Raw genomic sequence first — 288,358 nt, 5'->3', positions numbered from 1 at the left:
AATCCTTCAGGGTGTGGTGAATATTTACATTATAATTTCTTTAAGCATGGAACATGGGGGAAACAAAGCACATTCTCATCGGAGCGCATCTTTGCGCCCGGTTTCCGGCCCCCCGGAGGTCGCGGCGCGAAGCCACCCCCTCTCCTCCCTCGTAGAATGGAGAGAAGTAGGGCGCACGTGTGTTGCCCGTCTCAGCCACTGGGGACCAGAACCGCGGGCGCGTAGATGCGTTCCGATAAGAAATGGAAACCTAGAAACGCTTCCAAATTGAGAGTTTTTTAGGGAGCGCCCTACTATACTGCCCTGCGTTATCTTTCTAAAAATAGTCGATTTAGTGGTTTTCGATCACGCTAAGCAAGCGTCTAATTGGAACCATATGTCTCCTTTCATTATTTAAAAAGTTAATTAACGAATTTCAATGAATTGGCCAAATGATCGTTACGATTAGCCTCCTATGCTATGTTCCCTCCTAGCCGTGCAACTCACCTGCACAAACCGCAATTGTGTAATTTACACGGCTCTTCTTAAACATATATGATGTTTTTGTTTTTGTTGAAAACATATTTTATTTTATGAAAAGAAGGGGATAGGGGGACTAGAAATAAATAGGTGATCTTGATCAAAGAATCAGTTCTGGCTGGGTGCCCCTAGTCCGGGGCTCCAATCGCGGCTTGTACCACCGTCGCTCTCCGTACCAACCAGTGTTTGCTTTCCGGATCGCTCCAGTGGAGGGCCGCGTTCCAGCTGTCCCTTGTCGGAATTGGAATCGGATCCAAACCTTTAATGTGCTTCCACACCCACATCAAGTGGTACAGGTCCCCCCATTTCCACCCGCAAAAGGAGCAAGTTGGTGAAGGATGGAGTTGGGGGTACCATTGATGGAGCTTCATTGGCGTCTTCATGGTTCCTGTCTGCAGTCTTCTGTAGAGGTGCTCGTCCTCCTTGGTGAACTTCGAAGGTGGCGCTGGAAGAGTCATCCTGGCTTCCCTGGTTGTCTTCAAGTATTCGTTGTAGTTCATGTTGGGGTCAGGGGAGTGTGGTTGAGGTGCGGACTAGTCCCGTTTCGAATGAAAGGCTCGGGCTGCGGCGTTTGTCGCCTCGTTTCCCTCTACACCCGCGTGACCTTTTGCCCAGACGATCCTCATGCTCGTAAACTGCGCCTTGGAGAGGATTCTCGCCGCCTGTTCGCCTATTTAACCCTTGGCAAAGTTGCGGCACACCCGTTGCGTGTGTGTGATGATGGTGACGTTGTCTTGTTTGGTATCTGTGGCAGCCAGAGCAATTGCGGCTTCTCCTGCGTGTTCTCGGAGGGTCGTGTAGACCGACGCCGTGCTCACCACGTTGCCACGAGGATCGGCCACGGCAAGGGTGGTGGTGTTGCCTTTTGGTAGGATGGCCGCGTCGGCGTGCAGGGTTCCGGACTTCTTGCTCCATATCCTGGTTATAGACTGTGCACGAACACTTCTGTTGACGTTCCTTTCCGAGTTTATGTCCCTTGGGATCTTCTCGACCGTGATCTTGCCTCGTACAGCTGGTGTTAATTCTTGTTTGGGTCCTTCATGTAATATGCCACCCGGTGTGGCCAATTGCATCCGCTTCAGGAGCTATCTTCCGTTCGGTGTTTCGCTGAGGCGCTTGATTTGTGATATCCGCGGGCTTCCCAGAGTTGTTCGATGGTGTTTTAGAGGCTTGTGCTGAGCAGGTCCTCCGTGGCCGCGTACTCTGGTAGTCCAAGGGCGCACTTCAAAGCTATTCAGATGATGACATTGAGCACGTTGACTTCGGTCTGAGTTAGTCTCAGGTACGGGATGGCATACATGACCTGAGATACCACAAAAGCATATACCAGCTGTACAGCCTCCTTCTCTTTGAGTCCGGACCGTTGGTTCCTTATTCTCCTCAGGATCCCGACGACGTGCGTCGTGGAAGTGGTGAGCTTGTTGATGGTGGTAAGATTTCTTATTTTGCCTGAACTTAATATATCTGTTAAGTTAAAAAACACACACACACAACACACTGTATATAGAGCGCATGAACATGTTTGCAAGCAAGTTTCGTAAGACCAATATGTGACCGACATGCGAGAAAGAAACAGGTCTCAGACAGGGCCTGTAGATTGTAGTTTCTATGATGTAGCAACAGTACAAGTCCGCGCTTTTACGTTAGATCTTTTTTTCCTCTTCTGGTATGGCGTATATCATATTTTGGTACTTACTTGAAATACAAGGCAGTGGCAAAGAAGAGCAGACACGAAAGCAGCAGCCCCATCATGACAAACGGCACACCGCACATGTTTACGCGCGGTCTTCTTACTAACGACTGCGAGCTGCGTTTCACGCAACCAGAACGCGAGAAAGAAAAAAAAAGTATGATTGAAAAAATAAAATAGAAAGCGAGAATGTGGTACATGTTAGGTTGATATGTGATTGAACTTCACATAAATTGTGTGCTATTCGGGCCCGCATGAGTTGAGTGTTATTTTTCGTAAAACACATTTTTTTTTTAATTTTTAATACATTTTCTGAACAAGTGTGCTTAGTAAAAAGAAATGTAAAAAAAAAAGTTAGTATATACGACGTCAGTCTGCCACCCATGTCACGGCCGCGTAAAGGGGAAATTTGTAAGTTACTGCTATTCGAACATTGCAGATTTGATTTTGCCGTTTGTAATAAATCCTATAGTACCCGCCCTTTGGTCGCCTGAAGTTGTTGAAATGAACAAAGGCTGTCGTACTTCGGTGATCACTCGTCAGATCGGTAGGTTTTTCTCAAGCGCTCGAGAAGAAAATAAAAGCCACGGCAATGTATGCGACTCACAAACTCGAGATAGGAGCGAGTGTATCCATAAACCTATTTCTAGTCTAACTGACTCTCACATATTACCTCACATGACTACAATTTTTAGCGGCTACACTTTTGAGTTTTCTGCTTCAGTCCACTCAAGTCAATAAGAAGTATACCAAAGATGTTCCATAAAACTCTAATTCAATTTCATAAAAAAGTCAAATCGGACGTTTTAGTGGTTTACACGGCGTAAGGTCGGTCTGCCAGTAGGGGCGACACTGGTTTACACCGTAGATGAGCAATTTCGCCAGTGCAGTGCGACTGCTAACCTGGGTTCTTCAACGTGCTTACGCAGTAGTGATACATGACCGCACGCCGGTACGATGCTTATCCAGATCGAAACGGGCCGAGGTGGGCTCGAACCCAAGATCCCTGGGTTATGCAGCGCGAGGTTTCGCTCCACGCGCGTCGAGCTGCGTGTGCGCTTTAGCCCACTCGGCCACCGATCCCGCCCTAATCCAATTTCAATGTAACTTTTGGTCTGTGGAGGTTATTGGCTTATATGTCAATCATAGTGTACAAAGTCTTTTCGCACATATAGATAAAAAAACGTATATTAATGAAGGGCGATAAAAATTATATTCAAACTCGATTGACGTTTTAGGGACTTCAAGCTACAGCTTTGTGTCTCAACGCAGGTTATATAAGGCGCGTCCGCGTCCACTCATGACTATAAAACTGTATATTAAAAACGGTCGATAAGGTTACGTTTCATTTGATTCGTGTTTTTAACGACCTGGGTATACAAACATATGTCTGTAAAAAACTGTAAGGACTATTCACTGTATGCCATGTCTGAGGGCGCTGTTTAGAGTGCATGCTCGGAACAAAGTCACATTAAAAGGTAGGTAAGACTGGTAAAGTTGGTGGTAGTCGGCTCACTGCAGCTATGACCGGCATTGAATACTCTCTATAGAGATTGACCGATGGGATGATTGACAGGAAGCCGGATAGAAATTGGGGTGGCGATGTGGGCCAGCTCAGCAATTCATAAAACAACGCGCAAAACAACGAAGCCGGGAGAGAAGTACACGCAGAAGACGAAAACTAGAGTTTAGCGCTCGTCCTGTGTGCTGCTTCTTTCCCGTCCTCGTTATTCCTCGCGCTGTTTCGTGTAGCGGATAAAAAGTTGCAAGGGCGTGATGAGCCGTTACGCATAAATCGCGGGTAAAGCTGCAATTCGGCTAAATCTAGCCGTTTCTTAAAAGAGGACGTATAAATATGAGCGGAGAAACTTTACATAAATTTGTCTGAGACAGGAGCCTTGAAGAGCTCAAAGTCGCACAAAGCAGCGTCGTGGTTCAATAAGTTTTGCATCACTCGTCTTGAACGTCCTTTGTACCTGTAGAATGTGCCCCTAAAAACATAGAGATTTTTGTTTTTCTGAAAAACTAAACTACGCTTTCCAGGTTGCTAATTATCCGCCCAAATGTTGCGCTAGCGGTTCGAATTAGATGCCAGAGATTCAGAAGTAACCGCTATGTTATTAGAAAGTTACACGTTGTTTTCTTATATTTTCCACGGAGCTGAATGGCGCCAATGGCCAAAATGGGCCCCATTTTCCTATTGCAATTTTCGAAAAATTACTTCTAACTTTTGAATAAGGTAACGCTTTGTTCTAAAAGTTTGGAATCCGGTTTGAACCGCTAGCGCTACATGTTAGAACGGAAAAACACGCGCTGGCTGAGCGCCCGCTCTAACTGCTGCTAGCAGCGAGCTTCCTGGCGGCGCACGCGCCGAGCGAGCAAAAATAGCCGTGATAGCTTTCAGCGCGCAAAAGGCTCATTCACACTGTCCCACTTTCTTACGTTAAGTTACGTTACGTATAAGTCTCCGAAACATTCGTGTCTCGAATGTCGCGTGTCATGCTTTCTCCTTGAACTGACAGCCTCGCTTAACATGAAGCACACATGTCCCGGTGACTTCAACCTAATATTTCGTAACGTAACGTAAAACAATGGGATTGGGGAGCGCTGAGCGAGGGTCGTATACACATCGGAGTAGGCAACGTAACCTTGCTCTTAGTCTCACTTCCAGGTTGTGCAGCCTGTACTACGAGCCACGCCCTCCTTTTTCCGCATTTCAATTTTCCCCGATAGCACATCCATATTTGCAGTGAAATTATTTAATTTGCAGAAAAAGGACTCGCCAGAAGTTGTTAGCACAATTGGGTATGCCAATACTGTCGGGTATATTGAGTATATGTTTTACCCGCATGCTTCGCGCAGCTTTTGTTGAGGCAGAATACTTAAAAATCTAGGCGGCCAAAAATGCGTCGACGTTAGAACCAGCTCTACAGTCGACTATATGGAGTAGAAAAAATATAAAATTGGTATAGACACAACTACATGACTAACAACAGGAAGTATTGCGTCACGTCATCTTTATCCGCTTTGCTGCGCCTTTTATTTTTATTTTTTTCGCAAGGTCTACGTTACACAGGGCGGACGGTTAGCGGAATAGGACAGTGACCCTAAATAGAATCGCGGTTGTTTTTTGTAGGATACATCGAGCGATTGCTGCAACAAAAATAAAGCATAGATTTAACTTTAACGTGCCGTCAGATTCAAAAATCAGAGAAAAAGACCAAGCACATGCGCTGCAGGATGAAAGGCTCTATATTAGAAAGGAAAAGAAAAGAGAACTGCGTCAAAGTAAAGGCTAGTCCAGACTTTTGCGACTGCTTACGATCGTGTTCCTTAAGACCTCTTGTGATATCTTACGACGAGAGAACACACTGACGCCATCTATCGTGTTGCCGTGGAACACATGGCATTGCCGTATACATCCTGTTTCCTTTGGCGCATCGTTCTTGTTATTTTTTTTCTTGAAAGAATTTTCGAGTAGGCTATAAATGGCTATTTCTCATAGATAATACGTATATTGATCTCGCGAATACCGCAACATGGGCCCCTTAGTGATTTCAGGGGGCTCCTGGGGCTCTGGACTAGACAAACACAAAGTTATAGAGCCGAACGTTTGCGGAGCGCGCCGTTTGGACTTCGGCGACAAAAGTGTGACGTCATCATGACGACAGTACAATCGGCGCACTCCGTAAAATTTGATTCCAATATCAAAACGATCTATTAAATCTCTTCATTATTGACTGTCGCTGTAAAAAACGAAATTAAATGAAGTTCCACTGGTGGATCCTTAGAAAATGCGTTAGCATGACCCTTTGAAAATGCCACAGACGTCCCCCTTTAGGAACGCTGACGCTGGCCACTTCACTCTTCTGTTTTGAATTTCTCTTTTGCTTCCTCTTTTTTTTTCTGGCCCTTTTTGAAATCGTTACGGGGTCAGTGCTAGCGTTTCCCAAAGGAGGACGAGTGTGGCGTTTTTGATAGGTCATGCTAATTTATTCACCAATGGATGTTTACTTTATTGCCGCCTGCTTGGGTCAGTGCTTGTACTTGGTTTACACTCAATTTTGTGTCAGAAACCAAGGCCTACGCTTCCCGCACACTTGGAACTATGCATCGCAGAAAGATTGGCATCAAGAAGGAGAATATTGTTTTCTTTGTTGAGCACAAGTTTTCTTTCTCTCCATGGAATAGACCAGGCTTTGCATCATGGAAGAGGACTCCAAATGTATCGCCTTTTCAAACGTAGGAATTTATATGTCCAAATCTTATGTTGCATATGAATTTATTGTATGTTTTATACCATAGCAAAGGCTCTTTATTAAAAAAATACGAAAATATTAAAAATGTTTTTTAAGAAAATCGATGTTGAAATTTGTACTTTTTGAGATACCTTTCATATTCAAAGCTATTTTTCTTCCGATAACATAATTTAACTATAAACACATCGTACTTGTTAATAGATATTCGTTTAAGCTTTCACTGATGTATATTTCTGCCTCAGCTTTACGTGTAACAAACGTTAGATCATCAAACCACAGAAATTATTGTATAAAAAAGCGAGATTCTGGATTTTTTTTAAATAAATAGAATAGAACACGTTTTATATATATATTTTTCCTTCACTGCGGTAGAAAAAAAAAAGAAAATTTGTATGACGATTGCCCAAATTTTGAAATCTACCTCTGGTCCTTTAAAAGGCAAAAACCTGAGAGCTAAAAAACTATGACTTAAAAATGGTTTCCAGTTTCGTCCTAGTAAAAAAAATTGCCATGCATACATATTTTATTCAAAAGATTTTGAGACATGACCCATTTTTTTTTGCACGATTTGAAATTAAATAGTCCAGATTTGAATGCCCCGTTTTCTAAAGCTTTTCTTAAAATTTAGTGCATATAGTCGTTTTTACTAAAGCTAAACGATAACAGGAAACATACCCGAAACTGTAAAAGCCATGCACTATAAAAGCGGCGCTTCCGGTCGGAAGCCTTCGAACGTGGTTTCAATAAATGCCGTTACCTTACCTAGATGACTCATTTTATTGTCGCAGTGAGGCGCTCTTGTGCGTTCGCTACTAGAGATCCTGCATAGGCTCCCTATAGGAGCCAGAGTTGCGCGATCACGTGAGGAGCCGGATCAAGTGCCGTGCAGGAAAGTAGACGTTGCACGCGCCCCGGCGTACGTTCCCCTGCGTTTCTTCTTCTTCTAAGCGTTGTGAAAGATGGTGGGGGGGGGGGGGGGGGGGGAGGAGAGGGCCAATGGTGGTTGCGCACCGGGCGCTTGGTCACTGGCTCTCGGGGGGAGGGGGGGTGTGGGGAGAAAGGTTGGGGGTGGAGGGGGAAGATAGAAATAGATTTGCAGAAGGGGAGGGGGGGGGGGGGCGGGCATGTCGGAGTGCGCGCGAGGGGGATTAATTTAGTTGCATCGAATACCGGGTGGCCGGGGATGGGGGGCGGGGGGAGTTGGGGGTCCAGCGCTGGAGGCTGGCACGGCGCGGTGTCCGGCGATCAAGCAATCGTCCGGGGCGACCACGTCGTGTGGTGGGAGGTCCCACTCTAGTCCATCCGCGCCGGAGTCCGGGCGCGTTCGTCGAGCACGCGACAGGTGCGCGCCAAGGCGAGCGTCCAGGGCACGACTGAGCACAGCCGTCAGGGCCCCGCTCCACAGTCGGCGGGCGCCCGGAGGAAGATCAGAGGGACCACAGGAGCCCGGTTTCTTCCAGAAAGGTCAGTAAGGCCCTGAGCGCGCGGTCTTTGCCGCGCCGGTCGCCCCTGGGTCTCAGTATTTGTTGTGTGGTGTTGCAGGGCAGCCCCAGTGCGGCGAGGGATGTTGTCATGGCCGCCCGGGCGTCAGCGTGTGCCGGGCAGGTCAGGAGGAGGTGGTCGAGATCCGGCCATTCTCCGCAGGTCGGGCATTCCGGGTCGGCCTCGTCGCGCAGGAGATGCATCCGTGCCGGCGTCAGGGCGCACCCCGTCCGGATCCTGTGGACGACTGCGGCGGCTGGACGGCCCGTGCCCCGAGGGGGCTTCGCCGGTCGGTCCCCGGCCGCGTACCGCTCGTCCGGGTGGTTTGCGGCGGCCTCCCGTGCGATCAGAAGCTTGGTGTCGGCGAAGGGGCCCACGTCCGACGTCCGGAACTCGGCGGCGTCATGGACCCGCTCCGCCAGGGCGTCCGCGCGCTCGTTGCCAGGAATCCCGCAGTGGCTCGGGACCCACTGGAACGCCAAGCGGTGGCCGAGGCCGCCGAGAAGCAGAGCCTCACCAGCGATCTCCCGAGCGAGGGGGCATGCCCCCTCGAGCCCGTACAGCTGAGACAGGGCCGCCTGGGAGTCGGAGAGCAGACCCAGCTGTCCGGGCGTCGGCTCTTGTAGTGGATCAGGCGCAGCGCCAGAAGGATCGCCGCCAGCTCCGTGGTGGTGCTGGTGGCGTGGAAGGCAAACCGTTCGCCCACGCCCAGGTCTGCCCTCTCCACAAAGACAGCCGCCGTCGACGAGCCGTCGCTGGGCCGCACGGAGCCGTCGGTGTACACCCTTGCCCAGCCGGGGTGGTGCCGCTCGATGTGGTCCTCCGTCAGCTGTTTGGCCACGACGTCGGCCGTCCTCCGTCGAGGGCCCATCCCATCGACTCGGAGGTGGACAGTCAGTGGATGGGGGTCGGAGTGCAATGGTGGGAGGGGAGTGATCGCCGGTGCAGGGCCTGCGACGTCCCCCAAAACGCACAGAAGCTGCCCCAAGCGCGACTCGGGCCTCTCCGCGATGCGTGCCAGCAGCGGTGCCGCGGACTCGCAGGTGGAAATGCGGATGAGGTGCCCAAGTGCGCGCTTTTGGAGATGGTTGCTGACGGTGTTGGCTCCAGCTTCCGTGTACGTCGGGATGGACGCCGCCGACCTGGATATGCCGAGGCAGATCCTAAGTGCGATCCAGTGGACTGTCTCGAGGTTTGCTGCCTGTGAGGTGTTGAGGCTGAGCAGCGGCAGCGCGTAGAGCGCCACCGACAGCACCAGTCCCTGATGTAGTTGGAGCATCATGTTCTGGGATGCCCCCCAAGTGCTGCCGGCGAGCGACCGCAAGGTGTTCATGCGGCGCCGCATTCTTTGGACTACGCTCGCCACCGCCGCCCCCCACGTCAGCCTCCTGTCCAGGACAAGGCCCAGGTATGTGACCTTCTGCTCGTGGATGATCGGTTGCCCCTCGATGAGCAGTGTCGGTCGGAATGAGGCCGGACGCGGGGCGTAGATGAGCGCCCGAGTTTTTCCGCCCGACACAGTGAGTCCGAGCTGCCTGAGATGATAGATGGCGTTGTCCAGCGCCCTTTGAAGCTCGGCCACAGCCCTCCATCTTTCTCGGCCGCCCTGTCCGGTCACCCACAACGCGACGTCGTCCGCGTAGACAGCGACGTTGACGGGGTATCGCGCCGTGCCCCCCGCACGGGCTGCCGCCGGGACAGATGACATCCCGGCCGAGAAGATGAGTGGGCTGATCACGCTGCCCTGCGGGACTCCGCGCGTGAGGTGCCGCGGTGAGCTCTTGTCCTTGCCCACCTTGACGGTCACCGTGCGGCCGCCGAGGAACGCCTGGACGAATCCCAGCGGCCGCCCGGTGACCCCGAGCCTCCGCAGGGCGTCGATGATCGGAGCGTGTGGCAGCGCATCAAAGTCCTGGCGTATGTCGAGTAGGACCAGTGCCGCGGAGTGTCCCCTCGCCTTGGCCTCTTCGAGCGAGCTGACGAGGTCCCCGATGGAGTCCGCCGTGCAGCGCTTGGTCCGGAACCCCGAGAAGCATTCAGGCAAGGCCCCTGCCGCCTCGAGGTGGTAGTTGAGGCGGCGCAGGACCATTCTCTCCATTGTCTTTCCGAGGCATGACGTCAGAGAGATGGGCCTGTATGAGCTTGGGTTGTTGGGGTCCTTGCCTTGCTTGGGGATGGGGACTGCCACAGCCTCCCTCCACTCGCTGGGGAGCCTGGCCATTCGCCAGATGTTGTTGAAGAAGGCCAGGAGCTGTGGCAGGGTCCCCTCGTCCAGGTTCCGGAGGGCTTGGGCGGTGATCCCATCGGGGCCTGGTGCTGTGCGTCGGCGCGGGGCGGACTGCACCGCGTTCCGCAGCTCGTGCAGTTTGAAGTCCGCGTCGGGGGCCTGCATGGCGGGGGCCGTCGGGGCCTCAAACATCCACCACATGGGAGGGGGCGTGCCCGGGGGAGGGGGGGTGGGGGCCGTGAAGAGCGAGTCCGCCAGGAAATTCGCCATCTCGGTCGGAGACAGATGTAGGTGTGCTGCCAAGCAGAGCACGGGGCTGCGCGGGACCGGGAGGCCGCCCAACGTCCGCACCATTTTCCACGCACGTTTTCCCCCTCCTGGGGCCCCGAAGGAGGCGCACAGGAGACGCCACTGTCTCCTGGCTAGTCGTCGCCCATGGCGCCTGAAGTCCGCGTCGAGACGCTTGTACGCTAGGATGTCTTCAGGGTGGCCGGTTCGCCATGAGCGGCGCTGGGCCTGCCTTCTGCGGGCGCGGAGTTTGAGCCACAGGAGGTCGGGGTTGGGGCGGGTGCTGGGCACCTGGACGGTCCTCGTCGCTGCTCGCACGGCGTCCTCGATAAGCTGGGAGGTGAAGGGCAATCCGGCCGCCGCCCCCTCGGCGATCAGTGCCCGGTAGTGGTCCCAGTCGGTGATTTTGCATACCTTCATTGGGGCCTTCTTGGGGGTGCCCACCACGATGGGGAGGTGGTCACTGCCCCAGCTGTCTGGGAGAGGGCGCGCAGAGAGTCGCAGGCCCGGTGTGACGAGGGTCAGATCTATCACGCTGCCCCCCGCACCGGGGCCGACGTAGGTGGGGAAGCCCCCGGTGATGTTCAGGAGGTCTACTCTCTCTAGCGTTTTCTGTAGCCGCTTGCCTCGGGAATTCGTTTTGCGGTCCCCCCATGCTTCGGAGTGGGCGTTGAAGTCCCCGCAGATGATAGCACGGTCACGCCCCACTCGAGCACGGAGGGCACAGAGGTCAAGGGTGTCCCAGGTGGCGTTGCCGGGGACGTAAACGGAAACAATATGGAGAGGTCCGTCCGCGAGCTGCAGCGTAACCGCCACCATTTCCGCTGGGCCTCGGATGTCGGGGAGGTCGAGCCTGTTCTGCGTGAGACCCCTGCGGACGAGCAACATTGCTCTAGGATTATCGCCCACGCGAGCGGGCGTGCTGCAGTATGGAACGTAACCGGACACTCGGGCGGCTGAGCACCTAGGCTCTTGGAGGGCCAGAGCCTCATAGGGGTTCTTTTTGTCCCTAAGGTGCGAGCGAAGCTCTTGTAGGCGCCGACCGAGGCCGTTACAATTCCACTGCAGCACGGCGCAAACGGACGCTCTGTGGGGGGGCCCTGGATCGTCAATGTTGTCCCCCATTGTTGGTGTGGAGATGGGAGTTCGCTGCGACGTCTGCGAGGATGGCAGAGCAGGCGCGGTGTAGCCCGTTTAGAGACCGCTGTGGCAGATGTTGCGCGAGGGTGGCGATAATCCGGGTCAGTTGTTCCAGGAGGACCCGTAGTTCAGAGTCGCCGCCCTGCGGGCCGGCGGGCAGGTGATCTTCTTGGGGAGGCAGCGCGCTCGGGAGAGCAGGGAGCTTGCCCCCGCGCTGGGCGCCGTGCCCCTGCGAGAAAACGCCGTGGTCTCCCCGCAGAGCACTTTGCCCCTGCGGAAAAGCGCCTGGTTTGTTTCCCCGCAGTGCGCGGGGGAATTCCCTCCCGTCCGGCGCAGCGGTGGTGGTGACGGCGCAGCTCGCTGCCCCGTCGTGGGAGGGGGTTCGTTGGCGCGGCAACCCAACAACTGGCAACCGCGACGCCTGCTCTTGGTGCGTTTCTTCCCGGCGCGCTTGGTCGGCGCGAGAGGGGGCCTGTTGCTGTTGTGCCTGTCTCCACGCGGGTCGGTGCAGAGGACGGGCGTCTGCCGATGTTCCGCCGCCGCCCGGGGCGTCCAGCCGGGGAAAGTCATCGTCCAGCTCCAGCATCGCGTTCGGCTCACCGCGTCGCGTATCCCCCTCTGCGGTGTTCCCAGTCCACCGGCGGGGGCCCCGCGCCCCGTGGAGCCCGCCGGCCTGCCTCCCCGCCTCGGCGGCCCGCGCCCACTCCCGGGCTCGCTCATAGGCGACGCAGCTCCGATCGAAAGCATCATGGTCGCCGTCGCAGTTTGGGCACCTTGTTGTGTCGCTGCGGCAGATGTTCTTGGGGTGGGCGCCGCAGCAGTACGGGCACCGGTTCTTCTCTCGGCAGGCTCTTCGAGTGTGTCCCAGTCTGCCACAAGCGCCGCACTGGATGGGGCGGGGATGCGCCGCCGTGACGGGGAGGCGAAGACCCCAGAGATCGACGTGGTGCGGGCGGGGGCCGTCGAAGTGGAGTCTGATGGTGCGACCCCCGCAAAGACGTCGGTGCGCTGGATTGGGACAGCCGAGGATATACCTTCGACCACCTCGGCCGTCTCCACCTCGAAACGGGGGCGGACAATACCTCTGCTCTGGGCCGTCGGTTTGCTCAGGTAGGTTGTCACTGCGATGTTGTGCAGGACTTTCACTCCGAGCATGATGTCGATCGCTTCCGGGGAGTCGAGGTCGACAGCGGCCACGTTGCGTCGCGTATTTACGCGAGTCGCGAGGGCCCTTCCGTTGGTAGCCAGTGTTAAAGCCCTCGCGATTTTTAGTTTGTTTGTCACGTTAAACTGACCCTTAGTCCCGGTGGGTCGGACGAGGACGGTGATCCTCTCACCTGGTCGGATGGTTGGCCGCGCGGGTGGTTTCTGAGTTGCTTTGGGGCGTTGCTGTTTGCTGTTTTTGCCGCGTCGGCGCTCGGCCGGGTCGATTGTTGCGGGGGTGGCGGTCACGGTCCCGTCAAGTTGATCGCCGTCTCCGCCCTCGCAGTCGTCGGTCATGCCTGCGAAGCGGTTTTTGGTGGGGATGGTTGTCACGCTGATATTTTGTAGGGCCTTCTTGGATAGTGGTGGCCGCTCGCTGGGGACGTTCGGCGTTATGGGCTCCTGTCGCTCCGGGCGCCCGAGGCCGCAGGGGGAAACGCTGGGGGTGCCCCGCCCGGCTTCTTTCGCGTGGGGGAGGGGAGGCGTGGTCCGTTGTTGTTGTTGCTGTCGTCGTCGTTGTTGTTGTTGCTGCTGCTGTTGTTGTTGTTGTCTCTGTCGGTGTTCTTTTTGGGGGGCGGGTGTTCTTGGAGCCTTGCTGTTGGGGCTGATGCTGCCCCGCGTTGTATCTCGCTCACGGGAGAAGGGGGGTGGGGCTTTCCGCGCGCGCCTGCGTTCGGGGTCACGACGGGGGAGGCGGCGGCCTGGGGTTCTGGCTGCCTGTCCAGGGCGGCGGGGGGTTCTACCTCCGAGTCCCTCTGGGGGGCGGGGGGGGAGGCGTGACCCGGGGGTTCTGGCCGCTTGTCCTCGGGGGTGCTCGGGGGCGCGGGAGAAGGGGTGGGGGGCGTGTGCTCCCCCTGTTGGCCTGGGCGGGCGGTGGTTGTCGGGGGGTGTTCGGGGGACGGTGGAGCGAGATGCCATGTCGGCTCGGACGCAAAAATAGGGCCGATCGGGATCAGGCCCGGGGTGCTTGGGCAGGGGGGCGGGAGCTGCTTGTCCTTTGTCCGCGGTGTCCGGGGGGGTCCAAGTAAACCCTTCTGGCTGGCGGCCGCCAGCTGCCTTAAAATTCTCATCCCTGGTGAAGACGAGCTGATGATACTCTTTCCAGGTGGCGACCGGCGGCTCTGGCGCGTGTGGTGCGCGACGGGGGAGTCCTGGGGCGGGGCGGGAGCGGCTGCTCCTTTCTGGGCCTCGTCCGCAATCTTGGACATCCTGCTTCCCCTGCGTTCTTCTTCTTCTAAGCGTTGTGAAAGATGGTGGGGGGGGAGGAGAGGGCCAATAGTGGTTGCGCACCGGGCGCTTGGTCACTGGCTCTCGGGGGGAGGGGGGTGTGGGGAGAAAGGTTGGGGGTGGAGGGGGGAGATAGAAATAGATTTGTAGAAGGGGAGGGGGGGGGCGGGCATGTCGGAGTACGCGCGAGGGGGATTAATTTAGTTGCATCGAATACCGGGTGGCCGGGGATGGGGGGCGGGGGGAGTTGGGGGTCCAGCGCTGGAGGCTGGCACGGCGCGGTGTCCGGCGATCAAGCAATCGTCCGGGGCGACCACGTCGTGTGGTGGGAGGTCCCACTCTAGTCCATCCGCGCCGGAGTCCGGGCGCGTTCGTCGAGCACGCGGCAGGTGCGCGCCAAAGCGAGCGTCCAGGGCACGACTGAGCACAGCCGTCAGGGCCCCGCTCCGCAGTCGGCGGGCGCCCGGAGGAAGTTCAGAGGGACCACAGGAGCCCGGTTTCTTCCAGAAAGGTCAGTAGGGCCCTGAGCGCGCGGTCTTTGCCGCGCCGGTAGCCCCTGGGTCTCAGTATTTGTTCTGTGGTGTTGCAGGGCAGCCCCAGTGCGGCGAGGGATGTTGTCATGGCCGTCCGGGCGTCAGCGTGTGCCGGGCAGGTCAGGAGGAGGTGGTCGAGATCCGACCATTCTCCGCAGGTCGGGCATTCCGGGTCGGCCTCGTTGCGCAGGAGATGCATCCGTGCCGGCGTCAGGGCGCACCCCGTCCGGATCCTGTGGACGACTGCGGCGGCTGGACGGCCCGTGCCCCGAGGGGGCTTCGCCGGTCGGTCCCCGGCCGCGTACCGCTCGTCCGGGTGGTTTGCGGCGGCCTCCCGTGCGATAAGAAGCTTGGCGTCGGCGAAGGGGCCCACGTCCGACGTTCGGAACTCGGCGGCGTCATGGACCCGGTCCGCCAGGGCGTCCGCGCGCTCGTTGCCAGGAATCCCGCAGTGGCTCGGGACCCACTGGAACGCCAAGCGGTGGCCGAGGCCGCCGAGAAGCAGAGCCTCACCAGCGATCTCCCGAGCGAGGGGGCATGCCCCCTCGAGCCCGTACGGCTGAGACAGGGCCGCCTGGGAGTCGGAGAGCAGCAGCCAGCTGTCCGGGCGTCGGCTCTTGTAGTGGATCAGGCGCAGCGCCAGAAGGATCGCCGCCAGCTCCGTGGTGGTGCTGGTGGCGTGGAAGGCGAACCGTTCGCCCACGCCCAGGTCTGCCCTCTCCACAAAGACAGCCGCCGTCGACGAGCCGTCGCTGGGCCGCACGGAGCCGTCGGTGTACACCCTTGCCCAGCCGGGGTGGTGCCGCTCGATGTGGTCCTCCGTCAGCTGTTTGGCCACGACGTCGGCCGTCCTCCGTCGAGGGCCCATCCCGTCGACTCGGAGGTGGACAGTCAGTGGATGGGGGTCGGAGTGCAATGGTGGGAGGGGAGTGATCGCCGGTGCAGGGCCTGCGACGTCCCCCAAAACGCACAGAAGCTGCCCCAAGCGCGACTCGGGCCTCTCCGCGATGCGTGCCAGCAGCGGTGCCGCGGACTCGCAGGTGGAAATGCGGATGAGGTGCCCAAGTGCGCGCTTTTGGAGATGGTTGCTGACGGTGTTGGCTCCAGCTTCCGTGTACGTCGGGATGGACGCCGCCGACCTGGATATGCCGAGGCAGATCCTAAGTGCGATCCGGTGGACTGTCTCGAGGTTTGCTGCCTGTGAGGTGTTGAGGCTGAGCAGCGGCAGCGCGTAGAGCGCCACCGACAGCACCAGTCCCTGATGTAGTTGGAGCATCATGTTCTGGGATGCCCCCCAAGTGCTGCCGGCGAGCGACCGCAGGGTGTTCATGCGGCGCCGCATTCTTTGGACTACGCTCGCCACCGCCGCCCCCCACGTCAGCCTCCTGTCCAGGACAAGGCCCAGGTATGTGACCGTCTGCTCGTGGATGATCGGTTGCCCCTCGATGAGCAGTGTCGGTCGGAATGAGGCCGGACGCGGGGCGTAGATGAGCGCCCGAGTTTTTCCGCCCGACACAGTGAGTCCGAGCTGCCTGAGATGATAGATGACGTTGTCCAGCGCCCTTTGAAGCTCGGCCACAGCCCTCCATCTTTCTCGGCCGCCCTGTCCGGTCACCCACAACGCGACGTCGTCCGCGTAGACAGCGACGTTGACGGGGTATCGCGCCGTGCCCCCCGTACGGGCTGCCGCCGGGACAGATGACATCCCGGCCGAGAAGAGGAGTGGGCTGATCACGCTGCCCTGCGGGACTCCGCGCGTGAGGTGCCGCGGTGAGCTCTTGTCCTTGCCCACCTTGACGGTCACCGTGCGGCCGCCGAGGAACGCCTGGACGAATCCCAGCGGCCGCCCGGTGACCCCGAGCCTCCGCAGGGCGTCGATGATCGGAGCGTGTGGCAGCGCATCAAAGGCCTGGCGTATGTCGAGTAGGACCAGTGCCGCGGAGTGTCCCCTCGCCTTGGCCTCTTCGAGCGAGCTGACGAGGTCCCCGATGGAGTCCGCCGTGCAGCGCTTGGTCCGGAACCCCGAGAAGCATTCAGGCAAGGCCCCTGCCGCCTCGAGGTGGTAGTTGAGGCGGCGCAGGACCATTCTCTCCATTGTCTTTCCGAGGCATGACATCAGAGAGATGGGCCTGTATGAGCTTGGGTTGTTGGGGTCCTTGCCTTGCTTGGGGATGGGGACTGCCACAGCCTCCCTCCACTCGCTGGGGAGCCTGGCCGTTCGCCAGATGTTGTTGAAGAAGGCCAGGAGTTGTGGCAGGGTCCCCTCGTCCAGGTTCCGGAGGGCTTGGGCGGTGATCCCATCGGGGCCTGGTGCTGTGCGTCGGCGCGGGGCGGACTGCAGCGCGTGCCGCAGCTCGTGCAGTTTGAAGTCCGCGTCGGGGGCCCGCATGGCGGGGGCCGTCGGGGCCTCAAACATCCACCACATGGGAGGTGGCGTGCCCGGGGGAGGGGGGGTGGGGGCCGTGAAGAGCGAGTCCGCCAGGAAATTCGCCATCTCGGTCGGGGACAGATGTAGGTGTGCTGCCAAGCAGAGCACGGGGCTGCGCGGGACCGGGAGGCCGCCCAACGTCCGCACCATTTTCCATGCACGTTTTCCCCCTCCTGGGGCCCCGAAGGAGGCGCACAGGAGACGCCACTGTCTCCTGGCTAGTCGTCGCCCATGGCGCCTGAAGTCCGCGTCGAGACGCTTGTACGCTAGGATGTCTTCAGGGTGGCTGGTTCGCCATGAGCGGCGCTGGGCCTGCCTTCTGCGGGCGCGGAGTTTGAGCCACAGGAGGTCGGGGTTGGGGCGGGTGCTGGGCACCTGGACGGTCCTCGTCGCTGCTCGCACGGCGTCCTCGATAAGCTGGGAGGTGAAGGGCAATCCGGCCGCCGCCCCCTCGGCGATCAGTGCCCGGTAGTGGTCCCAGTCGGTGATTTTGCATACCTTCATTGGGGCCTTCTTGGGGGTGCCCACCACGATGGGGAGGTGGTCACTGCCCCAGCTGTCTGGGAGAGGGCGCGCAGAGAGTCGCAGGCCCGGTGTGACGAGGGTCAGATCTATCACGCTGCCCCCCGCACCGGGGCCGACGTAGGTGGGGAAGCCCCCCGTGATGTTCAGGAGGTCCACTCTCTCTAGCGTTTCCTGTAGCCGCTTGCCTCGGGAATTCGTTTTGCGGTCCCCCCATGCTTCGGAGTGGGCGTTGAAGTCCCCGCAGATGATAGCACGGTCACGCCCCACTCGAGCACGGAGGGCACAGAGGTCAAGGGTGTCCCATGTGGCGTTGCCGGGGACGTAAACGGAAACAATATGGAGAGGTCCGTCCGCGAGCTGCAGCGTAACCGCCACCATTTCCGCTGGGCCTCGGATGTCGGGGAGGTCGAGCCTGTTCTGCGTGAGACCCCTGCGGACGAGCAACATTGCTCTAGGATTGTCGCCCACGCGAGCGGGCGTGCTGCAGTATGGAACGTAACCGGACACTCGGGCGGCTGAGCACCTAGGCTCTTGGAGGGCCAGAGCCTCATAGGGGTTCTTTTTGTCCCTAAGGTGCGAGCGAAGCTCTTGTAGGCGCCGACCGAGGCCGTTACAATTCCACTGCAGCACGGCGCAAACGGACGCTCTGTGGGGGGGCCCTGGATCGTCAATGTTGTCCCCCATTGTTGGTGTGGAGATGGGAGTTCGGTGCGACGTCTGCGAGGATGGCAGAGCAGGCGCGGTGTAGCCCGTTTAGAGACCGCTGTGGCAGATGTTGCGCGAGGGCGGCGATAATCCGGGTCAGTTGTTCCAGGAGGACCCGGAGTTCAGAGTCGCCGCCCTGCGGGCCGGCGGGCAGGTGATCTTCTTGGGGAGGCAGCGCGCTCGGGAGAGCAGGGAGCTTGCCCCCGCGCTGGGCGCCGTGCCCCTGCGAGAAAACGCCGTGGTCTCCCCGAAGAGCACTTAGCCCCTGCGGAAAAGCGCCTGGTTTGTTTCCCCGCAGTGCGCGGGGGAATTCCCTCCCGTCCGGCGCAGCGGTGGTGGTGACGGCGCAGCTCGCTGCCCCGTCGTGGGAGGGGGTTCGTTGGCGCGGCAACCCAACATCTGGCAACCGCGACGCCTGCCCTTGGTGCGTTTCTTCCCGGCGCGCTTGGTCGGCGCGAGAGGGGGCCTGTTGCTGTTGTGCCTGTCCCCACGCGGGTCGGTGCAGAGGACGGGCGTCTGCCGATGTTCCGCCGCCGCCCGGGGCGTCCAGCCGGGGAAAGTCATCGTCCAGCTCCAGCATCGCGTTGGGCTCACCGCGTCGCGTATCCCCCTCTGCGGTGTTCCCAGTCCACCGGCGGGGGCCCCGCGCCCCGTGGAGCCCGCCGGCCTGCCTCCTCGCTTCGGCGGCCCGCGCCCACTCCCGGGCTCGCTCATAGGCGACGCAGCTCCGATCGAAAGCATCATGGTCGCCGTCGCAGTTTGGGCACCTTGTTGTGTCCCTGCGGCAGATATTCTTGGGGTGGGCGCCGCAGCAGTACGGGCACCGGTTCTTCTCTCGGCAGGCTCTTCGGGTGTGTCCCAGTCTGCCGCAAGCGCCGCACTGGATGGGGCGGGGATGCGCCGCCGTGACGGGGAGGCGAAGACCCCAGAGATCGACGTGGTGCGGGCGGGGGCCGTCGAAGTGGAGTCTGATGGTGCGCCCCCCCGCAAAGACGTCGGTGCGCTGGATTGGGACAGCCGAGGATATACCTTCGACCACCTCGGCCGTCTCCGCCTCGAAACGGTGGCGGACAATACCTCTGCTCTGGGCCGTCGGTTTGCTCAGGTAGGTTGTCACTGCGATGTTGTGCAGGACTTTCACTCCGAGCATGATGTCGATCGCTTCCGGGGAGTCCAGGTCGACAGCGGCCACGTTGCGTCGCGTATTTACGCGAGTCGCGAGGGCCCTTCCGTTGGTAGCCAGTGTTAAAGCCCTCGCGATTTTTAGTTTGTTTGTCACGTTAAACTGACCCTTAGTCCCGGTGGGTCGGACGAGGACGGTGATCCTCTCACCTGGTCGGATGGTTGGCCGCGCGGGTGGTTTCTGAGTTGCTTTGGGGCGTTGCTGTTGGCTGTTTTTGCCGCGTCGGCGCACGGCCGGGTCGATTGTTGCGGGGGTGGCGGTCACGGTCCCGTCAAGTTGATCGCCGTCTCCGCCCTCGCAGTCGTCGGTCATGCCTGCGAAGCGGTTTTTGGTGGGGATGGTTGTCACGCTGATATTTTGTAGGGCCTCCTTGGATAGTGGGGGCCGCTCGCTGGGGACGTTCGGCGTTATGGGCTCCTGTCGCTCCGGGGCACCCGAGGCCGCAGGGGGAAACGCTGGGGGTGCCCCGCCCGGCCTCTTTCGCGTGGGGGAGGGGGGGCGTGGTCCGTTGTTGTTGTTGCTGTCGTCGTCGTTGTTGTTGTTGCTGCTGCTGTTGTTGTTGTTGTCTCTGTCGGTGTTCTTTTTCCCGGCGGCCCTCTTTTTGGGGGGCGGGTGTTCTTGGAGCCTTGCTGTTGGGGCTGATGCTGCCCCGCGTTGTATCTCGCTCACGGGGGAAGGGGGGTGGGGCTTTCCGCGCGCGCCTGCGTTCGGGGTCACGACGGGGGAGGCGGCGGCCTGGGGTTCTGGCTGCTTGTCCAGGGCGGCGGGGGGTTCTACCTCCGAGTCCCTCTGGGGGGCGGGGGGGGAGGCGTGGCCCGGGGGTTCTGGCCGCTTGTCCTCGGGGGTGCTCGGGGGCGCGGGAGAAGGGGTGGGGGGCGTGTGCTCCCCCTGTTGGCCTGGGCGGGCGGTGGTTGTCGGGGGGTGTTCAGGGGACGGTGGAGCGAGATGCCATGTCGGCTCGGACACAAAAATAGGGCCGATCGGGATCAGGCCCGGAGTGCTTGGGCAGGGGGGCGGGAGCTGCTTGTCCTTTGTCCGCGGTGTCCGGGGGGGTCCAAGTAAACTCTTCTGGCTGGCGGCCGCCAGCTGCCTTAAAATTATCATCCCTGGTGAAGACGAGCTGATGATACTCTTTCCAGGTGGCGACCGGCGGCTCTGGCGCGTGTGGTGCGCGACGGGGGAGTCCTGGGGCGGGGCGGGAGCGGCTGCTCCTTTCTGGGCCTCGTCCGCCATCTTGGACATCCTGCTGCCTCGCTCGGGCAGTGGCGTCGTCGGGGTCCCTTTTTGGGGAGCCTCCGGCTGCGCCTGCCCTTGCCTCTTTAAGGCACGAGGGCGGTGGGAATGGCGCAGCTTACGAACTTTGGAAACTGCGCTGTTCCCCCTAAGGGGGAAGGTGGAGGGTCGGGACGGTTTTAGAACACGTCCGTTGGGTTTGAAATTCCGAGCGACTCCTTTCCCCTGCGTTCGAGCGCGCCGCGCGCCTCGAATGCGCGGCGCCGCTATTCGCCGAATTCAGTCACGTGACGAGCGGGGTCAACATGCCGTGCAGGAAAGACGGCGCTACGGTGATGAACGCGCAACTCTGGCTCCCTACGGGACCCAGAGTTGCGCGTTCATCTGTCTCTACTCACTACAACTCAGGAACTCTATTCACTGCAACTTTCAGATATGCACGAAATCATGCTTGCGACGGTATTGGCTGCGATAGGAATCATACGTAGACACCCACGGATAAAAAAAGAGAAAGAAAGAAAATGTACCTTGCGTTTGCGCTGTGTCTACGCCTCAAGCGAGAAAACGAGCTTTTTTATATTCTGTATGCAGCGATTAAGTGTTTCAAAATGCATCTTTGGAGCATTAACACGCGATGAGGAGTCAAACTAATCACCTTTGGCAAGATAAAGAAGGCACAGGCAACTCGCAATGACGAGACGGCCAACCGCGCGCCGTCATTGATTGTGGTTGGGTTTAAATAAAAGCCGGTGGGCGCGTTTGAGGGGGTAAACAAACGCTGCGATTGCCTGGAGCTGAGCTGATTGTTTCACCAACCAGCTCCAGGCAATCACAGCGTTGGTTGAAACAACGTTGCGCGTGTGCATGTTCCTTGTCTCTTTCTATCTCGTATTTTTCTCCCTTCGTTCAGCTGGCGAATCGACAAGCACCAGGTGCGGAATGAGCAGACGAAATCGCACGCCGCACAAAGCAAAGCGGGGCTCTGACATGACGCTTTTTTGGTGGCGCTGCTGTCGGCATTGCATATGCGCAGACGATTATAATCTCACTCAAATTGGTTTCTGCGCACTCGCAGTGGCGCCCACACCTGGTGTGGGCCAACACCGACTTCTTTTGCCAAGTAGCGCAAAGGCGCGTGGATAAAACTGCCTCATAATAAGTACCGACTAGTTACTTTTTTTTAGCGCGTGTGGTCATTATGGCTGAGAGTTTGCGTTATCCTACCAGACATTGTTGCAGATTACTTACATCATAACTACGTCATTTGTATTTTTGTCGAATGACAGAAGGCTAGCCAGTCACACTTTGTGTCCTTTGCGTTCTTTTTATTTCTTTTCGTCTCAGGGTTCACATTAAGATATTCATGTTGTAGTTTATTGAGAGAATACATGTTCGTTCGCAGATTTGCGTTTAGTGTGATCGAGTGCGTTTCTCTCGTGACCGCTCACGACGAGAGGACCCTTTGGGATACTGGCGCCACATATGAGGTAGCCTTAGGGCTTTTCCGATATGCGTACCTAGACACTATGCCGCCGCTGAGGCGCTCATTTCTGCAGGACAGATGCGCACACGCTTCATTTCTCGTGAATCTGTGTTCTGGACACGTGCATTGCTCAAACCAGGTGTGGGCAAACGCAAACGTTGGGCGAACGTGCGCTCGTCCGTAAACAGAGCGGTGGTCTACAACACGAAGGTTTTGTCATGCTTGCGCACTTATATATACGCGCCTGTTGTGTTCTGCTGTTTCTATTTCAGTTCTTCTAAGTGTCGTCCTACATATCGCTACTCTCAGAAATCTATCCTCTTGCTTTTCCTTTTCTCTTACTACGTCATATTAAATCAGCTCACCACAAGATACCGTGTGAGATGGTCTTTTTATTGCGGTACGTGTAGCAGTTGTGTGTTCACGATCAGTGCGAGCAACAAGGACAACTTCTTTATTTTTGAGCAGGCGCTCCTTTTGTCTCTTGGCGTGCACGCAGTGGTGCTCTCGCTAGCATATGGTACATCCCCCTTTCTTTGAAGGAACAAAGAAAAAAGCACGCAAAAACAAGACAAGCAAGAACAAAGAAAGCATAACTTAAAAGGGGAAGTAGAAAACATACAAAACAATGTTAAAATTCAACAACCACGAGCAGAGCGTGGAGCGGGCTGTACTCGTTTAGATTAGTTCTGCCTGTTGGAAGCCTTGTATGTAGCCCAGGCGTTGTGGTAGCCTTCTAAGTCTCTTGGACTGACGTCCTGCTCCTGCTGACGCCTGCTCAAGGACGGGTAAGGTTGGTGGGTGAGGCGACGCCTGATTTCGAGGAGGCTTCAGCGGTGAGGGGGGCTGTGATTCATCTCTTGATGGTGGCAAGCAATCGTCGTTGCCGTCCTCTGAGTCGCTGTCGTTGATGGAGATGGAGAATCCTTCCGGTGTCTTTCGAAGATGCTGTCGGTTACGGCGGAGGATCCTGCCGTCCTCGGCAAGCACCGTGTAGGACCTTGGGGCCACCAAGCCTTGCACTTGTGCTTTACGCTCTTATCGCCCGTTGTTAAGGATCCGCACGTTGTCTCCCTACTGAAGAGGAGCTAGCTGTCTTCCTTTCGTCTCGATCTGGACGTGCTTTCTGACCGGAGATTGGGGAAAAGAGGTGAGGTCGGGAAGTAGGGTTCATAGTGCTTGGCCAATCAGTAGCTGCGCGGGTGAGTGGCTATCTTTAAGGGGTGCTGCCAGGTAGTTTAGGAAGCACAACCAAAAGTCTTCTTTGGCACACTCCGTTTTGTATAGTAGACGCTTGACAACTTGTACACCTTTTTTCGCCAGGACGCTAGACCTTGGAAATATTGGACTTGAAACAGTATGCCAAAAATCATAACGTGCAGAAAAATCCTCAAATGTTTTCGAGGAAAATTGTTAGCCCCCATCCGTGAAAACTTCTAGATATGAACCATAGCGGGCGAATATCCGAGCTAACTTGTCAATGACTTCTAGATGTAAACCATAGCGGGCGAATATTCAAGCTAACTTGTCAATGACCACCGTTGCTGTGGTTTCTCGGAGGTGTTCCACTTCTGGGAAATTCGAATAGGCGTCGTACACAACCAAGTAATGTTTATCGGAGTGTTGGAAGAGATCTGCTGCTACCTGTTGTGTTTCGATTTCAGTTTCGATATTTCAGCAAGCCGTTCTGTAAGCCAAAAAAAGACAAGCGAATCCAAGAGGATTCCTTTTGGCAACATGAATAACGACGGTTGTCAGTTTACATAACCGGCCTCTTCTTTCTGGGGGGCTATGTTGCACGTTTTGGACTCTCAGGAGACTAGGGAGAAGGAACTGACGTCAACAACGCTCTTTGGGTGTTAATTGGTGGAGTCGCTGATGACGCGTTGCGCGGTGCTGCTAAGATACGTTCATTTACACCTACGTCACTTCCTTCTCCCTAGTCTCCTGGGAGTCCAAAACGTGCAGTATAGCCCCCCTGCTTCAGACAACCTGACACAACAAATTGACGACGAGCAATGTGTCCAGCATGACAAGGTAACCACGTGCATCCTCATCGGACCACCGAACGAGCAAGGAAGGTCAGTTCACCAGCTCCCGACGCTCAGAAAATGTCAAGCAGCGTGGGCTCAAAAGCAAGAAGGCATTTGCTTCGTTATTGCCGGCCTTCCCACCCTTCGATGTCACTTTGTCTCCAGCAACGCTCGGAGATCGGTGGCGACGTTGGATCGACAGATTCGAGAATCTGTTGACGGCGCTCACGGTCAAGGAGGCAAAGCAAAAGAAGGCTCTGCTTCTCCACTACATCGGCGAAGAAGGCTATGCGTGTACGCGTCACACGCATCGTTGGAAGAAACCCCACCCAGCGTAACCTTGGCAATTACCACTACCGGATAGAGCGGTCAAAGCGAAGCGAGAAGCACTTTTGGATCACCAGATGACTACGAAAAAGCAAAACAGCTGCTCCACGACCACTTCACGCCGAGGGTTAATCGAGACCACGAATCTTCAACTTCCGAAAAACGACCTAACAAGGTGGTGAGACCATCGATGCCTTCTGCACGCGCTTCCGTGCGATGGCAAGACACCCTTTTTTTGCGGTCACTGACGCAGAGATAAAATCGCAAATCGTGGTCGGTACGTCATCCACAAAACTACGACGTTCCGCGCCCCAGACCGACGAGACGTTCGAGAAGATTCTAACACAAGGACCGACGTACGAATTCACCTCGCGAGAGCTGAAAGAAATGGAGACATCCGTGACCGACCAGGTGAATCACTTGATGCGCGAGGAGAAGCCTCGGAAGCGGAGATCCGTTCACAAGTCAAAGCAGCAACAAACTACAACTGAAAGAAAGTGTTTCAGCTGTGGTTGACTGTGGCCCCACGAGCAAGGAAAGATCTTTCCAGCAAGGAACAAAACATGTAATGCAGGAAAAAACCGAGGACACTTCGCAGACGTACGCAGAGGAAAGAGCCAACAAGGTAGACCCCAGTGTTGTAAGGAACGGCGTTCCAAGGAACGGCGTTCCTGGAACGCGTTCCTTTTAGGAGGAACGAAGGAACGTTGTCGTTCCATTTGCATCAGTGGAACTGGAACGGGAACTCGTTACATCTTTACTGAAACGGAAAAAGGAACTGGGTTCCTTTTTTTTATCCAGTGGGGTAATTTTCATTTCACTTCTAGGAGGGAAATTCTAAAAGTGTAAAAACAATATCTTGACGAAGAATAGGACCTTGTTAACGTTTTGGTTGCTTATCTTAGGGTTTATTTTCTGTGGCACTCACTTAGTAACAGTCGGGTGCAAGAGAGCTAGAGGACATCGATTCTTTTTTCAGTGCCCGAAACTTCGGTACAAAAAGCAAAACTTTTAGTCGAAGGAAAAGACACAGAAAGAGAGACGTTTCAAACTCAGCTGCTTTCTTTGCTTCTACGAATCCTCATACACCCAGCAATATAAGGTCAACTACAGCCATCACTGAATTTCCATAAAGAAGCCTACAGTTACAACAAAAAAAGCAGGTTACCACGCATTGAACACACACTTGTATCGCGAACATTGGTCACTTAAAAGATGCACAAAATTTAACCTTTATTCATTCCCCCTTGTCTTCCACCTTCAAACTGAAAATCGAATCCAACCCTGTAACTGACTTGTAGACTGACCTCCCAAAAGCCTTACCCTGGTCTTCACTTGCTCATCTCGTGGACAGCAACATCAAAAAGCTACTGTTGTTTAGTTTGAACAAGGGAACTTCGTTAGATTGAAACGTGTGATGTTGATGTAAAACGCTTGTGCAATGTGGGATAACAGTTCATGTGGCTCGTCTGATTTGCAACACAACAAACATGAATACGGTTAAAAGCTGAGATTTTCAAAGGTAAATATATCAACAAACAAAACCCTGCTTCCGCCTGTTTTCTTCTCCTGCCCTACTGAAAAAACCCGTATAAAAATTCATGCTGGTTGACCCGTATATCTCATACGGTGTTATGGGATACGGGTCTCCCGTATGCTACTGGGAACCCGTACCTGTACAGGTTGACGCATTCAGATACAGGAACCCGTTCGGATACGGGGCCTGCACCGGTACGGGTTGACCCGTTTAGGTAAGGGAAACCGTGCCTGTACGGGTTGACCCGTTTAGATATAGAAACCCGTACCTTGCAGGTTGACCTATTTAGATATAGGAACCAATATTTATCCATGTTCATCTGTTCAGATAGAGAAACCTATATCTTTAAAGGTTTATCCGTTCTGATGCAGTAATAGGAATCAACATGGTGTCCAACGTTTGCAAACGGGTGGATGTATCTTTGCAGGTTTAAGAATTCGCATGCATTTGTCATGCAAAGAATGAGCATGAGCCAGGTCATTTCAGGTTATATATGTATTTAGTGAACGCAAATTGCCATCTGCAGAACACAAACAAGAAGCTTAACCTCTAAGCAAGCTTAGAAGTCAAACTTCTAGTTAATATCCTGCAGTAGGATATTAACAAATTTGCATACTGCAGTAGATTCATCCGAGCTGTCCTCTTCCTTGGAGAGGCCTCTCGAGGATGCCTCCATAGGTGCTCGTTGAAGGCATCTGCAGGGGAAAAGAATACAACAATAAGTCATGTATAATCTACAGTTACCTGAAAAATTGAATATTTTACTTCCTGCAATTATAAGCAAGCAATTTCCACTACAATTTATGCTTTGTTAATATCTTGTGATACCATGTAGACCCCAAGAGCAAGCATGCATGATTCGGCCCCAAAGTTTTGAAGATGTAGACCCAACAGCAGGCATGCATGATTCGGCCCGAAAGTTTCGAACCAGTTCAGACAGAGTTCAGAGGAGTGCAGAAGCAGTGCGCAAGTCGGGCTGCGGCTGCGTGAACTTAAGCTGCAACGTTACAAACGACCCTGTAATTGGTTTCCGAAGGACCGAAGAGTTGCCATCTGTTACTGCATGAACGCTGAACTGACTTCGGCCAGCGCAAGATTCTGTGGAACTGAGGCTGAGCTCGTGCAGCACTGGAATAAATCGAACAGGCCAGTTCAGTGTCCATGCAACTTCCGGTTGAATCTAACAAGTCAGTTCTTACACTATTTGAACTAGATCGGCCAGTGCAAGCAAATCGAAAAGACCTAGTGCGACTTTCCACAACTATGCACTTAAAGTTTGCTTGCAACAGTATGTTCCTTGCATTTCAGTGTTTATGAAAATTATAGACCTTGAAGCAGGGGACAAAAAGGAACGGAAAGACACAAAACTCCGGAGCTTCGTGTCTGTCTGTCCCCTTTTTTTCCCCACGTTCCCGGGTTACCACGTCTATCCTTAACCAGCTCGCCTGCCTGTTAACTAAAATAAAAGTATGTTCTATAAATCTAAATATGTATTTTCAGTAATGAACATGGGCCTCTGATTGTCTACTACCTCTAACTTATTTTATGCCCAACAATGTCACCATGGGAACAAGTGAAAGGAACACTGAACACACAATTCTCGACCGGCAGTTTTAGTGCGAAAGAAATATTTTGACCCGCAATTGTTGTTCTGGGCATGTATATAAATTGACAACACAGATTTGACATCAAGAATCATTTAACTAATTTAATATTTGTGTTACGACCCTTCAATGGTCTATTCATACGAGATAGTTCCCTGGTAAGAAAACTGATCACTAGAGAGGAGAAACACCCACGATGAGAAGGCGGTTCAGAAAAAATGGGCAGTACTCAAAGGACAGAGCCAAACATAGTTCGGTTGCAGCATTTCTAGTGAACAAACAGACTCACTTTCACAACTTTGCTAGTGCCAGCTTTTCGTTCAAAAGAAAAAATGAGTGCCTCAGCAGAAGGTCCTGCGAGCAGGCCACTGATATCATGGACCTCCCCCAAAACTTGCAGGGATTAGCAGATATTTGCGATGCGGAGCATGTTACTGTAAAACCTCCTCAGTATGAATACATCAGAAAGCACCAAGTGACCTAGATGACCGTGACAAGGTCACTTGAGTTTTTTTCATATATTAAAAACAAAGAGGGAGATAGGGCTTCTTCATTTCGGTTTTGCGCTCGACTAGTTCGAGCTTCACGTTCCTAAAGCTCGAACTAGTCGAACTGTGACCCTTCAACAGCCTATAACGCTGAAAGTTCTGAAAGCCTTGGAACATTTTATCACATAAATTTTGACGTAGCAGGTTGCAACTTCAGAAGCCATAAGGTTTGAGTGGCTCACCAAGTATGAGACATCTGTGAGAAGTGGGCACTTACTGCTGCCAACTTGACTGGAGTCAGGGCCCTCTTGGCGACGGCGCCCTTGAAGCGCCTGCATGGCACCCCAGTCACACTCCGCCCATGCAGGTTCTCCCTGCCGAAGATCAACTTCGTGACCTCTTTAACGAACATGGAGTCTCCCCGGGCTCCCCTCACGTAGAACAGTTTGTCTTTTTCCACCAAGACATCATGGCAAAGGTGAACCTAGAAATAGATAGAAATGCTCTACAGGAAATGCAGCCAGCCATTGGTTTCGATCTCATTGATCTTTCGGAAACTTGTGCAGACGTCTGCCGCACAATGCCACTTTTTTCGGACGCAGGACATGCGAGGCAGCTCTTCACGCAACATCTTGGGGGTATTCTTTTCGGAGCCAATCACTGAAATTCACCACGGGCACTCACTACTCATCTCCAACTTCTCATTGTAAAGAACAACTCATCTTGAAGTACAGAACAGACAGTGGACCAAACATAACTGCAAAGGAATCGCATAGCAAACAGTTCCAGCCACGCATGTCGTCTGCTATGCACACAAAAAAAAAACACGGAGGGGAAAACAAAAAAGCTCAAGGTCGGGTGTAGCCACGTGACTTCCGCACACTCACTCTCTCCTCTCCACTTCTCCGACCTCCGTGCGCGGGTTTCAGTTTCGGTTCTGAGCAGTTGCGTTTTTTGGCTTTAATAAAGATATATGTGACTGTTGCAAAATATTAATTTGGTAGTCTTTCGAAACCATAATATATCGGCTGGCAAAAAACGAAAACTTTTATTGGCGGGTATAAGTGTCCGTTTAAGTGAGTTCAGAGTAAAGAGAGAAAGCTAAAGAAGGTTACCAATTATAACACAATTTTAATTGGGCTACTTGGTACATGATTTATGAAAAAGCTCGAAATAAGACATGAACACTAGACAGAAAACGTTTCAGAAAAGTGCCAATTAATGGGGAAGAAATATCTTATCAATGCCCGGCCCTACTCTTTACATTCATCAGCATTTTAAAGCAGCCCGATGGTTCAATTTAAGGAAGCATACAAATAACCTCATTCAAAGAGCTGTGGAAACAATAAAATTTAGTCACTTGCCCAATATCTGGAATGAATATTCCATGAAATTCTGAACTTACCTCGTCATCAACCTCTCCAAGCACTGGCACACACCCGGGAAATGCCTCCGGCGGGCCTGCTACAAGATCCGCTGCTGGAGCAGCAGCATCAGCGGCCGGTACGGGTCGAGCGTGATCCACACCAGCTCGCACTACGTGAACTGAAGCAGGAGCGCCAGCTGCAGGAACCACTGCTGGGCAAGCTGGAGGACCTGACCCAACACCGCCAGACGAGACATTGTCCACTGCAACATAATAAAACACTCTTTAGAAACAAGACACGGTACAGGAGTCGACAGATTTTTCGGACGCCAAAAATTCAGAGAAGCTTGATTATTCGGACTTCAGCACTTTCTTGGTTCGTTGATGGCATGAGGGCTTCATAGTGCTTCATGCCACAGAAGACTATCGGCAGTGTGCCTATTTGTTTTTCCGTAACACACCGGGACTGGAAAAGTGGTGCGAGAAGAACCCAAAAAAAAAGGACGAGACACAAAACCAAAAAAGAAAAAGAGGAAAAACGGAAATGCGCTCAAATTCGCCGGCGGTGGGCGGCAGAGAGCACGCTTACAAATAAATACCGGTGAATAGCTAATGAATATTCGTGCCAAGCATTTCCAACGGTTTGCCAGATATAAGCTCAATCTTTCTGACGAAATCCAATGCTGTAGCTGATCGTCTGCTCACCTTTTAACCAGTTGCACAGTTGCGTCACTAGGCACAATCTGCCGCCCGATTAAAGTTCAGCCTTGTTGGTGCTGTGGTCATGCCTACGACCAGCTTCCTCACTCCCTCCTCTTCAACAAAAAGAACTCCTTTCTCCCCAATGACAAAAGGTGTGTGCTGGCCGGGCTCATCGGAAAGTGCATATTTAAAATGTTTTGACCGACAGAACAAACTTTCACTTCAAGCCTCATCTATGCGCACAGACCATGGTGTCTTGGTATGGACATGATTGTTTGACAAACTGCAGAAAAATATTTCTTCAATCAAAGCAAAAGTGCTGCCGAGCAAAACGGGCTCATCGCCATCAGCAACAAGAAACAAACTCTCAAAGCTCCATTTGCACCCTAAGAGAAGAAAAGAGAATTATAGACACCTCTTAAACTCATTGATACATTGAGGCACCCCTGTAGTATATGCTTACTTCTGTTTGCGACAAAAAAAAAATTAAAATTACTTTTGATCCCTCAGGTAAAGTGTGAGCACATTATGTGTAGTGTGTGAGGTAAGCAACTGAAAGTGCCTCCATGCTTATCTAGTAGTGCCAGCAGCTGCTTCTTGATAGCGTCCTCTCTATGTGGGGCTCCTGCTCCAGGTTCAGCACCCTCTGCTCTGCCGACCTCAGCTTTTCAACCAGTCGGGCATGCTCCCCAAGCGACACAGTGGACGTTCTGACCTCTCTCTTTTTTTTCTTGTACTTGCCACCCACTGCAAAGGATGGCGACATCTGAATCTGGAAAAGAAAAAGGTCCAGGTGTTTTAGTATTCATTTAATATAAACTCTAACACATAATTGAGACACACATAGTTCCCATTAAATTGCCCCCCCCCCCCACCCTTTATTTTTTGGGTGTAGGTTTCAGCCCTATACCTGTGATTGCCCCTTCCCTGAAGAAATGCTTCCAGACGCCCCTGACAAGCTATCCGCTATTCACTGTCAGTACAGGAAATAATTAATATATCGTCTTTTACATACTCTAGAGTGTAAAGGACGATACCTGTTGGCAGAAAACACTGTGTAGGTAAACGAAATAGCATGATGAAATATTCTGTTAAAAGGTACTTCTAAGTTAGTTAGAAAGTAAAATATGATTATACTACTTTGCACCCAGTGTACTTTCTATGAGGAACGTAAACTCTCAGTTGCTTTGTACTTGCAATTCAGTGCTTTTAAATACGATAGAATCTATAAGCAAAGCATATGCACTTTAGGCATCCGATGGTCCGAGGATTTGTAACTGCTTTTGAAAACTGCATGTGCCGGCACATTATAATTCAGAAAAGAAAAAACATGCCGCCGGCACTGTGCCTCAAACCCACAACTGTTGGAGTCTAAGCTGGGCATCGTATCCGCTTCACTACGAGCATACATGGGTAAGCATTTGCGAAAGAGCTACTGGTTGCAGGCAAGAGCTGCGTTGATGCACGTGCCAGTGACTCAACGCCGTTGTTGCCATAGCAATGTGTGCCGCATCTGATCCCAGTCGCACATAGCCACATCTGGGGAGAGCTCTGTGAAGCAGACTTGAGTATCATCTTTCGTTGTTGGTATGCGAAAGCAGGTCTCACCAGAGGAAGATTACGCAAGCGTGCTGAGGCACAGTGAAAGCAAAGTGCTTAGGGTACTTCGGAACAACATAAAACATGTTTGTTGAAAGCTGGAGAGGCAAGTAGCAACAAGAGGACCATTGAAGCGGATGAAAAGATTAATGAGAGGAAACTTCGGCTGCAACGCAAGCAGGACGCCAAACAAATGAGGACATCTTGCGATAGTGGAGAAGAGATGTAACTTCGTGTACAGCGAGATTTTGACTTGACTTAGAGCAGGTGAGCACATCTCATAAGACTGAAGAGTGTCGAATTCAGATTTAATGCGGTCGAAAAACAAGCAGCAGAGTGTCTCTTGAAATTGAAGAGGGACAACTGTGGCTACAGCACAGTTGAGACCAGGAGTGGCCAAGCTGCGGCACTTTGTGCGTTAAATTATGGCTTGTGGTCCACTTTCATAGAGCGTATCTACCCACCAGATCTGTGTAGCAGAATAGCAAGCAATTTAAAAAGTGTCTGTACAAATAGTCCTGACCAGCCATAATGAATGGACACAATTAATCATGAAGCAAACAAAATGCAAGATATTGTTTAGCCTAACCGTTCAATTTTACCCACAATTACTGCCCACAGGTAACGGAAGTGAAGTATGCTGCTGATTTGAAAAAGGGAAACAAAAGACGAACTCCCTCCTTCTGAACAGAGTCGAAGATGAGGTAAGAAAAACAGTCTAAAGGCACACATAAACCTCGAACCTTGAGTTCAATACCATAGGGATGGCCACGTGCTCCTTTTTCAAAGCAGCAACCAGCTCAGCTCGTGTCTCTGTAAAACAAAACATGCACACTGAATTACATCTCAAAGTCGTCGTGTTCGTCTCCCTTTCCCCCCTTGTATCGGGGTTTATAAATATGACCGTTCACCAGCTAGCCTGCGCTTTAAGCCTTGTTTCAAAAATTATTTTTTTCAATATTTCTACACATTAAATGCACCACCTAGTCGAACTTATGTGGTAAATTTGTCATAGCTTACAAAGCCGATTTGTTGCGATTTATGTTGAGTGTCGTGGCTACCATCTGGAGCGCCCTGTAGTTAAACAACGTAAAACCCTTTGTTCTTGCCGCCCAGTTCTTCACAAATCGGGCGCAAGGACATACTCGTGCCCACCACATTTCGCGAATTTTAGACGCCGGAACGGAGGACGCCGGAACGGGGGCCCACGAAATTTGCGCTATCCACGTGTCCTTAAATTTCGCTAATTTTTGGACGCGTGGAATTTGCAAAAAATCGGGGGCTGGCGAACATTAGGGAGTGTTCGTAGACCGCGTTTCCCCCTCCGCAACGAAGATGCGCCTGCCCGCCGATAGCCTTGACTGCAGAGTTCCGGGAATATAGCGAGTCGCGGAGGGCGTTGCGGGACAGCAAAAACGATCTACGAAAACTCCCTATTAACGGTTTGCAGTATACGTTGTGCTTCGAGCCCCTGATGCGTAGAAAACAACTTACCATTCGCCGGCGCACGCTCCAACAGCCTCCCAGTAGACGCTTTTCGGCACGTCGGGGTTCGAAGTCGCCAACGCTCGCCGGTTTGAGCTTCTTGATACGGTTCACGCTGACTATTGCCTTCGCGCAATCAACATAAATCACGTACGTACAGGTCCGCTCAAAGTTAAATGGAGCGCCGGAGCGGCGACCGAACTGCATCGCCGCGCTATCTAGCAGCGCCGGCAGGAACTGATAGGTGCCGTCTGCGCATGCGCGCGTGCCGTTCGCGGTGTCCTCATAGAGTAATATACACAAGGTAAAGAGTGGACACTGCCATAGGCCCCAGCGGCCCAGATAGACCAGTGACAGGTAGCGCTCCTAGCGGGCGGTATTAAGTATAATCTGATTTCGTTTCCGATCAAGTTAGTTTCGGTTTCGGTTTGGGAGTTTCTGCTCCGGTTCTCCGGTACACTTCTCTCTCTCTCTTTCCTCCCCGCCTCGCTTGGCTCTCGGGAGCTCTTTGACTCCCAAAGCCGCTGCTTTTTTTGTTTTTTTTAAATACTGACGCACTTTTGCTTTATTTTTTACGATAGAGTCCGTGCAAAATGTGTCAAACAATATTTCAACTTACTTCACAAAGCAGAAGTATATATATTTCTTGTTCTTTTTCTATCGTAAAGCATTGAAGTTACACAATAACCGCATTGACTCCTGGCTGGTGGAGCATTTTGGGGTCAACAACAGTAAGTGGTTCGAACACATTTTATTGGATCACATTCATGTATACATGATTTACTTCAGAAGCTCAGTATGTTTTATACGAAAGAGATTGATACTCACAAAAATAAATTAATATGGAGGACTTCGGCATATCGTACGCTTCGTAATAGATTTTTAGCGGAACCAAGTTAACAAAACCTTTCCACGGAGAACATGCTGTATGATACATTCACTTTCACGCCGACTCGGGTACGGGAAGTAAGTGTAAAAATAAATAAGACATCGCTATCATTACCAGTCATAAGAGTATAATAACAGTGCGAAGAACACGCCGGATAGTACAAATTCCCGATTTCCGGCAAATATATTTTTAGCCACTATACACTATTTTCTATCGAAATGTTGTAGAAGGTGGACAAATATTTTTGTTAGGGAGCCGTGATACACATTCGCTGGAAAAAGGGGAAACAAATATTTGGAGAGCAAGCTGCACCGCCCACTTAATAAGCACTTTTTGTTTTTGGTTTGTCAACCGCCTCTGTTAATACACTATTAACAGTTAAACCTGTCTCGTTTTTACTAGCCACTGAAGAGTGCAACCGAAATTTGTTCAAATTCCGGTTAAGAAATCAAACATGTCAACACAAGCGTATTCTGCAAAACAATTTTAAAAACCCTTTGTGATACTCCTCTGAGCAAAGGCTAAAACCACCCAGACCTCAAAGTGTGCTATACAAGGCGGCACACACTCCTCGAACATGTGTCACACTCTCTACTATGGGAAGAAAGGGATTTTCTAGTTGCTGAATGAAATGAAACGCAGCCTGTGATGGTACTACTAAGTTCCCGAAGAATTTCCCAGGCACGTGGTATGCTTTAGGAATAAGACAGTACTGGTGAGGCCTGGTCAAGTTATTACACTCTTCCGATAGCAGCTGAGAACAGCCACAGCTGTAAGCTGTCTGTTGAAGCAAAAGCTTGATCAAATAGCCCCAAACGTAATAAAAAAGTGGACGAGTCATCAATTATGTTAGACCTGATGTCTGATGCCAGCTCAGAAATATCATCTATTGGCGGGAAGTTATCAATTGGAAGACATACCACAATGTCTGAAATTAAACTTTCATGGTGCGAAGATATTTTCAACTCCTTTAGGAGGTGAGCCTTGTCATCCTCTACGTTTTCATTGTCCGACAGTTTGAAGAGTTTCTTTATCCAGAGGTGTTTTAGTCCTGAGGCGAACTGATGCACATTTGGGTTTCTGTTGCAGCCCAGCATTTGTCGTATATAGCTCCAAAAACGTTCTCAAGTGTGTCTTGCTGCAGGCGTCGTGTAAGTAAGAACTTAAAGTCATGGCTGCTTGAAAGCTCATTCCAGAGCATGAGGACACTTTTTATACTACCTTGCCACCCAATGATGGCTTATGGCTGCCTCCTACTTTGGAACTGCCATGCTGAAATCCATCCGAGTTACTGGTGGAGAAAATCAAGCATTTCAGATTCCCCCTTCAGAATGGCATGACGCAACTTCTGCCCTGTCTTCTTGAATTTTTTAGCTATTTAGACACTCAAAAAGTATGCACATCCTATCGCAGAAATAGGCTCTAGCCATGGCTGCCTCAGGAAGTTCATTGGCATAAACAAGGGATATGATTGCAAGAAAGAGTGAGGCACTCAGTACGTGTTGGGCACAATTTTCTTCCATTTTACCGAAAGGTTCGTGAAAACATGTGTCTCTCAGTAAGCTTCGGAACCAATTGCAAGCTCATCTCATGGATAGAACAATAAAGTTCAACATTAGAAGACCACTCAATGACCTCATTTCCAATGCAAAGTTTGTGGGCTTGGAGATTGCTCTTGGTTGTTTTGGGAAGGTGCGGAACATCAAAGACAAAGTAAACATGTTCGTTGTCAACTTCAACAAATGGCTTACCACCACACACACCAAGCTTACGTTTGAAGCTCCCTAACCACAGACCACAGCCTTCACTGTGAAGCCAACAGTCTTAAAGGGGCGATGCAGTGATATTTGTATTTTGCGCAAATACCGCTTAGAACGAACCCCTGACGCTAATGATCTGTGAAATACCCGTTCGTTTTCACCACACGCAATCGAAGTCGCAGACAAAAATAAAGAAAAACGAGCAGAGTTCAGCCCCTCAACTCGCAGCCAGAACAAGCGGCCCCGTGATCTGGAGCCGAATATATGCCGCCAATGTTGATCATAGCCATGCGCTGGGGTTGGCAAGGCACAGGACAGGCGCTGAGTTCCAGACATTGTTATGGTTCGGCGTTTGTCGTCATTGCAGCGATTGGACACAGGACACTACCAAATGTTTCTCGAGCTATCGATTATCACGAGCCCAAATCGAGTGTCCACGCCATGCTCGGGTCCAATCTATGAGCCGTATTCAAATATCGTCACTGGGTGGTACTGCTACTGCCCAGCTATGTCATCAGGTTTTTCGGAGAGATTGAATGAAAACACTCGTTTTTGTCCTCGAAATTACAGCGCAACAAAGGAGTTTCTTGTTCAGGGGCGTTGCGTGCAAGTATCATTGAGTCCCACTAGAGCCAGTAAGCTCCTGTAAGGTGAAAAATATTCCAATTGAATATCGTTGCACCACCCCTTTAAGCTCCCGAATGAGAGAAATGAGGAGACTGCGTTAAACACAAGACGTTGCTGGAGTGTGCACAACAGTGTATGCAAGGGGCTAAACGCACCTCCTGGAAATTTCAGACAGCATAACAACCAAGGCTCTATCTGCTAAGTTAAAGGTTCGTTCAACACCGTCATCTATAAACCCATGGACAATGTCGTTTTAGGGTCGTAAGTTAAGTTCTTTTTTTAAAACAATCTTTTCGAAAATCAACATGCACACACGTTCAAGTGCAGCCAGACAGCCCGGCAGAAACAACAGCGCGAGAAGCTCGAACCGATCGGCTCCACGAATTCACGCCGAGCATGCGAGCACGCGGGCGGTCATGCGTCACCTTGATTGATGCAAAGTCGACCGAACATGATGCAGCAGAAAGCACAGATGGACAGCACGCACGGCACAGACGAACGACACAGGGACGAGCAGAGGCGACGGCGTGCAGACAGGCAGGCCATGGCAGGCGCCATTCATCACGGGGTTTTAGTGACATATTTGATTTAAACTATTTAGTCAATTTAAGTACTTTAAACAATTTTATAGCATTGCCATTTAAAAAATAAATACTTTTCACAGAAAGAGTTTTAATTAATTTTAACCAAATTGCAGAAAAGCGCCACGTAGCGGAGGGTATTAAACGCACTATCTGGGCCGCGAATCGGCTCCTGTGTCCTCTCTTTACGTTTACTATATTACTCTATGGTGTCCTCCGTTTTCTTGTTTGATCCTCGCATTATTGGCGTCTCGAGCTGCCAAACGCTATTCCGATAAACACCGCTAGGTGTTCGACTCACACTCGGAGATAACGTTGACTGCAAGTGGGAAAGGGCCAGTGTTGTCAATGAGCCCCGCCCCTTGTGCAATCAGGCGTCGATTTTAGGAAAATCGTTGCGCCGCTCGAACCACCGATAACGTGTGGGTCGGAAGAAGAAAACGGAAGCCCCAGCGGAAGGCACGTGCGCATGCGCAGATGTAGCCTATCAGTTCCAGCCGGCTCTGCCAGATAGCGCGGCGATGCAGTTCGGACGTCGCTCCGGCGCTCCGTTTTACATTGACGGCACCTGTACGCTTAGTACATATCGACACCGATACACACCGATCGAGATAGCCCTAACGTCAATGCGGCTTTGGTTCAGAGCACTGGCTGGCTCTGGCCGGCTGGCCAGCGGCGCTGGTACGTAAGGATTGGATTGAATAAATAATCTTCCTTAGTTTATATTAGTACTATTTTTACTCAAAATAGTTTTAGAACATTTAAAAGCATAGACACTGACCATATTAAGTTTATTTATTGTTAAGAAAAAACATTGTTTGTCCGTCGTGGGTTGTCTTCCTGCACTCTGCCTTGCAGCTACGAAATCCAATCCAATCCGACGTCAATATACCGAAACCGAAACTACCGCGGTACAGGGCTCAAAGCTATGAAGCAAACTCTCGTTTATCTCGGCCTCGCTTCCCATGGATTTGGTTTTCTCATTTTATGACTTTAAATATGCATGTCATAAAATGGTTAAGTTTGATAGCTGAAACTGTTAAATTGAAATGACCTAATATGTGATTTTCAGATTAAAATTCTTTATTGAAAAAAATATCACAGTTTAGTTTCGCGGTGAGCGCGTTCCCGTCGAGGTCTGATAATTTCTGGTCGCGTTAAATAGACCGATCTCACCGGCCAGTTTGACTACGCCACCGCTACCGCAATGCAGCGAGGGAACTTTAGCCTTTGGGCACGTGCGACAACCTCGCTGGAGCTCTTCGCGTGTAGAGCACCAGAAGGCACGAGCCCTCGCGTGCACGGCCGTCTGCCTCCTGTGAACTAATGTTATGGCGGCTTTACGCATGCGCCCAACGCTTAGTGAGATCGGTCTATTGTATATACCGGTAGAGCCTGTACAAGGATACCGACCGCCGGTTTAAGTGCCGGCGCCGGTAAGGCGTTACCGGTCGCTCCGATACGCGGTTGCTGTTAGCCGCGCATCGATTACTGGCCACCGGTACGTTATTACGGCCCACCAGTGTGGCGTAGCGGCTTCTCCTGTACGTGTTCACTCGCCGCCTTTACATGATATGGGCAACCGGTACGGCGTATCGGCTTCGCCGGTACGTGGTTACCGGTTACCGCTGTGGCCTACCGGCTGTGCCCTTATGTGTTTACCGGCCGCCTGTACATGGTATGGGCAGCCGGTACGGCATATCGGCTTCGCCAGTACGTGGTTACAGGTCGCCGGTACAGAGCCACCGGTTACCGATATGAGAATACAGGACTCCGGTGTGAACCGGTATATGCCGGTATACATTTGTACAGGTTTTTTCAGTAGGGTGGTGCCCTTCCGTCACGCCATTCACATTCGTATCTTCCCATTTCATAGGGTAGATTAAAAAAAAGAAAAGAATGAACACTTTTCTTGATTTAACTAAATATGGTAATCAGCAAAATGCAAATGTAACGTATATGTAACGATACGTTCCATTTCTTTTAACTGTAACGGGAACGAGTTCCTTTTTCCCATTTGAAACTTGTAACGGGAACGCGTTCCAAAAATTAGAAGGAACGAGGAACGATCTTTCGTTCCTTTTCTTGAGGAACATGTACAACACTGGTGGACCCAACACGGCTCACAGGCTGGTTGAGCATAGTTCGGACTCTGATTCGGACGATTTCACGCTGCAGCGCAACAACTCAAAGGCTCCAAAAGTTACATTAACCATCGGTGACCGTGACATTGACTTTATCGTGGGCACATGAGCTTTGGTAAACGTCATCAGTCATGACACGTACAGCAAGATCCCGGGCAAACCGACCCTGTGTGGCCCAGTAACAAAAGTGTTTGCGTATGGATCAAGAACAGAGCTTCCTTTATCGGGCAAGTTTTCTGCTGAACTCTGCTACAAGGTCACCAAGTTGCGGGATACCATATTGGTGACAAGGACACCAAGTGAGTCACTGTTCTGCTTCAAGTCAGCCGAAGCTCTGGAACTTGTCTCAACCATGTAAATTTTCCCTCGCAGAGCATCCAAGAGACGTCCCGAGCTACTCAGAGGACTAGGAAAGCTCAAAGGAATTGAAGTGAAACTGCACATCGATAAATCAATTCCACGAGTGGCACAGAAGCTACGACCCACCCCGTTCAACGTATGTGAGCTGGTAACAAAAGAGATACGGCAACTGGAAGAGCTCAATGTGATCGGGAAAGCCTCGGGCCCCACTACATGGGTCTCTCCCATCGTCGTTGTGCCAAGTCCACATGCACCGGACGCTGTTCGGATGTATGTAGCAAGCCGAGCAAACAAAGCCATCAACAGAGAGCGGCTTGCATCCCCAACGCTGGATGATCTCGTCAGAAGCCTCAATGGCGCATCTGTGTTCTCAAAACTAGATCTCAACGACGGTTACCACCAGCCAGTATTGCACGAGGACTCGAGACACATCACAACGTTTGCAACCCGCATCGGACTCTACCGATACAAGCGTTTGAACTTCGAAAATAATGTTGCTGCAGAGCTTGTCCAGAACCGGGTCCGACAAGTGCTCGCTGGAATCCCAGGAGTCATTAATATCAGCGACGACATCTTAGTATATGGAAAAAACAGATTAAGAACATAATGACTCGGTGGAAGCTGTGCTACAACGCCTCAGGGATTGTGGACTCACACTCAACCACAGGAAGTGCTTTTTCTCCCAATGGAAATTGACATTCTTTGGGCACATCTTCTGAGCGAAAGGAATGCAACCTGACCCGGCAAAAGTCCAAAAGTTTCTTGACATGGCCCCACCAAACAGTCCAGCAGAAGTGAGGAGCATTCTGGGGATGATCACCTACTCGGGAAGGTTCATCCCCAACCTGGCAGACCTCCACCACACCTCTTCGCAACCTCACAAGGAAAGACGTTGACTGGCAGTAGAGCATGGAGCATCGGGCATCGCTGAACAAGCTTAAGGACACACTCGCAAGCAGCCACGCCCTGGCCTTCTTCGACGACAAGAAGACCACCCACCTAACTGTGGATGCAGGTCCGCAAGGTCTAGGAACCATCTTAGCACAGGGAGGCGGCGACGAACTCCAAGTGATCGCCTACACAGGCCGTAGTCTGACGGATCCAGAGCGCAACTACTCCCAGATCGAAAAAGAGACTTTGGCTGTCTTGTGGGGAATCGAACACTTCAATGTGTATCTGTATGGGACTCAGTTCAGCCTTCACACTGATCACATTCCTGATCAGCATTCTGACCAACCCATCTGCACGATCATCTGCAAGAATTGAGCGTCTCTGCCTGAGTATTCAGCTCTACAACTTTGGAGTACATCTTCAAAAAGACACAGAGAATCCATCTGACTACGTGCCACGCCACCCGCTGAAGTTCACTCGGAATGGTTACAGGACAGATAAGGTTCCTGATGAGTATCTTCTGTTCTTGTCACAGGCAGCGATACCAAAGGCGATGACGACAAAACAAGTTTACGAGGCCGCCACAAAAGTCTCAACATACTGCCAGCTGCGAGAAGCCATTCAAGCCAAGGGTGCAGAGAGGCATTTCCTGTGGAGTGCTACCACACACAAGCCCTACAGACTCCTTGAGACAGAGCTTGCCGCGACGCCTGAAGGCATCATTCTTTGAGGCACAAAGATCGTGCTGTCAGCAAGTATCCAACAACGTGCTGTTCAGCTTACGCACAAAGGCCACATGGGCATTGTAAAGACCAAGCAACTGCTCCGCACCTCGGTGTGGTTTCCCAGGATGGACATGTTGGTCGAACAAGCTGCAGAAAACTGTATTCCATGTCAGGCCTCTACACCCACATCTCATCGTGATCCTGTAGAGCCAACGCATCTCCCTCATGGGCCATGGGAAAACCTGTGTATCGACTTCGCAGGATTGTTTCCGAATGGAAAGTATCTTCTCAATCTCATCGACGAGTACTCGCGCTTCCCGTTGGTGGGACAAGTAGCCTCGACAAACGCGACCTCAACACTGCAATTCCTGAGAAGAACATTCGCTGAAATGGGCATCCCTAAACAAGTCAAGAGCGACAAGCCAAGAGCGACAAGCCAAGAGCGAGTTCAAGGAGTTTGCAGCCGAAATGGGATTTACACATCACAGGGTGGCAACGCTCTGGCCCGAACCCAACGGTGAGGCAGAGCGCTTTCTTGGAACCTTAATCAAGGCCATGAAGGCTCTGTTTGTCCAGGGAAAAGACTGGACGCAGGGCATGAATGAATTCTTGATGTGCCACAGAGCAACCCTACATGCCACAACTAAGAGATCTCCGTACGTTTCTCTTAGGCAGACAGATGCAGCCAATACTACCACGACCCCCAGACAACGTAGTGAACCTGGTCTTCAATGTGCGTCAAGATGGCGAAGCCGCAAAAAGAAAATCTAAGCAATACACTGACGAGCGACGACACGCTCGACAACACTCATTGAAACAAGGGGATATTGCCGCGGGCACAGCTAACCAAGTAGGCAGCGCGCCCGCGGCATAACGGATATTGCGTTTGTCTTCCACACATAAAGCCAGGGTTTGATTCCCGGCCACGGGGACGCATTTTTATTGACTCTAAGGTGATATCCTGGTAAATTTGAGAACCTTGTTGCTTGTTCGAGGTCAGAATGCTCTACACGCCGAACCTTCTACGCCGATTATTCTACAAGCCCACGCGTGTACATAAGGGGCTCCGCGTGGCGAGCCGCGGTCAGTTTCGCCCCAGCGTTCGACTCTGCTGCTACGCCGACTTCGACGCCCGCGACGCTCTGCTGTTATCTCCTGTTTCCTTTTTCTTTTTGGGCACAAGTTCACCCCATTAAACTTTGGTTTCTTGAGTTATAATCGCCTCATCAATTGTCATTCGTGACATTTTGCTAAAGGTGCTGGGTATTTGCATTTCATGTCCGTGGACCGTACCCCTCCGAAAACACGCCGGCCAAGTGACGTGCTCAGTCCAGAGCGGCTACCTTTTGCAGAAGACCAGACCAAGGCCCAGTCAAGTTGCCGTAACCAAGGCCTACCGCCGGAACTCGGACCCCTGCCGCAGAAATCAAAGAAGAAGACCACGACCAGGGCCACTCCACCCGTCGTTGTCCTGCCCGTCGCCCCCTAATCACCGACGGCCTTCCATGGCGAAACCTATGAAGACGTCGAGGACTGGATCCTTCACTATGAGCGCGTGGCCCGCCAAAACGGATGGAAGGCCGAACAACGCCTCCAGAACCTATACTTCTCGCTGGAAGGCACCGTTAACCACTGGTTCGAAAACCACGAGGTTTCGCGCACTTCATGGGATATCTGCACCACCGAGTTGAAGCGAACCTTCTCGAACCAACACCGGTGACACAAGGCGGAGGACCTGCTCCAGACGCGGACTCAAGCCCCCGACGAAAGTGTGACAAGCTTCGTCCAAGACGTGCTACGACTGTGTACACGCACCGACCCGCAAGCCACCGAGGAGAAAAGGTTGCGCTTCCTTATGGGGGGCGTCAAGAGCGAAATCTTCGGTGGCCTTGTCTGCAGCCCCCCAACGACGGTAGACGGCTTCGTGGCCGTCTACAGTCAACTGTGCACTATACGACTCGCCGGTGTGTCAACGGTTCCGGCTGTCTCACCACCTCGCTCCGATGTCGCTGGTGTCGGCATCGAACACCTGCGGCAGATGATCCGCGACGTCGTCCGGGATGAGCTCAAGAAGCTACTGCCGGCTCCTAACCGCCCGGCTCCGCTCTAAATTGCCGAGGTGGTTCGAGAGGAAGTACAGCGAGCTTTCCAGCCGGACACTCCCATCATCGTTCCAGCTCCCAAAAAAACGGCGCTGAGCTACGCCGCAATGGCCCGAGGACACACGCCCGTTGCGCCTCAGCCGCGACATGAGCCTTCAGCGCCGAGGCAACCGCCGTACGTCCACCCAGAGCAACCTGCGCCTAGGAAGACGGACGTCTGGAGGACCACCGACCGACGCCCGCTGTGTCACCACTGTGGAGAAGCTGACCATGTGTACCGGCGATGCCCCAACCGGCAGATCGGGCTTCGCGGCTTCGCGCCGGACGCCCTACGCCCGAGGAGCGGAGAACGACCGCGGGACATCGAAGAATATCTGCATCAAGCACCATCTCCAGCGCCCGCTCCCTCCCGAGGATACCGGTCGCCCTCACCACGACGCCCCACTTCTCCGATGCACAGGCCCCGCCGTGAAAGTATGTCGCCCCTCGCCCCCCGTCGGGGAAACTAAGCGCGGCAACGCCTGGAGGTGGGGCTGCCGAAGATAACCGACGCAAACATCCTCCAGGAACGTCGGAGGGCCCCCACTCTAACGACGCCGCACGTAAAAACGACGCTCCTGCGACGGTAAAGAATAACCTAAACGTTGTTATCGACGGCCACGACGCGTCAGCCCTCGTCGACACCGGAGCAGACTACTCAGTCCTGAGTGGGAGGCTCTCCCAACGCCTTCGTAAAGTGACGACGCAATGGGATGGTGCACAGATACGAACTTCGGTGGGGCACCTCATCACACCAGTCGGGAGGTGCACCGCTCGCGTCGAGATTCACGGTGAAACACGCCCGGTGAAGTCCGTTGTTCTACGAGATTGTGCAAGAGGCGTTATACACGGCATGTACGTTCTCTGCGAATACGGCGCCGTCATCGACCTGGAAGCCAACCAGCTGACACTGCGGAAACCTGTTATGACGTCCGAGGATCAGGAAACAACGGCGGCCGCCTCAGGCAGAGTGCTATCCGAGCACGTGAGCTTGCCCCCGCGTTTGAGTGTGCTGGTGCCCGCCGGAACCGAAACAGCAATTTACGGAGACGCCCTGCCGGAAGGTAATGTTCAACTGGTCCTAAGCAGAGGGATCGGTGTCGCCAGAAACGTAAAGAAACTCCAAGATGGACGCACCGCTGTCCTTGTAATGAACGTCCGACAAGAGGCTCAGCACCTTACAAAAGGTACCACCTGGTACACATCGAGGAGCTCCTGGGCACAGCTGCAATCGCCGGAATCTCTGAAGGCTCCCTTCGTCGCAACGCGAGAGAGCGTCATCCTCAAAGCTCGGCATCGACCCAACCCTCCCCCTTCCCCACCGATGACAGCTGACGGACCTCCTCGCCGAGTTTAATGAGTGTTTCGCCACGTCATCGAAGGTACGCCAAGCGACGGTTTTGAAACATCTAATTGTTACTGATGACGACGCACTTTCTGTACATCGGCCACCGTGCCGATTTTCCGTGAAAGAAAGGGAAATCATCCAGAAGCAAGTTCAGGAAATGCTTGATGACGACATCGTCCAACCCTCAAACATTCCGTGGGCTTCCCCAGTACTCCTAGTGAAGAAGAAAGACGGAACCCCGAGGTTCTGCGTGGACTATCGCCGGCTGAACGCAGTAACAAAAAAGGACGTCTACCCGCTGCCCCGCATTGACGACACCCTGGATCGGCTGCGCCACGCCCATTACTTTTCGTCGATGGACTTGAAGAGCGGGTACTGGCATCTAAAAATTGACAAACGTGATCGCGAGAAGACGGCCTTCGTCGCGCCGGACGGACTGTATGAATTTAACGTAATATCGTTCGGACTGTGCACAGCGCCGGCAACCTTCCAGCGCGTTATGGACACCGTCTTGTCCGGCTTGAAATGGCATAGTTGTCTCGTGTACCTCGACGACGTTGTGGTGTTCGCAAGAGAATTCGACGAGCACCTGAGACGACTACGGCCCGCGCTGCAGGCTATCGAGACTGCTGGGCCGCATGAACTGCCCCAGTGTCTATAACGCCAACCATTCGTGATATTTTCAAATTTCAAAACGGAGGAGAGAAGGCTTGCAGAAGCGGGGGAAATGCCCAGACCCGAACTGTGTCAAAGAAAGGAAAATACAGAGGACAAACAATTTAGCTTTCACGGTTTGCAATGGATCAATAGGGGAGTAACTCTACACATTCAAAAAATATTATCTTGATGTCTGTTTTTGTCATTGATTCGTAGACAATTACAATTTTCTTCAAGTGCGTATTATTTACGGCAATATTCGGGGAGTTTAATTTTAAATCCAATATATATATATATATATATATATATATATATATATATATATATATATATAAGTCAGAGATCCGTACTTGCGGAGTTGCTATGCTAGGAGTTTATTGCATGTATTTCGACAGTTTCACCGAGAGGCTCGGCTTCGTCAGGAGATGGCATACATGTGAGGGCATCAGACTGTGCAAAGAAGTAAGTGGCCAATGGGGCGAGGAGGAGGTGGCGTCACGAAAAATAAAAGTAAAAAGACATGAAAAAAGCAAACATTTAAAACAAAATCAAACGCCCGAAAAAAGTTTATTTGAGCGGGTTCCCACGTTAGGGCGGCGGGTTTCAAAGCTTAAGAGGCGTATATGAGATCTTCGACACTGCGGTGGGTACAATAGGTCATAAACGGACGGCACAGGCTCTGGAACGACATCTTCGGTACTAATGGTCCGTAAGGCTAAGCGGATGTAGGCGTCCGTCTCCGCGACGGTCACCCCGCGTCCCCTCGGGCGCCGCACGCCGCGGAAGAGAGGGGAGAGGGGAGCATGGACCAGATCCGCAGACCGCGGGGCAAGGGGTTGCTGGGGAGGGTAGGGCGAATGCCCCCGGATAGTTGCAAAGCCGTCTCTGTACCGGACAGAGAATTAAAAATACAAATTGAAAAGAAAGAAAAATTATAGTAAAACTTAAAATAAATACAAATAAATACGCATGACTAGGGTCAAGGCCGTGTAACGTTGTGTGCAGCAGGACAGCATTGCCCGGAAGGCGCAGATTTGCTTCGCCTTTCTATGAAAAGAAAAGAAAATTGGATATTAGCGGATATCGCATATGAGTGGGTAGACCGACGAAAAAGGACGCAGTGTGCACAGAAGCGAGTGTGGAAGGCTCACTGTTTCGTACACACAAACACACACAAAATAATGGTGTGTGCCAAGGGCCAAATAGAGTGCCCCTTGGTCAGGGTGAGAATGGTGCTCCCTGTTAATTCTTAGACAACGTTTTAATCGCTACAAGTGTTCCTGGATTTTCATTTATTCCTTTATCTATCGTGTTGAATCGGTGTATGAGATACGATTCGCGCTGCTCCCGTTCGCGGTCTGACTTAAATCCGGTTTCAAGAATCGTTACCGAAAGTTTCCCGAACGAATGATGTCGGAGGCTAAGATGTTTTGGAACACTTGCAGCGATGAAAACGTTGTCTAAGAATTAACAGAGATCACCATTCTCACCCTAAGCAAGTGGCACTGTATTTGCTGGTGGAATTGGACTTTTATTTTGATTGTGTGTGTGTGTGTGTGTGTACGAAACAGTGAGCCTTCCACACGCGCTTCTGTGCACATTGCGTCCTATTTCGTCGGTCTACCCACTCATATGCGAGATCCGCTAATATTCAATTTTCTTTCCTTTTCATTGAAAGGCGAAGCAAATCTGCGCCTTCCGGGCAATGCTGTCCTGCTGCACACAATTAATGTTACTCGGTCTTGACCCTAGGCATGCGTATTTATTTGTATTTATTTTAAGTTTTACTTTAATGTTTTATCTTTTAAGTTTGTGTTTTTAATTTTCTGTCCGGTACGACGACGGCTTTGCAACTATCCGGGGGCATTCGCCCCACCTTCCCCTGCGTCCCCCCTGCCCCGCGGTCTGCTCCTTGCTCCCCTCTCCCCTCTTTTCCGCGGCGTGAGGCGCCCGAGGGGACGCGGGGTAACCGTCGCGGCGACGGACGCCCACATCGGCTTAGCCTTACGGACAATTAGTACCGAAGATGTCGTTCCAGAGCCTGTGCCGTCCGTTTATGGCCTATTGTACCCACCGCAGTGTCGGAGATTTCATATACGCCTCTTTAGCTTTGAAACCCGCCGTCCTAACGTGAAAACGCGCTCAAATAAACGTTTTTTTTTTCATTCTTTCATATGTTTTTTCACTTTTATTTTTCGTGACATCACGTCCTCCTCGCCCCATTGGCCACTTGCTGCTTTGCACAGTCTGATGCCCTCACAAGTATGCCATCTCCTGACGAAGCTGAGCCTCTCGGCGAAACTGTCGAAATCCATACAATAAACTCCTAGCACAGCAACTCCGCCAGTACGGATCTCTGACTTATTACATTTTCCCGGTCCATTGTTCGCAAGCTACTCTGCCTCACCTATATATATATATATATATATATATACATTTGCATATTTTTGATCGGTACGTTGATCGTTTATTCCGACAGTCATTGCTATTCGTTTTACTGTTAGTTGTGTAAAACAATAGTTGAAATATTGAAATGTGTCCTTTTTTATTAATTGCATCTTTTGGATATGTACCCCATACCCGCAAGGTCCTAATCAAGGCTTGAATAAGTAATAAATAAATAAATAATATAAAATATGATTTAGCAAGTGTGATTCTTATTTCGAAATGGAATTGACTGGCATCTTCTCAAGAACAAACCTCGAAACCCCGGCTATGCCACTTTATACTGAATTAGAGAAATGTTCACTTGAGTGCGCGCTATTTTAGGCCAGATTTGACCTGGGTGCGAAGCTGCGATAGTGCACTATTTCGATCACTTTTATCGGCAAGATTCTTCGCCTGCATCACGGCGCTGAGTTTAAAAGTTGTTAGATAAGAAAACAAGTGTTCTGATTATCATCCTTTTTATAAAAGGTATATCACTGACCCAGAGTGACTACAAATGCATGGGTTTTGCATAAATATTTCAACTTCTTTTAGTTCAGTTGCGTCGTCATAATATACAGTGTGCGGCCATATGGACGAACACATTTGGCACGCCTTGCAAAATTCGAATTCAAAACGTAGATACCTGAAAGTAGGCATGCGAACCTAATTTCGCAAGAAGTTTAGATTTTTTTTTTGTGCTAAGGTCATAGTAAAGTATTAAAAATATAGCAAAAATGGCGATCGAACATTTCCTATGCCCTGTACCGGATGTTCATCGTTTTCACACTGGTTTGTGAGATTGCTCCCAAGTAGGCATTGTTTATATATTTCGTTAAAAGTATTAATTATCGCGATTACCTTGCTCATCGCCAGCCTCTGCTATTGACTTTCGGCGTTTTTGCGTTCAGCAAGCTACCTGGAAGTGAGCTCAGAAAGCAGTGTGGAGACGACTAATAGGCTGGTACAGGACACAGGAAATGCACGGTCTCCGATTTTGCTTTATTTTATATACTTCACGACCTGAAAATTGAGCTCTAAAGGAACAAATTGGAGATACAACTTCTTGGGAAACTACGTCTGCGCGCCCAATTTCAGATATGTACGTTTGGAATTCGAATTTTTCAAAGCGTTTAAAATATGTTGTTCCTTACGGCCGCTCCCGGTATATTGTAAAACGTATTTTGTAAGGTATATTTCAGGATATATACGGCGACGAGATACCCATTCCATGACTTTATGCACTGCAATTAATCCCCAGTTTAAGAGCACAATAACGATTCAGTATTTAATACTGCGATGCAAAGTTGTACCAATCACGGCTTTTTTAGGTGACCTACCGTACTTCGTGACTACCTGTCAATCAAGGGAAAATATATACGTCTGAGGTAAACAGATGGATACTCAGTCATATAAACATGACGTTTTTTTATGTTAATCTACAATTTATTTTACTTTTGCGTCAAAATAAATAACGGAATTTCTTATTTTTGATACCTGAACATAAAAGTAAATTGAACGAACGATAAACAACTGTACAGTTACTCGTTTCTCGGCGGATATAATGCCTATTCCCAAAAAACCGCGGAAAACAAATTCTTACTTTAGTGGTTCAAACCGGTTCGAACCGGTTCGAACCGTTATTTTTTACTCCCCGGAGCTCAACCGTAACTGAACCGAAAGAAGTAAACCCGAACCCGGACCGAACGGATAAAAATTTCGGTTCGACACTCTGGGTGTAATGCACACATGACATATGCTGTGCAATCCCAGATTGGATGTAACAAAGCGTGCACTCGTGCATAGTCGATTTGTTTTTTATCAATACAAACTCATCAAAGGACTACCCGAGTTTCTCAGTATGACGAGGACAGGATGGTTTGCTAAGCGTTTTTTTTTTTTAACTTAGTCAAAGTACTAAGATGCTTTCGTTCGTGTCCTGGGATAGATCGACGCACATACAAAAGGAACGTCAGGATTAAAGACTATTTCTTTTCTTTTGATAATTTTATATTTTAGTAGCTGTTTAATAATACATTTCTGTGCAGCTAAACTGATACTGGACAGTATGAACCAAACCAAAGATCCATGAACTGATTTCTATGCCTACGTGTGTGGAAACTGGGAAAACTCTCACCAGATTCCTGATCACAAGACAATGATAGGATATCATGACAACCTTGCTGATAAAGTCGCGCAGGACGTAAAATGTATGTTTTCCTTATAGTATTCACTTCACCCTGTTTAGTTCACTAGGGAATTATATGTTAAACATTTATAGCTAAGAGGACGGGTTGTGATGATCACCATTTATTGGATTTCATTTCTTTGCCACAGAATACCGATACACTACATGAGCACATAAGTAGTGGAGAAAGTCGTTTCCATTTATTTTCATGCCAACAAATATTATATCAAGTAGCGATGCAATAGTTGTACGACATACCTTGTAAGATCTTACAACGTAAGACCAATTGCTGTTTTCAGGGTATCCCAGTGCTTACCCAATAGAGATATATTTATTCGGGTGCAATTTAGTTTTCTTCTTCCGCTCATCTTTCATTTTTCACTCACACTACAGACGGGCATTGTGTGAATATATACGAGTCGTCTGTGGCACAATGCACCACCTTATGTGGTATACATGGATATGCGTTACGGACGTATATACACACACGCATATGTACGAAATGAGTAAAAACGCATTCCATGTAATTCTCATTTTATACCTCAGTCTAAGGTGTTCAATAATTATCCTGTAATTATGAATCAATTCTAACTAGCCCAGCTTCCAGTTTTCTTGCTCAGACTGCTAGCCGGCGTTCCGCCACAGACGCGTACCTAAATTGTAGGAAAAACTTGTCTGCCAGTAGCAGGCCTCCAAAAGAACCCGTTTTTACTTCATCTTTCCAGCATTTGCTACCTTTTTTTTTTTTGTAAAAACTGATTCACACTTCCCATTGAATAAAAGGATAATTACCGCAAAGGGTGAGGAAACCATAGAGTTACACTGAGGGCTTACTTAGAGCCGTGAAATAAGCTGCGCTTCAGATAGCTTCAGAGAAAAGACATTCTCGTTCTTTTTTCAGTTGTTTTATCATATTCCTATATATTTCATTTTATTCTTAATATGGAATCTGAACTAAAATGAAGAAAAGACATTCTCGTTTTTTTTTCAGTTATTTTATCATATTTCTATATATTTAATTTTATTCTTGATATGGAATCTGAACTAAAATTCATTTTGGTTTTGTTGATTATTGCTGCCAGTCATCTTAATCGATATCTCATATCATAGAATAGTGTTTTTGGCGCTCAAGTGATGCTCTACGACGGAGCAAAACGATATAGCCGGAGCTTTCTGATCCCCTATCTAAAGCTTGGAAGTTTCATTTTAGAATCGAAACTGTCGCAAATTGAACCCTCTCTGCACTGTGAACTAAATTGGCGGAGGCGACTAGATCGGCGAATGGGGGACGATAATCTAAGCGTATCTTAATTGAAATAGTGTAAGTTATATAACGAGCTAACGTGGAGAGAAAAATAATATTGTAAGCGCGTATTTCGATTTAGTGGAATCACCATCCGGTGCACAAGTTTACAATAATATATGCCATGAACAGCCATTCAATCCCTGTGAAGCAATAAAAAATATTATGAGTCTACCGATTTATTAAGATTGCCGATTACCACATTTCAATCAAGGTTCATAATTTCCTAAACAAAAAGATGATATTGAACTAAGCATGTGTCTTTTTTTTTATTTCGATAATTTATTGAACGCCACGACTAAGGAAGATGAGCCGCAGAATGCTACAGATAAGGCTATTCGCGCCTACAGAGTCTATGTCTGCGAAAGTACCTATCTTTTTTTTTTATCAAAATGATGCCTGCGAACGGGGTTCATGATTTGTTTCTCTATAGTAATGTGTTACGCTTGAAGAAAGACATGGCTGACTACATTTGTTTTCTTTCCGAATTTACTTGTGCGATTTGCAGCATGTTTTTTTTTTCAGCCCTTCCGCTTCATTTTTGGTGTCCCCCATCCACTTCAGGATCACCGAAAGGGTCCAGTCGCCTACGAATTAGTGCGACGAAAGCTTAAGTAATGACGTTTTGCCACTCGGCGCACTCCCGAGGAATGACACGACGCACATGGTTCAACAACGCGTATTCATTTAGGGACTGTTGCTGGAGCGCGCCGCGACCCAAAAGCCCACCTCGCCATACTTCTCCGTCTATCTTTCATCAGCGGCGTAGTAGCGCCCGCCTGGCCGCTCGCACTTTGCCACCTCTCGGTAGAAAAAAAGTCAAGGACAATTTCACATGCAGCCAAACTCGTTCAACGCCTTAGTCACAAGGTTGCCACAACCTATGAGGAAAGTTTCCTGCACGAGTGCTCTGAGACAAACCTCTTGTGCTGGCAACTCTTCTTATTTGAGATAATCTTACAAATTCCTTTCTGTTTAAGACATTCCACAGTTATCGGAAGTTTTAAACGAAGCTAGCATCTTTAATGGTAAAGTATTTTGTTGTAGTGGGCATATTATTGTAGGTATATGCTTAAATTGTTTGCTTCAGGGGTTTACAGCGAAACCGAAAGTGCTGGCTCCAAAAGGACGGCAACACTGGTACTTGATAGCGACGGTCGCGGACGCGTGACGTTACGTTCGTACCGCTGAACGTTACGAGGAAGGGAAAGTTGCTCCTAATTTAGCCCCGGTGCTTTATATATAACGAGGAGGGGAGAACGTGATTATTGAATTTATTCTATTAAAGTTAGGGAAAGTGAAAGGGAGAGATAGCTGCGAAAAATTGGACCAGGAGCGGAGATTGAACCCGCAACTTTCGCCTGTCCGGGGCGACGCCTTAACCGATTAGACCATCCCGGCCACTGGTTTCGGCGGACTCAATTTCTGACCAGTTCTCTGTGTACTGTGTAGTTTCGAATTCGCTTAAGTTGGTAGACGACAACCGTTGCTGATTTAAGGCCCGCGCTATTTCCGACATGCGACAGTGACGTGCCACGTCAGCTCAGCTTGCAAATGTCGGAAAGGGCCCGTCTTCCAAGATATCTAGGGAACCACTCCTCCTCATAGGGAGGCTGCACCGTATAATTAATGGGAATGAGTGAAGGTTGACAAGTGCAGCCGTAGTAATATTCTGAATGAAGAGGGGAGAAAGTGATTATTGCATCTATTGCATTAAAGCTAGGGAAAGGGACAGAGAGCTGGAGAAAAATATGGCCTGGAGCGGGGATTGAACCCGACACCTTCGCCTGTCCGGGGCAACGCCTTAACCGATTAGACCATCCCGGACACTGGTTTCGGCAAACTCAATTTCTGACCAGCTCTCTGTGTACTGACGAAAATAATCCCTGGAGAAGGGAAACAAAGGGACAAAGGACAGACACAAATCTCCAATTCCCCTTCTCCAGGGATTATTTTCGTCATTCTTGTCCAGCTCGCTTGCCCCTTTGCATTTAATTGCATTATAATTATCTCTGTGTACTGTTTAGTTTCGAATTCGCTTAAGTTGCTAGGCGACAACCGTTGCTGATTTAAGGCCTGCGCTATTTCCGACATGCGGCAGTGACGTGGCACGTCATCTCAGCTTGCAAATGTCGGAAAGGGCCCGTCTTCCAAGATATCTAGGGAACCACTATACATATATATAGTACTTGTTAGATAGATTATGATGTATTCTTCAGAAAGTTTGCGATCGAAATTATGGCTTCAGCACGCTGAATTAAAATTGAACGTCCATTGAGGGCGCAGTGCGGCCAGCGCGATCGCTGTGCTTGAACCGATCTACTTTTTTTAGTGTTCTTAGAGAAGAAAATTTAAACTTATATGCTATCTAAAGGTGGATTAAAAGTTAAAACTACTGCGCCCTACTATCAAGAGGAAACGCGGCAAAATTTTAATAAGATTCACGCATCATACGACAGATTTCCCGAGGGTGTTCTGGACGTCTTCTAAAATTAAGTTGATTGCTTTGTCGATTGCTTTGTTGATTGCTTTGCAATCATCGGCGTGTGCCGGACGCCGATGATTGCCGTGTGTTAAGCAGCTTGTACTATCCACCCGCTGGAACAGCAGGCGGTCGGTGAACGAAGAACGCTCGCGCAGCATTATGTTTCAGTCTATAGTTGTTTGCGAAAAAGACAAAAAAAAGAGCAGCTGGTGCCAGAAATCCTCAGTCGGTTTTGTAGCTAGCCGTCCTAGAGTGATAACAGAACAGTCTCGATTTGGTGCTTGGAGTCTATGGCATCCCGAAGCCTATTCGGTTCCATTGTAGAAAACAACGCAAAACAACAAAAGAGACCAATACAAAGAAATCAGAAAATGCACTGACTAGCAACTCCGGTATATTCGTCTTTTACTTCTTCGCGATAAATAGGTAGAACCCAAAAGCACATTTTTTTAAACCGAACTTTCTCCTTTGTTTGACTCTCTAGTGCCCTGAAAGCTCAAAAAGCCATGGAATGACCGAAATTTAAGTTCATTTCTTAGCTAGGTACTTTGGCCTAATATTTCCAATCAAGTACCGAAGCTAGGCTTCACTGCCTTCTTTTCTTTTCTCCTTTTTCTGGCTCTTACGTTGTTTTTAGACCGCAGCTCTAAGGCGCCCGTTTCCGTCTTCAGTTGCGTGACATCGGCGTACGGCGTCGCCTAGCGTTGCCTTACGCGAGGCGACACCTCGCGTTGCATTACGGGACGTTTCCCATAATGACGTCACGGGAGTCACGAGGGTCTTTGCGCATTGCATTATGGGTAAAATTCTCCGCTATGTTTAGCAGAAATAATTCTATTTCCCGCTAAATTTAGCGGGCGACGTTTTCCGCTAAATTCAGCGGGAAATTCAGCGAAGACTTCCCGCTAAATTGGAGGGGAGCAGGAGAGGAGAAGAGGAGGGTACGGATGAGGAGGAGGGGCATGCACTCCTCCCCGCACCTCCCCTCCTCCTCTTCAAGAGCTGCGCTCTAATTCGGCTTGGCATGGAATTGTAAACATCTCGTTTCTTTTGTGCCTCACTTCGCGAGCAAATTCAAAAATGAGGTTCCATCTTTGGTTGTTCTCTAGTAAGCTGACATACCTGGGCCTAAGTCTCCAAACAAGCGAATGAGTTCTGCTTTCTGGGCAGCATGATACACAACTGAGACGATTCGAAGACATACTGCAGAGACTAACGAGGCAAATGCAAAAAAAAAAACTTAAATATAAAGTAGCAAGCATTCTTGCAGTAACAAAAAAAAAAAAAAAACCCTGGGTAGCCAAAATAAGGCGGCACTAAGAGTTGTGATTTATATAGTACTGTATTCCGGATGATAATTGTATATGCTTACAAGGTTGAGATGAACAGACACTTATACAAGTATCACCTGATACCTAAACTTGAGGGCGAGGTCAGTTTTCGGGATTGTATTCAGTTTTAAAATATGCCAAAGAAGGCAGACATAAAAAAAAGAAAACGTTTCGAAAACGCAACCAGCATGCGCTGCTGTAATCCCAAGTACGTAGCATGGAAGATGGTAGGCCGCTCATTACATTGAGAAAATACTCATCCGAAATGTAATATTTGAGAAAATTAATCCGCTGTGTTTTTTTTTTACAAACATACCGCTTTTGTGTTTCCAGTATCTGTGAGTTGAACAAATGTGTGTTTGAGGCATCCTGGGCTTATACCGTTCATCTTTATTTAATTCGAATGTTTATTTCGGACCTACACGTGGTCACCAAAGATAGCACTTATTTTTAATGTTCATGGGTGAAGACTCGTTGCAACGGAATGCATCCACAAAAGCTTGAGAATTTCCCATTGGAAGATTCACTCTGGAGAGAAAAGAAATGCAACTGAGGCTCCAGGAAATATTCTAAAATGCCTTGATCACTCTAATGAAATACATCTGGGCTTTTGAGAAGATAGTGTAAATTTAGCTTTTAAAATTATGAGAGCGCATTTTCTAAGCTTCTCTTCAAATATAAAAAAACAGCAAACTCCTCAATTTCTTAAAAATGAAAACAGTCAAATTTTGCAGATGAAGAAATTATACAAATTAACCCTTTGGCAGTGCCGTCAAATTTTGCGAAGGAAGGTACCATATTTCAGCAAAGGAAGTAGTAAACACAGGGGTGCATTTTTTTATTGGCTCCTGATCACTTCTATTATAAACATGTCATGCTTAACGTATATCATCCGAAATATGAGCGGAAGCACACGCGGTGGCATTCGCACGCTTTCAGTATAATGTCAGTGGTGCCGTATATGAAGTATTAGCGTTTACTTGTCTCCTCTCATTTCGTGGTTCATATGACTTCTGGTTGAAATAAGCACGCTAGATGGTAAGATTAGCGAATATATTTTTACATGCGTTCTGCGGAACAATTTTAATTACCATTTACTTTCTACAGAGGTACGTGTTCGTGTGTAAGGCCAACACATAAGGCTAAGATAGCAACGATAACTGAACTATTCGTTTTATTGCGGTTCAGCAAAAAAAAGTATTATTTGAAATCCTCGTTAACCTCTATTATTCTACTTTTGAAAAGTAAGATATATCTGTACCCAATCGGTATATAACTCAAAAGATAGGATATGCGTTTTATGCAATAGAAGTGGTTCAAGAAAATATGTACCCAAAAGAGAAAGGTATGGCTCGTTGAGAAACGTCGTCGGCGTTCAGAGTACGCTGCTTTTTAATACAAGGGCTGATTTAATTCCTGGACGGATTTTTTTTTGCCAGTTGAGGAGTAGACTTACAAGCTAGTTAGTCTTGTATGCTTCGAAATATTGTCCTTGTGCTTGTATGCGCTTATTCCAGCGTTCCTGCCACTGAAGAAAGCACCTCTGGTAGCCACTTTTCGTAATGGACTTCATTTATCACGTGGCGTTGGCTTGCACCTCTTCAATGTCGTCGAATCGGCGATCTTTCATTGTTCTCTTCAGTTGCGGCAACAAGAAAAAGTCGCATGGAGCAGCGTCAGCGAAGTACGGAGGTTGTGGGAGGGACGGAATGTTGTGTTTCGCCAGAGATTCATTTGTGGCCACAGCTCTGTGAGCTGGGGCATAGGCATGGTGTAGGATCCATTTGCCGGAACGCCACCTCGCAGGGCGATATCTCCGCACGGCGTCGTGGAGGCGTTGCCGGACTATTTTGTAGAAATCCTTGTCTACTGACTGGCCTCTAGGAACGTACTCATGATGAACGAGCCCGTCTATGTCGAAGAACGCTATCAACATGGTCTTGACGGTGGACTTCACCTGCCGCGCTTTCTTTGGTCGAGGAGATGATACAGTTTTCCACTGGGAGGACATTTGCTTTCGTTCTGGGTCATACCCGTAAACTCGGCTTTCGTCACTTGTGATTACGGAGGACATAAAGTTTGGATCGTATTGGACTCGCTCACGGAGGTCAGTGCAAATTGACACGCGATCATCCTTCTGTTCCGCCGTCAGGAGACGGGGCACGAATTTCGCTGACACAAGCCTAATTTGCAAATCTTCAGTCAAAATTTTCCGGCACGCACCGAATGCTATTCGAAAATCCTCTGCAACCTTTCTGATTGTCAGATGTCGGTCAGCGCGAATGATTTCTCGCACACGTGCCACGGTCTCCTCGGTGTGGGAGGTGGACGGCCTGCCTGGACGGGGGTCGTCTTCAAAGGATTGGCGTCCATTTTGTAAACAGGAATACCACTCAAATGTCTTTGATCGACTTATGCAGGACTGTTCGAAAGCTGCTTGTAACATTTTGTACGTTTCAGCAACAGTTTTTTAAAGACGGAAACAAATTGATGCACACACGCTGCTGATCTTTTTCCTCCATCGTGAAATGCTATGCACACTGCAGGTAGACGTTCACTTAGAGGCTTCCACAGACAAATGCGGGAAGATAAAGGCTTACAGTTATGCATTGACACTTGTACAGAGTTTCATCTGTCCTGCCTTGTTGCCACTTTGATGCCAATTATAGCTTCTCCTAAAAAAATCAGTCCCGGAATTAAATGATCAGCCCTCGTATATGTGAAACAAATTCCACAAAGCGAAATGCGAAAACGATATGTGTCAGTTTAGAATGTTTACAGCATGCTACTCTTGCAATAACAGTAAAGCATAGCTGACTTCAAATATGTCCATCTCCCCGCTCCCCCGCCTGTTAATGCATTATTCCTTAATTCAATATAAAAAACTACATATTTCAGAAAAGCAGAGGAGAATGCTGTATGATTTCTTTATGCTTAAAAATCGTAAAACGCATTTCAGGATTCCACTCCTCCCCAACTAGGATTTTCTCACCGGTATTTGGCAGGACTGTGGACGTCATTAACGATATCATATCGCAGCCTTCCTTCCTTAATGTCCTGGCACCAGATCTTAGAAAACAAAGGTGCATTATTACACACTGTTAACACAACAAAATTGTTAAAATATTACAATTGTTAATATTTTTATCCTGGTAATTTATTAAACGATACACAAATTTGGATAGATGATAAAGTTCGGAAATTCCTCGCATTACTAATTTTATAACCTATATTAAGCTATTTGCATGAATAGGAAACCTGAATACTCAAAGCCCCAGATGTGCTCTGTCAACGACATGTAGTAAACGGTTCATATAAACACTGAAAAACAGCAGCGCGCTTAACGTACAATATTTGTGAGCTATCATGAAACAAGGGCAATTATTTCGAGATTACTAATATAGCACAATTATTAAATTACACATTGTCGCGGGCACCTACCTGACCGTTAGGGGTTGCAGCTGAGTTTATAAACATGACTAGCAACTACATCATACAGCGGTTAGTATGATGGCCTTGCTGCTGAGTATATCTTCAGTGGCGTATGTTCGCATCGTCAAATTTGTTTTTCGCCCCAAAAACAACTTAATGACGACGCTGTAATGACGTCGCGTGCAAGCCACGTATACGTGCGCGGCATGAGTCTGAAGCAAAAGTTCACCCAAGCTGTCTTATTGTTATAGTGCAGTTATTAGGAGCACATTGTAGTATACTATTCAGGATGTTTTTTAATCGAATACAATTTTTTCTCAAAATAGTCGTGAAAGATACGCAAATGCAGTTTCAAAAGGTGAGTCATACGGCCAGGCGTACATTAGGTTCAAGGAAGAATGCAAACGCTGAATAATAAAGAAAACGTCCCTAATTACTTTCTTAATTACACGGTTTAGGGTACATGTTTAGATTGAAAAATCGAGGCAATCGATGTTGAAGTCCAGCCAAGTTTTTAAGAATTATGGACCAAATCCAGAGCTCGAGTTATTCAATGTGAGAGTATGTTCTGAAAAGGTGTCGATTCTGTAACGAAACGCGCGATGCCCTCATAAAAGACAACCCTCGTATGATGCCAGCGGGTCACGTGTTAATAATTAATCGGCGTTACTTTTACGTCACAGCGTTTCGAAGCATTCACTTTTTGCTGAGTAGTTTATTTTCGGCTTTTGTTTATTTTTTATCCTGACTGGGCACCTATGTTTAATACAGTTTTCTGTGAAATCGCAACATGTCGCTGCAAACAAGGCGGCTTATCGCTTTAGTTCGCCAGCCACGTAAAAACGACTGAAATCATCTTCTGCGCGCTGACACAAATATAAAGACACAAATTTCGTCATTACCATGTGACCATCCCGCGTCAAGCGAGGGTTGTCCTTCAGGCGGGCATCGCGTATTTGGTTTCAGTATCGAAAGATCCCAGAACAAAACTTGAGAATGAATACCTAAAATTGCGTACTCGATCTAGTATTTTGAAAAACTGGCCTGTCATTCGACATTGATTGCCATCATTTCTTTAATATAGACATGGTCCCTAAAACATTTGAATAAAAATAATTTGTGAATACGCGAGAATTAGTCATTTGTTAGTTGCATTCTCTCTTGAACATAATCTCCCCTGGACAATATAACTCACTTGCCCAGAACTCATTTGTGTAAAATCACGCCTCTTTCTAGAAAAGTACCTATTCCATAAAAAAATAACCCTATATATTATTTCACCTAGCTTTATATGTACTAGGCTTTGGCAAAAATATTGCATAAGTGCTCTGAAGTATGCGGCGAAAGAACGTGTTGACGATATTTCTTTTCGCCACTTAAGATTTTGATATGGTTATGTAACATTCAACTTCTTCAATTATATGTGTTTCTGCCTCACTAAAGTTAGGTGCGATACAGCTAAAAACAGTTTTAAACCAGGGAGAAGCTAGCTTGTTTTGGTATTGCTATGCCACTGGAGGGTGCTTCCCGGTCATGTCGCCAAAAAGTACTGCTGAAGAACAAACATTTTTTACAGTGTATCATACAAGGTTTCTAGGAGTATTACATATATTCGTAATTTGTTAATTCTAAGAAGACGTTTTAGATGAAACTTACATGGGCATACGAAACAAAGAACAGCTGGTCTCCCGTTAAGTGTTCTAGACCAGGAATGAGTTGTTCGGTATCATTGAAGTTTTTCCATGCCTTAAAATGGATGAGTAAAAAAAAGTATGAGATTGATTTTTACCTGAATATATAGACTTCACACAAATGCTTTATTTTAACTGTTTAACCTGCTTACCAGATAGGCTGCTTTTAAACCAGAGTTATCAGCAATATTTTCACCTAGAGTAAGAAGTCCGTTTAGCTGAAAGAAGTGAAATATTCTATAATTTTAAACAGCATAGTAAAGGTGTGAGGTAATCACTCATACCTTTGAGAACAAAAATGCAAAAAACTTCTATCAAACCTAGGTTTGATGAAAGTTGTGCAAGAATTTAACTCAAAAGTGCGAGTATTTGAAAAGCTACGGCGTGGGTGGCACAAATGGAATGATTAATACAATGATTTACTCGAAACATGTCTGGTTCACCTTTTTATATCATGCGAAAAGGCATATTAAACAAAAATATACATTAGCGTGAGTAGGAATCGGACCAAGGTTCAACATCGATTTCGGCACATTCAGTAACTTAGCCATTTGTCTCTTCTGGTGTATTTCATTAGACATTTTAGCTTTCAATTTCCCTGTCTTTTATAACGTCACCCCCCTCTCTCTTTCTTTCAAATCTCATACTGCGTAATTAAGGTAAGATATCCGCACATTGCTACTCTATCAAGCATGTGCCTAGACTGTTTCAAAATATTCTATTCTAAGGCCGTTAAAAGAACACGGCAAGGAAAAAAATATATTTTTAAAGGGTATAGATGGGACACGTATTTTTTTAAAATAATGTTTCCACGAAAATAGTTTCTTGTTTTTTTTTTTGCGCAATATTTTCACCCTGAGACGCGATTTAGATGCAGACACTGGAGGTCGCACCTGGCTAAGCCCCGCCCCGTGCTTACAAGGCGCTTGCATTTCTCATTGGCTGGGGTGATGATTGGCCTGTGAAAGGTTGGTTGTAAATTTGTATCTACGAGCCATAATATTGTTTAGTCAACTATTTTTTCATGTTTGAGAAGAAAATATTTAAGTTTTAATTATTGATTTCAAATGTATCTTGAGATTGATTCTCCTGCTTTGGTTTTAAACATTAACGAACTTAAGTGGCGGCGTCAGTGGAGTGCTGAACGAGCGAAGCTCGCTGAGCTCGTCAATTTTATGAGTGCGAGTGGTTTTGGGTTTACAGGGGTGCTTAGAGGGAGGTCTCAGCCATCACCACCTGGACAGGAGGCCTACGCACGCGTAATGACAGTCAGATCTATTGAGACGTGAGATCAAGCACGAGTGATGTGTCAGTGTTCGGCTGGGGCTCGTATCCAATCAGCGCGTTGAAGGTCGGGTTGGGTCCAATAGCCAAGTTAGCGCGATCCGACTCTGATGATTTTTCATAGAGGGAGAGGAGACCACACGGAGCCCTGTTGTGTAGTTGGTGTCGCCTCAAACGACGTAGTTTGCAACATAAAACTGCCGCAAGTACGCGCCTTCGAAATCGTTTGCGGATGGGTGTCCCTGCGTTTTGCGGTCGTTTAACTTTTTTTTTCTCTCTCATACTCATTCTTCCGCTTCTTTAAGTAATATAATTTATTTCACATTCCCGCAAATCACATGGTCTATGCCTTCCTTTTTCCCCAACGGTCGTGACTGTTCCACTCGATGTTGCCAAGGTAACCCAAGAATCGGGCACACAACCCCTTCAAATTACGAAGAAATGCTGTTGGGGAAATTTTTTTTTTTTAGATGAAAGGGGTTTTACTTATGTGTTGTTTTAGAAAATAAAGAGAGAGTAATAAACAATAAACGAATTTGTTTTACTTTTGAGTGTTCTCATCAATTTGGAAAGGCTATTTCTAAAAAGACAGGATAACGGGTTAGAATATTGGTTGTGATATATGAACAAAACGTCATGATACATCATAAGAATAAACGTTTGTTGAGCGCTTTTGTGCTTCTAATACAATTCTTATCATATATCAACCAAATGTATCGTGCGAATGCTCTAGGATATGTTGAACGCAACTATCAAGGCTTCTTTAGAATGTATATTTTTATATTTTTTAAAAATGTAAAAAAAAATGAAGTATAATTCTTTGTAATTTTCGATTATTTTTACATAAAAGAGAAATCGCACATATTGGTTTTGTGGATCATTGCATTCAGACGTTTAAAAGAAGCGAATTATTTTATTTTACAATGGTCTTTTAAGCGTATTGCTGTGCCTCACGCGTACGCAAGAACATTGTTTTTGCATGTGCGTTGCAGCCAGAACATTGAAAAAAAACTAGCTTTCTGACACCAAACTCCAGATTTATAAAAAGAAACACTCATTTAGCATTATGAACTGAGAATTTAATTACGTTATCGTTAATAATAATCAAAAAATTCACCTGGCGTGTGACCTCTAAAACGGTTTCACCTAGCTAGATTGTACGACGCCTTTTCAAATGATGAACGTGTTTGCGTATAGGCTACTCTGTGCACACAAGGAAACCTGTATGCATAAAGGTCCAGTGTAAACACAGGTCCTTTCCGTGTACGGAGGAACCAGCCTATTTACCGGCTCTGTGTCCCCATAACATGAGAGTTAAATGGGTGTATTGGGACGAAGCTCCCTGACTGTAGTGGAAATATCAGTGTGTCATATCTATTCCAAATAAAATTAGAACTCCAATATATATGTAAGAAACTCTGCTTGTTCAAATTTTTAAAAACTATATACTATAAAATAATAAATAAATAAGTATGATTTAAAACGTAATAGTATATAAAAAATAAGCGAATTTCTTAAGAAACGGCGAGTTTTCGGGCGTGTTTTTCAAAAACCTGGAAAATGTACCGAGTTCTAATTTACTGTTGTAACACGCCCACTATTATTTAAAATAATGGTAAGAAATGTTTGTACGTCACTTACAGTCATGTTGACTTCTTTTACAGTTACGTTGTACAGCTGTACAAGGCAAACAGCTCTATTTATGAACTCTTGTTGTACGGCGGGTGTCCACCAGTTCCTCAGATTTCCATCAGCATCATATTGCATTCCTGGTGGTACAAGAGGCAACATTACCTATATAAGTATATGTCAGAATTTACATTTTCTAAACGCTGACATGAAGCAAGGAGCGCGCATCAGATTGTACATAGGCGGTGATAGTGTTAATGCAGTGCTGAGATAGGGAGTTCGGGGGGGGGGGGGGGGGGGAGGGGGGGCGGGGGGTTCTTCAAAAGTAAAGAGTTTTGATAAAGTGTCTCCGATCACTCCCATGCAAGTGTTTTCCCATGCCATTTCATCCTGTGCGTTTTCGAATGCTTTTTACAGATTTTCTCTTAAACATGACCTAGAAACTTTGCTTTCATCGTCATTACCGTATCGATTTGATATGTGTTCGTTCTGCAGGTTGTATATTTACGTGTGTGTTTTATATCAAGACTCAGTTCGCGCTGAAGCACGAGTAATTCAGCTATATTATATCTAAATTCTTGTTATTTTCCGGAGCCTCTTGGCGCCAGATGAACCTGACAGACCGAACAAGAGCCGAGAGAGTGCAAGCATGACGGCGCAGGCCACCGAATATTGGCTTTCAATAAATGGTGTCACTATGACTCGGCTTCTTCGTCTGGAAAAGCGGAGAGGCAGAGGGGCAAGTTTTCTTGCCTTTCTTTTAGGGCAGATTCAAGCAACGTCAAAACTGACTATCGAAAAGCGCTGGAAATCATAGACGACAAGATGTACCGGCACATGTACTTAACATGAATTGTGCAAGCTTGTTGAGAACCAAAGTTCCCTTGGGGTCTTAGAGGCATACCTCGGCAAACCTCAGTCATGACGGCCCTCCCTCACCCTCACTCCTTCTCATCTTCACATGCGAGGTGATGGTGAGTGAGTTTCTGAACCCCGAAAATTCATGAGTGTGAGGGTGAGTGAGGATCGTCAGTTCATGTGAGGGCCTTAAGTGCTGTGAAGACCGTGACTGCGTAAAAGGTATGAGCGCGTGAGGAGCATGAGTGCGCGAGGGCAGTGAGGGCCGTGAGTGCGTGACGGATGTGAGGCTAGTGAGTGCGTGATGGGCATGAGTGCATGGGGCGTGAAGATCCCGAGGGGTGTGAGGCTAGCGAGTGCGTGGGGGGCTTGAGGGCGGTGAGTGCACGAGGGTTAGGAGTGCGTGAGGGGCGTGAGGACTATGAGTGTATGAGGGGTGTAAGGGCCGTGAGGGCAGTGAGGGGCAACAGTTCGTGAGAGAACCGAGCTCGAATGAAGCGTGTGCGTTTGCGTGTGGGGTTTGTGTGAGATTATGTCTTCTCCGTGCGTCCTGATTTCATTTGAGGGCATAGATAATTTGTGAGGAGTCGAGCGGGTATTGTGACTTCTCGGAGCATCTTCTGGGAAATGGGGTTGACGCTCGCCTCGCAATAATTTCGCCGCGCGGATACTTGGTGCGGTTTGATTATTGGGTAACGAGTGAGAAAGAAGTTAGTGCTAGCTAAGGCTAGTTGTTCGGCGCCGTTTGATAGCGCGGCTTGCGCAACTAGAGTTAGGTTGGCCGTTTTCTTCGTTATGTTTGAGAGTAAACATGAAGCTCAGTCGGAATGGTCGGGAGCTCGCTCGATCGCCGCTCCAGACAGCGAGGCACCGGTGAACGGGCGACATTTTCCTGGTTAGTGGAATACCTAGACAAACCTCACTCATGAGTGCCCTCACTCACCCTCATCTTCATAGGTGAGCCGAGGGTGAGTTAGTCACTGAGCCTCGAAAATGAATGAGTGTGAGGAACGTGATGGGTGTGAGGGCGTGAGGGCCGTGAAAGCTGTGAGTGTGTCAGGGTGAGTGGAGGGCTGAAAGTGAGTGTGACTCTGAGGGTGAATGGGAGTTAGGGGCTTAGGTTGAGTGTAGTTGTTAGGGTGAGTGTGGGTGAGGGGCTGAGGTGAGTGTGGCTGTGAGGGTGAGGGTGAGCGAAGGCGGGGCCTAAAATGCCGACGTCTGCTTTCAGGACGTTGAACATCCTCCGGCCGAAAAAGGTGCTTTAAAAAGAGACAGGTAGTCCAGGAGCGAAACATCGTGGTGACCACGTTCGCCTTTGGAGCGCATCGAGAGGGCGTAGATGAACTTATCAAATGCCAACAAGCAGCGGGAGGACCTTGGAAAGGTCATGTCCGGTATCAGCCTGTTCCTTACGACACTCAGCTCTCCATAGTCCTCCCTTCATTCGACTGTCTTATTTGATGCGCGCCAGTGCACAGCATGAACTGCAAACTTTTTATCGAGTGTCCTTTTTTAATTTAAGGAGAAAGTACTCAATACATAGCTTTACGTTACTGATTCACACGAGTGAGAGATCACGCAACATGAAAGTCTAGTTATAGTAGAGCGGCGATATTGACGGTGCTCAGTTTGAAACGGAAACCGGCTGGAGGGCAAACAAATATATGTTAATACGATTTTTCACCTATTTTGAGGTGGTTTTACTAACCGAGGTTACTGCGATTGGTGGGCTTTTCCATCCCATAAGAATGAGCAGATTTTGGCGCTTATATTGATACTTTTTACCATATTTCTTTACCTCTAGTTTCTTCCCGGTTCCGCGAAGTGTCAGCGGTGTCGTTGAAATAACCATTTCAGGATTGCGATATTTCGATGAAGAGTTTGATGAAGTGAAATGCCATTTGATTCGAATACATTCTCACAATTGATTTGATTATTTTTTGAGTAAAAAGTAAGATAATAATCAAAAAATTAGAAGATGTTAGGATTTAGAGACTTGACTACGAACTCGACTTCGGGAGGGAAGCACGACGAGTGGTCGTGACGCGAAAGAAAGAAGACAGACAGAACCTGGAACAATACAGGGCTTACAATGAATTGTTCCATCATCACACGGGCTCCGTGCTGGAGAGGACATTGTCCAAAATGTCAATATGAAAATAAACAGCAGAGTTTTGCCCCTATCTCAAATACTTACTCTACTCAAGATACTGTATTTAAAATATGTTTTCATGTATCTTGGGTTCTTGCAAATACTTTTGATCGAAAGTAATTGATATCGTATTTTAATTACATATCTGAGTATCTGGTATCATTACTCACGTACATTTTTGACATTCCGCCATTTTCCGAATTTTTCGCTCTGAAGTGGCCTGGGCATGGCGCGAGCAAAATTTAACAATCTTCCGAGCAACCAAATCCTGTTGCTAACTTTGATAAGCTACGGAGACCTAGATCGAGCTCGTGAAGGCACCGGTTTTGTGCCGATTATGACTCATATTTTAACCCGAAGTTTGTACAATGAAGTTTTTCCTATCGCCTTCCCAAAGGCGCCTTTTGTTTCCTAGAGTCCCCCCCCCCTCCCTCCAATCACACGTACAAAAAAAAGCTCCTCAAACAAAAGGAGTGGTTTTATGGAAGTAAAGATTGCCACACGGAGGCGCGCAACGGAAAACAACCCACGCGAACAATACACGCTTCAGTGTCAAGAAAATTATAGATAGAAGAAAATCAGAAGTAAACACACAAAGAACACGTTGTTTTTTGTTTTTTTTGCGTGTTGTTTATTTGATTTTGCTACAATTAAACCTCGAAGTTTTTTCCGTTAGTTTGTGATCTATTGCTCTCGCGAACACTGTCTGTAACTGAACGTGATCAGCAGAGAACGGGACAGGAAACGAACTACGAGCAGGATGGCCTCTAAAACTGCCAACGTAATGTCCCCTTGAACGCAGCCTGCTTGAAGAAGGCGAGACAAGCGACCTTGCTATTATGTGGACTCTTCGTTCTCTATTTACTAATTTTCGTATCTCAAGTTAGATTTTTTTCGAACTCCCCATAAACATAATATAGATTGTAGTTATACGATGCGTCTAAGGAGCGCCGCATGACGTTACATTTCGCGATGTTGCTACGCTGAAGCGACCTCTTTTTTTATTACCCTAGATATGGTTTTCAACATGTATCAGGGATATCCTGCTCCTTATAGTTTGGCGGCACAAAAATACCAAAAATGTTTCTTTTCTGTTTTTTTTTTTGTGATATTACGTGCTAAAAAACTATTCCGGTAAACCAGATTTGCGCAACAGTGCAATTGTGTTTGTCACTGACGTCGACAAAATTTATGCAATAATATTTTCAAAAGCAGTTTAATTACATTTCTAAGTATTTTTATTCCACTCAAGATACTTTACAATTCAAGTACCTTGAGTGGTATTTTAGATGCTTTATATAGAATACATTTAGTTAAGTATATTAAATACTTTTATCGAGTATTTTGCCCAAATCTGGTAGACAGCGGTATCTAACTTGAAATATGGTCAGTGGCTTCACTAGGTAAATTGTAAAAAAATGAGCTATTACAAATCAATGCACTATCAAAAAATTAATTATCCTGTTCTCAGGAAAATCTAGTTTCTCAAAAGGTTAAAAGGCGTGAACAGAACAGGACGAAAAAAGACACACGTACGACACGGACATGTCCTGTTTTTTTTTTTGGTCCTGTTCTGCTCGCGTCATTTAGCCTATTAATCGGAATGCACCGACTAGCCCCAACCAGGGTTTTATTTCTAGTTTTTCAAGGTCGCGTCTTGGTATGCAGTTTAATAGCCGAAAAATTCGGCGATGATGAGAGCGCACGATAGAATCAACATAGGACACATAACATTTAGTGCTTTCTGTAGCATTTTGTCTGTAAAGCAGTTAACGGCCCCCTGGTACTCTGCGTCTAGGCGTCGCCTTCGCATGCGGCAGATCAAGTATCACAGAAACCATTGCCGATCGAATTGTTACACAAACCTGATAATATAAAAAAATGGTTTATAGCGATGTTACCAGACGAGTTCATTGCTGAAAAATGAGTTTATTAGATGGCGGCAACTCATAGTTTGCAGAACCTTCCTAAATGATTTGATAAATTTGTGTATAAAAAGAGCATTATAACAAGGGTAGAAAAGTGATTCTTCTGCAGTACAATTTTCATTTCTCGTGTGCAGCCTTTAACTTCTTTTCGTATGTTTATTCTTACAAGAAAGCACCGTTTAGTACATTGATATTATGACCTGAATATCAGACTGTAATTTGTTTAGCGTGTGTGTTTCTTTTCAATGGTCTAATTTTTGCACCTAATAATTTTAAACTAGAGGATGTATATATAACCTCATGCGGAAAGGGAAATATTATAGTCATCAAAATGAAATACCGTCTAGAATCGCAAAATATTTTGTTTTTGTTTTTCAAAATGCCGTTTAAGACTGCAATATTTCCGCCCTTCCTATCAGGAAGGGTAAACAAAATACATATGGCGATTCGTGCACTATGAATGTCCAAAACATGGTCTTCATATTTTGGACATACATGAAGTGTCGTTCCGTATCAATATAATCCTATTTTTTGTTGCTTAATTTTTCTATCATTCGCTTTATAACGCGAGGAAAAAGTGCAACAGCGGCAGCGGGTACGCATAATGTTTTGTCACAACAACGCCGAATGCGACTTCGCAAAGAATGTGTATGAACACTGCTGGACACTGTTAGCGCTAGCACGACTCCGGTGCTTTGTTGCACTATACATCGAAACGGTATATGGCGCGAATGAAAAGTTACCGCTTAGGTTAGTAAACCAACTGAACACTTTCCACAATTATTGCAGTTTTAATGACAGTCCGTCAATATTAAAAAAGATAGAGAAAGCTAGCGAAAGCTTGTTCGCTCTAACCGTGTTGCGGAACGTGCACATTTCTTCAGGCATCGTAATGAAGCTTCGCTACTTACGTGGCGCAAAACTTTAAAAAAAAAGTAACCTGTCAGTGATGCTAACCTTTTGCGCTGCCCTAGTTGTTGAAAGTATGGTTGTTTGCGAGGAGGTGTTTCTGGATTTCTCAAACCCAGTGCTACCAATTCAACGGTCTTCCCGCTAAATGTATTGTTATTTTGTGTTTTGTTCCGAGCTATACTGTCGTTTTTTGTTTGTTTGTTTGAAGGTACTTTTAGTGGTTTGGAAGTCATGTTAGCGTTTTTCTCCTGGCTATGTAAGGTAATCTCAAGTTTCCATTTTTCAATCACAAATTACTTAATTTCTGCGTTAGGTTAGAGCAATGGTGTCATCATCCTCGTTCATATACAATAAATTTGTCACAAAAATAACCGTTACGACGTCACTGAAATATCACGGTGGGAAACATCGGAAAGTGCTTAGACTTTTTGGGGGTAAATTTATGGGTTCGTTTCAGCGTCTTCCGAAGAATATGGGCGCAGTGAACTAACTTTAAGAATGTTTAATGGAAGCTTTAAAGGGGGGGGGGGGGGGGATGGTGAACCGAAACTTGGATTTCAGAAAAAAACAATGCAGGAGATGTAGGTGGGACGCTACAATCCCTACAACACTACTCGTAAGGCGATATTACCGCGCGCGCAGCTGGCCAAGTAGGCAGCGCGCGCGTGGCGTAACGGTTATCGCGCGTGGCGTAACGGTTATCGCGCCTGCCTCCGACGTGGAAAGCAAGGGTTCGATTCCTGGGAGCGGCGTGTATTTTGTTTTTTCCTGAAATTTAGGGTTCTGGAAAATTCGCGAATACTGTTGCTTGTTCGGTTGTCCGAACGTTGTACGCGTCGAACTTTCTACGCCCATTATTCCAAAAGCCAACGCGTGTACATAAGGAGTTACGCGTAATGAGCCAAAGTCAGTTCTGCCCCAGGTTCGACTCTGCTGCCACGCCGACTTCGACGCCCGCGACGCTCTGCTTTCTTCTGTTCCTTTCTATTTTGGGGCACAAGTTCGCCCCATTAAATGGGCGTATTCTGAGCTGAGGAGGAGATAACTGAGTATCTTCAGTTATCTCCGCCTCATCAATTGTCATTCGGGACATTTTGGTGGAGGTGCGGGGTATGAAAACAGTGCAGCGTACCCCTACAAGAACCCGTTCAGCAAGCCCCCTTTCCCGACGACCCTCCGCTGAAAACTCGGAGCATCGTGCCAGCCGCCGTCTTCAAGGGCAAGCTCCTAAACTCGGACCACTCCCGGCGAGGACAAGGCAAGCGATAACGACGATGGATTCACCGACGGCGCAGACCACAGCAGCTCCCCCCGTCGTTTGTCTGCTCGTCGCCCCACATATGCCGACGTCTTTCCACTGCGAGATCAACGAAGACGTCGAAGATTGGTTGCAACAGTACGAACGGGTGGCGCTGCACAACCAATGGACTCCGGAACAGCGTCTGCAAAACGTCTATTTTTCCCTCGAGGGCACGGCGCGACGCTGGTTCCAGAATTGTGAAACTTCTATTACATCATGGGACCAGCTGAAAGGAGAGATCCGAGGGACGTTCGCCAGTCAGCACCGAAGGGAGACAGCCGAGGACCTCCTTCGGACGAGGACGCAAGGCCCCAACGAAAGCGTCACTAGCTTCGTTCAAGACGTCCTGCGGCTGAGCGCGCGTGCCGACCCGCAAGCCGTCGACGACAAGATGCTGCGCGTCCTCATGCGCAGGGTGAGGGACGACATCTTTGGGGGCCTCGTCCGCAGCCCTCCGACCACTGTCGAAGCGTTTGTCACGGAGGCAACAAACATGGAGCGCGCCCTCCAAGCCCGCGCCTCCTACTACCAACGACATCCCGGCGTCGTTGCCTCCACGCTGCTTAACAACGAGTTCGGCGCCGTGCCCGGGACATCCAGAAGTGGCTACCTCCGGCCAATCGTCCGGCATCCCTCTCCATTGCTGAGGCTGTTCGTGAAGAAATTCACCGGTCACTCCGGCAAAAGGTTCCCGGCCCCATGGGGGCGCAAGAGGAGCCGACACTGAGCTACGCCGCCGTAGCCCCCCGACCGCCGCCTGTTGCTCATGAATACCAGGCGTCATCTCGACGGGACAATCCAACGCCGCAAAACCCTCGTCGCCAAGAACAAGTCCAGGACGTCCGCCCGGAGCGACCCTCACCGAGGAAGACCGACGTGTGTCAAACGGCCAACCGACGCCCGCTCTGCTACCATTGCGGGGAAGCTGACCACATCTACCGCGGCTTCCCCTACTGTCGTCTTGGATTGCGTGGTTTCCACCCAAACGACTCGCACCCCTGGTATGGTGAACGCCCCCGGGAGATCGACGAGTACTTCCGACGACCCCAGTCCCATGAGCATGCGTCCCGCCGAGAGTTCCGATCGCCGTCACCGCGACGTCCACCTTCACCGATGCACCGACCCCGACGTAAAAGCCTGTCACCCCTCGCTCCTCGCCGGGAAAACTAGGTGCGGCAACACCTGGAGGTGGAGTCGCAAATTATGACCAACGCCAAGATCCTCCACTAACGTCGGAGGTCCCCCACTCAAATGCTACCAGAGACCGAAACGACGCCCCTGCAGCGGTGTCCAATAACCTAAACGTTAGCAAAAACATCAGCACTCGTGGACACCGGAGCAGACTACTCAGTCTTGAGTGGGAGGCTCTCCCGCCGCCTTCGAAAAGTCACCACGCCGTGGGATGGACCTCAAATACGAACCGCCGGAGGGCACCTCATCACGCCGGTTGGGAGATGCACTGCTCGCGTCGAGATCCACGGTGAGACGTGCCCTGTCAAGTTCGTCGTTCTGCAAGACTGTTCGAGGGACGTTATCCTCGGAATGGACTTTTTTTTCGAGTATGGCGCCGTCATTGACCTCGGAGCAAACCGGCTGACGCTACGAAAACCTGCTCCACCACCGGAGGAACCCAAAGCGACGTCATCCGCGGTACGAGTTTTCGCAAACCACGTGAACCTACCACCGCGGTCAAGTGTTTTCGTACCCGTCGGGGTTAATGAGACTTTCTCCGGTGACGTTTTGCTTGAAGGAAGCCTCCAGTTGCTTCTAGGAAGAGGGATCAGCATCGCAAGAGGCGTCGCGGAGCTCCAAGACGGACACACTGTCGCACTCGTAACGAACGTCCGACAGGAGGCCCAGCACCTTACAAAAGGCACCGCCGTGGGTCACGCCGAGGAACTCCCAAACTCAGCCGCAATCGCCGGAATGTCAGAAGACCTCTCTTCGTGGCAACCCAAGACAACGCCGCCTTCGCTGTTTGACATCGACCCAACCCTGCCTACCCCACAATGACGACAACTGAGTGACCTTCTCGCCGAGGTCAATGAGTGCTTCTCCACGTCGTCAAAGGTGCGCCAAACGACCGTTGCGAAACATCGAATTCTCACTGAAGACAACGCGCTTCCTGTTCATCGGTCGTCGTACCGTGTCTCTGTGAAAGAGAGAGAAGTCATCCAGAAGCAGGTCCAAGATTTGCTCGATGACGCTATTGTCCAGCCCTCAAGCAGCCCGTGGGCTTCACCGGTACTCCTGGTGAAAAAGAAAGACGGGACTCTTTTGTTCTGCGTGGACCATCGCCGACTGAACGCTGTAACAAAAAAAGACGTCTACCCGCTGCCACGCATCGACAGCACCCTGAACCGGCTGCGCCACGCTCGATATTTTAAGTCGATGGACCTGAAGAGTGGGTACTCGCAGGTCGAGGGTGACGAACGAGATCGTGAACGACTGCCTTCCTCACGGCGGACGTGCTGTGCGAATTTAAAGTGATGCCGTTCGGACTATGCAGAGCACCGGCGACGTTCCAGCGCAAAATGGACACCGTTCTTTCCGGCTTGAAATGGCAAAGTTGTCTCGTCTATCTCGACGACGTCGTGGTATTCACCAGCAACTTTGACGAGCACCTCAGACGTTTGCAAGCCGTGCTACAGGCTATACAGAACGCCGGACTGACACTGAAGCCGTCAAAATGTTGGTTCGCTTACGGTGAGATCAAATTCCTGGGTCATATCGTGAGTGCTGAAGGTGCAAGTCCTGACCCTGCAAAGACAGCCGATGTCGCCGAATTTTCGAAGCCATCAGACAAGAAAGCCGCACGAAGATTCCTTATCCAGGGAAGCCCCAGGCAGCTGGGATTGCCCTTCCTCCCCCTGGGGGCCCGCACCCCCGCACCAGAGCGAAATTGTGCCGCAAGTGCTGCAGACCTCAAGCGGCCGGCCGCAGTCCCCCTACGGCAAAGGCCGGCTGCCTAACCGTCTTCTAGGTCATTGAACGGCCCATAAATGCCCAAGCTTGGGCCGAGAGGTGGCTGGCAGTGAGGGAATGAACCAGTGGAGTTGAGAGGCAGCGGCCAGTGTTGGAGAGACTGGAGTAACATGGGAAATAGAGCTGCAGAAGACCGTTGGCAGCCCAGTTCCTGCTACAACTACGGACAGCGTGGCCATTCTCGCACCCAATGCCTGCCCTGGCTGTGCCGGGGTCATAGGAACCAGGGAACCCAACAGGGCCGCGACGCTGAACTTGGAGATCTCACTGCCGCCGGCCCAAGCTGGCGGCGGCGAGTTCCAGCCTCGGGATGAGCGAGTCGCCACCACTTCTCTCGTCTGTGTCGCATACGACCTACAGATCAATGCATCGAGCCTCACATGACACTTTGTCTACTTGCTGTTCCCTTTGCCGCCCTTCTTGACAACGGAGCAGAAAGTTTGCTTATTGGATACTTTTGAGCTGTGCAAAACAAAAGAGACCGCTTTGTTCCTAAAATACACTTCTGCAGTGCGCTGCAAGGCTCTGCATTCCATTCGACGAAGAGCCACGCTAGCATTTTCTTTATCTGCCAGGATTGAACGCGCCAATTACCTTTTGGTGGAGATTTCATTGCAGGCGAAAAACTTTTGCTCGGCATTGATGTTGGTGGCTATTGGCTGGATGGACATTCACCTGGATGTGACCCCCTTCACCAGGCGAGAGGATTGCATTACCGGCGCAACTCTCCCGGCTCTCTGTACAACAAGGCCTGCTGCAGCCTTTCCTGCCGGTGTTTGAGACGCCCTGCACGTGCGTCCAGCGTCCAGGAAACAAAAGCAAGAGCTAGAGAGCATCTTGCAGCCATTTTCACCAATGTACTACACGGAAGTTCCGGGAAAGACTGTTGTGCTGCTGCATCGATTCGAGAGGGGCGATGCTCGACCAACTGCAGTGCAACCCAAAACCCCTCATCGTCCATGTACGAGCTCTCCTCAAGGCAGCACTACAGGAGTGGATCAACACCGGAGCTGTTTACAACTCCCTGAGTTGTTGGGCTTCTCCCGTCGGAGCCTCAAAGCTGTAACAGTGAGAGATTCATACCAGTTTCCCTTGATCGACTCGATCATGTACGCGATCGACAACAGGAAGGTGTTCACAACGCTTGACTGCAGTCTAGTATAAGCGAGATAGACCCAGAGGAGGTTTCGACAACCGCTTTCATCCATCACAAGTGAGTTTCTAGCCTTTCAAATTTGCTCGATACCTTTCAACATCGAATGGACATTGTTCTCGATGATACAAAGAGCAAGTGTGTGATGGCGTGCATAAATGACTTCACGTTCCCCAATCTTTCAAGGAATGCCTCGAACATCTTAGGATTGTCCTCGAGAAAATACAATCTGCCAACTTGACAGTTCACCCTGAAACAAAAATTAACCTTCTTGGATTTAATGTTGTTTACCTGAGTTTTTCACCCCAATCGGGACAAGATGTGCGCGATAACCGATTGCCCGCAGCCGCAAGACGTCAAGAGCTTGCAATACCTTCTAGGATCGATTGGATGTTATTGCCAACTCGTCCCACACTGTGTCAAGAACCTAACCCTTTGCATTTGCTTTTGTGAAAAGGAAAAAATTGGCATTGGAAACGAAAGCTACAGGACGCTTTCTTTCGGCTCTCGAAGGCAATCACCGACTTCGCTTCCTTAGTTTCCGGGTCTCTTTAAACTGTTTGTTGTTCAGACTGATGCCAGCAGCTCTGGCCTTTGTGGAGTCCTGCAGTCCCGAAGAACACAACGGTGTTATTCGGCCAGTTGCCCTTCACCAGCCGTATGCCGACAGCTGCCAAACACTACTATTACGTAATAGAAAAGGTGTGTCTCGCAATTATTTTTATCCTAAAAATTTTAACATGTATTTCAATGCCGCAAACTTTCAGGTCTAGGCCGATCAAGTGCTTTCCTGGCCGAATAATTAGCGAAATCCAGTCGGACGTCTCGCACAATTGGCTCCGACATTACAGGCATACCACTAAGCCACTACATACAAGAAGGGAGTTTTGTTTCGGCATGTGTGCTCTCGAGTGCTCCTTTGCAGGTCCTTCCCACTCAGGACAACAATTTATTGGTGAGAAAAACCGGCATTGTGGCTGACACATCAGTCAGAATGGGGGACGTTGGTGATCAAAGAACTTCGCAAGGCACAGTGGGAGGGGAAACTTTCTCTACGGGTGTGCGAGAAGCTTGTAGAACAAAGAGCAGGCCGCACCGAGAGCAGCGGTAGGTGCACTCATGCTTGCTGAGAGAGAATGGACTTTTTCTTAGCTACATCTTTCAAGCAGACGATGCCGCCCATGGCTCGCCTTTCAGGATTGTGAAACTTCGAACGCCGCTCATCAGTCACTTCCATGATTCAGCCTCATCAGGTCACAGCAGTATGACTTGCAGTAAGTTACACCATGTCGAGACTTGATCAGGAATCAGGCACGATATACTGAAGTATGCCCACACTTGTCCAGGGTGTCATAAGTCAGAGCCACGCCAAGGTCACCTACCAGGATTTATGGAACCAATCGTAAGCTACTCTCCTTGGCAAATTATTGCCTGCGACCCGTAATAAGATCGTTTCCTCATAATCCGTACTGTAATTAGTATCTTCCTGTCGTGACTGATCCCTTCACGAAATGGTTGAATTGCTCTCTTTACAGAAGCTTCTTGCCAAAAAAATCTGGAATTGCCTTCTCGCCGTCCTTAGCAGATTCGGCTTTCTCGCAGAGCGCATGGTGGATCATACTTCCGCAGCAAGCTTGTCTCGACATCTACTGTGTTATGACTCCTGCGTTTCACGTCAAAGCTTTGCACATATCTCGCTAGCGATAGGCACCACCTCGCCGTAAGCAGCCGTAAGGGAGTGTAACCATGGTACCTGCAACGGGTTTCGGACTGGTGTGCTTACCGCGTCCAAAAAAAGTGGTCCCTCGATTTCCGACTGACGACGTCATAGAAGCGTCAGGCTGTTGCCGGCAGCGTTCATGGCCGTGTCTCAGCAGCGGTGGTGGACGTGGAAGACGCCTTCTTTGCCTCAGGTCGCCCGCGAGCGTGTTGGTCAATGGTAGCTCCGGCGGCCAAGAGTTGTGACAGCGCAACGAAAGCGACACTCGCGTTTGCTCGCGCTTTTTGCCGGAACTTCTACGACCAACCACCAGGATCGCGTCATGCGACAGCGCGACATTCCGACTTCTGTGACACCATTTTTTTCCTCTTTTGGGTCACTTTCGATGCATGCGCGAAATAGCATACTCAACGCACCAAACAGAGACGAGTTCCGGGCACCGTAGTTGAAACACACTCGGTGACGCTATGGTGCCTGGAACGCGTCTACGAATGGTGTGTTTAGCGTCCTATCCCGCCCATACATGAAAAGTGGTCCCGAAGTGGCAGCAAATGACGTACGTCACGGAAGTCGGAGTGTGATGCTGTTGATTGTCGCGATCGTGGCGGTTTGCCGTAGAAATGCTGGCGAAAAGCGCAAGTGAACGCGGGTGTCGCTTTCGTCACGGCGTCTCACGCGTCCGAACTTTCGGCTGCTGTAGCTTCCGTGGACTGTCACAGTGCAGAGCAACCTGCAGCAGGACAGGCGCCTGCCATAGATACAACAACAGTTGGGACGCCGCTAGGATCGCAACCGGCGAAAACATGACTCTTCTATGACGTCATCAGGCGGAAATCGAGGGACCACTTTTTTGGGCGCGGTAAACACACCAATCGGAGACGCGTTCCAGGCACCATAGTGACACTCAAACGCAAATGTCTTAACGAGCCTGTAGACTACCACATGTGACAAAAGTTTCATATATAGCTTGATTCCACGGCAAACCTGGCAACACTGTGTATCCCAGTGTTCCGAGTCTGCAATCCCTGGCGCAAAAAGCACGCGCTTATTTTCCTAGAGAAAAAACAACGCTTTCTACAAATCTTTCCGAGGTACTCTGTAAATGTGTGAGGGTGTGAACAACGTTATTTTCTGCAGCAGAACATTCCGTAGCATGAAGGAAACGCCCCTTCGCTTGAGAGCATACAATTTTCCTGGTCTTTTGAATGCGATATGTTATCGGGATCAGTACGCCGGCCCAAATTAGCCTAGAAATAATAAAACGGATGGACATCTGTAGGCTTTGTGTTCAACTACAATTTCTATGTTGGACATTGGGTGCAAAAGGATTTCTTGGTTTATGTACATAGTACATTGTAGTTCCCGATAGATGTTCCAAGCTAATACACAAAAAGCTTAAACAAAGATAGAAAGACATTGAAAAAATGACACCATGACAGTGTGTGCTGTATCAAATGAACTGCACTTAAAAGTTCTAAACAATGTCAAGCTATACTTACCGGTGTTATCAAAAGCATGACCCATTTCATGGCCTATAACCGCTCCAATTGCTGCCATATTGATTGATCTGAAAAAAAAAAATGTTTAGATGGAAGCCTGGAAGGATGCGTAAACTTTCTACAGAAAGGTTTGGAACATAAAACGCCATATGAAGGGTTTCGAATTTTAGGTTTTAATTGTTTTCAATTCAGCATACTTTTTTGTTTCTCATCAGTTTTCTGGCTTTCTTGGGTGATTCGTTCCGTTCCTTTGTTCAACTCATAACCACGTACATATAACCTTCCTTTTGCTTGCCATGTTTTAGAACTGGGCGATTATTAACAAATGGCTCTGTTGCGCACAGTGAAGCATTAGTGAGAGTAAAGTACGAGTGGTACCAGGTGTTAAAACATGGCCGTAAACCAATCAGCGACCAGCAGTAACCCGGCCGTGCCAGGACAACATGATAGTTTCCGATCAAGGATTGATGTCTGCCCAGTTATAAACACGTCAACGCACTCATACTTACTTCTCTCGTTGATGCATGCATTTTCACGCTGTCTTGGCATAATTCTGTGAATTATTTGAGGTTTCACGCCTTCCGATCACCAAAATCTGATGACACTCACTGCTCCTTAACGGTGCAAAAATTTAGAGACGCCGCCTTTCGCATATACTACCGTTCCTACTAAGCATGCCGCGATGCGTATTGGAAATTATCACCTCTAAGAATGAGACTTCCCAGTGTAAGTGGTTTAAACGCCTACAGTGTTTCTTTAAGAGAACACTGTTAACTTATCTTTCCTTTTTGAAACATCCTCGCATATCTCCGAATAAAACGTTCCGACAAGTCTCAAACTAACAACATATGTACTAAAGAAATTAGAGTAAAGACGCAGGCGAGCTGGTACGAATCATGGTAAAAAAACACAGAGACAAGGAGCTAAAAGGACAGAACAATACCGTGTCAAAACCAGCACAACGAGGATTTCATTATACATAGTCTTTCTTCTTCTCTTCATATCCCCTGGTCATCAGCAGGCGCCACGTTTGAAGTCATCAAGCAAAAGAAAACGTGCACGTCTACAGTCTTAAGCGTCCGGTGAATACATAACCACTAGACCAACAAAAACGGCGGTGACTCAACGTCAAAAACAAACCATTAGCTCCCTTTTGAAATCCTTGTTGTGCTGCTTTTGAGACGGTGTTGTTCTGTCTTTTTAGCTTCTTGTCTTTGTGTTTTACTACTATGAGCCTAATTACGTTTCCCGCAGCAGCTGAGTTTCGTTAAGCAGGATTTAGAAAAGCATAGGCTTATTATCGACGCTTTGACTGCCAGGATGAGGCTTGCTAGAATGATACCTTTCAAATCAATTAAAACGTGTAGGGTATTAGAAAACGCTGTCATATATTTTATACCAAATGAGGTCTTCAGAATCGTGGTATTTAGGGTGACCCAAGTCACCAGGCTCGATCTGAAATGGACCGTAAACTCGACGCCTGCACGTAGCAATCAAAGCTTTTCAACAAAATTGTATTTCACTGGTTGTTTTTTTCTTGTAAAATTACAAAGCGTAGCTCTCTTTCTGTAAAAAGAGGGCTAAGAAACAAAGGCGGCCGGCGACGCGGACGACCAAGTCCAGTAGTGGGGTGTGTTTGGCGTTCGTATTAATAGATGGCGTCCGGATCAGCGTTCGAAGGTGCAGCCGACCAGCGAAAGAAAGCAGACGACACGCAGACGAAATCCGTTGGCAGCGAAAGCGTCGTCTTATGCAGACGCTTTTTTTTTTACTTTAAGTTTTGCTTTTATTGTCAGCATTAATTTTTTAACAAAAGTTGCATTTAAAATATTACTCTTATTTTAATAAACAACGGTGGTCGCGAGCCGTCGCAATATTGAGGTAGGGCCATCTATCAATACGAATGCCAAATACACCTCGCTGCTTGACTTCGTCGTCTGCGTCGTCACCCGCCGTAGATCTTGGCAAGTTTCTTGACAGTTTTTTTTAAAGAAAAAGAGCTACGCTTTGTAATTTTACAAAAAAACACCGAGCACTATGGTCTCCAATTGCAATAATCATTTTTCATTACACAATTCACTTAGCGCATTCATATTTCTCTCCTGAACTTTATTCACAATATATAAAACGAGATCGCAAATTGCCCACTTCGAAAGTATAAAAATTGTTTTTGTTATAAAAAATATGGGCTTTCCATAAGTAAATAAATTCATTTTTAAGTGATAGTGTTATTGTAACTAATATAGATAATTCGCGGGAAATCATACCACACATCTCAATCTTGACTAACAATATTTGTAGTTCTGTTTTCATACTTTTTTCTGTTTAATTTTAATTTGTTCGCTGGACTGAGGAATTGTTTCCAAGCACCCGTTCCGTCTATAATATTTTTCATCGCAAGTGCCGTAAGAAGAAAAAAAAAAGACAAGGTAAATACAATCATTTCTATACAGGGCAGCCTCGCTCATTATTTTATTCAATTTTAAATAGTCGACATTGGTTGACAGCTCTCATTAAGGGCGCTTTCCAGACAAATGGTGAAGAGCAAAGCATACTTTAATTTCAAAGGAAGAATTTTGATAACAAATTCCATTGAATTCATGACGCCACTTACGAAGGAATATTGTCTTGAAGAAATGGCGGCTGAAGAAATAAAGCAGAGAAAGCTGAAACATAGGTTGTATGCGTCCTTTTAGTAATAATCACAAACTATATATGAAGCTCTAGATAAGTATACTTGCTATTAAACATTCTAATAAACAGAACATATTTACATGTATTGTTTAAAACTATACGAGTAAATTATGTATGGGATCAATTTGAGTGATCATAAAAACCACTTATTAGAAAGTGGTTTTATTCACTAATATAATTACTGCATCCCTTTAACTTTCATGAATTAATAACTGTAGTAGGCTGGAGTTTTACTGAATGAACTCGATTAAATACATGACGTGGGACATTCTTGCACTTGATGTGGTCGCTATAAAAATACTTTTTAAGTCTTAAAACTAAAACCAGTAAGAGTAGGATTTTAAAAATTTGAAAAATTAAATCCCCTCCCGGAAAAATTCAGTGCTTACGCAAGAGTAAAAAATATATCTAGATAAAAATATACTACATTGCAATACAAATGACAAATGGTAATGATAGCTCTGTCACTTGCACGTTAGTGGATATAAATACAAAAGATTGCTTAGCTGACATTTTCTTTTTACATTTGAAAATTTCAAAAATCATCACCAGTTTGATTACTCTTTGGAACTTAGAAAGTATGATTTTAAAGAAAGGGTGTACCTACCGATATCGTTTACCAGTCCATTGTAATACGCGCCCACTTCTGCCGCACCAGGTTGCCACCTGTGGAAAGTTTCATGAAGAAAGTGTAACGTTATTACGTAAGTGACACCTATGCAAAACAAACAATGGACCAAAACTAGCGTGTATAATACCAATACTCACGGATCTTCCCTCTTATATGGTTGATGTAAATTTTGAAGGTATTTAATGAAGTTATTTTGCAGCAGACTGTGAAATACCTTCACAAATGAGTTGTTCAAGGAAATGTTAGGCACCTTTAAAAAAACATGTAAATATTTAGTATATCTTGAATATTATTTCTTAAAACGAATAGAGTTTTCCGTAAGTGCGTCTTATCCAACGGTGCGACCTGTATGCACTCTCTCTGTTTCAAAATGCATTGACCTTAGCTGCGTAAATATTTCACGGGGGTAGCATTTCTCGTTAGATTGGTCGACGGGTTTATTAAGTTGCCTCTCGCTTACGCAGATATTCCGATCAAAGTACATATATCCGGACTTTTCAAAGAAGTTTCGCTGCGCCGACTGTACAAATATATAGGTGCGACCTTCACAAATTCTCAACTTAAATGTATTAAATTACTTTCTTAAAACATACTTATAAAGGGGTGCGACATGCACAAAAATACAAAAAAAGCGGTATTCACTTCTAGCGCATAAAATTATTCATACTGCGAGTTTATTTTGCCTTCCGTTTTCAAGGCGATACAGGGAGAACATAAAGTTTTCCCTTGATTAAGATCAATCCATTCCCAAAAGAACCATTGTAGATAGAAACACGGGGTTGTGACGTTACGTTGACCGACTCATCAAGTTTTTTACTTGTTTTGTTGCAGACGTCTCTGCAATCAGCTGTCTTATTGTGGCGACTATGAAGAAGAAGGCGTCGTGCTTTTTGTGGCGTGACCAAAAGATATGTATTACACAGTAATACAGAGGACAACAAATGCCTTACGATTGTAGCTGACGTTTTGCCAAGAAATCCTAAGCGTTATCGTAAGTAGCACAATAATGAATTGAACTACTTTTTTTTCGTTGTTTTTACCTTGTTAAGAGCTATGGTAAGCTTCTCCCTGGCTGAAAAGGCTGCTGAAGGCACTAACCCGAAGAAAGGAAAGTCTGGTTGCAATTTTGAATTTCCATAAAACTGATGTTTTGCATTTTGACGTACAATTTTTTTTTTGGGAATTTATCTTTGAAATATAAAATATATATATATTTTTTTAATTTCTTTCAGGTTTATGTATTCTGCAGCATAAGGTAAACTTGCGGGTACTGGCGCACCGCCAAGTAGAAGGTTTTAACAGCAATAGGTGTTCGCAGATGAATAAGTCCAAAGTCAACGGCGTACGTGTTCGCAGACGACCGAGTAAGCAATGCACCTAACTTGAATTACCCTCTCCCGTTAGGCGCTCTTATACTTCGTTTCAATAGAAGTTGTCAAAACTGTAACGGTACGGCCCCTTCCTCTTGACTAAATGGACCTTTTCCTCATACTGACGGCACCAGGCGGTGGCTGCACGCACTAAAATCGAGGAAGTGACCTATTTGCGCCACCAATCGACAATGGGAGCTACGCTACATATTTCTTCGCTCTGTGAGCTGCGGCGCGTGCCCAACGCGACTTTAACGAGGGGTATCCGTTGCGTCCACCTAAACGTCGTGCTTTTCTTTTCATCCGCTTTCTTTTTTTGTGTAACACAATTATATATTACGTGTTCTACTCGCTGATCCACATCTCCTTCCGAATTTCCTCGATTTTTCGTGCCGACTTCCACCGCTTGGCATCGGGCGCTTGCGCGTGCGCAGAACGCTTCTCGGAAAAGGTCGATTGGGCAGTGCTGTCGAATTCACGGACTGGCAAAAGAGGAAAGCCACTTTTCTTCGAATTTTGAGTGGCAGGCTTATCTTCTAGGCAGAGAATGATAGCGACGACTGGGACATACAGCAGAGCGTTCGGGTTAAGAAGGGATCGTCTTACTCCTTGCCCTTGTCTCCAACTGCTTGAGTTACGCTTTGGCCCCTGTACGTCTTGTAAGCGCTGTCACGTGCTTCGCCTCGGTGGCTCTGATTGGCTCCAAAACACCCGAGCGTTCTCTCTTTATAAGTTTAAGGTGAAACGAAGTATTCGGAACACCAAAACCCTGGTAGACGGCGGGGCTGTGGTTCCAAGATAGCACAAGGGACGGGGATAGATTTTCCAAAAAATATTCCGTTTGCCTGCTTGTTGACGCTGGTGAGTGCGCTTACTTTTTTATTTGTTTTGAAAATGCGAAGCGGTTAGGGTAGCAACATATCATAGATGACATATATCTTGACAAGCGTTAGGAACAAGAGCATGTTGACGTTTAAAATTTCCGGAAATTCTGCAGATTTCGCGAAGCTTTGTGTAGGGCGAGTACGTTTTTGGCGCGTTTCGTATCATTACAAGTGGCAAAATACTTCTGAGGGTTGTGAAGATATTTTAGTGTTTGCGCTGCGCTTGGACACCAGTGCTATAAAAAGTGAGCTATACAGGGTGATCACCAAGGCCCGGAAAAGCAGCATTTGCAGTATTGATGTCTCTGTGGTGAGGTTTAAAGACTCACTGCGCGCCGTTGCTGTTATAGTGCGTTGCAATACGTGATCAACCTGCGTCATGGTTATAGCATTGCAAGGGGAAGCTCGCACTGCACCATTGAAGAATGATTTCAAACGCGCGCCAGGAGCGTTGCCGTGCACACAGTAGCCTGCGGTAGCACTATGATAAAACTACACTTTGACGCCATCGGCATGTATGGAAGTTTTATTTCATGCTCTCTTAAAATAAATATTCAGATATAGCATGTACTACACCGGTGTACCGTGTAACTCGGATCATCGCGACCCGACTCGCCAAAATCGCCCGTTTTATGCACTCGTCACGAACGGCGGGCTTAACCTGTTCGTTTCATTATTTCTGTCCATTTTAACCGCTTTTCTTAATTGTTTAAGTCCTCATTAGTTTTTTTTTCTTAAACTATCATTACTTTCACCTTCCGTTTTTTTCTGCGTGTTTTTTTATACTTTGTATAATTTTTAATATCATTTAGTCAATTTTTATCATTACATTCTTTCTTTTTTTCCTAATTTTCATTCATCACATTCCACGCTTCCTTCTCAGATTTCTCTCTAAAGTACCAGTTGTGAGCAGCGCTTGATCTGTCCCTTTTATGCTCTTGTCCTCATCCGCTATTGCATATATAATGGCTAACCCAGACGCGGGTAAAGTTGCCGGGAGCGTTTCTTTCCTTGCCTTTGTAATTAAGCGAAACCAAGTACGCATAGCCGTTTATATTCTATTTCGTGTAGAAAACGGTCATGCTCCGTGTTACGGCCTTACAGCATACAAAATGCGAGCCCATTCCCGATGTCTATTGCTAGGGATACCGGTGCGTAAGCAGTTCTCTTTTACTTTCGTGAAGAATAGAATTCTCGTAGATCGCGCGCAAGGGCTTTGTTCTACTGACAGGAGCGTTTGCCTTCACGTTGCGGACATATCGAGCTGGCGTCCGCAGGACACAAAATTCGCAACCCCCCCCCCCCCCCCAAAAAAAAAAAAAAAAATCCTTAAGGAAATTAGGCATCCCGGTTTCTTTGAGCTGCGCTGTTGCAAAGTGGAACACAATAACTTATATTTTAACGCACTCGTTTTTTTCGCTAAAACAGCATTTTTCAGAAACATTCCGACCAGATCCATCCGCTAAAAGCACCGCCAAGGCCGACAGTCCCTTCTTCCGTCTCCACCGCCGTCCCCGCTCCTCTGGTTCCTCCTTCGTCCGCGAGAGGGCGAGTGGCGGAATGGCGTCGCGAAATAGCAGGCATATCAGAGAGTGCGTCGTCTGCTCGCCGAGCTCATATAGAGGAGGCGCTACAAGGTACACTCATTGCTTACTGGATTGCCTCCAAAAATGTCTGCCGTTGACTTCGGCAAGGTTCTTGGTCTGGCGTATTACAAGACGAGAACAACGCCTTGAAACATCAAAAGGTAAAATCTACTGCGCTAATACACACTCGGGGAAAACGAGTTTTCGATGCGTAGGCACCGATTTTTCGGTTCGTTTTAAGGTGTAAAAAGATACTGTCGCCACACTATATGTATCTTAGAGTGAACGGCTCTCTTAACGTCCATGAGCATAACAGAGTGATTTATTTAATTAACTCTTGGGCGAATTGAAACGAAGACAAAAATGAAATATTTATAATCATGTGGTAGCCCAACTGAGGCGGTGATTGAAACGGCGGAGTGCATCAAAATCTCATTCAAGTGTTGTTTTTTTTTAATCGTGCTTTGGCCTCACTGTGGTAAAACATAACATTAGACTGGTAATACTTTTATGAATTATTACGGTATATTTTAAATAAAAAAGTTATATTAGGTATTTTAGATTTTTTTTTTTTTTTTACAAAATTGAGCACTTGCTACGCAGAGTATCTTTATCTAAATTTCGTATTGCTCTACCAAACAATCCTTTCCTTTCCCACAACAATTTGGTAGAAATTAAATCAAGTCACCGAATATATATTCGGCCAGTCGTAGATACCAAGTATTATATAATGTGCAAAATATTATTTGTTAAGCCAGCATGATCAGTACGGTACTTGCTCATTGTTAATGTTTATAACACCAGAATTCGCCAAGATAACTAGTGAAAACATTTGTCAGACACTAGGAGTTTCTACACACAGTGAAAAAAGGTTAAAGTGTTATGTTAGTAATGTCACTTACGTATTCATAAAGTTGATTAAGATACGTGTCATTGAGCGTCCCATAAGGATAACCGATTTTATGAATCATTTTTTGAAGCTGGAATGAATGACATTTTTACTAGATTATCACAATATCAATAAATTTCGGTACCTTTTTTAATGCCTCCTCACGAGTATTGTTATCCAGCCATGTATTATTTTCAAGCATTTCTCCAAAAGTACTGTTCACGACATCCACATAGTGCTCCACCTGGTAGAAAAAGAAATGAATAATAACCTTAAAAATGTACCCACCACTATATCGTCAGATAAAGTTTGTCCTGTGCATTTTATACATTCGCCCAACTTTTTGTGCAAATTTCAAAGGAAGAAGAAACACAATGTACAGTTTCTATTACGTCAGAAATGTTCACTTTATATGCATTAACTGCCCGTTTCAGCCATTGTTTCTAATAGGTGACCAACAACTTACGCTTTCGTTCTTATATTCTCGGAGATAATAAATAATTACACACAGTTCAGCGTTTTTCACGAGGAACAGCAAGGTTCCTATAAGATTTAGTACCGGAGATTATATTACTATAACAGTAAGTGTTTTCTAATGAACATAGCTTAATTTACACCACCAGTGACGGAGACCGGTGTAAAAGGATTGCCTTATGTAGCTTTACCAGGCCCCGTTTCCAGTGCACTTTAGAAACATCGAGCACTCATTATACTATCTGCGAATAGATGTGGTCATGGTTACGACCATTCGAGGCTGGTGCAATAGTAAGGACTCTTCGGTATAACGAAGAAAGTCAATAAGCTGCTGCGCTTCGAAAAGCAAGACCAAAAAGGTCTAGGTGGCTCAGCAAACAGTTTTCATCAACAAGAAGCATTTTACAACTGGAGCAAGCTTGACCGCTCGAGGTTGTGAAGACGATTTCATTCGACTCTGGGGGTTGAAACATAAGGAATTTAATTGTTTATCACATGCTCATAAATCAAACAAAGAAGGCTAAAAAAAGCATGTGTTTTGTCTAAGGCTCGTCAAAATATTATACGCCGGTGAAAATCGCCCATCTGCGATAAGTCCTTATTTCGGATTATCTTTGTTCACGTTCCGCCCTTTTAAAAGCAGGGCGAAGGAACCCAAGTCCGCACCTGATCTCGGTGCAATGTCGTAGCCTTCCAAAGAACAAAGTCCGCCTGCTATGGTCACTGATCTCTATGCAGTGCTGCACGCGTGCCTTAGAAAAGGAAAGAAAGATCGTTCCTCGCTTCTTCCGATTTTTGGAACTCGTTTAGGTTACAAGTTCTATATGTGAAAAAAAAACTCGCTCCCGTTACACTTAAGAAATGAAACGCATCGTTACATATACGTTACATTTGTATTTTTATGAATACCCTACTTAATTAAATCGAGGAAAGTTTTTTTTTTATCTATCCCATCAAATTGGAGCATATGAATTTGAGTGCCGTGATGGAAGGTCACAAGGAGAAAAAACACATGCGGAAACAGGGCCTCATTTGCTGATATATTCACCTTTACCAATCTCAGCCTGTAACCATATGCATGTTCAAGGTGGGGGATTCAGACGAACCGAATGTATTGGCACCCCCCCCCCCCCCTTCCCCCGTTGCACGAGCGTTTTACACCTCACACGTTTCAATATAAGAAAATCCGTGTTCGAACTCAACAACATTTGCTCCTCGATGTTGCTGTCCTTAAGACGAGCAAGTGAAAAAGAGGGTAGGGCTTTTGGAAGGTCAGTCTTAAAAGGTACAAGTCCTTCTTCGTGAAGGTTGGATTCGTTGCTCAAACTGAAGGTGGGGGACTAGGGGAGAAGGAATAGAGTTTAATTTTTGTGTATATTTTCAGTGACCATGTTCGCGATACAGGGGTGTGTTTGTTGTCTGGTAACCTGTTCTTTTGTTGTAACTGTAGGTCTCATTGTGGAAGTTCAGTGATGGGTGTAGTCTGCCTAAAATTTATGAGGCTATAAGTATCTGTGGAAGCAAACAAAGTAGCTGAGTTTGAACCTTTATCTTTTTGTGCCTTTTCTTTCGACTAAACGTTTCGCTTTTTGTACTGTAGTCTTGGGCACTGAAAAAAGAATGGATGTCCACTAGCTCTCTTGCAGCCGACCGTTACCAAGCGAAGACGAAACAAAATAAACACTAAGATAAGTAACAAAAACGTTAACGATGTCCTGCTCTTCGTGTTGTCAAGGCTCTGGTCTTGTGGCCTTTGCGTCTGTTTTCACATGACCCACTGATCATGACCATAGTAACTGTCTATGATTGACCGATATAGAGCGCCTGATGTAAGGTGGCAGACCGGTGGCCACATTTCCGGAAGGGCGATCAGCGACCCTGCAAATCGTTATAGAGATCAGTGGCTATGGTCGCCGAATTTCTTTAGATGTGCACTCGAACTCAGCTTCTGAAGCCTGCTACAGCCGTGCCATCTTGCGAATTCCATCAACGCGGCAACGCAAGCTTAGACTCCAAGCCAGGCTCCCAAGCCGATCGCGCTGCGCGCGTTCACCACTCGTTTCGCTTAGGGAAACATTAATGTAACCTCAGCCCCGAGCGTGCACCAACTCTCGTTGGAACCGCCAAGGGTTCGCTAGGCGACCGCTTTCTGCCGTCGGCGTCATCCTCCACAATAGCTCGTCCAACATTGGCTTCCGTTGTCGCGTGTTACACTCCATTCCCCATTAAGATGAGACGGCAGCAAAAGCTACAAGCGCCATCTAGCAAACGCTCCTGGCTTTGAGAAGTGCATTTCAAGCGCGAGTGCTTGGTCTGCGGGAGATAGTTCGAAAGCAGCGACCTCGTAATCTCGCGCTCGTGGCATTGACTGCAATCTCGGCTCGAAGTTGAACGGAGCATAGAAAACGATATTCGGAAATTCGCACCCGCCGTGTCTGGCTGCACACTCCGCGTTCGTGCGTTCTTTCCTAAAGAAGACGGTTCGTTGCCATGGTGAAGGTGCTATGGCAGACGGAATTGATCGTGGGGGAGGAGTGGGTGGGGTGGCGAGATCAGGTGCGCAGTTGGTCTCTTTCGCCGTACTTTTCAATGGGCGGAACGTGAATTAAAGTCTTCGACATAAGGATTTAATGCAGATGGCCGATTTTTTCCAGTGCCTAATATCTTGATGAGCGTTACGTGAAAAATACGTTTTTAGCTCACAATTTAGCCGAGGTTTTTTACCGCAACTCGGGGCTAAACTACCGATGTGCCGAAGCACGCACTTGCATGTTTTTAAACATGCTCTTTTTCCAGGTACATTGCGAGAATAAGAGCTCTATTGACGAATCCTAGAACAATTTTTTATAATGAGGGTGGAACATAGGTGGCATGTGATCATATTAATTTATCCTTTGAACCCATGAGCGATGTTTTTTGTAATCCCTGGAAATAGAGCGTTACCAAAAATAACGCGTTACCAACAGTACCTCGTTAATAATAACGTGCTACTTTTTCAGTTACATGCTAACTTACTTGTTACATATAGAAAGGACTGCCGAGTAAAGTATTTTTGTTGGCACATTAGGCTATAATCTAACAAACTATGTTAATCCTTGCATTTAAATAAGATTTTAATGAGAAAGCATTAACTGGGGGGTCCCATGGAGCGGAGCTGGCGTTATCCGTAAATGCGAAAAACGGCAGGAAAATCTTCTCTGCGTCAGAACCGCTAAAAAAACGGTTAAGAAATTCTCGCCGCGGAAAGGCTATTGAAATGGCTGCCGCGCGCCTGAATGGCTGCAACGGATTGGGGGCGCCAGATTGGCTGCGGCCCGCGCGTTGCGGCGCCACTCTCTAGAGCCCGGCCGGCCTCCGCAGAGGCTGCTCGGCCGGCCTCTGCGGAGGATAGCGGGGCACGCAGCTTGCAGGAATACGCTATGCATACGTAGGCTTTCGCATTCCTACAAGTAAGATGTCTGAAGTGTCCTCATGCAATTTTATATTCTTTGAACAAAAAAAATAAATTTAGTCGGGTCTTGTATTTTAAGTTATAATGGTAAATATCTTTTTCTCTGCGGCATTATTTCAAAATCCTTCACTAAGGTTAATCAAAAACAAACAATCTATTCAGAATTAAAGAATATATATGCTACAAATCGGATACAAAAGTAAAATCAACGCTAAGAAATCACTCGTTAAATCCTTAATTGTTGTCGAAGTTCCCATCCGTAGCTTACCGCTGCCGAATAGTACTGAGCTTAGAAGAAAGCCAAGTGCACGTTCGTTTGAGTTGGAGGTGACAATAACCATATTTTGAGACATTTAGAGGACGGGAACAAATCTCAGTAACGCCTTAATTTTTGACAAGCTAACGGGTAGCGCTAATTCGTTACTTATTTCTGTAACAAGCGCGACACTGTTTTTTTTCCCTACAATATAAAAAAAAATGTACGAAGACTAAACCAGATTGCCGAATCATAGGGTATTAACCCTTAGTTTCCCAGTCTGCATTTCAAAGCACACCCCATGTACACCATTTTTAAGGCTCTTCAAGGCACTGTATGTTGGCGAGCTCCCAGTGTTAAACTGAAAACACAGTGCGCTATAATATGTCCGTTTGTTTCATTTCTTACTCTGACACAAGCAAACGCTTTAAGTTAAAAAAAAAAAAAACGCTTGTCGTGTTTTGCTTTCGCCAAAATATCTGGAGTGTTTCGTTTCTCGTACTCAGGGAATAGCTTGTTTAGTCCTTTTAAAATTAAATGTGCATAGTCCCTAAACACATGGGCATTCCTGTTACATTGCCCTGAGTGAAAACTTTAACTTTGTTTCAAGCTACGAGCTCGAATTAGGTTCGTTAGTCATGCGCAATACTAACCTCGAATGTCGCAAAGTATTTGGCGTTGTGGAATTACGGAGACATATTTTGTTTCCTTTTTTTTTCTAAATGATTGAAAAGTTTTATTTAAAAAAATAATTCCATAATTTCTTACAGTTTGCGGTAACCGACCTCAACTTATAGAATTGCTTGCATTCTACAAAGATGGGAAGATACCATGACAAGTGACTGTGACGAAGGATGGGTTTCCTCACGAAAGAGAGCCAGGGCCGAGAGTGTGACTTTATCAGAAGATTCGTTGTCTGTAGCAGAGAAACGGCACCTAAATTCCAACTGGCTGCGAAAACTTCCGCATGGAAATTTCTTTAGACGGAATAAATTAATGGCTTTGATAATACAATTTCGTGCATTTCTGTCTGTGTGGGAATTGAACCCAGGCCCCCGGGGTGCCAAAAGAACAAGCTTCCCATACACCACGGCGGTTCCACGGTTCCTGCTGACTAAAGGTGTACCCAGTGCATCCGTAAGCAGTTTTAAGTGACTCTGCCAATTCCTTTTTATGTGTAGGAAATATTTAGAAAAGGACAAGCACGAGACAAGTTGAACGGAACAAGGCACAGTCGAAACTGAATGAAATTTCTCGGGAGTCTCCTCGTTGCAGCGCTCTAAACACAACTCGGTGTTAACGTATGCTGGGAAAGCAAGGCATTTGTTAAAAGATGGGAACAAGCATCCCTGGTGTAGTTTAAGATGACAACTTGCCTACATTTGGATCAACGAACGTTTTATCCGCGATTCAATGATTGACCGGAAAAGCTGTAGAGATTTTGTGCATGTCTTCGGGACAGTTTACATCGAGAGATGAAAATCAACAGATGAACAGTTGAACATGGAAACTCACACAACAAGCGTGCTGCCCCGTTGCTCATTAACTTTAATTGACTTGCCACCAAAGCTCTATAATACTGACGGTGAAATAGTTTAGTTACGTTTTATTAGTATTATCATACATGTATTATTGTACCCATTCCCATAAAACGTATACTCGCAGTTTCTCATTTTTATTTCCATCCCATTTTTGGCAAAGCTTCCATAACGTGAATAAAGGATGAGAAACGTTAAATTTAAGTTTTATCAAATATGCTAATGTTTAAGATTATGTTCCAATAATATTACCTTTCGAACGTGGCAGTTACATTTTTTTTATGTGAGTTCACGTTGCGCCACATTAGCCACAACCCAGTAACGTTTGGGCAACATTCTCCGTTGCGAGGGAGGTTGCTTGTTTGTAGCAATTTGTCATGTAGCACTGCCAGATGTTTGACTAACGTGTAGGATTTTATCAAAACAATTAATTCTAAAGGTGATATCGGCTATGTTTTTTTTAATAATAATGAATTGAAATCCGAGTTTGCCGGATTATATGCAGGCATATTTTATTTCCTATGGCAAGTAAGGAAATACGTCAACAAATATTTTCACTAATTTATGTGACACACGTTAAAAATGTGTCGTTACTTAGACTTTGTATAGTTAATACATTTTCAGCTTTATAATACAAGATAGCTTTATTTGAAATGAAAACAATTCCCACATGTAAAGCGCATCGTTCACGGAACGCATTAGGAGTAATTTTGAAAAGTGAGCTTACAGTGTGTTTAGCGTTGGGCTCAAAAATGTTGTCCACATAAAGACGAATTATTGCATGTTTCATTACGCCTGATATTTTTGAGAGGCACGTCTTCCAAAGCGGAACGACTGCTTGTACTCCAAATGCCTCTTTGTCAAAGTCAACAACTAACTGACCAAACTTCCTGGACGACGCAGATCCATGCCTCCGAATTTGTGTCCAGTATAAATAATTATACAGCGTAGGTCTGCAAGAAAAATAAGCGAGGGCACATAAACATTAAATTATATTTGTAGTCTGGTATTAATCTTTGCTCAGCACAGCACTTTTTATGACTGATCGTTTACTGCCAGACGCTCTGCAAACTAAAATGATTAGTACGACTATGCCATCGATGAATGATTAGTGTATCGGCACTCCGTTACGCGACATTGTTGTGGGCGCCGCCATTTTGGTGCTTGTTCAGAACAGACACAAATTGGCTTGGTGGTCGGGCGTGTCGTACGAAATGATTACTAGTCGTTTTGATCTTTCCGAAATTTTGTCTTTCAAATCAAGTCAACTTTGCCGGTACCGCGAACGGCAGTTCTGAAGTAGAGGTCCCATGCCCTATCGTCCGCTGCCATCGCTGTCAATCCCACGAGTCCCACGATACGTCATACGACGCCATGTTGAGGATTACGCTGTGAACGCACAACATTTTTTCGGTTCTTTATGCAATTTCTTTTTTTTTTCAATCCACGCATTTACAGTTTTTTGGAAGGCACAAAATTGTGTTTTATATATATATATTGTTTTAATATTGAGTGTGTGCCCGTAATGACCCACGACTTTGATTAAATTTGGTGATTGTGTCTAAACCTTACAAAACGGCCCGTAACCACGGATAAGAAAATGAGCGCGACTCAAATCGGCCAGTTCTCAATCGGCGGTTTTCGGGCGGAAAGAAACCGAATTTCTAGCCGCAAATTCTGTTCTGGGCGGTTGGTCTCTCATAGGTTATGCACAACTAAAAACATCGGCGAGCGTAAATACCCTTTCAGTGTCCCTTTCAGAGCAGCCTGAAGACAGGTGACAGCAATATCGCGGTGTATTAGCTTAGAATGAGTGCTATCAAAAGACGAGAGGTTGTTTCTTAAACGCGGTTCGTACAACCACCACACGTGTTAACCTGTAAAAGTAAGCTGTAGGTATAAACACTTAATGCTCTTGTCCCTCGGAGGCTCCCAGGTAAAATGTAATCCGTCCGACATAACGTCAAGAAATTTGACGACGTTTTAAAGTAGGTCATTAAAACTTATATCTCCGGGGGATCATTCACAATAACCCGACAATCGTCTACATTTCTAAAAATCCTAAACACATGCATCTAATTAAGGCCTTCCAAACTGCGCTTGTTCATCGATGCTAGCGGTTCGTCTAGCGATTCGTAACAAATCGGGGGGACATATTGCAATACACTGCATGCAGTGCTGGTGCGATCCTCTTTTAGAACTACTCAAATGTATTAAAGGATCAAATATCTAGACTGAAAGGGAAATAGTTCAAGCGTATACTATGAAGTCCTCGGGTGACAACTGCCTTGGATTTTGCAAAATGTAAAGGGAGCTTTTTTTTCTTGTTAGTTTTGTGTAGACACGCTGAACTGATACGACTGCTTGAAGAATTGTCATCTGTTTGTGCTTATATGAGGTTTTTATCACAGGGGGTTGAGAAGATAGACAAGAGTGTTCGCGCCTGTGTACTCGGTTGACTGCCTCGAATAAATCAGTTGAAAGTTAGCGCCAGTCCGTGTTGTGTATGTGTATTCGTAGTCCGTGTTGTTCGCGATTTTATGTCCTTCAGTTTTTATCAAAGGCTGGAGTGGAACAACCACGCTATGTTCCTGTCGTTGAAGGTCTTCTTGTACAGCGCCCCTGTCGAATGGAGGAGGTAGGCAGGATTTGTATGAAAGCACGGGCAACCGGACTTCCTTGTCCGTCTGGGTGCACGATAAGTGCTCCCAGTTCAAGGTCGTCTTGTTAGAGTGCTTCCATGTCGCTGACATCCAGAGCACCAAGAAAGCACTCATTCTCGTCGTCTTTGGTGCAGGCAGAGTCGACCTCGACGGGGGCCCTTGCCAGGCAATCAGCTCATTGTGCTTCCGGCCGGACTTGTACCTACGGTCATATCGATATCCTGCAGTCGTATAGGCTCCACTGGGTGAGGTGTCCGGAAGGCCCCTTTAGATTCTTGAGCCAGCAGAGCGAATGGTGGCCTGTGACCACGCAGAAAGGACTCTCATACATATACGGGAAGAACTTCGTTGCTGCCAAGAAGACAACAAAGCACTCTTTTTCAGTCGTTTGGTAGATCCTCTCGGCCTCAGACGGCGTCCGACTTGCCTAGGCGATTTCTTGTTCTGCGTCCTCTTGCCTTTACACCAGTACTACGCAAAGTCTGGTGTTAATGGCACCCGTGTGAATCTCTGTTTCAGCGAACTGGTCGTAATGGCCAAGAATCGGAAGCGTCTGGAGTTTTCGTTTGCGCTCATCAAATGACCGCTGGTGTTTCTCTTCGCACTCTAACTTTACGGAGTCCTTTGAGAGGTGCGTCAACGGTACTGACAGCTTGGCGAAGTCTCGAACAAACCGCCTGCAGTAGTCACACAGTGTCCAAGAAATCTGCTCCCCGCCTTCTTGTCTGATGTCGGCGTAAATCCGAGCTACGGCGCGCGTCTGATCGGGGTCTGGACGCATATCGTTGCTTACGACATGGCCAAGCAACTTTAGTTCATCGCAGGGGAACCGGCACTTTGTGGGCTTGAGTAAAGGCCGGCGGTCTTGATAGCTTGAAGCACGGCTCGCAATCGTTTCAGGTGTTTGTCGAAAACCCGTGTAAGTACTTCGACATCGTCGAGATAGACGAGGCAGGCCTTCCATTTCAGACCTGCCAGCAAGGGGTTCTCGATACGCTGGAAGGTGGCTGGCTCACTTTGAACTCGTACAGTCTGTCGGGCGTGACAAAGGCAGTTTTTTTTTCATTTTTTTTTTGTGGTCACAATTGTTGACCTTAATCTTCAAGTAACCACTTTTCAGGTTCAGCGACGAAAAATATCGGAAGTGGAGCAGCCGGTTCAAAGTATCGTCGATGCGGGATAGCGGATAGGATTTTTTTTTTTCTGACACACGATAGTCCACACAGCATCTAAGGGTCTAGTCCTTCTTTGCAAGGATGACTGTGGACGCGAACTTACATCTTGAAGGTGAAATGGTGCCGTTGTCAAGCATTTTCTGGGCTTGATCTTGGATCACCTTCTGGACTTGATCTTAAATCGCCGTACCGAGTCTCTTCAAGAAGAGTCGGTACGCCATGTTTTTTTTTCAGCGCATCATCGTCAGTAACGATGCGCCTCTCTGTGGTACAAAAAGTCTTCTTGGAGCATAAGTAGCGCATCATCCTCAGTATCGATGCGGCGCTTCGCTACCATTGTTTGTCGCCCCTGACGTTGCGAAATAATTGCCAAGCCCGCCCAAAAAGTCAAGCAGCCATTTTCTTTCAGTGGCCGGAAGCTTCGGGTCAATGTGAAGTTCCGAAGGCGGCGTTCTTTCGTGCTGCGATGAAATCGGCTTTTCCGAAGGTGCAGTGGTCGCAGCTGAGTTCCGGATTTCGCGTTACCTTCCGGGGGCTGTTGCGGCTCTTGTCGAAAATTTCTAACCAGGACCATAGCACGTCCACATTGAACATTTGTTTTTACTATTACTACACTGCTTCCTCTGTCTAGAAACGACTGGACAGTTCCCTCGAGCAGAACTTCGCCGCATGCAGCTTTATCTGTCCCGACGGGTACGAAAATACTTGACCATAGCGGTACGTTCACGAGGTTTCGAGGACGTGGCGTTGGGTTCTCCCTGTAGTTCGACAGGTTTTCCCAGTGTCAACACTCCTGACGGAGTTATTAAGTAACTCCTCACGGAGTTATTAAGTAAGCTCCGGAGGCTCATATTTGCCGGCCATCCCACGGCGTCGTCACTTTCCGAAGGTAGCGTGAAAGCCTCCCACTCAAGACGGAGAGGTATGCTCCGGTGTCGAAGAGTGCCAATGTCTCATGGCCGACTTCCCGTTGAGGCTCTTCGGCACCATTATAGAAGCGTCGCTCCGATGCATGACGTCGGTCGAGTGGGAGGTCTCCGGCGTCCTTGCAGGATCTTTATGTCGTTAGTCTACGGCAAATTCACCTCCAGGGGTGGCCGTTCTTAGTTTTTCCAGCAAAGCAAGCGTAACCGGCTCTCACGATAGGTTTCGTGCTTCGGCGAAGCTGGATGTCGTGGTGATGGCGACCGGGACGCTCGGCAAGGTGCAGTACGGAAAGACTAAGTGCATCGAAGGCACCCTTCGATCTCCCTCTTTCACTCAACGCAGAGTATGTAGGGGTCGTTTGGGTGGAAGGTGCGCAGTCTTATTTGCCGGTAAGCGCTAACAGCGCTAAATATATTCGGCTTCCCCACACTGGTAGCACAGCGACCGCTATTCGTCCGCCGTCATACGTCGGGTTTTCTCAGCAAGGGTACAGCGGCGTCAGGTTGTCCTATCAGGGTGACGCTTGGTATTGACGGGTAGCAGGCGGCAGTCTACGGGCCATGGCGGCGTAACTCAGCGTCGGCTCCTCTGATGTGGTAATGGGTACCTCTGTTTGGAGCGCCCAGTGAACTTCTTCGCGGACGGCCTCGGCAATTTAGAGAGATTCCGGAGGGCTGGAGGCAGTCAGTAACTTTCGGAGCCCCTCCTGCGGCTCCGAAAGTTACTGAATTGAAGTTGTGCCGTTTAGACACAAGCTCTATGGTAAAAAAAAGCAGATTGATTTGGTCTGATGCACCAGCTTACACTGCTCAGCATGCAAAAACAAATACAACACATTAAAAAAGTACAAGAAGAAATAATTGCACATCACCAGCAATCGGAGCACCATATTTTTTTACAGAGTTCATACAATCGTCAGTGCTTGTCCTAACATTTTGTAAAGGCAAAACAAACCACGCAATACAACTCACACGCAGTAAAAACATTTTATCTAATTATTTTCTCAACGTGACATGACAGAAGGTACCGTTGTATTATATTTTTGAAGCTGGGTGTCTCGAAGCACAATCTGAAATTATTTCCATAATGGTTGGAATTTTTTCGAGGACACCCATATAAAGAATGCTAATTGATGATGTCCATAATTCGTCCTAGACCGAAATATTTTAAAGGGCCATGTCGAAGACTGTATTGTTATTTATTAGGATGTGCGTCCAGAAACGTGACTGGCCCTTATTTTTTGAATATTAGTACGCGTTGGAAGTTAAGTAGAAATTGATTACTGATAGTCACAAAACAGTTTAAAAAAGAAGAGTGCTGGGTGTTCAGTAAACTGGAGGTTTTCAATGCAACGTAGGGCATTTTTCCAGAAGAAACAACCAATCAATGTAATTTTAGTTTTTGATCCCCAAACTAATATACAGTAATAGAGATGAGAGTACACAAATATATGGTACGATTGACGTTTTAACCAGAATAGAAAAATCTTTTTTTTGTATAATATGCTAATAGATCCAGAGCTGCTCGCGTGAATTTTATTCATATAAGGTGTCCCGCATAGATTTCCTTCAAACATAATTCCTAAGTATTTATAGACGTTGATACGCTCACTCAGAATCTCGGAATTTTTAAATCATTTTATAATCATCAGGTATACTCTGTGGCTTAAGCATTGCATATATTGTTTTCGTAAAATTTAGCTGCAGTTGATTGGTTCGATAGCTCGTTGAGCCACGTGTTAGCATATTTTCAAGATCACGCAAAAATGTACCACAAAAAATCAGCTTGTGTCGTCGGCATGCAAAACCATTTTAGTAGTGTTTCTCATACATACCGTATCATTATTATGATGAATATTAATGCACAGAGCATCTAAAATAGACCCCTATGAAACCCCATATAAAAGGCATTCTGACTTGGACCAAAATGCATTAAGACACGCGTGTTGCAACTGACAAGTCAAGCAACTATGTACCTAATCTAAAGCAACACCTTGAGTTCCGCGAAAAGACAGTTTATTAATCAAGGTATCCGGCTTGATAGAATTGAAGTAACCAATGGTCTCTTCACATTATTTACAGCGGAGACTATTTACAATAGGAAATATCTACATCCAATATACATCGCAGACCTGTCCTGTCGGCGTGTTCTGTCCCGAGCCGCCTTGCCCGCGTGTCGCTTCTTCTTTCTCTACCACCACAGTTTGCTTGTCCGCTACAGTAGCTCCCCCCCTAGAAAGAAGGTGCAGATTAGGACCTCCCTGTGAGTAGTGTCGGGTGCCATGTAACAGACGGTCGCCGTTTTCGAGGGGTTTCGTGGTATGTCGGGTGCAAAGGACTCGGGAGCATAGAGTGTTCGCATGGAATGTAATGTGCGGGGCGGCCAGTGTTCACATGAGGGTAGTAGTGTCGTTTGTTTGAGTGTGGAGAACAGTTCGGTGTAGTCAGGTGCATACACTGGCTCGTGTCTATGAATGCAGGTTTCAGCCTATCTACTGACACGGTTTCGTTGCGTCCATTGATGTCAAGGCGGAAATACTTGTCGTGACGGTCAATGACGCGGAAAGGACCATCATACGGAGACTCGAATTGCTTTCGAACTGCGTTGTGAAGAACAAATACGTGGGTGGAAGTGGTGAGGTCGTCAGGAACGTACGATTGTTTAGGTCGTTTCACCCGCGGGGCTACCGGCTGAAGAGCACGCATGGCGGCTCGAAGTTTGGTCACATAGTCGGTAGGATCACCTTCCGGATATTTGTGGGTGCAGTTGAAAAATTCTCCTGGAAGGCGAAGCTGTCCTCTATAGACAAGTTCAGCCGGGGTGCAGTTGATGTCCGTTTTATGTGTCGCACGGAGCCCAAGAAGTACCATGGGAAGTAGTGTGCTCCAGTGGACGCGATTCTCCTGAGCTTTCAGTGAAGCTTTAAGGGTTCGGTGAAAGCGTTCGACGATGCCGTTGCTTATGGGGTGGTATGCAGTCGTTCGAATTCGTGTGGTCCCGAGAAGTTCCGAAAGTTCACGAAACAATGCGGATTCAAACTGTCTGCCTCTATCGGTAGTCACCGATGACGGTACCCCAAAGCGGGCTATCCAACCAGCCACAAAAGTCTTCGCTATCGTTCGAGCAGTGATGTCTGGCATGGGTATCGCTTCCGGCCAGCGGGTAAATCTGTCAATACATGTTAATATGCATTTGTGACCGTCAGATGGTGGAAGTGGGCCTACGATGTCCAAACGAACGAAATCGAAACGAGCAGTCGGCAATGGAAAGGTCACGGCGGGCGCCGATGTGCGCCGATGGATTTCGGCCCTTTGACAGCTAAGGCAAGTTCGTGCCCAGTGTCGGACGTCCTTATTGATCCCTGGCCACACAAACCGCTGCGTTAGGAGGCGTTGTCTCGCTCGAATTCCCGGGTGTGCCAGTGAATGGAGGGACTCGAAAGCTTGACGCCGAAACGCCTTGAGTACGAAGGGCCGCGGTACAGGTGTTGAGCAGTCGCAAATAATAGGCGTGTCACACAGTGGAAGGGAAATAGATATAAATTTTAGGCGTGGATGTGAGGCTTGGAGCTCTCGAATTTCCCTGTCGTCTTTCTGAGCGATCGCCATAGCTTGAAAATCGATAGCTGTTGGTATGATCGAGGAGCAAGGAGATGTCGTGATGCGTGACAGCGCGTCAGCAGGAGCATTGTGGGTACCTTTTACATGGGGAATGTCCGTCGTGAACTCGGAGAAATACGCCATCTGGCGTATCTCGCGGGGGGTGAATTTGTCACTGGCAGACTTGAGCGCAAAGGTGAGTGGCTTGTGGTCGGTAAGCACGTAGACATCTCGACCGTCCAAGAAATGCCGGAAGTGTTTGATAGCTTGGTGGATTGCGAGGAGCTCGCGGCCAAACGTGCTATACCGACACTCTGTTGGTGTGAGTTTCCTTGAAAAGAAAGAGATTGGTTTCCATGCATTATGAAAATTTTGTTGCAGAACTGCGCCTATTGCGGCGTTTGATGCGTCTACCATTATGTTGATGGGTGCATTGTTTTGTGGATGGGTGAGAAGAGCCGCGTTGGCCAGATGATGTTCAATGCAAGAAAATGCATGGAAGGCTGTTTCAGACCACGTAAGTGGTGTGGAGTCACGCTTGGCGCCTTTCAGAAAGTCCGTAAGAGGCAGCAAGGTTGAGGCGCAATTCGGAATGAAGCGGCGATAGAAGTTGATCAATCCCAAAAACTCCCGAAGTTAACGAACTGTGGAGGGGCGTGAAAAGTTTCGAACAACTTTTACTTTTTCAGGGAGCGAACGAAGTCCGCGTTGATCGACTTGGTGAGCGAGGAAAGTTAATTCCGTTACGCCAAACTCGCATTTAGCGTTGTTGACGATCAAGCCGTATTCCTCTAGGCGTTCAAAGAGAAGTCTAAGATGTTCGCGGTGTTGCTCTTCACTGGAGCTAGAAACGAGCAGGTACGTAGGCGTAACAGAAAGCAAGTCCTTGGGTTACATGGTTGACAAATGGTTGGAATGTCTGCGCTGCGTTCCGGAGGCCGAACGGCATGCGCAGATATTCATACAAACCAAACGGCGTAATAATTGCAGTCTTTGGGATGTCGGACGGCTCGACAGGTATTTGGTGATAGGCTTTCACCAAGTCTATCTTTGAGAATATTGTTGCGCCATGCAGGGAGCTTGTAAAGTCCGCTATGTACGGTAACGGGTAGCGGTCGGGGACTGTAGCGTTGTTGAGTGCCCGGTAGTCGCCGCAGGGTCTCCAGTCTCTAGGCTCTTTTTTCGGCACCATATGGAGTGGTGACGCCCAGGGACTTGAGGACGGGAGAATGATTCCCATCTCGAGCATGTGCTCGAACTCCTGGCGGGAGTTCGAGCACATGCTCGAGCTCCCGCCAGACCTTCAGACGATCTGGTGCCAGTCGTTGTGCACGTGCATGGGTGGGTGGTCCAGTCGTCACAATGTGGTGGGTGATATCGTGTTTAACAGGACGTTGGAAATTGCTTGGGTGGGTTAAGCTTGGAAATTCTTGAAGTAGCTTTTGCTAGGGAGACTGAGGGGTCAAGCATCCCACACATTCAATGATGGGAGTGGTGCACGCGATTCCCTGCACTACCAGATTTGTTGTAGCATCTATTAGTCGTTTGCGCTGCATATCAACCATCAGGTTGTAATGGCGAAGAAAATCGGCGCCGAGAATTGGATACGAGACGTCCGCAACTAAAAAGATCCATCGGAGAACTCTTCATAGCCCGATGTTAAGAGTCATGGTCTGTTCGTCGTAAGTTGCGATGGGCGTCTTATTTGCGGCTTGTAGTATGGAAGGCGTTTGCTTGGATCTTTTAGCGACACCAGAGCTGGGTAAGACGCTTACCTCTGCGCCGGTGTCGACAAGGAAACGGAAACCAGAGTCACGATCAGTTATAAAGAACAAGTGGCCAGGGTGGTTACCGGCACCACTCGCCGCCCCTAGTGGTGGGTTGACGCATTTCCCGAGGCTGAGCAGGGGAAGACGCAGTTGCGGGCGTCTTCTCCGAAGGTTCGGTGGTACCAACAAAGCCTAGTCTCCGGTGGTTTCGCCCGGGTTGCGGCCGGTGACCCGTGGCGAGGACGAGTTGAAAGGCGTCACTTGTGTGGTGAAGTAGAGCGGGTTGCGATGGCTGATATCCGCACTGAGAGGTTTTGCATCTCTCGATGGAACTCCACTCGTATGTCTTTGAGCGTGGAAGGTGTATCGCAAGGCGCCGCTTCCGAGAGGTGTGGCCGCTGATCTTGAAGAACGGCGACCTGTCTGGACGTTGGAGTCGAGACGTCCATACGTCCATGACAGCATCTGCCAGTAGGGCAAGTTCGGGTAAAACCAGCCCAGATGCAGAAGCGAGGATCATCCGTACATTGACGGGTAGCCGTTGAAGAAACAACTCTCGTAGGACAGCTGTGTCGAAGGTTGGAGCCTTCGCGCCCAGAAGTTGTTGAAGGCGCCTAAGTAGTTGGGAAGGTTTTCTGTCTCCCAACTCTTCCGACGATATAAGTTGCTGGAGTCGACGTCGTTCTGACTCTGAAGTCCTTTTCACAAGTTCTACTTTCAGAACGTCGTAGGGAGAGACAGTAGGCGGGTCGAGGATGATGTCTCGTATTTCCATGGCGGTTTCGGGCGGTAATGCGGCCACGACGTGATGGAACTTTTGCGCTTGAGAAATAACCTTGCTGTTGATAAACTGGCTCTCTACTTGCGCGAACCATACTTGAGGATCAGAGGACTAGAATTTCGGAAGGCGTAGTTAATGAAGGGCAGCAAGGTCAGACGGTGGATGGTCTTCAGAGGTTGCCATAAGCTGGTCAGTCGGGCGTGATCCGGGTCACCACTTGAAGTAACCAAAGGTCTCTTCAATTTATTTACAGCGGAGACTATTTACAATAGGAAATATCTACATCCAATATACATCGCAGACCTGTCCCGTTGGTGTGTTCTGTCTCGAACCGCCTTGCCCGCGTGTCGCTTCTTCTTTCTCTACCACCACAGTTTGCTTGTCCGCTACAGAATCAAACGCTTTTTTAAAATCAAGAAATATTCTAGTTTCATTGGTAATTTGTTTATTTTCAAACTGATTCATTATATTTACTTCGATAATAAATAACGCAATTTCGGTTGACCTTTTTTTCTGTTTTGAAAAACATATTGGTTTATTACAAAAACATCTCTTATTGAAAAGCGTGCTGAAGCGTTTTTGTCACATGTAATAAAACTTATGAAAACGAAATAAGCACATATATAGGCCTATAGCTATGATTTTTTCAAAAACGCCTCCTCTGTGGAAAACACAAACTCTTGTAGAAAAAATCGTAAGGGTGCAGGCGAGCTGGTGAATATTAACCACGTTGAATTAACCTGAGACTGGGGTAGAGAAGAAACATCAAAACGTAGAAGGGACAGAAAATAGACAGGACGACGTCTCCTGTCGTCCTGTCTATTTTCCAGACGTCGTCCTGTCTATTTTCTGTCCCTTCTACGTTTTGATGTTTCTTCTCTAGCACAGTCTCAGGTTAATTCAACATGGGTATGAACTCTTGTAATTGTCATGCCATCAGGAAAGGTGACGTGGCTAATGTATTGTCACCTATATGCCTCAGAGGGTAACGCAAAATGAGGTATACTATTACCCGTCACATTGTTTTTATTTCTAAGTATCTAAATTTTGTCCTTGATATTCGTGGCGCGGGAAATGTTTATGGAAATGCAGTAACTTACAAACTTGTGTTCTTCAGAATTTTCTCGATACCATAAATATAGGGTGGATGCGACAAAATTACTCGTTCACAGTTGTCAAGGGTTATATTGGCGTCTGAAAACATATTATTGAGTATTTGCAGCCATTTAATCTGGAATGCCATTATGAAAAAGAAAACACAAGGAGGATTATCATTCTGCAAACTGATATCAAGATTTATGAAAAAGGTTAGGCCATAGGAGTATATGACAGTGACAATAGAAATGCAGTTAATTGTACTTTGAGTGGGAGCTTTGACCCCTTCTGCTATTTCTAAGGTTTGTCAGGCAAACTGTTTTGTTAACGCCGGTGTTCAGAAATAATTTTGTAACGTCTTCTAAAAGTGTCTTGCGGAGTTCATCACGTAACTATAGAAATATTATTTTATTACTTTCATGTTCCAGGACAAACTAATGATCACAGTGGGTCACATTTTTTGCATTCAAAATTCCAGAAAACTCCACAATTCTATAAAATTGCCTTCAAACGGAACAAAAAACAAATGCAACAAACGTATATAATTGAGTTTCGGATAAGATAATAATTCGGAATGAAAACGAATATTTTCCACGATACATAGCTATGCGCGTAGCCTAGTTGGCAGCGCACGCGGGTCCCACCCGGAAGAACCAGGTTTGGAACCTGTTGACCCAGTGTTTTTCTTTCTTTTTTTTAAATTACAATCCGTTGCTTTACTGGAACGTTCTCGTGTACTCTTGACAGATATTGTGTGTTTTTCTTTGGTGCATTCGAGAACACAGAGCGGGTATGAAAGCTGCCGCAGCCAACGGAATAAAGTCACCCTACTGAAAAAAAAAATATATTTGGTGCCTATGTAAAAGTAAACGGGTTCATACCGGTAACAGTTTAACTATCCCGGTCAGCAGTTTGGGAAAGGGGTCGCCCGTATGGCTCAAAGGGGTACCCAGTATGAGCCATAACGGTCACCTATTTGGACAAACAGGTCACTCCTTTGGCAAACAGGTCACTCGTCTGATCAAATGGGCCACTTGTTTGAGCAAAGTTGTCGCACGTTTGCTCAAACCGGCGACCATGTTGCACAGACGGGTGCTCGGTAACCGGCAAACTGTTCCGGTTTAATCAAACGGCTCTCCGGAGCCCGTTTGATACTGAACGTACCGATAGGCGGCATGGGCACGCCTATTTCAGCCGTGGCAGCCTCTTTGCGGAAAGCCGCGGGAGCGCCGCGGCTTTCCGCAAAGAGGCGGAAAGCCGCGGCGCTGCAGGGCAAACAAGAACTTCTGTTCTTGTTTGCTTTGCAATCTTCTCAGTAGTATGAAAGCTTAGAGTGCCTCTTTACATTTCACAGATCGCTTGTATGTTTGTACTTGTCTACGGAATAGGCTGTAATAAACTTTTATGAGAATTTAAAAAAATTGTTTGTGTCTGTTTTCCTGCCCATTTGCAAGCACCTGGGCGAGCACACTCCTTGTACGCGTTTCCTCCTTGTTATAATTACGCTTATGAGTTTCGGGATGTCTTAAATAAGTTTGATAACCAACCTTCCGAGTGTTACTGATTTAGGGCTAGCAAATAACTTGCCTATCCGAGTGGTCGTTCAAATCTGTGGTCACGTGGCTCGTTGAACCGGCACCTGTGTCGAACGAGCACCCGTATCAAACGGGTGCCGTTTCAAACGGGTACCCGTATCCCATGGTCACGTTTGATCCAAACAGATAGACCAGTTTGCCACCCGTTTGAATTTCTTTTTTTTTTCAGTAGGGCTGTTACACGTTAGTGCTCGGTTCCCATGTTGTGCTGAAATTGGCGAGAGTGATTGTATTCTATATTGACACGTAGAAGCTTGATCGCCGCATTAATTCTTCAGTTTCCTTACGTCTTCTGCAACTTCTTCATTTGTCACGGATGACATCAGCAGTAGATTTGTGGGGCGCACGTAGCGCATGAACCACACCATGGGAAAACTCGTCATTTAAATCCGATTCCGCCACCTTGTCGAGAAGCAACCTCTTGAATTTAATTTTCTGCCAGACAAGACCGAGCAGAAAATAAAGAGGTCAATGAAATTCTATGTTCCGCGGCCCGAAATTCCTTTTGGAGGGTGACCTGTCCTGACCTTGCCTGTTGGGCCTCGCAAGCCAACTCTAGTCCCTGGCGATGTCAACGACGATGTTGAGGACGGTCTTCACCCTTATGAACGTGTGGCTCGTTACGAAGCATAGCACCTCTAGGTCGTCTAGTGTTTACTGGAAGGTACGGCGAGGCACTGGTTTCATAACTGCGAGGCTGTCCTTACGCTTCGGGAAACCTGCGTGAAGGAACTGCAGCGGACCTTCACAAACTCGGCAACCAACACAGGCGGCAGGGAGTCAATGAGTTCCTTCGAACAAAGTCAAGGACCCATCAAAACGTGACAAGCTGTGTGGAAGATGTGATACGCTTATGTATCTGCGTTAACCATGGAGTCACCAAGGATAAACTATATTTGCGCCCTCATGAGAGGCGGTAAGCGAGAAATCTGTGAAATCCTTTTAGATCACGGCTCTTAGGCGCCCGTTTCCGGGTTGAGCGGCGTCGCCGTCGCCGTCGCCGTCTGCTCAAACGCGCGTTGCGTTATGGGACGTTTCCTATAATGACGTCACACGTGACGACACGTGCGACGTCGCGAGGGTAAAAGTTTTCCGATAAATGAGGCGAGAATTTTTTCCGCTAAATTTAGCGGGGAACTTTTACCCTCGTGACGTCACACGTGACGCCACTCTACCCGGGAAATTTTTACGCTAAATCTAGCGGGAAAATGTTTCTGTTCAATTTAGCGGGAAAACTTCCCAGCTAAATTTAACAGAAAATTCCCCGCAAACATTTGTGTGAAAGATTTACCCTCGTGACGTCACACGTGTGTCATGTGTCACGTGACATTCATTCACTTGACGTCGCACAAAATTCAGCTGAAAAACTTTTCCTCTAAATTTAGCGCAAAAAAGTCGATGTAACACTTTTCACGTGACATGTCGTTCTACAATATTATTACAGCTATGTCCCAAGCATATATGGTCCATAGTCCATCTTTTCGACGGGTACTTGAGATTTACGACAGATATGAAATTGTAGACGCATCCAGCGACTCTCTCCAAAGCAGTGCTGTGAATCCGCATCTATATGTTAGATTCTTCGAGCGACCTGACTGGTTGTTTCCCAACGTCGAGAGCTCGCCTCAGGTGCTTCAACATGTCCGTAGGTAGAACTTTCGTATAGCGTGGAGAAAACATTACAGATCAGGTAAGCCAAGGACCACGGAAGATGGCGCCACTTGTTTTGGTAGTAGTCCAGGGCTTCAGCTCTGCGGAAGCTACGGTAGCCTTTACAATCTAACATGAGCAAGGTGACACCGTGTATGCATGAATAGGTTTCAACTGTGAGACGTCTGCATTTTATAGCAGGTAGGCCATAACTGGCTCTATTTTTGTGGGAGTGGGATTACTACCCACATGCTCGCCATTTTTAAAAAGGTACTGAACACTCGATGTTTAACTATTTTTATGCCTTCAAGCCTAACACGATGATGTTACAAAAGATTGAAGCAACCCGCAAAAAGAAGGAAAAACTATTGCGCGCGAACGCGTGCTTTTTTTTTCTGCCTTAAAATGATGTAGATGGAGAAGGAATTCACACGACTCGCAAGTTACATATCTTTGATATTCATTATTGACATTTATTAAACAGTTTTTGTAAGTCATCATGAATAAATCAAGCCGCTATTTGGTTTTAAGAAATTTCATAAACAAAGCCCGCAAATGGCAGACATATAAGTTTTCCATCATCTGCGCGCTTTTTACGAGTGACATAGAAATCGGCGGTGTCTCTGCTGATGATTTTTTTCGTGGCAACTGACCTTCACTCTTCGATGAATGTATTGCCGAGTGCTCGGTCGAGTTATGTTTGGTGCCATGAAATGACGTTTGATTGAAATGCTAATTATTATTTCCGACGGAACGGGAGACGTAGACGACGTGAGAATTTGAAGCGCGCAAGTGATCGTGTTTCAAATTTTCCGTTTTAAAGAAGCAAGAAATAGCAGGAAGGGTCATATGCGCAGGAACAAAGAAAAAATCCAGTTCTACAGCCAAGCTGTTTATGGCTAGGGTTCCTTGGAGTTTTCGTATGCGTGAGGAAAAACTCTACGCTCTCACCGCCACACATGTCGCACGCGCACGATTTCGCCGGATAAAAATTCGAAGTAAATGACCAAAACAAAGCTTCGACAAACGCGCGTGCAAGGTGCCATTTGTTTTAGGCTTTTGCTTTAGAACTGTTACTGCTGCAGACGCCGGATCGTGCGGCACGTGGAACAGCATTCCCTGGATCCTCTTTGATGCTTGGGTAATTTCACATTAGGTCTATTAAGTAGATTAGTTATTAATAGGCACCTTTTTCAATATGAGTAGCCCTCAGGTAGATAATAAAGGTTTCTAAAAGATTTGCCGCTCTGCGACCCACGTCGGCCATGTCTACGCTCGCACCGCCCTAAGTCTGCCGTCGTTCCAAGCGCTTGCATGCCTAGTTTCTTTTCCTTCCGTTCTCCCGGGGTGGCGGTCCCGTCGCGCGTGTCTAGTTTCCTCTGGCTCTTCGTGGCGGATCTGTGTCGTGAGCTAAGCAACGTCGCTGGTCATTCACCTTCACAGAGTACAATGGCCCATAATTTTTCATATTTTGTTAGCAATTACCCCATTTCTATTTTAAATTTGGCGATGACGTTTAGTGATCATTTCCAGTGGCTTGGTGCAATAAAATTATATATTTCGCATAGCCAGTGCCTTTATAACAAACTTCCTTGCGTTTCTTCGGCTAAGTAGCTAAGTTTTTCTCCCCCATTAATATAACAACTTATCCATATATAGTTGTGTGTGTGTGCGCGCGTGGTGTTTTGTATTATGTATTGTGTTATATCTCTTCCGTATGTATTTTATTTTAGCCTTTAGTCAGCTCTTCCCCTCGCACGCAAACATGAGCCAACACGGAGTGTCAGCCTAGACTAATCTTTGTTTTTATTTTTATGATTTATCTCTCCCTCATTTCAAGAACACTCTTTCGGGTTAACTTCCCCAATGCTTAGACAAAAGTTGGAAGGGATATTTTGGGCTATTTTGCAGTAGTACATAATAAAAATTACCTTCAATGTAACCAAGTGCACGTTGTTCTGTCACGTCCAGATGCAGCGCGCTAATCGAGATCTACCAGTACTGCACCGGTTCCGGCTTATCCCAACAAACATACATATAGAAAAAGGATTTCAATATGCTCCCCTATTAAGTACGTCGGAAACCCGTTGTCATGAAAGTGACTGTTAAAGTTCGGGTTCCGCTTACCCCTGGAGACTTTTCGGACAAAATGGAGATGTCCGCTTCGTTGACGAGTGATGACAAGTTACCGACTATGTCGCTTGATACGCTGAGCTTAAAAAGAATGGAAAACGGTAACTCGAATGAGAGTCTGCATTTTTTTTTTGCGCTTTACATCTACCAAACAGTATTTCTTTACTAGTTAGATTTTTTTTTTCTATTTCTGTCTAGTTATTTAATTTATCGTAAAAACACGCCTGGAGAACTCCCGTGTTATGATGGGTGCCCAAACGTTTCCCTCATTCTTATTTAGACGCCCAAACATATAGTTTGCATATTCAGAGTGCAGTGAAAGGGAATAATTTTACAAAACACAGTATGTACAATGACCGGAATCCCCCCCCAAAAAATAAAATAGAAGTCCGTGCTACTATATAAGTTACACATAAATGTGCAGACTTACGACACTTCTTTAACAAATGAACATAATTTGAACAATATTTTGCGGAGTAAAAAGAAACTATTAGAAAATGTGTTTCTCCTGGCAACTGCACATTTGATATCATGTCCACTGGTTTTAATATAACTTAACTCTTCTCCTAGGTCCACATACCACAGCTTCCAATTCACCTCGTGCATTTTCTGTTTTACTTTTCTATATGTTATGCAAATCAAAGTTTTTAATGCCTTTAAACCAGTCAGTAATTCGAAGACTGATGAAACATTTATAAATGACTGATTGTAAAATGCAATCATTCATAAATGTTTCATGAGTCTTGAAACCACTGATTGTGATTTTGATAACTTGCAAGCTAAAATAAGCGTTTCCATTTTAACTGAATTATGTCTATGATAAATTTTGCGTTACCCCCAAAGCTCCATGAGAGATATACAAGCACTTAACCTAGGCAAGGATTTGAAGTGCTGTAGAAAGTATCGACAGCCTCATAAATTTGCATTCGGTAGAACCGGCCTGAAATTTGATGCTTGTGAAACTGTGTTGTGTCTCAGTATTCGCCAAATGAATAAACGTGCGCGCTTTATGCGATACCTCGTACTCTGGTGCAAATATAAAAAGCGTAGAATTGGTCTAAATATTATGATTACTCTTGCTCCCGGGAAATAAAAAAAACGGAGGGCCCGTTGCAAAACACAGAAAAAAATATCACCTGAGGTGACACTAGACAAAAATTCAAAAAATAATATATTTTCAATCCAATAGAGGAACAGTAAAAATATTACCTTTGCGAGTGTGGCCTCGAACTGCAAAATTTCTTCAGAAACTTCCTCTGTCTCATTCTCCTTGCAATCTGTGTCGTTTCTGAAGAGCTTAACAGACTTCTTAATAAGCTCTTTGTAGGCCTGTACTACTTTTTTGTTGGCGTCTTCAGTTTGGTAAATCAGCTGGGTTTGTTTAAGCCATCTAAACTCAACTCGGTTGAGCTTGAGAAATAACGAATAATATAATTAACAAATGTAAATACTCGGAGCACTGAACGCGTGTACTGACGTGGTGTAAACGCGTATTAGGTTTATTTGCTGCATATTCTTATGCGTATAAAAGCACTGGACTTAAGTAATAATAGACTTGCAACTCTCCAAATATCAACTTGTTCGCAAACGAGTTTAAACAATGCAAACTGAGTAAACACGGCGTTGCGCCCTCAATTTCAAACTACTCTCACTCTTCCATCCTTGCTCGCACACTTTCGCTCGCTTAGACGTTTGGCGAAGGAAGCGTCTACAGTACCTTTTTTTTCTTACCCTACAAGTGCAGGGTGGCGTTGCTGACCCCGCCCCCCCCCCCCCCTCCTCCCTAGATTGTTTTTTCTGTGAATTGAATCGCGGGACCGTTCTCGTCCAAGACACCTCCTCTTCTAGCTCAGCATAATAAGCCCGAGCTTTAATGTGTGTGCCAGACCGCCAGAGTTAAGTTAGCTAAGCTTTAATCTCATACTCAACGGCGGCAGATCGGTGACCGTAGCCAAGCTATGACCATACGCAGCTGTGCTGTATACACCAATATTCGCCAGCTTTCAAGTGACGGACGGCTTCCAACTCGTAAACACCAAAACTGAATGATTGATTGGATAACATTATTGTAGTCAGCCTCTCTAGAATAAAATGTAGCCAAGAAAATGCGATTGTACAAGTGTCGATCGATAGGACGATCTGGAAGGAACTGACTTTCTAATTGCGCCACGAGAACGTTGGCGTGTATATATATATATATATATATATATATATATATATATATATATATATATATATATATATATATATATATATATATATATATATATATATATATATATATATATTTATATATATATACATATATATATATATATATATATACATATATATATATATATGTACGCGGTGTTTTTTTTTTTACTCCTACACATTACGGCCAGGCGGACATTATGTGGGTGGCTTATCTTTGCGATAAGTCGACTAATTATATAAAATTCGTTAATCAACTTTTTAATTAGTGAAAATGCACACATAGTTCCAGTTAGAAACCTGAGCATCATCGAAAACCACTAAATCAACTATTTTTAGAAGGATATAACGCCGGGGCAGCATTTTACGGTGTTCTGTAAAACGCTTTATTTGGACGCGTTTCTAGATTTCGGTTTCTTATCGGAGCGCATCTTTGCGACCGTGGTCCTGCTCCCCAGTGGTCGCGGCGCGAAGCCACCCCCTCGTCTCCCTCGTAGCATTGAGGAAAGTAGGGCGCACGTGTGTTGCGTATCTCAGCCATTGGGGAGCAGGACCGCGGGCACGGTGATGCGCTCCGATAAGAAACCGAAATCAAAACAAGTGTCGGAATGAGGCGTTTTTACACAACGCCGTAAAATGCTGCCCCGTCGTTATATCCATCTAAAAATGGTTGATTTAGTGGCTTTGGATGATACTCAGCAAGTTTCTAATTGGAACTATATGTGCATTTTCACTAATTAAAAAGTTGATTAACGGATTTTAATTAATTAGCCGACTTATCGCATAGATAAGCCACCCACATAGTGCCCGCCTGGCCGTATAACCCACCTGCACAAGCGGCATTAGTGCAGCTTTCACGGTTGTTTTCAAACAGATGTGTAAGTTGAAAAAAACACCCTGTATATATATATATATATATATATATGTCACGTGACATGCACTATACTAGTCTCCATACGTTCTCTTCTAAACACATTTAAGAGATCGCTTTTTATATACTCTGTTGCATGCCTTATAGAACTTTGAAGGTAAAGGCCGATGCCTACGTTTTTTTCGCTCCTGGCTCGCAAAAAGTAGTTTTTTACTCTGAAGTCTGACAAACAAGAGGCCTTTTGAATCTTTGAACATTGTGTGTTCCACGTAGACATGTATAATGGCGTTTGTTTTACAACGCAAGTGCTGTTTCATGGGTGCGGTGTACGAGCTGACGACACGGGAAGCGACGACGCAGCTCGCGCGCGTGCACTTTTGAGGGACAGGGGGAGACTCACGACGGCGCATGCGGGGTGAACCGCTATCTCCTGTGACGGTCGTAGTGTCTCCTGCATGAGCGACGGTCGCTTCCTCCGCAATACGTGAGGTAAAAATTAAGAGATTGTGGCAGTGCTCTGCTCCGCAAGCGCAGAATACACAGTAACCCTATTTTCGTGAAGACCCTCTTCAATACTATCGCATGTGTCGGTTGGTTTTTTTTAAAACCAATAGCCGCATTTTCACCGGATTGGTCACGCGAAATCTCTAAAGTGTCGAGACTCGGTAGAGCCCGAATGCGAATAGTGCGACCAGCGGGACGTAGTTAAAATGAGGCAGCGATTTGCCGCTGTTTACTTGATGTTGGGGGATAGCAAAAGCTTCTCTCGGATATCAAGTGCGCCGCCAGAGTGATCTGGCAACCCCCTTCCCCCACGTTCCGGAGGTTCAGTATTCTCTATCACGTGACTCGTTAGTTGAGAACACTTTATTCTGTTTTGCTTTTTATAACTTGAGACCCTGCAATGCGGCATTGAGGTTGAGCGGCATTGTTCGCGTGTAAAAAGCGTTGCGAAGCATCGGGAGGGTTTGGAAAAAAGGTGCTCAATACTCACGTATATCGCATAGTAATCAGTTCTTTTAGCGTCCCGTTTTATTTCAAAAGGAATGAGAGCCGAAAAACCTGTTTTATTGAGTAGCTCATTGTAGTTAGTATAAGGCACAGCTTCCTCTTTCAGTATTGGCCACTTGGTAAGACCTTTCTCCTTAAGTAATTGCATCAGGTCCTCAAGTTCTTTTCTCTCGTCCACAGCTGTTTAATAAATAAAATATACAAAAATGGTGTCCATTACGCATATATTTTGAACAAAACTTAATTTTTATAGAATGTTTGCGATACAATTAAGCCGAATAAAATAAATTTTATTTTTACGCCCTCCTGTGTTCCTTGTTGTCGATGCGCTCATCCGAATTTTAGTTACCGGATTTATATCTCCCCATTTTAAATAAAAATAGTGGTGTGACCACATTTCAGTTTTGAATTCGAATCGAATAATGATTGCACGAATATTTTGACTCGACTGTCACAATCCTAGCATTTGAGATCGTAAATATTTCGATGCATCGAATATAAGGACTGGAGGCCAAAACATAGGTCTTATTCAGGAACGCAGTTCACATGACGAACTAGTCCTTACAGGCCCGTGTTGGATCTAAACAAAGCACGCATATACGGCAGTGTAGACTAAGGAATCACTTTGTAAAATAGCGGGAAACGTTTCCCTCTAGAAGTACCAGAAAAAGTTCCGCACTAAATTTAGCGGAAAAAATTCCCCGCTAAATTTAGCGGCAACATTTTTCTGCTAAAGGTAGCAGAAACTATTCTCCGCTTAATTCAGCGGGAAAATGTGCCCCGCTCGAAAAATATCCCGCTAAATTTGGCGGAAAAATTTCCCTGCTAAAATTAGCGGGAAATTTCCCGCCAAATTTGGCGAAAACGTTTCACCGTTAATTAAGTGCGAAAATTTCCCTCAAAATTCAGCAAAACATTTTCCCGCCAAATTTAGCGGAAAAGTGTTACCCTCGTGACGTCATACGTGGCATCACGTGCGACGTAATTTTGCGAAACGTCCCAATGCGACCCGCGAGTACGCCGACGCCGACGCCGCTCAAGCCGGAAGCTGCGGCGCCTATGACACGCGCCGTAATATCATAGTTCATTTCATGTGCTCCTCGAAGGAAGCAGTCATGCTCCCGGCTTGTCGGGTACGCTCGACGAAAACCCAGAAACCACGCATATTGATATTTCAAAATCCAAGGTCCTTACAGCACCTGCTGCAGCCAGCTCTGTGCACTACGAGGGATCGGTGGCGAAGAGTGCAAGCGCGACGTAGGAAGGACACACGTTGACCTGGGCCATAGCCTCGTCTGTACTGACAAAGCCTGGCAGATCGACACGTGACGCGGCCGCCGAAAGTGAAAAGGTAGAGCGGCAGACAACGGATGAGAGGAAAGCCAGGTGGTGGGCGCCCCGCTGCGGCGAGAGGCCGAAACACACTTCTTCCGAGCGATGAAATGTCCACTCGTGCTCCTCGCGTTCCTCGCATTACGGTTTTTTTTCTGGTCGGGTTTGAGAACCATGTTTCGTGTCCTCGCCACTGCAAAAGCTGTGCGCTGAATACCAGGTTCTTCAAGAAATCCTCTCTGCTACCAAATCCTCGCGCTCCAGATCTGTGACCGGGCACTCTGTGGCTCCGTCGTCGAACTGCCCGGCTTTGTGAGTGTAGAGGATGCTATACCTGGGCTTAGTCCCCTTCCCTGCACTTTTTGATCTGACCGAGGATGATACCGGCGTGCAGTGATGTATCTGTGGCATGCACGCTAAAGACAACACGCTAGCTGTCGGACTGCACCGGCCAAATATCTGCTCTTCAGCGGAGACACCAGATGTCCATTGGGGCTGATTAGCTTCCCGCTGTCTAAACATACACACAACGTAAGTATTAGTGTGCACTATAGACAGCTTTCTCGGTTGCAACGTCCCTAATATGGTAAATTATGATCAAAGTACAAATAATATGCGATATTGAGCCCGCCCTCTTCCGCTATACATTTTTGAAAATCCGGAGACGACATGCAAAAAAGGGGGTAAAGCGTAAAACACATGTACGACGAAACCGTCCGATCCGACGTGCGGACTGCCGGAAGGACCTTGGGGGGAGAGGGTTTTCGTAGCATCGGAGAGCGTTGAAAACCCTCGCCTCCGACCGTCGTATTGCGCGGTCGGACGTCGGATCGGACGATTTCGTCGTACATGTGTTTCGCGCTTAACACACAGTGAATAGCTGCGCTTGAGACGTCTTGTGTGTTCTCTTTTTTCGCCCGTCGTCTCCAGTTTTTCAAAAATGTGTAACATAAACCAGCTCCGCCTGCTTCCTCACTCTATCTTCAACGCTTCCGTTAGCCCATCGCCCCACGGTGTAAAGCGAGGTACCAGGACTAAGTGACGGAAGACGTGACAAAATTCAAACTGTTGAGTAACAGCCGTCAATTCATCCAGCACGCTGCGTTTCCGCACGTGGATGCGTGGACAAATCAGTAGCTATTTCTTACGCTAGTCGTTTGAGTGTTGTCATAACACTGTTTTTAGTTGCGCTAACGTCTCCTAGTTGCAAGAGCTCTTCAGAATAATAAACTTGTAGTTTCTTTCTTCTACTGATATATGCCGTTTTCGTGTTTTGTGGATATCTCTATTAAGATTTTTGATATCCACATTTGATTTGACATTGAATGTTTTGGCTTCTAATCAATTCAAATTCGTTTTCAAATAATAAGTTACGTTACTCACATCTCTTATTAAAATATAAAGTATAATCATATTCTGCCTATTTTTCTATATGCCTATATAAAGCTGTTTATATGCATTTTAAGGTAGAACACGTTTTTTATCCCCCCCCCCCCCCCCAGCAAATTCGTTGCAAGGCTGTAACGACAAAACGTGAATTCCCCGCTCCATTTCACAGACTAAACAACCGCTGCCAAATTCATCTAATTTTTGGTCTACGTACGAAAATCCTGTACGCAGGTTACGTTTCTTTTTTGTTAGACACGGCCAAAACAAGCTTGAGCCTTTTGCGTAAATATAGCACTGTGAAATATGCAAGAAATTTTATTATTTAAGTGTACAAAAATGTTATCGTCAATTCACTGCCTTTTGATAAAAAAACAAAAACCATACGTACTTTCGCAGACACAGACTCTATAGGCGCGAATAGCCTTATCAGTTGCATTCTGCGGCTCATCTTCCTTAGTCGTGGCGTTCAATAAAATATCTAAATAAGAAAAGACACATGCTTAGTTCAATATCATCTTTTTTAGTTTTAGGAAATCATGAACTTTGAGTGAAATGTGGTAATCGACAATCTTAATAAATCGGTAGCCTCATAATGTTTTGTATTGCTTCACAGGGAATGAATGGCGGTTCATGGCATATATTTGTAAACGTGTGCACCGGATGGTGATTCCACCAAATCGAAATACGCACCTACAATATCATTTTCTCTCTACGTTAGCTCGTTATATACGTAACTTTATTTCAATTAGGATACGCTTAGATTATCACCCCCGATTTGCCGATCTACTTGTCACTCCCGCCAATTCGGTTCACAGTGCAGAGAGGGTGCAATTGGCGACAGTTTCGATTCTAAAATGAAACTTCCAAGCTTTAGATACGGCATCAGAAAGCTCCGGCGATATCGATTGCTCCGTCGGAGACCACCACTTGAGTGCGAAAGACAGTATTCTATTATATAAGATATAGCTTAAGATGACTGGCAGCAATAATCAACGAAAATGCATACAGTGTTGTTACTCGGAAGCTATCTGAAGCGCAGCTTATTTCACGGCTCTACGTAAGCCCTCACTGTAACTCTATGGTTTCCTCACCCTTTTTGGTAATTATCCTTTTATTCAATTTGAAGTGCTAACCAGCTTTAGCAAAAGAAAAAGGTAGCAAATGCTGGAAAGATGAATAAAAACGGGTTCTTCGGGAAGCCTGCTACTGGCAGACAAGGTTTTCCTAAAATTTAGGTACGCGTCGGTAGCGAAACGCCGCCTAGCAGTCTGAAGAAGAAAACTGGAAGCCGGGCTAATTAGAATTGAATCGTAAATGCAAGATAAATATTGAACACCTTAGACTGAGGTATAAAATAAGAATTCCATGAAAGGCGTTTTTACTCATTTCGTACATTTGCGTTTGTGTATATGTCCTCAACACATATCCATGTATACCACATAAGGTGCTGCATTGTACCACACACAACTCATAAATATTCACACAATGTCGGTTTGTAGTGTGAGTGAAAAATTAAAGATGAGCGGAAGCAGACAACTGAATTGCGCCCGAGGTAGATATCTCGATTGGGTAAGCACTGCGATACCCTGAAAACAGCAATTGGTCTTCCGTTGTAGGTTCTTACGTTGTATGTTGTACAATTATTATGTCGCTAGTTGAAATAATAATTGTTCGCATGAACATAAAAAGACACGACTTCCGCCACTACCTTTGTTTTCATGTAGTGTATCGGTATTTTGTGGCAAAGAAATGAAATCCAATAAATGGTGTCATCACAAAGCATCCTCATAGCTATGACTTTTTAACAGATAATTCCCCAGTGATCTAAAGATGGTGAAGTGAATATTATAAGGAAAACATACGTTTTATGTCCTCCTCCGCTTTTTCAGTAATGATTTGATGATGTCCTAGGATATCCTTGTCGTCAGCAATCTGGTGGGAGTTTTTCCAGTTTCCACACACGTAGGCATAGAAATCAGTGCATGGATCTTCGGTAGTGTTCATACTGTCCAGTATCAATTTACCTGCACAGAAATGTATTATTAAACAGATACTAAAATATAAAATGATCAGAAAAATAGGACTAATCTTTAATTCATACGTTCGCTTTGTGTGTGCGTTGATCTATCCCAGGACAGTGGAAGCCTATATTGAGAGCAATGAGATTACGGAACACAAAAGGAAACTGGCGTTGTTGACGGCTGCGTTGGGCTTCGGGATGATTGATGTTTTAAAAGGATTGTATGCCCCACGGAAGATAAAAGAACAAGCGTACAAAGAAGTTGTAGACATTCCTAGTAAACACTACGCTTAACGGCCGAATGAAATCGCGCAGAGCTACAAAATTCTTCAACCATCAGCGGCATAAAAGTCGAGTCCGTACAAGCTTCATTGTGGAACTGCGGAAAATAGTTGATAACTGCAATTTCGGCGGCAGCATTGACCGAATTCTAAGGCACCGTATTGTTTGTGGAGTGCAAATTCAGATGATTTAGCGGCAGCTATTGTCAAGGCGAGATCTCTCATGGCAAAAGGCTGAAGATTTGGCGACCGCGGCCGAATTAGCCATCAGAGAGGTAAAGAATAATGAAAGGGAACGAGGTGAAGACCTAGGCTTAGTTAAACAGGATGGCGGGAAAATCGGTTGATCATAAAATAAGGTTTGAACGGTCGATGAAAAACAAATGGGAGCGAAGCGGGAACAGATCCGATTCACGAGAGATGTGCCGCCAAATGTTTGTGAAGTGCTTCAGATGCGGCCAACAAGAGCAGTTTGCAAAGAAGTGCCCGGTCGCCCGGGCACTTCTTTGCAGCTGTCTTTCTTTGCAGCTGTCTTTCTCTACAGCTGTCTTTCGTCGCCCGGTCGACGAAAGACAGCTGTAGCAGCCGTAGCCAAAGCGGAAAGCGAAGAAGAATTAGACTTGTCTTCTGTGTACGTGGAACACTCCCGTAAAAATTCAAGACTCAAGCGCTCAACGAAAGACAGATCTGCTGGGATTGTGTCCCTTACTATGCAAGTGGACGCTGGCTCCCCCGTTTGTGTTATTTCGCGTGAGGTTTCCCATCAGCACAAGGAGTGTTGGCCGGCGCTGTCCGAAAACAAACTGCGACTCCGGTGCTACTTGGGGAAGCTACCCGTTCTCAGGGAGCTACACATGAGAGCGGCCATTCAAGACGTCTCATCGGACCGGCCTCACTGGTGGTTGTCGATTTCAAGGGACTAAGCCTTTGCAGTCGAGACGTGATTGCAAAGTTAAACCTGCTCGACCCAACAGTGTCAAGTGTCGTTCCAGGACCACCGGACGGCGTAGGAAACCTTCTCATCGAGTACCGAGACCTATTTGCACCTTGACTGGGGACCATCAAGGGAGCACCAGTACACCTGCACGAGGAAGAATCGGCGGTGCCCAAATTTATAAAGGAAAGGCTAGTTCGTTACGCTCTTCGCAAAAAGGGGTCCGAAGAGATATATCGGGTAATAAAGTCGAGAGCGCCTTCACCTGCCAGTAATTCTGAGTGGGCAGTCCCGATTTTGACTGGGCAACCCCGACGGCGAACGTAGCATGCAATACCGAACAATATCCTTTAACAAATATATCGGGTATGTTTGCTTCACTGCAAGGCGGGTCAGTATTCAGCACATCAGATCTCCAAGACGCCTCCACCCAGGTGGAAGTAGGCGAAAGATCTAGGAAACTGACTGTTATCAACACACACCGAGGGCGTTTTTGCTTGAATCGTCTGCCGTTTGGAATTGCCTCGGCGCCGGTGATTTTTCAAAGGAAGATATAAAGCATATTGGCAGGACTAGAGGGTGTACAGGTGCACTTAGACGATGTTCTGGTGGCAGAACAACAAGGAACCGAAAATTTAAGGCGTGTGCTGGAGCGTTTCCGAGACATGGCTGTCAAGCCTCGGCGATCGAAATGTCAGTTCAGGAAACCAGAAATCACTTACTTGGGCCATAGGATTCATGAAGAAGGCCTACACCCGATGGAGAAGACATTGGAAGCCATCAGAGAGGCACCAAAACCCACGAATGTAACCGAGCTGCGCTCTTTCCTGGGGCTGCTGACATATTACCCCCGATTTCTTCCCAAAATGTCTACCTTGTTAGCACCGCTATACGAGCTGCTCGGTAAATATCAAAAGTGGCGTTGGGGGTCGCGGGAAGAGGAAACCGCGAAACGGGCAAAAGCGGTCCTGCTGTCGTTGTCGGTCCCTACATTTTTCGACCCTAACATGCCTTTCAGATTACAATCTGAGGCCCCAACCACCAGAGTGGGAGCCGTGCTGTCGCACAAAGCTCAAGGTATCGATGAGCCGATAACGTTTCGATCCCGAACGCTCACACCAGCGGGAAGAAATATTATTCGCAGCTGGAAAAGGAGGTCCTGGCTTTAGTATTTGGCGTCACCGAATTCCGGGCAATCTACTAAACCGCAGATTTATCTTTGTCACGGATCATCAGCCATTGGTAGGCCTGCTACGAGAACACCGGCCAATTCCGCTGCTGGCTTCCGAGAGGGTTCAACAGTGGTTCTTCCTGCTGAGCGATTTTCTTTACAGTATTAGATTTCGGCCAGAAAAACAGGATGCGAACGGCGATGCATGGAGTCGCCTGCCAATGCCCCAGCATAGGCGACAAAGGGGAGAGCTTCCAGAATACGTGTTACCGATGACCCAGGTAGACGACACCTTTATTTACGCACAGCGTTTGAACGACCTGACAAGAACAGATGTCCCGTTGTTACAAACCATGAAGTATGTTCAAAACGGCTGACCCCATGTGCTGCCAGAAAGTTGGTCGTTCTTGCTACCGTACTTTTACACGAAGCTCAAGTTGTCTGTGTGCCAGGTGTTACTCTACTGGGGCCGGCGCCTCGTGATCCCAACCAAGGGCCACAAGGAGATGCTAATGCTGCTACATGTATTACACCAGGGGATCGCTGCCATGAAGAGGAATGATCAGTCATCGTTCTGGTGGCTCGGACTTGACGGTGAGGTGGAACTACTGAGCAGAAGCGGTCAAGAGTGCATAAAAGCCGCCGCAATGCCCCCCAAGTGGTCACCAGTGAAATGGCCAGAAACGAAAGAAAGATGGTCGGTACTGCATATTTATTTTTCGGGGCCCATTCATGGCAAAATGCTGTTAATTGTTATTGAATCTCACTCGAAGTGGGTGGAAGGTTCTATTATGCGAATCACTACTGCAGAACCCACAGTAAACCAACTTCGAGAGATATCTAGCAAATTTGAACTTTCAGAAACGGTAGTTACAGACAACGGGTGCTGGTTTATAAGCCACCACTTCGAAAACTTCATGAACAGTAACAATCTATGCCGTCTCCGCAGTCACCATACCACCCCCAATCTAACGTGCTGGCGGAACGCGCCGTTGGGACGATTAAGAACAGCCTCGCAAATATGAAAAAGGGAGATATAGAAACGAAGCTGGCATAATTCCTCATCAACTACCGCAGGACGCCCTTCCAGGCAATACATCCCCGTGAGACCTACTTCTAGGGCAACGAATTGGGTCAAGCTTGGATATACGTGTACATTCATGCCCCGTGTTGCAGACAATGTGCAGGAAGAAGGAAAATCCGGTGACCTCGGAGCAGAAGTATGGGTCCAGATCATTGTTAAAGCCGACAGGTTTTCACAAGGTACGTTCACATCCAATCTGGGCTCAAGAATCTTCGTCATACAGACTAGGGGAAGAACGGTTCGTCTACATGGGGACCAGGTTCGCTCCAGACACGGCCCGGTGGATTCCCAGGAAGGCCGCCAGGTTGACTCGATGGGCCTTCCAACCCAGAACCCGGAGGACCACAAGTGGACTAGGAGCCGGCAAGGCAACCAGAGGTTTTTAGACGCCCTCGTTCAAGAACCGCCGCCATTACGGCGGTCTACGCGGACCCGTAACACTATCCAAAGTTTGCAATACTAAGAGAAGAAGAATTGATGCAGCGTCATCATTCCTTTGGAATCTGTCATAGTTAGATGTCCGAATGTTACTTGTTGTTATTAGGCGATAGCACCCTTTTGTTTCGGCGCCGCCATTTGCGGGCGATATCATTGGGGCTCGTGGAAATAAACTTTTGTAATGCACTGGTCAGTGACCAGAGTGATGGTTCCCAGCGCGGAGCGCAGACCGCCTGCGCGACGGACGAAAACGTAACAATGGTGATAACGCTTGCGGGATTCGATTTCACTTTTAAAAAAGTTGAGTAGTCTTTTTCAACTTATTCCCTTCGATTGTGTCTTCAGTTACTTTATTTCGATGGTATTGAAAAATCAAAGAATGAGGACGCAGCTTTTTGACAAAGTGCTTGTAGCACAGCTTCATTGGGGCACGAGCAAACCCCGAGTGCCCCAGAGCTTCAAACTTCGGACTCGACATCATCATACAATAAACTGAGCTTCTCGGTGTTGTAGGAGTTATTTACTCTTCTTACTACCAGCAACCATGTCATGTGTCCTTAAATATGTGGTTTTCGACCACGAATCTTGCTTTAAAAATGTCATCTGCAACTGTGTATAGTTTACGAACCCGTCAACTGCGAGAGCCGCTTTTACTTGGTAGCTTTTCCAGTATTTACACTTGTCATTTTCAAGCAGTAGCTCGTTTTTTGTTGATTGCAGTGTCAATCTAGACGCACAAGCCTTGCAGCGACTGAATATTTCCGGTAACGTCTTGGATTTCTAATTTTAAAAGTTTGACTGAGACGAAGAGGTTTAGAATGAGCGTATTGGGCGGAGGTATCCGATATCCTGAGGGTGGTAGTTCATTGGTCAGCTCCGGCCAGTTTCCTCTAGACTTTTCTTTTATTGTTCTCATACGATCTGCATAGACTTTTGAACTAGCCATCTTTTCTTCTTTGTGTGTAAACACGGGTGTCTCTTTCAATCTGGGTCTTAGTTCTGCAATCGGGATTTTTTTATATTTGGGATGTTGAATTTTACTTTTGGCTCACATACGGGGACTGATTCCATTGCTAGAAGAGCGGTAACTTCGGTAACAATTCTGGTTGTGGAAGAGATTCACTTATTACGAGCGCTATGTTGGCGTTAGGCTGGGTTTCATGTCCAATCAACGTGCCCAAGAACGCTCGGCATCGGTTTGGGGTCAATTTCCCAGTATGCGCCTTTTGATTGTCCCTTTTGATTGTGATGGCGTTCCATGGAGAAAGAGGAGGGTGTTTCTAAGCACTGAATATTTAGGTGGTGTTGATTAAGTCCATCATTGAGTGAATATGTCGTCCGTCGCTCACTGGAATGGTAACGGTTAAAATTATTTATACCCCACAGTAGTGTGTATGAATAATTAAAATGCTTTGAGGTGTGGTGGTCGAGGTAAAGTTGCCCTTCCTGAAAATTTTCCAGAATATAAGAGAGAGCAAATCATCCTTATTTCCATAAAGAAAAACCCGGTCATGGTCTCTTAGAAGTGTTTGAATAGTGTTAGGTTCCATATTCTTCTTGGAAGCTGCGCCGAGACGGTCCTAGCGTGATCAGCGAGGGTACTCAATGGTCACGTAATTCCTGGGAATGGAGGAAACCACTCCTTCCAGTTGGTGATGTCAGGGGGAAGAAGGAAGGTTGAGGGTACGGGGGGCACGCTCAGTATGCGTGGTACTTCGACGACTAGATGCCACAGCTCTGTCAACGGGGACGGCAGTGGCGTCAGTGAATTTTTTGGGGGATGTGCTGCGATGGCAGTGAAAATGTCTATACCTGTCTGATGAGTTGTGCATCGACTCGGTTGAGGTCGGCGCGTTATGGGAGTAGTAGCGTGCGGCGGTGTTTTTTCTATAACTCTCTGTGTATTAGAAGAGTGTAGGTTAGACCAGCGAAATTGACTGGGGGGGGGGGGGGGGGTACAGGAACTAAAACGTAAGTCAACACATTTACTCTTGCTCTACCCTGCATTGAGACGTGGCCTGGTGCACACTAAACGCAAATGATGGTAATGGTAGCATTGCAGTATAAAAGTGAAGAAGGTGCCTGCATAAAAGTTGACTTGATTAGGTATGTAGCTGCGATGGGCATCTTAAGAGTCTGAGATAGTTAATGTTGGGGGCTGGGTGTGAGTTTGGAATCTGATATCCCCAATCGCTAGGGAAATTACTTGCTCCTCTCAGGCTGCGATGGCTGGTGGGGCTATTATACTCTACTACGTGTTTGCAATGTTGGGGAGGGGGATATGCTATTCTCCCTGTGTTGGTATCGGACTAAAGAGTTGAATATCTAAAATAAATTACAGTTCCTTCTTGTTTTAAGGTTTGTAAACTTTTTGTAAGACCGTGCGCTCGAAATTTCCGCCGCTTTTTTTTCTTTCTGTCTGGGTTATCTTCCTCGGTAGTAGCTTTGCCAGGATGGTGGGCAGGGCGTCCAATGGGGGTGACTCTGGTGGTTGTCTCTAGTATTGAGGTATCGTAGTATATGCGGGATAATATCTGCCACCCTTGTTTGAACGTCTTGACGCGTTGGGAGTTGTAGTGTTATGAGTTCGTATAGAGTGTGGCATGACACCATGCCGATGAACTGTTGTGTCGAGGAGTATTGTGGGACCCCCAGACCGAGGCTGATTCAGAAACCTGAGTATTTATCACTGCCCCAGTCTCTTCCCCCGCCCCCCCCCCCCCCCCCCCCCCCCCGATTCTTACTCTTTACAGAGTGGCGGGCAATTTACTAAACTTCACCATTAGAAACACTACGATTATAATAATTTAATTAAAAAACCATAACCGCTTCTACAACATATAACGAAAGACATTTTATTTTTATACTACCCAGCGTATGTCAGTGTGTATTCTCACCTTTTTGTTTACAGGTGTCTGTACGACATACATTTTTTCCGGGAACATCTAGTGAAATAAAAACGTAATAAACACTTAGACGAGATGCAACATTTATCCCATAGTTAGCAGAAAATATGCAGATTGCTACCACGGCACCTGATATATTTATTTTAAACTAAACTTAAAACAACGATTTCTTCGGGATAAAAATAAGGACCGTACCAGGCGGAAGTCAAATTATGGGTATAAGGTGATTATTTATGTATTAATGACATGAAGCTCCTTACTAACTTTTGCCATAATCTCCTTAGCTGGCAAATTCCAAGTAGATATTCGCTGATTGTCTGCTGACTGTCTTCGCCCTTTTTGATGCTCTCCGTTTATTATTGTGGCAATTCTCATAAGGATGTGAGGCTGTCTGCCGTCAACCATACGGAAACTAAGTAAAGGCTAGGCCTTAATGTGCGCACCTGAGGATATGTTAAATTGTAGCGGCCAGCGCCATAAAATATATGACCAGGTGATTTCAGATTATGCGACGTTCTCAGATCGGTTCGCGAAGATTTGCTACCCGAAACGGAGTCGTATCCTACGGGAGAGATATGCTAGAGGATTTCTCGGGCCAGAATATAGCTCACTGAATTGTAATAGTAATGACAAAATTTGCCAAGAGGCAAAAATTAATTTATTAAAATGTCCCGGCTAATGCAAACATTTCTGTATATAATTACTGTAAAACCCTTAATATTCACGAGCCCTTAATTTTAGAGAATTTTGCGCATTAAAAAATTCGCGAAACTTAAGTGCACGTGAAAATTTCGATCCTGAAGATTTTCGACGCAAGCGTCTGAAATTCGCGAAATTTAGTTGCCGCGACGATGTCCTCTGTGACCAATTCGCACAAACAAAAGGGGGCCGCGAAACTGAAGGATTTTATTGTAGTTAATTCCTGGCATTAATTTCGTTATTTTTGTTTAACGCTCGTAGACTTAGATCTCCCATGACCGATGGCGTTATCTAGAAGAAATAACTTGTTTACTTAATGTCTTCACTTTATAGTATTCTCACTTTCTGTTGAAACACCCTAAGTTGTATTTGCCAGACGCTACTAGAGAATTATTAACCTCCAACATTTGACATAAACTCTTAAAATGATCACGTGGTAGGTCGTGGTAATGAGAGCTAACTAAGCACTTGGTATTCACCGACCATGTTTAGGGCTTAGTAACCATAAGCGGCTTAGAAAGTGACTGATAAATCTTAGACAGGGGGTACGGCTGTTTAACAACCAGTGGCTAGCGGGACAGCGCCATGGACGATTTGTATCGCAGCTGTCCGCCAACGCTAACGAAGCAACTACAGTGTTGGAACGCTGTTGGACACATCTAAAACGAATCGGAGCAGCAAATAATGTGTTAATGGGCATGTTCAGAGGTCAGATATGCCGCTAAAACGATATCAGCCAGGCGCTGGCCGACGAGAGAGTTCACATTTATTTGCTCTTTCATATTTGTTAAAATCGCTGGCAATGCGACGTCTGTCCTTACGCCCTTGCGTTTTATTGTTTTTTTTATTTTCTTTCTAGAACCTTTTTTTTTGTCTGGGAACTCCGAATCTCATAATGACGTGTTATATTCCCTAATCGGTATTTAAGTATTAGTTCTTACATTGAAAAATCTCCATTAAGGTGGTGGCGTTTAAGTATGAAGCATCCCGGTTTTATCTTTCTATGCCTCTTCCGCTTGTTACTCCTAAAAAGATAGTCAGCGGCTTGCTTCGCGCTTGTAAATACTGCAGGTTCTACTCGCTCTTTATTCGCCAATTTTTTTTGCTTGGCTCGCAAATGCTAATAGACGCAATGCTGACTTTAAAACAGTGCTATTTAATCACGACAGGGGATCACGGCTGTCTGTGCTTATTTAAACACTTTGTCGAAGCATTATATAGCGCATAAAGAAATATGCTACGTAAATATTTATACTCACCACATGATAGTATTGCTTCGCTGAGTCCAGCTAATTCAACAATCATGTATAATGCCCAGATTGCAATCAGCTGTTGAGCATGAGGAACCATGAACTTATGCTTCGATGACCAAATTTCACGACTGCCCATAATTTCTGAAGATTATAGAAAAAGTTTGCTTGTTAAAGAAAGAGCCGTCTTCGTGAAGAGAACCTTTTAAAGCATTTTGTTTAACGGATTACATGTGTATATTGCTAATATTTCAGGAAGTTCGCTTGTTCACCACGGCATTGCTGCGTGCGTCGCAAGGTTGGCACTGCACGCGGCTGCCAACTCTGCACTTCAGTGCCAGAGTATTGAATTCAATGTTACTAAAACACTTAATTGTGAAAACTCATCCTTGAAACCTGGACTGCCGGCGTCCACCGAGACCGAGCTAAATACGCTAACAGTGCCACCATTCAGTGACGAGTTGAAAAATGAAAGCTGCATTTAATAGCTACTGTTTTAGTCACTGAATGCTTTCAGAGTACCGAAACTCCAAGGCTCGAGGTATCATGATGGCGGGTCAATATTTTGACTAAATACTCCGAGACTGGAATGGGAAGGGACGGACAGAAACAACGTCTCAAACACAGTTGGAATTCATTCGACAACGAAAGGGCTTATACAGGCATCATGTTTGGGGCGTGGGATTCCCGATTTCTCCCTCTCTCTTTCTCTCTCTTTCCTTCTCTCTCTCGTCTCTAGTGTTTCGTGTAGGATTTGATGCCTATATGAGCCCTTTCGTTGTCGAATAAATTTAAGCTGTGCTTGAGACTGTGTTTGACCGTCCCTTCTCGTCCCTGCCTGGGAATTTTCAGTCATATGTTTAATCACCTCCAGTTCGTTTGCGCTCAAAGCTTTTGTTCTCTGGTTTAGTTATATTCTTTGCTGTGGTCACGACGAGCTTTGCGAAAGCATGTTTTTGCGAAACAACAAGCGGGAAAAGCTATTTTTGTGGGACATTTCGTGGGAAATTAGTACAAAATTACAGGAGAGTTATGTTTTCATGAATATTAAGTGTACAGGGTTTTGCGGCACAATTAATATTGTTTTCATGCAGCCATGTGTCACCAATGACTTAAGGAGGCGGGTCACCAATGACTTAAGGTGGCGTGTCACAACCTGGTTGCGTCTGAACTTCGGTGATTAATCACGGTGAGTCCGAGCGGAAGACGGGGGTTGGCAGGTGCGTCTCCGATACTTTTCGCGGGCCAGGTGTTCCCTGGTTCGTTGCCCGTTTCTTCAACGTAGTGAGAGGCGCATCGTCATGGCTTCAGCGTCGTCATGGCTTCAGCGTCCACCCTGGCTCTTAATACCCTCTTAACTACCCTATATGACGCGATAACCCGTCCAGTCTGATGGAATTTTATTTTCTCAGGTGTGTGTTCCAACTCTCGCACAGTGGAGACTAACCTGCACGTAATGGCGCAGTGCAATGTGACGCAAAACTTTTCAAGCCTGCTGGCGCATGCCTTCCCCGACGCTGGTGTGATCACTTCCGTCAATCAGGGTCGTCGGCCCCGTGGGTATTTTACGTTCCTTGTAATCGCGCTGGCCGAATGGGCCTTATGGCGCAATCCTTGCTTTTCGAAGGTGCGGCAGCGTTGCCAACCGTCGACGCGGTCACTGTTATGGCGCCTCCAACGAGAGCTAGTCACTTTTTTGTAGTGTCAGCTGTTACTCCTTGGGGAGTGCGAGTTCCTGCGGCGCTAGTCCTGCCAATCCCTGACGGTGCTCAACGGCCGGTGCAACTGACTTGCCTGTCCTTAGACATGGTGTAATACGGGCACTCTGTGATACTGCCTCGCCGGCTGCAGCGGCCCAAGTGATCACTGAGTCGTGTAAACTTTGTTTGGTGCAGATCATGCATCACCTATGACTTTAGTTCATTGAGAGAACGCGCGCTCGTGCGCATATAATTTTTTCAACATAGAAATGTCTTCCACAGTTTAAGTTTAGGCGCCAAAAAAGATCAAAGCCACAATAAAAGAGTTACAGCGGAGCCGTCGAATGCAATATTCTGGTTACTGCAAGATGGCGCTATATGCCCTCGCGCCACTCGACTTGAACGAACATGTGATGCCGGGAAGTTTTTGGAGGGGTATCTGCGGGAGAAATGGCGGCGTTGCGATCGCGTTTAGTTCGGATCTCGAGTACTGAACGGATCCATTTCTTCTTTTTTTTAAATTCAGGCTTCTACGGCAGTTTCCCAACTGTGCATTCTAGTAACGTTTATTGAATTGCAAAGAATACTACGTAATTTTGCGACCTTATTTCGAATCTGCGTTTGAAAGTACCATGACCAGAGTTGTAAACCTTACAAAAAATGTAACTAAATAAGTTACTCGTTACTTGCAAAAAAGTAATGCGTTACCGTCCCCCGTTTCTCCGTAATAGAACAAACGATTTACCGTTACGATTACCGATGAAAAGTAACCCAGTTAATTTTGCGTAACTCTTTTTTTAAATTCTGGATCAACAGGTTTAACTCTTTTTGACGGTGCAGGTATGCATAACGCCATATTTTAAGAAACATTACGGCCCTGTAGAAACTGAACCTATTTACTTCATCCTTTTAAGGTTTTATCAAAATACTCACAAGGAAAAGACGCTAACGAAGACGCAAAAAAAAATTAGAAATTCACTTGACTTGGGGCCTAGAAACTCGAAACGAATATAAGTGTAAATGTTTTAAGTCTTGGCAAGAAAGCGGAACAAATAACTTAGCTTCGCTACCCGTTACTCGAAATGAGTTAAGTACGTTACCCGCTACTGATTTGAAAAAAAGTAAGGAGTACGTTACAAGTTACGGGAAGGAAGAAACGCGTTACTGTCAACACTGACCACTGCGCACTAAACATTTTGTTAGCCCTCACAAAGGGGGTTTGGGCTTAGTGTTAATATTGAATAGAAAAAGAGTTATTTTATGATATTTTTCAAGAAAAAAAATGACCAGATGTCGACTCTGGCATTTGAAAAAATTTTCCCAGGATTTGACTGATAAAACAGCAAAGGCCTTGTACTTCTGCCCTTCAAGAAAATGAACAAAACGTTTAAAAGGGCAACTACTATATATTTTACATTGAAAGCAAAATGCTGTTCATCTTTAGTGTTTAGGAAAAAAATTACATTGTCAATATTTTGATGCAATATTTCTCTCAAAGGTTTATGAAAGAGGCTAACAATGTTTGAGATGTACCATTGAGATGTACCATATGTTAGCTTGTTTCTGTAGTCTTCTAGGCAAGGCCAACAACCGGCGCTAACAGCGCACTCATATCTGTCCACGCCATTCGCGAACATGCATGTGGTCAAGCATGCGCCTGTGCGCTGCGCGCAAGGTTGCTTCGTGGCTAACGAACCAGTGTGTCAATCGCTGCTTTAGCTCTAGATTAGTCCACAAAGCAATCTCACACACTATATATATATATATATATATATATATATATATATACGAACTCAACTCTCCTACGTCACGCCGCGGTGGTGGCGCGTCGGTCGCACTTCCGGTCCGGGGCGGTGGGCAGAAGTCGCCGTGCGAGACATGCAATCTTGTGTTCTTTTCGGAGAAACCAGACAAAAAACCTGCCATTTCGTCGTTTACCCTGAGAATGGGTTTTTTTTGTTTTTTTTTGAAGAGCAGAAGTAACATAAAAACAGAGGGGTCTGTTTTTTCTGCTCTTCAGAAAAAACCCCATTCTCAGGGTAAACGACGAAATGGTTGACTTCCACCAGCTAGCCTGTACTTTGACTCTTTTTTCGTAAAAACCTGCGTTCTCGTTAAAATGCTGCGAAGGGGACTGTACTAAGAGGGTCTGAAAAGGTTTGAAGATCAGTTTTCATGTGTTTCTGCCCGCTCCGTTCGTCCGAGTTCGTGGATAGTAGCCGTGAAAAGGGTAAACCAGACGCTGTCGAACTAGGATTGCTTGTGCGAGGAACACTTTGTGGTCGGCAGATGTATTTGTTTTGTTCCAACATGAACGAGAGAAAACCGCCAGGTTGTCCGGGCCACCCGCGGATTCAGTGTGTCTTCAAATTTACACGGCCGCATGATCGTTCGAACTTTCGTATGCTCTTTCGAGCCTGCTTTTTGTCGTCTGCTCGTTCAAACAAAAGCGCCGCGTAGACCGAACTTTGACCCGGTGATTGCAATAAGAAGTAATTGCAGGCCTCGAAAGACTTATGTAGGCTCGGTGTAAAGAGTAGATACAAGATGTTGATCATTGGTACCAGTGGCCATCACCGACTTGTTACGCTTGGTCTGTTCCCGCTTCCGAATTTCGCTATCGACTTCGATCATCGCCGCTACTTTCTACACTTTTGCAGCACGAGCTACGTCGCGACCGAAAATATCTTGAAGAATCTCATCACGGTTTTGCGCCCATTCTGCGGTGTTCATGCGAATGAATCGCCGCACGTCAAAATATTTACGCAAAGTTTAGCGGTGTAACGAGCCTTGATAATTTCGCTCAGGCGATTAAAGTGGCGAGACATTGCCTTGACGACGTAGAATAATAGACAATTCCAACGCGAAAAACCGTAGACAGACTCACCCAGACGCAGACAACGTGACATTCCAATGGTTTGTTGACGCGGGACGCGGTGCTTCGTGCCCGCACTCAATCAAGCGTTCGAACTATCGTCTGCTCTTCCTCTTTCAAACTTCTCTGATATTTGTCGTCAGCTCGTTCAAACGACAGCGACCCGTAAACCAAACGTTGACCCGGTAATTCCGATAAGAACTAAATGCAGGCCTCCAGACACTGTTGAAGGTTGGGTGGGGTAAGTAGGCTAAGTGTAAACAGTACATACAAGAAGATGTTGATAATTGTTGCCAGTGGCCATCACCGATTTGTAATGCCCGATTCTAGTTGCGGTTTTCAGTATCGACGTCCGCCATCTCAGCTACGGTCCACGCTTTTGCAGCCCGAGTGACGTTGCGACTGAAAATAGCGAGCAGAATCTCATCGTGCGAGTCAGGCTTTAGCGCCCATTCTGCGGCGTCCACGTGAAATGAATCGCCACAAGTCACATTATTCACGCAAAGTTTTGCCTCGTTAATTTTGCTGAAGCCGCTCAAGTAGTCAGACATTGTTAGAAGGACGTAGAATCAAAAATTCCAACGCGAAAAAGAGCACGGGAACTCCCACCGACGCCGAAAACAACGCGATTCAATGGTTTGTTTATGGGCGACGGCGAACTTCTTGCCCACCGTACACCGCGCATGTGCGGCGCCGGTGGCGTCCGCTAGGGGCGCTCCGGTTTGTTTGTAAACATGAGTTGGTGTATAGAAGTCAAAGATGCGTACTGTCGGAGTTACTAATTCGAAGTTTATAACGACGATTCGAGCGGGACCGCTCTTCATCAGGTAGCGAATGTACAGCCCGTGAATATTTATATACGCCTAAAAAGTAGGAAATTGAAACAACGTTGTGAAAACGGATAGTAGTTCACACAGAAAGAAAAGGGAACCAAAACTTGCAAGTGCAAATGCAAATGCAAAAAAAAAAAAAAAGAACGACGTCTGGCGGAAAAATTATATACGCCTGCACAAAAAAAAAAAACAAAAAAAAACGGTTAGCGGAAAGATTACTTACGCTCGCACAAAGAAAAAAACCCCTAAAGAAACCGCAAAAAAAAAAAAAAAACGTGTTTGAAAGATTTTGGTTGTGAAGGGGTGTCTCGTCTTCAAACCAGATATAGGTCACATGTGACCACCGACGCGCCCAAATCCCGAGACATTCCTTTGTGCTAGAAGACCGAAGTTTGAGGTGGATTAAAACTTTGGGTGATCTTTCCTTGAATAAGGAGTGGTAGGATGTAACATTCTATGCTTGTCTGAGATTAACCATTAGAGCCGCATTTATCCGCCTTGGAGGTTCTGTTCGGGCTTAAACGTATTAGGATGTGGCTTAAATACCGATAGTTAAGTTTGAAGATCTCCTAGTGTCTTCAGCGTGTGCATCTCGAGAAGCTCAAGGACGGAGAGGATCAGCTCTCCAACGAGCCAGCTGCCAACTAAACAGCCTTCCCGGACTTATGAATAAAATATGATTATTTTTGTTTTCTTTTAATTTTTGTGCTGAAGCCCCATTTAAAAATTACATCAGAATTGTGCTTCATTGAGTGATTAGAAAGACACAGGTGCTTTGAGAACGGAAGGTCGGGGAGTGTTTGTGCGTGATATTTGTAGTTGTTAAAGCATAGTCTGAAAGCCAGATTAGTCTGTCCGCTGTACTGTTTTTTACAGACACTGCAGTGCAGGAGATAAATCACGTTTGACGTGCCGCAATCGTAGCTACCCCTTATGTTCCACGTGAACTCTGAATTTATGCTCGTGGCGTTCTTTGTTTGTGACATGTGCTTGCATACTTTACACCTGGGCTTTCGGCATGGTCGGCAACCTAGGCTTGCGGTAGTAGTTTTTGATTTTACTAACACGTCCCGGAGATTCCTGCCGCGTTGATACACGACCCGAGGAGCGGCGGGAAAGGTTTCTTTGAGGCGGTCGCTCGGTGACAGAAGATTGCAATTTTTGCTCAGTCTGTTGCATGATGATTGGAAGATTGCCTGTATACGTTAAAATAAGGTTAGACTGTCTGCTTTCTTGAGGACGCCCTATTCGGATGCCAATTATGTCTGAGCGGCCGAGGTTTCTTGCCTTACCTATAGCGTCATCGATTATATTTGCTGGATACCTCTGCTGGGTTAGTACGCGTTTCAGTTCCTAAGCGTTTTGTCCAAAGTCGTTGTTGTCTGAGCATGTGCGCTTAAATATTTGCGCCTGAGAGTAGGGCAGACTAGCCTTACAGTGTCGAGGATGGCAGCTGTTGAAATGGAGGTATTGTTGCCTATCGGTAGGTTTTTGTAAAGTTTCGTACTTAATTTGATATTAGCAAGTTCCACAGTTACATCCAGGAATTTTATGCACTTTTGTGATACGCAGTGAGTAACGCTTATCGATGAGTGAGCTAAATTGAAGGCGGCGATGAATTTCATGAGTGCGTCTTCAGTACCGGCCCAGATCATGAATATGTCGTCGATGTATCTTGTGCAAAACAGCGGTTGATTGGGGCGTTCGGAGAGAAAGCTGGTTTCCAGTTGTGACATGTATAAGTTAGCGTAATTTGGCGCCATTTAAGTTCCCATAGCGGTACCGTTGGTCTCCAGGAAGTGCGTGTTCTCAAATACAAAGTGATTGTTCTCCAAAACCAGTTTCATCAGAATCGATAGGACGTCCTCCTCGATGTCAACTGTGTGATGAGCGTGTTCATACGCTTCGATCACTGCCGCAATTCCGTCTCTGTGGGGTATATTGTATATAGGGCCGCCACATCAAGGGTTACGAGAAAAGCGTCATCCGGAATGTCTAGTGAGGCAATTTTCTGCAGGAAGTGGCTGGTGTCCTTAACAAACGAAGGAAAGGATGGAGGAATGTCCTTGATCAGTGCATCGACAAGACTCGAGATGCGTTCGGTGACTGTACCTATTCCTGATGCTATGGGTCGCCCGGGGTTGTTGATCTTGTGTATTTTAGGAAGGAGTTAAAAGCGACCGGGTTCGGAGTGGGATGCTTTTATGGCGTTAAGAACCTCCTTGGTTATTTTGCCCCTTTTCTTTAGGACTACTAATTTAGTTATGATGGCCGTTTCAAGACTTAGTGTAGGGTCCGTTGGTAGTTCGTGGTAAAATGATGCGTCAATCAATTGCCGAAAGCCCTCATCAAGATAATCTTGTCTGTTCATAAAAACTATGGAGCCGCCCTTGTCTGCAGGTTTAATAATTAAATCTGCTCTGGCAGTGAGTCTTTTCAGGCACCCATTTTCTGACCGAGAAAGGTTTATTTTGTCGGTCTTTGCGTCTTCACAGCGGAAATGATTTCGCGTTGCGTGATGTCAATGTACATGTCGAGATACTTATCTCTTCGTGGATTAGGCGTCCATTGCTTTTCTGGGTTGGTCAGAATCATCTCGTTAGGATTCGGTTGGCGGTCGTGAAAGTACTCGCTGAGCCTTATGTTTCGTGCGAACTTGTCAAAATCTTGGTACAATTGAAACTCGTTGTAGTGGTCAGTTGACAGTACGTCGGGCAGACTAATCTGGCTTTCAAACTACGCTTTAACAACCACAAACGTTACGGACAAACACTCCCCGACTTTCCGCTCTCAAAGCACCTGTCTCTTTCTAATCACTCAATAAAGCACATTTCTCTTGTAATTTTGGAATCAGGCTTCAGCAAAAAACTTGAAAGAGAGCAAAAAGATTCATACTTAATTTATAAGTTTAATACCTTCAACCAGGGCATTGATGAAAGTCCGAGAAGGCTGTTTAGTTTGCAGCTGGCTCGTTGGAGAGCTGATCCTCTCCGTCATTGAGCTTCTCCAGATGCACACGCTGAAGACACTAGGAGATCTTCAAAGTTAACAATCGATATTTAAACCACATCCTAATACGTTGAAGTCCGAAGATAACCTCCAAAACGGATAAATGCGGCTCAAGCGGTTAATCTCAAACAGGCATAGACTCTTACACCCTACCACTCCTTATTCAAGGAAAAAGAAAAAACCAAAGTTATAATATACCTCAAACTTCAATCTTCTAACACAAAGGAATGTCTCGGGATTTGGGCGCGTCGGTGGTCACATGTGACCTATATATGGTTTGAAGACGAGCCGCCCCTTCCCAACCAGAAACTTTCAAACACCTTTTTCTTGTTTGCGCTTCTTTTTTGTGCCAGCGTAAATAATCTCTCCGCTAACCTTCTTTTTTTTTGTGCGGGCGTAAATAATCACTCCGTCAAACGTTCCTCTTTTTTTGCATTTGAATTTGCATTTGCATTTGCAAGTTTTGGTTCCATTTCCTTTCTCTGTGAACTACTATCTGTTTTGACAACGTTGTTTCCATTTCCTACTTTTTTAGGGGTATATAAATATTCACGGGCTTTACATTCGCTACCTAAGGAAGAGCGGTCCCCGATCGAAACGTCGTAATAAACTTCGAATTAGTAACTCCGACAGTACGCATCTTTGACTTATTAACTCTATTCCGGTCCATTGTTTTTATATTTACCCTACTTCACCTATATATATATATATATATATATATATATATATATATATATATATATATATATATATATATATATATATATATATATATATATATAAACTAGCACAGCCTTTTTGTTTCGATTTGCTGTTTTGGAGAACATATGCACTCCAATTAAATTAATTTAAATCACAGAAAGAAAGACAAAAAAAATGAAGTTTGTAGAGAGCAAATTTAACATCGTTCTAAAAGCGCGACACACAAAAAAGGACAACACCACGATGTATCAATGCACACCTACAATATTTATTCGCAGGATCAGCTATCATTATATTTCATAACTCGATAGGCGATTCTAAACATTCTGAAGTACTTTAACTCTCCCTCGGTAGTAAACCAGATAAGGAATGCAAAGGGATATTCGTTATTCGTAAAACTCAAGGTAAAACCGGTTTCTTCAAAAGAAACAGCAAAACGTCCCCCTCAATTTTCTCCACGGACCCACCGCGAGGGAGAGACTGATCGTGGAGACGCGCCCCTCGCATAATTACGGACCCAGTCCCCGGCTCGTCTAGGCTTTAGTCATTCCCCTCGCGTCGCCTTCACTGAAGTTCGGTAAACGGGGAAACGAGTGACAGCGGGTGAATCTTGCAGCAAAATCTGGTAACCGAGAGTGGCTACCGGCAAAACTTCGAACAAAAACTGGTAAACTACGCTGGTGCCGGATGAAAACGAGGGAAACCTGACCAGTTTTCACTGGATGTCACTGGAAGTTTTTGCCGGGTTTTCCAATAGGGAGGGGAGACCAACTGGCACGCTTTCTTCGACGACATCAAGTTTGAAGCTGACAAAACTTCATTTCGATGGGGTACGGCTCGCGGCAGCGGCCCATTCGCCCTGCCCGATGGCTGAAATTCGTCCTTTGTACAGCTCAGTGGCCCTCGGAAAACTGACGGAATTCACTTAACTCGTGAGGTTCATGCCGGTGAAACGAAACCGTCGCAGGAGGATGACCAGTTCGATTTCTGCAGGCACTCATACCACAAAGGCCCATCTCGGTCTCGGCTACGCGCGACACCACACAAACTTTTGTCTTCTCAAGCTGCTCAGCTGCTAGGGTCGTCTGCTGGTCGTGGTTCGCGGTGTGCCGATCGCATTTGCTTCTCTGTCCTAAAACCGACCGGACGGAAGCGAGCACTACGCTACGAGCAAATTCTATAGCAAACCACTCAACCTACATGCGACTTGATCACATTGTCCTTATAATAGTCTGTACAATCAGAAAGATGCCCCCTAGTACTTTTAATCTCATTAGCAGTGGAGGTGGCATCCAGCAGGGTGCTGGACCGAACGACACCTTATGATAGTAAGATCATAGTGCTGGGGTTTTTACGTCACGTGCAGTCATCCAGCACATGAAAAACGAGTGCTGCGCGAGCGTATGGCTGGGAATCGTGTTCCACCTGATCAAACACCAGCCGAACACTCACTGAGCAATCATGCGCAGTATGTGATCCGCACTAGTCTGTTGTTGGTCACTTAGAATATAAAAGGTGATGGCTCTGGTATCTTGGAGGTGTACGTAGGATTCACTCTCTTGAACCCTAAATTTCTATTGCGCATTTTTATTAGTTCCCAGACACCTCAAGTTGGCGCCGCATGTAATGAAAGCCATGCGCTTCGCCATTAGCGTTTTATTAGGGCTAAAATACAAATTAAGAAGGAATTTTCTTTACATTTCTCAAAGTTGTTATTGATCTCCCGGGGTTTGTGGGAATTAAAGGACTCATGCGGTTACCTAATGAGCCGTATGCAGTACATTCACACCTCGGAAATAAGGTAACGCGTTTTATGAGGTACTCGCAAACAAATATTCCCTCACTCGGTGTCCTCAAATAGGATACGTGCTCGTAAGCATTAAACAATTATTTGTTATGTTACAACGAAACATAGAGATAACAATGTTTATCAGTTATATTACAAAATAATACTGATGTTTATTTAGTCGTCAGATCAACGGGTAACTCACATTAAAAATAAATATTTTGAAAAATTCAGTTCAAGAAAACAGCCTTCAGACCATACTTGCACGTAAACCGTTTAAAGTGACAAAATTAGTTGTAGTCTGTTACATTTGTCAGTAATTTTGTAAGTGCATGTTTATATATTTTGCACAGTAATTGTAAAGCAATTTCTTTACTTATTTAGGCAAAATAGTGATTGTAACTCGTCACATATCGTTTTTATTCCCAGAGGAAAGAAAAGAGAATTTGGTAACCGAACTAAAATCGAGAAGTTTATTTGTAACTTACAAACAGTCACGTTGTTTTTTCTGTCCCCTCATCCGTTCGACCAAATAACGTGAACTTCGACATTTTTCTTTTTGTTGTTGTTAGAAGTAAACATCTTGACCTTAAACAGTGTGCTTCCCACATCGACGATTTGTGAGCAAGCTTCAAGTTGCAAACAACCAAATCACGAAAAAAAATCTAAATGTTAGGCGACGTGAAGAAAGGCTTTGGCTATTTGAAGCTCGTCTTACAAATTGTAAGATGAGCTTAATTAGAAACCCATAGTCACTTGCACTTAGAGAAAGCAGTGCCTCGCAGTCATCTTCAAATGGTCAAAGCCTTTCTTCACATCGCCTAACATTTCGATTTTTTTCATTATTTGGTTGTTTGCAACTTGCAGCTTTCTCACGAAAGATCGATGCGGGAAGCACACTGATTTAAGGAATCAGACTCTCGGTGCAAACAAGATAAGGCGAGCTCTTAAGGTCGAGATGTTTACTTCCAAAAACAACAGAAAGACAAATGTCGAAGTGCACGGTATTTGGTCTAACGGATAGGTGCGAGGCTGTTCTTTCTGTACCCTCACTCTCTCTTTGCTTTCTAAGATGCAAAGACGAAAACACCAAAGGATTACACGCCTCCGTAAAGCTCGAGACAATCAGAAATTTCCTCTTTGGACATAGTGAGTACGACAGTTAGCACAATGTCACAACAGGTGCGGACGGCTCCGTCTTCCCATGAAATAAAATACGACAAGGAAATCGACTGGAAATGACGTGACAGCAACTGGCATGTTGCTCGAAAGCTATTAGCACACCTCTCACCTTTTGGAAATACAAAAGTTTATTTTAATATTGCGCTGTTCTTCACCTATTCTTCTAAAAACTCCAGGGTGCCCATATCGTTGTCAGCTTTTGCTTTGCGTTAGCATTTTGTGACCAGATAAAGACTGATATTTTTTGCTTGGTGATGCTCTTCTACAAATTATTGCGCGTTGTCAGTAGAAAGCGTATTTCGGCGAGGAGCCTATTGCCTTGTATTTTAGTCTGCCTAAACCAACTAAAATTTAAAAAAAATATATATGTATATCTGTCATCAAATTTTTAGAACGTTTTATTAACAATGTTAAATGCTAGATTCCATACTCGACTGTCGTTAGCTGTCGCCACGTTGAAATTCGCTGCCGTTGCCTCGCCTCACATCTACCTAAAGAACAGTGAGCTGTTGTGCGGCTGTTCCGTGCTACATCAGTTTTGTACTGTGTATCGGCATTCCATTCTTGTTTTAGTATGTAAAGTTAAAGTAATGCCGCGAAAGCAAAGTGTTACTTTTTGAAGTAAGTGTCACTTACTTATATGGGAGAGTCATTGTCACAGTAAAAAGTTACATTTTAAGTATTTGATGATTTTAAATGTAATTCTTTACTTTTATTTTGTAAACTGAACAAGTCTGCTTAAATAAAAATAAATAAAAAAAATAATCAACCCAAGGATCACCACATCCACCGTGCCTTCGGCATTATAAAGAAAGTTAAGCTTGATTGCAACACCAGTCCCCTGTGAAGACAGTCTACACCCTATTCTCAAATACCAGATATTGTGATATTTGAGCAGTTTGAGTAGCTAAGAGTCTGACGCTTGCGTGACGGAATTAGCAACGCGGATGTTTTAAAGGCGAGACGTTGTTCAAACTTCAGGGGCTGAGTTTTTGTTTTGTTTTTTTACGAAATGCTCTTTTTATTTCGGATGTTTATGTAGCGCATATATAAAACGGGCTGTGTGGCCCTTTTTCGGGTTAGTCACCATTCTGTCGCAAGATTTGGGTGTACGTTTTGTATTAGTTACAGTGACGAGTTCACTTTTTTGTTGAATTTTCCATTCATCCCCATTTTTGTTAGTGAGATTAGATTATTGAGCATCAGCTGTTGTTCCCCTCTGCGTGTTGCTTGCAACCTATTACACATGAGCGAATCTCGCATATCTTTCGGGCAATATTGGCTTCGCAAATTATATATAATAAAATGCAAATCAATACACGGACAAATAAAGCTTGTTATGTTCAAAATTCTAGCTCAATTTACATTACATATACTAAATATTTATGAATGCACTCACAATAATGTTTTCTGGGGCAAAAAACCACAACGCTCACCCCGCATCTTCCACAATCTGGTTGGAATCTTCTGGTTTAATGCCCTGTCCTCACGATGTGAAAAATTCTTCGATGATCATGGACGAACAAAACAGTCATTTTTGTTGAGAAGATACGACTGCCAGCCTTTTTCGCGAACAGAGCTCAAGAGGGGACAGTGGAAACGCTCTTTCACTCTGTCATTATCTTGAGCGTTGGATTTCTCTAAATTTGTGCAAACACATGTAGGCTGACAATGGGCTTGCGTGGGCTATAGCCGCGCGTTGCCTTATGCCGCGATATTGGTGAGAGAGGCTGTTCTATGTTCCTGGCCTTCACTTTGTAGAAGGCCCAAAATGACAAGAAGGATGATGTCCGGCGCTGCGTTTCTGCTAGAGTAGCTTCATTGCCTGTTTGCTATTTTTTGACTCAAAGGGGCGATAGGCCTTTTGTGGAAACTCCAAGACGGTGCACGTGATGTCCAGCACGAGGGTCTTTATTTGTCCGTGCGCATATTCCACCTGACACTGTGGAGAGCGAGAGAACTAAAGAAGGTGGCAAAGTTAACACCACCTAGATACGATTAAAAATCTCGAAAATGGAGATGGCGAATCATCGAAACGCGGAAAATCGAAACATCGTAAAATTTAAAAAAAAAACACGAAAAAACAAAAGGTTAGAAAGTCAAATAGCAGAAATAAAAGATAAATACAGAAATCCATTTGACCGGACACTACGGTACGAAACATTGAAAATTACAAAATATGACGTTAAATAGCAACCCTGGTTCACTTGAGAAACCAGAAGACACATTTTATTGTTCTTGCAGATAAGATAGGAATTGCTTCTTTATTGCAGTCCAAACTGATGCAAGGCTGCAGCGGAATAAAGTATTTCTTCGGTGAGCACCTCGTAAGCCGCTTAGGTTCGTCCCATCACCAGGCAGTAGACTAAAGGATGCATGCGACCATGAACAAAAAACTTAAATTATGTGCATCTGTTCGAAGAGCGGCGACACAATCTCAGCATCCACCAACCATATTGTATCGTCTTCAGGTTGTCGTCTGTAAAACAATTAGAAGACGAGCTCCATCTCCGCATGTGCAGTAGCAACGCAGGTTGTCCTGTTCATCTAGGTCCTGAACTGGCATTTGATGCTTAGCTGCTTTGAAGGTTTGCATAGACAGTCCGTTTTTCTCTACCGACTTACTAGCTGGAGCAATTCTTCGTTGCTTGGATACGCGCTACTTGGAGACGCTGCTACACTAGCCGAGACTTGCTGTATAATTAAAACGAGAGCCTCCCTTAAACATATCGTAAGAGCCTTCATCTCTCTCTCTAGCTCATAAAGAACCGTAACCCCGCAGACATCCGGGCGTAACTTCAATTAGGCATTGTCTTCGGAGTGATCTTGTGAATATCATCTGCGGAATGGTAGATAATCAGCCTCGCGTTGCACTGATTTTGTATTTCACAGCACCAGTAGTGCCTTGTACCCATTTTTTTGTCAAGCACGTAAACTAAACGATCAAATTTCCAGCTAAGATTTATTTTTCTTTCTTTTTTGGAACATAGACCACAACGGCTTCGTTAATTCCGTTCGTACGGCACCAAAGAAACTAATATCGCGCACGGCTCTTACATTCTTCCGTATGCACTGTGCAGCGTTGCTTTCTTTTCCGACCAACTAGAACTCTCTTGTTTTTTATTTAATTATTTATTTAGACATACTGCCGGCTGCCATTTGGCAGCCAAGGCAGGAGAGGGCACACAGGGCAACACACAAGAAGAAAACCACATTGGACGCTAGTGAAAGAAAAAGCATCTAGGACTGCACATCTAAAAAATAACGCTCTAATGATGAGGCGAATTCCTGAACGGACGAGATATTGGTAATGTTGGCAGGAAGACTTTTCCATTCGTTAATGGTTCGTACGAAAAAGTAGTTTTTTTTAACATTGGGTTCTGCTGTAAGATACCACAATTGTGTTGGAGTGCTTGTGTCGTGTGCGACGGGATGTGTTAAATTGCATAAATCAGTCGAATGAAAGGCAAGATGAGTCATGTACAATGGTATACAAAAGCTTTACGCGATTAATTTTTCGCCGGGTTGAAAGAAGCTCAATTTTCGACCTATTGTACAAGTTAGTGATAGAACTCATTCTTCTGTAGTCATTGTAAATCAAGCGCAGTGCTTTCTTCTGTACCCCCTCGAGTCGATCAATATTAGGTTTAGTCGCAGGGTCCCAAACAACATCCGCGTATTCTAAGACAGGTCGTATTACTGTCGTGTAGATTGCTAGCTTGGTTTCAGGGGTACAGTGCTTCAGCCGCCTCTTCAATGACCATAGCTTTGCTGATGCCTTCTGAGCAGTCCAGGATATGTGGCTATTCCAACTGAGGTTCGAGGAGATGATGACACATAAGTATTTGAATTCATGCACAACTTGTAAAGGGGAGTTTTGTATACAGTAGTTAAATTCCAAGGGTGACCTCTTGCGCGTTACTCTCATTTGTGCACTTTTCGAGCTGTTTAGCAACATTTGCCATTCGTTACACCATTGAGAAATTGAACACAGGCACTTGTTTAAATTAAGTTGGTCATTGCTTGAAGCTATTTCAGTAAAAAGCACACAGTCATCTGCAAAAAACCGGCAGTGTATATGCTCATCAACCGTCAAATCGTTTAGAAAAATAAGAAAGGGCAGTGGGCCCAGCACCGATCCTAGTGGAACGCCCGAGATAACTGATAAAATTGGAAAACAAGCCCCACCTACTTCAACGAACTGATGACGGTTGCTCAGGTATGAATCCAACCATCGCAAGGGATTATCGTTTCCTAGAATCACTCTTAGCTTGATAAGTAGTTTGCTGTGTGACACGCGATCAAAAGCCTTGGCGAAATCTAGGAATACTACATCCATTTGCCTCCCCTTGTCAACGACTTTTGCAAGTTCATTTACTATATAAAGGAGCTGAGTTGCCGTAGAGTAGCCACGCCGGAAACCATGCTGGCTCTCTGACAAAAAATTATTCGATTCAAAATGTGAGATGAGATGACTAAATCAAAAATGCTCTTGAACCTTGCTGCACGAGCAGAGCATGGAAACGGGCCTATAATTCGATGCGTCATGTTTATCTCCATTCATATGATTGGGTATAACTTTTGCCACTTTCCACTGATTAGGTAGCACCCCTCTCTCTAGCGATCTGCTATAAATTAGAAAAAGAAATTTAGAACACCACTCAGCGTACCTTTTTAAAAACACATTAGGAATTTTGTCAGGACCGCAAGACTTTTTTTATTGAAATTTAGTAACGCAGAGAAGATTCCCTCCTCTGAGAGTTGTATGCCTGGTACACGTGAGCGAGGTTAATCGAGAAATCAGGAACGAAGTTGTCACTTGTGGTGTACACAGAGGCAAAGTAGTCGTTATATATCTTCGCGATTGAACTATTATCAACGAATTCTCTCCCATGTTGAATGATCTTGTTAACTGAGTGTCTTGAACCCGATATATGCCTCCAAAACTTCTGGGGATTGTTACGAAGGAAGTTCGACATTTTAACGTTGAAATACTCATACTTTGAATTCTTAATGAATGTTCTCAATTTATGACGTAAGACAGTCAATTCTATTTTGTTTCCGCGTTTTCTGCTTAGCCTATTGGCTTTTCTTTTGATTTGTAAAATCTCCCTCGTGATCCATGGGTTATTCTTTTTAGTTCGCTTTCTACGAGATGGCATAAATCTTTCTATACACGTGTGCATCGCATTTTGAAAACTGCACCATAGTTCGTCTACATCTCATCCCGGAACTGAAGCTCTATCAGCAAATCTGTCGAACGATAGCTCGAAGTAATCTAATATACTTTCGTCTTGTGCTCTCTTATAGTCCTTAAACTTTGCTTTCTTATCAGAACAACGTTTGGGGACAAGTCCCGGACAATCAAAAACAACCATATGGTGGTCGGATAAACCCTTTGTGTGACCACACAGTGATCATTGGCAACATACAAATTCTGACAAACAAAAACAAGATCAAGAATCGAACTAGTAGAATCTGTGATGCGAGTGGGACTTGACACTATTTGTGTTAAATTATATGCGAAGGCAATATCAATTAAAGCATCGGAATGTTTACAAGAGGTCACTGTGGTCATCGAAGGCCAATCGATGTTTGGGAGGTTGAAGTCGGCCCCCATAATTATATTCATGAAACTCTCAGATTGCTCTTGTAAGAAGTCTTGAAATTCATACATCACGGCTCTACCAGCACTTGGTGGCCTGTAAAGAGCTCCAACAAGAAGAAATGTTACAGAAAAAAAGTTTCACCCATACAGCCTCAGCTGTGAACTTCGTATTTAGCTGTAAAAAATTAATGCTATTTTTGATAACGATTGCGACCCCCCTCCCCGGGAGGAACGGTCCTTACGAACAATTTTATAAGACTGCGGAACAATCTCAATATCAGATATACTATCCGTGAGCCAAGTCTCTGTAACTATTATTACATCGGGGTCATAACTGAGAATTATATCTTCGAATTCAACCGTGTTATTTACAATGCTTCTAGCGTTTAAGTTAATTAATCTAAGCGCTTTATTAGTTACAGTGCGGGGATTATTGGTTACAGTACAATGATTATTTTCGGGAGCAGTTGACGGAAACCGGTCTAAAACTGGGGGGGTACTGGCCCGTAGTCAATAAGTATCTTTGTGCCAGGTATAGTTTAGTGGCACTCTTTCGTTCGCACCGTCATCCCAGCGAAAAGCCTTGCCATTTATTTTTATTTTGTCGAAAGATAAGATAACTTTATCGCCATTTTTTTCGTAGGTCTTTGGCACTTTCCCATGGCTGTTTTCGAATTTGTCGCACTCGTAAGGAAAAATCTTCCGAAATGCTATAAGCCGAACCCTTCAATAGCCGGCAACTGCTCAACATTTTAGTTTTGTCCCTACCATCGAGTAGTTTAAGAATGATTGGCCTGGTTTTGTTTGGGCTTTTCCTGCCCAGTCGATGTATTCTTTCTATTCCAGCAGTTTCAACTTTCAGGATACTTTCAAACACATCTTTCTTCCCAAGGTTTTCAAGAAAGGTGCTATCCTCATCCGTTGTTCCGTGAATTCCGTACACAATCAAATTATTACGTCTGCTCCGGTTTTCTAAGTCGTCAATTTTAGCCATTAGAAAGTCGACATTCCTTTCAAGAGACAAGATCTTATCCTGGAAGGCCGTCACAGTTGCTGTCAGCTTGGTCAGGCTGTCCACTCTTTGTTTGATTGGGTCAGTCTCCCGTTCGTTTCTGCAATTAGTGAGTCCGTCACAGCTTTCCCTTCTTTTATATCTTTAACGTCTAGGTAATATGCACTACAAGTAGTAAAAATAAACTTTTACTTCAGTTTGACCTGCAGTGCTTTTCTGTACTACGGGCTAAATGGCTCGTGGCACCACAATATGCTGTGCATGACCCGCGTCCGATTATGCGATGGCGGGGAAGCTTTTCACTATAATAGAATTAATAGCGAAGTTTCATCTGAAAGAATACAGATTACACAAAGGGCATCAAAAACAAGCAAACTAAGTTGATACATGTATAATCGCACAAAACTGGGCAATCAGACATGTAACCATTCACGCTTTTTGGCGCTTTTGCTTTTTGGTGGTTTGGGAGTATGGCATTTTGATTTTTCGAGTTTTAATTTTTCGGGGCTTTGAAATTCCCAGTTTTAATGGTCGGCCTTTTCACAATTACGTGTTTTAATGTGGACCCTGATGGGAAGCCGTAGTAATGAATTTGACAAGTCACCTACCAGAGGCCAGCGCGGGGCACATACTGGACACAAGTGCTGAGTCAGCGTTCGGGTGGAACTCGCGTTCAATCAGTCTGGACTCCAGTCCCGCCGAACACTGGCGGAGCACACGTGTGAGCCCAATGTGTCGCCCGCGCAGGCACCCCGTAATTGGCTTGGGAAATTCAGCACAAACCTAACCTAATATACCTGTTGGAAAACGTAAAGCACCTTCAGCGGCGCCACAGAACGTGTGGCAGACGACGAAGGCAACGAAACAGACGCCGGCAAGTGGGCAAGGGCAGGCGTGCAGCTGCACCACAGCAATAACATCTCTTTCTTTCTCGCTGTCTTAAGTATCACGTGGTAGATATTGAGGGAGAAAAAAGAAGCACATAGGACTTCGCCCTGTTTTTCGGAATTTTCGCAAACAAAATTTGGTTGCCAGCCCTCGCCTGATCGCCTGCTCATTTTCGTCACACGGCTATTTGCAAACAGTATCCTGCTCCGATAGGTTTCTTTAAGATATTATTACATAGATGAAGAAGGACGAAGAAGGAGCGCAGATTTGAAGATGATGTTTCAATCTCTGAAGCTTAGAGCAACAACTTGACTCTCAGCCATCGCTACACTTTTATATAAAATAATAAACACAAAGGCATAGTAACACTGTTTGGGGAATGTACGGATTGACTGCTGACCTGGAACTCTGAAGCAGACGTATTCAACCTTACACCAGTATCCCACGGGCCATTGAGCCAATATAGGGAATATCTTGGAAAAAGAGGCCCATTTGTTGTAACCGATATTTTAAACGTGTGTGAAAAATACGACCATGATTGGCCCGCTTTATCTTGCCTACCACAAATATTGGCAATCCACTGGAATTCCATTGACTAAATTGTAAACCACTTCCAATATGGTGCCAAAGAGCTTCCAATGTTGCCCAATATTGGACGGTTATTGGAACCACAACACATGAACTATATACCAATTCCAATAAAATTACAACAGGATTCTAATGTTTTTGTATATGGGGCAGTTATTGGCACCCCAGTGGATAAATTGGGTACCACTTGTAATGAATTGCCAACGGGCTTTCAATATTTTACATTATTGTGCTGTGATAGCACACCATTCAATAAAGTGGACACCATTTAAAATAAAGCGCCAAAGGGCATGCAATGTTGTCCACCATCGGCTCTCATTGCCACACCATGTTAGAAATTAGGTACCGCCTCCAAAGAAGCGCCGATGGCCTTTGAATGTTGTTTATTATTGTACAGTCATTGACACCACGTCAGATATATTGGATATGCTTTCAAAGTAAGCACCAGTTAGCTTCCAATGTTGTCCATTATAGGTTAGTCTTTGGCATTGTATTGGATATAAATTGGATATCATTTAAGTTCAATATCAATGGCTTCCATTGCTCTCCAATATTGTGCAGTCATTGGCATTCTCCTGGATATATTAATGCGAAAGCAATAACTGTCTCATGGAACGAGCTGACGTCATCAGTTCGAAGCGCGAAAACGGCACCTAGTTTCCTTCGGTTCCATTGGCTGGTGAGCGTCGACGGGGTTCCCATTGGTGGCTGCGCTTGTCAGTTTCCATGACCGCTCACCTCAATGATAGATACCATTAAAAAAATGGTGTCTATCATTGGCTGCCAATATTGGGTACAACTCATGTGTAACTGGACAACTACATTGCGTAACTTGTATCGTAAATAAACTCAAATGTTGGAAAAGCGAGAATGTAATTGGATAATATTATTGCGCTAAAATGGCGTAACATTTCTTACCAATATGAGAAATTATAATATAATATTGGGAGCAATATCAGAATACGAAATATATTAGATACCTATATCCGTATCCTGGCGTATCATTCGACACCAATATCCGATATTTTGGGCTCTTATTGGGAACCTATATTGAAAATCCTGGTGCATTATTGGGATCCAATATTGGAAATCATGGAATAATACTGGTGAGATAAAGCGGTATTCCATTGGATAAATTGGAACGCCAATATTCGATTTTGAATGGAAGTTACCCCGGATCGTCATTGCCCCGAAATTGTAACTTTAATTGGTCCATCATTGGAGCTGGTTGCGCTCCAATATTGGTTTCATATTGGAATCCAAAACGTTGGGCCAATACTGGTGACCACATTGTGACCGCTTAAACGTCTGGCACACCCCCGAAGGTGCTCCAACTCCCCCACCGCCCGCTCTGGTCGTCGTAAAGCCACGTGATCCTGGCCTCATTTCTAGCACCCTATAGCAAAAGGCACATTAGAGTGACCTCTGCGAGACGGCAAGAACCCATAATTACTGGTATGGTCCCATCATGTTCGCGAACATCATTTTCGTCTTGATCGACAACGCCTGAACGTGGTTTGAAGCCCATGAGGAAGAAATTACTTCATAAATAAATAAATCCGAAACTCAAGACTCTTTCGAGTGTTATACCGGAAGCAAGCTCTAGGCAAAGTGCAAGCTGTCATCCCGGGTCGAGATATTCAGAGAGTCGTGTGTGGCCTACATAACAGACACAATATCCCTGTGCCGGAAGGCAAGCTCTGAGATGCCAGAAAGTGGACGACTTGAGCAATTCCTCAAATGCCTAAAAGATGATGTCTTTCATGTGCTCGCTATCATAGAGTGTGCAACAGTCACCGAGGTCCCGAAGGAGTGCCGGAAGCTCGAGGAAGCTTCGAGCCGAAGGGGAATGCAAAGGTTCTTCCGGTTGCCTAACACCGAACTTGTACACGTTACTATGAAAAGTAGAGAATTACGTATACAATTACTCAAAGCTGAATTGTCATTATAACCATTACAATTATCCCTATACAGGATTAAGCGCCCGTTAAACCAAAAAGTAATTCGTCACTTTCGTGGCTATTACATCCAACATTACTCTCCTCAAATGAGAAGCAGAGGGAGGGCGGTTATTCAAGAGTTTATTGTTTCCACCAGCCCTTAAGTAGTTTGAGTAATAGTTTGCTCTCGAAAGTCTCGTCACATATGTTGCCTTATTTTTTTTTGTGTGTGTGAATATATCGGCTCTCACGCTGAGCACCCATCCATCTAAGGCACTGTATAGAATGCTTCATGCATTACATTTTGCTTCTCCAGCTAAGCGAACTAAGTGTGTTTTTACCCTGAAGAAAGAGAAAAGCTTAGTCGTTGAAACAGATGCTCGATAGTGTAAGGATCGCGAAACTATACAAGACGGGATAAACATTTTCCGGAATATTTGAAGGCCGAAAAAAAAAACTATTGGAGAAATAAGTTATTTCCCCGGAAGTTTTGGAAACACTGAAATAATTCTCTGAGCAGAAGTGACCCAGCAATATTCTAAAAGACAGCTACAAAAGTTTATAACGCAAGAGAGTTTTTTCGAATTCTCGTGGTCTATTATTATTTTACAATATATTTTGTATCGTTAGGTGAGCTTTTTTTATTTATATAAATTCGTCACTACTCATCTGACCACTGTCAGCACAAAAAAAAACTGATTGAAAGCAGAAATCCAGAAGAATCTAATCTAATTCACTAGCAGATAACTTTAGCTGTGCAAACCCTGGTGCACAATTTGGTTAGTTCTCGAAACACGGGACCTCCGTTTGCCCTTGATATGTTTTAACCTTCTGGTCCGTACCACGTAAGACACCGTCCAAAATATTAGGGTGAACTTCCATGTGCTCAGCAATGGTAATGGGCCAGCTGTGTGTACATTTTGTTGTGCCAAGTACGATGAATATTTATATATTTTAAACAGTAATTGTAAAGTAACTTCTATATTATTTACGTAAAATTATGATTGTAACTCGTCACATTTCGTTTTCAGTTACAGCGGAAAGAAAACGAGAACTTGGAAAGAAACTAGAATAGAGAATTTTGTTTGTAAGATGAGCTTAAATGGAATGAATAGTCACCTTCCCTTAGAAAACGCAGTGCATGGCAGTCCTCTTCAAATGTTCAAAATCTTTCTTGACGCCGCCTAACACTTCGATTATTTTTTTTTCTCGTGATATTGTCACCAATGACAAGGTGACAAAACAACGAAATAACTGAGAAAACTGAAACGTTTAATGGGGCGAACTTGTGCCCAGGAATAAAAGGCAAAAGAAAATAACAACAGAGCGTCGCGGGCATCGAAAGCGGCGAAGCAGCAGGATCGAACGCTGAGGCGAAAACTGACTCAACAAGGTCGCGGGCGGCCTCTTATCAAGAGTGAGTCACTATCTCGAAGATTCGGCGGAGAAGGTTCGAGCGTAGCGCGCTCGGGGCGAGAATGAACACGCACTTTCTAGAACAAGAAAGCAGGAATAAAGGATGGAAGTTACGTCCGGAACAAGAATAAATGAGAACGTTCCAGAGCTCCGTGACCGAGCGTTGATTTCCCGGCACAGCGCGCGGCAATATGAATATTTGCAAAAGTGAGCTTGCTCACCCACATTGTTGTGGCAAGCACACCTATATAAAGATTCGGATCCTCAGTTTAAACAATATAAGGCATGCAAGCTCTTAAGGTCAAAATGTTGGCTTCTAATAACAACGAAAAGAGAACTGTCGAAGTGCACGCTATTTGGTGTAACGAATGGATGCGCACCTGTTCTTTCCGTCCCCTCACTCTTTCTTTGCTTTCTAAGATGCGAAGACGAAAACACCAAACGATTACGCGCCTCCCAAAAGCTCGAGACAATCAGCAATGTCCTCTTTGGTTCTAATGACTACGACAGTTAGTACAATGTCACAGGGGCGGACCTTCCGGTGAAATATAATTCGACACGGAAATCGACAGTAAATAATGTTACGGTAAGTGGCATGCTGATCAAAATTTCTCACCACACCTTTCATCGTTTGGAAATACGAATGTTTCTTTTAATCTTGTGTTGTTCTTCACCTATTCTTCTAAAAACTCCAAGGTGCCCATATCGCTGTCAGCTTTTGTTTTGCGCCAGCATTTTGTGACCAGATAAAGATTGTGACCAATTTTGTTGGTGATGCCCTGGCACAAATTAGGGAACGTTGTCGGTAGAATGCGTATTTAGACGAGGTACCTATTGTTTTGTCTTATAGTCTCCGTAAACCAACTAAAATGAAAAAAAAAAATATATATATATATATATAAATACACGCGTCTATATCTGTCGACAGCTTTTTACAACGTTTTATTAACAATGTTAAATACTAGATTCCATACTTGACTGTCGTTAGCTGTTGCCACGTCGCAATAGCTGTCGTTGCCTCGCCTCACATCTACCTAAAGAACAGTGAGCTGTTGTGCGGCTGTTCCGTGCGACATCCGTTTTGGACTGCGTATCGGCATTCTATTCTTGTTTACCGTAGGAAGTAAAGTTAAAGTAACGCCGCGAAAGCAAGGGGTTACTTTTTGAAGTAACGGTCACTTACTTATATGGGAGAGTAATTGTAACCGTAACAAGTTACATTTTAATACTTGCTAATTTTAGATGTAATTTTTTACTTTTATTTAGTAAACTGTACAAATCTCATTAAGAAAAAATAAAAAAAATCAGCCCAAGGATCACCACATCTACCGCATCTTCGGTATTATACATAAAGTTAAGTATAATTGCAACACCCGTCCTGTGTCAAAAGAGTCTAAACATTATGATCAAATACCAGGTATTGAGATATTAGAGCATCTAAGATGCTGACGCGTGCATGACAGAGTTAGGATCGCGGTTTGTTTTAAAGGCGATGCGTTGTTCAAACCTCAGAAGCTCAGTTGTTTTTTTTTGTTTTTCTCGAAACCCTGTTTTTTTGGGGGATGTTTAGGTTAGCGCATATAAAAAACGGGCTCTAGCGCCCTTTTTCGGGTTAGTCGCCATTCTGTCGCAAGGTTTCGGTGTACGGTTTGTGTTAGTTACAGTGACGAGTTCACTTTTTTGTTGAGTTTTGCATTCATGGCCATTTTTGTTAGTGAGATTAGGTGATTGAACGTCAGCTGTTGTTCCCCCTGCGTGTTGTTTGCAACCTATTACAACGAATCTCGCATCTCTTTCGTGCAATATTGTGTTCGCAAATTAAATATAATATAATGCAAAACAATACACGGACAAAAGCGGCTTGTAATTTACACTATATTTACTGAATATTTAGGAATGTACTCACATTAAAGTTTTGTATGGCAAGTAACCACAACGCTCACCTCGGATCGTCAAAGGTCTTGCTGAAACCTTTGCTCCAATACACTGTCTTCGCGACGTGAAAATGCTTGAATGATCACGAACGAAAAAATAGTGGCTTTTATGGAGAAGATACAACTCCCAAACTTTTGAAGAACAAAGCTCCATGGGGACCAATGAAAACGCACTTCCGCTCTGACATTATCTTGAGCGGCGGATTTCTCCACATTTGTGTAAACACATGTAGGCTGACAATGGGCTTGCGTGGGCTATAGCTGCGTGTTGCCTTATGCCGTGACATTAGTGGTCAGCAGGGTGTCGAACCGATATGTTTTTCGTTCCGGTTCAGGGAAACCGGTTCAGCTCCGGCTCAAATTCGGAGTGAAAAAATAAAGGTTCAAACCGGTTCGAACCGGTTCGAACTGACATGCTAAAAAAAACAATTGATGACAGCAAAAGATAAACTATGCATATTTTATAAAAGTGTTACATATAGATAGCAGAGGCTCACATTACTGTGTGGAACGAAGGAGCTGGTGCTGGGACACCTCGGGACGTGGGTAAAAGCGCACTTCAATGTCAGGCAGCTGACCCAAGAAGCCGGACGTCGTCATGCACATCCGGGGAAAGACGGCACCTCTGAAGCGATAGAATGAACTTCTGTGCAGAAAGGGCTCGCTCCACGATGACCTAGGTCGCAGGCGCTCCCAGGACTACTTGAGCGAATGTGTAGAGTTTGGATGGCACTCCCTTCTCTACTCCCAAAACTGCAACACGTTAGCATCCCTTGAAAGCCGCGGCTACTTCTCTATCAATGCTCAGAAGAGCTGAGCGCCTTGATGTTTGTGTTTCTGAGGAGAAAACGTCTTGGCGCTTGCTGTTTCTGCTACCAGAGATTGAAGCTGTTTTGCTGTTTTCTGTAGCTGTGACTGTTGGTTAAATCCCCCCTCCCCTTTTCGGTGCTAGACTTTAATGTCAGACACATTATTAAATCTGCTGAGTCATTTTGAAAGCAGATTAGATGAGCCACAGTATGCCCACTCGTGCAGGTTCTAAAATACTCATCGGCCTTTGCATCGCTTTCTTATCCGATCAGTTGTACAATAAAATCAAGGCGTTCAAAGTAAATTGCACACAACTCTACAAAATTGATGACAAGAAACACCAAATAAAGCTTAAACTGAACGCCAAAATACATATAACAAGGACAAAGAGAGGTATAGACAACGCTAAGGTGGTTGTCTATATCTCTCTTCGTTCTTTTGCGTTTAGTTCGACATGAAAAACCAACTAGCCCAACTCACCATTTTGCCACCAAACAGGCTCATTTATTGGGCACTTTTGCTGACGTACGAATTGTGATTGTTCTAGTGTTAAATTTTCTTTGATGAGCCACTTCCGGTTCCCAAGAAAAGGTTGGGACGAACGTGGGCATTTGTTAAAGAAATACATAAGACTAGACATCCCGCAGAATTTGTAGCTACTGTGCTCATTTCGTTTGAGTTATTGAGACAAACTTTATAAATTATAAAGACGACCGTTATCTGAAAACCTGATATTGAAACGTTAAAGAACTTTCCGCTACCTATATATATATATTTTTTTTCTTTTTTACACTTCCCACATGAACGAAACACCGCAAATATAATTGGTTAGTTTTGTCCAGAAACGAAAAAAATATTTATTTCGGTCCAAATCAACTCCGGTTTGCGCAAAAATAGTTTTTTTTTTTTAATTTCATTTTTTGGTTTTCTTTCTGGTCGGTTCGCCTTGCTGCATACCCGACCCGGAGGAATAACACGGAGCCAATGGTTTCAACAGCAAGAAACTAGATTTAATGGGACATGGACATAGACGAGCCGATTAACATGGTTACCACCGGTGCCTGAGTCCAGGCAGCGACTCCCTGTGCGCCGCCTCTGATGCGCCTAATCAAGGCGGCGCACGCGATGTGCGCGTGACTGGCGTGACGCCGCCGCCACGCGGGAAAAGTTCGGCACCCTTGCCTCGCAGTCGGGCAACTGGTCTGGGGAGCCGCCAGCGTGCCCACAACTTTTAAATTTACTGTGTTTTAGAGCGCAGCTCTTAGGGGCCCGTTCCCGGCTTGAGCGGCGTCGGCGTCGCCGTCGGCGTCGGCGTCGCCGTCGGCGTAACCAAGGTCATCCCAAGGTCACGTGACCCCTCCAGGTCCCGTGACCCATTTCAAGGTCATCTCAAGGTCACGTGACCCCCAAGGTTACGCGACCCCTCGAGGTCACGTGACCTCTCCCAAGGGCATCTCAAGGTCACGTGACCCCAAGATGACCCCACGTGACCCTTTGAAAGTCACGTGACCCCCAAGTCACGTGACCCCTCTGAGGTCACGTGACCCCTCTGAGGTTACGTGACCCCCGTGGTCACGTGGTCTCCTCCCCAAGGTCACGTGACCCCCAAGGTCACGTGACCCCTCCCAATGTCATCTCAAGGTCACGTGACCCCAAGGTGACCCCCACGTGACCCCCCAGGTCACGTGACCCCTCTGAGGTCACGTGACCCCTCTGAGGTCACGTGACCCCCCGAGGTCACGTGACCCCCTGAGGTCACGTGACCCCCTGAGGTCACGTGGGGGTCACCTTGGAGGTCACGTGACCTTGAGGTGACCCCCATGTGACACCCAAGGTCACGTGACCCCCAGGTCACGCCTCCCCGAGGTCACGTGACCCCCCTCCCCGGTCACGTGACACCCCCCCCCCCGAGGTCACGAGGTCCGGAGCATATTAAAGAATGGGGGAGGAGGAGGAACAGGAGGAGAGGTCTACCCTCCCCTCAGTACCCTTCACTCCTCCTCCTCAAGAGCTGCGCTCCAATTCGGCGTTACAGGGAGTTGTAAACGGCTTTCACTTTTTTTCGCCACGCGCTTTTCACGCAACCTGCCTTCGCGTATGAAGCGAAAACCGCATGGAAAACATCGGTTCCGCTCCGGAGTGAGAAAAATTATTTCGTTCCGGGTCAACTCCGGTTTGCGCGAAAATAACGGTCTTTTCCGGTTTTCGGTTCTCGGGTTCGGTTCAATACCCTGGTGGCGAGGTTGTTCTATGTTCCTCGCCTTTATTACGTAGAAGGCCCAAAATGACAAGAAAGATAATGTCCGGCGCTGCGTTTCTGCAGAAGTAGCTACATTGCCTGTTTCCTATTTTGGAGTCAAAGGAGCAATGGGCCCCCTGGGGAAACTTCCAGACGCCGCGCGTGATGTGCAGCTCGAATGTTTTTATTTGTCCGTGCGCATATTTCACCTGACACTGTGGAGAGCGGGAGAAATAAAGAAGGTGGCCAAGTCAAGATTACCTAATAGGAAGAGAAGGATTCGAAATGTCGAAAATTAATATGGCTAATTATCTACACACCGAAAATCGAAACACCTTAAAACTGAGAAGCCAAAAAAATGAAACGCCAAGAACTCACATAGCAGAAAGATGAAAAAAGAAAAACCGAAATTCAATTGGCCGAACACTACGGCACCAAATATAGAAAATTACAAAATATGACGTTGAATACCAACCCGAGACTCAGGAACACAGAAGGGGACGAACACAACACAACCCCTTCTGTGTGCCTGAGTCTCGGGTTTTATTACCATGAATCATCACCAGCTCGCTTGTTTTTTAAGTATTATTTCAATACCAACCCCCTGGTACCCTTGAGAAGCCAGAAGACACATTTTTTAGTTTTGTCATATAAGATAAAAATTGCCTGTTTAATGTTGTTCAAACTGATCAATTGCGTGCCATTCCTCACCAGAAGGCCGGGACGTCTACTTTGTCCGGCTTTTTTTTATTTTCCAGCCCAGTTGTTTGTTGTGAGGAGAGTGGTTTGAAACATGTGTACACTTCTCACACTCGCACTTCAATTGGCAGGAACGAGAAAGCGGCAAGCTGCCGAATCTTTGATAGCGAAACCATCCGCATCACCTTTGTAGAGCCGTCCTTACTTCTGTATTCTCATCCTTATTGAAATGCGTAGGTGGAACATACAACCATGCACTTTTGACGATGGGAGAAGTGTGTTAGCTGGGTTGATTGCTGCAAATACAAAGTCCTTTGCTCGCAATCTTCGAATTTAATGCAAGTTCATTGTCCGCAGTGGAATGCACCTCGTAAGCCGCTTAGGTTCGTCTCGTCACGAGGCGGTAGACAAGAGGATGCACGCGACCGTGAACAAAAACCATGAATGGTGTGCATCTCTTCAAAGAGCGGCGACAACATATTAGCATCCATCAACCATATTGTAGCGTCAGTCAGTCCCTTCAGGACTGCATATGCAGTCGCAACGCAGGTAGTCCTGTTCATCTTGGTCCTGAACTCGGATTCGAAGATGAGCTGCTGCGATGGTTTGCGTGGACAGTCGGCTTTACTCGTCCTCCTTACCAGCTGGCGCAAGGCTTCGTTGCTTGGATACAGGCTACTTCGAAGACGCTTCTACACTAGCCGAGACTTGCTGTACAATCTACACGGGAGCCTCGCCTGAACATGTCTTAAGAGCCTTCATATCTCTCTTCTCGCACATGAAGAACCGTAACCCTGCAGACATCCGGGCTTAACTTCACTAGGAGTTGTCTTCGAAACAATTTTGTGAATATCATCTTCGGAATGGTCGGCAATTAGTCTGGCGTTGTACTCATTTGTTTTTCACACATCTAGCACTGCCTTGCACACATTTGTTTTTTTGTCAAGCGCGTAAACGACACCATCAAAGTTCCACTTAAAATTTGCTTTTCTTTTCTTTTTCCTTTTGGAAACATAAGACAACCACTGCTTCGTTCATTCCGTTCGAACGCCACTAAAGAAGCCAAGAAAGAAACTTTCGGTCGTCTGAGAAATCACGAAGTTTCGCCAGTACTCGTATGGGAGCCTGTTCCGCGTTGTCACGGACCATCACTCGCTCTGATGGCTTGTGTAACTAAAGAACCCTTCAGGACGTCTCGCTCGATGTAGCCTCCGGCTGAAGGAGTTTAACATGACTACACTCTTAATCTGGGGCCACCTAGGGAGCCACCTATAGCCGTGACAAATGAGATCCAACTTGTCGCGGCAAATTTTGGGGCCACCTAAAATTGCCAGCCCGTTTGCCGTCCCTTTTTAGGTGGCCCCAAAATTTGCAGTGACCAGTTGGATCTTGCCGGCCCGTTTTTTAGCTGGCCCGTTTTCTAACTGGCCCGTCTTTGAGCTGGCCCGTTTTCTAAGTGGCCGGTCTTCTAGGTGGGTCGTTTTCTGCTGGCTATAAAAATGTCCCGTCGCTCACTCCCCGCAGAGTATTTCGGACTGTGATCCACAAAGAAAGCCAGGGGATGGAGAAACACAGAAAATTTTCACCGTAAAAAAAGCTGTGACGTTGCACTGAGCTTGACATCTTCTTGTGAGACGTCATGCACGTAGTCACGTCGCAACTTTATTTTGAGTCGCAAAATATATTGCAAGAGCATTGACAAGCTCAATTTGTATACTTTAGAGAATGAATTTCCGAGTGCTCTAGGGGAAAGTAAATATACAGGAATTGTTTCAGGGGCGAGGCCGATGGTTTCTAAACATTTAAAAGAACATTGGGTCCGCAGCTAAAGAATGCATTTATTTGTTTAAAGTTAGATGCACAGTAGAGGATACTGGAGGTGATTTGTTGTAATAAATATCACATTCAAACAATAAAATAGAGAGGTATAGGAAAACTTGAGTAACTTGCTGAAACATTGGTGGAAGCATGGTCGTTGCTTTCACTTGACACACTTGGCGAACTAGGACCCGCCGCAGTTGAAGGTGCGCTATCCGAGCCAAGTGTGTTGCAGTCAGCCGGAGCCTCGTGCCACAATGCGGTTCTCCGCGGCACGTCCGAAGGCCAGTTGCCTCTGTCGCCAAGGCATGATGCTGCTGCGATTAATAATTGTCAGCATTTTATAATATGAGAATAAGGGAGAGAGAACATTGCTTGTATCTTAATTACGTTGTAAATTTATCAAACAGCTGGTTTTTTAGAAAGTAGCTTGCTGGACGTTAGAGTGTATTCAGATGCTGAGTCATCGGCCACAAACATGGCCGCTAACACAACGTTTATTCATATGCTCTATGGAAAACAAAAGAAAGCAAAAGAAACTTGCCATTTAGATAACCGCATTTGCTTTCGGCGGCCATGCTTGTTTGTAGTTACTTGACATTAAAAAGCAGTCTGACGTTATATGGATAGACCCTATAGCTTTGGTGGCAGTTTGAAGAGTGAAAACCAAACAGTAAATTTTGACGCCACCAGGCAGGGGAGCTCAGCGTGTCCTCTTGCCAGGATCTACAGGTCCATATATCATACAGGCTGCGTCATGAAACGCCGGCTAAATCGTTGTTCAAAAGCTACACGTTGCACATGAAAAGCTAATTTTGTTTAATGTGAAATTTCATAAAGCTTGACGTTCAAATAGTTATAGTGTCAAAAATTTTGAATAATTAATTTTCTGTAGTTACTAAATGTAAAAGTATGGTCAGGTCAGGGTAAAGACCTCGCTAAACTGCGTCAAATATTGTAAAAAAGATAGTTTGATATTTTTTTCACAAATACATTACATTTCTTAAATTCAGTTAGCCTAATAGAAGCTTATAAACTCTTTCACACAAAAAGAACGTTTCGGCCGATGTCGACGGTCGCGTGAGGAAACGAGGGTGCACGCACAAGGGCAAACTTAGTGTATTCTAGATGTTGCATTCATCATCAATTTTAGTATAACTGTTCCTTGTGTGGCCGTCCTTTTTTGCTCAACGCGATCGTCGACGCCGGCCGAGACGCGCGACTATATACCTCGGACGGCAATCTGATGGGTGCGCCGTATACGCCGTGCTCTATCGGCGGCCACTTCGGCAAGTGAAAAGTATCCCCCTATAAATCATTTACACCTTGTCGCTGTAAAATGCTGGTGGCCACCGTCGAGGCATAGCCGGCTTCTTAGAATACGTGCTTCTTAAGATACAAAACTATTGTGTATTGATATCTATATCGTCCAACAAAGGGTCCCACTTGTCCTCTGTTGGCGAGAACAAAACTTACTAGTTAGGAACTCTTTCAACGATTGACTCTAATCCGTTATTAGCCAGTGAGCTACATAATTACCCAGTCGGTTATGCTGAAGAGGACTGTGCCCGCAGTAACGGCACCATCTATGTTGGCTCAGTATTAGTGGTCGTGCTGGTCGTGCCTCCAGATCAGCGGGCCGTGTGAACCCATTGCATTCACATGGTTCCTCATGGTTACATCGCCCAAGTCGAATTCCTTTGGCATCCTTCGACGCGAGCATCCTGAAGAACTAACTCACTGTCCCGCGCCTTGGAACATTCTCTAACTTAGGCTTACATCACCACGATAAGAAAACAAATGTCACCCGCAGATGCTTCCGACTAGATTCGTACTTTGTACGTTCGAAATTCATCGTCCTTGCAAACGGAGAGAGAAATGATCGTTATACGCATTCGTGTCCGCTGGCTGCGCCCGCGGGGAACGCTGGGCGGCCTCAACTGCCGCCATCTAGCGGGGAGCAGAGTGTTTTTTTCCGCTATTATGCCCATAGCTGGCCCGTTTTTGCTGGCCCTGCACAAACGGGCCGCCAAAAATTAGAGGGCCGCTTACGGAGCCACCTATATAACCAAAGACGGGAAGGGCCAACATCAGCCGTGACGTTGCACACGGCTATTTTGACGGGGCCGGATCAGTTCGCGGCTAAGTCCTGAAAACTTTGAACGTCACGGCTATAGCCGTGACGTTTGGCGGCCTTATATTAAGAGTGTATGGTCGACAAGTCAAGCCTCAAGCACAGCGACGCCGACTGCCTGTCCGAAGCCCCTGTCGATACATCTCCCGGTAGCAACGACGACAATGACGACGAGTGCTTCCTAGGCGTGGTGAACATCGACGACATGGCACGACGTCAAAGGGACGATCCTGGGTTGCGCGCGCTAATCGAGCACCTCGAAGGACGAGGGGGTACTATCCCCCGTGTCTTCTCGAGAGCCCTGCCGACGTTCGTTCTACGTTGGTTGCTGGCAATCCCCACCAACCTTAGAGAGGAGATCGCCGACATCATCTCCAAGTACGTCGACGTGGAGCACAAGACATGGGACGAGGTGTTGCCGCACGTCACATTTGCCTACAACACGGCCGTACAAGGGACCACCGGGGTTACACCCTTTCACCTAGAGCATGGTCCCAAGGTTACGACGCAATGTTACCCCACGAACCGGCTGTCGATGAAAGCAACGACGCCGTGGTTGTTACCCAACGGGCAGAAGTCCGTCACCTCGCCAGACTTCGGATTAAAGCCCAACAACGTGTCGACACTGGCCGCTACAACGTTCCTCGTCGGCACGTCCACTTCCAGCCCGGAGACAGGGTGTGGTTGTGGACACCAATTCGCCGCCGTGGTATCAGCGAGAAACCCCTGAAGCGCTACTTTGGACCCTACAGCGTGCTTCGTCGAATCGGGGATCTGAACTACGAAGTGAAGCCCGACGGAACAAGGACTTCATCAAGCCGCCCTCCACGACCGGATGTCGTCCACATCGTGCGCCTCAAGCCGTACTACGATCGATAGGGCTCTGAATTGTGTTTTGTAATACGCTCGATAGGATTGTGTTGCACAAGTCTGCGTAGTTTTCATTATTTTTTTTCTGTTTAGATTCCCGGCACGTCGCATCGAGACGATGCGCATTTAAAGGGGGGAAGCAATGCCACGCCCGTCGGCGAGTGAGCGCGTGCGTGGCCGATTGGTTACCGTGCTTGACTGTCGCGCAGAAGGTGTAGGTTCGATTCCAGTCACCGGACTGTCTTTTTATTTATTCATTCAACTTGGCGTTCTCGTAAGTTCTAGAACATTCTCGTCTGTTCAAGTTCCGAATGTTCTACGCCGAATATTCCAGAAACCCACGAGGGTACATAGGACTCTGCATAGCGAGCGGAGTAAATCTCGCCCCAGCATACGATCCTGCTGTTACGCCGACATCGACGCCCGCGACGTTGTATCGTTGTCTTCCGTTTCATTTTTATTTTCGGCACAAGTTCGCCCCATTAAACGTTTAGCTTCTTCAGTTATCATCGCCTCATCAACTGTCATTCGTGACAATATGTTGCTCCAGTTGTCCAGCCACGCAGGGCTCGCTCTTTCAACCTGGCGAAAGTTTAACGACAAGTTGCGCATTTTGCTTAGCTCAAAAGCCGCGTTGTCTTGCAACGAGCGGCGAAAGCTGATTTGAGCGAGGCCACGAAAAATTTTCGTGTGCTGCGTGCTCGAAACGCTGAGGTGTTGCGTCCGGTAACCTACCCCGATGGCACAAACCGAGGAGTTGTGTTCGTTTCTTCTTGGGCCTTTGTGTTTCAGTTCACGCATTTACCAAGCAGCGACATTTGAAATAAGCATGATGGTTTGGCTCGTCACTAGAACGATGCAGTTGAACATTGAACTACTGCTTTATTGATGTGTTTACAGAGTGATATATCTCAATCTTAAACTTGGCCACAAATTAAACAAAGTATACAATTATGATAAGATTCTTTCATAGAACGTGGGACTAATTGAGGCTGCGGCAGCTAGCGACAAAAAATGTTGATCTGGAGGGTATACCTAGTACAATTCGAAGCGCTGTGTTTTTGAGCGGGACACGGCAATGTGGTGCAGTATATTTTAATCAAACAATCAGTTTGTTTTTGTGTTTTTTGTTTAGTTGGATGTTGAATTTGCAGAGAATTTTACACTGATAGATGTTTGAAGCGCTGTAAATATTTTCAATTATCCACCAGAAGAACAAAATATACATCTATGATAGATCCTTTGAGAAGAATATGAGTAAAATAAGTAGTAGAGGTTAAACACCTTACGACATAAAAGACAACCGATATTAGTTGGAAATGTCAAGGTAGCCAAAATTCTGTATTTCGAAGTGTTGTATTTCTGACAGACACAAAATAATGCAACACGTTTTCATGGTAACACAAGGCGATATTCTGCAGAATGATTCACTGAAATTTAAAAAAAAAAATCAAGGATAATTTTTTTTTTTGTACGTTGAAGTTGCGGGACTTCTCATTTTCAGCGATGTTTAGATCATTAAAAATATTTGTTTGTATAAGTCAGAGTGAGGGATTATATATAGACGATAGATCATTATGGTGAAGAACCTACGCAAAAAAAAATTGAACGATACATCTTAAGAACTCTACGAAATAACAAATCACAAACATTAAATAAAACGAAAAAGTAGCCATGTTTGGGTATTTTTTACGCGCAATATATATTTTACAGAAATGTCTAAATATTTTATGTATTGCAATTATAGACAACTATTTGTGCCAAGTTTTGGTAGCTTTATTTTTTTTTATTTTATGTGCCATAAAGCCTGGCAGAAATGACGAAACGCCAATGAGGGTTTGCCGCCTTGATATTAGTCTTCTTTTTTTCTCGAGAAATAAACTTTTTCTTGCAAAACCTTTTAAAATTCCATTCCCCCCACACATTGAAAAAGAACGTATAATAATGCGAAGAAAAACAAAAATGTCAGCCGGACACGCGACCAGGATCTTCACTGCACACACCCAAGAATCATGGCGTTTAAAGGCATGTCGGTCCGAGAATATTGCGGAATATTGTAAAATGCCAGGAAATGCGTCATTCAAGCTTTCTGAGGGAAAAATTGTTTACTTTCACCTTTGCGAAAAAGCAGGAGTTGGGATTTATACTCAATAAACACAAAGTGATCCGCCGGTTGTTGAAAGGCGTTCTCGAGTACGAAAGGTCGGTAGCGCGGCTGCAGCTTCATGCTTGGCAATAATGTCTCATTCACATTGGTGGTTGAACCGGATTTGCGAGGCGGTTCACGTGGATTTGATGACGTAAACGAGCGAAACCGCTTCGCGGTTGTGATTCAAACGCCATCGTCCAGGTAGCATAAAAGAAGAGTGGGAGACTCCGCACACGACCTGAGTTGGGTGCGACCCCCTACTAGGGTGCCAGGACGCGTGGAAGAAATAATGGACCTTTTCCAAATACCGACGGCACCAGGCGGTGGCTCCACGAACTAAAAATCAAGGAAGTGACCTACCTGCGCTACCATCGATAATGGGAGCTACGTTACCAGTTGCTTCGCTCTCTGAGCAGCGTCGCGTGCCCAACGCAACGAGGTAGGCCTAGCGCGACTTTAAAGAAGGAAATCCGTAGCGTCCACCCAAACGTCGTGTTTTTCTTTCCGTTCACTTTCTTTTTTTGGGTAACACAATTATATATATGCTGCAATTACGTGTTCTACTCGTCGATTTACGGCCTCATTACGAATTTCCTCGATTTTTTCGTGCCGACTTCCACCGCTTGGCATCGGGCGCTCGCGCGTGCGCAGAACGCTTCTCGGAAAAGGTCCATTGCAGTGAACGGTGATTTTACCGTTCACTCTGAGAAGTCAGCTAGCAGGAGCAAATGCTTATGTATTTTTTAAGTAAATAAATAGATAAATCTTAAGGTCGGAGTCGCGCGAAGAGAGTTGCCGTAAAAGTGACGCGTGCTGCCGTGTAAACTTGCAAGACGGGCTCATTTTCCTGTCCCGCTGATTGACAGGCGCCACCTGACGGTCCAGGTGGCCAGCGCGGCTTAGCCCGGATTTTTGCCGCAGCTATACGCCGTTTCACCTGATGTTTGATAGCAGCGGAAGGCCGGGGGCTGTGACGCGACCCAAACAAGTTGTTCCCACGCATCGCAAAGTAGTGCGGTAAAGAGCTTGGGCAATTCGAAGCGCGGATATACTTTATTCTTAGGTTAAAATTTTCGCGTCGTGTACCATCGACCCAAAAACAAATTGTCATGCAGGTTCTCATGGTCATGCTCATTTTGTTTATCAATGCATTCCAAATATTTAGAGTTTAATGTTGATTTGCCGGTAATAGGAAGTTGTCTTTGTTGCAAGTTCTTTTCCTCTGATCTCGAGTTATCAGGTTGTAAACCAGACCGAGGTGCCTGCAAGTTCACAGAAGCTAACTGTGCTGCAAATCCATCTAGCTTCACAATTCCTGGGTGGTTGAGATGAATCTTCAAAACTCTACTCTAATTATTTGCTCGATTTATTCTTTTTTAATTGCTGTTCTGCTAAGTGATGGCTTCTTGTATGCTCTGTATTGTCAGAAGTGGGCCTTCATCTCCTTCAGCTGGTGCTGCAAGCCTGCTAGCACAACGTGTTGCGCAAGTACCGTAATGAAGCGCTGAAAGCAAGGTTTGAGTGGGAAGGCTAGTGGTCCTTGCACACCTAGAGAACCGGACCAAGCAGTAATCAGAGCCATTTACAATCGACTTCTAATAATTCCGATATGTTTCGGTGCTGCCCTCTGATGGTTTCCGTCCGTGACGTCACGGACAGAATTTGCCTGGTTCTGATTGGCAATATTTGCCTCTAGGTCCCGGAGATTCACAGGATTTACCTCCTAGTTAGCCCGCGATTTGGCAAGCATTATCAGTATATAGGAAGCATTGGTTCTGCCAATCCCAAACTCCGACCACAGCGACACTTTTCGTCGCGCACGTCGCCAATAGTTCCCGTTACTAGTTGTGTGCGCCGCAGGCGACTCAACGCCAGGCGAAGAGAGATAGGGCAAGCGCTGGGAAGGCGAGACGGGAGAAGTGGAAATTGGAGGGCGAGGGGAGATAGGGAGAGGAACGTTCAATAGGAACGTTAAATAGGAGAGGAGGTCTCTCTCCTCCTCCCCAGCCTTTCTAGTGCTTGCGCTTTCTCCCCTCGTCTGGCGTTGCCTTCGCCTGTACTGCACGCGACTAGAAAAATGGTAAATAGAAGAAATGTTGCTTTTGCAAACTACCAATACTTATGAAAGATTGATGGGATCATGTTAGTATGTCTAATTTTAATCTTTAGTAGAATTACGACTCAAAGAAGTAAAATTATTTGTCTAAGTCAGGCAATTTCTTGTTCATATATGCCGAATATAATTGTTAGATATGCATTCTCTTATTATGTTGTTGTTAGATATATGTTAGATATACATCCTCATAAATACTCATAGGCTAAAGCTCTGCTGCAGGGTCCTAAATCGTGGTGATGCATCTAAAAAGACCGCATAAGTCGATTTGGGAACGCATCAGGCAACGATTTACCAAAGATGCCTGAAGGTGATGGAATTATTGCATCAAAAGATCAAAGAACAAACTTGAGTCAAAGGCAAGAAAAAAACTTCAACCGTGCCACTCTGAAGAAGGAAGAGCAGCGGAGCTGTACTATCTGCCGTCATCTGTGAGCGACGGCGGCAGCTGTCCAGAGGGTTGCTTCGATATTTATTTGTCCACGGACACAAAACTGGGGAAACTAGCCCTTAACTGCTCCGCTGTAAAAAAAAATGGCAGGCTTTTTCTACCTATGGCACCCGTCTTCTAACTGTGCACCTTCCTACTGGTACAATGTCCGACAGATGGCGGCATCTGGCCCGGTGGCTTATCGTAGCTCAACAGCCGTCCAGTCGCCCCAAAACCAGACAACCTCTTTGGGTCCTACACGGCACACACCTTTTCGGAATTATAATTGTCAGAACATTATTTTCCTCTCGCTCCCGATGAAACACATTAAATGAACGCAGAACTAATGAGACCGATTGTATGTCGAGTAATTTCAGCTACATGTCGTGTGCTTTCGGCGCGACCGACTGTCTACTGAGCTGCCGTAAGCCACCGAGGCCGCTGATGCCATCTGTCAGTCGTTGTACATGTCAAAGAGCGAACTTACTCGGGTAAGTTTGTTCTTTAAAATTGTTTATGCTATGCTTTCCCCGCCTTCAGGTACCTCTGTGGTAAATCTCAGCGCGATACGTTATGAAGCCAATTTATGTGGTGATTTTAAACGCATCACACAGATTGGGGACCCCACGATACAACAGTACTATTATTAAGTGCTGGGAAGAGTACTAATTTTGCTCTTTGTTGATAATCCGACACTGATACACTGCTGTATCAGTGCTAAGTTATGTTCAAGTCAGCGCTGTTTTAGTGTTAATTTAGCTTTGTGCTGTACACGTGAACTATCCTTTATCGAAAGTTGTCAAAAAGTGCATAACTCACATATACGACTTCAGATATATTTTGATCTTAGCATGTATGCACTGCATACCATTAAGATAAGAATGGAAGAGGTTTTGCTTCTTTGGCCCAGTGATTTCCCGAGGGTGAAGAACATTACTGTTTGTAGGAGTAAATTGCTAGAAATGTATATTAATTCGAAATTCTGATGATTACATCCAGCAATTCAAGTATTCTACAGTTCTTGCGATGGGTTATTTTAGTTGTTCTGAAGCTTCCTGAAAAGAGCATACAAGGGAACTAAAACAAGGACTCGAAAGCCGGTACATTTGACAAAACAGATATATTACACGCATGACAAAAGCAAATAACCCAGCACCGTCATCACATCTACAGGAAAACTGATTTAGTTCCCAGAAGCAGCTTAAAACTGCAGCTTCCTGTCGATATCTTGAAGTTGCTCCGCGATATACTTGTTCATGAGGCCCTTTCGTTCCCTAGGCGACCCATCCAAGGGTGGTTGCCCGATGTACATGCCGAAGGCACCTGAAAAGGAAATGAGTATGGAAATTATCCATATGCACCGCTGTCAAGTCAGACCCGTCTTTATCGAACTCGGAAAAACCCGTCTAACAGTTCGATCTAGCGAGTAAATCTATATAAAAATTTTAATGAATTGCACAACGAACAAGCACGCCACATTTAGAAACGTTTACTCTCAAAGGAGCGTCTGTAGGTCATGAGGGACGCTTCATGCGGCTATTCAGAGGCCGCTTCGTGTCTTTTCAAGGTCTCACCGGATCACCCTCTTCCTACGCAAAAGAGATTCTCGCATTGTGGGAAAGACAGCTTGCAGAGCAGTTCAATCTATCGGGAGACGCTGCAATTTTCGTTCAATGTAACCACATTTTTCGCTGTGCATTTTTATTGCAGCTACCAGTCTGTTCACAAATAGTACGATACAAGGGATAGCTCGAATTAACAAGGTTCAATATAATCCGGTTTCACTCTAGCCCTAGAAAAATACGCATCAAAATCACATTTTAATTTGTTGCAATATGGTACTTATTGAAGTGCAACCGAGAACAATTAGCAAATATCTCATTGGTCCATTAACCAAAAGAGGTTAGCCAAAATATTCGCCACCTTAAATCTGATCACCTTCTAAATGACAACTTTGTTTCGAAATCGGCACAGCTAGCCTGCTCTGAATTACGCTACGTTCATCCTAAACTGAGTGCATTTCGCCGAACCAATCAAAGGCCTGTCTCCGATTTTTTGCCTTCGCTCTCTGCACGTGAGTTTGCAGGGGGGGGGGGGGGGGGAGGGGGTTGATCATGTGGTTTAAAATTGACAGTTGACGGGACCAACGAGCACGCAGCTTCCACAGCCCAGTCAGCGTTGAGTTGAATGGAGTAATGGCGACTTGTCAAATCAACGGCACGTTGTGGCTTGGACACAAAACTCTCAGGGAGGGTACACAAAACTGTCAGGGTGGGTTCGTTCGATAGTTTACATGAGCTAAGCAAATATTCGCAGGATCTGACGGTCTAAACGTAAAGCCGTGAAAGCGGGTTCGAAAATGCCTCAATTGAAATTGCCAATAATTGTGGCCCACCTCCAGGTTGACCACATAATACGATGACACAGGTGATCTTACCCAACATTTCAAGAAAATTAGTCACTGAATATAATAAATAAGGGCACGTAAGTTTGGCATATGCCTTTAAATACTTAAATATGTCACTTCAATGTTTGCTCACCTTATTCGGAATTTAATTTCAAAATTGCCGTTTAACCTGCATCATGTAAATGTATGTGAATTTGGCACTTTTATTTACTTTCCCAGGATTCCCCCAGCTTTTTTTATTACATTATTGAATACCTACAGACACTAAATATTTTTTTGTTATGCACAAAAAACCAACAGTGATGATCGCCTCTGCCGGTTCTTTTATTAGATATTCCTCAAATTAACAAAATAGCTCTACAATACCCTTCGAATAGATGGGAGAACAAGATCTGTCATGATATCTGTAAAGTTTAAACTTGATTTGGGCAAACAGGAGAACACTGCCGCATGGTTGGAGCATTGCTTACAAAAAGACGGGAAAGAATTGCTATATGGAGCCTGTCACAGTACTTGGGAGCTGAGCCAGCCGTGAATTAAGCATTAAAAAAGTGAGAAATCATAAGTGTCAACAACGACAAGTCCTTTTACGCTCCTGCAATGAGGGACTCAGAAGAACAAAGATTTCAACCTTAGTCAATGTCTAAGTCGAAGCCCATTTACACTTGTGCTAACAAGACGAAGGAAGCCTCAAAAGCGGCTTGGTGCTGGCGATGGGTTGCAATCTGAAAATGTGTTCTCATGCCTTGTAAAAGTGTTCTCTTTTACAAGGCATGAAACATTAGTTAACCATGCTTCCTTAAGAACTGCTGCTTCTTGACATCAGGTACTATCGCGGCAGGTATGAGCTGAAACGGCACGTGTGGCGCTATCAGCGCCGCCTGGCACATTGCTCCGTAAACACTGCCACCAACTGACGCACATACAAATCTTATCGCGTGCTCGTGCCACAGTGCGCTTCCAGGCTGTATGGTACCGAGATGGCGGGTGCGGTATTGAGTGCGAAGGTGACAACGTCACACTTGCAATTCTCCATAAATAAGAACCAAGATCTGAGTGTGAACCATTTAACGCAAACTGATTGTTGCACGAGTTGAGGCTCTGCTCAAAAGTACCGCAGAGCTTGTTTTTGATTAAATTTTGCAAACGGTCTCATGCACAACTCTTGCGATTCAGGAGAACCAAGAGTCGCGCTGTAAAACCCAGGGCTACGGGTTTCTCTCGCTCCACACACCTGCCTGTTGTCATATGGGATCAGCACTATACCGGCAGGCCGTGCGTCACTGCTGTGTGATGCCTGTCAAAGCATTCCCCAGCAGAATTTCTCATTTACAATGCACCGCCAGAAATACCTTTTCTGAGGGCGTGTTGCTAAATGCTGCAGAAAGGCCTAAACCTGCAGCTGTTTGCAGAGGAAAGTTAAATTCCCTGAAGTAGAAAGCAAGTTGGTAAATAACAATTTAATTTGTCCATTAACTGGCAAAGATGCAGAGGCAAATTGTCTAAAAATGTTGCTTTTACAAGTGTCGATAGACATTGGCTTGCATGGTGCATCCATCGAGACGAGGAATGGAACGGCGTAACGAGCATGGGAGTAAATGTGTCTCTGCCCTAGCGTGCGCAAGTGTTTGCCCAGTGATACGACAGACAGCACTAACAGTCCGGAGCACAAGGTGTCACGGCGTTTGAGCTCATATTCACCGTAATGGTACCCGATATTCCTCTGCAAACACGGCCTATTGTGACTCGGTGAAGAAAATTGATAAGTGCAGCTGTAAACAAAGCTACGTCTGTGACGTCAGCCAAAGCGATCTTCAGTAAACGGAGGTTAAAAAAGACAAAATTTCTGCACGTTGACAACAAGCATGACGATCTTGGAAACAATTGAAAATTATTTAACTGAGGCACAAAAGATTGTTGAATATGAACAAACATCACATTACCCTTTAATAAGTAGAGCGATTCCTTGTAGGTGCTTTGTATTGTAACACTCTCTGGAGATGTCGGTGAGTGGGACATTCTTCCGTCAGGCCTGTCATTATCATAAGGAATAATGCCTTTCTTCATATGCAAGCAACCTTTATGCCTATATCTCATTTTGTATTTACTGAATAAAGGCACCGAGCACTCAAAGTGGTCAACATGAAGTCATATTGATGGCTGCAAATAAATGACAGACTTTGGCGTGTTGGGAGCAAAGAGAAAGAACTTACTGTTCACGGCTGCGAGCTCGCCAGGAGTCAGTGCCCTCTTCGGGGCTGCTCGCTTCAGCCGCCTGCAGGGCTGCCCCGTCACGCTTCGGCGCTGCAGGTTTACAGCATCGAAAACCGCCTTCGTCGCCCCTCGCAGGAGATTGAATCTTGAGCTGTATTAAAAATAAAGGACATTTAATGCTACAATTATTTTTGGGGCTAGTCGGACAATCATAGATTGGTGAGTAAAAATTTTAATAATAAGTCCCCAGCAAAAAAAAAGCTATGAATTTTATCACGGTTACGTTCAAACTGGATTATCGAACCACGAATCTTACTGTAAACTATGCATACCATGGAGGCTTGCCAAAATTAAAGATAGTCTCGTTACTAGCCTAGTGATTATTTTCTGCAGACAGGATTGTAGATTCTGAGTGATATGAAAAAACTGCACTTTCCTAACCAGTTGAAGTCATGCGGTGGACACTACTCAAGAATATCAAAGGCATTGTGGGCAGGCCTTAATTTTCAAATAAGCCCCGATATTGTCACAAATGACAAACGATGAGGCGGCAAATAACTGAGGGACTAAATGTTTAATGAGGCAAGCTTGTGCTCAAAACAAAATAAAAGAAGCTTAGCGTCGCGGGCGTCAATGTCGGTGAAACAGCACGATCAAACGCTGGGGCGAGACTAACTCAGGCTCGCCACGCGGAGCCTCTCAGTAGACGCGTGGGCTTCTGGAACAATCGGCGTAGAACATTCTAACCTCAAATAAGCCACAGGGTTCTCGAAATTATCAGAACGTGATATTGCAGAAACAACAAAAAGGTGTATAAGCGGCCAGGCATCAAACCTCGGTTTTTCGTGTGGGAGGCAAGCAGGGTAACCGTTAGGACAAGGAAGCACAGCCAACTAGGCCAGCTGCGTGCGCGGCAATAGTTCCCAATTTACGAAACCTCTATGGGTTTTATGGAACTCGGTTTAATCCCAAATTTTTTCTGAAAGCCCGCCTACCTGAAAAAGAATGGTGCGGTAAACATACCAGATGGCTAACAACGCCTAACCCCTTGATAAGTTTCTGTTAGTTTCGTAAGTGGCGTTAAAGCGCCAGCACACAAGGCCTGTGCAGCACTTGGAAGCAAATCGCAGTGTAGCCTTGAAATCAGAGGCATTTGGAAGTGAGTAGTAGCACAACACTCACTTGTAGCATGCACCTCTCGCGATCACACTATTAAGGCTGAAACACATGCAAGTGATTTACCGAGTGACGAGACGAGCGATGGAGATTTCTTACTGTCGCTCGTTACGCCGCTTGGTTTTTTGATTTCTAGAAAATGTCACTCATCGCCTTGATCGCTTGCTTCCGTCGCTTTCATGGAGTATGCCTCGTTGCGCGGATGACCGAGGGAAAACGAAAAGGGTCGCTATCACTTGTCTCGTCACTCGCTTTATGGCTGTTGGAGCTTGCGAAAATGTGAAGCGTGAATTTTATCAAGGGCTTTGTCCTTGCCGACTTTCAGACTGATGGGAGAATTTTGGGTCCCAGCGAAATACGACCACGCGATTTCTCACTTCGCTTAGGAACTGAGGAGGAAAGCTGAGGAGAAAGCAGTTGGAAAATCAGTTTATGGTAAGTGTTTCGAAACACCTTGTTTTTTTTGCTAACTACTCAATGGCGGTTTTTTCCCCTATCTTCACAATAAGGTACTGCCAGAGGGCTAGAAATTAAGCGCAACATAAACAGTATTTTGTACAAAAAGTCCGTGTCCCAGTTGAAAAATAATTCGTTATACACTTCGCAAACAACACATCAATACAGACCCCGCTTGTAAAGACGCACGGCACGGAATATTTCGAGTAGTTTCTGAGAACGAAAATTGAACTTGAATCCGAACACCCGCAGTGGAAGCAAACGGGGTGCAAATACTAGCGCTAGCACGTAACGGGTACCTAGCAGTCACAGGTGCCGCAAAACACACCGCCACCCGATTTGTAGAACTTAAGCCTTGTCCACCGATCCACGAAATAAAGCTCCCTCATTCACTAACAAAGTCCGCCTTCCCCCTTCCCGCGCCTTCGGTTTGACGTTTGCCTCTGGGTGCGTTCCTGCATTCCGACTGCCCGCTCAGTGACAGGTCGGTTCCAGGACTTCCTTGGCAAAAGCTCGAGGGTGATCCAATGCGCAAAGAATATGTGCGACAAGGAGCCGCACACGCTCGCTTTCACACTGCCTGCACACACAAGTACACGCCAGAAACGCTCCGAAAAGAAAATACTAGAAAAGTAGCAGGAATGGACAAGCACTTACCAATTAAACTCAAATTCACAGCTGGCTCCATGGGCACGCCGGAACCTGGGTCACTTTTATTTCCAAGAACGGTCTTCGATGAAGTTTGTAACTCGCTTTTTTTTTAGTTTTGTTACATAGCGATGGCGATGGGGCCATGTTCGTTGGTTCCACTGGTCGGTTAGACCCAACGAGGGAGAGGGGCTTAGAGTGATAAACCGGAAGTTCGGAAGTGGTACCCCTCCCCCCCCCCCCCCCGGTTGCCGCCATGTTGCACGCAAACGTGACCACTCGTCACGTTACCTCGTAAGAGCCGTGACGTCACCGGTAACATGGCAGCGCCCAGGGCTTTCGGATGCGAGTTTGTTCGGTGCGGGGTGGCCGTGATGTGCAACTGGCTTCCGACGACTTCGGGCTTCGTGCTCGCTGGCGCAGGTATGATGTGAAAATATGAAATATTTGGATTTATTCCCTTTTTGCGCAAGATCGCTCTAGATCATCTGGATATTAACACCTGTGATACAGCATCAGCCGTATCGCCGTACCGGTGCTTGGATTCCCGAATGTGTTCGACGATCGATAGAACTTTGAGTGCTTTCAGCATAAAATTTTCACATTCTCCTAGCTTCGTTTGAACGTTGGAATGTCTGAGAATCGAAGCGAAAGGTATACGTCGCGTTAGGGCCTAGGGGAAGTTGTTTCAGCCCTATGTCACCGAATAACCATAGCAAATTTTAGCGATGAAGCTCCTGAGATCTTTAATCTTTTGCTCTAATCAACGATTCTACATTGGATAGCAATATGTTTTTTTTAAGTGAAAAGCTGGCGCTTGCTTAATTGACTTGCATGAAAATTCTTACAAAGCATTCGACCCAATCATTCGGAAAAAAGTTCATTACTTATGGTCATAAAACAGTTTATTAGTACCCTTGGAATTCAGAACACAGCGAGTCTTCACGTTTTTGATTAATCAGTGCACAAAATGTTGTATCCGATGTCCTGTAGAAATTAGTATTAATAGGCTCTTTACCTTGCCGATCGGTATCAATGGTCCACAGTAACTTCCATGTGTATGATCATACTCTTTTTAGATGGTTGTCGAATCCATCATCTAGAATCTTTGAAGAAAAATGCAGCCCCACTCTTTACAGGTCCAGAGATAGAACACACATGTCAGCAATTCGTTAGATGTAATGCTACTCGGAAGTAGAAGATTAACCACACATTTTTCTCTTTCGTAGGATTTATTTCAGCAATATTTTTTTTTCATCAACAGTACATTGTCAATTATTTACTTGTTCTAATTACTTTAACAATATGACTCATATTTGTGTTCATTCCTCGCCCGAAGAGCAGTATTGTTGAAACATGTTGACTGCCATACCTTTCAATCTCTTTAATAGGCATTTTTTTCAACAGTTTGGGCATCACATGCTTTGTTTCACCGTAACTTGGAAAAAAGCAACCGCCACAGCCCCCCCCCCCCCCCCCCCCCCAAGCCAATCAGAGAGACGGAGTGAAGCTGTTGGAAAAATCTGTGCAGATGAGCACTCTGATGGTATGTTTTCGTGTGCCTGTCTCCCACGTGCATACTGACTGACCGAGACTGTAGCCTTCGCTGTTCGCAAAATTGTGATGAAACGAATTACAGTAGTTACTACTTTAATTACCTGGGCATTTGCTCGCAATAATGTTTTGTCAGCCATCACTCTGAATTTTGCTCAGCGCCCATTGGACTCAAATGCTGCATTAGCGTTCGACGTGACCTGGGCTCCATTTGTGAGCTTTTTGCCGAAAAAATTAGTGACAGGTGTGTTGCTTGATGGGGATTTGCAAAGGGTCTATTGTGTCAAACGTATAGAAAGTGTCCTGCTATATAACAATGCATATACACATACTTTTAAACTAGATGCTCAGAGGTGTGTTTGTTTTTGCAATCAACAAGTTGCTGCAATAATTATTTCTTACGAGTCTAATATTTATTTTCGGTAGCTGGGCCCGTTTTGTGCTCATTAATGTCAGTATGCTTTGATGTTATTATCATGCGTGTCCTTTCTGCAAAGCCTACAAGGCCCTTGGATTGAATAATTTAATAAACAACATTTTCGCATCACTGGAGTTGGTTTTCATATGCGCCACATGTTCAAGAGAAGTAGAACGAGTGCAGTCCAATGCAACCAGTCTGCCAGTCTGTTATGTCCCTTCAATTAATATTGACAGGTAAGGAATGCGAGTGTCCACATAAGGTCCAGCACGTGAAGTGCACAGAATTCTTTGTGTATAGATTCTAAAGGCGAGCAGAAATATGTTTATTTGGTTAGTGTATCAAATATTTCTATTTCCACTTGCGGATGATGCTCCTGGCACGTCGATGTTCAGTTTGGTCGAGTGGCAACGTTGACCGACTGATGCTGTGTTCAGTCAGCGGCATCCTCCCTCAAAGTTGGAAATTGTGTGCTTCGTTGCGTTGACACAGATACTTGGGGTTAGCAAATTATTAGGTATTGTCCTTGGACGACAACCGACACCAAATCAATTGTCCTTGTATTGCCGCTCACCTGCTTTGCTGTGCTTACCTCCCGTCGAGGTAATGCGGATTAGGAGCTTCGGGGTAATGCCGGCACCAGGGGCAAAGGCCGCCGAAGATAATCCTCAATGTCCTGCGGACGCTCCTCGAGACGTGGTCGAGGGTCGTTCGGCACGAACCCTTGCAGGCCAATTCATTGGTACGGGCACCTCCAGTAGACATGGTCGGCCTCATGCAGTGGTAGCAGAGTGGTTTTCGGTCGACCGTTCGCAGCACCTCCGTTTTCGTCGAGGTACTTTGCTCAGCGCGAATCTAGACTGGTTCTTCCCGATGTCGGGAATGCTTCGGCGTTGGGGTGTTTCGTTGAATTGGCATTGAATACTAACGGGTAGCCGGTGGCGGTCGTCCTGACTTTGTGTCATAAGTCGCCCTCGGTTTGTCAGATGCCGCTTCGCTCGAAGAAGTCTCCGGTTGAAATGCCTGTTGAACTTGTTCCGAAACAATCTCGGCAATCAAAATAAAAGCCGGCAACTGATGGCAGGAAGTAGCTTCCTGATCTCCTCCCGGACAACGTCGTGGATGTTGCGGATACCGAAGAGGCTGGCGCCGAAGTTGCAGCTCGAGGACTCGAGTATCGGGACGCTGGGGAGTTTTTCATAGTGACAGGCTTGGGCCTGCAATGTACTATCTGGGAAACATGAAATGCGAACAGACGAGCGCGTGGCTTGCGGTACAGACTGCGCCACCTGGAAGTGAGCCTAGGGGCGAGGGTGCGTGGCGAACTCCGATGTGTTCACGCCCCTCGCTCAGCGCTCCCCAAGCTTCGGCAGTGCGCCTCTTAGTACGCTGAAAGCTGTCACCGCTATCTTTGCTGGCTCAGCGCGTGCGGTGCGAGGAAGCTCGCCGCACGCGACGAGCGAGCAAAGATAGTGGTGATAGCTTTCAGCGCACTGAGAGGCGCACTGCCGAAGCTTGGGGAGCGCTGAGCGAGGGGCGTGAACACATCGGAGTAGGCCACGCACCCTCGGCCCTAGGCTCACTTCCAGGTGGCGCAACCTGTTCCGCGAGCCACGCGCTCCTCTGTTCGCATTTCATGTTTCCCCGGTAGTACGTTCAAGGTTGGGAGCCTCTGTGATACGAATCCTTCGACTCCTTCAACTGTTGTCGTGGGGTTGCGGACAAGGCTGCCGAAGGTGTTGCCCCTCACATGGGGGACACGGGCTTTTTAGCTTCTTGTCTTGTCATCAGGGTTGGTGTAGGTGATCGATGAGGCGCAAAACATACTCCACAAAGGCGGCGGCGTTTTTGTTGGGGCCGTGTCCTGGACAGAATAAGGAACTCGGCTGTCTCTCGTCAATGTTGGCTGATGAACGTGCACTTCAGCTCGATCTTGCAAACTTCGCACGACGTTAAGGAGTATTCGTGGCTTTCAAACCAGTGCCTGGCAGTTTCTTCCACGAGAAGTATAGGTTCTGCAGGAGCTGGTTGTCTGTCAACCCACTGAGGCGGGCGACACGGTTATATTATTCAATCCAGCCCTCGACATCTTCATATACCATGCGTGAAAGGGCTTCGGAGTGTGAGGTGTGACGGGCATGCAAACAATGGGGGGAGCGAAAGCACTTTGCTGCTACAGGTTCGTCATTGTTGGGTTAGTCAGCTTCGCTTTTTCTGGCAAAAGACTGAATTGCGGTGGTTTTTGGTGGTAGCAGCGACTGTCTCGGATTTCAGGCTCTTCGTGGTGTATTTTCGAGGTTCATCCTCGTGGCACTCGCTCGTCTTGCGGTTTTTCTGCCGGGCTCGAGATAGAACTTGGTTCGCCGGGAGTTCAAGATGCGGGGTAGTCCGCCACCCGTGTCCCGTTATCGGGCAACTCGGCTGAGGAGCCGCCAGAATGCACACAGAGTGAAGGGCTGCGGATGAAGTACCCAGCACCTGCACCAGAACATACGATGACAGCTGAGCATAACATGGAACTTTCCAGAATAGTAAATATTGATAGAAGACAGGACCGGAGCAAGCGTCCGTGACAATATAACAAAACTGCCAGAAGAGAGTCTATCCTGACCACTAAAGAAGCGGCATTGCTTTAGTGGAATTCTGTCCGAATAAATCCTCCCTTTCGGGGTTTGGCGACTTCCGTGAACGAATTGAACTAAAATGGATGTGGGACCACTTTTCTGGTAATGAGCCATAGCAGACTGTCGTCCCAAAGGGGCGTGAACGGGTGGACTGCGTAGGTAACACGCGCAGTGAAATGTCCATACAGCTTGCAGTTCGCGTAAGGAGTGTTGATGAAACTTTTTTGTCGACGAAACGTGCCACAGACCAGCGGAATCAATACCAACTGTAACACCTGCGCTCCGAGGAAGTCCACGTCCACGCCAGAACAATTTGGAAAGCACAGCATCACCTAAAACACGGCTCGGGAAATACCAGCTTGAAGGCATCTCTCCGGTGCGCCGCACAACCAAAGTGAGCTTTCAGTCACTTGAACGAAGCGGCACCACGATTGCACACTGCCAATCACGACTCACGGAATTTCCGTCACTAAACTATCCAAATATATCACACACGCTTCACTGTTGACCTCAAAGATTCCGATGCTCAATGAGAGCACAGAAACCTCGCCTTTTAATCCGAGGTCCGGGCAACGTAGAGCAGATTGTCTCTTCCGTGGCAATGTCATTGTCGGTCACCAGCGAAATGCACACCGTTCCTCCGTACTTTCACGTTATACCTACGTCAGACACCACGCGGAACTCTGAAGTCGCTTTCGACCGGCCTCACATGACGGCTTCCGCGTCTGAAACCAACTCGCCGAGACGAACGACAACGAACAAAGCATCCGACAAGCTCCGGCAAATGCTCCGGCCCAGCTGGGGCCAGCCGCTGCCTGGGCGCTGCCATCTTTCCTGTGACGTAACGTATTTGATTTGGTCACGTGACGAGTGGTCAAATTTGCGTACAATTGACCCCGTAATGACTGCGTCACAATATGGCGTCTGGGTCCAAACAAACCGTTGCAGGGGACGTTGCTATGGACTAATGCGTGGAGTTTTCACATGAGGCTAGATTTTTGCTTAGAAGTAACTGAATAATTTTTTGTAAGCAACCTAACTTCTATATAATTATAAAGATGTTCTTGTTGTCTCAGTGTCGTATTGCAAGGGTGAAAGCCATTTCTAAAGTATTACGCTCTTTTTTTGCTTTGGTAGCAGACGACGCGATAGATTTGCTGGTCGCGGTTGCAGCGGGCGTCTTCATTAGATTGCGTCGGTAAACGAGCGGCAAAAACAAGTGCATCACCATTGCCATTAAGGCCTCCGCAATGTGCTCTTTTTTTTCTGCAAAGAACCTAGCTTAGTTTAGAGGGGTGAAAATGCCTTAATATCAAACCACTTCATGCAGATCAGTTATGACGACGACCGGAAGTGCATTACAGCGGCGTAGTGCCGGCCAGCATAAGAAACAAATCGTACGCCGTCGAGGCATGTCGTTTGTTATTATTATTATTGAGGTTGTAAGGTTATTTAAGAATTGCATGGTCTATCGCGATTTCGCAGTATTTTGCTTTTTTTCTTCCTTGGTAGATATCGAATTCAGTGGAAGTGCTCTTTTGGTGAAGGCCTCCATCGAACCCGCGATGCGAGTACAACTGTAAGAAACTCACCTTTTGTTTCTTATTTCGTTTTTTCGCGCTTTGGGATCTTGCGGAAATCTGAAGGAACTGCAATAATCTTTCTCCACGCGATGGTTACAATCTTGTACGAAGCACCCTCCCATAGCGCGAGTCCGCAAATCATAGTTCGGGTCTCAACCAATCGCCCGAAATGCTTTTCTCATGGGGCAATGCGATCTTTTAGCAGACGATGATCTCGATCGACGCCCCGACTTTCGATAAACCATATTTTTCATCGCACTCACTATGAATTCTGATAAGTGTCTGAAACTGATTATATTTCAAACAAATGCAATAGCAGAATATCGTCTTTATTCAAAAGCCGGCGCCGGCTTTGCCGGCGGGCTTGTGCCAGACGGCATACTACTTGCATCCGTCGTCTGCTGCAGGTATCTTGAGGACCGGAAGTTGCAGTCGTAAATATTTTAAAAAAACAAGCAATTGCCGGCACACTTCTGTCAAGGCATATATGATATTCGAGATTTCTATATCTGTGATCTTTAAAAGTTTAAATCATACTCCTGATTCTTTAACGGTCGGGTTTTCGTAGCGAAACCAAGTCACATGCATTTGTCCATAACAACGACACTAGCAACGGTTTGTTTCGACCCATGATGTCACATTTACAGAGTCAATGGCAGCGGCCTTATGGGGGTCACTTTCCAGTGCAGACCGGAACCCCGGCTTATCGCTCTAAGCCCCTCTACTTTGTTGATTCGACCACAGTGGTTCTGACGAAACTCATTTGACGCAACGTGATGTGCTTGTTATAGTCGACTTACATTTGAACTTTCAAATGTAAAAATAAACTGTTTTAACATTTATATATTTATTTGCGATAAAGCGTGTTGGAGTGCATCGTGTACTAAACTGATGCTTAGCCGGCTTAGCTTCGTTTTATTTAAACATGGCGGCGACCACCGTTGTCCCATGTGCCGTGCTCGACCTGTTTGCTGTGCATTGGTTGCCCTGTTATCCACCTCCTGGGATCCGCATCAGCCACAAGCGTGCTGTCGAAGTATTGTGTGCCCGCCGGAAAGAATATCCAGCCTTCTCGAAAGCAAGGTCCCCCCTAGGGCTGTTTGGACCGTATCTGGGACGTCGTCGGCACCCACGAACCGCGTCCGCTAGCCTCACGTCGTTTGCTTTTTCCTTTACGTTTCCGGCGACGAATCCCCCAGCCCTGTCCTCATCCCTACAGAACCTGACTGGGGATAAACAATCTACGACAGCGCGGCGTCTTTGGTATGCCATTACTACGATTCAGTGGCTCTTAATATATCAATCTACGACCTGAATGCGTTTTGGTTCTCGTGTGACACTAACCTTCAAAATGAGAATACCGAGTTGTAGAGTAGCGCAGTGGTAAAGCCTCTGACTTATACGCCGCGGTCGCAGGTTTGATTTCCAATGGGGGATTGATTCTTTTATGTTTTGTTTTTCTTTGGAATATTTTGTTTTCGTGAGGCATTTGGTGATATTTGCATTTACTTTTTTTAGGATTTGCACGGAAAAAAAATATCTGTGTTTTCGACGAAACTTCGCTGTACTAAATGGTATGGGACTCTTTTTCCGGATGTGCATGGGTGTTCAGCGGGGCTTAGGTTGTAGGCTAGTTTATACAAAGCGTTTTTTTTTTGTCGTGGTATATTTTGTGGTATAAGCCAAGACTGCTCAACCGTTTTTTTTTTTTTCTAAATCTGTTACGTTTCTTGATTTATGGAAACCATTTTCCAGATTTCAGGTTTGTTTTTCGTTTTTTTTTCGGTTGCCTTTTAATAAAGATTTGCGATTACTTTTGTTTTACTTGAGATATATATCCTTTTACTTTTGTTTTATATGGAAACTACAATTGTAGACATTTTTATTGCGTGCTGCGATTCTATGAAGACATTTTTGCTTTCTTTTTCCTAATATGCTTCACATTCTTCAAAATCAGGTGTAATAAAACTTCTTCGTTTCTCGCGAGTCCTCGGCCTTACCGCTTTAGTTATGCCTCTTCGCCGGTATGACGAGTTGATAAACCGCCACAGCTTTCCCGCTTATCGGTAGACTTACCGGGTGACAGCTGTAACGATCTGGTTCACCTGCTTAGCGCACCGGCGACCGCTTTTCTTTCCTGGAGTTCCAGTAATGCCCGGTACGACCGGAGCCACAGTCCGGTACACCAGATAGGGCCACGGCTATCAAGCTACCAGGACTCCAGACAAAGTAAACCGGTCCCGGTGAAACACTTCGGGCCGCCGGTATGGCGTCACCGGGACTCCGGACAACGTATACCTGTCCCGGTGTAACTACCCCGGGCCGTCGGTATGATGCTACCGGGCCTCGGGTCTGAATATACCGGACCGGTATGAACCGGTGCGATTCGGAATAACTTCATATGGGTTTGTTTCAGTAGGGCAGCTACATTTGACTATTTTCACGGTGTGTTTAGTCCAGCTACACTCTCTTCTGCAGCTCTAGAAGACCAAATTCCATTATAGAGGCTGGCTATAGGAAATCAAGAAGAACGAGACTGAGGCCGACGACAAAACTACCTAGTGAACACATCGGCCTGTACTGATCGACATTAATATAAATCCACTATTCCCCATTTGTGTATAGCAAACCCAGTGTTTCTTGACTTCATTGATAATATTCTTTTGAACTTTAAATATATTTTCTCTCGATCTGTATATTCACCGACTTGACCTCACCAAAGCACCACACTAGGTTTTTATATATAGCAAATGTTCCAGAAAGTCACACAGAGAGGGGTAACCAGTATGAGAATCGAATTCCCCTCTACATTTGGTGGGGCAATGGAATCTGAGACTAATAATACGTATTGCGTATTATGTTGTATTATGGATCATATGTGCAGTCTTTGCCAAAAAGTTTAGAGCCCACCACGCGCGCCGTCAGAGCGGGCTCGCTTCGCACGACGCCGCTACTAGCGTAGTCACGCGCTGGCTGCGAGGTTTTTTTAGAGTGATGGTGAACATCGCACTCGCGTCGCGCTCGTTTCGACAACGCAGGGAGCGCGACCAACGCCACCTAGAGTCAAGACAGAAGCGCTCCTCCCGTGACCTCACCGAAGGGACCAATCGAGATGAGCCGGGCGCGTGGTGGGCTGTAAACTATTATATTATCGTCACACGCGATAACCGTTAGGCCACGAGCGCGCTGCCTGCTCGGTCAGCTGCGCTCCCGGCAATATACATATGGCGGTGGCTTGGCTGTGCGGGTACCTTTAAGAACTAAGAACTCTTTATGCAATTTTTTTATGTCGTCTGAGACGCTACGCAACAGAATCACGCGTCCGTATCTCTGTCTTTATCAAGACCTCCGCTAAGGAGACGCCCAACTTCTAGGATCGCGTCCTCCTAACACTGGGGCGTCATGCCTCCAAGCGCTACAGCCTTGACTCTAGGTAGTGTTGCGCAAGAACGAAGTTCCATCTCGCACAAATAACTCCAGCCAGAGAGTCACGAGAGTATCAATGCCACCGCTTGAGTGCGAGCTCGCTCCGGCTGCGAACACAGTGGGCTTTCACATTTTAGCAAAGACTGTACAGTCATTTGCGTAATCCACTTTTGTCCATCTTATTATTTGTGTAATTTGATCTCTTTTATGCCGATCCTAAAGATGATAAAAAAGTGTGCGTCGGGATGAAACAAAAAGGGCACGAGACAGCTTCGCGGGACAATCGAACTAGGCTTGGAAATGTGAAGACATTGGACCTAAGGTATCGTCCAGGCACTAAGAGCCGCAACCATATGTCATGCTTCCCTAAGTGTCATTGCTCGAATATGCCCAGGACTGACCAGATCTTTTTGGGAGCAGGGACCTAAGACAGTCATTACATCTGCCGTCCAGCAGAAACAAAGGCCCCTGTTGTGATTGAAGAACGGACCATCCCCAAGGACCTTTAATTCTACTCAGCGTCTCAATGGCACCTACACTAATCTGTGACCAGTGCTTTCCTACGACAGACTCGTGAGCTGAACCTAATCCCTCACTTAAAATTCCTCGATAATTTTATTTTCCCTTGAATATAAATTGTCGTACGTCAACGTTTTGTTATTTGCCATTTGTCATAATTAATTAGCTTTTTTTTCCCGACGATAGGACTGAGTCTCGTCCAACTTCTTAAAGTAAATAAGACACCAACAACTTTGCGACACCTCCCCATTGTGTTTGTTCTTAAACTGCACCACTAAAGAACGTAGGATCTTCAAACCTTTGTAGCCCCAGTAAAAAAGTTTTGAATGGAGCTAGCAGTATTCCTGTATAACTTAGTATAACTTAGTATAACTAGCAGCGATCCCAGAAGCCGGTTCTCCCCTTCGCGAGCCACCACCCAAAAAATGTAAAGTCGGGCATTGTAAATAGCCTTCTCTCCTCTTCCTGCACAAAATCTTGCCCCCACCTTTCCAATGCAAGCCTAACTAACCAAATCAATCGCATCAAAAAAGCCGGTTACCCGCGTGACCTCATTGCAACCACCTTAAAGGCCTTAATATCAAAGTCTTCCCTCGACCGCAAAAAGCCACCCCGCCCAAAAAAGTTTTCAGTCACGCCGTATTACAACAACACTTCACATCGCCTCAGGGCAGTCGCCAGAAGGTACGACGTCAATGTCGTATTTTCGTGCCAGTTTAAGCTGGGTTCTATGTGTCGCCTCGTAAATGAACCCCCGCCCATCCAGTCCGGATGCTCCAAGAAGCACGGGACTAGCTTTGTTCCCTGTGCGACGGGGCGCGTTTACACCATACACTTGTCTTGCGGCGCACAGTATATCGGTCAGACAGGGCACTGCGTTAACGACAGGTTACGCGAACATGAGAGAGAGGTCGATGGGAGGGATTCACTACACCCGATTGCCGTCCACAATAGGGCCTGCTCCTCATGTTGCCCTGGATTCTCTTCGGCAAGAATCCTAGGTTCAAACCGAGGTCGCTACGGCCGAGAGATAATCGAGTCTTTCGCGATAATGCACGCATCCCGAAATATCTCGGCGCCGTCTCTTTCTCTTTCCATGAAGGACGCGGCCTACCTTCGCCCGCAGTTGATGGCCTTGACAGGGACCCCGCGGGCCTAGGTCGCCCGTCCGGTGATTTCGTTTCAAGCGGCCTCGCCTCTTTGCGGCTTCTCTCCTGGCCTTTCTTCTTCCCCGCGAGTAATTTTCCTGTCTGTGTCGCCTTTATGCCTTTATGCTCTCCCTACCACCCCTCACCTTTCCATGTTCTCGCCTTTCGCCCTTCCCCTTTTCGTCTCTGGTTTCTTGGGCCCGGGTGCCGGTGCCTAATAAAGCTATTTGTGTTGAAAGTCGAAACAAGTGTTGTTCTGTCCGTCCCTATGTTTATTCTTTCTGTTTTTATTTAACTTCACCAACGCGCTCACGTCGAACTAACCAAATAAATAAATTTTTGCGTTTTTCGGGACGCTCCTTAAATAAAACAAAAAAACCTGCATTCTCCGTATAACATTTTTTTTTGTCTGTGTTATCCAGAATCATTGCGCCATTTACCTTCTCTACTCGCAGGGCTTTAAGCATTAAAGCTGTTGGATGATTGACCATAAAACTGAATATCCTTAAACTACCCAATCTTTGTTGATTGAACTTGTTCGCAAAGTTCAAAACGTTTACGAACACATAAATGACACTTTTTAATGGCTGCCACATACACGCCACTCTCTTAGAAAGACAATGAAGATGATTTTTACTTTTTTTAATTAGTGTTTTTAAACTTCTTTGGAACCTAGGACACTGCCCAATTTTTTATAGACATTTGTGAGGCGTACTTCTGTGCCTACGAAAGAACTAAATAAACCGAAACAGAACTATCTTCTTTCCCATTTCTGGCCCTCTGAAAACGGAGGTGATGTAGCGGGTGACCTTAAGTATGAATAAACGGTACCGGTGGCATTTAGGAGATAGAGCCTCTGGTTACCGCGGTGGGTTATAGCAGAGCGGTGGCGCGGTCGTTTCGTCGGATCTGTCAACATGGACGACTATGCCCCTCTCGCCGGTGAGTTCGGGCGCTTTGTAGAATCATTCGAGTGCCGTGTTCCCAAACTAAACACGGCACCATAGTTGCTTGTTGCCCGTTTCGCGTACAGTGTAGCTAAGAGAAACATAAATAATTATGTTTTATTTATGGTTTAATGATAATTTCGGGTCCGATTTATAATTTGCATGGTTATTCAAGTGGAAATTCGAAGTGTTCATGAAAATTGCGAACCAAAACATGACGAAGGCCACGCCTTTCGTTTCGACCAATCGCTGACGCGTTTCTTGTGACGTCGCACTTCTAGGCCACGCAACGTCAGGGGTACTCCGCTTCTCCCTTGCTTCTCCCGCAACTCTCGGGGCGTCGCGGTCATCGATCCCGGAAGGATAATTCTCGCGACTGCTTAATTGATTTGAGCGGCACGAACGAGCCGGTTTCGGCAGAAATTTTGGCAACATTGCCTGGGACGTGCCTGGGAGACATTTTAATCACCAAAACAATATTCGAAATTTTCTTCATTGTCTCTTTTTAGACGTAAGGCTAGGCCTGTCTTTGTATCTCCGTATCTCTTAGAGCCTCTCAGCCAGAGTCTGTGCGTGTGTACTTATGAGCGCACACACAACTTTTAGCATTTTGTTATTTCTGGAATAGGACGTCACCTGACTTGAAGACGAAGTTTAGGGCAGGAAGGAAGGTCAACGCTTAGATTTGCTCAAGAGAGCGCAGCTTTTCGCTCGGCTTCAGCCTGATCTATATCTTTCTTGATTTATGAATTTCTGAATTTAATGCGCGTGGAAATAAAATTATAAACACACTGCCGATAATTTCTTTTTTGCGGGAGAAAGGTTTATTTACAACGCTAGGCTAATATAAATTGTGAATTAAACCAGACTAATATAAATCGTGAATTAAATTACAATTTTTACCATTCTATATTACAGCTCCCGCTACCAAAACGTGTCTAACAATACTGACATCCATATTTATTTGGTATCAAACATGTCCACATGGGTCGCTTAAGCGACCCTCGGTATTGCCAAAAACATAACGGGAGCAAATGTCTACGCCGAAGGAGCTCTTACCAAAAGATTCACCGTTAAGATGTACGTACAAGTCCTATTAAAGGCCAACATGACTGTCTTCTATTTGCTTCCGTGACATATTTACTCCAAATCTATCATGTACGAAAAAAGACATGCCACTTTTGTAGAAGAGAGAACGCCGTAATACTGTTCTACGATAACAAAGCACTTATGTGGGGTACTGTAACGGTCGACACGGAGGCAGGGAACAACAAAATGCTTTCCCCGCAAAGGAGTTGGCCATCAAACGTGCATTCCAAATGGGAATTACGAACCTGGGTTTCCTCTATTATTGATGTATTAGGCATGTAGACGTTCCTAGCCTAGGTTCTTTCCAGAGACTCATTTCTTTTTGCATTTTGTTTATATATGTTGAGTGTATTCACAAGAGAGTACACCTCTCTTCCTCCGTATGTCCAGTTTAGGTGGCGAGGTTCAAGCACTTTTATAAGCCCAGCAATTTCACTGACTCATACCACAAGAGACACCCCAAGGTAATAGATATACCGTTGCAGTCGTCATTATGGAGGTAAGAATTCTAAAATTTACAGTTCGAGCTAATGCGTTTTTCAGTTACTTCTGAAACTTTTGATTATAAACGGTGTCCTTAATAAATATATGCTCTATAAATCAAGCACAAAAACCCACGCCTGCACATAGAAATCTCTACCCATCACAGAATGTGATCTCCACTAGAGGATTTACGCTCGTGAATTTTTAAGGCATAGCTTCCCAAAAGGAGGCCAACATAACTGCCAGGCCCAACGGCGAATGGGTTCGCCGATGACCATGTTAGCGATGTTTATAACGCGTGATATTATCTTCTAAATGGTGTAGCGTGCAGATGACGTACTCCGTCATCTCCTCGCAGCGCTGCTCTATCTATGTGTTACAAGCATCGATAACTCGGTTGTCTGCGAACCAGTCCGCCTTTAGCCTGGCAAGTTTGTCTCATTTTTAGGTCAAAAATGAGTTATGCCGTAGAAATTCACCAGCGAAATTGCATCACCTTAGTGCAAATCCTATGAAAGATAGATCTCCATATATGCGGCGCTTGTATTTCCTGCCGATATTAGCTCGCAGAGGTTTATTGTGGAATCTTCTTTATTTACCAGAATTATGATTCTATCGAGTAATTTCTGGTGCTCATTTTTTCAAATTTTTTTTTTATTTGATCAATAATAGACTGCATAATAATCATTATATAAAAGCTTTAGTCAAATAGTTTTTAATTGTGATTAATTAATGTAGATTGATTTGTTGACTCTATAAACATCGCGGTCTTTCAACAAGAGCGCTCTCATGAAAACTTTGCAAATTCAAGCAGGTCACCCAATTTGCGCTGGATAGGCGGTTCTTCACGTAAAGATCAAATTGATTAGAATAGACCGTAACTGTAGGTGGTACTATCTATGTTTATTTTAATTAACTTTCTCTTCAAGCGAAACTTCCTGCCCTGAATTGTCCTGTTGCTTGTTTTAAGGCACTTACCTGCTAATTCGGTTTCCATGTAAAATATTATATTTATATTTATAAATATTTTTTTTTACTTTGACCTGTTCAATTTTATTCAATCTTATTTTTATTAAAAAATTCCAATGCAGTTTTTGATGCCGTACTTTTTTAAATTTCTCTGTTTTCACAAATCCATTTGTGGCTGAGAAACAGTTACCTTATTAATATTTATTTACTCCGTTTTGATCAGTTTCACCTAGATAGAAGATAGCACCAGTTATAAAAAAATAAATTAATTAATTAATGAAGAGGAAATACAAATATTGATTAACATTAAATATCAGGTCAAATATTGTAATTATATATTCTCTATTATTTGTAATATACACTGGATAATCATGAGGCAACTAAAATTGATATATGTATGAGACATCAGCGGAGTAAAAACTGCGAAGAGTAGGTTGAGCGATCTTACTGTCGATGCTTGATACCTGATTAGATTTATTATGGCTCTCGCTATATTTAAGGTGTTACCATGATTAATTGTTTAATGATCTTGAGGAACACTTTAGAAAATCAATGGTAAGGCATACTGAAGTAAATTAATAATAATTTTTTTACAACCCGGTGCAAATAACTTGTTTCCCAGATTTTTGTAGATTAAAGAACCACAGAAATAAAGAAAAATGCTTTCAACGAATACTACGGCTGTTTAGACTCAAACATAAAAAAAAATCGATGAAGCTATATTCTTAAAATTACATGGTACAAATGTTTCGTTTTTAGCTCTGTTAATTAATGCAACCGCGGAAATTTGGGTCTGCATTAGGGATAAATCAATTAGAAGACCCAAATATCCGAGCTCTTATCATTTCTGAAAATCTGCACGTTATATGACTAGATGAATAAAAAAATACAGAGACACAGGGACAATAAAAAAGGAAGATAGGACAACTATAACGTCTCGACGTCGTACCGTTATGTGAGTTATGTCCACGAATCAGTGGAATATTACGTGACAGCTCGTTCTGCCAGTCAGTTATTGAACTAAAAGTAGCTTGATTTCTTCATGTCCTTTCTCAGTCAATTTGCGGTTTTCGTGTACTCCTAACGTGTATTCAAGGTGTGAAAACAGGAAGGAGGTTGTAGAAGCTAATTTTAATGGTTCACTGTCAGTTGTTATTTTGAAACTACCAATATATTTATTACACGTTTTTTATAGAATTAGAGTGATGTATCATGTAACATACAGTATCTAGTGAAAATAAAAATACAAACTCTGAAAACGGGTCAAACTAAGCTAACCTTTTTTATATTCTGAAAATCATGTGTAGTAGGATTTTTGTTTTTCCCCAAAGGTGTAACACTTTAGTGTGTACCTCGCTTGTCAAGTGTTAGGCCTATCCATCATTCTTTGGTTTGTTCAAGCAACGGTTACTCCGGTTTTTCTCATCAAACATCTTATAGCGCCGTTAGTGTCCAAGTAATTGTGTGGGGCGTAAGTGCAGGGAGAAAAGTATGGTGTTGATGACAATAGAGTAAAACATACGTAGATAGTCTGGTACATGACAAATGAGAGTAAACGCCAACTTTATGATAGCGAGGTTTAAGCTCGACACAAGTTGTGACAAATGTTAATTGACCCTTCATTTGTTTTTGTTTCAGATGATCACCAGCAAGCGAATATTGAAGGTGTCTTTTATACACGTGAGAAGTAAAACGTATTAAACTAGAACACAAATTAAGTAGATCTGCATAGTTTACTATAATTTCGGAATTGCTTATGTTTGAGACAGCACATCTCAAATGTTTGAGATGGTACATCTCAAACATTGCTAATAATGTTGGTCCCTTTCTCCCTATAAAACAAAATAACCTAATAATTGTATCATTTAAAAAATACAGTGAGTAGCAATTTATTAAAGAAATAGATTCTTCACTGGAAGCGTGTACCTTACTGAATAGTTCACGAAAAACGTTATTTCATTAGTACGTTATTGTAAACCTGTAATATGTTATTCTTAAAAGTATCACAACTACACCAAGGATTTAAAAACAAAAGCATCAAATTGATGCCCATATAAAAAGAAACATGGTGATATTGAATAGGATAATTGTAGTTCATATTTCAAATAGGAGACACAATGTTCTTCTATTAGGACTCTCTCTGCAGAGCAAGGCACGATTAAAGCATGGGTTTTCTCAGTTGTGCATTGTGACTGAGTCATCCGATAGGTGGTATTATTTATTTATTTTTTATTTACTTATTTACCCTCCAGGCCTGAGGAATTATAGAGGGGAGTGGATTAAATTTTATAAGATAGTAAAACATTGCGTAGTTATTAATGAAGACAATAAAAGGCTCCTAATCATACAATGATAGCTAAGGCGTTCCTGAAGAGATTGTCGTCTTCGATGGCTGCCGCAGTTGCGGGAAGGCGATTCCGCTCATCTGATGTGCGTGGGAAAAAGGACCGAAAAAAAGCGTTAGTTTTTCAGAGTGGAATTCCAACCTTAAAAGCATGATCCAACCTGGATGAGATATACGGGGGAGGAAAAATAATATCGTGGCGCAGATATGGGTGATGGAAGAGCTTGTGAAATAGACATAGTCGAAGTAATTTATGGCGAGATGCTAGAGTTGGTAGGTTGAGGCTAGATTTCATTAAGCTTATGCTGGCAGTTCTGTTATAGTTAGATAGGATAAAACGAACTGAAATATTTTGAACCATTTCAAGTGAACCTATTAAATTTTCTTGATAAAGATCCCACACAGATGACGCATATTCAAGTTTTGAACGGATTAGTGTTTTATATATCAAAAGTTTTAATGACGAAGGGGCTTTTGAAAAGTTACGTCGGATTTACCCAAGCATTCTGTTATCGTTGTTAGTAACATAAGAGATGTGAGCGTTCCAGGTGAGATCGGCTGTAATGTAAATACCAAGGTATTTGTAAAAAGTGACGGCATCAAGGGGACGGTGATTTAGAAAGTAGGTGGGAAAACTATTTGCTTTTCTAGATACGCGCATATATTTGCATTTATTAACGTTTAGGTCCATATACCATGCTTTACACCATTCAGAGATGGCATTAAGATCCGACTGAAGATTAGTTATATCGTCGTCACGAGATATTTGACGAAAAACCACGCACTCATCGGCAAACACGAGAATGTTAGAAGAAACGCAAGAAGGAAGATCGTTTATGTAGATAAGGAAAAGGAGAGGACCAAGAACAGAACCCTGTGGCACACCAGAGTAAACACCGGTTGGCTGCGACTTAGCGTTATTAACTGAAACAAACTGTGAACGGTTAAGAAGGAAACATTCAATCTATGTAAGAAGTTTGTGATCAAGGTTAAGTTGGTGTACTTTATATAGTTAAAGTTTGTGGCATACCTTGTCAAATGCTTTAGAGAAGTCTAAAAAAATGCAATCGGCAAATGAGGAAATGTCAAGAATGAGGTTTAGTTTATGCGTAAATGAGACCAATTGATTTTCACAGGAGTAAGTTTTGCGGAAACCATGCTGTGAAGGTGTAAAAAAGCAGTTTGATTCAAGGAATGTAACGAGATGCGAAAACAGAATGTGCTCAGAAGTTTACAAGGAATGTTGGTTAGTGAGATGGGTCGGTAATTGAGGGGAGAAGACTTGCTACCTGATTTATGGAGTGGAATCACCTTCCCGACCTTCCATTCCCCAGGAAGATAACCGTAGTCGAGCGACTGCTGAAAATCTTAGAAAGTATAATAGAAGAATAAACACTTGTACTTTTCAAAAACTTGAGATGAATTGAATCGCATCCAGGAGACGAAGAAGGTTTAAGTGATCTAATGAGGCTCTCTACACCAGTAGGTTCAATGAGCATGGGAGACATCACGAGAAAGTCAAAGCCATGAGTATGAAAAACATTGTGGCATGGATTTAGTGAATTACCAAATATTAATGCTTTACTTAATATTTAAGCTTAAGAATAGGTAAAATATTGCGTAATGCGGATTAAAAGTTACATCACTCCGCAACAGAGCTTGAAGTTCTACAACGACACATTACAAAATAAAAGCTTTATTTGCGGTCATATTCAGAGAACCCTGTATATTGCGTTTATAGTTTCTAAAAAAAACATTATCATACCTTGGTCCTCCAAAAAAAATGAAAAAAGCGTTTTTTTAGGTCGATCTCGAATCTGCTCAATGTTCATAACATTCGTTTAAAATGTGTGCAACGATATTTATACTGTAAAATAACACATCCAATTTATATTAACATTAAAATCAAATATTTGGGCTTTTTGGTGATGTCAAGGTCGAAGGAAGAGAGTTCCAATTTTTTTATAAATCCAATATATCATAATTGTTTATAACTTGGCATAATGAAACCATGTTCTTAAATGCCACATGAGCGTACGAGTGCAGTAGTTTTAGAACTGACAAAATAGTTGGTGGTCAAAAACTCCATCTCTGAGAGGTGGAAGAAATGTCAGTTTACCCCTCGGCCTCTTTAGTGGTCAAATACGTAGAAACTAAAAATCCCTCAATTTCGCCGTTTCGCCAATTTCGCCGCCGCCGTTCTTAACTTCCAATTTCTCCCAAAACACATTAATTTTGGTCAAAGTAAAATTCGAACAAAGAAATGCGCCTCGATTGATATGAAAACACTCGTGTATGATAATAAAGTTCCTTTCTGTTTTTATTGACAATACTCCACCTCCTTGCAGTGGCCCCCCTATTTATCGGTGGGATCAAGGAATGGAAAACTAGCAATTGCGGGTCCAATGGGCATGGTGGTGGACGCAATTACGGAGAGCCTCAACATGACGTGAGCCTCTACAGTGATCTCATCTCGCTCTTTTTTTATCCTAAGATCTATCTTGTTCGAGCCTCCACAATGTTGTCTTCAAAATATTGTCCACAAGTCAATTTGTGAAACTGTTGTGTGTCGTTAAAATTAGCTAAGATCTGTAATTACAATGCGGTACCCAAACTATTCTTCTAAAAATTTTATGCTGTCGTTTATTTTTTTTTTTTTTTGTAATTAGGTAAATAGTGCCCTTGTGCGCATATTGTTAGTTTTTAAAACTTCTGCCTCTGAACCGTACGAAAAACAAATATTGCAAATATCTTAACTGAAAGATAACGTAATTGACAGACTATTCATACGCAAGAGCGCTTGAATGTCATTTAATTTCAGGTAATATTAAATAGCAAACTCCTTAAGCAGAGACAGTCGTTAAATTTATGAGGCGATTTAACAACTAGAATTGTGTAGAAAATATACCTCTCTATGTTTACTTTTACCTTTTTAGTTCTAGTTGCTAGATAAAGATTTACAGAAAAATAAACAAACGACTTTGTGAAGACTCTTAAAATGAAGACACCACATGGTCTAGAAAAGAGAACCATGTTTTCTACAGGTGACTAGGATTCATAAAATGTTTAATTGAAGTAACATTTGCAACTCCAAATTTGCTGAGATAGTGCATTTTAGGGGAAGACAAGGAGATCACGTTGACCAAGACGATATCGCCTCTCGTGGTACTGAAATGTGATAAAATAAATTTCAAGGATCCCATATTTCTTGTGTGTTTCAAGGAAGAGAAGATAAAGGGACCTTTTGTGAGCACAATTTAAATGACAAAACGAGTGAGTGGTTGCAGTGTCACTTTTTTTCTTACCAAATTTCATCTTTCGTTTATCTCAGCTTATAACCTGCTGTATCCGCCTGCTTGTGCCATAGGCGTTACACAGCATATGGTTGGCTACTATGCAGCAAGTTGTCTGAATTGTAATCTAACTGGCTTAAAGTACCAAACCCTTTCTGAATCATGACCTCCGCAAACTTTTGCAAAGCAAGAATCTGTTTCAAGAGAATAGACTCTCAACAAAAAAATGCTACCAATTATTATACAATTAGAACGCCAAAAAGTATATCTTTGACAGAAAGCCTTCTTATATTGAAAAAAATAATCCTAAGGTCGTCGACATATAATTTCATTAAATGTTTAATTTATTAAAGTCATAAAAAAATCCGCGTATTTACGTTACCGCATAAAGTGTGTCAAAGAGACAGCAGATTGGCGCTTGTGTAATTCGCTAGTTTCGTGGCGCCATTTTTGTTTCTCCTCCGCCTCCTGAGCACGGTACTGAGGATGTATACGCCATTTTCGCTTCAGCTGTCGACTCCGCTACGGTGCCTCATTTGTACTTCGTATAGGTCGAGCCTCCTCAGCAGACCGTAACTTGTTCGTCTACCTTTCCGTTCTTGCCCATGTCTTTGGGAATTTTTTTTTTGTTTTTAATTTTTAACCATAAATACCAACTAGCCCAAACAACAATGGTAATAAACTAAACAAATTTTTCTTCGGAGTAGCTGCGAACCTTCCGAAGTCTTGCACTACCCTGAGCACTTTCGTCTGCTCGGATGGTGCCGTGCCTGTGCTGGCACAACGGGATCCCCACTGCTGCAGACAGAAAATGCCAGGGCGTCTTTCTCGAACACCCGGCTTCCAACACGTTCACGCTGCATTTCGGCGTGTTCTGGCATCACCTCCATGCCCGAGGCAAGCGAGACGCCGAAAAAGTTGTTGAAGTTTGGAAGAAATAGAAAGTATTGCCTCTTCAATTCACCCGAATCTGTTCCATTGATAGCTCAATCGGTTGAGCAGTTGACTGAAGTGGAAGGATTACTGTCATCTAAAGGTTTCAGTCCGGCTCGACGGTCGAATAGCTTTTTTGCGTTCTTCGTAGTGGTGGAGGAGGCTAGCAGCGATCTCGCGATTTTTGATACCACCGGGAGTTCTCGAAAAGGACAACAATGCAGTTAATTGGGGAGATCTCCACTAACTTTCTAGTATTCCTTGTTTACGGTATTGGTTACTGGGCTGTTCGTACAAACGAAACTCCGAGCTCCTTTTAGTTTTTAACGTATGTAAACTCGTTTGCTACAATAGACCTTTCCAGCGGCAGTCTCGAACGAAGCGATTTACAGCGTGCGTCCCTGGTTTTGAAAGGGTACGTCAGTGTTGCCCGACTGCGCTGGGCCGTGGGTTTTCTAGACAGTGAGCTGTGGCAGCCTCTGTGGGCCCACTTCTGGGCGGTCGTGGAGGCTAAATTGCCGCGTTTTATTTTTTATTTTGTGTTCTATGGCGAAGTGTATTTATCGGGGTTATTAAGAATGCATTGTACTATTTTTAGGAACAAAAACAACAAAATGAAAGCTGTTTTGGTGAATGCGTGCGCGACAGAACAAACGAAACTGGAATATTTGTATTATTTTATGTTGATATTTTTACGGCACCATACACTGGGCCGTGTCAGTCTACAAAGGCCTTAACCGTCGAAAACATTTGACCACAGAGGATATCCTAACTGCATGGGTATTCTCCGACCACAACATAAAATTGAACGAACGAACAACATACATTGTACGTACCTCACGGTGCCGCGTTATCCGAACAGGACTTGAGACAGGCCTCAAATAACACAGCATTACCAATATACAATGTCGACAATAGTCACTTCACGATGATCGGACGGAATCCGGCGTGTTTTGGGGCACGTGACGTAGAGAGCTGCTTTTTTGCACAACTTCAAAGCAAATCAACGAACGTGTCTATTATTCCTTCCCCACAGTCCGGACCCGACACTACCTAGCTATTTTTTGCGAAGACCCGGAACATAGCCGGGAAGGCTTTTTGGAGATCATCTCAACGGAAATAATCCTCCAATAACGTCTAACTACCCGCGTCGCGGGCTGATTGACGGTCGCTCTCTTCGTTCGTTTCCTGCGAGGGCCGAGCAGGCAAATAAAAACTTCCAAGAAAAGCCAGCAAACTCGGAATGCACAATGCAGGTTGGGAGACACGCTGACCGGGTTTCCACAGCTCAGGCGGGTGGCAGAATAATTTGGCTGATAGGGGCCGCTCGATTCGGAAAGTGGCGGCGGCCAGAGAGCTCTTTTTGCAAAGGTCTATAAAGCTGTATCAGCCAAGCGGCGCATACGATTATAACATTCCAAAACAATTATTTTCTTCACGTTAATTTTTAGTTTAAGGTGTCAAAGAAATCTATTGTTATTCCTCAGATCTTATCGATAGGATCTACTACAGAGAAATGCATTTTCTAGACAACTATTTTTCATTTCAACATTTCTATCCATTATATTTTCTAAAATGGGCGAGCTATGAACGTTAATTTGTTTCGCCATTTTCTATCATATATTGAACGATTTCAGAACAAGAAATGCTGCCGCTACTTTGGAGCGTACCAAGAACTACTTTGTTTACGGAGAATATACGATATCACTGAATCAATCTTCTGACGTGTCATCTAACCCGGTGGCAGGTACGAAGCCAAGCTCCCTGCGGATGGCCAAATGGGCATCCGTCTTCCCAACGGATCCTGGACGGGAGCTGTGGGAAATGTTCAACGCCGGGTACGCTGAATTTGCTCCTCTTCCTGCCTAAACTATTCACATTACAATGAGTTCCATAACATTCGTGACTATGCGCGTTAAAACACTGTCTTGAGCTATGTTGAATTACATCCATATTGTCGCGGTCATAGCGTTATAAACTAAAAGTAAGAACAACGGGAGAGACAAGAAGCCTTTCAGGTCATGTCTTTCCGCGAAACCGAAAGCACGAAGTAAACTTTTGGCTAGTTATGTAATCTGCAGAAACAATAAGAAATAATGTGCGAACAAAAAATAAAACAAGTTTAAACGGGTCTAGTTGATATTGCCGCGCGCCAAGTAGGCAGCGCGGCCGTAGCCTAACGGTTATCGCGCTTTCCTCAAACGCAAATGGCCAGGGTTCGATTCCTGGCCGCGGCTACGGATATTTGTTTATACTGTAATGTGATGTTCTAGTAAATTCGAGAACCGTCTAGCTGATTCGAGGTTGGAATGTTCTACGCGTCGAACCTTCTACATCAAATGCTCCAGAAGTCAACGCGTGTACAAAAGCGGCTCCGCCTGGCAAGCAGGAGTAGTTTCGCCCCAGCGCTCGACTCTGCTGTCTCGCCGACTTCGACGCCCGCGACGCTCTGTTATTATATTTTGTACCCTTTTATTTTTGGCACAAGTTCGCCACATTAAACGTTTATTTCTTCCATTTATTTCCTGTTTTTTTGGTCACCACCCGTGACATTTTGGTGGAGGTGCGGGGTACCGCATGTCCGTGCAGCGCAGCCCTCCGAGTTCCCGCGCTACAAGTCCGAACGAAAGCTCCCGAGGACCCAACGAAGACCAGATCGAGACTCGATCAAGTCGCCGAACCCAAGGGCTACACCCGGAATGCGGAGTTTTACCACCCAGGACCAGGCAGCCGACGATGGCCAACCAGTCGCAGACCCCCGCCGCTCCTGCCGTCGTCTACCTACCCGTCGCTCCTCGAACACCGGCTCCATTCCACGGCGAACAGTACGAAGACGTCGAAGACTGGATTGACCAGTATGAACGCGTTGCCCGCCACAATTGCTGGACAGACGAGCAGCGCCTGCACAATGCCTGGTTTTCGCTTGAGGAAAGCGCCAAGCACTGGTACGAGAATCATGAGTCCTCCCTGACGTTGTGGGACATTTTCAAGACCGATCTCAAGGCTACCTTCATCAACCCCCACCGCCGAGAGAGAGCCGAGGACCTACTGTGAACCAGAACCCAGGGCCCCAACGAGAGTGTCACCGGCTTCGTAGAGGACGTCCTCCGCCTGAGCGCCCGCGCCGACCCTCGGGCTACAGAAGGGAAGAAGCTACGAATCCTCATGCGGGGCTTGAGAGAAAACATCTTTGGTGGCCTCGTCCGCAGCCCTCCGACAACTGTCGAAGACTTTGTCGCCGAGGCGACGAACATCGAGGGTGCCCTGCAAGCCCGAGCCAGCCACTACCATCGACCACCCGGCCTCGCTGCTCTCGCTCCGTCTAGCTGCGAGCTTGCCTCCAGTATCCCGGGCATCCGCGAGGTCTTTCGAGACGTTGTCCGGGAGGAGCTTCGGAAGCTGCTGCCTGCTGCCAACCAGCCAGTTTCGCTGTCGATAGCCGAAGTGGTGCGCGAAGAAGTTCAGCAGGCAATTCAACCGGAGGCTCCTGCCAGCGTAGCTGCACCCGAGGAGCCCACCCTGACCTACGGCGCAGTGCCCCGACGGCCACCGCCTCCTCCTCGCACCTATGTTGCGCCGCCCCGACGTCAGTCTCCTGCGCCGCAGCACGACCGACGCCGCGACGACCAGTTCCAGTACGCCAGCCAGAAACCCCGTACACCCCGGAAGACCGATATGTGGCGAACGCCCGACCGACGCCCGCAGTGTTACCACTGCGGGGAAGCTGACCATGTGTACCGCCGATGCCCATACCGACGACTTGGGCTGCGCGGATTCCGCCCTAACGACCCGCGCCCCCGGTATGGTGAGCGCCCTCGGGAGATCGACGAGTACCTGTGACGACTTCAGTCCCCCGAGCCTGCGTCCCGCCGAGAGTTCCGGTCGCCTTCGCCACGACGTCCAGCTTCGCCGATGCACCGACCCCGACGTAAAAGCATGTCGCCCATCGCTCACGCCGCGGAAACTAGGCGCGGCAACCCCTGGAGGTGGAGTTGCCGAAGACGACCGACGCCAAGATCCTCCACGAACGTCGGAGGGCCCCCACTCGAACGCTACCAGAGACCGAAACGACGCCTCGGCAGCGGTGTACAATAACCTAAATGTCGTCATTGACGGGCACGACGCATCAGCACTCGTGGACACCGGAGCAGGCTACTCCGTCTTGAGTGGGAGGCTCTCCCGCCGCCTTCGAAAAGTCACCACGCCGTGGGATGAACCACAAATACGAACCGCCGGAGGGCACCTCATCACACCAGTCGGGAGATGCACTGCTCGCGTCGAGATCCACGGTGAGACGTGCCCTGTGAAGTTCGTCGTTCTGCAAGACTGTTCAAGGGACGTTATCCTCGGAATGGACTTTCTCTGCGAGTATGGCGCCGTCATCGACCTCGGGGCAAACCAGCTGACGCTGCGAAAGCCTGTTTTACCGCCGGTGGAGACCAACACGACGTCAACCACAATCAGAGTTATCGCCAACCATCTGAACTTACCGCCGCGGTCGAGTGTTTTCGTCACCGTTATAACCGACGCAGCCATATACGGTGAAGCTCTTCTGGAAGGCAGCGTCCAACTGCTCCTTGAGAAAGGAATTGGCGTCGCACGAGGCGTAACGGATCTCCAAGAAGGACGTACAACTGTTCTTGTGACAAACTTCCGAGAGGAGCCGCAGCACCTAACGAAGGGTACCACTGTGGGTCACATTGAGGAGCTTCAAGCACCAGTCGTGGTCACCGCAATCTCCGAACAAACCTCGTCGTCACAGCAGAACAGCACGCCGCCGCCGCCGATCGACATTGACCCCGAGCTCCCAGCTCCTAAGCGCCGGCAACTGGTTGATCTCCTCGCTGAATACCGTGACTGTTTTGCCACGTCGTCGAAAGTTCGCCAAACGCCAATGGCGAAACATCGCGTTATTACCCACAACGACGCACTCCCTGTCCACCAGTCGCCGTATCGAGTCTCCTTAAAGGAAAGGAAGGTGATTCAGGATGAAGTCCAAGAAATGCTCGACGACGACATCATTCAACCCTCAAGAAGTCCATGGGCGTCCCCAGTCGTCCTTGTAAAGAAGAAGGACGGAAATCTGCGGTTCTGCGTGGACTATCGTCGACTGAACACTGTGACGAAGAAGGACGTCTATCCGCTCCCCCGCATCGACGATACGTTAGACCGACTCCGCCACTCCCAATACTTTTCGTCGACGGATCTGAAGAGTGGCTACTGGCAGATTGAAGTCGACGAACGCGACCGGGAGAAAACTGCCTTCGTCACTCCCGACAGACTGTACGAATTCAAAGTGATGCCGTTCGGGCTTTGTACTGCGCCAGCCACCTTCCAGCGTATCATGGACACCGTGCTGGCAGGTCTGAAATGGCAGAGCTGCCTCGTCTACCTCGACGATGTCGTGGTATTTTCACGAGATTTCGACGAGCACCTGAAACGACTTCGAGCCGTGCTTCAAGCCATCAAGACCGCCGGCCTGTCACTCAAGCCAACAAAGTGTCGATTCGCCTATGGTGAGCTAAGTTCCTTGGCCACGTCGTGAGCAACAAAGGTGTTCTCCCTGACCCTGAGAAGACCCGCGCCGTGGCTGCATTTACGCCGCCCTCTGACAGGAAGGCCGTGAGAAGATTCCTCGGTCTTTGTGCCTACTCCAGACGATTTGTTCGGAACTTCGCCAAGCTGTCCGCACCGCTGACGCACCTCACGAAGGACGCCGTAGAGTTCGAATGGACAGACGAACACCAGCGGTCATTCGATGAGCTGAAACGAAGACTCCAGACGCCCCCGATTCTCGGCCATTTCGACCAGTTCGCTGATACAGAGATTCACACGAACGCCAGTAACACCGGACTTGGCGCGGTGCTTGTTCAAAGGCCGGATGGGGCAGAGCGAGTCATCGCATACGCGAGTCGGACGCTGTCTAAGGCGGAGAGGAACTACTCTGCAACTGAAAAGGAGTGCCTTGCTGTCGTCTGGGCAATAACAAAGTTTCGCCCATATCTGTATGGAAGTCCTTTTCGCGTGGTCACGGACCACCACTCGCTCTGCTGGCTCGCGAATCTGAAAGACCCCTCCGGACGCCTGGCCCGGTGGAGCCTACGACTGCAGGAGTTCGACATGACCGTTGTCTACAAGTCCGGCCGGAAGCACCATGACGCCGACTGTCTGTCAAGAGCTCCTGTCGAGGCCGGTCCTGCCTGTATCGAAGACGACGACGATGAGTGTTTCCTCGGCGCTTTGGACGTCAGCGACATGGCAGCACTCCAACGAGACGACCCTGAACTGCGAGCGCTCATCGAGCACTTAGAGGGACAAGCGAGTTCGGTTCCCCGTTCTTTCTTAAGAATCCTGCATACATTCTCCATGCGGCGAGGGGTGCTGTACGAGGAGAACTTCGTGAACAACTACACAGCATGGCTGTTGGTTGTTCCAGCCAGCCTTCGAGACGAAATATTCCAAGGATGCCATGACGACCCAACGGCTGGACACCTTGGCTCCAGCAGGACGCTCGCCAGGATTCGAGAAAAGTACTACTGGCTGAGGCTACGGAAGACCGTTCACCCATACATTCGATCATGCCACGAGTGTCAGCGACGCGAGAAACCGCCAACGAAGCCGTCAGGACTCCTGCATCCGATTTCTCCCCCGTCTATGCCGTTCCAGCAGATCGGAATGGATTTACTTGGCCCTTTCCCATCGTCAACGTCGGGAAACCGCTGGATTATCGTCGCCACCGATTATCTCACACGATACGCCGAGACGAAAGCCCTTCCAGCAGGCACGGCTGTTGAAGTCTCGCCAAGTTTTTCATTGAGTCCATTGTCCTCCGGCACGGCGCCCTTGAAGTCCTCATTACAGACCGTGGATCTTCGTTCATGGCCCAGCTGACGCAAGAGATCCTTCGTCTCAGTGGCACCGGCCATCGTCGAACCACTGCATACCACCCGCAGACCAACGGGCTGACCGAGCGACTCAACAAGACAATCGCCGATATGATCTCTATGTACGTCGACGTAGAGCACAAGACGTGGGACGAGGTGTTGCCCTACGCCACGTTCGCCTACAATACGGCCGTTCAGGAGACCACTGGATTCACCCCTTTCCAGCTGGTACATGGTCGGGAGGTAACGACCATGCTGGACGCAATGCTGCCCCATGAGCCATCTGACAATGAGAGCGACGACGCCCAGGCGGTTGCTCAACACGCCGAAGAAGCCCGCCAGCTCGCCCGACTCATGATTCAAGACCAGCAACGCGTCGACGCGGGCCGCTACAACCTTCGTCGCAGGGACGTTCACTTCCAGCCCGGAGACAGGATGTGGGTGTGGACGCCCATCCGTCGCCGCGGCCTCAGTGAGAAACTGCTGAAACGGTACTTTGGACCATACGAGGTACTTCGTCGCCTCGGCGCGCTCAACTGCGAGGTGATGCCCGACGGAACAAGGACATCATCACGCCGCCCACCACGACCTGAAGTCGTCAACGTCGTGCGCCTGCAGCCGTACTACGCTCGATAGGACTGTGGATCTTATGTGTTTCAAATGACTCTTTAGTTTGCCGTTCTTTTTTGTGCTTTGTTTTGTTTTGTTTTGCATCGAGGCGATGCACTTTTGAGGGGGGAGTAATGCCGCGCGCCAAGTAGGCAGCGCGGCCGTAGCCTAACGGTTATCGCGCTTTCCTCATACGCGAATGGCCAGGGTTCGATTCCTGGCCGCGGCTACGGATATTTGTTTACACTGTAATGTGATGTTCTAGTAAATTCGAGAACCGTCTAGCTGATTCGAGGTTGGAATGTTCCACGCGTCGAACCTTCTACATCGAATGCTCCAGAAGGCAACGCGTGTAAAAAAGCGGCTCGCCTGGCAAGCAGGAGTCAGTTTCGCCCCAGCACTCGACTCTGCTGTCTCGCCGACTTCGACGCCCGCGACGCTCTGTTATTATCTTTTGTACACTTTTATTTTTGGCACAAGTTCGCCACATTAAAAGTTTATTTCTTCCTTTTTATTTCCTGTTTTTTTGGTCACCACCCGTGACAATATAGGCACCGAGAATTAGACACAAAACGCAGATTCTTAAAATCCTTGCGATACTGAATCACATTCTCGCGTTTTAAACATTGATGCTTTTTCCAGTGAGATATTCTTAGAAGCAAACTCCACATAATAGTATGGTTGATGACGTTTGAGAGGCGATATACCAGACGCACCACTAGAGATAAACGCACACAGAAAAAACACGATTGAAATGCAATGAGAGCGTGATAGCAAATGCCTATGATGTGTTAGAATCATTATTGATTCTAATCAATCCTTCGGGAGTGAAATCGGGACTTGTGAAGTCCCGATTTGACTCCTGTTTACATATGAACCATTGTCACTACCTGCCTGTCTTCGTATTTACGGATGGCGGCACAAATACGTGGAGCGCATACAACGTTACTGTGACTGATTCTAATGGGCTATCGCGGAGTGACTTGTTTTTTGGTATATATATTATGTAAACCAACACTAAGTTCAGGTATCGATGAATGTCGGAAGGATGTAACGGTAATAGTGATTTTCACAAGTGGGAAAATATTCCGTAATAAAGTATTCGAGAGTGTCGCCTGCTCTTCTTCTTCTTCAATACGTGTTAAAAATAATAAATGGAGATGTTAGTCATTCTTAGGCGTGACCCGCTACTCCATTATCATTGGATGGAATATTTCCGACATAAAATTAAACAATATAAACATATAGATGCAGCCATACGCCTCAATGTCTCCCCCTTCTCCCCAGCTTTCCCTACCTATAACGGAACATAATAAAAAAAACGTCTAAAGCTGAAGCCACACCGCCCACAGACCCCACAGCAATCAGCCCGCAGACAACGCCCAGGCATCGCCCGCCCCGCACACGACGGCGCGCCACTCAACCTATACAAGACATAACCTCCGGAAGCATAACTCCGCTTGAGCGACGCGAATGGACCGTCGTGCAGAGAGTCAGAACGTCCCAAGCATCACCCGGTGGCCAAATCACGCTCATCAAGTCAAGAACGCAAGAAAAACGCCAAACTTAGTCAAAATGTTTGAACTCCTAGGGTACAACTTTAGTATAATAGTGCTCTGCTCCAAGCCGTTAGTTAGGTCCAAACTACTTGACTAGCTTTTCTATGGCTCTTCTAAGGTTCTCACAGTAACTACCAAAGTTCCAAACATTAAAATTGTCCCAGAGACCAACCAAACAATCAACGGCGCAGCCAAAAACGGGCACTTTTTTTTTTTTTTTTAAGTTTAAGCCCAATGTTGCAAATTGAAAACCGAACAACCAGATGTGAAAACTAATTCAGGCATTTCATCTGGAACTGAGACCTACAAAAACAAACAAAAAGTGACAAAGAAACAATGATTCAGTGAAGCCTAACGCTAGCACTTGTTTGGCAATTTAGGGCAAGGGTAAACCAGACTCATATCAAAGAACATCACGCGTGGTCTCACCTTGGCGCTTTTGGGGCTTTCATGTTTCGCAAAACCACAGTGCCATGTGTGACCTATCTACGCTTAGCAGCATACGATTTATTTGCAAGCGTAGTAGCATTCACGGGTGTTAATATAAAAACAAAAAATATTGGGTATTTTTTTTCTTTTTTTTAAGTACGTCAGTTTTTTATGCGTCGTGGGTCAGAGGTAATCTTGTGTTTCCATTTTCTGCAAAAAGTCCACAAGAGAGGGGTGTAGTGGCCCATGTGTTCATTGTTGAAAGCCTTGAGGCCGGTTAGGATTAATTCCCATCCTCCAAGATGGCACCGACGAGCCACTTGAAGGCTAGGGCACGTCCCGAGGACCTGCTCGTGATTCGCCTTCCGGACTGGGGCGGGACAGGAGGGACAGCAGGTAAATGCCATGGTGTGAATCATTTTGGCGCGGACAGCCAGAGTGACCGCCGTTTTTACACAAACTTTTCGAAGCGAAACCTCCTTTAGGCGTGCAAGACCATCATCGAAGTTCTTCGAAAATACCTTAATGGTTTTATATTTCAGGAATACCTAAAAACAAGGAAAGCTTTCTTTTTCCCCGTCATACCCATAGATAGAAGCTTCGGCAATGGCTTCTAGCAGTTGTCCCGGCCTCAAAATCTTAAGCCTCGACACTTGATTCCGCATAGTAGATTAGACATCACAAACCAGGACATTTAATGACGGCATCAGAGAAGAAGATGAGTCTTTTTTTTTTTAAATTCGGCGGCAGACACAGATAAGACTGACCGAAAATTCGCTCTTATTTTATGTTTCCTTTTTTATCATGGTGTCAAAGACTTTTTTTATTTATTTATTCATTATCTTGCTCTCAAGACCCTCAGGCATTGTAATCAGGGATGGTTGTCACATTTAACATCGTTTTCGTGTTTCTACCAATGGGTGACTTTAAAGAGGCAGTAATGGAGTCAGAAAGGTGGTTCCACTCGTTCGATGTTCTCGGGATGAAGGAGTCAAAGTAGTTGTTTGTACGACATGCTGGCGCTCCAACCATAAACTGATGACCTTTGCCAGATGACACATATAGTGCGCAAAGGAACAATTCATCAACACATGCATTGCGCTAAAATCTGATTCATAGCTCTAACACTGAGGGTCATGAACGGCATTTGTTCAGGAGGTTGACATGACCATGGCACCCATGATCCAGTCGTACAGTCGGATGCAAGTGGGTCACTACGGACCGCCCATCATGTACGTGCAGTTTGGCATTCTGTCTGGATCTGGAGTGGGCACATCCAACGTCTTCGGCTACATTCTCACGTTTGACTGGAAGGTACTGCGGGCTTCATGACCATGCACGACTATACACTACCTCGAAAACTTCTACCCCTCTGTATTGTCTGCCACAGTTACGTTTTAATGGCGTAAACAAGGAAAGTGAAACTCTTTCTTATATGCCCATTCATTGCAGTGCTATGAACTAATCCTAAAACTTGTTTCCATCATAAAAAAAAAAAAAAAAAAAAATGCAGATAGGTATGTTTTCAGCTCAAACTTAAGACGCGTTTTAGAAAAATCGAACTTAATACGTCGCAAGCACAGTTTTCAAACTACCGGAGACAACATACCTGAAGCGAGTAGGTACCATGGACTTGTCAATCGGAGGTCATCTTACACGTCATGAGCAATATTTTTACCAGGACACGGTTCAAAAAAAGACAACCATACAATCGATCGGTATAAGCGGTATCTGCGCAAATTATCACAAATATTGCAGCGAAGTTTTCAAACTTGATTGTGCCTTACACAATCGCTATCACGAGTGACGCAAAGTTTTGTGCCAATCCTACGCGCAGGTCTGGGCCCTCATCCTAAGCGCTATTCCCATTCTGGCGCTGCTGATGGCCCTTTCCAATTGGGTGCGCTCGAAAATGACACCGAAACAGCTGGCTCATGAGATGCACGACAACGGTTGGGAGCTCTTCAGAAATCTTCTTTATGAGAGTAAGTGATCTACAACAATTAACGGCTACGTAAAGTTCACACGGGGAAACGATATATAGAATGTACTAGTTTTCCAAGTGCTCGACAAGTAAACTCCTTAGATAGAGAGAAACTAATTGGTGTTCCTTAACTCCAGTGACGGGTTGAAGTTGCAGAGTTTCTCAACATTTCGAAAGTTGTACTTTTCGATTTTCCTATAGATTTAAGGGTTTAGTGCTGGATCTTTTACGCCCCCTACCTTAGACCCACGCGATTGCACATGTTGGACATCGGTGCCGCTTCAGCGTTTGGCTTGAACTCTTGTTCTCACTCATTGAACAATAGTCAAAGAAAGACGCTGACTCAGCCCCGCTGCCTAATGTGTGCGTCTGCCTCTTTTAGGAAATTCAGCAATATTTCCTTGTATGCAGGGGATGTATCTTTCATGTAGTTTGTTTCCTCTCTCGACTTTCTCCGTCCATCCTGGTGATTGACCATGCCATGACGTTTCTTCCTTTGAGCAAAGCAAGGATTTATTAGCGCCCAAAAAACCCGAGCTATGATCCGGGGCCTAAAAGCCAAGAGCGTAGGGACGAGCTTCGGCCTGGCCATACCTTGAAATAACTCCTTCGGAGCAACGACCCTCACACGGGAGCGCGCCCTGCCGTCGCTTGCGGTGCTTAGTTCTATGTGTCGTCGTTCTTGACGCGTGGCGTCAGGACAACCGATCACAAGTTCTAGCAGATTTGTTGATTATCTGTCGTCATCTGTGAAACCTGTTTCGAGACGCAAAAACATTGCTGCAATGATATAATCAAATATTGTTTTTCTGCAAAATCTACACGATTACTGCGCATTTGTTGTACATGCTTGAATTTGTGCTAGGAGCCCGTGGGTTCGCGACAATTTAGTTTTATAACTCACCAAAATAGGTCGCCCTCTGAAACTTTTGATGGAGGTGTAGATTCGTTAATTACAAAAGAGTAAGAATTCCAGAACCCTCCGAAAGACCGAGTGTTGGGACGAAATTGCAACAGTTTAAGTATATGCAGTGTCCTCTTATATGTCTCACAGTTTGGTTTACATCTGGTGTTCCCCAGTGGTCCATTCTTGGGCCGATTCTTTTCAATGTTTTTATAAACGACCTTCGCTCATGTGTTCTAAATTCAGAAATCCTCCAATACGCCGATGACATCAAGTTATTTAGGCAGATAGTATACGTAGAGGACTGTGTGAACCTAAATGATGTAAAACCAGTGAGTATTTGGTGTAGCCTCAACAGGCTGACAATTAATCCCACTAGGACACTTGCTATGTCATTCGCTAAGGAGCTAAGGCCTTTTCATTTCTGCTACCAACTCGGCAATGCCCCATTGAAAAGGGTGGATTACACTCGTGATCTTGGAGTTTATATAGACTCTTCTCTGTCATTTAAAACGCATGTCAACAACATTGTCAACGCGTCTTTTTGTACGTCAGGTGTCATATCCAGAATTACACGTGAGTTTTTCATTTCGGCCTGTATTATGCAGTTATACTTTTCATTAATTAGGTCTAAGCTAGAGTTTTCTTCAGTTGTGTGGAATTCTATTGGGCGTACGCACCAAGAGTCGATTTAAAATGTCCAGAAACGTTTTTGTTTTCGAACTTTTTACGTCCGGTATGTTGGTTGCACTGTTTACTTTGAATATAGAAGACTTTTAGAGCGCTACAATTGTTCTACTTTGAGTGCCAGACGACGCGACAGAGATCTCATATTTTTGTTCAAATGCCTTCACGGAGTCATTGATTCCCCTGATCTAACTTCATCGATAAATATTCATGTTCCGAGAAGATTTTTGCGAATTTCTCTTCCATTTTATGATAATGAATTCTTCCGAACCTGCCCCATGACACGTATTCAGACCTTGTATAATACTTTCAACGATTCTTGCGTTGACATTTTTTAACCATCTTTTGCAGCGTTCAAGTTTTCTCTTACAAACCTATAACCATCTTTTGTAGCGTTCAAGTTTTCTATTGTCAATTTGTAGAATTCTTCTTCTTTTTGCTGTATGTTAATTGTGCATCATTATCAAGGCTTCAAGCTGTTCATGAGCACAAAAAATAAGCAAATATATGAATGGGTAAATAGATCTTCAAAACTTTAAATATCTAATTTACGACCTCCTTAGCTTAACTTCTGACCTGCTCCCGATTAAAACTTTGTGTGTTTATAGCTAAATCACTTAGCCTACACCATCATGTGGGTAATTTTGCGTTGAGCGACGGCATCAATAGTTCACCGAGAAACACGGAGGCAAAAATGCGAGAGCCATTTATGTTTGCGCGCCAAAAATGTTTAGAGATTCTAGCTGTAAAAAGAAGGCGTGGCAAAAGCAGGCGTTGCGCGACTTCCCGGTGCAAATTGTACTCCATCGTATATTAAGTAAACTCTCTATCATATAGTAAAAACCCAAACAAAAAAGTGTCTCTTTAACACCGAATGGAAGAAAAAACTGAAATAGAACATAAAAAGACCCGTCCCAATTGGAAAGAAAAAATGAATTGATTATAGTACTGTTATTTCTTGAAAGACAAGAATAAAGGAACTTTAGAACTTATCATGCACCTTTCGTTTATTCATGTTGACCAATTTTCTATTCGCATGCAACGAGGGGGTCTACTGTAAACAAGGGTTTTATTTTTTAATGTTATTTTTTTCACAAAAAAAAACAATGAAGATTTTTTTAAAGTGTAACTAGACAGGAAAAAAGATAGTGTTTCCTTTCGTTTAAGGGAAAACGAACTTTGAAAGAAGAGGTGAGAGAGAGGAACCGAATTACATGTATCCGCTGTCTTTGTTTATTTCGTGAGGGCGTCATGAGACCTTTATGTGGCCATATCTGGGTGTAACGGGCCTTCTGGCTCCTACGGTTTGTTTCTTCTTTTAATTTTTGTCTTTCTGAGGCTCTCAGCCAGCTTTGTTTACCTCCAAAGAGCGTGTCAAAGAGGGATCCTTTTTTCAGTAAGATATTTTCTTTTTTTCCTTTTTCTATGTCGTCATCATCCAGTCTGGGAGTGTGATTGAAAGAAAGCAGACGATGTGCTAGCTACCCTTATTAGTGTACAATTATTTTGCGTTTGTTGGCACTTGCAGTTTAGCAGCCAAAAAATAATCATTTTGACTAGCATAACCTAAAAGCGTTTTTAGCCAAAAAATAGCAGCCAAAAAATAATAATTTTGACTAACATAACTTAAAGGCTTAAAAGTCCGGCGTTACAGAGAAAGCGATTTTCTATATGGCAATCCACCGACACTACGCATTGGCTTATTACCGTGTATTGAGTGCATTCAAAGGAAACCCCATACTGTGTGGTGTATCCACGAACAATTATCGGGAGAAAGGCATTTTCTCCAAGACTGGGAAAGGGGGGACGGGGGCGGGTTGAATCTTATAAGGAGGGAAGAAGAGAATTTGACTCCCGAAAGTATACTCCAAGCTCCAGCGAGCAGAAACAGCTCGGTACATGTGAAACTGGTTCGCACGTGGTGTTTTCTTCGTAAATATGCACATACGTGCATAATGGTCATAACAATACTCTTAGACTCAAATTGCTACACCAGTCTAAATATAGTTTTTTCCGTACAAAAACAAAATAGGTGTATACCTTTTATTTAAATTGGTGTCAGCGCCAAGACAAGCAACCACTCCAAGAAACAAATAAAAACAAAAAGATTGAGCAGCGTTCCTCTCCCTTTCTCTAGGTAAATAACGACAAAATATTTTTTAAAATGTATCACTCCGATTAACGTGCACTGTCTCTGTGCTCTCGCTTTGATGGGCATAAAGTAGATAGTGGCCATGCAGCTGAATTGACCAAAGCAATCGTTCGAAATGCATGAAGCAACCTCTATTAGAACGATGCAAGAAGCTCATTGTTTTGTGGGGGGGGGGGGGGGGGGGATCCCAAGCGTTTCATTATAGCGCTCGAGGGAAATGGTTCGTGTAATCAGCGTTGCTGAACTTATTTAAAAGCAAAACGGGCTACTCATAATTGTACACTAAAAGGAGAATTATCAAATCCGCACCACCTACATAAAAAGCCAACACACTTTGATTCGCGTCAAATAATTGCGCCGCAGTCATTGGGCGAAATCCCCTTGCAAGCAATAGTGCAGTGCTCGAACGCCGGGCCATCAAAAAGAACGAAATAAGTTTACGGTCCTTTCTCTATCAAGCCCGTTCGCAGCCAACGCAACAATCTCAAAGACCTAATCAAGCAGAGCAAAAAGTGCATCTGCACGGCGCTTCTCGTATAAGTGCGTTTTTCTATCGAACGGTAAAACCATTCAATCACAAAAGAGTCTACAGGATAGCTGCGCGTTCACTGTGCACGATTAGTTTAACCTGGGATAGAATATTAAAAAAATCTTACAATTTTGGCACATCTTGATTGACTTTCTCGAATTGTAGCGCTGGTGGCGTTCGGCCTTAGGAGGAAATGGTGTATACTCGCATGAAATCCGTGCTTCTTTACCATATAACATTCATTGGCGTGAGATGCATGTACTGCCATCTTTAGGTCACTGGAGGCGAGGTGAGTGAGGATTTGTGTTTTCTAAACTTTATCTTACCGAACGATTAGCTATCGAACTGCAATCAGCGAGGAGCAATCAGAAGCCATTCATTACGCTTGTATATATATATATATATATATATATATATATATATATATATAAATATATATATATTTACATATTTCCCAATGTGCGTATATTAGTCCTGAAAGGCATTTTGAAGGAACATACTGCGTGGTCTCAGATTGACTTTTGATTGTAGCTAAAGGACCTTAAACTGATGGTATTCATCGTAAGAGGAAAGGAAGTATAAAATGCATTCGCCAGATTGGCGCCTCTTGTAATAAAAGAAAACTTCTAAAAATCTCAAACATGGCAGTAGCAAACTGCTGGCAATCTGTGTATCATCCAAATCAGGCTTACATATTTACATAAAACAGGCACGCAGCCAGAGGGGAGGCCCATGGGGCCCGGCCCCCCCCCCCCCCCAAAGTTTTTCATTTTGCCTGAGATCTCCTCTGCCCCCTTCCCCTCATACAGCAATTTGTCATGGGCGCCCTCCCCCCCCCCCCCCCCCCCCTCGAACCAAAATCCTGGCTACGTGCCTGACATAAACCTATTATAACAATCATATATATCTTAGTCCCAACACATCACTCGGTAAAACAAATAAATAACCTTATAAATATATATTTACATCTTTATTTATTCTGGTTTATAAGGAAATATAGCGTATTTGCAAAGGAGAAATTAAAATTCTGATGTTCATGCTTATATTTGGGGCGTCAAGATTTCTCTAAATATGAAGCAGCAATGATGTCGGGCCGTCCTAAAAAACTTATAATTAAATTGTTATCAATTTCGGATAGAGCAATTAATGTTTTATCCGTCTGCAGAAAAAAAAAAACGAAACAAACAGACAGGAAAGAAGTCTCTACGCCCCTTCGTTTTATTCGAGTTTCGCTTTACCCAGTCTCGGGGTTGCCTGAATGCTCAGCCTTCACCACTTCTAACGAGTCCTAACCATTTTATAAAATCCCAACACAGTTTCATAAATGCTTAGAGGTCTTGCCGTAAGCATTTGCAGAGAACTTAATTCGGGAAGCTAAACCTAGAAAGAAGATGCAAACTGAACATTTCACAAAGCCCCAAATACATTTTCTACGGAGTGATTCCACCTCAGTTCATTCAAAGATGGTCCGGGTGGCAATATAGATTTTTTTTTAAATATATGTGAAAGCCATGTTCTTGGGGGGAACATTCAGCTATATATGAAATCCGTAACAATTCGTTTCGCTGATATGAAATAGAGAAGCTCGAGGCGTGGAAAATGAGATATCACAATGCTACTTTACATAGTCGCAATTTTCTCATCTAAGCTTCCACGTCACTATAACTTCTTAATAGGTTTTACAAAATATATACAACACATACACAAAAAAACTAAAAATACCGATAAAATGTTTCTATACAAAAAGAAACATGGCATAAAAAGCGTTTTAGAGTCATTCACAATTATTTTGCAAATAAACCATCTTTCATAATACTTCAAAAGACATCAAAATGCGTCTTTTTAAATAATATTTACAAATATATAAAGATGGTATGCCCACGCCTAATTGTCGTTTTGGCATTAACGCGGAAATTCGTCTGATTTCTCAAAATATGGCGAAATTGGGCGTCGATATTAAAAAAAAAAAACTCCATGCTTTAGATATTTTTTTTTTAATCCCCTTGGCACTTTGCATCGACTTGAACTAACTTGTGATGGCAAAAGATTGAGTAACATATGACCTCCGAACGGGAAAAGCTACTACAAACATTCACTCCAAGCGAGCCGACGTCTTCGTCATAGTGGCTTTGCCGCACAGCACCAAACATTTTTAGCTTTAGCTTTGGCTTGCATGTTATGTTATTAAAGTTTTTTTGGTTTCTTAAGAGCTGAGTATTAGTGACGCGAAAAGGAACTTTGAGCTGGAATACTATTAATTCGGTTACAAATCACGGAAACAAAACGGCACCACTCTGCAAATTCGCTAACTATGCATAAAGATGTTTAACCCTTTCAGTTACGCGAGTGGCCATGCATACATCTGGCCTCTCGGCATATGATCACTTCCACAGATGAGATGCCTGGATTTCTCTCACAGGTTTTACGGTGGTCCACTCTGCTTGCTTCACGACACGAAAATCTCGAACCTGTTCCGCATACAGGTGGAACATGCAGACATTTGTTATTTTTTTTACCTAGCACTTTCACTAAGTCTTTAGCGGTGACAATTGTTGAGTTGAGTGAAGATCTCAAGTTGGTGAGCGTTGCATGGTGTTTACCAAACACCACCTACTCATCACAAGCGCTTTTTCCGTGTCCAGTGGCTGAAAAGATCCATCTTGCCGAAGAGTACTGCTTCCCAGACAATTCGTGCAAATGGAAGCGATTCTTGAGGTGCGCCGTCTCTCCGTCTGATACAAAAATTATTTCAAAAGAGACTGGGTAATGTTCATAAGCATACTCTTTTATGGCGTTTATGGCTAGACGAGCGTGAGCTGTATCAAGTGTCTTGTCATCGCTGACAACGGCAAAGCTTTGCGTGCCTTCCGTGGACGAAACCACACTTTGTGAAGAGAGACAATTCAGATTTTTTTTAATCAAACCCTGCACTTCGGTTGAGAAGATTACTGTCCAATTTTTCGCAAAATTGAAGTGGAACATCACTGCCTTGGGTGCAAGGCGGTCCTTGTGTCACGTATCAGGCTTCGCTGAGGGTCACGGATGTAAGAGCGCCTCAAATACTTTTCACTCTCCAGTTCCCGGAGGAAGGCGGAAGTGTCCATAACCTTTTTGACAGGTTCGTCGGCATCCCATAACGCTAAACAGATCGCTTATTCTTCGTCGAGATGGAACGACTGCAGCGAGATGCTCTGCGTTTTGGGCACTTTTCACAACGGCGCAGGAAGCAATCGTTCTGTGGAGCGCTGCAGAGGTAGATGCGCTTGAGGTCGTCCTCAGGAACTGTCTTCTTTGAGGCATTTGTTATTGCCGTTAAAAGCAACTGAATATTGACGCAATATATGCATGCGCACACCTCGTGCTCGGGACTTTTTTTTTTACCCATTTCGGTCATAGGGAATAAAATTTGGAGATGCCTAGTTCTGGGAGGGGATGGCCCTTCCTAAACATCTGGTAAGCCTCCTTAATAGAGCGGGTGACAAACCATTTGACGACTTTGGACATGTCGTTGTTCATGGGTTTCACTACATCCTTTTTGTTGGGACTTTGAACAGAGCATGCGAGGTCGTCGTGTGTGCGGTACTCAATTGCAAACCTCAATCACCTTTTCCCCCATATTGGGATCAGGGGTCATAGACCACTTTTACACTTCAGTTTTCTTATTTGATCAGTCATGTAGGCAGCCCTTAGCGAAAAGTTGTTCAAAATCAGTACACTCGAAGTGTACTGAAGTATACTAAAAGTATACCTTCAGCGCGGTCTTTGTACTGATTGTATACTTTAAGTGTACTTAAAGTATACTTCTAGTAAAAATGGCGGTGACCTGAAAGTATACTCGTCCGTACAAAACTAGTACATGTAGTACAATCGCAGTGCCCGCGGTAAAAAGTAGTTCAAAATCAGTATACCGAAAGTGCACTTAAGTATACTAAAGGTCTACTTTCAGTGCTTGCAGTCGATGTACTCAAATTATAATAACGGGTATAACTATTCACTCTCCACTTTGCCCGCCCTTGCCGCGCGTGGTCCTTGAATCGAGGGAAAAAGTGCGAAATTTGATAAATAAATATCTTAAAGCCCCTTGCTGTTTCGTGAATATTTTTGATTGTGTTAGGCTCCAATAACAACTGCCTCTAAAACCGCAGTAATAAAAAAAAAGTAAATTTACGGATTTTAATTACTTAAAAAAAATGTTGCCACGGTTATTCACCCATGTAATGTCCGCCGAGTCGCACGACACATATGAAGAGTGCGTCAACATGACATGAGCCCCCATATTTCCTGAAACCAGTTGATTAAAAAATATCACCGGGTATAGCTGACATAATGTGACAAAGGGATGCTTCATTTCTCATTTCACTGCAGACCACGTGGTCTAAAAGTTCCCCGGGGAACGACCGGCACTGTCAGAGCACACTTACGTCGCTAATGCAACATGGACTTACGCCTAAAAAAAAGCACAAATAGAAACATTAGCTACATTGTACGCCACGGAAAGTAGCGTTATCTAACTTGTCAATAAGTATTTTAGTTAGTCATTTCTACTATATTTATCAATTGAACAGTCTACTTTTATTGCAAAGATAAATTTTATTTTCCCTGATCTGTATTTGTTACCTTTATTGAAGAATAAAAGTTTACTGTAAAAAACTGTTAGCACTATTCGGAAGCCGGGCGATTGAGGGCAATCGCACCAAGTGTTTAATGCTGCTGATGAAAAAGCATGAACATGACTTTGTTTTCAAAGTGCGCCGCCACTTGCGTGCTGCCTCATAGGCTAGTAGACAAATTACGTTTGCAGGATAATCCGGTGTTTTTGTAATGCAGGTCTCAGCGTACTATACGCTGTTTCAGATATCTGCATCCATATCAATCAAAATGACAGGAGGCAAAAGAAACCACGGCTAATAATGGGGACATAAGATGCTCCACCTTGCATGGTCGCTTGCAGCGCAAATCAACTTCTGAACCGCGTAAGCAAAGTGATGTTATGAATGGAAGCTCGCTCTGAAATTGGCTGGAGAAATCGGCGCCTTTATGTAACAACCTCAAGGCTTTCACCGAAAGTGTTTCATGGTGTAGATTTATCTTGCAAAACTCTAAGTCATCTCAATTCAAGTGAAAAGAGTTTGACAATTGCAACAACGAACAACACCGTCGATCGAGATTTCGACGCTGTAAAAAATCGACGTAAATTTAACGTGTCTTTCCCTCGTCAAAAAAGACGGGCACGCTCATTGTTTCAAAACACGAGGTTGCCCTCATTATTTATGTGCCGCGAGAGCCGATCCTTCCAGAAAAGCCGAAATACCAGCGGTGCAAGCATGCGCTGATGAATCAAAATAGCCTTGGCGACAAGGGAGAAATTGCTTGAGATAGTTTGGGTTTTACACTGAAAAAGAAAACCGAAAGTTTAGATAAAACCTAAGATAGACTAAACGTTTTGTTAATTTTTTACTAATATAATAAAGTGACAATATTATTATTATTATATTGATTTGCTTAGTTTTGTCTTCAAAAAAGAAAAAAAAAAAGAGATTTTTGAAAACTGCGCAAGACCATCGCTATTGCAATCAGCTTCCGTTCGGCCGCCGTTGGAGTTCCGGAGAATTCGAGCATCGCTTCCTTTTTACGTTTTAGCCGTTTTTGCGGATATTTTAGATATCTTACTTACGAATACCGTGTCCAATTATAACAAGCGATTACTGAGAGCTGTGAGACGCAGCGTCGCATGTGGCGGACAGTCATGGCCGACTGGTGCAAGCGAAGGTGAGGAAGTTTCTTTTGTTTCTGCGAAGTGCGCCGCTGTTTCAAACTTTGTCTTGTACCGTGTGCTTGCTGAGCTATGCTTGACTCTCACTATGCTCTACCCGGTTTTATTTCGTTATTTGAGAAGAGCGTATTTTCAAAATTTATGGCTCTCTCCGCAGAGTGATAAAGATTTGCGTGCGGCGGAACCGAAGGCCAGCCGAGGGCCTTCGGTTCGGCGACCATCGTAGGGACGGCGCCCTGTCCTGGGCGCCGTCCCTACGATGGTCGCCCGACGACGCTTTTTCGGAGCGTTCAAATACAGTCTGACGGCAGTTCAAGCAATCACAGGTCATGCTAGTTCTGACGTATGGTCCCAACAGTCTCGCGCCAACGATTTTTTTCTTAAAGCCGGAGCGAGAAAAACGTTACAAGAGCGAGCAGCATGATTTCTTGCCCGTGCTGATGCTTGTGTCGTAGAGACGGACGATCTCTTTGCGTATGCCGAAGCGGCACGCTACAAAAGGCACAGCAGTTAGACAAAGTAAAAGCATGAAAATATGTTAAAAGGACCTGAATATTCGATGGAGTTGAAAGACTACCAACGTACCAACTCGCCCAGTTATTCTTTGTCAAAGAATAATAGCCAATAATAATAAATTAAATAAATGCCAACTTTTAATTAGTTAGAAATTTATTATTGATGCAGTACACCCCTACCCTGCTTTAGTGCTTTTATGATATCAGATAATGTGTAAATATATAGGATAGTTCATAGCAACCATTTATGTCCGACCCATTATATTGAATCTTTTCTCTAAAAGCTCTAAGTTATATAAAAAAGTGCTTATAAATTTAGCCGCACCACTGAATGTGTAATAGCATATGACTTGTACGTGTGTTCTCAGCAAAAGAAAAGGAGGCATTAAAAAAAGCCAATCATTCTGTTTGCTCTGTGTTAGAGCTTTTTTCAGGTACACGCAAAATGTGGGTGTCTACATCTAAAAAAGTGTAATTGACATTCCCCGCAGGGCTGCAGGCCTGACTCAGTTGGGCTAGCAGGTTGCAACCTATGAGAACCTGCAGGGACCTGCATCACAAGAGTAAAAGTGACGTCCGCCCACTGATCTCTCTATTATGGGTGGCCGGATGATGCATCGAGCAGACAGGTATGAAGCCACCGTAGGTAAGCGGCTTGTCCCGATAGCGAGCGCTTAACAGGCTTTTCAACTTTTCCGAGTGCTGGTTTGAACAGCGTTCAGGGCGCTGGGTTTTTTCTTGACATCGCAAGAGAGCCTGCTTGTTGCGGAGTAACAGTGCATCCGGACCCGAGAAGTCTACTGGGAAGCCATTCGACGTGAACATTTTTAGATTCTATTTTATCAAAAAGTGTGTATGTCCCACTATTTTTGGGACTTCATCCAGAACTAATTTCTGCAGCGCACTGGCACATGCGGAGAAGCGCACTGAACAAAGCAAATCTATTGCAATGGTGACTCAGCGAGCGCTTTGAAAGGTTTGAATAGCATAAACGGCTTTGTTTGCGAGAGCGCAATATTTCATTCATTTTATCAAGTGTTAGTGTTGAGAATACTTTCCAGGTACAAAATTTTGCAATCAAGAGTAGTGTTCAATGTATTCGTATTCATGGGGTTACTTTTTTGCATGAGCAATTTTGATAAACTCGCAAAAAACTAGGGCTTCGCGAATATTAGGTCGTTTACAGTAGTACAAGTAAACTTGAAACCAATATGGGATACCGTATTATACTAAACTTCTAAAATGCAATTTTATTATTAGCACGCACAGCCCTGAAATCGGCCATTCTTAGTTGTTTTCGTTGTGGCCTTCATCAATTCTTGTGCTTAAAATGTAGAAGCTGCAACCTTGAATCGTTTCTTTTTTTTCTTTATGGTGCCTAAGATTTGAGGTAATAAATGTTGTGCCCTGCAATGAACACTATTACCTGTAGCATAGCCCTGGGCATGCAGAGAAGGCACACCACCAATGTCTGACATATCAGGCTTTCAGAAACGATATTATCCGATTTTCCTCACCCTTTTGTTAGGATGAAGTTGTTACTATCTTGCCTTCCTTACATAGTGGTCCTTTGATCGAATTATGTGATGTTATGTCATAGAGTGGCATAGGGTAATTTTCTCTTCTCTTTTTACGCAGGATGTAATGGCATACTATCATCACAAAGGAGAGTGTACAGCGAGGCAGGCTCGGAAACTTGAATAAAGTGATAAGTAGGATTTCAATATCTGTCTTATCAATTACGCGAAGAACACTGATCATAATGCTTGTATGCTGCACATACATACTTTCAGTTGAAAACTGCAATGCACCTCTTCTTTATGGCTTTTCTCGTAGAATTTCAGAAGATGCCGGTACGTCATTCTCACGAGAAATAGAGCTGCCAATGATTTCCTCGTTAGTTTCCTGACTCATTTTTAAGAGTGCATCTCCCTATGGTGACGCCTCTGCATTATCATCATCAATTGAGTTGTCAACGGCGTTTCTTAACATTTCACGAGAATGGAGCTATATGACATAAAATTTCACAGGTTGGAATTCTGCCGTTCAAAGAAACGCCTTTGAAAAGTCAGCTTTTTAAATACAGGCGCCGATTTTTCTGGCCAATTTCAGACCGTTCTTTCCATTCAGAACGCCCGACATACACGCCGTCCCAGATAACTTGCACCATACTTAAAAAAAACACCGGAGGGCTCTGCAGGAGTAAAATCAACTGTCGTTAGCAAGCGTCTTGAAAAAGTGCACAGATTTTTTTAATGCGCCTGGTTATGTAAATAACTAAGATTAATGAGCTAACCTTTCAAATATTCTTTTAAGGGCCAAGATGTCAGTTGTAAAGTTGCAGGGCGCACTGAGAAACACCCAATTAAAGTGTTTGAAACATAATAGGTTTTCGCGCTTTTTTCCGGCCTTCAAAGAACGCACATTCGCGGCGCGCTCGCACGCCGTGATTGGGGAAGCGAGTTGTCACGCGGTATTTTTTTGTATTTCGCGGGCGTATTTTTGAAGGCTAGGAAAAAGCAGCATGCAAAGTGCACCTTGTTGAAAATGGTTTATTTCGGTGTTTCTTAATGCGCTCTCCAACTTTCCATTTCACACCTCGGCTTTTAAACATAGATTTCAAACGTTAGCTTTTTATACCTAATTATATAAATAGGCGCACTGAAACAATTTCGTGCGCTTTCGCAAGAGGCTTTCTAACAGCGTACAGTTGGTTTCACTCCCGCGAAACGCTCGTTTTTTTTTGTTTTGTTTTTTAAGTTTGGTGCAAGTTATCTGAGACACTCCGCATACATGTACTGGTAGTGTACATTTAGTACACTAAAAGCATACATGTAGTGTACTAAACGTGCATTTATAGTATGCCAAAAATACACTCAGGGTGCACTTATGGTATACTACATATGTACTTGGGGTGTACTAAAACTATACTATTTTGTTTCATAAAAGTGTGAAACTAGTACGATTTCAGTACATACCCCAAGTTCACTTTTAGTATACTTTCAGTATACTGATTTTGGACGACTTTTCGCTAAGGGTAACTAAGATTAGTGAGCTAACCTTTCAAATATTCTTTTAAGGGCCAAGATATCAATTGTAAAGTTGCAGGGCGCATTGAGAAACACCCAATTAAAGTGTTTGAAACATAATACGTTTTCGTGCTTTTTTCCGGCCTTCAAAGAACGCACATTCCCGGCGCGCTCGCACGCCGTGACTGGTGAAGCGAGTTGTCACGGGGTATTTTTTTGTATTTCGCGGGCGTTTTTTCGTAGGCTAGGGAAAAGGAGCATGCAAAGTGCACCTTGTTGAAAATGGTTTAATTGGGTGTTTGTTAATGCGCTCTACGACTTTCCATTTCACACCTCTGCTTTTAAACGAAGATTTCAAAAGTTAGCTTGTTACTCTTAATTAAATAAATAGGCGCACTAAAATAATTTCGTGCACTTTCGCCAGAGACTTTCTAACAGTGTACAGTTGGTTTCACTCCCGCAAAACGCTCCGTTTTTTTTTTTTGTTTTTTTTTTTAAAGTTTGGTGCAAGTTATCTGGGACACTCCGCATGTATGTACTGGTAGTGTACATTTAGCACACTAAAAGCATACATGAAGTGTTCTAAACGTGCACTTATAAAATGCTAAAAGTACACTCGAGGTGCACTTATGGTATACAACATATGTACTTGGGGTGTACTAAAGGTATACTATTTTGTTTCACAAAAGTGTGAAACTAGTACGATTTCAGTATATACCCTAAGTTCACTATTAGTATACTTTCAGTATACTGATTTTGAATGACTTTTCGCTAAGGGAGTCGCTTCCGGCACCAGTCGCAATATTTCTTTCTTCGATATGCTTGGTGGCATTAGCGTGTACAATCGCTTGCGTTCCGGATGGGAACTGCATGCCTTCAGCGCTTTGCGGATCGCGTCCAACCACATCGCTCAGCCTTCACAACTGTCTCCGCCGGTTTCTACGCCATAAACGCTTGACAGCTTTCTTCCAACCGAAGAAGTCACTTGAGATTGTCTTTTCTTCGAGTACATTCGCTCCTTTTATTGTGTAATGATTTTACGTGGTTTTTAATGGAGTTACCGACGGACTCGCTGCACACAAGTCTCGACTCACTTCAGCCAGAATTTCATCAGAGTCCCAGAAAGAAGAGTTTGATGTACTCACGTTGTGAGGTGAAGCCATCTCAAAATGGAAGTATTTGTAGCAATGCTGGCATAAAAGGTCAGATTTGTTCACTTTCCGTGGAGCCAGCAGCTTTTCCAACCGCACTTTCTTGAGTCTCCCTACCGGTACGAGGCGCTTATCGCTATACACTTTCTTCTTGTGTTTCCGTAGATTGTCCGCACGGAGCAATCGCACGGCACTGAATCGTTGTGCCATGGCTATTCGATTTGACACTAGGCTCTTACACGCTTCGTAAATGACAGAACTTGAAACGCCCTCGCGGATGGCTATTTGAGAGGTTCTGAATTCCTCTCTCTCAGCTCCAAATAATCGCTCAGGGTTCCGAAAGAAAATGTCCTTCTGGTTATCAACTTCTGTCTTTCCTTGTATATATAATCGGTGCGTTGCGCATGGTTAAGCTGGTGTTGTTTGTTTGGAGTTCAACTTATTGAGCAACAAAGACTTTGAATATCCTGTAAACAGAGCGATAGTCAGCCGTTTCCTGTTTTGAACTGCCCTGTGAAAGTTTCCTTTTTTGAAAATGTTCTCGGCGTTTTCGGTGTTGGAGTGTAGTGTGTGTGTGTGTGTGTGTGTGTGTGTGTGTGTGTGTGTGTGTGTGTGTGTGTGTGTGTGCGTGCGTGTGTGCGTGCGTGTGTGTGTGCGTGTGTGCGCGTGTGCGTGCGTGCGTGTGTGCGTGTGTGCGTGCGTGCGTGCGTGTGTGTGTGTGTGTGTCTGTGTGTGTGTGTGTTGGAGAAGGGGGTTATGGTGGTAAAACGGGAGAGGGGGTTAGAGATCCTGCCTTGGTCGGTTCACATAGCTTGATGAAACTCATCTGCTTAGGTCCTTGGGAGAGGTGCCCGTTCTCGTTGCTGTCTTTCAACTTACAGTGATTTACTTTGTCCGGTTAGGTTCGGTCAAGTCTTTGCGGTCGCCTGTCTTTATCATCCTTATTTGTTTTCTTTCTGTGTGGGCATGAATTTACTGTCGTTCTTCTTGTGAAGAAGTGCAGCTGCGTTCGCGATTTCATTTCGCACTGTCCGTTATTCCTGAATTTCCTCGTCTCAGGGTTTAGATTGCAATGTTTCCTGACCAACTGACCTAGATATTTTCCCTTACAACCACCCTCGCCTTAGTTTCAGTAACTGACTCTTCACGTATTTAGCTTTGGGTTTCAAGGTACTATTCGTAACTGCCGCCAGCAGTGATGTTTGCAGGCGTTTCTTGTTCGAGTTGAGGGGTGGGTAAAGGGGGCAGGGGTATGGCTACACAACGATAAAGCAATGCTCGAAACAGCAGGGCTTTTCACTCTCTACGGCAGAGTCCCGCTTTCCAGCTTTTGACGCTTCCATGAAGGCGACGCTATAAGACAAAGCCGGCTCGCTCCTAGTGAAGGCTTGTCGTACCTTTTCCCTTCCGGAGGTTATATGTTACTCAATCTTTTGCCATCATAGAATAGTTCAAGTCACTTCAAAGTGCCAAGGGGAGTTAAAGGAACCACTAAAAGATTAAGCTTTTTAAATATCGACGCCTGATCTTGCCAAATTTTTGAAAAATCAGCCGCATTTCTGCGTTAATACCAAAAAGACAATTAGGGGTGGGCATATTATCTTCATATATTCGTAAAGAATATTTAGAAAAGCGAATTTTGATATTTTGATGAGTATTATGAAAGATGGTTTATTTGCAAAATAATTGTTAATATGTCTCTAAAAAGCATTTTCATGGCATGTTTTTTTTCATAAAAATATTGTTTTTGGTATTTTGAACTTTTTGTGTATGTGTTTTATATATTTTGTACAACGTAATAAAAAGTTATGGTGACGTGAAAGATTCGATGAAAAATGACGACTGTGCAAATTAGCATTGCGAAATCTTCTGAATTTTGCGCCTCGAGCTTCTCTATTTCATATATCAGCGAAAACAATTTGACGGGGTTCATATATAGCTGAATGTTCATCCCAAGAACATGGCTTTCATATATACTTTTAACAAAAATATCTAAATTATGATCAAGACCATCATTGCATGAACTGACGTGGAATCACCCTACAGTGGAATAATATATGCTGGTTTATTCTGTGAATATTAACATTAGATAACTATATTATAGAAGGCTCCCCTGAAACAATGCTTCTGGTGCTGCTTGGTAAACTGAAATAAATAACTCAAAACGAGTGGCGTGTCTAGTTGAAGGATGTACAGTGGCGTCCACGCTAATTTTTACCGCTGAATTTCTCCCAAATTGCGTGAGAATTCCCTGACAAAAGTGATCAGAGAGAACATTAAACGAGTCTATGTGTGCCTCTGCCCAGGTTCCCCGAAGGACCGTAGCCAGATGTCCAGCCGCATTGTACTGACCACCTGGTTTATGGCGGTGCTGGTGATCGCCAACTCCTTTGCCGGTCACCTCAAGTCCAGCATGGCCATCAAGAACGAGCCGGCCCAAGTGGACAGTGTTCGCGATGTCGCATATTCGAAGGGACGACTCAGACCCATCGTCTGGAAGGGATCCCACTATGAGGCCTTCCTCTCGGTAATGGCCATGGCCATTTTGACTCAGGTTTGATCCGAGACGCAAAAAATGACCTATTCAATTGAGCGTAAAGGGCACTGACACGTTGCGTCGTAAGTTCAGTGCGTCTGGAAAAGGACACTGTTGTGTCTTAGAATTGGGCCGACACCGGAGTGGCAACAACATCTCGAGTTTAATGACATAAGACATGATGCGGCCACCAGCTCGAGCGCTCCGCTGTTCGAGCACTCACCCTGGTGCATGCGTCGCCCTTATATCAAGGTTAGGGATTAGAAAGACTTACTGAGGACCGCCATACAGAGCCCTGTATGTACACGCGTTGGCTTCTGGAACAATCGGCACAGAAGGTTCGGCGACAAGAACATTCGCACCTCGAACAAGCAACAGGATTCTTGAATTTACAAGAACACAAAATCGCAAGGATAAACAAAAAGCGTCGCTCTCAGGAATCGAACCCTGGCACTTCGCGTGAGAGGCAGGCACGGTAACCGTTACGCCACGGCCGTGCTGCCTGCTTGCCAAGTTGCGCGGGCGCCATTAGTCCCTTCCTTAAAATGTGCATTGCGCCACTGCAGCACAAAACAAAAATATAAATAAAAAAAACGGAAAACTAAACAGTCACTTGGAACACATAAGATCCACAGTCATATCGATCATATTACGGCTTCAGGCGCATGACGTGGACGATATCAGGTCGTGGTGGGCGGTCTGATGATGTTCTTGTTCCATCAAGCAGCATCTCGTAGTTCAGATCTATAAGCCGACGAAGTACCTTGTAGGGTCCAAAATACTGTTTCAGGAGTTTCTCCCTGAGATCACGGCGGCGGATCGGTGTCCAGACCCACACCCTGTCTCCGGGCTGGACATGGATGTCCCTACGACGAAGGTTGTAGCGGCCAGTGTCAACACGTAGTTGGGATTTAATCTGGACTCTGGCGAGCTGACGGACTTCCTTTTTTTCTGTCCATTGGGCAACCACATGGGCGTCGTCGCGTCCGTCGGCAGTCTGTTCGTGGGTTTACATCGCGTCCAGCATTGTTGTTACTTTGCGACCGTCAACCAGTTGAAAGTGTGTGTCACCTGGGTGGTCTCCTGCACGGTCGTGTTGTAGGCAAATGTGACCTACTGCAACACCTCGTCCCATGTCTTGTGCTCCACGTCGACTTACATGGAGATCATGTCAATGATGGCCTTGTTGAGTATCTTCGTCAGCCCGTTGGTCTGCGGGTGGTGCGATGATTGCTTGTGTGGCTGAGCCGAAGCATTTCTTAGGTCTGCTGTGCCATGAACGACGATCCGCGATCAGAAATCAGAACTTCGGGAACGCCACGCCGGAGGACGATGAACTCAATGAAAAGCATGGCGACTTCAACAGCTGTCCCTGAAGGAAGGGCTTTCCTTTCTGCGTACCGCGTGAGATAATCAGTCGCAACAATTATCCAGCGGTTTCCCAGGGTCGACGGCAAAAAAGGAACAAGTAGATCCATTCCGACCTGATGAAATGGTGCAGTTGGCGGAGGAATTGGCTGCAGGAGACCTGCCGGCTTCGTCGGCACTTTTTTGCGTCGCTAGCACTCGTGACATGATTGGATATATAGATGTGAACGGTTTTGGGGAGCTTGGTGAAGTAATACTTTTCACGCCCGGCCCGGCTGTAACCAAGGTGTCCGGCCGTCGGGTCGTCGTGACATCCTTGAAAGATCTCCTCTCGAACGCCGGTTGGGATGACCAGCATCCACGGCAAGTTGTTGCCCCCGAAGTTCTCTTTGTAGAGTGCACCTTGTCGAATGGCCAAGGTCGGCTAGGCTTGTGAGAAAACACGTGATACGGTACTCCAGCACCCTTCCAGGTTCTCAATTGAGGCGCGCAGCTTCGGATCGTCTCGTTGACGTCGTGCCATGTCCTCTATGTTCACTGCTCCTAGGAAGCACTCGTCGGCATAGTCGTCGTTGCTGCAGGAAGGTGTTTCGACAGGGACCCTGGACAGGCAGTGAGCGTCGCTGTGCTTGCGTTCTGACTTGTAAACTACAGTCATGTTGAACACTTGTAGTCAGAGGTTCCATCGAGCGAGGCGTCCAGGCGGGTCCTTGAGCTTCGCAAGCCAGCAGAGCGAGTGGTGGTCCGTGACTACGCCGAACGGGCTTCCGTGCAAGTACGGACCAAGCTTCGTGAGTGCCCAGACGACCGCAAGCTATTATTTTTCAGTCGTGGAGTAATTTCTTTCCGCCTTGGACAGCGTCCGACTTGCGTAGCCGATGACTCGCTCGGTGCCTTCTTGTACTTGAACTGGTACCGCGCCAAGACCTGCGTTACTTGCGCCAGTGTGAATCTCGGTTTACGCATCCTGATTCAAATGTCCAAGAAGAGGAAGCGTCTTGAGTCGTCGCTTCAGCTCGTCGAATGTCTGCTGCTGCTCCTCGGCCCATTCAAACCTCTCGGCGTCCTTCGTGAGGTTGTGACGGGTGCGGAAATTCTTGCGAAATCTCTAACGAAGCGTCATTACTAGGCATAAAGTCCAAGGAATCTTCGCACGGCCATCTTGTCTGTCGGCGTTGGACATGACGGGACGGCGCGAGTCTTATCTGGGTCTGGGCGAACGTCTTCGTTGCTAACCACGTGACCTAGAACCTTATGTTCGTCATAGGCGAACCAACACTTTGACAGCCTGAAGATGAGTCCGGCGGTCCCTATGGCTTGGAGAACAGGTCGGAGTTTTCGCAAGTGCTCGTCGAAGCCGCCGGAAAACACTACGACGTCGACAAGGTAGACGAGATAGCTCTGCCACTTTAGTCCTGCCAGTACGGTGTCCATGACACGCTGGAAAGTTGGGGGCGCCGTGCATAGTCCGAGGGGCATCACCTTAATCTCGGACAGTACATCCGGCGTGACGAAAGCTGTCTTCTCCCGGTCCCGTTCGTCCACTTCAATCTTTCAGTAGCAGCTCTTCAGGTCCATCCATGAAAAGTATCGAGAGTGGCGCAGCCGGTCTCAGGTGTCGCTGATGGGGGGGGGGGGGGGGGGGGGGGGGGGCGGGGGGAGTGAATAGACGTCTTTCTTCGTCACCGTGTTCACCTGCCGGTAGTCCACGCAGAACCTAAGCGTTCCGGCCTTCTTCTTTACCAGTACGACTGGGGAGGCCCATAGACCGCTTGAAGGTTGGATCATGTCGTCGTTCATCATATATTGAACTTGCTCCTGGTTTACCTCCCTTCCTTTTACGAAGACTCTACTGTTATTGATGCACGGGGAGCGCGTCTTCCTTGGTAATGATGCGGTGCTTCGGAACTGTGGTTTGGCGAACTTTCGAAGACGTCGCAAAGTAGTCACGGAACTCGGCGAGGAGGTTAGCCAGCTGCCGTCTTTTTGGGCCCGGAAGCTTTAGGTCAATGTCGAGCTGCTCTGGCGACATACAGTCTTGCTGAGGTGGTCAAGATTCTTCAGTAATCGCGGCGTTTTCGGCGGAGTCCAGGAGTTCCCCGACGAGGCCCACAACTGCACCTTTTTGAGGTGTTGCATTTCTTTTCAGAAGTTCGTGATGAGCACCACAGAGCGGCCATCCTAAAGTTCAGGTACTCCCCTTGCGACGCCTATTCCTCTTCCCCGGAGCAATTGAAGGTTTCCTTCCAGAACAACTTTGCCGCAGGTAGCTATATTGGTCACGACGGGTACGACAACAATTAATCGCGGCGGCAGGTTCACGTGGTTCACGTCAATTTGGACGGCGGCTGACGCTGTTTGGGGTATCTCTGCAGGCGGAACAGGCGTCCACAGCGTCAATTTGTTCTCACCTAGGTCGATGACGGCGCCGTGTTCGCAGAGAAGGCCCATGCTAAGAATGACGTCTCTGTAACAGTCTTGTAGATCGACGAACTTCACAGGACACCTTTCGCCGTGAATTTCGACGCCAGCAGTGCACCTTCCGACAGGCGTGATAAGGTGTCCTCCGGCTGTTCGAATTTGTGGTCCCCGTGGTGTCGTAACTTTTCGGAGGCTGCGACAGAGCCTCCCATTCAAGACTGAGTAGTCTGCTCCGGTGCCCACGAAGGCAGACGCGTCGTGGCCGTCGATAAAACCTTTTAGGTTGTTGGGCACCGTTGGAGGAGCGTCGTTGCAATGCGTGGCTTCGGGACAGTGGGAGCGCTCCGGCGATCTTGGAGGCTTTTTACTTTGGTCGTCTTCGGCAACGCCACCTCCAGGCGTTGCCGCACTTAGTTTTCCCGGCGACGCAGGGGAGACAGGCTCTCTCGGCGGGGTCGGGGCGCTGGAGACACTGAGCGTCGTGGCGATGGCGGGCGATATTCACGGCGGACAGGCGATGTCGAGGATATTCACGGCACGGCACTGAATAGGGCGAGCGTCGGAGGTACTCCTCGATATCGCGAGGGCGTTCGCCGTACCTCGGACGTGGGTCGTACGGCTAGAAACCACGCAGCCCAAGTCGACGGTAGGGGCAGCCGCGTTATATGTGGTCGGCTTCCCCGCAGTGGTGGCAGAGCGGGCGTCAATCGGCCGTGCTCCACACGTCAGTCTTCCTCGGCGAGGGTCGCACCGGACGGACGTCCTGGACTTGTCCTTCCTGGCGTCGAGGATACTGCGGCATCGGACGGTCTCGTCGGAGTGGAGCAGTGGCCTGGCGGTTAGGTTGCGGCGGTCGTCGGGCCATAGCGGCGTAGCTGAAAGTCGGTTCCTCTGGCGTCGTCGTGTTGATCGGAACCTGAGGTTGGAAGGCTCGGTGAACTTCCTATCGGACTACCTCGGCGAGCGACAGTAAGAACGGGCGATCCGCAGCGGGGAGTATCTTGCGGAGTTCTTCCCAGACGACTTCACGGACGATCTCCCGAAGGCTGTCGACACCGCGGGTATTCAGGTTCAGAAAGAAAACTGCGACAGCTGGAGCAGCAGGCACGCCGGCGATTCGGCGGTTGTGGCTTTTCTCGGGCAGTCAGGACGCGCTCGATACTGGTCGCTTCGGTTACGAAACCATTCACCATCGTCAATGATTGCGTACCAATCCTACGAAAATTTACCCCTTCACGCCACGCATGGGAGCACGAAGTCTCGCCTCGGCGGCCTCCGGATCGGCCCGGGCACTTAGAAGCAGGACATCTTCGACGAAGCTTGTAATGCGTTCGTTGGGGCCCTGCACTCTTGTTCGAAGAAGGTCCTCCGCTGGCTGCCGACGGTGGTAGTTGATGAACGTCCGCTTCAGTTCGGCGGCGGATGTCTTCCAAGAAGTGAAGGAGGCTTCGTGTTTCTCAAGCCAGTGCCTCGTAATGCCTTCAAGCGCGAAGGAGAGGTTCTGGATGCGCTGATCATCCGGCAATCCGTTGAGGCGGGCTACACGTTCATAATGATGCAGCCAGTCATCTATATTCCTGTGAGCTTCACCGTGAAAAGGCGTCGCAGTGCGGGGAGTGATGGGAAGGATGACGACAGGTGGGGTAGTCATCGTCGCGGTCCTCTTTTTTGGCTTCTTTGGCAGGGGTCCAAATTCCGGGAGTTGGCCTTCGGTACGGTGGCTTGCTCGGGCATTGGAGTCCTCTACGAAGGGTAGTCTCCCGGGGCTGAGCACGTCACTTGGCCGGCGTGTCTTCGGAGTGGTACGGTTTACAAGCATAGGTTGTAATACCTTAAATCCACCAAAATGTTACGAAGGAACAGGCCAGGAAGCAAAGAATGATTGGGGGAAACTCACACGTTTAATGGGGCAAACTTGTGCCCAAAAACGCAAAAAAAGGAAACAGAAGATAACAGCAGAGCCTCGCGGCCGTCGAAGTCGGCGTAACAGCAGAGTCGAACGCGGACGAGAGATTGATTGAGGATCGCCATGCGGAGCCCGTTATGTACACGCGTTGGCTTCTGGAACGATTGGCCTAGAAAGTTCGGCGACGAGAACATTCGCACCTCGAACAAACAACAAGATTATAGAATTGACTAAACACTAAACCGCAAAGATAAACAAAAGACGCGTCGCTCCCAGAAATCGAACCCTGGCACTTCACGTCGGAGACAGGCACGGTAACCGCTAGGCCACGACCGCGCTGCCTACATGGCAAGTTGCGCGCGCGGCAATATATCAGATTGTAACGGAAAACAGACAGCGTAATAGCCCACCTCTGCAAACGAGCTGCAGTAATGCTTGGTATTCCTCTTTTTCGACCTAGAATTGTTTGCGGAGGCTTGTGGTCTGTCACCAAGCAGAACTGTCTGCTATAAATATAGTAACGGAATTTCTTGATTTCGAAAACTAACGCTAGCTTTTCTCGTTCAAGCTAGCTGTAGCTCCGTTCAGTTCGGAATAACGTGCGGGAGGCGAATATAATCTGTCATCTGGCACCATTTATTTTCACCCTAGCGAGTACTGCCCTCAACACGTGTGATTAGGCATCACACAGTACTTTAAACTGGACTTCGGGATCATAGTGTGACAACACCGGCGCATCTACTAACAAAATATTTTTTTCTTGAATGTCTGATCGCCCTTTTTACCCCACAGTCATGGCGCATTTTTGCAAAGCAGTCCTTTTAGTGTGTATATTAGAGTTTGCAGCTCCGGTAGAAATAATCCATAGTAAGTTACATTGCCCATGAACGTTCTCAGCTGCTTTTTATTTGACTGGCACGGGGGCCTCGATCGTGGTTCTATTTTTTTTCTGGTGTTGCTGTGATTTCAATATTACAAACCACGTGACTTCCATTGCTAGGCGGTGTACTGCGAACAGTCCTCTATGGGTATTAAGGGTAAAGTACTCGCGTGATACCTTGTCCATTACTACATGCTGGTGCGCTCAACTGAAGTCAATTTTCGAGAATATTCGTCCTCCCGATAGTGTGGCAATGATTGCTTCAATCTTGGGTAAAAGATAATTGTCAGTTGTTAGACACGGGTTCATCGATGCTTTATAGTCCCCGCAGACGCGAACGGTGCCATTTTTTTTATCACCGGAACAATTGGCGAGGCGAATCGACTGTACTCTATTTGCTCAATCACTCCTAGGCCCACAAGCTTCTCAAGCTATTTCTCCATCTCTTCTTTCAGCGCGAACGTACTAATCCTAGCTTTGTATAGCTTCTGGTGAAGTTGAGGCTTGATAGAAGGTTGAGCTTTGCTCACTTTGAATCTGGCCGAGTTCGTCGTATAAAAAACTAAATATGCCCATACAGGACTTGTTCAAAAGTACGCTGGTCTTCAGCGTCGACGTGGTTGAAGTAACTTCAGTTTAGGTGAAGGTGGTGCAGGCAGTCTCTTCCAATAGGGGAAGGGCCCTCCCAGGAAAGAACATTCAGAGGCAGTGGCGAGACTGATACTGATGCTCCACGGTTGCTGTCGCCGTCCCCTTCGGGTGCACGCAGTCCCCTGTGAGCTTACGAAGCAACAATGAAGTACGTCTTAGATTCATCTTCGGAAAAGATGGCCAAAGAAGCCGGTACGGCATCACCAATACTGCTGCTCCAGCGTCCAGTTCTATCTTTTGTGGCACTCCCTGAACATAGATTGTAAAGTATATCGGTCCGTGACCCGACTTCTTTTGTGTTGTCTGAAGCAGTGGCTCGTCGATCTCGAACACGCCGAAGCCATGCTTGCGGAAGTCTTTCCGCCTTGTTTCATGGCCGCTCGCTCTTTGGGGGGTCGGAACTAGACGTCGATTAAAAGTGGCATACTTTCTGAGTATGTCCCACTCGGTCGAGCCTAAAACACGTCGCGGTTTGAAATAGGCACGCCCGATTGTGTTGAGGCAAGACACATCACGAACACGGAGAGCTGTCCCGTTCAATGCGTTCCTCTGTAAAAAGCAATCGGAACTCTTCCTGGGCTGTTGGAATATCCCGGCAGGCTGTTACGTTCATGGGAGCCGCCTCTATTTATAATGCGATCTTAACCGCTTTCTGCAACGTAAAAGACGCATCCTCCACAAAACGTCTCCTTTGGGTGTCTATTCGAGACTAACCACACCTAATTTGTGTCTGAGTGTTTCTTTTTAATTTCTTCCAGGGTTGCATCTATCTGCAGATTGTTTGATGCCCACCACGAACTCCGCGATGCTTTAAGAATCATGCTGCATTGTTTTGTGAAACTTCGCCCTTTTGCAATATATGATGGAGTGGGTGAAACGTGCTCTCCTAACGCGTTCTGCAGTTTCAGTAACGGCTAGCAGGGCTGTTCGGGGTGGTCATACTCTTCAGTAACTTGTACACTTTCGGACCCACAATGCTCAGGAACGCATCTGTTTTGCTGGTTTTTGGAATATTATTCACTCTTAGAAATGTGTTTACTTTTACCTCGTATGACTTCCAATCTGACTGAGATTCATCAAAAGGTTCCACTTTCCAAATGGTGGCCATCCTGTATGCTTCCGTGTGAATAATCATTGATTCCTGTTGTGCGCCTGACTAGCTTTCCGTCTTGACTGTACTGGTAGATTCGTTCATCAGTCCGTAGATGTGTTCGCCATGTTCGTCGCCAAAAGTTGTGTTTTGTAAGTGGGCCAACACCGGAGTGGCAAGAACAACTTGGGTTTATGAGGATTGATGCGTAAATCACCTCGGACGCTTCACCGGTCGAACACTCTCCCGCGTACATGCATTGACGCCCGTATATCAAGATACGGGGAGAGAGAGAGCGAGAAGGAAAGGGGCGTCTGCGTAGCATTGACACATGAGAATGAGTTATCTATTTGTTTATCAGGACACAAACAATACAGAACCCTTTCGAGTCATGCGCTAGAAGTGGTTAGTATTGGCTGTTAGCACACTTTAGACGGATTTTTTTTTATAGTAATTGCGAAATTAGTGGCCAGCTTTGTCCACCACTACCCGAATTACTGAATTTGATCCGGATCAAAATCGACAAGCTCGGTTCTTCGAAGTCGAAAATGAATTGGGGTGGCATTCATTATTTAGGAACACACTACGTTCACTTATCATTTACGTAGTAATAATTAAAGAAAAATGTAATCTTTTGTTCCTGTTTGTTGTGGATCGCTTTCGCATCGTAATGGTTTCAGGGAGATTAATTAGAATGTACAGCTTTACGTAACTTTTATGGGAACCATTTATACTGCATAACTGCTGCCGTATATACAGTAAAGTGAATACAGTTTAATAATTGCGGTGAAGCAACGAAGCTCACCGTTGTTTCAGCGTTAGCATTATTTAAACGCAGCACTGCCACTAACGCCCTTGCACTCTTCTTCACCTGGTTACAGACCCCGCGGTCTCTTGACCAAATTATAGTGTGGCAGACATTTTCACACCAGAAAGGGTCTCAAGAATGTTACTCTTTTTTGTTGTTGTTGATACTTATAATATTTGCCGGAGATGTGGTTTTAGTATGAAGTATGAAGTACATAACCGCGGCGCTAACCAACTTGGACGCTTCCGCCCTTGTTGACAGACGTCGAGGTCTCCCGAGCTGAGCCGGGTTTGGCAGATGGTATCGCAGAGGAACGGATCCCAGTTCGGCAAAGATATGTTCCGCGATGAGCACATGATCCAGGTGCTCCGACGGCAGGCCGTCCTTATGGTGGACCACAACTCCCTCCAGTGGCGCATGGCGGCTTTCTGCAGCCGCAACCATGTGCAGGGATTCCACTTCGCCCGGGAGCACATCGACGAGAACCCACTCTCCTTTCTCATCTCCAGGGCCATGCCGAGGGCCCTCCATCGCAAAATATACGTCAGGTGAGGTGCCCCCGCGCGCGGCGATCGTCAAAGATGCATCGCGTGATAGATTGTAGACATCTGTTGAACAAGAGGTAGTCACCTGTTGTCCGTGATCGCCGTGTACTGTGACCGAACGTGCCCAGCGAATGGAATACGCTCATCTTTAATTACTTTTAGAGTTCCTCTTTTCAGGCAGACACCACTTGGCTACCTTGCCGAAATTTTCATGATGCTGATTAGCGTCAAGGAACCTGGCCCTTAACTCTGCACCGTCATAATGATCGTATGTTTTCTGCATCTAAAACATTATTCTGGAAACATTATACAGGGGTGTCACGGCCCAATGAATCTCTCAGCGTCAATCTAAACATTGAGTAGCTTTCTAAACTCATTTATAGTTTGCTCGTTTAAAATTATCGCTGATCTTTAAACTAAAAAAATACCCCAGTTTAATCATTACAAACGGACTCGCCACAAAACCCCACTTGCAAATTGTTTAAATCCACTTTTGTGTGTTTGTCCGAAAAGGAGCAGCGACAAGATTACCGGAACAAACTTACGTTATATCCTGCCTAAAAGTAATTGTGTCGTGTGTATGTTTAGACAGCGAGAAGCTAGTCAGCCCCAAAAGAATTGTGATGTCCGAACATTAGATGATACATTTGGTAGTATTGTACTACAGCTAGCCTGGCACCCTTTAACGTTCATCACGCTGTAGTAATATACAACGGCACGCCGGTAGAATGCTCATTTACATAAAGAGGGGCAGGGGTGAGGAATATAGCATAGATCCGTCGGTTAAGCAGCCGTAGTTTTCTTTTCACGAGCTACCAGATGCGGTGCGCTGACACAGACGATCATCCTTTCATATTTAGTGTTGCCTAAGAACCACTTGAATGTATAGACAAGTTATTCGAACGTTTTAAGAGCGAAGAATGACAAATCTGAAACATATGGAGCTGCGCCCCTTATTCCAGGCAGTTAGTTTAAGAAGTTTAGCTTATTAAAAATTCATAGCCTTTATGAATACAGATTAATTCTGAATTTAAAATCAGAAAAAAGGAAACATTATAAATCAATGTCAACTCAAGCGGCATTGACACCAAATCTACACGTTCACCCTACTAGACACATGGAGTATTGGAAGGTTGTCTACTGTTACTCTAACTATGGTAGGCAAATATTGCGATATACCATACCAAAACTGATAAATTTCCTTCTAGAAACAGAAATTTGCATTGACACTATCTCCTTCAAGGCTTGGCGTTCTCTTTATATGTAGCAGTGATTTACCTTCCCCACTCAAATGATTCTTTAAATTTATTTATGCTATATAGAAAGCACTGTTTTTGTGTTTTTCGGATTTCTGTCTGCAACGACTGTGCATGCCATCTGTTTAGGTGATGAATAACTGTCTTGTAATCTCGTGCATATATATATATATATATACATATATATATATATTTTTTTTTTGCAAGGTTAATGTATGGGGCCGAGGGCTGGTCAAGCCTCATTTCAGGCTTTTACACTTTGCTCCACCATGCTTCATAAAAAATAATTTATTTTTATTATTATTATTATTATTATTATTATTGACATGGGTCTCTGCTTGTTGTATTAAGTTATTTATTACTTTGAACTACGCATAACGAGCACATTCGTGCCTGTGTGTCTGATGTTCATTTCGTTTCAAGGGCAGTTAATATAAATGGCGCCAATATATAGACTAGGTTTTGTGCGGAGAAAATAAAGTCCATTATCTAATAACCTCGTGGTTCCTGCCAAACTAATAACAAACCAGAGAGGCGATATGATATACTTCGATTGATATTGCATGGGAATTTATTTTAGATCATACACCCCCTTGTTTTTGGACTAAGCAGGTGCAATAAATTAAAAACATATTTTTGAATTTATATAATATATATAAAAATATATATTTGAAAAGTATATAAATTGTCTTGGTTTTTCTGTTACACAAGTATGTTGCAATTCCTTGAGTATTGTCCCACATCTTATGAGGCTTCGAGTTCCTCTGTGACCATATATAATGCTATTGTGCATCTACCTTACATATATGACGTAGAACATGTATTCCCTACGTAGACACTGCACTTTTCCAATGTTTTCTGTTTTTTGTCGATATTTTAGAATCACTTGGTTGTACGAGAGCGGTCTGGTGAACAAATGGATGACGGACAGCCTCGGCGACTGGCAGCGCTGCGTGCGGCAAGGGGGCGGCCATTCCGCCAATGACCTAACCCTCAAGGACACACAGGCCAGCTTCGTGCTCTGGGCCATGGTCTTGGGACTCGCCATTGTCGCCTTCGTTGCCGAGATGCTGGTCGGCTCAAGCAGCGCCAAACATCCTCCCGTAGCCCGACCGCTACCACAGAAGCTGCACCGTCGAAGAATGGGGATGACTCATCTACGGACTTCTTATGGCATCCTCAAACGCCATTAGCGCTATCACAGAATCCCAATATGTGGCACAGGCATTTCTGTTTGAGTGCAACTGAGTGTGTTATGACAACTTATGACGGCTTACCACAATATGCCTGCTATGCGAACTAGGTAAACACCACGCAGTAGTGGAACGCAAGGATCCGTAATACAAAGGTCAGATAACCTCAATATCTAAACGGCCAGAAGGCTTACAACTTTCGATTCACTATAGTGGATATAAAATGCATACTATAATATAATACCCAAACATAGCAGTAGTAAACAAAAAAAAGACTAAAGTATAGTTGCATTCGCATACACGAATACATCGTTTCGATATAGCCGTTTTTGGTTATCGTTTGACAAAATACTTATGTTTTAGGCTTTGCTTGTAGCAATAGCATACTACATTGACAAACACGTTTTTTTTAGTCACGTAGTAAACATCTGACGTCACTCACTTTAGAAATAGCGGCACGTCTTTGACTAATCGTAATTTTCCCTTTGGGCAACCCCAGAGATACGAGATAAATATTTTATTTCACACAACACTTGCGTGTTCTGCCTCTTTTCCCTCTGAACTTCACTTTGGGACAACATGAAAAAGAAGATTCTGCAGATATTCTCCATCTTTGTATCTTACTGCTTAAACCTTCCCGCAAACGTATCAGCTAGAGACCGGGCCAAGATATTCAGAAATCAACAGATTCTTTTTGTGCACGGCGGTGCTGGAGTACCGCAGCTCCAATCGTGGAACGTATGTGCGACGAAAGCTCCCGCTGCAGAATTCCTGGACCTCTCTCCTGCCCGTTCACTATAGATGGACGCATGGCCTCGCGCAGATACTGTGACTCTAGCGGTTACGCGATCAGCCAAATTGCGGATCCGTTATGTTACTCTAAGCCGGAATAGCTGTATATGCTGACCGTATACATCCGACTAACTGCATACGCTACTGGAGCGAGTTATAGGCACTTACCCAAGCGAGGCCATGCGCGGCGCTGGTCCGTTTTGTTTTTCGATGAGCACTACATTAAAATCAAGTGGGTATTAATCTATTTCTATTTTATTGGCCCCCCGAAAGCCACAAATAAAGACAATTATGTAAACAAATGAACGCGTATATATATATATATATATTGTTACGGTGTTGTTGAAGGAGTAGACAGTCTCTGGCGCACGGCTTTTATTTGGAACTGCCGGGCTCAGCTCGAGCTGTCGCGCTCCCTAGCCAATTGCCTGGCGCGCACTTTTTCTTCATCTATGTAACATTACCCCCCCCCCCCCCCTTTTGTTTCGCGGTCGTCCCGACCGCAATTAACAATATATATATATATATATATATATATATATATATATATATATTTTTTTTTTTTTTTTTTTGTAACGAGGGTGGTGGTGGTTCATGGGGTGGGTCGGGGGGTGTAGGGCTTCATGCGGCCGACGTGGACTACATCGGAGGCTGCTCGGCGTCGGTCAGTAGTGTCTTGCTGTTGCTGCACGTGGTATGAAAGGTCGGATAGCTTGCGCACGACTACGTACGGGCCGATGTAGCGGTGGAGGAACTTGGTCACCAAGCCCTGGTGACGCTGAGGTGTTCGGAGCAAAACAAAGTCACCTATTTCATATGAAACAGGGCGGTGAGCCTTGTTATACCGTCGGCATTGGCGTTGCTGGGATGTACATGTGCGTAGCCGGGCAGGTTGGCGCGCTTCTTCAGCACGACACACGAGATGTGCTTCAGTGTCGGGAAGTTCGTCATTTTGACGGTAAGGTGAGAACGTGTCCAAGAATGTGGTTGGAGGGAGATTATGGAGGAGGTAAAATGGAGAATAGCCATGAGTGTCTTGAACGGCAGTGTTGTATGCGTAAGTAACGAACGGAAGAACAGCATCCCATTGGCGTTAATCAGACTGGACATACATGGAAATCATATCGGCAATGGTGCGATCGAAACGTTCCACCAAGCCATTTGTTTGTAGATGATATGCTGTTATGGGTCTATGAATGGTTCCACAAAGATGTAATAGTTTTTGTATCACCTGGGAAAGAAATACCGTTCCTCGATCGCTCAGTATGTGACGAAGGGGGCCGTGTCGCAAAATGATATTGTGTAAGAGAAATGTGGCGACTTCGTCTGAGCTTGCGGACTGTAAGGCAGCGGTCTCTGCATAACGTAACAAATGGTCCATGGCAACAATGACCGAGCGGTTACCGTTGTGTGTAAGAGGGAGGGGCCCCAACAGGTCGACACCGATGCGTTCAAATGGGCAGTGACGTCGATCGAGAGGATGTAGAAGTCCAGCTTGTGCGGTCGTTGGACTTTTTTGTCGCTGAAATTGGACGCATGATGCTACGTACTTGGAGATGTCGAGGTACATGCCGTGCCAGTAGAAGGTATTGCGCACACGCATATAAGTTTTAATGAAGCCCAGGTGTTCAGCTGTGGGGTCATCATGTAGAGTACCTAAGATATCAGGTCGGAGATGTCTTGGAACGACAAAGAGCAGAGTAGGACCATGTGGGTCATAGTTGCGACGATACAGTAGTACGTCATTCTGCATTGTGTAGAGGCCAACTAGCCGTTGTTCGTGGCGGGTAAGGTGGGTTTTGTTCAGACAGTGGAAAATCTGTTGTAAGTGTGGGTCTCTCCTTTGTTCTAGAGCAAAATCCAAACTAGAGGTCAAAGCTATTGTGTCAACGGCAGCTGAGGGAGTTTCTGGGGAGGGTGAGATGGGACTCCGAGATAAGCAGTAAGGCGCGTCGTGTTGTTTCCCCGATTTATAGAATATGGAGACGTCGTATTCTTGGAGTTTCAGTGACCATCGTCCCAGACGTCCAGAAGGATCTTTCAAGTTTGATAACCAGCACAGAGCGTGGTGGTCAGTAACCACTTTAAACGGACGTCCAAATATATAAGGTCTAAACTTGCTGACTGTCAAAATTATGTCAAGGCATACTTTTTCAGTGATGGCGTAATTCATCTCTGCGTTGGACAAAGTTCCACTTGCATATGCGATAACTTGTTCGTGAGCGTCTTGCTTCTCCATCAGTACCGCACCAAGTCCATGACCGCTACCATCGGTGTGAAGTTCGATATCTAGAGCAGGGTGAAAATGTGACAAGACTGGCTTGATGGTCAATGCGGTCTTCAGGGTTGCGAATGCATCCTCTTGATCTTGAGACCACACGAACGGTCAATCTTTTTTGAGGAGAGAGTTTAATGGAGCAGAAATGGCACCAAATATGCGAATAAATCGTCGGAAATATGAACAGAGTCCAAGGAATGAACGGAGTGCCTTAACTGTTGCGGGGCGTAAAACGTCGGTAACAGCGCGGAGTTTCTCTGGGTCTGGTGATATTCCGTGACGGCTGACGACATGTGCAAGAACTTTTATTTCTCGTGTACCAAAAAGACACTTTTTAGAGTTAAGTTGAAGGCTGGCGTTTCGGAAGCATTCTAAAACAGTTGTCAATCGAGATAGATGTTCGGAAAAAGTAGACGAAAATACGACAACGTCATCCAGGTAACACAGACGTGTTGTCCAGCGCAACCTGCGGAGTAGCGAATCCATCATACGTTCGGAAGTTGCAGGAGCATTGCATAAGCCAAAAGGCATGACTCGAAACTGGTAAAGTCCATTGGGTGATACGAACGCTGTCTTTTCTCGATCTTTTTTGTCAACGCTAATTTACCAGTAGCCCGAGCGCATGTCAATCGACGAAAAATAGTTGGCGTCATGTAGCGTATCAAGGGCATCATCAATTCGGGGAAGGGGATAAACATCTTTTTTTTTGTAATTTTGTTGAGTCGTCTGTACTAAACACAAAAACGCCATGTGCCAACTTTTTTTTTTTTTTCACAATCACTACGGGAGAAGACCAGGGACTTGCGGATTCTTCACTTATATTTTGCTGTAACATGTCACTCACATGCCTCTGGATGACTTCTCGTTCTGAACGTGAAACTCGATACGGACGGCTGCGTATGCGTTTTTTTGTTCCAGTATCGATAGTGTGTTTGACGGCAGATGTTTGAGCCAGAGGCCATGAGTTAAAATCAAAAATGTCAATGACGGAGCATAATGGCTTGTATAGGGTATCCTGCTGCTCTGGTGGCAAATCAGTGCTAACGTTTTTCCGAAGCAACTTGAAGGAGGCATGGTGATCATTCAAATGAGATGTGAGAGTTACAGTATGATAGCTGACAGTATTTACATACTCTATGCTGTTAATTGTTGTGAACGCCACGCAGGTACCAGCCGACAAGTCTTGTGCAATGTTAGTGGTATTTGCTATAAAAAAGGTGGTTTTCGCCGCAGTACACGTTATAATTGTCATGGGTAAAGCAAGTCCCTTCTGAAATAACACTTCGCGATTTGGTTCCAGCACGTAGGTGTCGTCCGTCACAGATCCTGCCAATTGTGCAATAGCGCCAGTAAATGGTGTTATCCGTGTGTGATTCACTGCGCGGAAAGGTACACATTGTTGTCTAGATGTGGAAGCGTCATTCGCATCTTAGCCGAGGAGAAGTGTGCGTGTGCCACAGTCAATAAGTGCACGTCGGTTGGCTAAGAAATCCTATCCTAAAGTTATGTCGTGTGTGCAATTGTCCAAGACAGCAAAGCAATGGCGATGAGGCTCGTTATCGATAGAAATTTCAACGGAAACTAGCCCAAGAGTATATATCAGGGACGTGTTGGCACCACGGAGACTGCCACCGTCCTAGGGTGTAGTAAAAAGCTTTAACGTTTTTAGAATGTTCTCGCTAATTATTGAAATTGATGCTCCAGTATCAACAAGTGCTGCCAGTCTCACCTTTTTGATGATTATGTCAATTAAATTAGATGAAGACACAGTCGGTGGGGGATGTCGAGGAAACCAAGAAGCAGCCGTACCCCCTTTAGCGGCCTCATTTAGTTTTTCTCATCGAGGAAAGCTTTTGGAAAGGTGGACTGCCCACGGAGAGGGGAGGACTGCCGGTATGCGGGTGAGGGGCTGCGGTGTTTGCGACCACGGTTGGAAGGAGATGACGAGTGCTGCTGTTGACCGAAGCGGGGATCATCAAGCTCGTTAGGTTGGTTGTAGGGCCGGCTGTATTCATATGGCGTAAAGTGCCGGCAGCTAGATGCGGTTCTTGCAGTGTCCGATAGCCGACGGCGACAGAAGCGTGAAATATGACCTGGTATAGCACAGTAGAAGCAAGTTTGTCGACGGTCCGTGAAGTAGTTCGGAGGAACCACTGGAGGAGCCCAAGGTCGTTGTTCAGTGTAAGGCCGAAAAAAAGGTGTTCGAGGGTCAGAATGGTACATCGTGATGGGCTGATAATATTGTGCCGGAGACGTAGCGCATACTGCGTCGAGTGGTAGGGTGGTCGCTAATAGAGGTAAAGATGTGGTCCAGACGGGAGGAGGTGAAAATTGAGACAACTCAGTTCGAATGAGTGTTTGTAACTCGTCAGGGGTAAGATGTGCCTCTGTTGATAAGCTTCGTTGAGGAGCGGGAGTCAAGGCGGCGAGCTCTTTTTAGATTATTGTTTAAATGAGGGAAGCGATGTCGCCGGTCGAAAAAAGTGGTGATGACGCGACTCAATTCTGGAGGCGAGTGATGCTTTCTGTTCCTGAAATGCGCCGATTCCTAAGCGCTTCCCATCGCTGGCACTGTTCCTGGAGTCTTGCTACTGTGGTTGGATTCTGAAAAATCAGTATGTTTAATGCGTCTTCTGCAATCCCTTTCATGATGTGGCTGACTTTTTCTGATTCAGGCATCGCCGGGTTCGCGCGTTTACACAGAGCCAGTATGTCTTCAATGTAAGCCGTGGTTGTCTCGAGTCCGGACCGAGCGCGGGTCGCAAGCTTGCGGGTCGCGTCCTGTGTTCGCTGGAAGGGCATCCAAAGGCATCTGATAGACGGGTCTTGAATGCGTCCCACGAGGCTATCTGATCTTCGTGGTTGTCAAACCATACCTTGGCGGTGTCACGTAGGTATAAAACCACATCGGCCAATTTTAGGGTGTTGTCCCAGGCATTCTGAGTTGCGGAGCCAGTCATCCACGTCATCGCTTCCGAAGCCACCGAAGGTGGGAGGGTCTCGCTGTCGGTAGGGGACGGAGCCAGCACGGAGATTTTGAGTGCCTGACGCCTCACCTCGAGACATTGTTAGGGCAAGCTGCCTCAGACTTCGGAGAAGCGTTGTGGTTAGTGAGCGAAGAGGCGCAGGGGACGCACTTCCACCAAAATGTTGCGGTGTTGTTGTTGAAGGAGTAGACAGTCTCTGGCGGTCGGCTTTTATTTGGAACTGCCGGGTTCAGCTCGAGCTGTCGCGCGCCCTCCGAGGAGGATTTAAACGAACATATGCAGATGAATGAACCGTACTTAATCCAATGAATCAAAGAATTAAAGTTTTCAGGAACCCTCCGAAACCCGAAATAATGGCGGAGGCAGGATTTGAACTCTGGGTCTCCCAATGTACGGTCGGGTTTACTAACCTCTACACACCCGACCGGACATTGGGAGGCCCACTGTTCAAATCCTGGCTCCGCCATTATTTTATATATATACGCGTTGATTTGTTAACATAATTACATTTAATTATTCATATTTATATAATATAATTAAATTTATATATATATATATATATATATATATATATATATATATATATATATATATAATATATATATATGTATATAATATATATATATATATATAACTGAGAAGAAAAAACCCTTGGTGAAAACAGCAACAACGTACGATTTATTCTTCGACGTTTCGGCTGGAGTCCCGTCTTCGCCAGGAAGGCCGGAATATATATTTATATATATATATATTGAATTCATGTCGATATAAAAGAAACCCTATTTTGTAGCAATCAAAGATTACCACCTTAGGACCGAAGCCTACTTCCTTCTGTTCACGCTACAATTACTAAGTGTGCAATCTCCTTTTGAACACTGCCGCGGATACAGTGATGTAGTCTCACCAAGAACCGAGTGTTTTTTCGAGAAAAGCGGGGGCCCGATGCTCTGCCTCCACCGCAGCCGAAGACATTGAACGACAATAGAAAACAACAGACTGCGTTGGGTTGCATTCTCTGCTTAGTTTGCTCATTTTTACACGTTACAAATAATGGTTTAGTTTACGCTCTGTACTTCCAGCGAACACGCACATTTGTAACAAACAGAAATCTCATTTTGCTGTAAGATAGCACTCCCGATTCCTTAATAATGCTTCCTCCATTAGACAATCTAATGCTGCCATCGACAACACTATGGCCCAATTCCAACCCTTATGCAAATATTGGTGTGCGTACTCTATATCAATATGCATTTGTACGAACAGATTCGGAAAAGCAAACAATTACATGAATATAATTCTGAAACTTTACGTACAAGAGTTGGCAATGTCCAATTAGTGGGCCTGTTAATCCCATTCCAGAATCTGTCGGACGTTTTCAATTCATTTGGACGTTCGATTTGCGATTCACAGTGAAAGCAATTCTTATCTACATTAGTAGTATGTTCATCACTCAAACAAATATAAAGTACTAAATAATACTCATAATAATGTCGATTTTATTTTTTAGAATAAAATTCATGGGGTATAACACGAAGCTAGAGTCGTTTATGACATTACGAAGTCATCTTATGTAAAAGTATAAATATTCATAAAGTAAGACTTGGACACAAGTGCAGACAATCGAGCAAAATTTGCGCAAACTTTTGAGGTGGTCAAGAGATGCTGACACATAAATATATCTTCAATTTACAGACCGCTGCCGGTGACCCCTGGATGTTCTTCAAGAAGGTTTGTAGCGCAAAAAAGGGCCTTTCTTGGAGTAAAGCTTCGATAACAGTGCAACCCTCGTTGTTTCTTCAACCGGCTAGGCGTGATTTCTAGAGATGTGAGTTTGTTAGATACGTTAAACATATTGCTCGTTTAAAACGAGCGATTTCTAGATCTGCTTCGAACTTTTTGGTATTGGTAGCGATAGGGTAAGAACTTTCTATAACGACACAATTATGCATTTAGAAGTTCGTTTTTTTATATTATTTGAAATTTCTGCTACTTGCCCTTCTTCACGAACTTCATTCTTTTCTAGTCTTTGCGAACTTCATCAGTGAATTAGATGTATATCCCCTCGGGATAAACAAAAATGTATATCGCAAATATGTCCATGACTAGTTTGCCAGTATAGGCGAATTCATCTGTTCCTTGAGCGCTAATATTGGACAAGTCGAGAAAGGTATTAACGACTTTAATAAAGAGGTAACCGAGCTTAGCAGCAAAAGCTGACGCGAGAGATATGGTTTAAAACTAAATTATTAATTCCTGAAGCACGAGTAAAAGAGGGTGTAGGCACACAGAACTACAAACCTTCAAATGCGTTTGCAGGCTTGTGCTTGTCCGTTCTCTCTTTCTTTCATTCTAAAGCTTACAAGGTATACCAAAGTTATCGGCAGTTTAGAGATATCCAAAAAAAAAATCAAAACCAACTTACTCAAGCAAAGAAGGGACCAATGAATGTAAAACCTATAACAAAAACTTGAATATTTAAATCAAATGAATTTTTGGTTATTGTAGATTCGAAACTGGAAAAGGATATTATGGTAATACCAACCCCTCCCCCCTTCCCCCTTTCCAATCTGCAACATTGTCTCATCTCGATTATTCACTTGTTCACAAAGGAGCAACCAATTATAATAACATATCTATGGTGCCTGCTAACTTTTGAGGAAGCAAATGAAAACTAGTTTTTCCCTAGTACCCAAAGCTGAACGATTATGCAAAGGCTTGTTCGAACAGTAAACCTTTTGCCAAGAACCAAGGAGCATGCTGGAAGTGCATCTACACACGACCTCTGCAAGAGCAACTGTTGCAGATGACAACAGGTTCACACCCATTGTTTGCCTATGCCCCACTACTCTCCTTTGTGGATTGACAGAAGGTTTAATTTTAACCACTGAAAGAATGATCACTTATGTATTTACTGGGTAACTTGTATGTGCATTGAATGTGTAAGAGCAAGCGTTGTTCCTAAACATCGTAGCGTACGGGCCTCCCCAGCCCATGCAGCTCAGAGAACAATGCTCTGGCTTAGGATTTATATACGACATAATCTGTCGGAACACGTGTTTTGGCCAGTCTTTCTCTTTGCCCGTACCTAGTCTCTCTGTTTCAAGCGAATCGGTAATGCAAAAAATTCTTCAAGTCACCCAAAACAAACCATCTTGAAAAAAAACGGGCTTGATCTCAGATGTCTTGAGAAACTCGCACAGCCATGAATGGGCATTACGCAAAATACCAGCGCCCCTAGTGGTTCAGGTGCAAGCCGGGAGCAGGAGACTATCGACGAAGAGTTTTGGTTTCTGGTTTAGCCCGATTGTGCATATGTCGTGATGTCGTGCCCGCACCGCCATTGCTCGCGTCGCCGTGGATAGCTGGACGCTTACGCGCAATGCGGTAAGTACCATTTTCTTCTCGTCGCAACATATTGTCACGAATAGAAACATAAACGCGATTGGTAAATCTTAAAATGAACGTTTAACGCTGCGAACTTGTGCCGAGAGACATAAAATAACAGACATACTTTGTCGGCGGCTGAAGGACGACTGACTTAAGCAGCCATGCGTAGCTCTGTTCGTAAGCGCGTGGGTATCTTAAAGTTTTCGCGCTCGAACAAACAAGTTACAACACGATTCTCGAGTAATCTGAAAAAATTCCAGTCACGCAATCAAAATAAATATTAAAAGGACAAGCGCTGGCGGGAATCAAACCCCAGCCAGTCCATTTTAAAACAAGTTGCACCGTGAAAATCGGATGATGAATTGCTTGACCACTTATTACATCAAGCCGTCCTCTCCGAAGTGACTGGATAGCGGAGTAGAATAAAAGCAAAATAAAACAATCTTGGGTACAGTAATCGGTCCGGGAAACAAGGACAGTTCTATGATATAAGAAACCAAAAATAAAACACTATTATAAGGCAGTTGCCACAAAAGAGCCAGTGGAAACCTGCTGTTTGGCTACATTACTGCTGCTTTTCCAGCACACAGCGCAATTCTAATCACGTAATAATTTTTTTCTAGAACAGTCTACCTAAACTTCCTATTTAGTTTTGTATCCTCTTTGCATGTGCCTTTCAATGCACTGAATTGCCTTCTTATCTTCAATTATGGTCGGCACAGCGTCAGGTTCAGGCAAGCCTTCTTCACACCCAAACCCATACGTACATGGTTTTGATATGCGCCGTCCCAAACACGTCGCGAACGAAAAATTATGTAAATGCCCAAACTCGTGTTTGCATAACGGGGACCATTTTTTTTAAATCTTGGTGTCTGAGTGAAAATGGAGGTAAGTGGGAAGAACCACAGCGACGAGCGTTGTTCGGGCAAGTCGACGGCTACAGATGAGTACGGTTTCGGCAACACCACGCGTCAGTTGGTACAGTGCCACGAGACTTCCGCGAACCCGTGATCAAACAAGAGAACCATCAACACGTCAGGCGATTGGGTCAGACGAACGGTAAATGGATAAAAGCAAGCGCAATGCAGCAGCAGAACGACAACGGCTCGAAAAGTCAGTATAGATCAGCCTACGAAGGAACCGCGGCCAGCCGCGGCGGGGTCAACTAGAGTTCCTATATATAGCTACCTACGGTAGCAGAGTTGCGCATTCAGCCTCGGCGAGTGGCCGTAGTGCCGGCTTTCCCGCACGCGCTGGATGCTTTGCTCCTCACGTGACCAAATTTGGCGAATAGCGGCACCACGCATGGAAAACAGGAGAGGAGGAGAAGGAGGGCGAAAGCAGGGGAACATACGCCGGGGCGCGAGCAACGTCGGCGGAGCGACCGTAAAGGTGGCTTTCTTGCACGGCGCCCGATGCTTTGCTCCTCACGTGATGGTTCTCGGCGAATAGCGGCGTGGCGGCGCGGGGAAAACAAATGCGCAACTGTGCTCTCCCCCTTCGGGGGAGCATATCGAGGAACTCTAGCGTCCACCAGCCGCACCTTTTGTGACGTCGGCTGACGGGCTTCGTAATTTCCCCCTTTCTGTCTGCTTCGAAGGGGCGTGGCTTCAGCTCTACTTTGAAGGCACTTTTCTCGTAAATCCGCGCATAAAATGACGAAACGAATGTGATATTCGTCATGGCTGAGTTCTCATTAACTAGCTTCGGGTGTTGTTTCTCGTGTCTAAAACCGCCTCAGCTTCAATTTAAGTTTGTAGGTGAAACTTCACCTATTTAAGCGTTATCTTTTGTTCTAAATTCATCTGCTTTTTTATTTGTGACAACATTGCACCAGGCGGAAAGTGGATATGAACCAACGTGGAAAAATTACGTGCCTGGAATACATAAACTGACAATCGATTCTTTGATACGTCTGGTACAAAATCAGTCACTAACAATAGCATATGTTTTCTGCCTGTGTTCACTGACATCACTGTTACATCTGAAGGTAGAAACCGCAACAACGTTTTGTGGGGCACGGGAACACCAGCCGAAAAAGACTGCCTACGCCTTCTCACAGCGCGTTGACCCATCACGGTGGCTGATGCAAACGCGCGGCATGCTGCCTGTAAAAGCGGCACCTTTCTTTTTTCGGTCTCGGTTATCTCGTGAACGTCTGGAGGATGCGAGTGCAAACGACATGACTGCGAGCACGAAAGGAAGCGCATTCTCAAAGCGTGAGAGCTTCCGCCCGCCATCGAAAGGCGCAGCCAGTCATTTCATCTGACACTCCTGCGCGCCGCAAACTTACACTGCCAACTGTACCTAAGTAGTTCGCACTCCAAGACAACTATAAGAACTATAAAAATTCAAGCGATGATTTCTACGAAATTATTTAGAAGTGCTGGCGATCTTGGTTTGATAGCAGTATCGCCCTGAAACTGTAACGAAATATGATAAAGTTATCAGTATGTTGCGACCGCTACATTCTCATTATATGTTTTTATGTATATATTTGAAGTTGATGTGTTTTTTTTTTTCTCTTTTATTCACGTCGCACACATTCCACTTTGGCTGGAAGTCACACACCGCATAAAAGTAGAAGTTGAACACGCCACGTCGGGCCAGATAAGTTAACTAGAAGCGTATGCCACAAATTGCAGTCCACGCGCAGCTGAAGGCTTGTCGTCGCTCGTTTTGAGGAGCGTTTTATTTAAAATCCAAAAAGGAAGCAGTATTTTGCTTCATCAAAACACCTGTATGTAAACCTCTGCATATTTGAGTCGATCCAGACACGCCACAGCTGAGTTATATGAATCCAACGGGCACTGCTGCAATCAGGACTCAACGGACTCAACTGTTTCAACGTAGTACTTAAGAATGTGTCGCAAACCATTGACAATATTTTTCATCTTTCTTCACACGGGTAAGCCTTTTTTTGCATATATGTTACTCGATGGTGCGCGTATGATAAGACGCCGGCCGGGATAACATGGCACTTCATTTCGAAGGCTTGTGCGGGTCTTCTGATTTTAATTGCGTGTCCATGAAAGTCATTTGTAAATAGCCTCGACGTCACGCGACACCGCGACTCTGTGTCGTGACCTGATCTGACATCCCTCTGTCAGGCTGCATTGTTTTATTTTTGTATCCGCAATGCATTCCGCACATGCTACGTTTCGCTGGTCGACCAAAAGATCGCCTCATTATCATTTTTACTTTCTTCTAAAGTAAATAGCCTTGTTCTCAAAAAAGAAAAGCTCCCCACTTTCCCCTCTAGATTTTTCCTAGAGGCAAAATTTCTGCTCAACCTTACCCTAGTAAAGCTGCCGATTTCAACGTAACTCGTGAGCCTACACTATACAGTGATATGCTGTGGTGTTTCGTTCCCAAACTTCTATAAGTCCTTCGAATATTGTTGTAAGTACCAAGGCGTGCATATAAATATAATGACGTTTTGAAAAATTAAACACAAATCAGATCATGAAACCATACTTTTTGGTTTGTTATCAGCGTGAAAATGTCCCGTTGCGAAAAGTCAAGAGCACGTCTGTACTGTTAAACCCCCTTTTTTCCCGGCCTCTATGTTTCGCGAATCTTTCACATAGGACATAATCACGACCAATAAATTTGGCGAATTTGAGACACCTGCATCGTATTTCGTGAATTTTTCAATTCGCGAAATACGCAAAACTTGAGAGCTCCTGGGAATAAGGGTTTGGCAGTATATGGTATTAACGTTATCAATGCCTCTTCGGTAGCTTGGGTGTAGATTCTAAAATTACGCGCGAATTTTCCACGTCATCCTGTGTATTTCGGTTGTATTCTTCGCTAATACGAGCCAAATTGTAATCTTCCTCTGTTGTCTCGAATTGTATTGGGCGTACGAGCCAAGAGAAAACAGGGAATGTTAAAAACCGTTTACTTCGTATTTTAACGTTCTGGAAGTCGGTTATAGACCCTTTTCCCAGCTTACAAACATGAACTGTCGCTTGCGTCCCAAGCAACTTGCCGTCGCATGCACCGTCTTTGCAAGCCTGTTGAGCTTACTTACGCCACCAGTGCTAGAAAGCATAAACGCTACACGGACAACGAAGTTGAAGAATTAACGAGAGTCGTCGGCTGCACAATATTACGTCTTTGAGGAGGCAAGCTGGTTTACAAAAATACACGATACATCTTAACATATGTTCCACTGCTTCATTATCTTGGTGTTCACCTGGTGAATAGTTGTTTAACGGTTTATCTGCATTTCAAGCAGCGGTCTTAAGGTGGCCCTTGTTCATTCGTTTTATAAATCGGAATTTCTCTAAGGCGTCAAAAACTGGAACATCACCTGGTGGCGTTTGCCTTAAAAAGGGTTTATATATTTGACTATGAATATCAAAAACTGTTGGACACATGAAGTTACACAAATTGTCTTCTAGGGGTTGTGTCTGAGATGATGATTTTTATATAAATTTATGCGTGTGATAATTGATTCCCCTGATCTGACATCTATCAACATTAATATTCCGAAGCTGGCTTTGCGAACCTCTCCGACGTTTGTTGCGCATCAAGGTACCCGAAATATTCTCTTGTATTGCATTCAGCACTCGCATTGTAACCTTCGTGCAAAACAGTTTTATATCTCTGAAACATGTTTTGTTGCGATTAAGTCGTTCATCATTACGTATCAATACAGAGGCTTTGGCTGTCCGAGAATACTAAGAATAAATAAATGATTGAATAACTATTTAAAGAAATGATCCATTTGGTTTCGCTACCCAGCAGCAATCTCTTCCAGCTCTCCCGCTATCAGCTTTAAAAACAAATATTCCGTTCCCGGGGAGTGTTTGCCTTGCCGAAGAAACTTTACCCGATCCGCTCACGTTTACGCGCAGAAAAATACGTTACGCATACAGTGATTGTTTTTTAATACGCTAAAAAGGACAGTGCGAATAATAACGGGATGGTTGGTCTGACTAATGTTCCAATAGTGTCATAAAGCGATGGTGTCAGCCCTCCGTCTATAAACCGTTTCCTATTAACCGGGACCGCCACCGTCGCTACAATCCGATGCGGACAATCAGACAGCGGTAAAAGTGCGTCGTCATGGCGATCGTCGTTTTTGTGCGTATTCTATGCCCGGCTAACCCAATCACCCTCGGAGAAAAGCACCGTATCACGGAGCATTCAGTGTGCGTGATTGCTTTAGCCTGGGATATAGCAAATATGCACGAAAATAACATGTAAGCAGCTCTCGTATATAGCGGCATTACGTAAGATAAATCTAGTCTACTCGCTCTCAGTTTACAAAAAAGACCTGGCAATGTTCCCAGTCGGGGAACCATCTATCCAGTGAGTGAATAGGGCAGGGTCAGAATAAATATATAATAAATATATATTCGTTAAATGTTCATTTTTTTATTCACGCTTCTAGGTATTGCGCTCTACCGGGCGGACGGCGAAAGGGACGACCCTGGCTCTGCAGGTGCTCCGACCGTGTGCCAGTCTCTGGGACTCAGCGGCCGCTTGGCCGTCGTCACCGGGGGCGCGAGTGGAATCGGCAGGAGCGTCTGCATGGTGCTCGCACGGGAGGGCGCCACAGTCGTCTTGGCAGACAGGAACAGAACGGGCGCGAGTGAGAGCATAGAGATGCTGCGAGGTTCGTCAATTTACTTACTCCTCCATTAAGCAGCCACGGGTTCTTTAGAGCCCTGATTGACCATACACGTTAGCAACTTACACTCTTCAGAGCGCAGCTCTTAGGCGCCCGTTTCCGGCTTGAGCGGCGTCGGCGTCGGCGTCGCCGTCGGCGTAACCGCCCGGTGAATTATGGGCAAATTTCCCCACTAAATTTAGCGGAAAAAATTCCCCGCTAAATCTAGCAGAAAAATTTCCTCACTGAATTCAGCGGAAAATTTTTTCTGGGGGTCACGGGACCCCCCGAGGTCACGTTCTTAGAGCGCAGCTCTTTAGGAGGAGGAGGGAAGGGTACTTAGGGTCACGTGACGCCCCCCCCCCCGAAAACACGTGACGCTAAGTACCCTTCCCTCCTCCTTCTAAAGAGCTGCGCTCTAATTCGGCGTTACAGGGAGTTGTAAACGGCTTTCATTTTTGTTTCAGCATTTCAAAATGCACAATAACACGAGGTCAGCAAAACAAGCATTAGTTAACGTCATGTAGAAACACGTCACTGATTTGTTTAACATTTTCGCGAGTTATTACATTTGACTTCATTCTTCGTGTAAATTGCTAACCACCCTGCAGTGCAGTAAAACACTAAACAAAAAACATATATGTCATATGACTTAAAGGGATACTGAATCGAAATTTGAATTTCGCAAAATAAGGCTCTAGAAGCGTTGAACGGGACTCTACGAACTCCGAAACATTGCTCGTACATCGATATCTCAAACGGATGGCCGCACTTTTCGAAAAGAAGGGCGCGATCAAGCGAGGCCTCTGACATCACTGTCCTCCGGGAGAATTTGAGAATGAGGGGGAGCGGCCTCGCTTCTTTCCTCCTCGCTTCGGTTCACCAGCTCGACACGGGACGTAGTGAGGAGGAGAGGGAATAAGAGTCGTGACGTGCCTTGCCTTGTCGGCCTCGTCGGCCGGGTTTAGTCGGGCGCTTCTTTTCTAAAAATATGTAGATCGGTTAGAGATATCGCTGTGTGAGTGATGTTTTTGGGTTTTGCATCGTCCCGCCTATCTGTCCAGCCTTGTTTTGTAAGTTCGAAATTTTGGTTCAGTATCCCTTTAAAGAATGACGTCGCGGTGCATGGCTTATGACGACGCGAAATTCAAATTAGCAAATTTCTTAGCTTCTATACTTTTCTTTGCGCTATGTTCAAGTTATGCCGTGGCTACGATTCAGTGGATCCGATTGAAGAGGCATGAAACTATTTTGTAACTTTTTCCTTGTCTGCTTTCCTCATCAACTGAAACGAAACATAGGAAATCGCGTGGTATTGCATAGCATTTCACCGTAACGGAAAGCTCTCTCGGCCGTCTTGGGTCGCCAGGGTTAGCCGTTAGTGTTCCTTGCGTAACGTGGAACCGCCGATGAATGTCATACTACAGCGACAACCCACCCGGCTTTGTTGCCAACGGCTTTCCCGACTGCGCAGTCTGAATAATTTTGCTTGAAACGGCGGAAATAACAACAGTGTCAGATTGTCGACTTTGATAGTGTTGGTTTCGGAATGCGATAACTTCCAGTTTTCATCATGCTGTGTGCAAGAGATAACAAATGCCGTCACGGCACTTAAGTTCCACGAACGCGAATCCAAAATTTGTCGACAGATTGATTGTTGCCGACTGCATGCGTCCCACTGACGCAGGGAACGTGTCGAATACGTGAGAAAGGGCCGGCGGACATGCTTTGGGTACCGCAGATGTATTATAGTGAAAAGGCGAGATCTTTCGATTGAAAAAGGTATGAAATGGTCAGCCATATTTCCACAACTTTAGTTGCGAAAACCAGTATTCAGATTTTTTAACTTCTTTCTTTTGGCCCACTAAACGCTATGAAATTTGCACAGTTCCACTCTAAAATCATTTATCCCAGAAAAAAAGTCCTTTCATGCCAAGCCGCACCAAAAGTAAATGGGACGGCGCTGGATGCCTTTGAAGTTTACTGTCCTCGCCTAGACCAATCACCCAGAAACATTTTTTTAATGCGCGAAAATAAAATATTTTCAGGAAATTTTAAAGAAATTGGTTATAGTGGTCACTGCGATGATGTAACTAGCTTCGAAAAAATATTGTCGCGTGCATGACGGAGGAAGAACGCTTCTTCCTACTTATAGAGTATTCGAGATTACTTTTCCAAAAGTGCGAAAGATATGGAGGGCAACATGAGCTTGCCGAGTCAGTCTCTTCCTAGCTCATTGCCAAACATTTTAGGTTGAACATTCGAGATATTGAGTGTATTGCGGCCATGCTGAGTCATTCACTTTCGCGAGGGCAAGTTGTCACGCCGCCGACACATCGTCACTCGCTGCTGCCGCCCACGATGCTCGGTGCTGCCTTCTTGACGCTCGTTCTTTTTTCTGGTTATGGCAAACGTTCGCCGAGTTAACTTTTCAGTTTACACTCATCAGCCCTTCTCCATCCGCGTGAATAAATAATGAAGATCATCACTATCAACTCAAGTATATAGACACAGCAATACGACTTTTAAATCATTCTCTTCTTGGGTGCATATTTTATTCATCAAAATATTATAAGAGCAAAACTACGTAACGTAACATCCTCAACGGCGGAAGAACTTGCAGTGAAACGGGGAGCCTTGGAACATAGTAGTCGTCAAATTCCAAACCTCTGAGTCACCTTCGTCGACTCAAAATATGCACTCCTAGCTCTGTCCTCAATGAATAAAAGATGTCTGCATATTCACCTCATTCACCCAATCCTGCAAATTCATCTCCACTCATCAGTTCAAGAAAATACGGTAGTCCTACATTGGTACGAGGACACTCTGAGATTGCTGGAATGTGATTGCAGACGAAACAGTCACAGATTCTTTACTCCAAGACCGCAAACACGAGTTGTGCAACTAGACGGCATACGACTCTCAAAGAAATATGATGAAGATACTACTGAGTAAAAAAATAAGCGAACAAACTAGAGTATACCGCCTTCATGTGCCTTAGCCAACTTCGGAGGATGGGCATATGGTCAAGATAGCCACTGAAATATTATCTTACTATACTTCGTTTCAGCTTCCGTCCGAGCGCAGCCGAAGGCTGAGATACGGTTCGCTACTCCGAGAAGAGCAATTCCTACGCACCAAAAAGTAGACCGCAAAAATAATTTTTTTAAATAACTGTTGTGTGCGTAAACATTCCACAATATTCCAGATGTGTACTGCTGAGAATGATTTGCAACTAAAAGAATTAGATATCTGAAGTTTACGCTTTTAATAATAGATGTAAATAACATATGGTTTAATGAAAACACGTTCATCCGCTGGCAACACGGCTGCAGTGCTCGGCTTTTTTTTGTGACTTGCTCCCGGAATGGCCGAATCATGTTTTCCTCACTGAGTCGCTTCAAAACATTCTTTCGCAAAGACACGTTTGGGCGGCAGGCGCGAGAGGTCGTGATGAGTGTCTACTTTCAAATTCGGCAGGAGACTCCGGCCGCGTCGTAGCGCGAATGCGTTGTAAACAAGAAAATCGTCCTGGCCACTACATTTCACTGATACGCGGCGCCAAATCAGGGCACCCCTGCATTTTCCGATCACATTGAACGCCGAGAAGCTGGTGGAAAGGACCGTGCCTCGAACCCTTGTATATCCAGGCAATACAAGGGAACATCAACGGCCGAGTCATCGGGCACCTTGCAATGTGTACGTACATCTCGAAACTATGCCGAAATGCCGAGCAGGTGGAAAGTTCGGACACAGACGCCAGTAGCTGGCCTACGTACTGACATCCCCTGTGACTAAATTTCAAGACGTCAAAGGGCACTTTTTTAAACAGCAGCAGACGATACCGTTTATACACCCGGAGCAGACGAAATACTCGGCGAGCGCGGGCGGCACGGACTACCAGCGGCGCAGCGGACTGATACAAAAGTGCAGGCAAGATCGCGTGACCTATTTTTCCGGCGTGTGATTGGCTCCGGCCACACGTAGCTTTGGCTGCGCTCGGACGGAAGCTGAGACGAAGTATAGTACTCGTTTATTAAAAATACTCTAAGCGTTGGTGTAGATCCAGTGTACAAGTTTCTTTTTACTATCTCTTCTCCTTGTCTTTTATACTTCTTTCTTTCTTTTTCTTAAACGTCTCTTGAAACTTGAGTCTAAGAAAAAAGTTAATCCAGTCAGGAATGCTATAATAGTATTTCGATAGCAGGGTTATCCGCAGTAACTAAAACATCCTTTACGCAATAATAGCGCTTTCGTTTCTATGTAACATGAGCCACTGCGTAGCGTGATTAGTCATGCGGTACACTGACTGCTCACGTGTCAATCTGCACCACATTGTCAAGAAAGTGAAAAAGGAAAATTTCAACGTTTTTTTTTTGGATGCTCCGCGCAAAAACTGGTCTGCAGATAAAGTTAAACACAAACTACTGGTAACGGCAATAGTTTCAATGCACTTCTGTTTCTTCCAAAGGGCATATTTTAAGAATTTATTAGCGTTACGTAACACAAGGGTCTTATAACGAATTCTCTTTTATGAGGGAATTATGAGGAATTCGCTTTGATACGAGGAATTGTTTAAGGTATTTTTTAATATTCGGAACATTTTTGAAATACTGTAAACAACTTAATTTTCGCGAGGACCTATTTTTTCATTCCGTGAATCGCCCACAATTCGCGAAAAATAGGACTCGGGAACAATTCCACTAACATATAAACCCATTGGAATGTATATTGAGATCCCACCGGGTCACGAAAATTAGAACCCACGAAATATTCTAAAACTTTAGCTTTGACCTCAATCGCGAAATACTGAGCCCGCGAAAAATGCTGTTTAGAGTAATTCAATACCGCTAACTCAAAGTACTTTAGAAAACTATATATTTAACGTTTATTTAATTTTAGTTTCCTGTGAAATGCCACCCACGCGCCAGCCGTCCTGATCAATCTTGGCAAAGCGCGCAACAAACGTGCGACACCATATAATCTTTGCACAAGAGTGGAGAACACAAGAATCATAGGTTATTTTTTTTTTATTTCATTCGAACCGTACAGCGTTTAATTTCACCAGCTTACGTCACACCTCCTTCCTTCCTACAAGAATTAAAGGGGATAGATGCGCGGCCTTTGCCGCGGTTAGGGGGACCTCTGACAATGATATCCGTTCTGATAAAACGCAGAAACTTAAACGCGAATAGAAGTTTAATGTTGTGTGTCTCCTTTTCTGGTCTTATTGAAACTAAGTAAAACGCCTGGTGTGCCCGATAACTTTCTTCTGGAAACTGGAATTACAGATAGGTTTTTGGCGACGTCCAAAATGTACTTAGTAAAATATACACTAATTTAATATAATTTAAACACTCAAATGTAATTTAGAGTAAAATTATACCGAACGTTACAACTTTCCCTGGCTGAGCCATTTTTTAAAGACGATGTGAGATCAACTTTCTTTTTTCGATCTCTACTTTTCACAAGAACAGTTTGGCCAGGGTTCCCTGAAACACCCTGTATATACGTCTTTGTTCATTCATCAAAGGAGAGTATTTATCAGTGCAAATTTTCACAGCCAAAAGATTAGTCTTGAAATAAACGGGGACATTATCACCGCTGCATTCTCCACAAAAACTGAGTTGATTAGCGTAGAAAATTTCCCTGAAAGCCGCCACAATGCAACCACAGCGGATGTTGCAGCACATAAATTCCGGATGTGTTCTACAGAGAATGATGAACGAGTTGAAACTAAGGGTAGTTGCCTGAGGAGGAAACAAGAAAGCACAAAACGGATGGAGATACGAAAATGGCTTAGCGAGTAATGACGAAAAGTTGTGCCTTGCAATTGAGATAAAGCAAAAAGTTTCCTGTGAACACCTGGAGTCGCGTACTGGAATTAGTTACTTTTTGAGTTTGCTTAGTGACGTGTACATTCCAGTAACGTGTGCATTACAAACTCCATGTGGCCCTTATGTAACCTCCGTTCAGCAACGATCCCTGTATTCTCATTCTGTACCACAAGGCTAACGTGGCTCTGTATCTTACTTTGTTTTTTTAATCAGCAAAAGTCAAAACTCTGGTTCCGACTGCTCCTGCAGGGGCGGTTTTCTCGTCAACGCCGCTATCAATCCCGGTTGCTAAAATAGTTTCAAGAGGGTCTTCGTAACACGTGACTGCCTCAGAGGGCAGAAAAGACGTAGTGTTTCAGGCGATTCCGCTCGGCAGACGTAAGCCCTTGCCTGTTGTTTTCTCTAGTTCTCGCTTTACACAGCCCTCCCCGCGTGGATAACATTACATACCGCTTCTAATGTATGCAAATGAGGTGCAATTTTTTAACAATAATCCCTAGAGAGGAAGAATAACAGAAACAAAGGACAAACAAAAATCTCCAAACACAGCTAGGTGGGCTGGGAGATTTTATTCTTATTCTTGTCTAACTCGCTGCACCTTTGCATTAATTGAATTACTATCATAATCATTTTACTTCCATTTTTACGTTGTTCACCCTCTTTCTGCGCTCAAAAGCGGTTTTTAATAATCGAAGCGAGGACGGACTTACGGCAGCTATTTGCGTTTCTCGGCGCAAGCTATTTTAGGCTGTAAAGTCAAGGGTGGCGCTGCTTTCAGAGTGTTCCAAGGCTGCCAAAGCTGCATGCGAGAGCGCGTTACTTCTTTGGCCTCGCTTTCGCGCTAGATATCGTTGGAAAGAGGTGCGAGACGAAACCACGTGCTCTCGCAGCAGGGCTGAGTTGCAGCACTGAGGAAGCGACGCCAGCCTTGAAGACGCAGCAGAACATAGTTGACGCCGAGAGAGACTAATAGCTTCCGTAGTTCCGTCCACCCTTAGCTTATTAAAATCCTCTTCTGGACGCTGAAATATGGTGAGGAGGCATAAAACATGAGTAAAATAAACCGCCTTTTGGTATATCAGCAGCGTCATACAAAGTATTGTAGGAAGATGTTGTGTTAGCCGAAAACTAAAGAAAAAAAAAGTGGACAAAAGATACGCCTTTCGAGCAGAATCGTATGGAACGCTACTACTTCTTGCTCTCTGAGCCCCCCCCCCCCCCCCCCTCCCGTGAGGTGACTATAAAATACCTCTTACGATTATGGTGGCCGCCGGGAGTGATGGCCTCATTCATCAGCACCCCTTCCCTGGCCTTGTGCCGTACTCTCCTGTAGAAATTGTTCCTCCACAGTGTTCCACTAGTATATCAGTATGTTGATTCACATTAAATACTCGCCATATAAATATTCGCAACGTAAATTTTGCTGAGAATTTCACCATACAGAACGAAGACAAGCTTCCTATTACAATGTCTCGGTTGTAAGCAGAGGTTTAGCCCTCTGCATTGTGAATGGCGTATAAACCTTTCCTACGTGGACATCGCAATCTTCCATTCTGGAACTTCCGGTATGCGTGAAATAATCGCTTTCCTCTAGCCTCGCCAGTAGAACATGTTAACATTTGAATTGCAACCGTCATCCCGTCTTGTTATGTCCTTCATATATGTTTTTGTGTTTGTTTTTCTTTTGTTTGTTCTTTTGCTTTTTTCGGGCTGTAATCTCTTGCTTTTTTTTGGAGCGCATACCGGGTACCGAGACAATCTAACTTGGTGCAAGGCTAAACGAAAAAGGTGTATAAGGCTCCTAGTCCTCTATGTGATGTATGGAAAAGGTCCACGTAAGGAACGTTTGCCACCTAAACAGCCGATTATTTAAGGGTATGTGGAACTTTATTACTTTGTCCTTTAAGCTGATTCCATATCTCTAACCTCCTGCTGATTGCGTACTGGCTTATCGTTCGTTTTCTTTGTCTGCACCCGTTTTACAGAATCATACAACGGGGATCACCGGGCCATATACGTGGAAGTCTCCAATTCGACCGCTGTCAGCAATTTGTTTGGAGAGATCAAGTCTTCCTTTCCAGGAAGAAAGGTCAGCGTCGTGGTGAACTCAGCAGGCATCCTGGGACCGCCAGAGCCCATTGAGGAGACGAGCGACACAGACTTTGACGATGTACTTGCCACCGACTTAAGGGTAAGTCTACACTATACCATGAACCACGCCTCGCGCAGCTTGGGACAAAATTTTCGGCGTTCAATAGTTTTTATTCAAATTAAAAGTAACAACTTCAAGCAAAAAACAACAACTATGCAAGTGCCTAACGAAAATATCTGGAATGTACGCACTCACACAACACCGGGTCAGCCTAACGTTGTTTCTTTCATTGCAGTCACTGACTGCGACAGAAACGTAAGACGTCGCGAGCCCCAAATATATTCTGACTCCTAAAAGCCAATAGAAAAAAAAAAGACATTATCGTTTAGACAGCGTAAGGTTTGTCTGCTGTCCGATATATACCGCCACTGTATTACGCTGTTTACGATACATTTAGCCAGTGTAGTACGACTTCCAGGCTGCGTTGTTTAATGTACATAGCGCACTAGCGATACAAGGCCGCACGCCCGTCCGATGCTCATCCGGGTCGAAACGGGGAGAAGTGAGGATTGAAGACAGTATTCCTGGGGTTCTGCAGCGCGAGCTTTCACTCACGGTGCTCCAAGCTGGGGATCACATCACACTTAGCCGCGGACCCTCCTCTTGTCACTCCCCAGTCGACGAGATTTAGGCATAAGCGAATAAGAACTCCGAAAAAAAAAATACCGAGCAAGAAGTTTAAGCTTAACGAGCTAAGCCCTGCGTCTCTTGGGCTCCCTGAGACTATATTGCATTCTCCTCTTTCAAACATCGGCGAAAACAGTGCGCTCTCTTTAGATCTTTTTAGAGCGCAGCTCTTATACGCCAGTTCCCGGTTTGAGCGGCGTCGCCATAACCACGCGATGACGATTGCGAAGAGGATGACGTCATCATGCACGTCATCGTATGACGTCAACGTCATCGTCATCATCACTGATGACGTCATCAGTGATGATGACGATGACGCTAAATCCCGGCTTAAGTTAGCGGAAAAAAATTCCCCGCTATATCAAGCGGAAGAACCTTCCCTGCAAAATTTAGAGGAGAAACTATTTCCCGCTACATTTAGCGGAGAAAATCGCCCCACTAACTCTAACGGAAAACCTTTTCCCGCTAAACTTAGCGGAACATTTTCCCGTTAAATTTAGTGGAAAACATTTTTCCGCTTAAATTAGCACCAAAAATTTTTCCGCTAAATTTAGTGGAAAAAAGTCCCCGCTAAAGTTAGGGGGAAAATTGCCCGGCTAAATTCCTGCTAAATTTACACGCGATGCTGTCACCAAAGATGTGCATTTTCTGCGACTTGTGTGAAGCACACGACAATCAATGTCCATGTTAGTAGTGGGGGACTTTCCATCATCTCCCCTCAGTACCCTTCCCTCCTCCTTCCCATGAGCTGCGTTCTAAATCGGCGTTACAGGGGATTGTAAACATCTTTCATTTTTTTCCTTCTCATTCTTTCACACGCCGGTTTCAGCGACGTCAGGATCACTGCATTAGGGATTCTTCGCATAACCACTCCTTCTGCAACCCGTTAAATAAAAGTGGCAATCCTTCCGAACTTGCCTCATTATGGCGCATCCTTCCAATCAAAGGCAAATATATTAAAGCATTCACACGGCACTCTAGCTCTCGTGTATGAGGACGTCGCCAAGCTATTTTTTCACAGTCACAGTAAGTGATTTTTATTTTGAGGAGTTTTCAGCTAAATAACCACCGTTCATTGGGAATGCCGGCTTGAAAAGTAGGAAGCATCATTGTCGGGACTCTGGTTGTTTGCTTTTCCGAACAAAACCTATGGTCATCCACAAGCTCCGAATCATGCCCGGTAACTCAGGCATAACATGCCGAGACCCTTCAACGTCACATCGAAGAGCATGTGCGTGTGCACGGGAGAGTCAGGTACAACAATACCGCCTAGTTAAAAAAGAGTAAGTGCTGAATTTTGCTGCGTCACTAAAGACGGCCACCGTATGCCAGGGATTGGACACGACTGCGGTGTCATCGTTCGTGCTGGGATTCGTGTTCTTACTGATTGAACACAAAGTTCAGCCGAACGAAGACGCCGTAGTTGTGTCCAATCTCCCGCCTACGGCGGCCTTCTTTAGTGACGCAAGAAACTTCAGCACTTATGCTTTCTGATCTACGAGGTGTTGGGAACACAGGCCTTCCTCCTCTACTTATCGGTCTCGTACGTGGCTTTCTGAATACCGAGGTACACGTGTCGTTGTCCCCTGCGTCTTGCGCGCTCGAACGCGTCAAGGAACGAGAAGCTTATTGGACATGCTTATGTTCGTGGAAGCGCTCTGTATCATACAAGAGAGGTCCATTCTAAGTGTTATTTTATTTAGTGAACTGGGGGGGGGGGGGGGGGGGGGCGCTTAGAATGGTAACTGTAGGAGTAAAGAATGTTCAAAACTCATTATTAACCTGCGCGTTAAATTTAGTGATTTGTAGCCTTTTTCGATATTCCTTGAGCGGGCATTATATTTTCGAGTTTGCAACAGCGATGATGACAGAAGGTGACAGTAGCAACAAGAACCCACGTCAGTAAACAAAAAGGTAATAAAGGATACTATGAGGGCAATGACGACGACCAACGGTGATGGCGAACGACCACCAGCACGAACCTCTCACGACGTGTACCCTACGAAACTGTGACCGTGATTAAGTGCTGATATGTCGAGGCATTGATGCGAGGATTATTATTTTTTCTTTTGTATATGATAAGCCTCGAGCCGCAGCTTCCTTTAGGGTGTGTAATGCATCTTGCGTGGCGTAGTTGGCAACGCACGCAGCTGCTACTCTGAGGAACAAGGTTCAACTCCGATGTTTTCCAGTGCTCTCTCCTGTTAATATTTGCTATTCTTGAAACTTTCAGCCTATTCAGCTGTCACCGAGCGTCGTGGTTTAACAACGTTCCTTAACGTAAAGCGTATATTCGCAACTCCAGACCGGTGGTCAGCATTTCGCGAACGAAAAACGAATCAGAGGAGCGGGAGGCAACGGCTGCAGAGACGGTGGCAGGGATTGTCGGCATTGGTGCTGCTGTTACCGCATCATTCACGTCGCCGTGCTCATGTTTTATGAGGTTTAAACGAAAGACGCGAGTGCTTCAGAAGAGGAATTCTCTTCTGGTGTGAAGCTTTTAAAATCAACATGCTCATTTTACCATTTTGATGTAAGCCTGAAACTGAGGCAGGAAAAGAGGAAGTTTCAAAGTGGAAAAAAAAGGAACAGTCGAGGATACGTCTCTAACACAGCTAAAGACAAGTTTATTCGGTCACCCTCTTATATACACTCCACAGTCTTCACCACAGAACCTTCGCGACCTCCAAAGCCAAAAGATAACAAAGAACTCATCTCTTTCCACCACAATAATCAAACGACCTTTCGTTTGTCGTTTGATTATTGTGGTGGAAAGAGATGAGTTCTTTGTTATCTTTTGGCTTTGGAGGTCGCGAAGGTTCTGTGGTGAAGATTGTGGAGTGTATATAAGAGGGTGACCGAATAAACTTGTCTTTAGCTATGTTAGAGACGTATCCTCGACTGTTCCTTTTTCTTCTGCTTCGAAACTTCCTCTTTTCCTGTCTCAGTCTCAGGCTAACATCAAAATGGTTAATTTCCACCAGCTTCATTTTGTTAACGCTCGTCAACTTTTCCGAAACCTGTGATGTGCTTCTGCCCAGCCCGCTTTGTATTTGTAGGCAAATATATATATATGTATATATTTATATTTCCAAACTGAGCAGCGCGAGCATGCGGGCACCCGGGAAAATCATGGAGAACATATTCCCGTTTTTTTTCCGCCATTTTGATACTACCCCCCTGCCCTCTATGTGACGTTGGAGTTGCGACTAAAAGCTGCAGTAAAAGGCCGGTTCAGGATAGTCTCTCTTTCGTTGCAAAATGTACGGTTCTTTGTGGTTTCATTTTAGTATGGCTCAAGTTCGCCCCCGGTAAATGTTTATTTTTAGTTTTACGTTCCTCTGCCTTTTTCTTTTATCCGTGACACCTTTACAAGAGCGTCGACCGAACGGCAGGCCGGTCAGCGCCGTCTACTGGAGCGCTGCGACGATATTAGCCCGAATAGTCGCGTGAGAACAAAACTTGTTTATGTGGTTTGTGCGCATGCGCTCACTGCAAACAACCTCTGCAATGGATAGCCCTACCAACGCAAAAAATACAGGGCCGTATGCAGTCAGCAGAAAAACCTAGAAGACGATGCTCAGATATGAACTTTATGTGCGTATTCGGGATCATTTTGTTTTCTCATATCACTACAGCATTCCGTGATACGGCACTGACCGGGACGCGGGTCGACGCTCTTATAATAATATTAAAAATAACCAAACTGAAGATTTTTTTTACACGTAGCAACTCAGTGGGCTTTAAAAATAATCTGTGTTTATACGCTCATCATCACGAGCAAACCGTAATATTCCAGCCTGAAATTCCAGCGGTTTTTATTACACGTAGATTATATATGAACTATGCTCTCTGGGCTACGTGTGCCCAATGGGCCATGGCACATTTAGACCTTAGTCCATAGGAACGGATAATGATGTTACCATGCCACGTGAAACCATGATGTCACATTACACCTTAAGGTCACGTGAGGACACGAGGTCACGTGTCCTGTGACGTCAGTCATATCATGACATCGCTTGACGTCTTGGGGTCACGTGAACTTTGACGTCAAACGCACACACACACACAGAGACGGCACTCAGATCATTTCTTCTCATTCTGTGAGCGTCTGAGTATATGCTATGATCAAGATATGCGGGTTTTTTTTTCTCACTCACAGGGAACGTTCTTGATAAACCGAGCGTCGGTGAGGCACATGCTGGCTAACAACGTCACGGACGGCACCATCGTGAACATCGCGAGTGACCTCGCGACAATAGGCTCTGCTGAACTCCCTTCCTATTCCGCCTCCAAGGGCGGCGTCGTCTCCCTCACCAAGGCAGTGGCCCTCGAAGTGGCCACTAAGGGCATCCGTGTCAATGCCATTCTGCCGGGTCCCGTCGATACGCCTATGCTCACCAACCTACCCGAAGAAAAGGTGGCCTCTTTCGACAAGTCAGCGATGTTCAAGCGCAGGGCAAGGCCTGAGGAAATATCCGAGACGATTGCGTTCATGTGCAGTCCTAAGAGTAGCTTCATGACGGGAGCTGCCATCGACGTAACGGGATGAGCGATAGCTCAGCATTTTTGGTAAAATATAAACGCCCAGTACATGATATCGAAGTAGAACCTTAGATACTTGTGCAATGTGTGCTTTTTATTTATGCCTCCTGGCTTCGCCAGTCGTGGAATCAAAAGTTTATGGCAGACAAAACAATTCACACCAACACATTATGAGGGACATGCTTGGCGAGGGGAGGCATCCCATGGATAATATCAAATTTCAATATTTCAAAACGCAAACAAAAGCTTAAATAGTCTGCCCAATCAGCGGATAGTCAATATTGCCTTTTTGCAAGTAGAGCCTGGCTAGTTAGCACCTAGTCAAAGTCCATCCCTGAGAAGCGCGGCATGGCTTATAATACGCATTTATTCACCTCCGCACTTCACATTTGCTTAAAGCTTTTCTTATTATTATTCACTGATTTAGAGAGTTTAGATGACGCTCAGTACGTTTTTGGTTGTTTTATTGAACCTGTACAATTTCTCTCGCAAGTTAAGAAAAACGAACAAAAACTTAAATTAGGGGTAAATATTTGACCGTGAGTATTATCCTAATAGATTACTTCCCCTTGAGGTATAAATCAAACGCACAAACCGAATGAACGGGGCTTCTACGAAAACTATTTCGTTTTATAAATGTCTTCCAATTATAACCACACAACCTGCAGATAACGGTACTGGTGGTCCGGTGGCTATTCGAATAAAAAATAAAAATCCACGGACTCGAGAAACAACAAGTAAATCATATTTTAACGTTTCCAGAGGAGGTCTCTCTTCAGCATGATGACACTTTATAGTTTCTGGCTTGTGATCACATGAATACACGTATATACAAATTATTGAAGAACACACACACACACAAAAAGTATATTAGTAAGTAAAAAGTGAATCACCCAAAAAGCAGCGGAACGCAGACGCTGGTGCACGGATGGCAAGATGCGGAGTTGACATAATGTTAAAGGACTACTGGATTCGAGAAATGGGCGGAACGTTGAATGGCGAACAGATACTATCAAAACATACTATATATCTGGCAGAGGTTAAATGGAGCTCAAAATTAGCTTTGCGTAGCAGCGGAGCTGATTCGGGAATGCCTTTATAGGCAGAAGATAAAACGACGTACGCCACTGCGAATAAAAAAAAAGAATGGGTTGCAAGCTCACGGAAAGCGTTGGTCGCAAATTGGGAAATTCCCATCGAGCGTGAATTGTTGCAGCATGCAGGGCACAGCTCTCCGTGCGCATGCTCAGTCTACAGCATGCAATTGAAAGGATTTTTTCTGAATAGATATTAAAGTATTTTACGACACAGCACTGGAGATCATAGATTTAAAGGAGGCAGCAACTGAAATTATAAAGAACGTTTGCAATTGAATGACGGTCGCCTCTCAGTGAGATCGTTCTCAAGTGCGCATGCGTAACCTGCTCGCGTAACGAGGAGGAAAGCGAGAGGAGAGGCAGAGACGCTTGCGGACGATCGGCGTTTCCTCACCTCCTTGCTGCTCGTATTTTGTGCGCTGCCCACAAGCCACGTCACCCCGATCGAGGAGTGGGTAACACTGTGAAATATGGGCTGCGGGCTCGTACATCCGCCTTCGTTTAAAACCGTACTTTCCGATCAAGATGGAACTATCCAAAGGCCTCCGTAACCCGGAGGCATTCTGTGATGTGCGCGGCTGAGAGCCATCACCGGGCTACAAATGATTTCGCCATGACATGGCCCCGCGTGCCACGAGGTATACCGTCGACGGCCGGAGAAAAGGCACGAGCGAAAAAGAACGAAAAGGGGGAGAAGAAGACAAGCGGTCCGAGGAGCTGGCTGACTGTTCAGTTCTTCCCGGTTCGACTAGGCCGGGAACTCAAGAATGCGCTGGCCTGGCAACCGCTCCTGCTGAGTGCGTCCTGGTTCCACAAGGCCGGGAACTCAGAGACTCGTCAGCCTGCCCTTCGCCCTCGCTGGGTTCGTCCGGACTTCTGAAGACCCGGAACCCAACACTCCGCCCGCTTAGCCGTCTCCACCTTCGCAACGACAGAAGACTGCAAGACCAATCGTATGACGAACATTTTTTTATTGTCATTAAGAACTGTGAAAGCCGCGTGTGTAACGTCTACTGATATCGCTGTTCTAAATATTTTCGTAGAACCTTTGCTAAGACCATTGCTGTATATAGTTTTCTTTATATCTTCTTTGTTTAAACAATTCTCAAAGCCAACGGTCTCGTTCTCATTATTTATGACACGACATCCCCACGAACCTACGACAAAATTGGCGTCCGTGACAGGACGAGGCCGTTTGAGCATTGTTTGAATAGGAAAGAGACTGTGAGTACGAAAGAATTGATCGGCCTTGGAGAGCGCTTGGAGTTGCGCGACGTGGAGCTGAGGGCTTAGGTGGAGTCTGAACAGGCGCAGGAAAAAGAGAAAGAAAGGCTCTCACGTGAGGATCGCGTAGCCGAACGAGAGGCGACAAAAGAGAAGTTAGATGCTGAGCGCGCGCTAGCCGAGTGCGCAAGAGAGGCGACAAAGATGAAGTTAGCTGCTGAACGCGCGCTAGCCGAGTGCGAACGCGAAACTCTGTTACTGAAAGTCCGGTTGGCAGAGGCCGAGAGTCCAACCAGAGTAACGGCAGCAGGTGACCGAGGTGCGGATGGAGGCTCTTCATTGCTAATTAATCCGCACAAAATCATCCCACCCTTTGATGACCGACGGGATGATCTGGATGCGTATTTGAAACGCTTTGAACACATCGCAGCGGGATACAATTGGCCGAGAGAAAAGTAGGCCACAGCTCTGAGTATGTGTCTCAGCGGGGAGGCTTTGAAAGTCTTTGGTCGACTCGGTCCGGAGGTTTCGATGGATTACGAGAAAACGAGGTTGGCTTTGCTGCAGCGGTTTCGTTTCACCGCGGAGGGGTACAAGGAGAAGTTCCGTGAGAGCAAACCCCAGGACGGTGAAATCGGAAGACAGTATACGGCAAGAATTGCCAGTTTCTTTGATCGCTGGGTGGAACTCTCTGGCACGGCGTCTAACGTTGAAGGGCTAAGAGACTTAGTAGTTGCCGAGCAGTTTCTTAATAACTGCCACAGCCGACTAGCGCTGTTCCTCAGAGAGAGGAAATGTAAGACTCTCAGCGAGACGGCTGAGGTGGCGGACAGTTTCCTGGAAGCCCAACGACAACGCAACTTGCTCGTATTTGGGGAAAAGACTGAGTTGGGGGACACAAGAGGAAAGGAAGTAAACACTACCAACAAACCTCAGGTCAAATGCTTTGTATGCGACAAACCGGGACACAAGGCATCTGACTGCCGTTCGAAACCGAAACAACTCTACTGCGTGTACTGCAGTCGAACTGGTCACGATGCAAAGACCTGCACAAAGGGCAGCGACTCGAAGGAAGCTTCATGTTGCGTGTCTCTAGGAAGCAGGAGAGAGCATTCGCACCAGGCCTCGGAACCTAATTCTAGAATCGAAGAGGGCGATAGAAACGGTATTGATGTTGTGGGAACCATTGGGTTCCCTCTATCCCTATCTAGGCCTAGCTTCAAGCAGGCCGTGGGAGTCGTCGTCACCAATGGCGTCGGCCTCCCGGATACAAGGAACCACGAGGCCGAATTCCCCGAAGGGGCCGGTTCTCCCTTGCCCTTTTGGGTGAACGCGCCATCGGCACACCCTTGGGAGTGATTATGGACGCGTCCCGTTTTCGAGTGACCTTCTACCGGCCTCCCCGGGCGCGTCTATTTCCCGCAGGCTACATAAGCCGGCCACCCACCTGTGGCCGGGGCTCTTGGTTAGGGGGGGCTACGCTCGACGGAGTATTCATCGTTATTTTACTGCTCCCCCTTCTCCGTGATCCTGCCAGTTCCGGCAGCGCGGACCTTTCTCCTGGTGATCCTGTCAATTAAGGCAGCGCCAACCTCTTTTCTCTTTTGTTCCGCCTACGGGCGCAAAGCGTGTGGCGTAAGCCCAATAAACACGTTTCTACGGTATCCCTGTGTTTGGTGTGGTCTCCCGTCCACCGGAGCCTAACGGCAGTCAACGGACGGACCCGGCCGTAGCCGCCATAGCAGCGAACTACGGAGTGGGTGTTGCCTCACAGCGATCAGCAAGGTAAGTCGAAACCTACTTTATTGCATCCGACGAGTTACGGAGTGGGTATTTGCCTCACTGAGGACTTTGGGGTAAACTAGAATCCCACAGCTGGCGCCCCAACGTGCGGCCCGTCCGGTGTCTGCAAACAAAGCAGCACGTTCGCAATGACAGCGAACCAGGCCAATTTCCGGCCTTGGACTTCGTGGACGGAGGGAGAGGCGAACGCCCGAAACCCGACGCCACCCAACGGCTTAGTGGCCACGTCAGCCACACTGTAAAAAATTTCCGTAATTTTACAAACAATTTGTCGTAATTCTGACGGACAGTGTGTCCGTTTCTTACATAACGGACATAAAACCCGTTTTTCGTTAGGTTGAATAAAATAGTACAGTTGTGTGCCAAAGAGTACCATAGTAGAGGATAAAAGCGTTAGAAGTGCTTTTATCGTCTAATCCTGCTAAGAGCAATTCGTTATAGTAAAGAGGCCAAAGACTATACCAAGAAACCCGCAGTACCCTGCAAAAGGAACAAATAAAAGTGGGGGGAAACACAAAATAGAAATCAAGTAAAAGTCAGCAATTCACGTTAAAGCACATAGGCACTGCTCTACCTCAGTGGGAGTGAAGGTAGCAAGTTTCCTGTCTACAGATGTTTTCGAGCTTGTGATGATTGTTAGGGGGGTTCTGCGTGAGTGCAAATAAAGGGATTGCCAGAACGGTGAAGACCACACCAAGAAGGAAGGCTGTTGCTCTACAGTACGAAACGGTTGAAAGGCACCAGCCCAATTCTTGCAAACAACTCCCTTTAGTGCTGTCTCATGAACTTGCAGTTCCACAACGCTGTTTAGGAGGCATAATAAGACAACCTGTGGAGGGCCACACTTGAGATCAACTCTGGTCGTCCATTGAAGGGCCAGAATTCTAGCCAATGTCAAAGCAGTGAGTGATCCGGAGTGAGCTTGGCTGCCGAAGAATAGTGTATAGTTGCCCTTCGATGAACACTTTCAACTGATCTTACAAGATCAATCTCACAGGAGTCTCATATGGAGCTGCAATACTTTAGGTGTGGCAGGACCAGGGCTGTGAAAGGCATGGGCGTACCAACCGGGCGGTCAAGGGGGGCGCTTGTCCCCCAGTTCTTAGAGTGGGGGGGGGGGGGGGGGGCAAGTCGTGTTTTGCCCCCCCCCCCCCCCCCCCTAAAACAGCCACCACTGGGCAGGGCAAACACTGGCTGGCAGCGCCCAAGGGATACCAAGGGCACCGCTCCTCGGTCCCGGGGGGGGGGGGGGGGGGGGGGGAGGAGGGGAGGGGGGTTTAGTTTGCCCCCCCCCCCCCCCCCCCCCCCCTCCCCCAACTCAAAACCAAGTTGGTACGCCACTGGTGAAAGGCACGTAAGTCTGTTATGGCCTGGTCTACTGGACACGCTAAGTACAAAACCCAGTGTTCCGCACGTTTTGAACAAAACTGTCATCAGGCTGCGCGAAGAAGCATAGCTGGCTGTTTATAGTAGACCTTGTCGATGTTGTTCTGCAAACCCTGGTGGTTTCTTGGGCCACCTGATAAGCGGCACCAGTATCAGGTCGTCCGTAACAGCAGTGGAGTTGATTGCAGGGATCACGATTAATAAACATGTTGAGAACAAGTGGACTGAGCACACTGTACCGTCGAACTGTCGAGTATTTGGGGCCACTGGAAATGATTCCATGGTATACACTGCACTCCGAGCGACTCAACTTGAAGACGTCTAGTATGCACACATTTAATTAAATCGTGTTAATGAGCACCAGTGGCTCGCTGGGCAGGTCATAGGACTCAGCTTTCACGGAAGCCAGGTAGCATGCACAGTATAGCAGCCCCTTGCCATGCTTGTGAGAGGTTCCAGCTCCAGGTCGCGGCGTCGCCAAAAGGGTAGTAGAAAAGGTACCACCACCAGCACACCCCTACAGTTCTTAGCACGATCCTTTCTGTAAGCAGTGTGCTCCACTGTAGCAATTGTCAAGGTGACTGCCATAAACCGAATCCTGCATCCACGCTTTACATGCCGCTAGAACTGTTCAGGGATGCGTCTCATGGAGTGAGTGAAGGTGCAGCAGCTTATTCGGCACCAAGTGCCCTGCTTGTGAACCACACTGCGAGTTGAGGCAACGCAAACCAGGGAGTACAGGGATGGGGTTCGTCTGGGCGGGCCAGGGTGGTGGAACACGAAGGGCAGCGTCGCTGGTTGCCCGGGCAGGCCAGAGTGCGGTGTCCGTACTCGACACAGCTGTTGCAATGATGGGCTCGAGGTTTGTGGGGACGGCAGCGAAATTCAAGGCGGCGGTAGTACACTGTGTAAGGGACATGGGTTCCGATGAAGGTGATGATGGCTGAACCTGTTGTGCCTACTCGCCTTGCTTGAAGGATGTCACCTTGATAAGACTCCAGATCATTGATGATCTCGTCGGGGGTTGGTAGGAGTGGACAGGAGGGGAAATGTTTTGTAAGGTGATATTGGTGATGCGAAGTAGCCAGTTGACGATCGCTTCGTGATGGGTGCGGAGGACGGTTATTTTGCCGGAGGTGGAGAGACACGTCGGTACATGTATGAGCAAGGAGCTGTGCGGCTTGCAAGAACGCCGGCAAACTGTCAAGAGGCAGCGCAGCTGCGCCAGCACGACGGACTGGGAGATGCACTATAACTACGTGAAGTTCGGGGTCAAAGTCGGCCGGAAGACGAGATTTGCGGGGCTTTCCAGGGGTGATCCATTTCCCACCTTGGTCGTCTCGCTCTAGAGAGATTTTCATGTCCTGTCTCAGGATGGACGCAGAGATACTGGTGAGCTGCGAAGCGGCGATGTCGGCTGTAGCCATATTCGAAGCAGAAACGGGCGTGCCGCTCGCAGAACGAGACTCGAGCGAACCGATCTCTCGGCGGACGTGCTGCGGCGGGCCGACGGAGCGCGGCGATGTTTATACCAGGATCACGTACAGTCGCGTACAGTTCTCTGGGCTTTGCGGAGCCCGGAGAAGACGTCCGCTCTCGTCGGAGGTTTGCAGCAGTCTCCGGACACTGAAGGTAAGGGCGTTCACATCGCAGAGTTCACTATTGAAGGGGGGCTACTGAGGTTTTAAGAGCCACTGATCGTAGCAATCGCATTCCAAAGACACCGCGTTGTCGTAGATTGTTTTTCACCGGCTACGTCCTGTAGGGCTGAGGCCAGGGCTGGGGGATCCATCGCCGGAAACGCGGAGGAACCAAGCAACGACGTGAGGCATACCGAGTCGGTTCGTGGGTGCCGACGACATTCGAGCAACGCTTCCAAGAAGACTGGATATTCTTTCCGGCGAGGACACAATACTTAGACAGCATGCTTGGGGCTGATGAGGATCGCAAGAGGTGGATAACAGGACAACCAATGCACAGCAAATAGGTCGAGCACGGTACACGGCACAATAGTGGTCGCCGCCATGTCAAATTGAAACGAAGCTGACGAAGCCAAGCTGGCCAAGCTCCAGTTTAGTACACATTGCGCTTCGACATGCTTTATTACAAATAATTTTATAAATCTTAAAACAATTTTTTTATATCTTAAAGTTTTAATTTAAGTCGAATAAAACAAGCGAATTCACGTTGCGTCAAATAAACTTGGTCGGAACTCGGAACCAACGAGCATCGCCGCATCGCCATCGCCATCGTAACAAAACGCAAAAACTTTCAAAAACGAAGCGAGCAAAGCGAGTTTCAAAACTTTCGCAACTTTCGGGCACTTTCAGACTTTAGGAACAAACATCGAAGAACGTTCTTGGAAAAAGGAAGCGTCCTAGGTGCCGGCGTGCCCATAAAACCAGCTGTGGATATGAGTCTAATTGGTGAGTGCTCGCTCACTAGTTTTGCTTTTTGAGTCCTTTCTGTTCGGAGCGTTTATAACGTGATCCTTTTGTGTGCAGTCGGCGTGAAAGCGAACGTGTGCGGTTCCTTGTCGCACAGGTGCTTTCCGCATTGGATGACCCTCGAGCTTTTGCCAAGGAAGCCACGGAACCGACCTGTCACTGCACGGGCACTCAGATTGCGGGAACGCAACCAAAGGCTAAGGTCCCACCGGAGGCAAGGGGGGCCAAGCGAGACACTTGGTGAGTGTATCAGGGAGCTTGATTTCTGCAAATCGGGTGGCGGCTTGGTATCAGACAGCTAGGCGGTGTGTTTTGCGGAACCCATGACTGCTAAAGGTACCCGTTAGTGTGATGGCGCTTGTATTCGCTTCCACTGTGCGAGGTTAGATTCAAGTTCGATTTTCGTCCTCGGAAACTACTCGAAACATTGCGTGACGTGCGCCTTTAGAAGTAAGGTCTGTATTGATGATGTTGCTTGCGAAGAGTATAAACGAGTTCTCTCCCGACTGGGGCACTGACTTCTTATAAAAAAAATTCTGTGTATGGTGCACTTATTTACTAACCCTCTGGCAGTACTTCACTGTAAAGGTTAGGAGAGAAAAAAAAACAAAAAAAAAAACCGCGCATTGACTATTGTAAAAAAAAAAAACAGAAAAAAAAAGTGTTTTAAACTACTTCCTCCTCAGCTCATAAGCAAAGGGAGAAATCACGTGGTCGTATTTCACTGGAACCCAAAGTTATCCCAGCAGTCTGAGAGTCAGCAAGGGCAAAGCCCTGAATAAAATGCATGCTTCACATTTTGACAAGTGCCAACAACTATAAAGTATAAAACGCATGTAAGCAATTTAGCGAGCAACAAGAAAAGTGATGGCGATCCTTTTTGCTATCGCTCGATCAGCTGCACGACGAGGCAAGCCACATGAAAGCGACGGGAGCAAGCGACCGAGGCGATGAGCAAAGCTTTCTAGAGATCCAAAAACCGAGCAATGAGAGCTCTTTGTCGCTCATTGCCGTCGCTCGCTAAATCGCGTACATACGGTTCAGCTTAAATTGTATGAACGCAAGGGACACACTTCCAAATGCCTTTCATTTCAGGGCTACACTGCCATTTGCGTCCAAGTGCGGCACGGGCCTCGTGCACTCGCACTTTGACACCACTTAAGAAACTAACACAAACATATCCAGGGGTTTTAGGTTGGGTTAGCCATCCTACAGAAAGGTGCTGCTCAGTTAATAGACCATTCGCTATTTTCCCGAGCGCCCCGGCCCGCCCGCGAGGAATTGTGGGAGAGATTGTCCTCGCCTGGCCGCTCTGCCTTGAGATTGCATTGCCTTGTCGCTTGCCTTCTCTTAATCCTGTTTTTCGATTCCATTACATATTTTTATCTATTCCAGTGTATTTTTATCGCTTCTAAGGGTTTCTATTCTCTTCTGTGCACAATATTTCTTGTATATATATATATATATATAGTATTTGTGTCTTTATTTTGCCTTTTTCGATGGGAGTGCCGACGGGCAACACGCCGCTTCGCGCGTCGTTTCCCGGTATGAGTACTACCATTGCTACAGATTCCTATCGCACTGTTAGCTGTTTGTGTTGGTTCAATTAGGCCCGCGTACAGTCGAGAGGAGCCGTTTATGAACAGCCGCGCAGATGTCATAGGGATAGGCACAGCTCTGAATCAACTATCGTGATGCGAAAGCCGAGCGCACTGTGATTTGGCCACCCACGCTCGCTCCATTTACTCGCACTGTAGCGTATGCCTTCGACTGCCGCTTACTTAACTAAGATACAGCACACCGCTGTATCTTAGGGGGGGGCAGGGCCCGAGGGTAAGGCCCTGCCCTGCCCCCCTCTCCCCCCCCGCGGATCTCACCAGGGGGGGCACGAGCCTCGATGCCCCCCCCCCCCCCCCCCCCGAAGTCTACGCCTATGCTTAGAAGCAATAAAATATACATTGGAATAGATAAGGACAGGTAATGGAATCGAAAAACCGAGGATTAAGAGGAGGCAAGTGACAAGGCAATGCAATCTCAAGGCAGAGCGGCTAGGCGAGGGACAGTCTCGCACAAATCTTCGTGCTTGGGGGATTTTGCAAAAGGGCTATTTATATCAAGTTCAAAATGAACAGCACTCCTTATTGATGGCTGATTCACACGACGAACTGACCCACAGACGGATTGATCATGTCCGCGGTTCGTCCGTCTCCCAAGCGCATCCACACGAAGGAGCAGACACGCAAATGACAGCCAGGACGAGCCGAACATGTTTGTGACCACACTGTGGCACTGTTGTCCAAGATCGAAATCGACATTTGCTGCTTTGAACAAGAACTGTGCGCCACTGTTACGTGCGGAGTGAGACATAACACCATGATAGGCTTAGTGCGAATTGCCACTAGCCTTACTAAACCAAACCATGGCAGAGACACAAGCATGGTCCTGCTCGAGGAGACTTTGGCGTGGAGGCGGTGAAGTCCTGGGCCCGCTAAGTGGCATTTGGAGATGCCTCCACTCACTTTGCACTTGTGCCTTCAGTACACCACAGCCACAAGAAAGGTCTTGCTGGGTGAAAGATTGATTGGAGATTCAAAGTGATTGCGGCGTGGTAGACGCGTCTTTACAGAAGCTTTTCGACGCAGATGACTACCAGATTCTGCGTCGTGTCAGTTGGGCAAAGTTCCTCATGCCAACCTTTTTGGTATGAGAAATGAAATGAAAGAATATTTTGTTGCAATAGTTTGGGTCATTTTTCTTTAAAAGTCTTACTTGCAACTTTCAGGAAAGCACAAGCATTACAGACCAGCTGCCCTCACAATCAAGACCCCCCCCGCCCCCTTTCTCTTCCTGGTAGTTGCTGTCGGTGAGTAACCTGATAGCCTTGGGCTTTTCCGCTTTTCTAATAGAAATTAGCTGTTCTTGTACATGTGCAAAAGTGAAAAGTATGCTACTGCCATGTTTGTCAGTTTTGTAACTCTTTATTCCCTCAGACCGCAAATTTGCCTTCAGCTTGGTTCACATGCACAGCACATTCATGGCATCTTGTATCCAAAAATATCTATTGTGGGTTGGATGTGTGTTGGGGGGGGGCATTACTTTGCTGGTTGAGTTGGTAGGCAGGAGATTGCGAGAAACAAAAGGGTAGATAAAATACAACCGTCACTTTTACTATGAAAACCTTTTAATACAGGACTGGCGAAAAAATTAGAACATAAAAAGGTATGACGTCTCGTCCTCCTCTTACTCTTTACTTTCTGTAACCTAGTCTGGTAATTTAGGATCATATACTACTACATAAGATTCAACAACGTGGAAGGTGTTGGTGCACCTTAACCCATTTTGGACGAGCCTCGCTCGTCCACCTAGGGTTGTTCCTAAACCGTTTAGGATGGGTGTAACTCATCCGTGCACTATACCTCGCCCCTCTGCTCTTTTTGGACATCCCAGGCTTGTTCCGAGCATAGTTTGCGGTGCTGCTCAGAGATGGCAGCATGTATTTTTTTTATTGTACACATTTTTAAGGATGGCGACTGATTGTGGAGACATGTGCAGCTTGGGCTGTACGTGCAATAAATATAGAAAAAACAACCTAGGATCAAAAACTGAAGAAAAAAGAAACGGTTAAGGTAAACAGTGTGTGACATTATTATGCAGTTTCCTCGTTCCTTCGACAATGTCTAATTGGATACGAGACACACTTTTATGACGTGCAGGCAACGTCAACAAAAATGTTTGGCGTGAAATGACACGCCAAAAATACAATATAAGATAGCTATAGTGCTAGGACCCATTGGATGTTCCTGTAACCCTGCTAGATTTGTTTTGAGAATGGCGCAATAGTTTCGTGGATAAATCCACTTAAATGTGAATCCCTCGGAGGGGCAGATCCAAGCAGAACTGGAGGCTGGCTTTGTAGCCAGCCTCCAGCGCGATGTCTCCTTGCACGCACTGACAGATTTGGCTATTTTGGCATCTCGAGCTTCAGTTTTCTCCTTTACCTTCCACATTTCGAGCATGCGGTTTGTGATGATTACGTCTACGACATCGCTCGCATTGTCAGAGTGTTCGACATTGACTGCAGCAGCGATGAGTATGATTGCTATCAAGAGATGTTGAAAGCTGTTCCTTTTGACTGCGACCCGCTGGCGACAGACTCCAGTGACGGCGAGTTACGGACGAACTCGTTGTGGTCACTGTCGCCCGGGAATATCTCGCAGGCGCATGCAGGGTGGAAGGTCAACGGGCCGGTGGCGAGAACGAGAAAAGCATTTGGGTTACCGAGTTGCGCGAGCGGTTTTGATCGTACCGCGGCGAGGAGAGCTTGGGCGATCATGGGGGCCCCTAGAATGAAAGAGCGTTCATGGTCACATGCTTTATGGGCACCATGATGTGACTAACTTGGGCATTGTTGCCTGGTATCTAGATGAAAATGATACAAATTCGTAAATTGAATAGTGCAATTACCAGAGCTCTAAAATTGCGTAACTTGGTGTATATACTACGTAGTCTATGAGCAATCCATTTCAAGAATAATAGATCCGTTTAATTTTCGGGTTATAACCCCTTTAAGTCACCGCAGATTCCGCTGTCCACTTATTGCCGATTCACATGAACTTATCCGCAGATAAATTGATCAAGTGACAAGACGTCCACGGAGCATCAGTCCTCCAAGCACATCCATACGGAGGAGACGAGCAGATGACAGCAAGGACAAACTGAACCTATTCCCGGCCCTGCATTTCCGCAAAATGCCAACATCGCACTGTGGCACAGTTTTCCAAGGTCAGAAGTGATGTTTGCGACTACGATCACTGTCTATTATGAAAAGTATTGTGTGCTGCTGTTATATACCGAGCAAGACAAAGCATCATGACAGGCTTAGCGTGAAGTGCTACTAGCTTTACTAACCATATGACACAAGTATCGTCCTGCTCCAGGAGGCTTCAGCGTCTAAGTGATTAAGTCCTGGTGGTGCGGAGGGGCATTTGGAAATACCTTCATGCACTGCTTGCTTGTGCGCCACTCTTCAGCACACTACAGCCGTAAGAAAGGTCTTGGCTGGGTTGAAAACTGGGTGGACATGCAGGGAAGCTTGCAGCTTGCTAGGCAAGTTTTCACTGAAGCTTCTTGACACCAACCCGGAGGAGTACCGGAACTTGCGGCTTGTCGGCTGGGCAAAGTTCTTGCAGCTTCTTTCACGAGTGGAAAATAAGAATGGTTCAACAAAATGAAACAGCGAATGGACAAACTACAGTGCACTATCTTTGTTTGGCTCATTCGAAAACTAAAAATATTGCTCTGCTGTTGGTGCTCTACCGTAAATGTTTTTACTGTTAAGGCCCGTTCACACTCTTGCGACTGACTTCGACCGAGAGAGACCAGGCCGGTTTTTAAGCCTTTTGCGACTTCTTAGGACCGGATGCGATGCAGCGGAGTTGGACCTAAGAAGTCGCAAGAGGCTTAAAAACCGGTCTGGTCTCTCTCGGTCGCAAGAGTGTGAACGGGCCTTTACTCACCCGCTAAAAATCTGGGCATGGAAGGGCACTTTGCCCTTAAGTCTGGGCGTCTGCTGACGAGGTGCAAATTGAAGGAATAGCCGACATGATGGTAACGTGACAAACGGTCCACGGATGAAAATTGCGATTCAATCCATCGCGTGAATCGGCCATTATTTGACAATTGTCCTAATATGATTAATTGATCCCTATTAAAAAAAGAACAATTGTTCTCTGAAACAATGTAATGAAGCGAAGCTTTTATGAACAATGCCTGCTCCTTTGACAACGGAATAGTACGAACCTTGGTATAACAGGAACTTTCCGTAGATCAGACATACATTTATTCCATGCTCAAAGTAAAGACATGAGTTTGTCTTGGCAATGCCAACCTCCTGCATATGATCTGTAAAAAGTCGTTAATGACCGTGCTCAAGGGAGAGGATTTCTGCTTTCAAGAGCAGGATGGGGTGAAAGAAAAAGTGTCTCAATGAACAATGAACGCTCCAGCTTATCCACTCAGCCAAGTTTCTGCAACATGAACTAGGCTCTAGGAGAAAGACGTAGGATAAGCACTTCGAAATCTTTAGGATTTGCCAAAAGATGAAATTAATTAGATGCACAAAAAAGTAGACGGAGGAGGATGGCAAGAAAATTTTGGGGCTTGTGTTCTTACACTTGAATTGTTTGTGCAGGAACCATTACTGAAGCAGCACTTCATTCCTGAGGCAATAATTTATTGCTAGTCAAAGCCTGTTTCCAGAAATGCACATCAGGTGAGCGGCTTTTTTTTTTTCTCTCTTAAACATGAGGTGCTCTTTAACATTTCCTTCCAATCCCAAACCATGGCTAGGAGATTCTTTTCGGCTTCTGGTTGGCGAAGAGATCTTGTCAAGCCCTCTATTTGCGTCCCGGTGTTAGGCATCTGCATTGCCCTAACTTCGTTTGCGCTTTCTTCTCTGTTCTAAACTCCCAAACTTAATTCAAGCAACAAGCATCGATGGCGATAGTCCCTCGGTCATCGGGACACCATTGCTCGGTTTTAGGGTACACGAATAACGACAGAAAGCGTTGAATACAGTCTGAGGACCTATGTATCTCGCACGGAATCCGGCAAGGTGAGTGCGGCTGTTTCTACATGACCCCAATCTCCGGTGGCAGAGGTTTGCTTCTGTAAACTGAAAAGACTTTTCTCCAACGCTATCCTCTCGACCGTGCTCGTAACATTTTGTGAATGGAGCGCACACCGAACTTAACGCTGTACCGTCGACGAACATGGGGTACGCTCGCAAGGTGCGTGCAAGTTTTCTCGAGATAATGGCTGTTTCAGGTTGTAACATTTTCTAACTGAATTTATCTTAATATTGATATTTCAAAGTGTTGACAATGACTCAATTTTATCAACAACGCTGAGTTGAAGGCTCATTTCTGCCGCCGGGTGTGGCTGAAAATTGTCGAAAAGCTTGTTCTATTGGTCTTCCTGAATCACGATCACCTGAGCAATACCAGAGAGCCATGAACCTATGTTGACCGTCACAATGCGACTAGATACTTATTTTAAAAATTAGTACATAATGTAGCCGGGAAGAAGCCTTCAATTTCTGTTGCTGAAAGTTGAAATATGCTCATGCATCAATTTCAAATCGTTGAATCATTGACCGACTCGCTCCGGCAGAAGGCCCATCTCGACTTTGCTGTTTTCAGTTCTCGACAAAAGACACACTCGTTGGCACGGGATCCTCAAATAAAACGTTTATAAACACCGATGCATGAGCATGTTTCTATGTTTATAAGCAGTGATGCATGAGCATGTTTCAACTTTAAGCAACAGAAATTGAAGGTTTCTTTCCAGCTACATTATGTACTAATTTTGAAAATAAGAATCTAGTCGCATTGTGACGGTCAGCATGGGCTCATGGCTCTCTGGTATTGCGCAGGAGATTGGGATTCAGGCAAAGCAATAGAACTAACTTTTTGACAATCGCCAGCCGCACCTGGCGACGAAAATCAGCCTTCAACTAAGTGCTGTAGATAATAAAATTGAGTCAATGTCACCACTTCGAAATATCTATATTAAAATAAATTCAGTTCCAAAATTTTACAAGCTGAAAGCAAATACAGTAAAACCTCGTTATAACAAAGTTGAAGGAGCGGTCGTAATTATTTTGTTATAACCATTAGTTTGTTATAGCCAATGTCCATTTCTTCCCACTATTAGCAAGCAAGGGAAATTATGATTGCTTTGTTATATCCATTAGTTTGTTATATCCCATTTTGTTATAACGAGGTTTTACTGTATCAGGAGAAAACTTGCACACACCTTGCGAGCGCACCCCGTGTTCATCGACGGTACAGCGTTAAATGTCATGCCCACTCCATTCACAAAATGTTCCGAGCACAGTCGAGAGGATGGTGTTGGGGAAAAGTCTTTTCGATTTAGGGACGCAAGCCACTACTGCCGGAAATCGGGGTCATGTGGAAAGCGATGGAGCTTAAAGACACTGCAGTCGTACTCGCCTTGCCGGATTTCGTGCAAGCTACACAGGCTCTCGGACAGTATTCGACGCTTTCTGTCGTTATTCGTGCACCGTATTACTGAGCAATGGTGTCTTGATGACCGGGGGACTGTCGCCATCCAAGCCCGTGGCTCTAATTAAGTTTGGGAGTTTAAAACAGAGAACAAAACACGAACGAAGTTCGGGCAATGCTTACACCGAACACTGGCAAAGCCTCTCATCTGGGGCTTTCACTGCCTTTAACGCTCCAGCAAGGGGGAAAGCGCCGATAGCCCTTTTCCCTTTTATCTCTCGCACTCTTTTAGTAAAACAGTTTATACACGGTTCTGCTCTGCTTTAACCCCGTTAAACAAACTTCTTACCAAGCACCGGTGCACTGCGGAAAAGCAACACCAGCGGAAGCAAGCTCCACGGGTGTTGCTTCTCCGCAGTGCACCGGTGCTCCGAAAAAAATGCGCTCAATGGTGCTGCGAGAACAAAAAGTATGAATTACACGAAAACATTGTTCGAGTTAAGCGGCTTATAAATACATTGAAAACGTAGCGGGTCAACGAAAGTTTTGAAATTTGTTTGACTTAACCAGAAGTATTAAATATCCGAGTTTGAATTATCGCGAGCCTACTGTATATACTAAGGGAGATCTGGCTCAATCCAATATGCTTAACATCACTGAATAGTTGTGCAATTTTAATTGGCTAGTTTTATTTCTCAAGCACTTGATATGTTCGGTATTCAAATCAATGCAAATTTTTACTTTGGTTCAATTTACGGGGGGTTTATTTTATATGTCATGTTTAGTAGGAGCTAGGCTAGTTGGTAAGCACGTTGCTCACTTACTTTAACCGTGCATGTCATATACAATTTGTTGTGATTGTGTTTGAATGCAAATCCTCTTCTGCTCTTTATTTCAAGCTGCCCTTACATGCACCATGAAGATACCGAGGAGGTCTTCAATTGAATGACAACTTCAAGCACAAGCATGGAGGGGCATCTAAATGGCCAGCACAAGGACAACTATAATGTAAATTTTCTCCAAAGTTAAAGCAAGGCATGCCTTCTTCCAATAAAGGTATTGTGGCGAAACTTCTTAATTGGTTCGTTTGTTGAGCTGTCATCTATAGGAACAGCTGAGCTCACACAAACAAAATCCTGGCAGTGAGAAGTGCCGGTTGTGTGCTCTTTCTCTTTTGCAAAACATGAACTTTTTGGCTGAGGATGAAAGATTATTCAAGTTCGTATCTACAATGACGGAGCTATGAACTCTCCATACCAATCTACCCCAAAAGCTTCATGTGACTTAGGCTTGCTTGAATATGGAAGCTTTTTGCACTAAATAATGAAACACTTGACATTTACGTCTTTTTGAACTGGACTCTCCATAAAAACAAGGCATATAATTTTGTAGAATGGCGAAATTTCTGTAGCCCACATTACGGACAGCTATCCGTAGGAAATGTGAAAGCTGCCTGCACTAAATACCGAAGGACTATACCTTTCCGAATTATATAAGGCCAAAGCTACGAGTCATCCGCACCAGTCCTGCACCTCTGATAAGTCAGGTGACACCCCTGGCAGATCTAGAGCTCTGCCAGGTGAGTCGCCTGATGTATCGGAGGTGCAGGTGGTACGGATGGCTCGAGGCTTTGGCCTTATATAATTCGGAAAGGTATAGTCCTTCGGTATTTAGTGCGGACGGCTTTCACATTTCCTACGGATAGCTGTCCGTAATGTGGGCTACAGACGTTCCGTCATTCTACGAAATTATATGCCTTGTTTTTACGGACGGTCCCGTTTCTAGATTACGGCAAACCATACCGGCAATATTGAACCGGCAACTTTTACCCGTAAAATGGAAAACGGATAACTGTCTGTAAAGTGAACTACGGACGTTTCGTCATTTTACGGAATTATATGCCTTGGTTTTACAGACAGTCCCGTTTCTAGATTACGGCAAACCATACCGGCAATATTGAACCGGCAACTTTTGCCCGTAAAATGGGGTGAAAATTTTTTACAGTGCACGCACGGACACAATGCAGTGTCTTTTGAGCCGAGCTCGCTTCTAAGCGGAGGCGACCCAACATGTCCGGAATGCGCCCGAGGCATCCCCCTCCGCGACACTCCAGCCCACTCTGCTGAGCGAAGCGCACCTGCGCTTGTCGAGGTCAACCCCGCGCTCGCACAAAGCGCGGCGACGCAACAGGCAAATATAGCCTCGTACTGCGATGACCTTCTGACCACGGACTGGCCTGCAGCTTCCCCACAAACGGAAGACACTGCCGCCGTCTGTGAGCAATGGCCCAGCTCAGCGGCTTTATGCGCAACAGGACACACGGCGGCACACGGCGGCACACAGCCAGTGTACAGCTCGCCAGCCGAAAGCGTATCTCATCAAAGAGAAAATGCGCTAAACTCGTTCCAGCCACTGCTAGATAACGCAGCACGAGTTATCGAGAGTTTGACGGGAGCGTTGCAAGCAGCGACGAGGCCCCCGCCGCCCACGCGGCCACCGGTCAGAATCCCTATCCCGACATACCGAGGATACGGAGACCGAGTGAGCGCCACGGACTTCCTCGAGGACCTGAAAAGTTATCAACAGGCCATGGGAATGTCGGACAACGAGATACTGGAACGAATCCTGCCAATCTCGTTGGTGGACCAAGCAGCGCGATGGTTCCGTCTAACCGGAAACCAGCTGCTGACTATCGAGCAGTTCCGAAAGGCTTTTCGCCAGGAATTCCTCCCCGCTGACTACGAGCGCAGGATGAGGAGAGAGCTCGAGCAACGGACCCAGCACCCAGACGAGTCACTGTTGGAGTTCGTAAGGGCGATGCAAGAGCTCTTCGAGCTAGCAGAACCCTCCGCGCCACATGCAGAGCGTGTAGAGCGCGTCATTCGACAGGCGCACCCGACTTTTGCGGCGTACCTCCGAGGCAGTCGCTTCCGCGACCTGAACGAACTAGCCTCGGAAGCTCGGCGGATCCAGGGAGACATTCTAGCCGCCCGAGCGTACCGACCTCCGCCGCCTGCGTCATCGGCACTTGAGCCGCGCTGCGCATGGAATGGGGAGACGGCGCCCCGAAACAGGAGGCACGAAGCCGCCCACTACGCCGACGGACCGGGTCGAAACACGTACGACATCTCAGATCGTGCGCTCGACCCATACTCTTACGAGAGGCGAACAGCAGAACCCGCGCCGCAGTGGCAAAGGCGAGATCGGAACAGACAAGAGTTACCGACGCCCCGGGAGCAAACGCGGCCAATGCGTCCAAATGCACAGGACGAAAGGCCCGGCGCGCAGCAGAACGTGCGACGCGACTCGAGAAGGGTTGCGCAACCACGCTGCTTTCGCTGCAACAGCGCCGACCACCTGGTTCGACAATGCCCAGAACGGCAGAACCCCGGTTTCCAACAGTCGGGAAACGAGCAAAGCCACCGATAACCAACCCGGTGGCTCTAAACGGCACGGAGCAAGATACTCTTTTGCCATCCGCCTACAGAATAGGCTTTCCGACAGGCACGCCAACGCCATTCATAGCGTTGACGATCGTTGGTCGGACGTTCAAGGCGGTGCTCGACACGGGCGCAAGCGCATCGCTTTTCGGTGACGAAGTGTTGACCCACCTCCGGCAAAACTCTGTCCGAATGAGGGAGGGAAGCACGACCTTTCGACTCGCGTGCGGCACCGCACATTCAAGCGGTACCGTCCGGTTGGTTGCGAGATGGGAGAATCGAGCAAGACGGCAACGCTTCGTTCATCTCCCCAGTCTTTCCGTTCCGATCATCCTGGGCAGAGATTTTCTCGCCAAAACAGGGATCGTGATCGACGTGAGTAGCGGTGGCTACCGAGAGGGCACTTTCTCTCCTCTGAAACCTTTCTGCGAACCCCCAACCCCAGAAAAACCGCTGGTTAATGGGGCAGGCAGCAGCAGCCGAAACGAGGCAACAGCCTCCCAAGGTGAACCCTCTCCGACGCAGTTGCAAGCGAGCGCCGTAGCGTCGGAGATAACGCACCCCCTGCTGACTGAGTCATGCAGCGTGTCAGGGCAAGAAAAAGCCCGTCTGTCGGCATTATTACGACATTATGACAAGATGTTCACAGATCGACCCGGGTGCACCAATGTAGTGCGACACCGGATCGACACGGGCGATGCGCTCCCTCGGAGGCAAAACGCACGACCCGTTAGTTTGGCTAAACGAAAAGCCATTGACGTTGCACTGGATGAAATGATCGACACCGGAGTTGTCCGGCGGTCAAACAGTCCCTGGGGGTTCCCCGTCGTGTTGGTCCCAAAGAAGGACGGCACTTCACGTCTGTGCATCGACTATCGCCGTCTAAATGACGTCACGCGGAAAGACGCATATCCGCTACCAAGCATTGACTCGATCCTGTCCAAACTCGGCAGCGCACGGTATTTTACAACCTTAGACGCCAGCCGAGGCTACCTCCAAGTTCAAATGGAGAGGGGTGACGAGGCGAAAACGGCCTTTGTTTGTCACCGCGGGCTTTTCGAATTCACAAGAATGCCCTTCGGTCTGTGCGGAGCGCCCATGACGTTCCAGCGGTTGATCGACCGCATACTGGGAGAAGCCAAATGGAAACATGCAATGGCCTATCTCGACGACATTGTCGTCTACTCGAACACCTTCGAAGATCATCTCAGAGACCTGAAGGATGTGTTCGACCGGCTAAAAGCCGCGGGAATCACGCTGAACCCGGAAAAGGCTCAAATAGCCGAAACCCGAATCAACTTGCTCGGCTTCACACTCGATTGCGGGCGCATTGCGCCAAACGCCGAGAAGCTAGAAGCTATCCGGGAGTTCCCCGCACCAACGGACGTAAGCTCACTCCGTCGCTATTTGGGAATGGTGAATTTTTATCGCCAATTCATCCCGAACTGCGCCTCCCTCCAAGCGCCACTAACGCGGCTACTCAGAAAAGCCGTGAGCTGGAGTTGGGGTCCCGAGCAGGAGGCAGCTTTCCGCTGTACTTCGAAAGCACTCGCGGACACCGCGGAACTAAAGCTTCCCGACTTGAACAAGCCTTTCGTGATCCAAACGGACGCGAGCAAACTGGGCTTGGGAGCGGTCCTGCTCCAAGAGCACGAAGGTGTGATTCGTCCCGTGGCTTTCGCTAGCCGCTCGCTCGTGCCGGCAGAGGTGAACTACAGCACCTGCGAACAAGAGTGCTTGGCAATTGTATTTGCCTTAAAGCGCTTCGACATTTATGTCGACGGGACCACATTCACGATCGAAACGGATCACCAGAGCCTAATATGGCTGTCAAGACTTCGCGAACCCGCAGGGCGGTTGGCGAGATGGGCTTTGCTACTGCAAAAATACGACTATGTCGTGCGGTACCGGAAAGGCAGCACAAACGTTGTGGCCGACGCACTGTCGCGAGCCCCCGTAGACTGCGCAAACCTTTCCGCGGGGAGCCTGGCCGAGCCAACGGCACACGCAATGCCCGGCGAAGCCGAAATTCACTCCCAAAAGGAGGCAGCACCACTGACCTCCTCGGACGAGAGCGTGAACCACGTAGACGCAGTGAGCGCAGTGGGGATCGTGTTCAGCAAAGAAGAGCTACTGAAAGCTCAGCAGAATGATCCGTTTTGTCGAAAGGTGATCGACGGACTCTCGAGTGAGTCGGACTCCGTGGAGTCGGGCGGTGCGTCCGCCGGGCGTACGACTGCTGGTATTGCAGTAAACGCCGAGTGTCGGGATGTATCTGGTACTGGTACTGACACGCTGGATCAATTTCTGCTGAACGCCGATGGGCTCCTGCTGAAGTATATCCCATCTGAGAAGGACACAGATAATGTGTTCAAGGTGGTAGTGCCAAAAAGTCTGAGGTGCGCAGTAATGCGTTACTATCACGACTCGCACTTGGCCGGACATGCGAGCGGCTCCAAGACTTACACAAAGTTATGTCACATCGCAACCTGGCCGGGCATGAAAAGGGACGTATTCCGCTACGCCCGCACGTGCCACACTTGCCAAAGCTTCAAACCAAGAGGCGGCAAACCTCCGGGCCTAATGCAGCCGACCCAGAGCCAAGAACCATGGTCTTTGGCGGCTTGCGACGTGGTCGGCCCTTTGCCGAGGAGCCCCAAAGGACACCAATATTTGTTGGTTGTCACGGATCACTTCAGCAAATGGGTAGAACTTTTCCCACTACGAAAGCTGACAGCCCGAGCGATCATGGAGAAGCTCATGGAGGTATTCACCCGATGCGGGTTCCCGGAAGCTCTCCTAACAGATCGCGCAAGCTACTTCGTCGGGAAGGTATTTGTGGACGCTTGCAAAGCCCTGGGCATCAAGCACAAAACGACCACACCCTACCACCCACAATCGAACATCACGGAGCGATGTAACAGAAACATCAAACCCATGCTGGCAGCATTTGCCGAAAAGCACCGCGACTGGGACGCATACATTCCTGAAATTGGGTTTGCTCTCCGTTCCACTGTCAATCGTTCGACAGGCTTCACCCCCGCCTTCCTCACATTCGGAAGAGAGTTGGCGAATCCCATGGACCGTGTCCTAAGGGCGAACGCCGGGGCAAACGACGCGCAGTCGACACAGACTGAACACGCGCGCTCGCTACAAACTCGGATGACGGAAGCCTTCTCGGAGGCCCGTCACAATCTCGGGGTAGCGCGAGCTAAACAAAAGGCTCAGTACGATCGCTCTCGCCGAGATCTCCGCTACAAAGTAGGCGATCTCGTGCTCAGACGAAATCACGTTTTGAGCGATGCCAGCAAAGGCTTTTCTGCTTCGCTGGCACCGAAGTGGCTGGGCCCGTACGAAGTGCGAGAAATACTTTCACCGCTCGTGTACAAGCTGACTGACCAAGAGTCACGAAAAGTCGGAGGGCCAGTGCATATTTGCGATCTCAAACCCTACCACAGAAGGGAAAACGAGGAGCAAAACCCAAAGCCACTCTTGCGCAAGAATGCACGCGAAACGCGAGACGACGCCAAAAACGAGGCGCCCCGCTACAATCTGCGAACTCGGAGAAACTAATATCCGGAGTTTCGCAAAGGCAGTCCCGATAAGTGGCGAAATGTCACACTAAGAGAAGTGCAAGGGCAAAGAATGCACCAGCTGCCTTCGCGAACGCGTCAGCCACCATTGTTGGCAAGCCGTGACCTAAATACAAGGCCACCTCAACGTCCGCTCCCGGGTCATCCCGTACGGGGGATTCCCCTACATAAGGCATCTGAGGGAAAGGGTATGCGTAACGCCCATTGGTCAGTTACTGCCGCCCAGGCTCACGTGTGTCACTACGTCATCGTAGGGGCACGGCGAGAGCAGTTGTCACAAGCGGTGAGACCGTGATGTCATTCTGCCGCAGTAGGACTCCACTGTAACATCCACGAAGAGGATCTCCAGCCAGGACGGTGCTTCGGGCCGTTCGGGGGCTGCGCCAGCCTGTTTCCTGGCTCCGGGGTTTTTGACGGCGTTCTTGGTCCACGGGTGCTGGCGATTCCTCGAGCAGCCCCGCGACGCCAGCGGACCAGGGGACCGAACCAGCGGCCCGCCGGCTACGCGCGCCACCGGGACCGACGGCTGCGCGGGGTCCTGCCCGCCCTTCGACTTCGGGACCCGCGCGGCGACGGACAACACTCTGTCCAGGGGCCGGCTGTTCCCGTCCAAAGGGCTCCACGAACCACCTCCACGACGGTGAGCGAACGCCGGGAACGTCGCAGCAGACCGTATTTGTGAACCCCGGCATGTGGGGGTAGGCACCGGACGCGGTCGTTTTTTTTTAGATCTTTTTGTTTTTAAGAGCCGGTAGGACATTTTGTTTTATTCAAGTCCTACCTAAGCCTTAAGAAGGGGGGAGTGTGGGAACCATTGGGTTCCCTCTATCCCTATCTAGGCCTAGCTTCAAGCAGGCCGTGGGAGTCGTCGTCACCAATGGCGTCGGCCTCCCGGATACAAGGAACCACGAGGCCGAATTCCCCGAAGGGGCCGGTTCTCCCTTGCCCTTTTGGGTGAACGCGCCATCGGCACACCCTTGGGAGTGATTATGGACGCATCCCGTTTTCGAGTGACCTTCTACCGGCCTCCCCGGGCGCGTCTATTTCCCGCAGGCTACATAAGCCGGCCACCCACCTGTGGCCGGGGCTCTTGGTTAGGGGGGGCTACGCTCGACGGAGTATTCATCGTTATTTTACTGCTCCCCCTTCTCCGTGATCCTGCCAGTTCCGGCAGCGCGGACCTTTCTCCTGGTGATCCTGTCAATTAAGGCAGCGCCAACCTCTTTTCTCTTTTGTTCCGCCTACGGGCGCAAAGCGTGTGGCGAAAGCCCAATAAACACGTTTCTACGGTATCCCTGTGTTTGGTGTGGTCTCCCGTCCACCGGAGCCTAACGGCAGTCAACGGACGGACCCGGCCGTAGCCGCCATAGCAGCGAACTACGGAGTGGGTGTTGCCTCACAGCGATCAGCAAGGTAAGTCGAAACCTACTTTATTGCATCCGACGAGTTACGGAGTGGGTATTTGCCTCACTGAGGACTTTGGGGTAAACTAGAATCCCACAATGTTGAAGGACGGGGGGCCAAGACAGCGTACGACTTGCCTGTTTTAAAAGGCACACTTGACGGCCAGGCTGTCCCCGTCTTAAAGGACACCGGTAGCAACACCGTGGTGGTGCGTCGCTCGCTCGTCCCGGAGGCAGCACTCACGGGGACCACAGCCACATTGCGGCTGATAGATGGCCGAAGCATCGACGTTCCTGAGGCGCAAGTGGATATCACCTCCCCCTATTTCACTGGGACCGCAGTGGCCAAGTGACTGGATGCTCCAATTTGTGATGTAATAGTCGGCAACGTTCCCGGCTCGCACGACGCATCCTCTCCCGATACTCATTGGAAAGAGCCGGCCAGGGCCTCTAGAACGAGGGAAAGAAAGCCCATGAATGACGAGAAGCCAGAGCATCTCGCACCCACTTCGATCCTGGCCGGAGCAAGTGTTACTGGGCAACGCCGAAAAGCGCCCACCGTTGAAAATGGGCGCGATGCAGGTGACCACGAAGAAACCCGTGCTCGCCGAGCGGGTGCTGGGCACCGTCCAGTGGTTCAACGTAAAAAACGGCTATGGCTTCATCAAGCGCAACGACACGCTGGAAGACATCTTCGTCGACCAGACCGCCATCACGCGGAACAACCCGCAGAAGGTCACGGGCAGCGTTTACGAGGGTGAGACCGTCGAGTTTGACATCGTCATAGGTGAGAAGGGACGCGAGGCCGCCTATGTGACCGTTCCCGACGGCGAGCCCGTACCGTGCTTCCCTTACGCCACGGACAGAAGACGCTTCAGAGGGCGATGGTTCTTGAGACGGAGTCAACGCCGACCGATGCCCAATCCGCGCCAAGGTGTGCAGGCCTCGGACGACCTCCATGACGTTGTGCTTGTGCCAGTGTGATGATGTGGGAGAACCAACGATGAGGAAAACGACGCGCGCGAAAACTGAGTTGGACTGAGCAACACTGTGGACTGAGTAAAAGACAAAGAGGTTCAAGGCAAGGGTGGGATAAACGGAAAAAACGAAGACGACGACGAGAAGGGAAGAGGGGCCACAAGCTCGTGCCTGGAAAAAAGGGAAGGGCGGGCACGACACGGAACCCGGCTCGACAGCGGTGGTCCCGGCAGCCAAGGAGGAGCCCGGACGGACGAGTCCAGGCCCGTGGGGCTTTCACCTAAGCTCGCTGAGAAGCCTCCGCCTGTGCCTAGCAAGCAGCTGAACATTCCCTGGACAAGATGAACGCCTTGCGCACTGTAAAAAATTTCCGTAATTTTACAAACACTTTGTTGTAATTATGACGGACAGTGTGTCCGTTTCTTAGTTAACGGACATAAAACCCGTTTTTCTTTAGGTTGAATAAAATAGTACAGTTGTGTGCCAAAGAGTACCATAGTAGAGG

The 288,358-nt window shown here is 46.3% G+C and overlaps 5 protein-coding genes and 1 pseudogene across 5 annotated transcripts; 4 read left to right on the top strand and 2 right to left on the bottom strand.

The window, feature by feature from the left end:
* Positions 1-647: 647 nt before the first annotated feature.
* On the bottom strand, positions 648-2,292 carry LOC115325240 (annotated as a pseudogene).
* A 53,259-nt stretch (positions 2,293-55,551) lies between these two features.
* On the bottom strand, positions 55,552-186,829 carry LOC115325243 (neprilysin-11-like). The gene is made up of 19 exons (XM_040500950.2): positions 186,811-186,829; positions 117,485-117,646; positions 116,011-116,100; positions 112,885-113,081; positions 110,036-110,236; positions 108,821-108,907; positions 103,454-103,584; positions 92,167-92,392; positions 85,866-85,964; positions 85,734-85,811; positions 81,129-81,241; positions 80,968-81,026; positions 80,281-80,332; positions 77,667-77,734; positions 63,172-63,299; positions 60,399-60,464; positions 60,212-60,301; positions 58,116-58,192; positions 55,552-55,651 (listed from the first exon to the last, which is right to left on the bottom strand). The coding sequence occupies exons 1-19, from the start codon at positions 186,827-186,829 to the stop codon at positions 55,552-55,554; spliced, it is 2,043 nt and encodes a 680-aa protein (XP_040356884.2).
* A 1,610-nt stretch (positions 186,830-188,439) lies between these two features.
* Positions 188,440-234,230, top strand: LOC121046566 (glutamate receptor ionotropic, delta-1). Its single transcript, XM_040500937.2, has 8 exons — positions 188,440-188,481; positions 191,494-191,594; positions 195,119-195,209; positions 204,008-204,166; positions 204,690-204,837; positions 221,883-222,103; positions 231,498-231,784; positions 233,918-234,230. The coding sequence occupies exons 1-8, from the start codon at positions 188,440-188,442 to the stop codon at positions 234,228-234,230; spliced, it is 1,362 nt and encodes a 453-aa protein (XP_040356871.2).
* A 12,306-nt stretch (positions 234,231-246,536) lies between these two features.
* On the top strand, positions 246,537-262,465 carry LOC120840449 ((3R)-3-hydroxyacyl-CoA dehydrogenase-like). Its single transcript, XM_042293571.1, has 4 exons — positions 246,537-246,582; positions 249,079-249,303; positions 257,120-257,325; positions 262,076-262,465. Exons 1-4 carry the CDS (start codon positions 246,537-246,539, stop codon positions 262,463-262,465), a joined length of 867 nt encoding a protein of 288 aa, XP_042149505.1.
* Positions 262,466-264,983: 2,518 nt separating this feature from the next.
* On the top strand, positions 264,984-287,228 carry LOC115319589. Its single transcript, XM_042293570.1, has 3 exons — positions 264,984-265,076; positions 265,239-265,944; positions 286,984-287,228. The coding sequence occupies exons 1-3, from the start codon at positions 264,984-264,986 to the stop codon at positions 287,226-287,228; spliced, it is 1,044 nt and encodes a 347-aa protein (XP_042149504.1).
* A 214-nt stretch (positions 287,229-287,442) lies between these two features.
* LOC115319588 (Y-box-binding protein 3-like) lies at positions 287,443-287,859 on the top strand. The gene has a single exon (XM_029979633.3). The coding sequence runs from the start codon at positions 287,443-287,445 to the stop codon at positions 287,857-287,859; it is 417 nt and encodes a 138-aa protein (XP_029835493.3).
* Positions 287,860-288,358: the final 499 nt, after the last annotated feature.

The sequence above is a fragment of the Ixodes scapularis genome, unplaced genomic scaffold, assembly GCF_016920785.2.
Source record: "Ixodes scapularis isolate PalLabHiFi unplaced genomic scaffold, ASM1692078v2 PGA_scaffold4__175_contigs__length_147842914, whole genome shotgun sequence".
NCBI lineage: Eukaryota > Metazoa > Arthropoda > Arachnida > Ixodida > Ixodidae > Ixodes > Ixodes scapularis.
Note: the sequence above shows the minus strand (reverse complement) of the source record. Positions and strands in the feature narration are given on the sequence as shown.

What these genes read in the sequence shown, in the direction of transcription:
- LOC115325243 (XM_040500950.2), bottom strand. An exon ending in AGCGGAGGAGGACATAAAAC is followed by an intron (nt 116,101 to 117,484) that starts GTATGTTTTCCT and finishes TTTCTTATTTAG; the next exon opens with ATATTTTATTGAACGCCACG. An exon ending in TCTTTGTTTCGTATGCCCAT is followed by an intron (nt 58,193 to 60,211) that starts GTAAGTTTCATC and finishes TTGTTTTCTAAG; the next exon opens with ATCTGGTGCCAGGACATTAA.
- LOC115319588 (XM_029979633.3), top strand. Translation starts at nt 287,443, where the DNA reads ATGGGCGCGATGCAGGTGACCACGAAGAAACCCGTGCTCGCCGAGCGG.
- LOC121046566 (XM_040500937.2), top strand. Translation starts at nt 188,440, where the DNA reads ATGATCACCAGCAAGCGAATATTGAAGGTGTCTTTTATACAC. An exon ending in ACGGAGAGCCTCAACATGAC is followed by an intron (nt 191,595 to 195,118) that starts GTGAGCCTCTAC and finishes ACCCGGTGGCAG; the next exon opens with GTACGAAGCCAAGCTCCCTG. An exon ending in CATCGCAAAATATACGTCAG is followed by an intron (nt 231,785 to 233,917) that starts GTGAGGTGCCCC and finishes TCGATATTTTAG; the next exon opens with AATCACTTGGTTGTACGAGA.
- LOC115319589 (XM_042293570.1), top strand. Translation starts at nt 264,984, where the DNA reads ATGAAGTTAGCTGCTGAACGCGCGCTAGCCGAGTGCGAACGCGAAACT. An exon ending in AGGCCGAGAGTCCAACCAGA is followed by an intron (nt 265,077 to 265,238) that starts GTAACGGCAGCA and finishes AGAGAAAAGTAG; the next exon opens with GCCACAGCTCTGAGTATGTG. An exon ending in CGAAGAGGGCGATAGAAACG is followed by an intron (nt 265,945 to 286,983) that starts GTATTGATGTTG and finishes ACAATGTTGAAG; the next exon opens with GACGGGGGGCCAAGACAGCG.
- LOC120840449 (XM_042293571.1), top strand. Translation starts at nt 246,537, where the DNA reads ATGTGTCGCAAACCATTGACAATATTTTTCATCTTTCTTCACACGG. An exon ending in GAGCATAGAGATGCTGCGAG is followed by an intron (nt 249,304 to 257,119) that starts GTTCGTCAATTT and finishes CCCGTTTTACAG; the next exon opens with AATCATACAACGGGGATCAC. An exon ending in TACTTGCCACCGACTTAAGG is followed by an intron (nt 257,326 to 262,075) that starts GTAAGTCTACAC and finishes TCTCACTCACAG; the next exon opens with GGAACGTTCTTGATAAACCG.